Source organism: Aphis gossypii, chromosome X (genome assembly GCF_020184175.1).
Source record: "Aphis gossypii isolate Hap1 chromosome X, ASM2018417v2, whole genome shotgun sequence".
Classification (NCBI taxonomy): Eukaryota; Metazoa; Arthropoda; class Insecta; order Hemiptera; family Aphididae; genus Aphis; species Aphis gossypii.
Genome location: NC_065533.1, coordinates 44016769 through 44305126, shown reverse-complemented (window position 1 = coordinate 44305126; position 288358 = coordinate 44016769). Strand labels below are relative to the sequence as shown.

Genomic DNA, 288358 nt, shown 5'->3' with positions numbered 1-288358 from the left:
ATATTTTGTTGATTTCACAAATTAACAAATTTTATTTTTTAACATTGTTTTTTTAATTTTATTTTCAAATTCGCAATTGTAAATTTTATAGTAAATAACTTTAATTGACATTATGCATATTACATATTTTGTAAATACTTTAAATGTATTAATGCATATAAATATTTAACACAAATTTTCAAAACAATATTGTGTACTAAATGGAAGATTAGACTAACAATCATAGAATTTCAAGGTAAATGTATTTAAAATAACAATGCTCGTACGTTGTTGTTTTTAATGGATTTAATGGCTGCATCCGAATTGCATGCCAAAAAAATGTCAAAATTGCACACTGCGTACCACAAGTTTACTTATCATGCACAATGCACTTATGTGCAGAATTTAAACTTTTTTGATATGGTTATATATTTTCCATATTGTCATATTTTATTATTAAAAATTATCATCTTTATTATTTTATAATTATATAATAATTATACTGTATTGTATATTATCAAAAATACTTCACCAAATTGTATAATATCATCATTTATTTGAAATGCCATGTAAAAATGTAAAATACATTCACTTACTTACTTTAAACTAAAATAATTTTATTTAATACTATACCTACACAATTTTATCTTCTCCAATTTGATAAAATGTTTACTAAAATATAAAAATATTTCAACATAGAAACTAATCAGTTTCTATTCATGCTTTATTTTAAAAAAATAGAAAAATAAAAAATAAAGCTTAAGTTGTGTACCTACATAAGTGCATGATAAATAAAAATAAACTTGTAGGTGCACGGCATGCAATTCGGACAGACCTCTCTAAAGCTGGCATGCAATTTGGACATTCCAATTTATGATTATTTTTTTGGCATGCAATTCGGATGCATTGGATTTAGTATATTAGGTTTTTTTTAAATTTATTATTTATTTATTTTAAAACATTTTTTTGAATTTTACTCATAAATCGTAATTATTACCATGGGTTTTTTATGCATCCATAACAATTCAGATGTTAATAGTGTTGTGCAATGTGCATATATTATTAATTATGTCATAATTATTTTTATGGATCACCTATTTATAAATGTATTATTAATTATTATTTAACTATATCTATTAAATTATAACTAATCATCATATACTACACTTTTACCTTATTTTCAAAATTATCGTAATTTCAGCTTGTAATTAGATTAGTGGCGTCAAAACCCCATGTCTAAGTATAAGTAAGTGTTAAAGCAACACTGTTACAGACATGTTTTGGGTGAGTTTTTGTTGTACCTATATAATCTAGTATTAATAACTAGTGTTGAATTTTGTACTTTAAAATAATAATTTTGTTAGTATTATTATTTATTTTTTACAAATATATAATAATATATATAATGAGTCCCACTGAACTAACCATACATAATATATTGTGATTTATATAAAATAGTATATTATATTGTAGTTATATTCATAAAATAAGTTGTTTGTAGATACTCGATATAAGGTTAGTGTCTTTACGTCAGAATACCTTAAATATTATATTATATATATATATATTTTAATCATTTAGTTTTTAAATTTTTCTAATAATATTTTTACTTTATTTGTTTTAATCCTCGCTTATTTTTTGTTATATTTATTTTATTTTAATACTATTTTTATTGCATAAGTATGATTATCAGTCAGCATTAAAACCAGGTAAGTTACTCTACTTAATAGCTAGTATTAAATGTACTTTATCAATGAGTATGCTATTATAATGGATGTGTTAAATTTGTATTCAATAATAAATTGTTCCATACAACGATTCCAAACGAAATGGAAAAATAAAAGGAAACATCCTATCAGTCTACATTTCTAAGCATATTTGAATTTATATTTAATATTTATAATTCATGTATATTATTTATATATTTTCTTTTATTAATAAGATAGGTTGAAGCAATTTTCCAAAGAATAAATCACATATATATATGGTGATTCAAACATTTTTAAAAACTAGCATAGGTAGTTATTATTTTGACGAGAAAAATAATCAACAAAAAAATATGAAAATAGACTATGCACAAATATAGTATGAATTGTAGGTTATGAAAAACTGTAGTATTATTGATTAAAAATAATAATTTATTTGTTAACAGTTTTTTTTTTTTTTATTGTCGTGAAAAAAAAATATTTGAATTTTTGGTGATAACTATATTAATAAATCATTAAATTCAAACATTATACAGTTGAATACACCAAAATCTGTGATACATCATATTATGCAATAATTGTTTCAAGTTAAATTGTATACATTTTTAGTTTATCCATAGTGCATCTTACCAATTTCATTAATATATTATTTAATAAATATGTGAAGATATTCAAGGATGTAGAAGCAAAGCCATCTTATATCGGTAGTGGTCGTTAATATAAAGTTTATAATTTTGTAACACAGAATTTAAAACAAACCTTGGTAAAATATAGGATTATCTACAATTCGATACATCAATATTCAATACTAATAGTTATTCAATTTTATTTTATTAACTATTTATTTTTATTATATTGATTGAAATAATTTCTTATACAGCTGTATTACCAATATACTATCAAAATATAAGATTTATAGCTAACTATTAAACTGTTAAAGAAAAATGTAGTTAGGTACTATAGGTACTATATTAATTACAAAAAAAAATAATACTCATAGTAAGTAATAATGGTATACTTTAACTAAAACATGTATGAAAAACTATAATATATGCAATTTATTATCATAAACTCCAAATTATAATGCAAATTAACATATATTTTAATTGTCTATATTATTATTTAATTATATAATTCAATTTGTCAATTACGTATTTTCTTCGGATACTTAATATTCACTAATTCAGTAAATCAATTACTTTTATAAATACACATTTTATGGAATGTATACTTGCGTCGTAGTCATAATTACATTGTATTTACAATCTCTCCTTCAATTATTATCGTTGATTATTATGGTCTTGATTTATGTTCGATTATAATTTATTTTCTAAAGTCGAGTAATTGTAGCGCTTAAAAGATAAATTTTGTTCAAAGCCACAAATATTTTAACGATATATGTGTATAGTAATGATTTAAATCTTTGTAGAAGCAAAATATTAAAAACCAAAAAGACACTTTCCGATTCAAAAACATTATAACCAACCACATAGTTACCCAACACGATTTCAGTGATTTTAATATTCCCTCAAGATTCAATTAGATTAAAAACTACGAGTGTTCATCGTTTTGGAAACTCGCTAATTCATTAAAAAAAAAAGTTTCCATTCCAAATAACTTTCTAAGAATAAACCAATAGAATTTGATTCAGATTCACTGAAAAGTCACCGTTTTTGTAATTGCACATAATACTTTAGAATTTATAATTTTTTGCTGTGAAATATGACCTTACCGTTTCCAAGAGCAGAACCGAATAATTGAATTTGTTTTCAAAGAACGGAAGTTGTAATTGTCGCACAATTCAACTGTTTACAATGTCTGCACTTACTATATATTCAAGTTCCAAAGCAATAGGACAGCAAGTAGGACAATAATTATAATAGGTACGTTTGAAATATTATTATGAATACACTATGAAAATAAACTTATGTAGTTATACAATTTTTAAAAGTAAATCTAGTCACAATGATAGAAGCTGTGGAACGCACGCTATATTGTACCTAGTTTCTCTGTCGTGCAATTATCATTTAGCAATAATGACCGACTTTTCATTTTTCTATGCGCATTTTCACTAAACGCTTTCATAAATAATTACTGTGATCTAACTTAATGCTTGAAACGTAATTGTAGAAAAAACGTATGCTAATATATCTTCACGGAGTGTCTACAGACAGCTTGTTGTCTTGTACAATTTTACTACAATATGGTGAAAAAAATAGCTAACTGAGACAATGATTATTATTTTCACTAATACTTAAAATTTAAATGCATTTACCTTACGACTGGAAGATAATAAAAATAAATTATGAAGTACAAACATTAAAGTAAGCAGACCGTCTAGAATTGAATACATAAATACTACTAATACTAGTATTAATCGAGGTTCTTTTTTTCACTTAAGCTTTTGGATTTTTAATACATGATAATAATATAGGTATAATGCTATTGTATCAATATGTGCTATATGTGCTAATATTATTAGGTATATTCAGTTACTCACAGTTTTAGATACTAATGGCATGTAAATATAATGTACTATATTATAAATACACAGTACTACACGCGCATAGTTGTTTACTAAAATGTTTAAGTCTTTATGAGTACATTATTACATAATATAAAAGGTAATCCATTTAACGTTAAAACATAAATTATTTTGAAAACTATGTTTTTAAAAATATTTAGTTTGCATGATTTTTAGTCATTTAAAACAACATTTTTAATCAAATTATGTTTTATTATTTTTATTTATTTATTTATTTTTTTGTTACTGAATACATATATTTGTATTTCTTATGTAAGAAAAATATATTTTGGAGTACTCCGATTATACAGTAAAGTTTAGACTTTAGAAGCACCCCGAAATACTCGTCTACTGCTCAAACCCTTGTAAAAATTTTAGTTTTATGGATTGAAATACACTGAATATTATTCGGTTTGGAAATATAATGTACAATAATGGATATTTCCCTTAAAAAAGTAAAAATTTTCAAAAATTATAACAATAAAAAAATATGTCAAATTATGTAGGAGAATTATTTCCTAATAATGTTAGTGTTTTCTGAAATAATGAGCGTCTTACGTTAAATGGACCACCTCATATACACATTTTTTTATGTATATTTTCAGAATGCTTTTTTTTTATTATTCATAAGCTATTATCTATTTTATGTTTTTATTAGCTATAATATTAAACTCTATAACCAGTGGTTGCTTTGGCAACCAGAGTCTATAGCAACTGTGAGGAGCCAAATAAACTACACTCGCTGGTTAAGATTTATACTGAGAGAATTCAATTCCTTTTATTTAAATTTTACTTTTTAACCATCATTTCAGAAGTTTTACACGTATTATCTATTCAGACGCATTTATGTTTGGAAGTCGTATGTACAACACTCATATTATCGTATATACATGGTAAACATGATTAATATGATTAATATAATTAATAAACCAAGATGTAAAAAATAACAAAATAATTATTTTTGAAATCTTAATAATACTCAAATTCATGATCTGTGACATAAATTAATACAAATTTAAAAATAATAATAAGAAATGTATTCATTATAATGTGTCATACTGATAGTAAGTTTGATGTTTAATATGACACAAGGTAATTTAATAACATTTGTTAAACTACTCAACAGTGAATTTATTATTGATATTTTTTTTCTTGTATTGTATTAAAATTGAAAAATACACCATAGATGTAAAAAAAAAAAAAAAATATAAACAACAATACTTCAAATTTTAATGAAATAATATAATATAATATTTATAACTTTGATACTAAATAAACGGCATTCTGTCATGTTTCTACAAGCTTACAACAATACCAAGGAAATGTAGGTTAAATAAACAGAGTTAATTTTGTTTATTCGGTTTTAATAAAGAAAAGAAAATACAACGATCAATTTAGAATGACTTAATACAATATTTTCTTTAATATTATAAAATGTTTTGCATATTTCAAAAATAGATAATTATATTTATTATATTTTTTTTAACTTGTAATTGAATGGGTTCTAAATGTACGTTAAGACGTCTACACTTATCTGTTTATTTATACTAGGTATTTAAAAATAACCATTTGTCGCATAGACATCATAATACTAAACTAATGGCATAATATTTTTATTTTATTTTATAAATATATTTTAGTTGTTAGTTTATTTTACTGTTCAATATTAAGCAAAAACTTGAATATATTTTTAGTTTATGAATAGAAACTTTGTTGTGATGTGATTTTCACTTGAGAAATACATGCATAACAATAATATAAAATATAATATAATAGTTCCAAGATAAAAGTTGGTCTCGTACGCTGAGTTCAATAAATGTCACTCAATCATTATATAAATAAAAAGCCGGACATGGTTCGTCGACACCAATATGAAGTTTCACGTGTATGAGTGTGTGTGTGTGTGTGTGTGTGTGTGTGTGTGTATGCAAGTCACAATTTCATTTATTGTATGCCTCTCTGGCTGATATAATTGTAATGCACACAATATAGTCAGTTGTCGTTCCAAATTTTAAACGTACGTATCTTTACGTTGTTAAAATGTTCTGGGCGTATCTAGTAATTTTTTTTTGATGTAGGTACTTGTAAAACATTTTTTCTTTTTAAAAGTACGATTCGCTTATAATAACATGAGTGATGAACAAAATTAATATTAAATCAGTTGAAATATAACAATTAATTGCGATAAGTGGATACAATTTTTTTATTTTTATATTTTTTTTTTTTTTGGTATTTCATTGTAAAATAATGAATAATTCAACAAGACAGGTTAATAACTATATAATGAGTTATCAGTCGACTGGAATAATTTAAAATACTATCGGAATGTTCAAAACTGTTTATTTTAGATTCAATAAAAAAAAAAAAGAAGAATAACCTTATCATACTACTATACTCGATATTATAATTATTTCTCACCCTTCCACTTAACTCTAAAATATTCAGTAAAATACTATATGTTTTTACGTGGAAAACATAAATTTTAAATGTATTTATTTGTATAAACTAAAACCATTTCAATGGTATAATATTATTATATTGTGGCAAAGCAAATATATCTACAAAGTTTGTTATATATAAGTTAAGTTATTAAAGTGCCTTTTGATCCACACTTCGATTATTTAAAATAATATACAAATATTCAGAACGTTAATTTTTCAATTTAAATATCAGAATTAAAGCAGTAATTTTACTCAAATAAAGTGCATTTCTACACAACTATAAAGTGTATCATTTCCGAGTAATGATATCTACTCAAAGACTCAAAGAAATAGATAATGGATCGGTAAGCAAGCGTTTCGCTTTGTTACACTATCTCAAATAGAATCCCAGTATCTCACCGACCATGGTTAGAATAATTTATTTAAGTTTAAATACATACGTGTGCTATTATATGTGCATATTTATATGTCTTATTAAATTAACCAGAACTAATTCAGAAAAAATGTTAAATATTTTTTTTTTTTTTTTTTGATGATGACTTAATAATAAAGTATTCGAAAAAGATACTTTACCATCTATAAAAAATTATTAAAAACATTTTCAATAAACTATAAAGGTTTTAAAAGTTAAAAATCTAATTCAAATTACAATATAATAATCTAATTCACAATAACATTTTCATAAAATATAATAATTATGATAATTAGTTTACAATCGATATTCATAACATATAATACACATATTTAATTTATTCATAGATTTTAATACTCAAATTTTATACTTAACAAATTATCACGAGACCCAAGAAATTGATTATTTTAATTTGTTACCATATTTTTCACACAATATCGTCTTCATTCGTCTATGTTTATATATTTTTTTAACTATTATCTCATACTTAAACGTTCGTAAATTTATTAATTTGGTTTTATATCAAAAACGACACTATTTGGTGTATTTTTTATAATGGGGCGAATTTTATAATGGTTTACCTTATTAACATGCCATTAGAATATCAAAATTATGTCATATGAAGTCATCGATAATTAATTCTAACGACTAAAAAAATTTATTTTGTATAAAAGATGATAATAATTATAAATATGTTTAATTTTATCTTGTATGCAAATAAATATATTCATTTTTGAAGGCGAAGACAAATTTATATTGGTTAATCAATTTATTAATAAAGCTATTACTCGCATTAGAATTTATATAATATACAAATAGGTTTTGCACTTTTGCTGAAACATTTAAATTGTTTTTTATGGGTTATAAAAATGTAATGAATTACCTAATAAATGTATACATTATCCATTACTTAAGTTGAATATATTAAATTACATTCACAAATGTATAGGAATTCTGAGTTTGAGTTTTTAAATTAATATAAATAACAATATTTTACCTAAGATTTGAATTATTTCAAAATCTTAAATTTATTTATATTCCAGAAGATTCTTATTTCTTAATATATTAACATTATTTATAAAAAATAAAAGATATATATATATATATATGATAGGCATTGTTTATAGTAATCGATCTCATATATCACTTAAGAGCATTCAAATTTTTAAGACACTGTATCTGTTTCAATTGAATATTATGGTTTTGTTTATATAATATATCTACACATATTATTGCTTAATATTTTTTTTTACACAATTTAATATTATTGCAGTATACCATAATTTTTTGAGGTTTTTTTACTTATTCAATACCATGCATTTAAATTTCATATTTTTCGGAATATTTCTATCAATAACAATTGAATTCTAACGTTTAGTTAATTAATAATAATTTAAAGTTTTAATAAGAAGAGTACAGGGACGTACAGAAAATTATTGGTCCACTGCTCTTAGTTTCTACAAGAAACTACTTATAAAATTAACCGCTCATTAAAAATTGAATTTTTATTTTTATATTCTAAAAAAAACATTCTGTTTTGGAATTTTATAGTAAAAATGAACACTTTCATCCAAATAATGAATAAGAAACGATTATCATAATAATAAACACTTAAATGAATCACCTCGTATATATATATGTGATATAAAATATTATGTATTTTACAATAGTATACGTATTACTTTAACTACCTAAATATATAAAAATATAAACTACTATTAGTTTTAAATATTTATTTTATTATTTTATCTTTAATAATATTTTAATTAATTTTAATATAAACTAATATTAAAAATTCTCTGTATTAGTCAAAATATATTATACTCGTCAACGATAAAATAATCTCTTTGTATCTATTGTATAGATATATTGTATACTATATTGTAATATAATAATATTATATTAGTATACTACCATAACATCATATTATATGGTATAGGTATTATCACGACTGCGGACTGCAGCAGTGGGTGCCAGTCATGAACCATGACTGTTTGCACTCAATCGTATTTGCTGCGAATTATGACTTTATTATTGCTCCGTGACTGCTGAAAACCTATTATACCCATTTCGCAGTGTCACAGCTGCGAAGTAACGACAGCGACCATGGTCATACGCTTCGATTGTCGCCGCGGTATGTCCGGATCATTGGCACGTCTAATCTGCCGATGCACGCGCGTATATAATTCGCTATAACACGGTGCGTCCTAATCGTTTCATACACACACGCGCGTACATAATATAATATTTAAACGATTTATGCGTATTACACTTATGGTTTATAATAATTATAGAACATATTTTTGGGCTCTAAAAAGTACATAAAACGATAAGCTCTAAAAAATTAATTATTGAATTATTATTTTCGGATTGAATAACTCGATTTTCGAATATCGTGTAAGTAAAGTACATCATATTATTATACTGTTAATATACTTAATAGTTCAATATAATACCTAACCTCCTAACCTATTCTTGAACGATATCTATCTCTAACAGAAAAAATATATCTATTGTATTGTAAAATTATAAATTTCCACTCAAGAATTAAACAATTTTATTATTTATTTTCTCAGATAATAAGACGATGCATTTTTGATGATGAAAAATAGACGGAATATTCTTTAAATTACCTACAAAATACCTATAAACATTAAAATAGTATTATATATACAGACATTTTTTTCAACGAATTCAGTTACACGTCGTTCAATTTATTTAACTTCTTTGAGTTGAATAAACACAATAAATATAATAAATGAAAACCTAAATATCCACTACCCATTCACTTACAATACTTATACTGCAAGCATAACAATATAATAATAGTATCGTTTGTGATATTTTGTTTCGTTGCTTAATCCCCGACCCATAATCGTGTTCACGGTGTGTAGGTACCTATAATAATAGATATGAACACGGTCATATTCTCTAATCAATTATTATTATTCTGTTTGTTGTCATATAATATAATTGTGTGTTAATTAAACCGCATAATATAATAATAGGTGTAAAAACAATAATAATAATAGAGAAAAAAATCAAAAACACGACGAAATCTCAATGTCGTGTGTGGTCATTCGTGTGGATATATTTATATTTTATAGGTATTATAATTGTATGAAAAAAAAATAAATGCAAAAAAATAGTGTTTTTGTCACACTTACTATACACCTACTACTTATTATCAATCTGTGATCAATCGTACGATAACAACATGTGGTGTGTGCACGTATAAATGCAACGAATTGAGCAAGAAAACAATTAATGATTTTCCGAGCCGTAAAATTGTTGTTCATTTATTTATTTATTTTATTTTTTTCTTCAACGAATTGCTAATTGCTACGACAATTACGAGTTTGTTTAACTGTGCAAGTCACTGACTCGCGATTTTTTTTTATAACTTTTACATTTTCCGTTGAATTCGATCTCACGTATTCTCACGTGTATTGTTTAATCATTAAATTATATTGTTTTTTTTTTCATTATTCGTTTGAGCGTATCTACCGTCAATAATAGAAGATGACCCATTTGACGTTGACTGTGTATACGATTGAAATTCAACGCCAGCTTCGTTCGTAACCACACACTTAATACAGCTGACTACCATTTACAACCACTAATTTTTAATAACTCGCTATAATATGCCAAACGCTAGTTTCAACACACATTTTATTGACGTTGAAAATACGGAAACAAAAACCACATAAGTTATTTTATTTTCATTCACAAAATAAAAATCTGTAGATTAGGACACAAAAATACTGCGTTTTTTTCACGATTAAAGAAATATATAAATGCATTATATTATTTCGTAAATTATATCAATGTACACCGGTTAAATAATATATTTCTTGGTTTGTAATTAAAATGGAGATTTAGGGAAAAAATGAAGTAAAATAATACATGTGGAATAGTACAGCGATAGTTTGCAAAATGCTGAAAAGCAATTACGTTAATTTATTGCTGAAATAATACCATTTAAAAACCGAATGTTTAATAAACAGGAAACCGTTTTCAAACAATCTATTATACGACATATATAATTTATTTAATAAAATAGTGTGAGCTAATTGAATAATAATTTAAAGTTTACGCATTTTGTACGGTCATATACATGTTAAATCGTTATTTATATTTTGTTTGAAACGTATACCTCAGCGTCGTAAACTGTGTAATTTTCGTGAAAAAAGTTTTCAATTACCCGCAATGAAACTTGGCACACTAATAAGAATAGTACTGATCAAATCGGCCGCGGGTTAAAAATCCAACATGACGGACAGAAAAGTTTTAGACGAATGTTTCTAACTGTAATAAATAACTACATTTTGTTGGGTGAAAATAATTTTCACAATCTAAAAAATTATGGTGGAGAACAACCTTAAAGAAACGAGATTTAAAATAAAAACCACTCGAAGAGATAAATAAGGAATGTTATTGCAAATTTCAATAAGTATCACTATCTTCCGATGATCGTTAAATTTTTTGCATACATTTTTTTTTATCATACGTTTGATTTTCAATATTAATTTTTAAGATAATAGAATTAATAAAAATTACCAAAATTGTTTGATAATTCTTATTAAATTCTTATCTTTAATCTTAAACTAATAGTTAATGAAATACATATAATAGTAATTTAATATATTATTGTAGAAATATTTTATTATGAATATTAAGACTCAACTGAAGTATTGTATTTAAACACTTGTTATCAAGCATTCATTTTAATGCAGTTGATATATTGTAATGATAATTTATTTTCATATTTTTATCTATTTCAGATATTCACAATAAAACAAAATATATATGGTAACTACAAGATGACTAGTGTGTTAGTATTTGATATTGAACAAATAATATTGTTCAACACCACAAAATATAAAATAGTGTGTTCTAATTTTCCGACGGAATTCGATTTAAAATATAGAATAAAATTATGTACTTCAAAAAAATATTATTAATTCCTTTTATTATAATACATAATATGATATTATTTCGTGTTCGTATTGTAAAAAATATATTATAATACAATCATTTTTCCTCAATAATAATTTCATCCGATACCTAAATAAATTGTATAAAAGAAAACTAAAAAGAAAATTACAATTATATTGACCAAAATATAAGTATAACTGATACGAAGGATAATTCGTTTTCAATAAAACCTATAGATAACAATTCACTGAAAGTAGTCGAAATATTGAACTGGAAAAAAGAGGTCAGGTATAAGTTATTTTAAACATTAAATCTGGAATTGAACATATTTTCTTTATAAAATCAGAAAATCAAATTTAAACTGTTTTCTTTATCTTGTTAAATAATTAGCATTTAAGTCAATTTGGTAGATGGAGTAAAAATAATATGGTACCTAAATAATTTTAAATGTTAGAATGTAATAGTATATTTTTTAATTTCTTATTGTATTAAATTGTATTGTACCCTATGATTTTAATAAAATATAACTACATATTTGGACACTATACGATGTTAAAAAAATTAATATATTATATTTCCTTAGTAATTTACATAATTCTTTTGTACTTACCTATCTATCAATATAATATAACGGTTTCAAACAAGGCACACATGTGTTGTGAAAATTACTAATTTATCAATCAGTCAATATTTTATAAATAAGTACATCTAAACTTGTGTATTAACATTTATATATCATGTTTAATGATCTATCATTATACTGTTATCAGCTATAACATAATAATTTGCATTCTACAAATAATTACATTTTTCGACACCATTTGTACCTGTTATATTAAAAACATGCAATGGCACCGATTTTATCTGTTATATTAGGAACATGCAATGGTATAAATTATAATGAATACGACACTATGCATAAATAATTATAATTACTTTATTCATAGTAAATTATAATTATTATTAATAAAGTTAAATCCATAAAACCATTTTTAGTAAACAAGTTAAATTCTCTAGTAATCCACCAAAAAGCTTAATTTCCACAAAATCGGTGTGTATGTGATCACAATAATATTATGGAAAATATGGATAGGTACTTCATCCTTTCAAATTCTTACTATAAAGTTAGTGCTAAGGCGGTTTAAAAAATACTCGTTTAATCATTCACAACATATTAATATATTAAATATATATTTAAAAACTTAAAATGATATTTATTGGAGGACTGTGTATCATATATATATTGGGTGTTTTATTATGCAGTATTGTTATGGATGTTATTGAAAGTCTTTCCTGTCTGAGATTTTGACGTCTTTTGATCATACGCAACAAATAACGATGCAGTCATGCAGGTTTCAAATAAAATGGTTCTTCGTGTCTCTTGAATTCATACGATCAATTTCTAAGAATAGGTAATATTATACACGTGATGTTTGTGACATTCGATTAAGATTCTGAATCTGTTGAATTTGTTTATTTTCGTTTTTATATTACTGTTTTATTGTTATTGTCTATGTTTGACTTTATATTAAGAGTCATAGTGAAGTATCATGTGTTTTACATTTCTATTAAATATGTTCATTTATACTAAATAATATTATGGCATCAGCTATAGTGTATACGGTATCATCAATATGAGCATAACAAATCTGTATAAAATCAAAATATTTATATATTACAATCATATTTCTATTTTGGCTAACAAAATAATATCTTTGTTTATTGGCGTATTAGCTATATCAAAAGAATTTTGTTTTTTAAATCTATAAAAACCACGTAGTACAGTAATAAGTATTGATGACGTATGATATAAATTGGTCAAGCATATATTTCTTAAAATATACATGCATCAATAATATAATATAATTATATATTAAATGGAATAAATTTAAATAATAATATAAATATACATATATCCAGTCAACTGAGAAATTCTCAATCAGCCGTATAAAACAGATTTATATTTATGTAGGTAAGCTAATATATTATTAAATATTTTACATATAAAAAAAATAAATAATTATTATTATTATAACAAATGTAATCTTACAACTTAACCGTTTTCCAGGACGAACACCATGTAGGTAGTTTACTCGGAATAGTATACCTATATTTTTATTAATATTATGATTGGCATCGTCATCAATAAACCCGTTAGGTACACTTGATTTTCGCAATTTTATGTACAAACTCGATTTAACGGTAATCACACTGTGACCGGATGAATTTCACTTTTGCCTCTCTTCCTCGTCCCATCAAGCAGCCCCGCACCACCACGGTTTTATACCATCGGCATAGTCGATATTCTAACCATTTCCGTTACGTTTCCTAACGCTGTACTGACCGGTTGATTATAATATAGAAGTGGAGGATGTAATGGCAGAGAGCAAGAGGAAAGTAAAACAAAAAAAAAAAAATCCATTACCGACAAAACTTGGCTTTGAAATGTATTATTTTTATTCTTGTTGGCCGATAACATCGGGATCCGACAGGAACTACATTAATTAAGAAGCAGTCCGTCGTAAAACTTTGGATGGTTTGAAAATAAATTGGAATATAAAAAAAAAAACGGAGAAGAAAATACATAAAATCTATAAGACGTTTCCTGTATTATTTATATACTATTATACATATATATATATATATATATATATATATATATAAAATGAGTGAGCTCAACACAAGCGGACAGTAAGTTAGGTTAGATTAAACAAATAAAATAAAAGCATTGTTTTCAAAACATATTAAGTTCATAATATATTAATATATATATACATAAAAATATTATGAACCTTTAGATTTCCTACCTACCAGTCTAAAAGTGAAAAGTGACAAGCCCAATAAAATGACCGATATTTGTTATCTACAAAGTAGATGTTTACAAAATACTATGAAGAGGATGAGAAGACGTGATATCGGTCATCGGTCATCAAAAGCGATCAGAGATCGTGATTAACGTAGTTTCTCGCAGCTATAATATTATTATAATAGCATTATATGCCTTCGACATCGTTTTCGGGTGGTTTGCATTATCTCCTACCGGGCCATCTCTACCACCTACTCTGCTACCCTGCTCCCACAGATAACTGTCACGTCGTCCGAAAACTCCTTCCGCTTGGCCATCCGACCAAATGTGCCGTTTAAACGCACGTTAGGGCTCGACCGCCGTCGGGCTTTTAGATCGTTTAGGATATTGCAGCCCCTGAGCTAAATCTAATAGCCGACTATCCAACCCTTCCGTAAATCAGCGACGACGGGGAAAGGAAATCGGCGGCGACGGCGACGATGGCGTCTCTAGTCCGATCGACTTATCCCTGTAGCTCACCCGCTCGTGCAGCGTATGGAATTTAATGATATTTTCCAGACGCATTTCAGTGTATGTTTACGAGTTTTTTTTTCTTAATATATATTTTTTTTTTTACTCCATCATCGCGTTACGCACATATGACCTTTTTACGACCGTGCCTGTCACTATGATGTGTTGAACAACACGAGACGATGTACATTGATGCTTTCAATCGAAATTCGATATAAATTTCGTCAGATGCGTATGACAAAACGAAATGGTAAAAAAAATTATAGATAGTATTTCTATCTCAAATTAGTTTTTAAAAAAAATGGGCACAGTTTTACTTTATAATTCTATTGTATTGATAAAAATGTTTAACTTCCATTTTACTAGTACATCCGTACCACAATAATTATGAACTTTGACATTGGTTTTAATGAAGTGCCCTGCTGTTGTTTACTCCTTCAATAGATATAAAACCAAAAAGCGACTTCTGTTGTTGAAAATTTAAATTTAAATTCAAATTAATTTGTTTTATTATTTTTGGTATTTTATCCTACATATAGACACGAATTTAACGGTCTAAAATGTGAGAACAGTCAACGCGGCTGTTTATTAAATAATCGCCAGTTGGTTATTACAGAATGAAAACTTCTAACTTTCTAATAAATTAAACTTTTCGGAACCACTCTTATCGAATATAATATGCGTATTAAAATATGAGTTATTGAGAGTGAACGAAATTACGAACTGGAACTTGACCAAATAATAAACTTCGATTTGGAAATTTAAGGTAAAAAATCTTAAAGTTCGAAAACAGAACTTTAAGAGTTAAAAAGTTTTAAAAAAATTATACTAATACTCAGAAAAAGACGTATATTAGTATAAGGATTACGTATACATAAGTTTACCAGTTAACTAGTTAAATCACTTTTAAATAATTTAATTATTTTATAAGAAACGTTCCTTAATTCTCAACCTATATGGTTAGGTTTAATAGCTGTAAATTAGAATAATATATTCATCATAGTTGTCAATTCGACACTGGGCGTTAGGAAATCTTACTTACAGGTAGGTATAATGGTCGTGATCCACTATAATAATATGTAAATGTTTACCTACAATATCCTATACATATTATACGTGTTTAATTATTGTGTCCTGTATAAACTGCATATTATTTTACAGTTGTAGTTTCGGCAACGGACTCGCATATTAAAGTTTACTCGCTGATGTCTTGATACACTACATCTTGTATCCGTTATAATTCCACACTAAACGATGCCATAATGAGGATCACATTATAATAATGATATTACGCTCTATTGCGTCTCACTTAACACTATAGACACGAGCCGTCCGCTATGAGTAGGTAGGACCCGCACAACCGGTCATCTCGTTTTCTTACACTCGTTCATAATATTATATTGGATCGCTCTTCTCCGGCTGGCGCTCCCGTGTCCTCTTTTACCCTTTCTACCGAAGTTAAAAAAGATACCTGTCTATGTATAATACTCGTTATCAGACGGTATTCCATTATTGTTAAGTCGATTGAGCTTCGGATGAGTTCTACAGACGTACAATGATAAAATGTAACCTACATATTATTATTTGTTGTTGACAACTTTTAAATTCATATTATGTACACACATATAATAATACGCATATTATGATTATTAGATCCGTATAAGACCACGGAAAAACATGTGAATAGCTTTAATCTGTGAATAAAACTATGCCGTAAAAATCAAAATCTGTTGTGCTCCACTTGAAAATATTCTCATAATTATATTTGACTTAAAATAATATTTTGTTACACTGTTATACATTTCCATTTTTCATTGCTAAGTGATTTAAAATTTCACGTCAATTTAAAATATACTACGTATTATCTTTACTCGAGCATAACTGTATTTAAATAGCGTAATATCATAAGGTCTATAAAAATACGTATGTACTCATACTTGCAATTTATTTTACACAATAATAAATGAAAGTTTCCTAAAATCTTAAAAAATTAGAATTATATTAAATATCTAAGTCTCACCTTAAACAGTAAATTAAATTGAAATTATCGTATTGATACGAGTAAGTATATCGTATACTATACAAGAAAATTTATATAAAAATCATACTAATCATGTCACTGCGACTATAATATATACTATACTATACTATACTATACTTCAAAGAAAATATAAATACTAGTGTTCTTATCTTCTTTAAATAATTTGGTATAAAAGCAGTATATTTGTAGCAATTGAACCACATAGAATACTTGAAATTAATATAAATAAATCCCATAATGCAAATACACTTAAGTTATACTTAAAAAATATCGATTTTTTCCATACAATTTTATAATTAGATTAATCACAACTTAATTAAAACTCCTCAACTCAAACTATACTTATTTGTACAGGATAATAAATTATTATGTATTATTGAATGCAAGCTTTCTTATTCTTATAATGTATTTATATATGTAATTGATACATTTATATCGATTAAAAGAAAATATTTTTCAGTTTTTGAGTTAATATGAGAGTGGAATATTGTCAGTATTAAAATTTATTGAAAAACTAATATTTAAGGAACTGTTCAGTCAATAAATTGTCTGTCACTAGCATTTTTTCATTACATTGAGCCAATATATATTTTTTAACAAAAAAATAAAAATAGCGATTAAAAAAAAAAAATCATCTATCAATAAATATAAAACTAAACTATATATTATATACTAACTGTATGATTTAAACATATTTTAGTCAATCAATTTAAACTATAATCCTTCATAATAGGTGAACTTAGGTGTAATTTGGAAATATTAAAATTTATAAAACGTTTAAAAATAAAATATTTTCTCAAATTACAATTTGAACCTTATATTAATACAATGATAAAATTACATAGTATATGTACAAAGTTAATAGTACGTAGGATTGTAGGCCAGTTGATAATTTTAAACTAAAACTATAAAAAGTGACATTTTGAAATGAAAACATGATTGTTGATATAGTTTTAATAAATATTAGGGAAAATAATTGTTTTTTTTCTAATTATGAAAAAAGGTTTATTTTAAAATTTAAAGTTCTAAAAAGAAAAAAAATATATGAATATTGCATGGTATTTTACCTGCGTTCACTTCAAAAAGAAAAACACACAACTCTTTTTATTACTTGTATAGTTGTATCATTTATGCCTGAATAATCAACGAAATTTTTGACGTGACTTACAATCGAGTAGGTAATAATAAAGAAAGAACTTAAATTTAATAATTAAAAAACGAATAATTAACATTTATTTATGACAGTTTTAATTTTTAATAAGTGTTTTTAATGAGCATGATGTCGCTATGCACAAACCCAGTCATAGTGATGGATAAAGGGTGGCAACTGGCAACGTATAACCTCTCCTCAATGAATTTTAAAAAAGTAAACACTTTTTATAATTCTCCGGTCAATCATAAAATAATGACTACCACCTAAATATCATATAATTTTTATTCATTCCTGAAATGTATTATTATTAATATTAGTTATCTTATGTTACACAATATTATTATTATTATATTTCCCCGCTACTATTTTTTTTAAGTTGGTAGAATTTCATAATTAAAGTAGTTAATTAAAGTTTATATGGAGGTAATACTTTTCTAATAATTATGATTATTGACCTAAATAATAAAATATTTATTTTTCACTAAAATTTCTAAGAATTGATTGGTATATGGAGTTTAATTAGTTGACATTGATATTTGGAAACACAAATTAATGAGTTACCTATATATTTTTAGGTCAAATATATATATTTTTTTACTTTTTCTTAGTACCTATAGGTTGTAATTAAAATAGTAAGAGTGTAAACTGTAGAATCATTATTATTAATGTCAACATTATTCTAAAGAATCAAAAAATATATTTAAAAAAAAAAACATAATAAGTAATCTAAAAAAACTGGGAGATATACTATATATTTTCGAAAAAAACACTTTTTTACGAAGAAGGTAAAATCGGTGGTATGGTCTCTTATATATATACTTATATAGGTATTCTTCTTAAAAAAAACATTATTTACCTACTTAAATAATAAACATAGAATATTTATAGGTCAGGTATAATATGACTATTTTACAGTTTTAATGTATTATTAAACACAATTAAATAATATAAAACAACATTTATCATTATAAAGTATAATTAAGAAACTTTATAGTTTTATTTTTTCAATTGATTTGTATTGTTTTGACTGTATTTTTAAAACTTCGGGGAAATCCTAAAAATATATCTCTACACTACCATTCGTGTTCAAATCTCAATCGGAAACTTTTACAACATATTTTTATTCGCAGAATACATACAAATAATGATAATAATAATAATAATAATGTAGGTAATATTCTAAAATCAATAGACACATTATTTTTATACTCAGTATAAAATAATTTCAATATATTTTTGGATTTCAAGCTTACAGCAAATAATCGAAAATCAAACGGCCTACAATGATTTATCTCTATGTGATCATTTTTACTCGTATAAAATAATTATAATATGTTAGTATGATATTATATTTCAAATTTAAAAATCCCATTGAACTTAGTATTTGATGACATATGAAAATAGTTTATTTATATAAGAAATTGTTTCATTCAATAAAAGTAGGTACAAATAAATTATTTCTGATAAATTATTCAGTTTGATTGATTGATGTTTATTATTATAAACAGTAGTTTTTAAATTGTAAGACGATTCTTTAAGATAATTAATAATTAGTTTCTTGGTAATAGATTATAATTCCAGACCTGAATCCAACCTGTGTATAATCTTAAGACAAAAAAACATTAAATTAACATTTTTAACTGATGGCAGTCAAACGATATTTTTAAATTAATACTACCTATGCTATGATTATATTTTTCATTATGAAGAATTTTATCAGTTCGAAGACAAATATTTAACTTTTATGTAGATTGTAATTCGATGAATTATTGTATTTTATAGCAGGGTGAAAAATAATATTTAATAAACATGTTTATTAATTAATTTTGTTATAATTATTTCTGAAATGTTTATATTAATACATTTGTCAAAAACACTATCAAAATAAAAAAAATAGTTCAATAACAATCACATGTAAATTTGTATTGATAACAATAAATATTTTTAGATTAGAATATTGTTAAATATAAAATATATATTTTTCATTTCGTATTTTTTCTTAATTTATTACAAAATTTATCATTATTAAATAAAAATTGGAAAGAAAAAAATTATGCTAGTAAAACCACGAAAAAAAACTAAAAAAAACTTGGTTTATATTTACTTGTTTTATACCTATTTGGAATAGATTCAAAAATATAAAAATTGTATAGTAAAATGTATACAATAAATAGCATATAATATGGTACATAGAAATAGATTGAAATTTGACAGTATAATATATGGAGTCAATCTAACCATAATATATTTTATTACAATATTGACTTAAGGTTTAAATTTAATACTGACTTTTTGATGATTACTAAATAAATAATGGAATTGTAATACATATATTAAAGGAAGTCCTAATACCATAGAAATTATAAACTACCTATATTAACGTTTCAGCGCTAATAAACTACCAATACCTACAAATTATTCATGTTGATGCTTTTAATGCTTATACTATTAGTTCAAGTTGTTGTATAGGTCAGTTCAACATTTTTTAAAAAAAATTGTACTAAATTTCAAACTTAACAAGTAATTAAATAAGTAATTATATTATACATAACATTATACGTAGACATTATGTTGAAGATAATTTGTTTTAAAACTTCACTACCAAACCTATCACGAACACAAATATTTGGCATAAATGAAACTCCTTGGTTTAAAACGGAATCTAGTCCAAATTTCATGAATTCATGATATATTTATAAACAAATTAAATTGGTTCAATAAGTTGGTCGTAAGTTTTACAGGACGTTCAAATAAACGCGTAGGTATCTATAATAAGTAATAATATACACACGCCACACACGTACGCCAGTTCATAACTCTTAATTATTAAGGTTTGAAGAGTATAATGTTTTGAGTGAAAAGTATTTTTTTATTTTTTTCAATCTCAAAGGGTCATTAATATTTTAAATTAAAAAAAAGTTCAAAATACAAATAGTTATGCCTAATTTTGGCTATGTGATTAATCTCGTTTTCCATCCCACCTCTGTAATGTATCAAAAATTTGAGGTCTTTCAATGTATACAACTAAACCAATCTACACGTTTGCATAAATAAAACTGCATTAACGATTGTAAAAGTTAAAATTCTTTGTAATTTCCGACTTAAAAGTTAATTAATTTTTCTCTCAGAAACTTCGATAAGAATTTTTTATCAATCACTTTTTGCTTAATTTACAAAATATTTGAAATTTACTTCAAGGTATTTAACACAAATCTTAAAAAATTATTTTGAATACACATTTATTAAGGGTAAATTTAATTTTTTTTAAATATAACATAGATACATAACATATAGGTATATATATATATTTAACTCTTCTTATAAATATGTTAATAAAAATATTAAAAATTGACTATAGTTGTAAGTTTTGACTGATAACAATCTAAAATAATAAGCAATGTGGCATTGGCATTATTTTAGATAAATACTTATTTTAATTTTTGTAAATTTTAAACCAGTAAAACTGTGTTGTTAGTGTATTCACTCAATGCGATGACCGCTCCTCGACCCTTGGATTTTTTTAATTATTTATAAATCAATTAATGTTTAGTATAGTATTACCTAATGAAAAATTCCCAACCTCTGAAATATTTTTTCAGTTACGTATTATTAAGTAGCCTTAAATAAGCTTTAGACCCTCTAATCACTACCCACTACTACAAACCAATACTAATTTATATTTATATATAGTTTAATTTGGTATAAAATATTTAAATAATTAATAACGTTATTATTTTTATTTTAATACGATGAATATAAGGCACTACATTATTCATTTAATTTATCATTTATATATTGTTAATGGAATATTTTGATTTTAACATTATGTATTATAAATAAGAACCAAATTAGTTCCAAAACCCAACAGATGCTATTTTAAACGCTATTAATTTCATATAAATTGTATCATTTTAGTACTTATTATTTCATTAAATTTAGTATTCATAAGAAAAATTTTTTTTTTACATGGTTGGTCGTGAACTTATTTTATAGAGCATTGACCAATAAACCTACGTTTTATATATTATATAACATTATATGATATTATTATGGGATTGTCTATACAAACATTTTTATCAGAGCTCATCGTACGAGTATGTGCACAAAAACTTATCAATATATACTATTCTGAAAGAAAAAGTCTAAAATTAATCCCAGAATTCTAAAACATATATATTTTTCTCGCCCATATCTCATATTAATTTCCCACATAATCATTTTTACCACTTTCATCTATATTTGTAAAAACTTTGGATCAATAAAAAAAAGTATTGTATATATTGAAACGGTTTGACTTTATTAAATAAGACATTTAAATATAAGTAGGTACTATAATACTGCAAGTTTTAAAAACCATAATCAAATCTGGAATATTTATCTAGAGACATGAAATTATAATTTTCCAATTGTTTTATGCAGATAAAAGTTAAAATTCAAACAAACGAAGTGTTCCGATTTAATGCATCCATTCTCTTATTTCGTTTTGGAATTACCTTATTACCTAATATGTTCATGTAAATAAACTATGGATCGAAATTCATATTTCTATAAAATCGTTTTGTTTTGTTTATTATTGAAGACGAGGGGATTAGACATAATATACTTCGTCAACATTTAATTTTCACGCTTATAAAAAAATTATGTAGCTTGTGCTAAAATATACTTTTTTTTTTTAATTCCAGGAAGCAAAACTATTGAGGAGTTATGTATTAAAAATGAATACGTTATGTGCTTAAATAAAAAAAATATTTAGATTTTATAATAACAAAATAATGTGCACATTTTTGGGAAAATGCTTGTAAAAAACTGCAGATTTTTATTTGTAATTTTTTTTAGTTGTTCCCAGAAAAACTTATACAGATCTTTATATTACATTTTTGAACTGTTTGACATGGAAAACAATTTTCACCAATATGATTCGAATAAAAGTCGAATATTTAAAATGTCCATAAATAATTCAAAAAGTATAAAAATATTTTTAAATAATAGTACATCTTAAAAATGATGATTTAAATATTTTATTTAATTTTCAAGTGTTATGATTATTATTTTTTAATTATGATAAAAAAAAAATCGATTTTACTAAAAACTGGTATTGCATAAAATGTATTAGTTTCTATCGGTTATTATCAAATAAACTTGGCATTTTAGTTTTTAATCCCAAAGAACCAATTATATCTTATCTCATGATATTATAATGCACGGGAAATACAGACTACGTGTCACAGTATTTTAACAATTAATTATTCTCATAGAGTTGTAATTGGTTACATGAAAAAATGATACAAAAATACTCATCATGTTTATGGGGAATCGTAAGAACTTACACAATAGTAGCAAATGAAAAATTACATACGTTAATTCCTCCAAATGAAATGTATACATTTTTATACAAATATAAAAAAGGAATATTATGTGTAAGTTCCATTCCTTAATCTAGATGAAGTGAAAGAATGTTTTACAGACTCTTTTATGATGGACAAACCTGAAAATTCAACAAATTTTGTAATTGTTTAATAGATGATATTACATCAAACGTTAGTATTTTCTTACTAAAATGTGGTCATAGCAATATTTTGACAGAATTCATACTACAAACGCATGTAATATTTTTTATTCAGATTTTAAGTTAAACGTTTATATACTTTTAAAATTATTAAAATTCTAAAAGCTGTTTGCATTAAAGATACAAATAAAAACTACAAATAGTAACACAAAAATAAATCAGTCAACAATATGTCTAAAAAGAAAATTTTATAAATGAAAAAATTTTAAATAATTCAACAAATAAAAATATTAATCAATAGAGTTTTGTAAAATATTTAGATTCCCAAAATAATAACCAAATAAAAAATAAAATATTATTTTTACAATATTATTAAATTATTAAATATATAGGATCGTGTATTGGTATCCCATACAAAAATTATATTATATGATGTACATAATATATAATAACTGATCAACAATATAACTTATATAAACTTATACATATTACAATTTTTTCGCCTATTAGGAGTTAACATAAGTATTTTTTTTTCACCTTCTAAGTCTCGTGTGAGGACTTACGTTCGTTCACGCGTATAATTTCATGTCAGATTAAACATGAAAATATAACGGTATGAATCGTTTGGAGAAAAAGACCTACAGTCACCACTCCGCAGCAGCAGTTCCTTTCAGGTTTAATTAAAATAATGTGTAATCAATTTTCATCACATTTTATGACGTGCCGAGAATTCCTTTAAGGTTGCTGCTAATAATATTTAAATCACAACTGCTGTTTTACAGCGTGCGCCATTATTAATCAACTTAGTTAATTTATCCCGCGTCGTAAAATAAATATTAGGATATGATGAGCTCACCCTTCATGAAAATATAAATACACATATAATACGAGCTCATGGTTGTGTGAGTGCAGTTCAAATGTTCAATAGAAGATCTGCCGTGGTTTTTACTGTGTTATTGCAAAAAGTAATTAAAACCTGTAATATTTTATGGTACTCCGTTATGGACTTTGGAAAAAATGTAGGTAAGCACTATATTATTTGTCGGGTAAATCCGCGTCCACATATGAGTTCATAATTTTTATCATTGTGCAGAATAAAAAGTAAAACCCCTATCTGACTACTACGACGATGGTGACTATACGGCTCCCTTGGGTTCGATTCGACGGCAACGGTGCTCACCGGTGGGATAACTTCGCGTCTCTCGTACACGTGTGTCGCACACTACGACCACACTGCACCATTACGAATTTGAATACACCGATAGCTTATAGGAAAAACGATATATTGACAACAAATCATTCGACAGAAGAAAAATAAATCACTATAGCTTTGTCGAAAAGCGTGTTATTATTGGTGTAATTTTCTGATATTGTTATTATATTTTTATAAACCGTATTATTGTCAATACGTATCGTTTTGTTGAGTAAGCAAATATCATTGCTGTTTTTTATATATATATACGCTGAAACGCAGCGCATTTTGACTCATAATTCTAAATTTCCACAAAATAGACATTTAAAATAATAATTACGAGTATATATTATAGCAAACATTCAAACATAAATGGAAACACGTGCTGAAGAAATTTCCGACGTTATTATTATTATTAAATACATTATGGCGAGCAAGTGATCGAGACTTGATAACAATGGATCACGGATGTTATGTAGTATGTTTCCAAGACGGCCGCACTGTAATACGTTTCCGGTGTTCAGGTGAAATCAGATATCTTATATTCTGTCATGTATATAATAATAATAATATATTATATGAACATGTGGCACAGCGTGGCAGCGGCGATGGAGAAAAAGCCGCTTCCGTTTCGGGTTACACGTATACGTTTATAAAGGCGAATCAAAGGCGATCGATTTCCACCGCGAACTCACCAATGGATTAGGATAATATTATGCCACTTTCCAACCCTTAGACCCTCAACTCCTCATCACTGAAAAACGGCTGTGAAACCCATGCATCGATATAATATATATATATATATATGTGTGTGTGTATGTGTGTCTGTGTCTGTGTGTGTGTGTGTCTGTGTCTGTGTTTGTGTAATATATTTGTGTTATTTACACTACTTGCCATTTCATCTTAACGATGAAGTAGTATAAAATATTACACCCTGTAAAATATATATTTTTTTTTTTTAATTTCTTAAGAATAATAAAAAACTAAAAATTGCTTAAAATTTTACTCTATGATTTTTTAACGAATATTCAATTGAAGGTTTATAGTGTACCTTTAAATATTGTGTAGGAATATTTGTTTTATAAAAATTATCACAAAAATTATTATATATTTATAGTTTTATTGAGAAATTCGTAGTTTCATGGGTGTTTAAAAAAAAATAATGAATAATAATATAATATTTTATAAAAACAAAAAAGGAATTTATATCTTAATTTTGACAATATGTTTACATAATGAAATATACAAATTAAAAATATAAATATAAATATAATAATAAAGAATGTGATAGTTATATTATCAGAGTGTTAATTATTATTGAATATTATTTTATCGCGAAAAAAAATGTATTATGGTTGCTTTTAAAATAAACATCTTTGGGCAGTTTATTTCGAAACTAACTACAATTTTTCATTTTAGTAGACTAGTTAAAGCCTTATTTATTTTGATGTTCAGTATTTTTACAGGATCTTTAACACAGTATTACTATTCAGAAAATACGAAAAACTTTGTTTTGAAATAACACCGCCTATGTATTATATGGTTACCATGTAAAAACATTGTAATCGATTTAATATAAACAAACACGTCATATAATATATAATAATATGTGTTATAGAAATAGTTATGTTAAAAAAAACTACAGTGCAGTAATAAAACTAAACTGAGAAACTAATTTTAAAATATCATCCTCTAGTAAAAAATTAAGGTTTTTGAAAATAATATATACAAAATAATTTTTTTTTTTAATTTATATTTTTACTATTTTTTTGTATCATTATTTTTGTCATATTTTTTTCAAGTGTCAGTTTATTTGAAATTCATCAAACGTTTTACTCTTTTTGTTACACTTGATATGTTATCAGTTGTAATTAAAGCATATTTGTCACACTATAAATAATTAATGCATAAATATTATTTAATTAAAATTGTAATTATTTTCTTGTAATTTAAAAGACTTATCCATGATCTAACGAGGCAGAAAAGGGTTTATTTCTTTAAACTATATATATAATATATATATATATATATATTAAATTAATAAAAACAAATCACCATAAAATCAAATTTATTGTATAAATGTTTCTTCTAATTTTCCACTATTTAAATGAGTGAATAACAAGCATAATATATTTTTAATTTCATATACCGGGTCCAAATATATTATTTCTGAAAACTTTTCTACCCGAAAATCGAATATTAAATGAATAATTTATTTATTTTAATTAATTCAAGTATAGAAGATTGGAGTATTAAACCTACATTTTGCGCTGTACTAATTCTGTTCAACTAAATTTAAAACAATTATCAGTTAAACAGCTGATACTAAACGGCATTAGTGTAAAATGCATGATCATTATGCAATAAATATACAATAATTAAGTATACAGAACTATATTTGATAATCGTTTTATCGATGAACTTTTAATTATGTGATTAAATATTATTTATTATAACCGACCGCGACAATATTTAATGGATGGCGAAAAACTCGTATGCATTTTAGTACCACGTCATTAATATAATTATATTTTTGATAATATTAGACATTCGATTATTTTTATTTTTTTTTGAATTTCAGGAAAAATATTTAGTATATAAATCATTGTTCGCCACATTATTACTGAGCGATCGCATACGCAAAAAATCGCGTAAACTACAATCGTCGCATAACTTTAGAGCTTGCAGCACACACGCCAAACACAAATATATCATTATTATAAGATGCGAAGTCTACGGTTCGTGCCAATCAAATCGCAATTATAACCGATAGAATCGCAGACATTTCATTGTACGCCGTGGATAACGAGATAAACATTAAATACAAAGAAAGTAGGTAGGTACCTGTGTGTGCATAAGTACCTAAGTTAAACACTCGTGGCCACCGCGATACGCAAATCATCCGTAAAGTGTGGAGAAAACTACCGCGCCATAATGTACACTCGAAATCACCGAAGATCTCTTTGTAGAAACGATAATTCCCAACGGGATTATCGGTTTGCACTCGGTCTCGTTTTTCAATCACTCGCTTCCGCGAATACACCCGTTTCCTGCGTAATGTATTGGCAGGTAAATTATATTGATGCATTATATACATACTGTGCGCATATTATACACAATATGTATAGGTATACATAGTGAACGTTGCTGCGTTAAATGTAATGGGGTTTCGATCTTTGCGGATTACACACCAGAAGTGCTTACTTGGCATCGTCGCCGGCCGTGTTCTACGCAGCTATAATATAATGTGGTGGTACCCGGCCACCGTTTGTCCGTAAAACGTAATGACATTATAACGTGTTTGAGATGTTTGATTAATCTGAACCAAACCCGCTGACAATAAGTGAGTATTTTGGTTTTTAGAGCGTGAAAGCTGATGACATAAAAAAAAGTAAAAGATTATAATAATATACATCAAGCCTATTCGTCGTCGAGTCACGCTCTTACGATTAACATTAACGTATTTTTTTTTTTTACGCGTTTGTTGTGTATAAATCAAGAAATGAAATAATACGCTTGTGTTTAGAGAATCGGGTTATGTACGATTTCTAATTCATAAACGTATTCGTAGGTAATACATCATAACATTATACGTTGGACGAATACTGAGATATTATCATGTTATAATACACACTAAACAAATAGACAAATTAATAATTAAAACTTAAACTAAAAAATTTTGATAAAATCGTACGACATGACGGCATGACTTATTTACGTAACATAATATTATGATATCGATAGGTATGTAGTAATTTATAAATTTGAATTCTTAGTTTTTACCAAATATTTAGAAGAGTACTTTATAGACACGATAACGTTATAAACATTTTCAATTTATTTTGACCTATAAAATATAAAAAGATATTTTAAATATTCAACTTTTTCTCAAATTATGTGCAACTCTAAAGCATGGCAAATGAATATAATATGGTTTCTTATTAGGCATTATAACATTCATTAGGTATTATTGAACTTTCGACAACATTTTATATGAAAAGGAAAAATAAAATTCTATTAACAAATTCAGTTATATAATGACATTCAATAAATGAAAATTTAAAGTTGAAGTAACTAAAATTTAGTAACTCTTCATAAACTCTTCATATATACTTATATAAGTATTTTTTATAAGCCACCAGACATTCAAAATATTTAGGTATACTTATTTGCTAATATTTTTGGTAAATAATATTTCAACCTAGTGAATTAAAATAATAATTATAATAATAAATTAATAACATAAATTAGTCTACACGAAATATGATGACTTATCAATTTCCTTACTCTAACTCTTTTTTTTCATATAAAACTTTATCATTGAGATTTAATTTAATACTTTCAATGATGTTGTAATCATAAAATCTAATTTACAGCTAAGTGAATTTAACAATATTTTTAGATTTTATTACCTAAAATAGTTTATTTGTTATAATACCAACAAAAAGTCAAGATATTTCATACTAACAAATAAAAAAATTAAAAGGAAAAATGTACATCTTAAACCTAAAAATTAACCATACTTATAATCAATTAATATTATGAACTGTTGCATATTATATTCTGCTAGTAACTTTACCCATTTTAAATTTTAGAATTTTTTTTAATCAAACATTAAAATTTAAATGATTATAATATACTTATATACACATTATGTGTGAGATTTGTAGTCATTTTTTCACTAAAATAAAAATTTCATTCAAACGTAACAATAAATTCATAATATAATAAGACATTATTTCGTGAAAAATGAAAAAATGAATTCATTTGTTACGAGGTCATCATTAAAATATAAAATTATAAATAACAAAAGGTAGATAATATCGATTTTCAGCATTGATATACACTCACCATTTCTTCATTGTCAGTGTTCAATTATCCAAACACGAGTACACTGCAGTGTTCACAAGATATCGTGTATAATGATCTGAAGTTCATTTTATGCCTGTTGGTTTTCATTTGATTCGTTAGCTAAATAATCATTTGATTACATTGTGAGTCAAGGTATAATAAGCAATGTTCAGTCAACTTAATCGCGAGAGAGTGATATTCATTTTTTATATGTTTAAATAATAATATTCATAAAAATCATTAGAAAATGTTTATGATTGATGCCAACTCTCGTATAACATTAGTATGCTACGCAGATAAAATTCATATTTGCGTTTCACTGAAACTCTTGAATTACCAAAATTTGCATACAACATCGTAATACAATCATTCAACGTGCTACTTTTCGTCACAATGTCGAACAATAATTAGATCATATTATCTACAGCAATGGGTTTATTCCAAAACAAAGAAAATAATTACTTTTTTCTATATTATCTATTCGTTATGAACATGATTTCGAGTAATTCATAAAGCGATCATCGGAAGAAAATTAAAGTTGACAGTTTGTGTTTCCTCAAAAATTAATCTTAACTTCATCATGTCTAGGTTCATCAATCAGAGTGAGCTAAAGAAGTGGAAGTAATTCATTTTATTTTATTACTATCATAATGATGTATATGTTAACTTACTTAAGATCAATACAGTACCTATATTAGTCTAAATGTTTTACTAAAATGATAAATACTATGATACAATTAACTAATATACAATTTGGATATTTTATATAGTCAATATTACAGCAATACAACTGTTTAAATTATGTTTTGAACAATTAACAATAATTCAATCAAGAAACTTAATGAAGTTTAAAAGCTTAATTTAGATAAATTATATTTAAGCGTTATAATATATCTTATAATATGATTACATTGGTAATAAATAATAATGATAAAAAAAAAAGAATTTCTGTACATAAATAGAATTTGCTATATTATTTTAACTGTAGTATAATATTTTAATTACAATAATATAATTCTAGCAAAGTCACAGTAGAGAATAGATCCATGATGGTCATTTTCTATAGGACACAAAATTAACTTACATTGTATATTCTGCGTAATCAATTCCATTTATTGTGTTATACAACAAACATTTACCAAAAAATAACAGTTGTATATTCGATTATAATAATAATACGTTTGTCTGGTCGTCTGGTGAATAAATTAGTCATTTGGAATACGGTCATTCTCTCGACCGAAACGTAATGATAATAATACGAGATATCTGCTATTATTATTATTTGTTTGTTAGTATGGCTTAAACAAATACAAATTAACATCACGGAAATCTAATTATTATTTATACTCATGTAATGATAATGAAAATTATAATAAAACTAAAAAGATATATGACATAATATTACCCATACAAACAAAATTGACACCTTTCCTAAATACTCAGAAGCTTGTCAAATTACTCAAATTCTCAACAACCCGTCCTCAATACAACACATCCTTGAAGAAGAAAATACCACCAAAATTTAAAAAAAAAATTTAACGTTTTAAAATTAAGTCAAAAATTGTATAACTTTTACTCAATATTTTCATTTATTTTTCCCACTTTTTTCTTTTCTCTTAACAATTTAACGTGTAACTTATAATTAATTTTAAGATAAAGTAGGCTAAAAACCTATGTAGTGAAAACCTTAATATATTAAGAAAATATAATATACCTACATAATTTAATAACAGAAAAACTTACTATCTAACTATAAAATGACTAGTATTTGGTTATTGTGTATCCAATTAGTTATGATAAGGAGTTTTATAAAAGAATGAGTTATATAGTTTTCACAATTCATAGACACACGTGTAATTCTATAATCTATTTTATTGCCTCCGTTTGGGTTATTATATTATTTGCTTTGATTCCCGGCAATTCAGAAATAGTTAATATTTTTTATTGAGTCGCAATCAATAAAATAAGTTAATCGTATAAATATTATATAAAAGAAAAAAATCTCGCGTTTAAATAACATTTCTAAGTTGCTATAACCGTATTTGGACCACTGTGTATCGTAAGCATAGTAAATATGTGTATATTAAATTACATATTTTATAATTATTAATTAAACGTAAGAACGGAACAGTACCAAATGCGCTGTCAGTTATCCACACCGGTTGTCCTATTTCCGGGGCAACTTTTACGCATATACGTCACGAAGATCATAACAAGTAATAACAGTAATAATAATTAAAATAAAATTACAACAATAATTATTATTGCTACACAATACGTCGAAGTTATATAAAAAAAAAAAAATATATATATATAATTTAAGTTCGCGATAGACCTCGATAACCCCACAAGGATCGGTGAACGGCCAAACCAACCGAATTTCTCCAAACCACCACTACAATAATTATTGGTCACGGTCGTTTCCGAAATCACGTATCACGAGAGGAATCGATTATTATTATCTCTGTTTTTCGTTTTACCGCAGTCCGGTCAAACCACGAACCAAACTGCCGAAACTAGGGCGCCATCGAAGGGTTAACGTTACCCAGCGCCCGACCGGTTCTGAACGAGTCAACGACCCCGCGGCACAGAAGTCGGTGACAGTGGCATCATAACATCGGTGTCAGGTCCTAAGCAGTTCGCGTGTTTGTATACATACACACACACACACACACACACACACACACACACACACACACACATTACCTGTACATAATAATACGACAAGATTGGGTCAAGAACGGCGGCACGGAAACTCGAGTGGAGGGCGTAGGTGGCTGCTGTGGTCGTGGGTCCTGGTGGGGACGCGGAGAAACGGATATGCCGTCCGGAGGATCTGCCGGTTCCGCCGCCTCGGCGACGTGTTCTAACACTGCAGCCAAGTCACCGCTCAGTGCGTCTGCCGCAGTGGGTCTCTCAGTGGATATTTCGCTGTCGACACGCGTTTTCTCGTCGTAACGACAATAATTTAGTACAACTATAATATTGGACTCGGTCCGCGGCTTGAAATACCAGTGAAACACCGCGACGCAGTTTAGTAGTATCTGTACACGCAGACGTGCCTGACCGCCGCGAACGTCGCGCACAATATTTTAATAACGAGAAAAACTTCGATGAAAATGTCCGCTAACGGTGCAACGATGAAATGCGTCGCAGTTGCCGTCGTCCTGTTTCAGATGTCCGTCATTTTCGGTGAGCATTATATTAATATGATATTATCCTTACGCGGTCTCTGGTCTTACGATTTATTATAACGACGTATCGCGATCAACTATAATAATATAGATTAGGTTATATTTCCCAAGACAGCCCGTCGCAGTGAATTTTATTTTTCTCAATGGGATTTTACATCTGATATTCTGACGCTGTGTAGCCGTTGCATTGTATACTTAATATATTATTTATTTTGATCGTAATTCGATGCTATCGTGTCATTTTAGCGGAAGCGGGTCACCAAAGACGGGGCAAAGAACTGTTGGACACAGAAGACAGCGACTTCTTTCGGTGCAAACAAGCCAGCAGGAAGGTAAACCATTTACATCTTCATATTATATTTATACGTACAATTTAACGTATACTTTCAATTTAAATACACTGAAATAGTATAGGTGTACAAAACTCGAGTACGGTATTATAATACAAAACATTTACGCGACAATATTTTTCGAAACGTTAAATTTTATCCGGTGCAATTAAATATTCGAACTTAACCTAGGTATAACCTGACCGTCGACAGCGATTTTGCCCGGTTTTCAAAAGAAACAATAACTTTCGCCAAAATCCGATAAAAGCACTTTGTTAAGTGTAACAGATTTCTCCGTAACGCTTATATTATGTGAATAGTATAATAATATCGTGTACATAATCATTTATTTACGTTACACCGTAACAATTCTTATAAAAGTATTGTCATTTTATAACAATATTGATACAACAAATACACTCATTGTGATACACATAAAATGTATTGGACGTTTTTGGAAATAATAATTTTAGTCCATCGTCCTAGTTGATTTAATTGAAAAAGTAAAAGTTCTTTTGTTAAAACTACTATCCGACAATAAAACTGTTAAGTTTTGTTTGAAATTTTTCCTCGTGTTTGGATCATAATCCATAATGAATTAACTTTTATCCTAGTCCCTAAAAGAAAATAATTCATTTTTACAATTACTAGCTTAAAGTTATTTTTCATTATTTTTTATGTTCTTTTTTATATGTATATATTATATATTTATATGAAAAAATATTATGTAATAATAATAAAATATAACACACGCAATACGTGTGTTATGCATTTTTTGTATAATATACGTCAATAATGGGTACATAATAAATTATTTTTAACAATTACAAAATACAATATTCCAAAAGTTAAAACTAACATATTAACTTATATTCAGGTAATAACTGTTTTCTATTAGTTACAAATTAAATCTGTTACAAATCTAATCGAAATTTAAACTAAACTCTGTTTTTTATAAAATAAACTATTTCAGAATATCTTTTATACCTAAATAATACAAAACTCAAAATACTTTGAAAATCTATTATAAACCAAAAAATGTATATTTTTAATTGATTTTTGTGTATGTACTTGCTCAGTTTTAAATACAATATTTATATTGTACTAAAATTACTTTCATCAAACTATTATTAAAAAAATAAAATATAACTTAATTTAAAGTTTTATTTAAAAAAAAAAAAATAAGTATTCATCTTATTTGAATCGAATTATTATTTACTTAGGTGGATACCAACAAACTTCTGTTACAGCATAATATCTTGTAATTATAAATTTAAAATAAGTTCGATTGAAAGATAATTAATATTTTTTTTGTTTTAATTAAACAAAATATACTTCAATATGTTTTATCAAATTCTTAAGAAGTAGGTTTACATCTGATTGACATTTTAAATTGTTTGTATTGTCTCTTAATTGTAAATTTTATATTATTTATATTCAGGTCAAAAATAAATACTTAAGACAAAAACAACCAATTGAATAATTATTTAAATTTTTAATTAATTCTTATTAAAACCATATACTAAAGACTTTTGAAATACTCATGTAAAAACTTTATTCTGATTTAACTTGGTAAAATATTCGATTGAGTAGTCGATTTTAATTAACTTGTCGACTACAGTTTGGGTCAATAAACTTGGTTGAGAAATTAAACAGTAATGCTTGTTTTTCCTTCAACATGTTATGTAATTTATATGGAAGAGGAAACAAAAACAACGCAATTGTTCTTATTAAGTTTTTTATCAAGACTTAAATATAAAATATATTAAAATAATTGAATATATATATATGCATATTATTTTAAATTATTTAACATTTAAGTTAACCATTGTACACAAAATATTCTGAAAAAAAAATATAAAATATTGAGTCTTTTGTTATTAACATGAAATATTTATAATAATTATGTACTTTTTGCCTTACTAGGAAATATGTACTTATAAAATGTTTAATTAATTAAAAAATAAATAACGAATATTGATTTTTCATCTTCGAATAAAATTGTAAATAATTATGTTCATTTATATTAAAAAAAAATTCATTCAGCAGATATACATTAGACATTAAAGTTTCAAATAAATACGTTTATGATGTAGTTAAATCATTTTTAAAGCACGTGTTGTTTTTTTGATAGTGTGCCAAAATACTCCCAAGTAGCACTGAACTTTTTTTTTTAAATCAACCAGGTCGATGATAGGTCAGGTTAATTAAAGTTTGATTTTGTTAGCAACCACTTACAACGTAAATTTTATGAGATATTTTGACCACAAACCATTTTCTGACAAAGTGTTATAAAAATAGAAGGATTTATAAACTAAAACAAAAACCCTTTGTTTGTAATCAAATCTTGTATATTTTTAAAAATAAAATTAAACTACTTTTTTTCAAGTCATGTTGTGGCCCGGAAAACGCAATGAAGCGATTTGGCGATAAAGACAAAGTAGCAGCTGACGAGTGTTACGCACAAGTAGCCGAAAAGTTTGCAACAGTTACAGGTAAATTTAATTATGTTCAAAATTGATGAGTCAATTTAGTATTTAGTGAACAAAGTCTATTTAAATTAACTTCATTTAGATAAATAACCATTGAAAATGTCAAGATAATATGTACGTTTTATTACTTTTACCATATTTTGCTTTTTATGTCAATTGTATTATTATTATAATATTAGTATTAGCAAATATTTCATTATAAATAATATTTCTTTCTTTTATATTCAAAGTTATTTTACAGTGATATCAAAAGTCAATAATTGTAGACCATTTTTTTTTTAATTTCCTATTAATTACCGATTGATGTTATAAAACAATAATCAATAATATTATCATTTAATTAGAAGAAGAACGTTAAATATACTTAAATCCTAATTCTGACAAACCAGTTTAATTGAAACTAATAATTTTGATCCTAGGATTCTAATGCTAAAAGTAATTATTTTAATAATACTTGAATAATAAGTAAAAACAATGATAAAAATATAAATAACAAATTTTATGACCTGATTATTGTTATATGATGATATGATATTGTATAATTTGACAATTTGTATCATTTTGAATTGTATGGAATATTTGCGTTTTTAATAATCTTATCACGTCGTGATAATTCTGAGCTGAAACTTTCTATATTATGGTTTCCATTCAACAACGAATATTAAGGTTCTGAGTTTCTGACCTCTAAACTTTCTCCTTCACGTTTATAATAAGCGGGCATTCAACTTTACTAATTAATTCAAACAAAAATTATCATGAAATACAATACATATAAATATAAATATTCAAAATCAACTATTTTTAAAAGAGGTTTTGAATTTTGTATAATATTTTTGAATTATGATGATAATATATAATTATGTACATATTACATACTCTTAAAATTAATTTAGATTCATTATTAATCAAAAAACCTATAAATTATATTAAAAATGAATATTTTGATTCAAGTTTTGTAAGGTTAAGTAGTTAAGTGAATGTAAACTATTTAACAACATAATATATAAAATCATGCATTGTGTTTTAAGAATATTTTTTTAATCAAATGAATATTAAAATTAGAATACTGTCTACCTTTCATCCCATAATTTAGTTGAATCAGATAAAAATATGAGATGTAATCTTCCTCAGAATGTCCATAGTCTATATGTATTTCGGCTCTTATCATATTATGGTACCTATATATTTTCTATTGTTTTTATACCGGTTAGTATTGTAGAAGTATCGATAAACAGAAAATGTAATCCACAGGTTTTCATTATTTTTTCATCCAATAAATTGAAATCACTCTGATTGGAGGTTACAATAAAAATTCAAACTTGTTTAATAATATTGTGCAAGTATAATTATGGATCACGCGGAGTAAAATATTTATCATTGACACTGTATCACCACATGCAAACCTATGCATATTATATGAGATGGTCACTTGTATTTTTCACAAATCCGTTTGGTGTGTACGGTAGGTAAGTTTCGAATTAATTAAAAAAAAGGGATCAGTAAAAGGATTTGAATAAAATTATCCCCTTCGTCTAAATTGACAAGTTCGGGATTAAAATCTAAACTATACATGCACATGTGTTGCAAACATCATGTTGGTATAATATCGAAGTAATTTTTCGCTGTGAAATTACTATTGGATAACAAGAATGTCATTTTAAATTAACAAACACTAATTCTCGGTGGTCGGTTAGCAACTTTAAATCTCCAGTATACACTTACATGTGATGTACGATATAATGAGAACATGTCCAGATTAGTAAATTTCGACTTTTGAGTCTACGCTTTGGTGTGTCGATATCTGAAGTTCATGATTAATATTTTGTTTTTGAAAATAGGTTCACATAATAATAGAACAATATCATACTGCTGGTATTATAAACGTACACGAAAATTAATTCGTAGTATATTTTATATGCAAATTCATGTCGTGCATTCGAACAGAGTTACGAGCGTATTATGTTTTAGATATTCAAAATTCAAATTAATGTTATACTTTGAACGGCTTTCTTTATTTTATTAAAAATAATTGAATTTCGATCATACATTTGTAAATTATACATTATAGATGTATACAATAATTATATTACACTTGTTCTGTACATTTTTTATGTAATAAGACTATGGTCAAATTCTTGAATAGCAAATAATTAGCATAGCATTATATTCAATATATAATTGTTATCAATAAATAAAAATAAAAATAAATAACAACAAAAATAATAAGTAATAATTATGATTTAAGAGAAATTATTATATAAAATATTGAAATATCAACAATTGAAATTATAATATAATATAACATAACATAATATAACATCGTTTTTAGTTGACTGTATTGTCATATAAACATAATAACTAAAACCATAATAAATTTAAATTGAATCTCTCTTTCGCTTCACTACTCACAAAAAACTTAAAATAAATAAATAAATAAATAATAATAAAAATTTAATTTTATAATATAAGATAACACGTTTACAATACAACCAAAATTAAATATAATTTAAAAGAAGCTATTATATTAATCGTAATCACATATTTATATTAGGTATTAAAATCTTTTTCTATTTTATCATAGCATAGCTACATTAATTAGCTATTTTTTGATTATTTGTACTGAAATCTTATGTTAACAGTTGTATATTTTATTCAAAATGTGTTTGCGCTATTGAAAATCCTAATAATATCAATTGGTGATAGTTAATATATAATAATGAAAAAAAAAACGTAATAAATTAGGTGACTTAATAAAATTACTGACATTAATTTAAAGAAAAATATTCATTAAAAATAATAAAATATTTTAATTTCATATTATTATATTTGGTGATTTTACAGCTACTACACCCAAACAAGACTTGTTTTCCGGCGAAGCTGTAAAGATTACCAAGAAAAAGCAATTCGTGAGTGTTTTTTCTTAATTTACTTATTTAATTTATGTATTTTAATTAAACGACTTATATTTTTTAATTTGCGTTTCAGTGCCTTCATGAATGTATCGGAAAGAAAAACAAATTGGTATAGAAATTAATATTGAATATAATAATAGAAAAAATAAATAATATGTAATTTAAAATTAATTTAGCTCACCGAAGACGGTTCACTGAACAAAACGTTTATAGCTGATTACGCTATGAAGAGCGTCTTCAAAGAACAGTGGCAGAAACAAATAGGACAAAAAGCCTTGGACAAATGCCTGGAGGAGACCTACAGTAAGTATATCCACATATCTTATATGTCTGTATGTAATTTTACACGGCAGCGAGCACCACGGAAAACAATAAGCCCGATGACCATCATATATTGAACGAAGCTTTTATCGGAATTTTTAAAAATAACACGTGAAAACCTAAAAATATATAGTATTCAATCATTTTATATTATAAACAAGTAAACATCACAACCACCGAGAACCGATAAACGCGTATAACGAATATAACGTTCCTCAGGTGTATGCACGTATAACATGTTTCTTAATCTAATTTTTCTCACAAGTTAGTATTTTTAAATAAATTTGTAATTTATAACGGAAATGGCGAGTTTTGTAAAACAGGTTATCTTTATTATGGTTAATAATAATATAAAATGGGTATTCGTAAGGTAAAAAAATTTAAAATATGAAAATAGTACTTTTTCGAATAAAATATTTGATATCAATTATTAAATAAGTTCTCAAATAAAACTTTTGTTTTGTGATTCCGTGTAAATATTACGTATGGATGAAAAATCACCAAGAAAATATAAAGGTTTAGAAAAACATCTAATTAGTTAATCTATGTTTTGAGTATTAATGTAGTACGTTTTCAAAAAACAATAAAATAATAACGACACTAATAATTAATTCCCTGCTATTTTTTCAGTATAATTTTTAAGGAACAACACATAATTTAAAATGTTACTTTTCGTAGTGCAGTCGAGTAGATACCACGCATTTGCGATATAACTTCTACGTACAATTTTAAAGTTAGTGCCTATGGTGACCTTAATATTTTTAAATTATATTTAAAAATAAAAGTCGGTATTAAACATTAAGGGTAAATAAGAATATATTTTATTCTTCCATCACAAACGCGTTTTGATCGAAAACCCATCAATGTTAACGATCCATACAAAAAAAATGTATAAATGAACGATTCGACAAATAGACGTAGAACTGCTGTTATTTATATGGGGGCATTTTCTATATAGTTACCTAGCAAAACGATTGCCACATTATAAGTTTCTTTGTAATATGAACTTTAGGAAAACGGCAAAATCTCCATTATGGTTAACGGTGTTGGTTAACATACCGGTAGTACACCGGAAGTACCTCAAAACTGGTATTATATAAAACACTTTTCAGCGTAAATTTTTTTTTAATTATCATTGTAATTAATACACATAATAATCTTCAAAATATCGTTGGAATTTTACTTGTATGCACATATTTTTCATTCAAACCATTATTATTATTATTTATCAAAAAATGATATTAATATTGTTATCTTTAAAAATCACACTATACTTTGCTAAAATATTAATTTGTCTATTTATAATAAATACGAAATCATTGACCATAAGTATCGTATATGTAAAAACATAACGATATTGGAAATGAAAATAAACTGCAAAATAATACTAACAAATCGATATAACTTAAAGTGGCGTGTCGTATGTATTTACACATTTTAAAAACTATAATAGCAGTTTGAATGATAAATTATAACATTAAAATAGGTAACTGCATTATAGTTATTTGAATATAAATTAATTTACTATACAATAATCCAATTTGAATGAAAATTCATTTTTTGGAATAACATAATGCATTGCTATATTGAATACGATGGTTCATTAGTATTTGTTATTGCTATTCGATAATGAAATTATTGGGAAAACATATTAATTATAAATAGTATAATAATAACAAAGTACATTATTATTGAAAACATCGAACAGTATACAATATTTTATTTATTTGTTATAACATTTTCTATATTTGATGATGAAATTAGATTGTATGGTATAGCATCAGCATAATGCACACTGGTATAATATTTATATCGTTACATTACTTCATAAATATGCAAAATAAATACTATTACAAATCCCTTTTCTATTTACATATTGTTCTTTGTTTTGAATCAATTAAAAAATTGAGTATGCAAACTTTAGACTCGAATTAGTTTATAAAATCGTTGACAGAATCTCTGTAACCGTCTAATCACGTTATTATTAATCACTTTAATACTTTCAACCAAATAACAATTTATACATAATATTATGATAGATTCCAAAATAATATTATAATTTACCAAGTGCATTGTACCTATATAAGTTTATTACACCGTACACACGAAAATGATTTAAATGAAAATGTTTCAATATTATTATGATATCGTGAAATTTGTTTCAGTTCCATGGCCGGCAGAAGAAACAGAAAACAAATGCAATCCAGTATACGTACAATTCCAACACTGTCTGTGGCTTGAATACGAATCGGTAAGTTTGAAACACTGTTGTCTATTCCATTTATTTTTTACGTTCGAATAAATAATTTGTTGTGTAATCCAAAAACAATGTATACAAGCGTCATACATACATATTACACTAGAGTGGTGTAATAGATAGTAATATTATTTTATGACGTACGAGTACAATCAACCAACGACAAAAGCTTATCGCGTTCCTCCACACGGAGAAAACTTGACGTTAAAACATTGATTTGTGATTTGGTCATCGGAATTCCACGAACCTATAATAATATACAGTACTAACATTTTAGACAGCAATTTTTTTAATTAAAATAATAACATCTCGTCTATAGAATTCAATATTCAATACAAAACAAATATTGTACTTAAAGCGCGAAGCACACAATTCAGTTTAAGATGTATTCGTATTGCATCAAAACTCTCTTTTCAACTTTTAACTTTTAAGCTGCATATTTTCTATATACATATTTTAATGTACATTTTTTACTCCAAATTTTATCTTTCATGCTTTTAGCTCGTAACATTTTATTGTACTACGGAAAATGTACATTCTATTTCGAAAGTTTGAGTCGATTTTTTATTCGAACAACGACATCATTTGTATGAAGTATAAGTACCAACTAGTCAATACTCTTTTTGATAGGTTAGAGAATCAAACGAACGTGTTTTATAAAGAAAAGTAACAAATGTATTTACAATTTGAAATAAATGTACTCTACATAGTATTATATAACATTCATCAGGAACCTAAAGAATATTTATAAAAAAAAAATATAAACTTTAAATAATAATAATTGGCTTTCTTACGTAATGTTATGTTCTTATTGATATACTTATATAATATTTATCTAGCAATAAAAACAATTATATCATACATTCATACTACTCATATGTCAATATAAGTTGGGTATTTTACTAGTATTTTCATGATTTAAAGAACTATTAGGATAAAAGTATAAACATTTTTTACTAGAGTATGGTTGGAACTTTTGACAAATTAAATTAATATTTATTCTAAAAATCAATGGTTATTATTTTATGAGTAATATTAGTGTTATATTTTGAAAATTGCTAAATAAAATTATTTTATAGTTCTTCATTTAAAACCAAGGGAAACAAGTCTTATTGTCTTTTGTATGATCTATGATAAAGATAACATATTGTTTTATTTGTATTTGTTACATACACAGACAATATTATAGAATTTATCAGTGTGTAATAATTATGCTATGAATTTGAATTGAATATAATATATTTTTGATTGTTTTATAAATACAAAATATTATGTTTGTACAATAATAAAATATTTAATAAACTAAGAAATGAATAATAGTGTATCTATTTAATTTGACAAGGGAATACATTCTAGTATTTTTCTTAAAACTAAAAATACATTTTTAATATTTGCATAATATCGACATACATATTTTTATTTTTTTAATAAATATAAATAATAATAATATTACATAAAGTTTTTTATTAAAAGTTGCCCCGCACTATTCATAATAATTAATGATTAAACAATATACGTAACTATACACGTGTGAAGTATAAAACTTACAGATGATTATTTTGTATCATTTATTTGATTATTTCATTTCACAAAATAATATATTTCACAATTAAGTGCTTCTACTAACTGTACAGACCTTTTAACTCTATTATTTTTATGGCGTTATTTTATTTTATTTATTATTTGATCGATCTTATTTTTCAAACTTGCAACAAATTTCAAAGATGTGGAGAATTAAGAATTTCGAAAATACAACAAAATAATATGTCACTATAAGTTAGATGAATTGATAATTTAAGACCTTACGCTTAAATTAATATTCATTTTCATTATTGTGCTATACGTAATGAATTATTGTTTCTTTTTTTTCAGAACTGTCCAGATAACAAGATTAAGCTCAGTAAGTATATTAATTTATTTTACAATATTTTCATAGAATAATAATAATAATTTATTTAATTATAGCCAAAAAATGCGAGAAGACACGAAACCGATACAGGATGCAAAAATCACCATCAAACCAATGATCTGCAAATAAATTATATTACTACTCTGATTGAAAAACTTTGGAATACATAAAATATATTACTCACGTTTTCAGTCAATTCGTTAAAATTCAAACCTATCGATTAATTTTATTATTATTATTTTGTCATAAGTACTTTTGGAAAATTTAAAAAAAAAATAATAATAACTAATTGTATGGAGTTATGATCCCACCATAGTTTTATTTTTTTATTTTATTTTATTGTTCTTTAATTATTTTATCCATAAAATAATTCTGTTGTTTTTATATGAACTGTGTTGAGAAACATATATTTATATATTATCATATTATATTGTACTATAATGTCACTATCACACATATACATTCTGTACACTATTATTATTGTTATTATTATTATTTAAATATATATATTTATAATTTATAACTTTAATATTTTTATTTAATCTACAACATTTTTGAGCCATTATTTGACCTAATTTGTTTTTACTAACAAATCATGTTTATTAAATGGTCTTAAATATTATATAACAAAAATATATTTTTTGTAATTATTATAATTGATTTATTTATGTGGTGTTTATGAGAGTATAAAAAATAATGCTTTTAATACCTAATGAGATTAAATTCGATAAATTAATTTGAACTTACTCGTGAAAAAATGAAAATAAAAGAGGTCATTACCCACATTGGCCATTTCTGTAACATACCTATTCAATACATCGAGCATATAGCTTTGACCACATTGCGTTCAAATGAGACTTATGCGAATATCTTCATTTTGTGGTGTTCCACTGGTACCAGTATCCAATTAAATACCACTGAACCGTCTACAAAAAGAAATATATATATATAAATAAAAACAAAATTGGGGAAAAGTTTAACGACGTCTGTGGCAGTCGTAATGGACGTTTGGAAAGCGCTAATATGCGTTTCGAATCGTCGTCGTTATCGTTATCCTTATTATTTTGATCATTATCGTAATTATATTACTTTATTATCTAAATCTTAATTGTAATTATTATTATTGTCTTGATCGTCATTTTTATCGTTCTTGTTATTATGATAACTAATTATAATATATGTCTAATGTCCCACTACGTTATGCTTACTTCATAGTTATAGTATAATTAATTATAGTCAATATGAAGTACCTAAGAGTTTTACATTGCAAAGATACTCGCTTTTTAATCATTATATCCGAAAAACTTGCATTTATTAAGTTGGTTTCAAAATACTTTAAGTCGATTAATTTAGACACGCCTGAAACACTGCAATTTAATAATCGACTTATCCGTATGTGGTCAAATTAACTTATTATTTTTTGTAGTCAATACATTAAATATTTTATCTTAAAAATACAGTAGGTAGTCACTGCTTATTCCGAGAAAATTAGATAGAGTAGTTTTTGTCTAGATTAAGCAATTTGTTTTTAATGATACTGTTTGGTTTGGTCCTAAGGAATATGTCTATATTATGTGGGGGTCAATATTAGATATCATATTAGATTATTTACCCTTGTCATATATGTTCAATTAAGGTAAAATTTATCCAATATAATACATTTTAAAATAAAATATACAAAAAACATTTTAAAATATTAGTAAGAATACAAACGGATGTTTAAAACTGAATTAAAATTTCACATTACATTTAAAATTGCCCATTTAATTAATTTGAAGTATTTAATAAATAAGACTTAAGCTAACAAAATCTGGTATTTTCATCTTCTTAACGACACTCCAAACTTTCTTTTCATTCATCACTTCAGCCACATCATAAATATGCCTAAAATCTATGCTACCTTTTCTTTTTTTTTCAAATAAATTTCTTACCTCTTTGAAAATTTTTACATCTTTTTTTACCAACTCATAACTGGTCAGATATGTATTAACTTAGTTTTTCTTACACCAAATATTCTGAAAATCTCTGAATACTTTTTCTTGAATATTAGTTAATTTATATACTTCTTTTTTTAACTCTTGTTTCTAGGTCTTCATTAAAAAAACATACTTCTTAAATTTTGTTTCTGTAACTACACTTTTTTTGTATATTTATTAAGACATATAAATTCTAACCTTTCCTTATTATTTCTATTATTATTCCATTTCTAAATTAAGTTTTATTTCTTGCTATTAGTTTCTATGCCCTTTATTATCTCAACATCATGTATCCTTTTTCTATGGCATACTTCCTTTACTCTCACCAACAATATCAACTGCCACACTTTTAATTATATTTGATGCCTTTTTCCAAACTGACTTTATGTTTCATGCTGCTTTTTACATTTTCACTCATCAAAATCACGGGTTCCAGCTCAGAAGCTAGTTGAAGCCAAGCCCGTCATTAGGTTACGAAAAAAATAGATACAGCTAAAATAGAGTCTAGAGTACAATATATAGTCATATATAAACCACCATCAAGCATAAGATATATTTAAAATGAACTTAACTTAATTTATAATTTAAATTGCGAAGAATCTGCAAGCCATAAATAGCAACTAAAAAATATTTTTAATGATAACATAAAAATATTGACAAATTATAAGCGCTAGTTTAATTGAATATTAAAAGCTCTCAAAAATAACAAAATTGAGTATCACAAAATACAAATTAAAGCAAAAAATAATTACAGATTGTAGTCTTCCACTACTTAATTCTTGGTTCTTAACCTAATAATTCTTTAGTCTTGGTTAAGTTTCTTCCTATGTTTTGTTACTACACTTTTTCCTTGAACCACTTTACTTATAATTTTTTTTTTTTGAATCTGTCTATTATCCATAGAATACAATCTACATAATGACCTAATTATAATTTCCAACTCATACTTGTGTAAACTATTTTCCAAGTTGCATTCCTTTCTTCACAACCCATAACTTCATGTATGCACTCGCTCATACTCTACTCTATCACTTTCTAAATATTCATATGTGTCTCATCCCAATCACAATATCCTCGATTTGTGATATTCCTTGAATTCACTACCTTATCATTTACTTTTAAAATTTTATCTTTAGAAAATTCCTCGCATGTCAATTGTGAAGCATAATATTGAATACTTAGTACTTATAACAAGTGTAATTTATTACTTTATTCTCCAGAACTAATTGTAAGATTATTACTTTATTAATTTTCATAAAAAGCTTTACTATATTTCCTTTCTTATCATAAATAAATCTTAATCTTTGTAGAGTTAAAGAATATATTATATTATTACACTACATATTGATAACCTTTATTTTACTCCGTTAACTAAGATTTCTGCACGCAACAAATATTCACATTACTTTTCTTCAATACAACAATGAACTCATAACTTTTACCTATGAACAGTCCTACATTTCAAGTACATACTCTAATTCTTTACTCCTCACCTTTATCTTCATCTTAATCCTTTATCTTCTCCAGTTATAAAAATAAAAAAAAATATAATTATTCTAAATAACTACATAAAAGAAACCTCGTATTAAATATTTAAGCTTTCTGACTGAAAAACAAAATGTTATAATTATAAACCGAAAAAAACTATTAAGGATTACCTGACATTAACAGTTTTTTTAAATAATTTGTCTAGAATTAAAACTTAAAATTTAAGTACAATGTTATTAAACTGAAATTCCACAAGCCATTAAAAATAAGTTTTCGTTTTAATAAGTTTTAAAAACTGTTGATATAAAATGCAACTTTTGCAATAAATATACGGTACACCAACTTGTTTGTTTTATAATTTTTTTTTTACCTCGATAAAAAAAAAATTTAATTTAAACTTAAATTTAGACTAAAAACTTGACAATTGCTTTTGGTTTTAAGGGATCTGAAAGTTTTCGTAATTTATAGAGTAATGTACATATTTTTATTATTTTATAGTTGTACGTGATGTTAGTTATTTGAATAGTAATTACTATAAATATTATATAATTTATTACGTATTTATTAATATACACTAATACACGCATAAAAATAGGTACAAATATCCATGGGCAATGAGTAGATAATATTCTATTTATGCTACAAAGGTTCATTAAAATATAAAATAATTTGAAAAAAATTGAAAAAATTGTGTTTTAATTTCATCAATTTTTTATGAAATTTGTAAAATTTAACTACCTGCAATATAGTCAAAATTGTTTAGTTATATTTTATTTTATGAATATATATGATTTATTGTAAATATTTAAATTTGATAAAATATAAAAATGTTAAGGGATAAGTTAATACAAATTATATTCATTGAATTGATTTTAAATAATATTAATTTATATTGTATACTACGTATCTACAGATATTCAAATTTTAGTAACTAAAATTGTATAATATAAATATATCTAATATAAACTTATTTTAATGAATTGTATGATAATACTATCTATATAGGTATGGTACATAATATAATAAAGTATACATTTTCATATGTGTATGAATTTAATAATTTATTTTTTATTTTTTATTTTTATTAGCCATTATCCATTAGCACAAAACTATTACGGCTCAAAAATTAATGTACATGTACGAGATAAGACGATACAGATAATATACATGTACTAAATATGTAGTATGCATAATAATTATTTGTATGTATTATTAGTTTATTACAGATCAAAATAAAAACAGTTATATCATAATTAAACCATTTATTATTTAATAATTTGATTGATACTAAAATAATTATTTTAAAAATCAAAAAAAAAATATAATAATAATAATAAGTTGAGGGTTATAGTTTTATAAAGGTTATATTTTTTTCTTCTGGGTAATTATAGGAGAAATCAAATACTATATATTAGAAGCTGCTTTTTGAAAATTAACTATATAAAATGGTTTTGTAATACAATTTATTTTAATGTTCATTTCATGTGAAAACACCTATAGTACATTAATAATTCCTGCGATAGATTTAAAAATGTATATCTATGTATAAAGCTATTCATTAATTTTAATAATATCAAATAATTGTATTTTTTCCATTTTTATAAATACAAAAATCTGTATTTATACAGAAATGAATGAATACAGGCTTAAATAACAGCCATTTATAATACTGAGAAGTCAAAACATTTTATAAATCCTCCTTAATATTAAAAATAGTGTTGTAAACTGTTTTAATAATGTATAAATAATTCTCAATATAAACACCAGAGTATGGCGTATGTCATTTTCATATCAATAGACTTAATAGTAATTTAGAATGCATTGAAAAACAATAAAATTCTAGGATTTTATAATATTTATTCAGAGTTTATGTAATTCGATTTTAACTTATATAAATATTTCTTTTTGATTATGATCGTGCAAAATATAACAGTCAATTTTTAAATTACTAAATTAAATTTCACTAGGGCCAACGCCATTATAATATCACAAATACAACAAATCCTTATGATAGTTCAAATTAATCCTTCAAAAATGCTAGTCAGAGCTCAAGTGCGTGTAATTCGTTATTTTATTTATTTATTTATTTTTTTTTTTTTTTTTGAAAGTTATGAAAGTTATCCCTTTAATATTTGATCTATGTCTCATTGAAAAAGAACTATAAGAATAATTTTACTCGGTGATATAATAATAATCAGTTTCAAAATAATAACAATCACTAACTGTTCATTTGTTTCAATAATAGGTATAAGAACTTACGTTGAAAATGACTTCACCCAAAACGATTTTCAACATAAATTCCAATTATTCTTGTGACGCGACGTTTGTACCTAGGATGAGCAATATTCATAAAATATGATTAAAATAATAGCTTTGTAGAAATAATGACGATATTGTATTGTGGACGGAAGTAGATAATCTCTGGTAGCTCTCATTCGACCACAGCGCATAGTGGCGTGTGCGAGTATAAACGATGTTCGAAATATTATCAAAGACGAACATTGTAAATGTACGGACACGTGAATATAAATAGGGTTTTAAGGTAGTCATATTATATGCCCACGGGTAAAACGAGTTGGTCCATAGTTAAATAATTGTATGAATAAAACACGAACCGATAATACATGTTAACTTTAACGTAGCCATAGTTTTATGATAATAAGTGTACCTTTTTATTTAATTTTACTTAAATTATTTGATATAGACAAAAGTGTTCAAGTCATTAATTAGTTTGTTTTAATATGCGATTTAAACAAATAGGTATGTACTTAATAAGTAATTGATTCAGATTAATAACTCATACACTATAGGTATTAATATGAATATCGGAAACGTTAAAAATATGGCATAACGACTTTAACTTAACTTGTTAACTACTATAATAGGTACCATTCAATTTTAGACAGAACATAAAAACCACAGAACAATAGTTTTTCCTATAACGATGGAAAATTTTTTTTGATAATAAGACACACCCTTATTCACCTTCTGTTTAACAAGTTATTTCTCCATGGTGGTAAGTCGAACCTTTCAGGCTTAACACTGCTAAACACCATCGTTGAATATCTCTACTTACGAGACATTATTCCACAGATCCAATTTAGTAATCTATTCAAGCGTATAACTGACCGAAAAACAAAAATAAAGGAAAACTTCTACCCACAAAAAAATGTCAGGACAATCGATTTTGAATAATGTGAATAGGTACACTCATTTACAATACAATGCACCTGCCACGTACTTGATTGTTGGGAAAAAAAACTTTTCATTTTCGATTAAAAAATAAATGCGAATAAATACTCCGAAAATGCTATATAGATACACCGTTATAATAGATGTTCCACATCAGGGCGACAACCAATTTATTACTGCTTCGTACTGTAGTCGTATTAACTTCAGCTTTTATCCTCACAAAATAAGAAATGAAAACCTATTTAAAAAAATCCGAATTCCCTTTGAACTCATCTGTATCATCTGTACCCATGGTGTTTAGACTTCTTATGAAAAACTCATTTAAAAAAAATGTCAGATGTGACAAATTGAATAAAAGTTTGTGTCCCGTGGCACATATTATATAAATTCTACCAGTTAAGTTAAAATAAATCTTTCTAACTTTGTTTTTATTTTATATTTTTATAAAATATAGAATATTATTTTTTAACGCCACAGTGAACATACATTATTATGAATATTATAAATGATAACCGTGTTATTTCAAACTCAAAACTGAATGAAGGTACTTGTTTACAATTCTAACTTAATGACTGTTGTAATGAAATTATAGATATAAAATTAAATAAACATTCAAAAAAATATTGTTTGTTATTTTAAAAAATATATTAATTAACAATATAAATATATTTAATTAAAATATTACGCATATTTCTAATAATTTAAATTATAAACATGTACACACATTGTTTTTGAAAAAATTGATGTTGATCAGTTTATATACTTAGCAGAATCTAATTTAGTTTAGGTGAATGTATAATACTTTATTTTAACAATAAAACTAAAAACCTTGTTTTTAAGTTTTTTGTCTTCTATAATAATTTAAAAAAAATATACATTCCTTCCAAAATCCTTAATTTTTTCATTTCTCTTAAATAACAGTCCAAATTAATATATTTACTTTTTGACATCTTTTCTATTTATATATTTTGTTCTAACTTATTAACCTATAACCCTAACAGATTTATCTAACATTGTTTGAAAACCGCTAATTATGCACTTTTTTCCACATGTACATAATATACATTTATATATTTTTTTTTACATTTTTTGTCAAATTATTAGGTATATATTATAAGCATACAATTTCTGTAGAGAATGCCTTCAGGGGTGTATTTTTAAAATAAATAAATACACAATAAATACATTAATATAAGATTATAATAAACTTATAACTACCAATAATAAATTATAATATAATAATAATCAAAATGTTTTTCAAAATCTTAAAGAAAAAAAATCTAAATAAACAAATATTTTTAATGATCTAAAAGAACAAATGATATGATTTAATTTTTTTTTGTTTATTACAGTGCAGGCACAACTTATCTTAATTAAAATCCATTGGTTAGATAAATATGTTGTCACATAATTTCATGATAATATCCTTATTTATTATTGCTGTATTAATTGATACATTAAAAATTAATGTATGTATTAAGTTAATATACTTTATAATTAAGTATAAATATTAGATGTAGACTTAAGTTTTATTTCATTAATCATTTTTAAATAAATACAATATTATATTATAATAAATATAAAGAGATACATAACTCAAGATATATGTTTTTAGACAAATATAATAATAATATGAAAAAATGAAAAATATGTATTCCAATAATTTATTGATTTATATTTTAATATCCATATTTTGGTCTAATATATTTCTTACACGACTAAAATTAGTACTTTTACTAAGAAAAAATAACAATATATTTAACAAAACTATGTCACTACATTGAATATCTAATAATAATGTATTAATGTGTCGGGAGTAAAGCAATTTTAGGCACCATTAATATTAAGAGCAATAATAATTTATTTATTTAATAATATTATTACATTGACATAAATTTATCTAGCACGGCGTCTTAAATAGGCAATTTAAGTACACCAAACTCGTGAATCTTCTGTTTATGATTTACTAATAGACATATCAAAAGTTTGATATTTTGTTAAAATAAATTAAAGAAAGATAATATAAAATTAATTAATAAGTAAAACTTTGATAATTAAGTGAGTATTAGTTATTATTGTTATTAAAAGAATGAAGTAATTTACAAGAGTTAAAAGTTATGAAATATGTTTTTTTAAGATCTAGTATTTATTTAAGATAGTAGTTTGAATTACTATTTATAAAAAAAAAAACCCCAAAAAAAACAGTTTTATTTAAATGTTATTATTTCTTTATTACCTATATTTTATTGTATTGAACATTATTATTAAATCATAAATAATATAACTTATAATAACTAATACAAATGTCAAGCATATTTTAAAAAAGTATCGTGTATCATAATATACAAAGAATTTAGCGACATCGATATGCTTCTTATTTTAAGAAAAAAACTCTGACATAGCTCTATAATAGTGAGAAAGAAAATGAACAAGTTTCCTATTACTAGTTAAAAAAAAAAAAAAACATTGAACGCACAATGTCCAACTTTCATGAAAGTTGTGGGATGTCAAAACGTCAATTTGGTTATTCTCCTCACACTAAGTGAACTCTTTTGCAACGGGCTAATCTTTAGAGTATATTTAACATAATATAATACTACTAAAATGATTAAGTCTTTAAAATTGAGATAAATGATATAGGTCATACGAATAAAGAAAAAAAAAGTAAGTATGGACATTCACTACTACTACTGTTATATCATAGTAAGTACTTAGTTTTGAATTTCAGCAAAACCCGTGCTCTTATAATCATATCCTGAAATATATACTAACCTACCATAAAATATGATGATCACATTTCATATTGTTAAAACATTTTTAAACCCCAAACTAATTAAAACTCGTCTCCCAGCTTCATGTTTATAATTTTTGCTTTAAATGGTATACACATATATATTTCGTAATTGTATTAAAAATAGCCGGACATACTTTGCACGCAGGGTAAGCAATTAGGTCACGTGCGTCAGAGGTGTATGATGATAAATCGTGGCATTCACAAAAAATATTATGAATGACGATAGTTTAATGATAAATAAATCATGAAGGTACTTTATAAAGTGTTTTTAAAAGCTTAAATAAATAGTATAATGTTTTTACAAACAGTTAAAATATAATCAATACGAAGTATTTTTATGAGTAAGAATTATGCACGATTGAATAATTATTATGATTGTTTTAGAGACCATGAAGAAATTAATTGTAAACAGGTAAGTCATTTTATATTTATTTAGTCATTTTTTTATACAATTCACAAGGCTCATACAACATCATTAATCATAATACAATGTTTTGATTTCTCGTATAAAAAGTGAGTGATATAAAAATGACGATTGCCAATTTATTTTGTGCTAAGCTATAATAATTATAAAATCAATACTTTTTAACAATTATTTTTTATTTTATCAAATATATTTCCTTTAACATATTTTATAATTGTATAGTAAAAAAAATTACTTATTCTTTTATTTTTGTACGACATTTTATTACCAATAAAACAAAATATAATTATGTAAATGGTATCGCAAATAATATGTACTAACATAAATTGTAAGCATTTGTTATTATAAAGTAAACATTATGAGTACAATTAAATTTACAACAACATAGGTTAGTTTTTGAGAATTGAACAAATAACTATGCAGGATAACATTAATCAATATAATATTATTGAATCCTCAATCGTAAATTTTAAAATATAAATAAATAGTAATAAATTAATTTGCACACTAATTCACAAACTATTTTAAATATTACTTATATTATCAACTTGTTAGATTACATCCATTAATACATAATATTTTGATGATTTTTTTTTTTAGTAGAGTCATCAAATTTAATGCATGATTATATATTTAAAAGAGCTATATCATGACGTTAATGTTTCGTTTTTTTTTCATTCACTATCATTATCAAAATAAAAATAAAAAAAAATCATAAAAACAAGAAATTATTCAAAACATGCATGAAAAAATCGGTATTTGTGGATTACATTATTAAAAGTTATAAAAATACGAGAAAAAGACGTCAGATAAGTGTCAAGAAAATACTCTCAGTGGTTGAGCTGTCTAATGACAAATCGTTTTCCGTAGGAACATCGCGAGTGTACGTGTACACACAAAAACACAAATAAATACACTCGAAATATATAGTAATATATTATCTTATGTGGTGAGATATGCATTTGAATACACAATATACACATACCTACATTCGTGAGTGTGGTATCTTATAATTGTGGTATCTAAAATGTATATATATGCATATGTTTTTTTTTGCTACGACCCTTGAAAACATTGGATAGTTTTGTCCACAAACCCCTTTGTATTAGTATCAATTATAATTTTTTTTATTTTTCATATTTTACTATTGTATAGCCCTAGCTATGACTAATGACTAATGTCTATAAAGGAATGAATGAATAACGTCTTTAATAATGGATTTTCGATAAGGTTCCCCGTACCGGCCATCGACATCTAACTATCGATGAAAGGCTACCGGATGAGGGTATTTGGTACAAGCCGTGCGCCACGTAAACGGTACAGTGCATATTATTTGGCATGTGGTCGTGTATAAGATTTATTTGAAAATATTCAAGAGTCGGACACGGGGTACCGTTTGTTTGTGTTTGTGCGCGCGTGTGTGAGGAATTCTACGTGTAGAGGGTGAAATGGATTTTGCAGGGATGCGATAGGCATGGGGGGGGGTGCACTTGGACGGTGCATATACTGTTTGATTCGGACGTGAGGTGGCTAGTGTGGTAGCGAGCGTGTGAGTAGAAGAAATCGAGAGAGAGAGAGAGAGAGAAAGTATGGTATAAAAATTACGGTTAGCCTTGAGGGTCCATTCATCACGGGCCGAAAACTCGCACTGACAACACAATTTCTAGATAAAACTCGTACGAAAGTCCCTGGCGGCGGCCGGAACCGAGCAATTGGCTATGTATATACGCGGATGGTGTGCGGGCGCGTGAATGGTGGTGAAGTGGAGGAGGATTTGTGGTGGTTCGCTGGCTGACGAGGGCGGAAACGCAGAGCGGATCGTGGTGAAGGGATAACGTCCGGGGTTCCTGGCATAACAGTGGAGCGGTCGGTTTCCGGGTGGCGAGAGGGGTACGTGTGGAAAGCGGAAAAATTCAATCCCCTTGGGCGCGGAAAATACGTTGGGACGTGCGTCGCCGAATTTCAATTTGATAAACGGTTACCGGGTATCCGCCGCCGTCGCTGTATCTCAAGGCAGCTATATTCCGCGGGCCACGGTTACATATATAATAATATATACATATACATGTATAGTTTTTTTGAGACGACTTGTTTTCCTATTTTTTTTTTATTTTTTTTTTATTTTTTTTTTTTTTTTTGCACCCTTTGGTTGGACTTTTACACAAATAATAAAAACAGTTGGTGCTCCTTAAACGGTATACACTTAAATCGGAAAAAGCGATAAATATCGTGGGTTTAGATGTCCGCTATACCTATACATAATAACGATAGATGAATACTGGTTTTTCGACGAGCAAAAAGAAATACAATAAAAGAACATAAAAAAAAACAAAATAAATATCTCTCTTCCTGGAAAAACGAGAAATTGGAACCGAGGTTTCGGAAAAAAATTAACCTCTCTCTCACGTCCAATGTCTCTTTGTAGATTTCCATCTCGTATTAATTATAAATCCTTGTAATTTATTGCTCCCATCGTGCTCTACTCCGAGGATTCTCGTTTTTGTAACCAAAGTATATAATATTATATATAGGTACATATAAAAATGAATATATAACAAACAAAAAAATTCCGAATAACTATAATAAAAGGACTTATATCGTATATTATACACATTTAAACGATATATTCAGTTACATGATGGTTGCTGCAGTATTTTTTACTTATTGCACCCATTAAATCCAATCCTTAGGACATTTTTATAATCTCGGCACTAATATCAGTTTAAAACGGAAAACGACATAAAATATTAAACGAGACAACGCGCGCCGAATCGCTTATTCTGAAAAACCACTATTTATTGCAATTTCGGGCTGACTATAATAATATAATGGATTTATGCGTTAGTCTTTTATTCTAATTCAAATACCGGCGCGTATACAAATTGCCATCTTTAGCTGCATTAATTCGCACACTTATTGTTAACGGATAATTTCCATTTACTGTAGAAACAACACTTTCAGGGATATGGGAGTTTCATTGTAAATTGTGGTTATTCGTGACTCAGAGACTGGGAATAAAATTATTAATTATTTTACCGTACATTAACTATTCTTTAGAGCTATGCAGATATCATAACTTCAGCATTAAGACATCAAATGAAATGCATTAATTATAACGTACCTAATCTGGCTTTTGGTATGTATTATGACACTACAAAAATAAAATGAAACTAACTATTTTTTTCTATTTCTTATTTTTACTCTATGCACACAATTTTAACTAGATAATTTATTTTATTTCAAACACTCATCTCTACAATCTTATGTTAAAAACGTCTATTATTGTTGTATCGCTTATTATTCTACCAATATTCCAATATGATACCAAGTTTTGTATACAGTAAATACTGTTCGAAAATACTGAAACTAAAAAACTCCTTGTCTTAACTTATCAAATTATAAAGACTATATAATTTTATTCTATTGGATAAATAATTATTGTTCTATAGACATAAATTATATACAATAAATTAAAATACATAAAAACTTAATTTAAATAAAAAACTTGAAAAAAATTTGTATTTAAACGTTAAAAATTATATATTAAAAAAAAAACTATTTTCTAGGATAATGATGAAAATACACTTTGTATATATATTATAAATTAAATAGGTTAATTGTTATGTCCTAAGTGTGTAATTACCTAGTTCGTGAAGTTAACCACTTTTTTCCCCCATTTAATAGCAAAAAATATTTATACAAGCAAAGCGATTTATACGAATTTCACAGTTTTACTTATTTTCCCATTTTATAAATTAGATGTAGCACTCACGAATTTTTTTCAGGATACTTTACTATACCTACTACTTATCGAATCGAAAAATACTTCAGTATTAATTTGTTAAAAAGAGTTAAACGATTTTTAAAAAATGCTTTTAATTAATCATTACATATTTAAAAAGTAATATCTTTAATTGCCTTTCAATACTAAATACGATTCATTTTATACCATATTATAATAGATGCTTAAACAAGCATGAGGTAATACCACGTTCAGTTAGATTTGGCAAGGCATCTACTTACATTATATTATTATAATATAGGTAATATACGATAATGTATATCAATAAAAAAATACGTCATTATTACTAATTATACGCACGCATAAATTAGGTCTAATAGAATATACAAATGTCTATTCATTTGTTATGTGTCTCTTAGTTTGGCCTTAGTGTACATCATAATAACTAGCAGTGCAAACAAAACACAATCAATAAAACCAATGTACCATAATTGTTTTGATTTTATGACACATAATCAAACACTTCTTCTACAAGATGACACATAAACAACATTTATTCTTTTAATTTATTTTTATACTTATAATAGGTTCTATTGTAATTACATAAGCAACTTAATTATTTAATCTTATAATATGCTTGTGATATGGTCTTGGACAATGGTCTCAAACACGTGGCCCGCGGGCCACATCCGATCCACGAGACCTTTCTATGTGGCCCGCAATGTATATTTATTTCTTCAAACATTTTCATTTTGATTTTGTTTATTTGAAATGTTATGTTAAAATGAGTAAAAAAAAGTGTTTATCCCGCTAACCTTTGACGTAAATATATTTTAATTTTAGTTTCAGACCACTGGTCAAGGATTTATAATATGTATTGGTAGGTTTGAGCTATATATTTTTTTTTTTTGCAAAATCATTTTAATAAGTTTAGTAATGTGCTAGTAATCTTTATAGTCCACTACACAATTGATCTATTTTAGATTCTGAGTAGATCAATGAATATAGTAGCTCACAAAATGATGTACGTGTTTTTAAATTTAAATTTTAGTCTGTCATTATTGATCGAAATGATCGAATTATAATGATTTAAGTAATAACTTTGTAATGTATTCAAAATAATATTGTTAGATGGATGTTGAAACTTTTCGACGTTACGTATATTACTCACTATAATCAATTCAATTCTTTTTAAATATTTAGATAAATGTTTAACAAGCCCATTTACTCAGTTTTATGGTATTGAATTAAAATAATAATAACTAATAATATTATATAACATAGTATTATAGTATTTTACTATGCGATTTATTTTTATAAAAATTAGTTGAGCCTTCTAAGTTTCAAAAAAGGAATATTGAGAGGATATAAGAGAATATAGCATTTAGTTTCTATATATTATATCAAATAGTGTTAAAATAATAATTCATGAAAACTGAAATAAGAAAATATTATTCTTAGATCACGAACCATTATTGATATTATTTATTAAATGTTTATGATTATGTTTTATGAAAAAGTTAATGTTTTTTTTTTTTATATATATAGTTCTTGAGTGTATCGTAGATATTTGAACCTTTTAAGACATAATATATTTATTTGCATATTAAGCATTTTTATTGCTTATTTAGCTAGATTTTAGAACATATAAATCTGCTTTCTAGAGATCTACTTTTTTACTAATTTAAAAATAAATGACTTATACCAATTTAATATAATATATATAATAATATACTCTTAGAAATATTCTTAGAAATATTGGCTGACAGACAACCTAGTTTTTATTGTATACCATGATTCATATTGTGTAACACATACATTATAGTAACTTACTCAATGACAAGGTTCACTAGATACTTATTATACAGAAGGATTATTTATCCAGTTTTTTAAGAATAATGCATATATATATATATATAAAATATATTGTAAATATTTTCAAATCCTATACCCACCTGTCCTATTACACCACTAAATATCAATCATAAAAGAATAAGATACCACCTCTGCTACAATTTTACACCCACTCAATTTTGCACATTAACAAGTTTAAAACTATTTAACTCAACTAGATAATTAATTTTTAAGCATCCGCATAACTTGACTGAATATTTTAACTTGTAATACCTTAACTTTTTATAATTAAATTAAATTTAAGCTTAACTTATTTTTTTTTTTATTATTAATTTAATTTAACTTATTAGGTAGTTAATTACATTTTGTTTAATCATGCTTTATTTAGTTATTTTAAATAAAAAGACACAAATAAATATGTATTGATTACATAATTTATAATTCATTTAGTTGAGACTAAAATATATACTACTAATTAGTTATTTTATAAATCACTGCAACAGCTATAGACTATAGTGTTCAATAAAAAAGGATAATATAATTTATTTTAATAAAATATTTAGTCATTTTATATAAAAAAAAAAATAATAAATGTGAAAAATCCATGTGGGCTACTCTCTATATTATATAGATTAAAAATGAATTAACTGATTTTAACTATGACATGTACTTAGCTCATACATTAATGTTTAATATTAACTTTAAAATTATTGAGTTAACAATATTGTTATTGACTTATAAAATTAATGTTGATTTAAAAATTAACTTAAAATTTTTTTTCATGATTATATTTCTATATTAACGTATCCTGCATAATATTGGTCGAGAATCAGATGAACGGCTTCCGGCAAAATTCTTTATTATATATTAACGCGGTCCATTCCTTGCTGAAAACTCCGCTCTTACCCTTTTAACCAACGACTAGGTACTGTCTTATTTTTATGATCATTATTGTTATTGTTATTAATTTTATTGTTGTTGTTTATTGTGTTAAAATTATATTATCCGCGGTGGAGGGTGATGACGGAAAAAGAAAAGCCGGCCGGATGGTTTTAAAAACTGTAAATGGCAGGTAAGATAGAAAAAAACTAACGAACGTGATGGACGTGGCGAGGCGTAAAGTTCTTAACAATTTGACGCGCCCCGGCTATTCATCAGAGGGTCGAAGAGACGCCACGCCGCCGTAGTGCCGAACGCAAATCCTCGTGTCGAGAAAGTTGTAAATTATAACGAGATAAAAAAAAAAACGTATATAAAAAAGAAGAAATAGCTGGGTTGATCCCGCGGAGTAAGAGGATAGTGGTGGTGGCTGCAGAACTGCAAAAGGGGTTCTACAGGGTTAAAGGTCTACCCCGAGCGTCTATCAATCTTCATCGGTCACCCGGCAGCCTGCCCTCCGCCGACGCCCGTGCTTGAGCCGCGAGCTCTGCCACTCTGGTCGTGGCGGCTTATTCGGTGATAATATCAAAAATGTTTTTGCCCATTAATTTTGTGCGTGGAGAAACTCGGTCCGAAAACTGTTCGACCTCTCTCCATATCTATATATATATAATATGTATAGAGAGAGAGAGAGACAGGGAGGAATACGTATATATTTAGAGGGATGAGCGTGAAACCTACGAACCACCATCGGAGGATGTTTCCAAAGTCGAATTCGCGCTTATAATAGTTTGTCCACATTATTATACCTACGTACGTAGCCACGTAAAACACAAGCACGTTAAAACCCAAAAAGTTTAATCACGCACGCGAGAATAATACTTTCCCACCTAATCTAACAACAATGATTAGCCGCTCAAGGAAGATTTCACGCAGGGTGACAGTTGTCCACGGCCGACTACAGCACGCTTTATGATAATAATATAATGTGAGTTGTTTTTTTTATCTTTGATCCAATAATAGTTGTTTGTAGTCAAGGTCTAGGTACTATACATATACATGGTAATTCACCAAGCATATTCAATCCCTGCATATTTTCTCTGCCACATTTTATAAGAAAGTTATTCAAATTAACATTTTGTAAATTTTTTAAATATTCCTAAATACTATAATTTTCGGAATTTTCTTTAGGAAAATCGGAGTTGTTTGATTTATTTATTGAAAACTACATATACGAATACATTGTTATATCATAATTAAGCCTCTTTTATCATCTACCTATGAATTATCTGACTTTCTGCTTACGATGTAACTCAACAAACTATTTGACATCCAATCATTTAACCTTTTATTTTTAGAGTTAACAATTTTAGATATAATAGATTCATTTAGAACATCTAAAATAAAAATAAAAAATTAGTATGCCAAACATTAACCTAGTTAGATAAATATAAATTTAATCAATTTTCTAAGCTTAGAATAGATTTTGTAATTTTAACTTCTTCCAAATCTGGTATTGGCTCTATAAGTGATTAATGATCTGTGATATCAATAATTAACAGTAATTCTGAATTTGTTTTGGTAAAAATATATATATTTTTATTCTTAATTAATACATGATTTAAACACGAATGCTTTTGTCCCCTTGGTAATATAGCAAAAAAATGTATAAATGAACTAAAATTGTGATAGAAAATCTAGAAAGTTATTATTTCTATTTGTATGCGCACAAGTTATGTTTATATTCATGTCTCCGATTAAGGCAATTACACCCGTTTCACAATTCAAACGAACAAGGGCTTCTTTTAACGAGTTTGTAAAATTAATATTATCAATTGAAAGTGACCTATATATATATAATAAAATTATCGGTATATTATTAATCTTCAACAAGAGCTTTACGATATTATTCTCTGGAAAGTTATAAACATAAAAATCCACGTCATGAAATTGTTCAACAAGAACTATCAGTGCATCATTTTAGTTTCTTTTTGTAAAGAAGAAAAATAGATTTTATCCAAATACTTTGTAATGGCATAAAACCGTGTAAGCGTGTATTATAAATTTGTTTACTTTTAACGTAATTTTCAAGAAATAATATTAATTCATCAAAGTGAGCATTTATGCGTCTTATATTAAAACAGAACATATAATATTTAGGTAATAATTTGCATTTTTATCATTTATACATACATCATATTTTGTAAAAGACTTGTCATTTGTAATAATTTATTCTTTATTTTTGATAAAAAAAAGTATATAATATATATAGTGATAATAAAAGTGTATTATAATATTTACTATATGGGGGAAAATGTATACTTCAATGCAGAAAACCAGCAGACTCTTATAGTATAGATGGCTATATGAACAAATCGTATGTAATACAATAAAGTATTTATTTATAAATTCCACATATTTATTATAATTATTTATTAAAATACAGATTAACATATTATTCTGTTTTATTTCCTAGTTCAATCTATAAGAACACCCATAAAACTTAGTAAGTATCCAAGTAACGCAATATTTTGTGAGAATTCTTATAACGTTACCTACCTTTGGTAACAGTATTGTGACAGCAGTCAATACAAAGATAGGATGTCGGATCAATTCGAAATAAGAATACAACGTTTTTACTTTTTTAATGATAAAATACAATTTACGGTAAAAATTGAAGGCAGCAGAGAATTGAACGGGATGAGAGGTAAGAAATGGGGTTGTTTAAAATGGTTTGTGGGTCCTCGATGAAGTGATTTATATGCCGAAACGAGAATAATAAGTCTTTGCCTTACATAAATCGTACATGTCAATCTGCCTTCGATTATCCAAATCCCTAAGATCGTAAACGGAATACGGCACCTATAATATGTCGAAGGTTTACTATTAATACGCACATTATACTTATATATATGTATGAATAAATATTTGTAAATAACTTGTCTGTAGCCATTTTGACATGATTTTATTTATGTTTCCACTTCTTTTATTTTTTTTATTAAATCAAAATGTTATATATTTGAATATAATATAATATAAAATCCATCATAAGTTGTTGTACTCAATTATGGACATACTTTTACAATATAATCCTCTTAAAACACAATTTTTTTTTTGGTTTATCTTAAATGTAAAATAATAGTTAGGTTTAAATCACTATGTTATATAACCTTAATTATATTTATTAAAATGAAGCAAATAAATCACTTGTACGTTTTGCACCAATACAATAAAATTACAGATCAGTATAAAAATGAGGTTTTACGTCAAAATATCCCATTAAAAATATTCCCACAAAAAAAAACAAACATCCCAAAACTAAACTATCTCAGGAATTAATAATTTTAAAATTTTACAAAAAAAATATATGTTAAAATGTTAAATATCTATTTATAATTCAAAAGTTCAAATTATAAATTATTTAAAATAAAGTGAAAACGGTTACAATATAGGTACCTTATTTTTACAATAACGTTTAACATACAATAAAACATATCACTCACAATCACAACTTTTATACTAATAATTGTAACTAATATTTGATGTACTACCTAAAAATTACAATCGATCAACTGATGAGAACACTGTATCTTTAATCTCCAATCTTTAGAGTACACAGTTGGTATAGTTGATAGTTGGTTGTCAAATCAATTACACAATTTTTTCAAAATATACAATATCTCTTGGTTTGATAAAATTTTCAATTTTTAATTTATATTTTTAAGATCAATTATATAATAATATATAATATTTTAATAAATACTTATTTTATCTATCTACACCAACCAGCTCAAAAATATGGAAGATACAATATATGTTATGTTACCGGATAATATGATAATTTAGGGATTGTCGTGATATTCCTTGTCATTATTAACTAGAAATATTGAAAGACTAGTCAATATTGAATATTTCTAAGTTTTATCAACATTTCCATATTATATTAGGCAATAAGTATCAAAACAACATTCCCTTGATGAATACATATCAAAAAACCTTTATGGGTGTTCAATGATCAGTCTGATTATAAAACAATATCGATACCTATTTTATGTACCTATTGCCAACCTGGTTTTATACTATCGTTTTTATTGTTTATAACTTATAATAAAATTTACAAAATATGCAAACTATGTAAGTGACACAATACTGTTTATGCATTGAAATAATAATAAGTAGCAAAATGTTAATAATTGGTTTTCATAATTTCTTTTTCAAAATAGATTAAAATGAAATGCACTTAAAATTTTACCAAATATGTTTGTCTTACATCTACTACATTATGTATTTCTTAAGTATGAGAGCAGTTACCATTATATTATACAATTTTTAATTTTATCATCAAAGCCATTTTTTATTAGAAATTATCGTCAATAACTAATTATTCCTTACTAAATCAGGCATTATCGTAATAGATTAGTTACCTATTGACTAAATGTCATATTTTCCGGTAATATAATATATGTATCTTAATTTGAATATCAAAATCAATAATCCTGCAGAATTGAACTATTGATTAAAAAAAATGCCGTAATCTTGTTTTTATATTATAGAGGAGATAAACAAACATTAAAGTAAGTCGATTCATTGTATTTTTAAATATTAATAATGTGTATTTATAGGAATGAATTATGAGGAATTAATATCAACAACATTTTTAACTGGAATCAGTCAGTTTCAATGTAATTTTGTAAAATAATTATTTTCAGCGAATTGAAGTGAGGGTACTAATCAATTTTTTTTACCATTTTAAATAAATATTGGCAAACGTATAATAAATCCTAAATAAATTTTCATTAACTGTGATTAGAATAATAAGTAAATGATATACGTCAAAACTATTAGATGTTCTTCTTACGTTGAGCAGCGTTAAAGATTACCACGTTGTTTACGTCGATTAACGCATTTTTTTTTTAAATAGTCCAGCAGAATAGTACTTAGTATTGGAATAATACTATAATATATCACATCTAATCACACCGCCGTACGTCATTGCTAAGAATCGTATAAATACGTGTAGTACACCAAGTATTAGGTGAAAGGTAATACAGTAGATACTAAACTAGCTATTATCTCATTTTGTTAAACTATTTTTCTCATCATCGATTTTTTCATAGCCATATAATCACTAGTACTTAACCATTCTCAATTCTAATGGAGTTATAAAACTTAGCTATTTATATTTTTATGTTATTGTGTTAAATAAACTATTAAGTCTATCATTTTAAAAGTGTTCTGTTCATTACCTATCTTTCTCAAACAACATATTAAATACATTTAACAACGTCGCTTAAATAATAATAGTCTTAACAGTTGCAGTCTACTGCACAACAATAACTTCAAGCGCCACTGTTTCTATAATTTAACGAAATAAAAAAATAAAATGCAATGTATTAAATATAAGTATGATATAATGATGTATAGTATGTAAGATTTTGTTTGTTAAAATTGAACTCTGCGCAACAATTTTTTTCGTGGTAAAACGTTAATTATTAATTGTATCAGTAATTAGTTCATAAATATTATTATCAGTAAGTATTGATTATCAATTAAAATTTAAATGATCTAATATAACCTAAGCCATTCAGTTTGTTCGACATTATTATTTAACATTCTAAATTTTCGTTCCATTGTCACCATGTCAATTTAGAGAGAAAAAATTATGAAAAACTATTTAAAAATCTTATTATCAATAAATAGGTAAATCACTTATGTTTTATGTATTTAAATGATATTTTTATGACAAGTTTGTTACTATAAATAATATTGATATCAATCAACTTATTTTATTTCGATTGATATCGTTTAAAGCAAATTTTGGCGTTTAAATTCAATTTTTTGAATTTACCAACTAGGTTTTCTCTATAAATATTAAACATGAATAAGATAAAAAAAAAGGAAATTGTATCAATACCAAAGTAAGAACAATCGATTCCAAAATGGTAGTTTACTTAAGGGGTTAATGTATGTTATGTAGCTCATGTCAAAAATATCATTATACTAAATAGCCTTAAAGCTATCAAATTAATTAGGTATTAGTGATTTGGAAATACATCACACTCATCAAATGATAATAACAGAGTAATACTCTGCTAATAACAATGGATATATTTTAAATACGAAACGGTTAAAACGAAATGAATTCAAAGAATTATAGTAATAATTTATAACTTAATAATTGTTATTACCTACTTTCTTAACATTTTTTTTAAAAGAAACTTTTTTCTAAAATATAATATAAAAATAATATTTTTGCTAATTAAAATTAAATGTGTATAATATGTGTATAATTTGTTTTTATATTGTATTTTAAAATCAAATTAATTAAATTATTCCTTATTAACAGACTTTGTTGCTCCTGCAGTCGTATTCTGAACGTTTAATTCTTTTAATAACCTAAAAACAAATTAAATACATTTAAAATAATAATAATCAAACACACTATCTGTTACGTACTCTTCAACTTCGGTTATAGTTTCCGCCTCTGTGGATTTCTTCAATATTTTTTTCAACGCTCCAATCACTAAAGCTTTAAGTTTAAAACGTAAATACAAGTTAAATTGTTTCCTAAATGAATTAAAATAAATATTTTTTATATCAATATTACTTTGTGGAGATTTGTGGTCTTTTTTACAATCTTCAATTTTAGGTTTTCTTTTACACAATGCATTCAATTCTTTTATGTATCTCGGTTCTCCAGTCACCCGGTCCATTTTTATGGTAATTGTTTTTAGTTTTTTCACAATATCGTCTTCGTTAAAATATAAGGCATATTCATCTAATACTTTAAAAGTAAAAAGTAAAAATATAAATATTATTTTACGGCACCTTTAAACAAAGCTTAAATACAAAAATATTATATTATATCTATTATAAAACATTAATATATACTATAAAAAAAATATTTTTTATTTCATAACATATTATGTCTTAATTCGTGTCCGACATAAAAATATAAGGAGTAATTCACAATTTAACAATTATAAATTTATTTTAAATATTATAAAAAAAAACTGAGTCACAAGTTGAATTTATGAATAAAATTAAATTAAATACAAAATTAATATATTTTACTAGGTATGTATAACTAAATTTAAGATGAATACAAATTTTAGTTTTTAGACTTTGTGCAATGTTATTTAATAAAATAATTTTAAAAACAGACATTAATCAAATACATTTAAAATTTAGATGGTTACACTTTTTTTTTATAACACCTTACAATAAAAATAACTAAATTTTATTCACATATATACACTATACAAAATACACCCAAGATAATTGTTTTTAATTATATTTAATAAATAATTAATAGATATCTAAAAAAATTTAAAAATTCATGCTCAATTTGTAAAAAGTGTTCAATATCGTAATAAAATAGAAAGATAATAAGTATTATTAATAGGTTAATCTAGTATCATATCAATGCAGTCATATAATAATATACAAGTTGTGTTATATTTAATTGCATACAACTTTTTTTTTTTTAATTTTGATTTTGACAAGCAGCGTTTTTAGCAATTTTAAAGAGTTAACAATTATATTAATAAAAATAAATTGAAATGTATTCATTTTAAATCAAATTAATTTAAGTACGCACGTTAATATAAATATTGTATTTCATCAATAATGTAAGAATTTAATACTAACTTTTTGAATTGCCTGTTGAATCTTTATTTTCAACAATAAGTTCCTTTTCTTTATGCTGTATTTCGCTAATTTTTGAGTAAAGTTCTATCATAACTTTTTCTATCGTTTTAACAATTTTGCCAATACTTTCTGGATAATTATAATCTACTTTCAAACATTTCAAAAACTCTAACGCCCATTCCATTTGGTTTATGCCTATAACATATGAATGAAACAGAATTTGCATTAGGTAGATTGATACCGTTAATAATATCATAAATTCTGTCGATACATTTAAATGTCATCTATTGAAAAACATATATAATACATTATTCGAAAACCATCTAACTATAATCAGTATAATTTATTTTACCATTTTTAATTTTTGTTTCTTTGTTGTATAGAGACCACAACACTGCAATCAAATTGTCGAATAGAGTAGAGAACGGCATTTGCAGCGCATATTGCTTGATGTTACCTCTTATCGGAGATACTCGAAATTTATATATCTGTGGTGTAAATTTAACAAGTTGTCTACCAGAAGTGCCGGGAGCGACAGGAGCGCTAGGAGCAGTGTTTCTATAATAAAATTCATTATACGTACAATGTATCTACTCAATAAACAAATATCATACTCTCTAAACTGATCAGTGTCCTCCATTTAATTTGTGTTGAGTAATAAATTTAAAATTTTTGATTGTTTGTTCAAATATCACGGTATGTGCAAGGAATAATTTTGAATGCGTTACTATATTTATTTTTGTGTGTTTACTATTGTGGCCAGAAAAAGAAATAGAATAACACGCTTTATTATCGAAATGAAAATTAAGTATTATAAATTAATCATTTTTATAACATTAAATCTAATAAAATTTAAGCTATAGAATTAGTTGCATAATTTAAAATTTTTAAATGAATATGGAATAAGGAATCTTCTATATTTTTTATGATCTAATGTCAATATTTATTGTTAGCAAAATTTTTAAAAACATCATACTATACCTATTGCTAATTCTTAAATAAATTCACTCATATATATTAATAAAATTATTTAAGAAACTCATGTGATTTATAAATTCCAATGATTTACTCAATTTAATGTGATTTGGTAATAATATTATATTAAATTTACATAATTACATACATTTTTTGGAAATTAAATATTTATATTTGTTTATGAGTAACAAGATCATTTTTTTTAGTTATCATAATATAATAAAAAAATAACACTTACAGAATGTATTACTTTTTATTTTTAATATCAAATGAGGTCTCAAATATTATAATGTTTATAAAACTTAAGACTTAATTAGAAATCCAAAACAAAATTTAAAGATAAATGAGAAAACCTAATAAAATAGTTAAAATAAAAAACATTCTTTCAAATCAAATAAATGTTGATAAAAGTGGATTTGGAATCATAGAGATTGATGAAAACATAAAGAACTGAAAACAGCTAAAAGGTATAGCAGATAATAAGAGACAATAAAGAATAATCATAGGGTGTGAATAGATAGACAGCAAATCTTCTTTAATAGGATAGTACTCAGTTGAAAATGAAAAAACAGATTGAGGTAGATAGCTCAGGAAATAAATACTAAGGCTGGTAATGTAAAAGGTAAATCCTGTGGATAAAAGAAAATCTTAGGTAAAAAAAGGAGGGGAATAAAAAATAAAGACACATTTTCTTTTCAAAAATCAGCAGAATATTTGTTCCGAAACATAGCATACTGAAAATGGTTCAAAAAAAAAATATATATATAAGCAAAACAAATAACACTTTACCCACTCCAACTTTTATGTTACACGCATGTACCTACCTATCAACTCGTGTTTGATGTTAGTATTGTAGCGCCCCTTCGGCACTTACCGAAAAAATAACTTCTATATACAATTTATAAATATTTATTTTTTATGTATAAATACAAGTTTGATAAATAATATTAATAATAATCATTATATTATATTGCCGTATACATAAACTAGTAAATTGTAATTTTATTTAATTGTTCACAATTAATTTAAATTATTTTTTTTCTACATTATTGAATAAAAAAATAAACGTATATTAACATGTAAGTAAATGAGTTGTAATAATTATATAAATTTATATATATATAAATAAAAATGTATAGAATTGTGCTACTATTTTTTATCTAAATTTAAAAAAAAAATAACGATTTAAAAAAACTTAGTGATGACTAAGTTACATACTATTATTTACATTTTTGCGTACGATATAATAATAATTATAAAAAATTATTTGCTGTACGCAATAGTTTAATCTGAAAAATTGGATTGGATTTATTAGAAAATAATACAACACAATATTTAAGAGTACTATTAAGTAGTCAAATTATCGAACACTTACCCCTTAATAAAATAATATGTCCTCTCACATTATTGTGTAAATAATCATGTTTTACATTAACTAATAAAAAATAAAAATAAATTAAGTTCAAACATTCTTCATCAAAATAATTAAAGTACATAAAATAGGTAATATAGTATTTATATTGGTAAGTAAATAGCTATGATTTGATATTTAACCAACAAGATTTGTTTAAAAAACAAATGTCATTCAATTATGAATGTTGTTGGCTACTTATTAAAACTAGAAAGTTTGATAAAACTAAAACATATTCTACAACGAATAAAAAATTTATTTAATTAGCATGATGTTGCTCGATTTAATTGGACTATTTATAATACGTATATTATATTGAAACGCAATATTATTCTATATTCATTCCAAAATATTGAAAAGTGTATAAATTCACGTTTCCAATTAATAGTATAAATTTCTTTTAAATTTAATCTAGAAATATAGTTACAAAATTAGTATTAATAGGTTTATACTTAAAATTTTAATGCAGAAGTTGATTATATTAATACAATTTTAAAATGCTTAAAATAGTTTTTTTATGGATACTTTAAAAACAAAAAAAAACAAAAATACTAGTAGTGGGTTGAGATCCACTTATTATCATTTTTACATTGTATAGTACTTCGTAATTATAAATAATAAAATAGTGACACAAAAACTAACACTCATTGTTTTAATGTTAACAATTTTTTTATTTATTTATTTATTATTCTATCTCAAAAACGGGACATAGTACAAGTACAATGTCAGTTTATTGTAATTAAAAAATGAAAATACATACTAAAACTTATAGAATTTAAAAACAATATAAACATATTACTTATAAAATATAAATATTTGAATAGTGAATGGCTGTCTGCTGATAATAGTTAATCATATTAAAATCCTCTATATAATCGTGTATTGAAAAACGGTGTTTCCTTTATTTTCAAACGAGAGTTTAACACTTTAAATTGTTGAATTATTTCATAATCAGAACCATAAAGATCAATCATTGTGAATATGTTTTTTCTATGTCACGTGTGAAAGAAACAAATAGAATAACAAATAACTACATGACGAACGTTTTGTTAATCGCAATTTATACAAAAGAAAATAATCCTGCTGACAAGATTAAAATCGTCATATGTATATTATATACAGGTCAATAATCTAAAAAATATTCAAGAACAATTTTCACATTAAACAGTAAAATAACGAATAAAACAATAATTAAAAACCGGTAATTTAATTCTTTTGTAGGACGTATCTTAATTTTTTTGACTGGTAAAACTTGACAATTGGAAAAATATATCCTCATTATTAATAACATCGAAAAACAAATAGCGTTATTTAAATATGTTTTATGTTTTTCATATAATACTGAACAGTATTAATTATCTTTTAATATTGTCAAAAAACGTATGCCTTTACAATCAAATTTTTTTTTCCAATACTGTATTTGGTTTTTTTATTTGAATCAAACAAAGATCGAATTATAATTTTTGATATTCTTTATATAAAACAATTCAATATATTATATCGTGTTCAAAATATCTACTATGTCTTGCACTAGCCCATGGCTGTTAATTTACAGACGAATTCGCTCATAATATTATATAATAACAAAGTGTACGACAAGCATAATTCTTATAATATAATACACAATATTATAATAACTCTGTTGTTATTATGCACATTGACAACGATGGCTATTACAATAGTACTGTTTTCAACGTTTTCGCAAACGAATACAACATATTATTCTACCGTATATACAGATGTGCGTGGTCTGTGATCAGTTCACGTTGTCAATTATTGGTTTCCTTGTATTAGAGGCGAAATGTGCATGCGATGCACCTCATAATGTAGCTTAATATTATGAATATCCTATGTATACTTAATATATTATAGACATTGTTATTTTTATTACTCGTGTTATAAGCTTCGCGTGCGAAGAGCTATGCTTTCGAGAGCTTTCATGCTACACCCGTATGCATACACCCGTGATATTATCACGTACGATGCATGCGTGCTTCAACTTTACAATGTTATACCTGGGTACTCGTTAATCCATAACATACAACAGTGTGTTTCAAATAGCAATAGCAAACGGTACACACGTAAGTCTTTTGATTTTTTTTTTTCAGAATCTTATGTGCAGTGTGTCATCGTACTTAGGCGATAAACATTATACACCAAGACAATATCGATGTGTAAAAAGATATCTATGACATTACATAATAATTGTTTTAAATATTAAATCACTGTACACTTCTTTTATAACTAACATAAGTGTCCTTCGGATACACAAACAAAAATGTTGTTTATATTGAATAAATTCTTGTCTTTGTTGTCTATACTCTAGATGTCTCACGCAAAATCAAAATTTATTTTTAGACCTCTTGTTTAATCGTATGTTCACCGAAAAACTAAACATTATATTATTATGTTATAGTGAATATTAATATATGATTATGATACTAATATTTATTTATTTGTAGTATATACAGGCGGCTTGTTATAATAGTAAGTACATGTTAAAAAACCATGCTTAAATAAATAATTATTACGACATACAAAAGACACTAATGATTAAAAAAACAGTTAAGGTGCATATTTAGGTTAAGACATTAAATGAAGTGATCTTATATCTACGAATTATATATATAACATCAAACACTATTAAAAACTTTCGTCGTGTGATTAAGAGGTGCATTTGTAACAAAATTCGTTTTTTTGATCGTTAGGTAAAAAAATGAACTTCGTGTTAGTCGATACACGGATGCACAGCTGTTGAAGTAAATCTACTTTCTAACTACCCCAAAGTAAAATGATAGCCTAAGTTCTTTTGCCGTTGTTCTAATGATTGAAGTTCAAGAGCATTACAAATAGGTCTATAATAGTTATATTATAATAGTGAGGAAAATTTACGGTTTTTAGACAGTAGCAATATGGCAATAGTAATATGTATAATAATTAAATAAAAATGTATACTTCATATTAATACAAAATAAAAGACAATGTTTAGAATAATAAATATAATATTTTAAAATGTACTGAAATTAAGATAGGTACTAGACTACTAGAATAATAAATAATATGATAAAATTGTTTATTTAACAAATGAGGTCGTGTTGACGCAATAACGCCGATCTATGTGAATACAATAAATAGCATTTGAAATACGATGTAATCATCATAAATACCATATATTTTTCCACAATATATTACGAAAAACTGACAATACTTTTCGTAAATTTAGGGAATATGAAGAAATGTTAGATGAATTGAATTAAATATCTCATCGTTTTATTTTAAATGCTTAAAACTATACAGGTGCATAGATAAGTAACTATACTCGTATTATATGATACGCATATTTTGTACGAAAATTGAACAAATTGTATTAGCATAATAATGGCAGAAAATTTATAATATAATGCATATATATATATATATATATATATATATACTAACTATGTTCAACTACTTAAAATTGGACAATAATAATTGCGTAAAATGTTTTACTATTCATTGAAAATTGTTAGTTGCATAATATTATATTTAGGTACTGTAATTATTCTAGTACCATCTCATAAAAAAACAATTAAATTTAAATTTTCCATTATACAATACCGATTACAAGAACACCATTTACTAAAAATGAGTAAATTAGTAATTTCTATTTCATAACTTTCAAAACTTCATAAAAGCTATTTTAAAAGAAAATGTTGAGCGACTATTTTGAAAACGAATATTGAAAATATTATCATTTTTTTTTTTTTTTTTTTAATAAATACTTAACATATAGGTATATTCTTACATAAAATTAAAGTAAATAATATAGTTTTATAACGTACTGGCATCAATAATTTATTATATTTGGATTTTTTTATAAAATATAAAAGACATCATTTAATCGGCTTTTGTATGGATTAAAAGCTAGCATACAATAAGCTATCACAATACATTTAAATATGTACATCCGATTGGAGTAGTTATTATTTATTTATGGTACTAATATAATATTGTAATATTTTTTACAGATAAAAGGCTTTGAATGAATTTCCTTCGTTCTAAGTTCAAATTAACTACACATAGGACCAATTGGAGGGTTAATAGGGAGTGGACTAAGGTGCTGATTAAAAAGATAGATTCATACATTAATTGTTTTATTGATTTATGTAAAACATGTCAAGACAAAATAATTCAATTAAAAGCTATTGTTTCAAAAGAAAAAAAATATGTTCAATTCGTTTATCTTAATTTTGATAGATTTCAGTATACAAATCAATTAAAATTTGCTATATTATTTTATAACTTTGATCTACTGATTCTGATCAAAAATATTCTATTAAACAAGAAGCAAAATCATATAACCGATAAAATGTTATCATTTAATAGGTACCTATGTCTTTTAATTGTTTGATGTCCATTTTAGAAATATTCGATACAGCTTTAAAATTCTTCCACTACATAATATTAATATTTTATATATGGTATTCTTATAGCTTATTATAATATTATATTCAAACATTAAAACATTTAATCGTATAATAGGCACGTTAATTTTTGTTCAACTGAATGAAAAAATTGAATCTTTTTCTTGCTCAAAAATATTAAATCATTTGACCTACATAAAAAAGGATTGGAACTTCAAGTTGGTGAATATTTGTACAGGCGAGAAAAGCTTATAATTTAATAATGTTTTTCTAAAGAAACAAAAGATTATGAAAAAATATTTCAATAATGTATTCCCCGCCATCCCTTATGTTAAAATCGTCTTTTAGATTCTGAACGAAGTGATGAATGTATTGATTTTACAATGATGTGTGTTTTTTTTTTTTTTTTTTTTTTTTGTGTCTGTGTACAGCATAACTAGTCGAAATAATGCTCCAATTTCAAACTATGGGGGTGGTTTCCGATGTAAAAGTGAATATCCTTGGTGCATTATAGAGGTAAAAAGTTAACATTTTCCAACAGTTTTCAAAAAAATCGAGAAAAACAAAAAAAAAATGACGGAAAAACGGCAATTTTTAAGCAAAACCAGTTTTCGACCAAATCGATTTTTTTTTATGGTTGTAATTCAAAAACTAATCACTGAAAATACTTGAAATTTTCACCAAATGTTAATGTCAGTGGTATCCGTATATAGTTAAATTTTCAAAAAATTTTGACTTTTTTTGAGTTATTTATAGACCACTGAAATTTTCGATTTTTTTGAAAAATTTTTTTTAAAGTGTCGATAAAAAATTTTTGGATGACCAAAAAGTTTTGAAAATTTAATACAAGGTTCCTTATGAGTTGTTTTTAATGTAGCTAAAAAAAATTAAAAATCGTTAGTCACAATTTTTTTTTATAAGCGTTTTTAGTTCAAATTTTTACGAAATCTGTCGAAAACGCGAAAATTTGCAAGTAATTTTGAAGTTGAAAAATCATAAAATTTTTTTCTTTTATAACTAAGTTTTGAAAATTTGGTACAAGGTTCTCCATACATTTTTCTTCAAATATCTGTAAAAAAAACTCTACCGGATTCAGGCAAAAAATTTTTATGAGTGTTTGAAATTTAAATTTTTACAAAAACCGCGTTAAATAACAGTTTAGCCTCAAACGATTTTTGATATTTGTTATTATTCAAAAAGTATAAGTCGTAGATACTTGAAAATTTTACCAGTTATTAAGATTCGCGTTTTCTTTACGTGATTCAAATTTCAAAATATTTTGACTTTTTTTGAGCTATTTATAGACAACTGAAATTTTCAATTTTTCTGAAAAAATATTTTTGAAGTGTCGATAAAATTTTTTTGGCCCTATCAAAATACTTGAAAATTTAATACAAAGTTCCTCATATGTTATTCTTATAGTGATTAAAAAATTATAAGAATACATAGGCACAATTTTTTTTTATTAGCATTTGAAGTTCAAATTTTGACGAAAATTCGTCAAAATTATGAATATTTGCGAAATATTTGAAGTTGAAAAATCATAAAATTTTTTGTGATTATAACTAAGGATTAAAAATACAACTATAAGTTTCCCATAAGTTTACCTTCAAGTATCTATAGAGAAAACTCGAAGCATCATTATAGGAAAAATTTTAAGTGCGTTTGAATTTTAAATTTTAACGAAATAGCGTAACGATAACGATTTATCCTCAAACGATTTTAAATATTTGTTATTATTCAAAAAGTATAAGTCGTAGATACTTGAAAATTTTACCAGTTATTAAGATTCGCGTTTTCTTTACGTGATTTAATTTTCAAAATATTTTTTAATATAAGCTGGTTTTTTTAAACCACCTTTTTCACCAACCACTAGAAATTATATCCTAGGCTGACAAATCATCTTCGTTCAGAATCGTTTTTCGTATACAATGATAACTATCATTGGATTCAAATTTAACACTCCTATAATATATAATAATGATCCATACGGCACCTAATGTACAGCAGAGCGGTACTCACTTGCCCACTTTTTTATATTATATTCAAATACAAGCAGTAAAAGGTTTTATTCTGTATTAAAAATAGTTTGAAAAAATATAAACGGTTAAAAATATATCTACAACGCTAGCAATGTCAATTTAAAATAGAAGAAGCCAAGAATAAAGATAAAGCACCTACTGAATTTTAAAATCTTAAAACTTAAAAAAATATGGGTATAATTGAACTAAACTTGGGATAAAAATATCATGAACTTAATTTATTATTTTCCTAGTACAGTGTAGTTAAAAGTACTGAGTCAGTATTCGTATTGAAATATAAATATATATTTTTAATTGTTTTTCAATACAAAAATGATTTATAAATCTTTGTGTTGAAGAACTTAGATGCGTTTGTTGTCCTTTGGCTCGAAATCGTATGCAAAGCCCGAATATTAGGTGGGAAAAGTACCTCGTTAGAAATATAATTATCTACTGATTAGTAAATAAAGCAATTCACCCATTACCTGATTTTTACTCGAGAGCAGTTTGACCTTAATTTTTTTTTAATCCAAGTATAATTCGATCTTTTAATTTAGATAAAATAAGCAAATCGTCCATCTTAAACAAATATTTCTTTAAGTCGTATAACTGATAAATAATTATTATTATAATATGAGTGAAGCATGTTTCAAAGATGTATAGTATTGCCATAAATTGAATTGTTTACACAACTTACGAAAGCTTAACGAAATTATTTATCCATTTATCCAATCTGTAAAAATCATGTTATCTATATGGAACTATAGATGATTAAAAAATACAAAAAACGTATAGGTTTGGCATAATCAAAAATAAACGAAATTTCATATTAAACTTGGTGTCTAAATATGATTGAGTAAACGACTGTAGTTATTACTCATCGACTATATTATTATTGTCATCTAAACGGGTAGACACTCAACACCGACACTGTATTAATATATTTTTTTGTTATTTAAATAACAGTGTTCGAATGGCGTTTCTATAATCGTCGGGCAGTGGTCGAAATCTAAAAAAAAAATATAACTTCATTTTCACGAGTCGACTACATTTATGTGGCACCTGCACACTACCAATATTATACGTGACATATTTATACTTTTCAATCGGTAAGATAAACAATAATAATAACAACAACAACAAATACAACGACGGTGTTAATAATTAGGCGGTGTCGAGAGTTCGGATCACCGTTCACGCTATCTAATCTCTGCAGGTGCGCATGTCTGGTTTTCTAGTGCACTGGCGAAATAACCACATCGTGTGCACAATATTTTATAATATAAACTATAAAACCTACCGACCGATCGGTTCGTTACGACGATACGCACACACTCGTCGAGTGTCAAACCGTTCGAACGGGGCCCCTCCGACGTCTAAACTTGCGCGACATCCGAACTACGTCTCTCGTAGGCAACACAATAATATTATTATAATACGACTTGTCCGACACGATGAGTCCTCCAGGAAGCGACGCGACGGCGGACCCGACGGCCGACGGCGGCGGCACCGGCAGCAGCCTGTCCGACCTGTTGGCCGGTTCGCTGGCCGGCGTGGCCGTCGTGCTGGTCGGCCAGCCGCTGGACACGGTCAAGACCAAGCTGCAGACGTTCCGCGGCCTGTACACCGGTCCCGTCCAGTGTCTGGCGCACACGTACCGGAAGTCCGGGCTCCGGGGCCTGTACGCCGGTTCGTCGCCGGCCATGGTGGCCGGCGTGGCCGAGAACTCGGTGCTGTTCGCCAGCTACGGCCTGTGCCAGCGCGCTGTGGCCGCGATCACCGGGGCCCGGGACGCCAAGCAGATGGACGCGTTCAGCAACGCCGTGGCCGGCTGCGCGGCGTCCGTGTTCTCGTCCGTGGTCCTGTGCCCGGCCGAGTTGGTCAAGATCAAGCTGCAGGCGGGTCGCGAGCTGGCCGAATCCCGAGGCCAGCGGTTCCAAGGTTCTGTGTACCGCGTCACCAAGGTAAATACGGTGGATATTATAATATTATATGTGTCTTTGGTAATTATCGGTTAATTAGCAGGATAAAAAAAAAAGCTAAGGTCGATGGTGTGTACCAAAGCTAAGGACGATGGTGTACCGACGGGATTGCCGTCCCCCCGAACGCGTCCGATTTTAAAAATCGTTTTAAATGCACGCCCATGTGTGTCCTTCGATATTGCATAATCGCTTAGGTATATTTTCAATGGATGCTCAAACACTGCGTCCGTATAATTGTTTATATATTCGATTCGTTAGGAAAGGTAGCATTCGTTTTTAGAAATATGGAGTAAAAACAAATTCACACTAATACACGTTTTTGATTTAATTTTCTTGTAAAAAAAAAATATAATAATATTGGTGAACCAGAAAAATAGTACATTAATAAATTGTAGATAATACATGTATTATCAAATAATTTGAAACACAAAAAATTGATTTCGTGAATATGTCATTCGACAACCGATTGACAGAAAATGTATAACATAATCTCTCTTTTACATAAAAAAAATTGTGTACATTCAATTACTTCGTATTTTAAATAGAGATTTACCGAGTCACTGATTTAATATAAATTTCACGGAATATCGATTTCATATACATGGTATTATACGATAGTATATAGGAAAAAAAACATTAAAATATCTAAAAACTGAATGATAAATACTATGTACGAAGTTATAAACAAAAGGTTATTGTTTTTACAAAATTTGATTAAATTGCTATTTAGTGATTTGATGTTAGTTTAGTACAAATAAAATTATCAGTTTTTATTCAAATAGTCCTTAAAAAATATATGTTTATTTTTTTTTTCGTTTCATAATTTTTTTTTGTGTTGATATTATTTGTTTCCTAATAATTTATTATGTTAGAAGTAGTTTCATAAACGTTATTCTGTCATAAATTATCTACAAATTTTAGTTAAAGTGTAATAATAATAATAATAAATGAGATTAGCTTGGTGGAGTTGAAAGCCACCGCAACTGATAAGTTTCTTACAGGTAAAAGGTCATTTAAGTGAAATCGATATACACCCTTTCAAATTACAAATCTACCCATATAACTATGGGGGACGACTCATGGATCATGAGGCAAAACTCCCTGACAGGATTCACAAAGAACGATGAAGAAAGGGTGAGCGAAGAGATTAGGAGACATTGAGTCTTTGAATTATTAATAAAAAAAAAAAATCTATTACAGTTTTAAAGTGAAAATCACTTAAAATAATATCACAAAATTTAAAAACAAAAACAAATAAAAAAATTGTGATGTACTTAATTAAGTTCATCTTCTGACGCTCATGGACTATATTACAATACACAAATAATTTTTGGTTTTAGAACTCATACGAATCATATTTTTCTTATGGTCGCACTTGGAACATTATCCATTTATCATTTTAAGACCCACTCGAAAGATCGGTCATGAAATTGACGTGGATAGCAAAATAATAATAAATACAATTTAAAAAAATTGAGTGATGATACGATTAGATACCAAACAGAATAGAATAATTCTTATTAAACAACTTCATTAGGGTGTGATTTAACAACAAATAGTAAGTGAAATTGATATCAACTGTGAGTTAGGTTAGGTGAATTTATTTTAGAAACAGCAAATCTTAAATGTAGCTTTGAAAACATTGTCTATTGATTGTGAAAAAATATTTATAGTACCCTACTTTATGGAGAATTTTAAGTCTGTTTTTAACTATTCACTGCATTAGTTCAATTATAAGACAGTTACAGTTCGAATTTATTTGCAGTTTATAACCGCCAATAACAATAGAATATCAAAAGTTAGTTATTTTATAATATTCTTCGCAACTCTTAGGTTCATCATAAAATTTATAAATAATCAACATCTTCTAACTAAAGTTAGAAAAACATAATATTTTCAACGAACGTATAATTTAAAACAAACTATTTTGTGTTGAGAAAAATTATGTCACTCTGATGGATTAAATAGTCTTAGAAAAATTCCAAATAATAAAACATATTTTAAAAAAAAAATAACAAAAGGACAAGTGATTGTCAGGACCCGGGAACAGTGTGCGAATCGCAGTGCATGTGTACACGCACTCGACACAACTTTTCGTGCACCAGTCTTATTCCGCGTAATAAATAACCGAAAACAAACCCTAAATCTACAGTATAATATTATTTATTATTACTTATATATATTTTGGTTTTTTTTTTTTATATGAAATAGTTCGGACTACTATTTCAAAGATGGCCAATTAGATATTTTAATATTTTATAGCTTTTTTTATTATTACTATTATTATTTTTACCATAATAATAATTGAATCTTCGTGTAACTCGGTAAATTGATTATTTACTTTTATTTTGTCTGTAAGAATTTAAACAAAAATATTATTATTCCATCCCAGTTATTTTGACTAAATTACGAGAAATCGATGTAAATCAAGAACAGTAAAATTTTACTAGTGTGGGACTTACAATGGTATTAGATCGTGATAATCGATGATAGCGTGTCTAAGTCCAGTTATGGCCCAAAGTTCGGTAACTCCGGTTACTAACGAGTAACGAGATGTTTTTCGCGTGGATTTTATAAGGCCGTCTCCCGGCTAACGCGCCATTTGGGATGCAGTAAACAGTTTTTGGGTGTTGATAAACGATGTTGATGAACCAACTTAATTCATTTACTTAATTGTCTGGTTGAAAATAAGTAGGTATATGATTCGTCCAATATTCTTAAATGGATAATGTCTGGTGATACACTTCCGCGAGGGCATAGTTTAAAACACTCTATATAACATTTAAGTTTTGGCTTCATTTATCAGGTTGACTGCTTTCTAAATGCCGATTATCACAGTGTATTAGCAGTAAGTGAGCTGAATTGCATCGTTCCTATAAAATTGTTTGTAGCCGAACAACCACTATTGGATTGAGAAAAAGCACAATAGTCACTTGAAGTATTTTATTTTGAGTATATAAAATACACTTATTACGAATTGAAATAGATCTGTACATCACTCGAATTTGAACCCAATTTAGCTGCAACTATAAAAATGCTTACACATTAATGCATTTTTCATAAATGACTATGTATTTTTAAAAACAAAACTATGTGTACAGAAAAAAAGTCTGCTCAGTATTTATGAGCATAACTGATAATAGTATTTATTATATATACATTTTTATGAGCATTAGAAGCTTAAATTTTTATGTTATTGAATTTTTACCCGTAAAATAATTATTCTTCTACAAACAGTTTTTGTTATTTTGTTGTAATTCCAAAAAAATATCAGAGAATACTTAAAATTTTACCAAATATTTATTTATATATAGCATAATTTACAAAATATTTTTACTCTTTTTGGACTATTTATAAACAAATAAAATTTTCAACTTTTTTAGTTTTTTTTTTTTTTTTTAAAAAAATTAAGTATAGGTTTACTACTTGTTTATAGTATTATTCCTTAATATACCTTTTTACACTCTTTTTTCTTTTTTTTTTTACTTAAAATGTAATAACAGGAATGCAATATATGATGTATTAAGCATATTATATTATATTGTTATAATAATTAGATATTAATAATACGTATATAATAATATAATGTAATGTTTTTGAAAAAAGTAAACCAACCTACCTTATAATACCAATATTAAAATAAATTACTTTAATTACGCTATCAATAAATATAATATAAGAAGTTTCTGCTCAAAATCGTTTTTCGTATTCAACGATTTATCATTGAATTTAAGTTTAACAAATCCATTACAGTGACTCGTCGAAACCTACAGTAAAGTGGTACACATGTCACACTTTTTATCTTTTTTTTCAAGTCTGCAAATTTATATAAGTGATGCAAACTTATTATGTGTCATGTTTCAGAATTTTTCTTGAATAGTTTAGTGATTGTGATAGGAAGAAAACAATTAGAACATCTGTCTTAAATCGGAAGTTGTCCTACAGACTTGGCACGATTGCCACTTAATCTTAAACTCATACGCGTGTAGTTGAAAAAGAAAAAAGTTCATCAGGAAACACTACGAGACAATGAATTATGATAAGATTTATGGTTAGGTTGGTTACTGAGATGAAAGTAATAATAATTTTTCAAAAATAACTGTTCTATAAAGAGAACTTTTTTCAATTTAACATTTAAGAAATACCAAATAAGAATTGAAATGTTTGATAAACAAAGTATTTATAATGATTAATACCTCGATATCGTCATTATTTGTTGCACAGTATAATTGAACTGAAACTTCTCATTTTTCATGCTTAATTAATCTAAAAGATTATCATTGAACAAATTTATTTTATATTGATTATTACGATATATTTTAAGTTCTTTATTAGTAAAAAAAAAAGTATATATACCTGTGATAGGTTTGATTTTACAGAAATACAATATGTTTAAAATCGTAATAGCATAATATACCATACCACTATACGAGTATATATTATACAGGTAAAAATCTTGTTATACAGCGTTTTCATGTGGTTTTCCTAAAAATAGATCTTATTATTTTCTTATTATTTCAACAAAAATATTTTCAAATACTATTGCATTATAATCATAAATAGCGGTTTTTTTCCGTTCACTGAAACATTGGCCTAGACATAATGACGTAATCACCAGCCACGAGTAAAACTGTTGTCGGTTGCAAACTGTTGGCCATAAAGTTTCAACCAAATACAAAGGATTATATCTTCAAAAACCCTTTAAAATTCTTAACATAAAGATACATTCATAGTACTATGTAAAATAATATATATATATATAATATATTGACAAAATACCAATAGTAATAAATTATTATTAAAAATATCTATCTTATACGAATTTTTTTTATTATTATTTTTTTTTTTTTTATTGTTTTTAAACTTAAATAATTGTATTGAAACAAAATAATTTTCTTATTTTAGGTAGGTAAATAAGTAATTCAATAACATAATATAATATTATTTTTCATTTAGTTTAAAATAACCCAACAATATTGTCTTTAAAATCACTGCATAAGTAGAACCTACGCATAACAGTATATAGATACTTGAGATTTTTTAATAATAATATACCACTTGGTGAATCTATTCAATTACTGTAGTTCTTATATCATTTTGTACTGCAAACATTATAAGCAACATAATAAATATTTGTATTACGACTCTGTTTTTATTAATTTTAATTTTGCAAAGTAAATATTTCTTTAAATAGCAGAGACAATTTTAAAAGATATAATATTATTCTTATATACACAATACTATTATACTACATAGTTATAGTTTTATTGTTGCTAAATGCTATCATATATTTTATGTGCATGCTATACATTCTTTTATTTTTAGTAAAAATAAAAATCATTAAACTAAAAATTAATTAATTTTAAATCATTAACACTATTCTATACAATCAAATTGCATCGCATTCAAAAATAATATGATCAGTTAAATTAATAATTGAATTATAGCTATAATTTAAAAATATCATATTTAAGGAACTTTATGATAAAAAAAATATTGCAATTTTGTATTATCAATTGTAATTTTATAAATACAAATAAAAATTTTATTGAAAATATATTTTTTATGCAACCTTATACTTCATAATATTCTTTGAATGTAACTATAACATTATTATACTCGTATATACAAGTAGATAGGGATCAACATTTTTTATTCATATATTACTGTTTTCGTGGTAAAAGTAAAAATAAATTGTTAAAAGTTTTTATTTTTAATAACTTTTAATAAGTGTTAATTAATACAAATTTTTAATTTTTGTAAATTTTTAAATTATTAATTGTTCTCTGCTATGATAAACAAATAAAAAACTAATTAAAAATTCTATCACTGAGTAAGAGGATTAGGTGTTTTTTATCATCTTACATGTATTAATGTATTAAACTCAATTGCATTGATGTGTTATAATATTTTAAGTGTACTGTACTCGGCTTAAATGAATTACAATGTTTTCTAAGACATTAGTAATGCATGTACCAGTTATACATTGTATTTACTTCTTAAACTATATACTATTATAAGTGGAATAGATAAATATTTACATTTATATAAATATATGTCGTACGTACGACCATCGAGTGCTATACTATCTATAATCAATAGTTCCACAATATTGTACATACCTATAATACAGCAATAACCCCTTATAAGCTGTTAAATAATACATATAATGGTTTCATAATAATAATTTTAAAATCATAATCATTAGAACCTTTTTAATAATTAAAAACTGAATGATTTTTAACTAATACATAACTTATAATAAATTATTATTAATACTTAACCATGAAAGTATATTATTAATTTTACACAAAAAAAATATAAATTATTTATAGCGATTGAATGTTAATTAGTTAATTTTTGCCAGCAAAACGCAGTTGATAAACACGCACATAAACATACATTTTTACAAAACAACAAAATATAATACATAACATTTTAATGGTTAGATATTCATTCCTAAGTTATAACTATATTTTTGTCATAGGTGTGTCTGCAAAAAATGTTTTAAGTCTTGTATTCATGAAAACAAAATAATTCAAAAGCTAGTATTCAGCATCAGCAAGTAATTTCACTTCTGAATTTAATAATAATCGTTATCAGGGATTATAAAATGTGTAAGTAATATAATATTTAATGTGTCTACATAAATAATCTTATTGTGATTTATTTTATTTAGTTAACTTAAACTTTTATAGTTCTCCATAAAACTTCGTTAAATATTTTAGAGCATAGTGTTTATTTTAAACGGTATGTATTTCGAAATAAATTAACGTTTTTCATACTACTTAAACGGCTATAATTGGCTCAGTTTATGAGTTTATTATAAGATTCGTTCTTATTATTTTGTACAAACACCAGTGGGGCTCATGAATCTCAAATGCGTGAAAGCAGTTAAACATTATTTATTTATACAAACTGCAAATATTGTATAGGTATTCGACTTAAGAGAACGCTACATCCACATTTTGTTGTCTCCATCTGGTTAAGTTTATAACATAGCAAATTATTACGTTCAGCAGTTTCATATTTAATTTTATTAGTTTTATAGTTGTATTATAAATTATAATAATGAACTGACAATTAATGTAATAATATTAAATGAAACAATATTATCTTGGTATTTTATCAGTTATTTTTTTTCAATAATAAAAAATTTGAAACAAATTACGAGAATTTTCAAATTGTACTTAATATATTACATAGGTACTCGATTTAAAATTAAAATTAAATATAGAAAAAATATCAACACAGGCAATATTTTTAAATATACCTTAAAGTTTATAAATCATGAAATTAAACATGAACTGCTAAACGTAAATTTGTTATGACCCTTGCACAAAAGAGATAATAAACAAGGAAATAATGAGGCATGTTGTAGATAATCCATCTGTTAGAATATTATTTTTTATTCAAATTATTAAGCTTCATCCAATATCGTTTCCAAAACTGTTTACATACATAAATTAATCATTTTTTTTTTTTAAATACTATATATTCTTTTATTATTATATAATATTGTCTCGTATAATGGAGTTGAGCAAAACGAGACGAATGTAATAGCCCACGCGTCAATAGCCTTAGGTACTTTTTCCAGTATTTTGTTTCTACGATAAAATAAAAATAAAAATAATAGAACAATTTGAAATGTATAAAATAATTAGTTACTTTAGGTTTTTAATTAAAAATAAAAATATTTTTTTTACATCATAGTCTGTATGTAATGTGTACCGAAGATTGCAGGATGGAAATTACTGTTGGCCCGTATACAATGTCATTGTCTAACGGTCTTTGAATGCTTTGAGCTCAGATAATTTTAATACAGGTACCCACCTATAATGTCTAGCGCAATAATATAATTTAATCCATACTGAGTCTTCGCTAGAATCGCGGCCAGGTCAATTTGACAATATTTGCCAACAGGCAACAACCCTTTCAGTATAATATTACCCGTAAAATGTACATTAATTAATTATCAGGCACAAATGGGAATTCAGCTTTACGTTTCGGATGGTAACGGATAATCCTCTCGATATTTTGATCATAGATAAGTAATTATTTTCATCCGGCAAAACAATAATAGTGTTATCTTTTGATGTAGTTACCAAGAACGAACCATGTATACTAACCATATACCATTAACTAAATAATATATTGTTGTGTTATGTTCGGTGCTGAAAACAAAAAAGTGTATCTATGTTATTTAAAAATGAATCTCAACGTAAAACGATGTATTATTTAAATAATGTACATTTATATTTTTTTTTATTAATTATACATGTATAATATTCTTGACCAACGTATTTCATCTAGAAAAATATAATAAAAATGTATGATACATATTGTGATAAATCTTTGTTATTCTAAAAATATTAAATTTTAAATTTAACTTCGGTTTTTAAAACTGAAATTTGTATAGGAACATTATACTATTAAAATAATTATGTACAATAGGTACATATAGCTGACCCATCCACCAAAAAAGATTCAATGACTGGTATTTTTAATCTATTAACTTAATAAACAAAATATAACAGGCGATAAGTAATATTTTTAACAACTGAATACTGATGACTTGAAAATCCTATGAAAATTACCTTAAAAATACATGTATGATCTGCTAAAAAAAAATTAAATAATACATTCCATAAAAGTTATCAAAAGTCTTAAACATCTGGGCTCTTTTGTAGTGATATTACAATTAATAAGTGAACGATATAGTAGACAATATAACTTAATATTACAATAAAGTTTTAATACAAAATATAATTAAAAAATATATAATTAGGAATTTCAGTTTATGTAATTAATAATCAGTTTTGTTAAAGTATTATGAAACATAAAGGTTTTTATTTTTGAAATTAACAAAGTATAATATTTGTATAATTAATAAACACTTTGTTGATTTGACCTTTAACGTTTTATTGTTATTCCAAATGTATGTTTTAATTTTTACTTATAGAATTAAGTTACAATATTTAATAAAGTAAACATTTATGTTTTGTCATTAACAAAAATATAAGTAAATTAGCTGTTTGAAGTATAAGTATTTGTTTAAAAAGTTATGGAACTCGAAAAAGCAAATTATACAAATTTCGATAAAACAAATTATTTAAAAATGAATATGACACTAACACCTACTAAATAAAAATAAAAATAAATTGATAAAACATATTTTACCAACGTGTTTTTGATCTAATCGAAACTCTGGGTACTTAAAAATAAAATCTTCGACAGTGACACAGACAGATTAGATTCACTCTCCTTTGAACTCTATGTGATTATTATTTATATTAAATATTAAATTTTATTGAACATGTACTAATGTATATTGTTATAACAATAATATTAAACTATATAGTTTACAAGGAATAAAGCAAAATGTATTATGGACACTGTTTTCTTAAAGATTTTTTGATTAAGCGATCTCGAATGAAATCTTTTCGCATATTTAATGATCGAAAACTATTTGAAAACACAATAACAAAAGTAATTTTAAATTTATTATTGTAATGGTGTTTCACACCATATTATATTTTACTTTTATAATATACATGTATATACCCTAGACGTCTAGACACATGTATCATCATACACTATATTCATTCTATATTATCATGGAGTCACGTCATAAAGGTATAACTATATTTTGATTACTTAACAAAATTTACATTAATTATAATAATATAATCTTTTGGATTGATATATTTTCGTGTGTTGAAGTAGTCTCGTTCCATCGTTTGTTCCGTGTATTACAACTAGGTAATTGGTCACCTAAATAAAATAAATTATTTTAAAACTATTATAATTATATTATATTTCAGTAGACTTTAGATTGTACTTAATATAACTAAATGTCTTGTGTAATGTGTAATATTTGTAACATCTAAATCTTATCACATTCTCCCATTTAGTATGTGACACTACTACGCCGTATTAGGGATAGACAAGTTTTAATTGTTATTTATCACATGTCATAATATATTAATACATAATAATTCAAAATATATTTAAAACTAACCAATAACGAACAAACAACTTAATTTTTCTACTAACTCACTCAAAGTATGACTAGTGTGCTTAATTTATTTATAAGCCACCCATAAACGCATCTCTATTGAGAACATAAAATTTGGTTATTTCATTTTTGTATTATACAGAGTACATGGACTTGAAAATATTGTACATAAAAATTTAATGTTTTTGCTGTAATATAAATAAGTCAACTTGATTGTAAACATTTTTTTAAAATTTTACTTGACAATAATTGAAGAAACCCGTTTACTCATGAATATACACAAAACAATTTGTATGCACAAATATGCCTTGAATCTTTTAAAGGCAGTGTGCAAACGGGTTTCACAAATGTGCGTAATAGCCTGCGTAATATATTATATGAAAATGCAAACAGTGTGCACCCACCGTAATTTATTCCTATTATTTTCATGATGTAGTTCATACTACATATAGCCTTTTTCTCTAAACAAATTTTGTCTGTGACATTCCTAAAACATTGTTGTGTTTCAAGTATAAAATATGTCAAGAATAAAACAAACGCGTGTTTATATGCATTTTAAAAATAACGGTTAGGTTAAATTTTTTATGGTTTGTATTAAGTCATTTTTACATTTAAATATTATGCTCGACTTTATAAATATATATATCATACATTTATAAGCTTATTAGATACTGCGAACAAATTTCATCGAAAACCGTATTATTATACTTCTTTGTTGTTTAATTTATGTGCTTGTAGAAAATCACCTATAAAGCTAAATGTTTTTTGTACAATTTTTTAATAAAATTACCATATTACGCGCATGAGTAGTTTTAATTCTAAAGAGATTATATAAGTAATCTGGTTAGTAAAGACTTTAAATGTTATACAAACTGTTAATATTTTAATAACTTTACAACAGAATAAGGATTTAATAAGTTTTTCACAAATGGCTGTTTAATTTTTAGTGAATCAACTACAGTAGTATTAAAGACTTTTTATCTTATGCATATTTAGTATTTTTTAACATGTTATGTTTTTAGACCTATTAAATGAACTAAAATTGTATACAAATATTATAAATAAAATTTTTTCTTTCTTTTTCGCCGCAAAAGTCTGAATAGGAATTTTATTTGTAAAAACGTACTTTTAATCTCCATAGAACTTTACTAGGTATATAACCAATTTAGGTTAGGTTTGTGGACTTCATAAAAATTACTTGGTTGAATATTTTACTACTAATATATTAACAAAGTTATCAAAACCGTTTTTTGAATAAATACAATTTTTAATTATAATTAATTGCATACTGAAAGTAAAATAATTTTAACAACCAATGAGCTATAAGTGAAATACAAATACAAACAATTTACTAATAACAAAGACTGTTTAATTTTTATTGTGAACTTTGAATTAAACGGGGGAATTAAAAATGCATAGTTTAATGTACTGTATATGTGTCTGCTGCACACTGAAACAATGGCTTGACTTTATCCATTTAAGTAATAATAGACTTCAATTGAGAGACAAGTATAACAATTCCCTTGTGATCTGCTACTGTACATCAAAGGTTTTTGAAATGAATAACTAAATATTCTGATAGTGCAATAATTGTGCAACTGCTATCAGATATTTGTATTTAATTATATTACTTTTGAATCGTTGAAATATATACAAATGTACATTCAATTGTAAGTATTAAATATTGATATCAAATTCGTCATAGTATATTAAAAAAATATAGTATAATATAGCGATTTTAATATACACGTTTAAATGAGTTTTTATACAGTGAGATATATCACCTGCTTTACTTTTTAATTTCAACTCTGAAAATTTCAGAATTTATACGATTTTTCTATGATTGCATTATTAGTCATAATAATATTAATTATAGTAATAATAGTAATCCAATAAACTAATCAAAAATGAATATAACTCATTTTCAAAAAATCGTATTGATTAATTTTTAAAAACAATACCAGTGAATTTATTCAAATAGATATTTTAATATATTTTTTTAATGTATTGATTTTAAGCCATCGTGTTTGTAAGAGTAATATCATGTTAGTTTTAAGCTAAAAGCTTTAAAAATGTTTTATTTTATCATATTATATTACAATATAAAGTATTATAGTAAGAAACATATATCACCAATATCATATTAAGAGACATTGGTAATATATACACATGTTCATTAGGTAATTATTTTTAGTCAATCGATTTCCAAAATCAATTTTTGTATATGATTATACTATGTATAAAATAGTAAATTGATTTTAAACTTAATTTCTAAAACGTACATATTAAAAAGTAATGCTACATTATTAAATACCATTCCTATATTTTATTCACTTGAAATATTGTCATTAAAATGATAAAAAACAATGTGATAAATTCATATTAAAAAGTATATTGTTTAGGAGGAAAAAACGATAATGAAAAAAAGCTAAACAAATAACAGAAAAAATGGACAGCCAACAAGACTGAGTGTTTAAATGTTAAACACTTTCCAAGACAGTTGTGTCGTGTTTTTAATATAAGTTCGAAACTAATGATAATAATTACATTCAAAAAACTTTTCCTACTAGAACGCACGGATTCCTAAAGCGATTTTCAAATATTAAGTGATCACATGAAAGATTTGTGAGTACAAATTCCTAGAAGTTTTCTTGAATACATACAAGTACAATTCAACTATATTTAATACATAACAACGTTATGTAATTACAGAATTGGGTTGTTTTTTTTTATAATTACATACAAAAATTAAAATTAAACATTTCGTACAAAATAAATATATTTTTAATATAATTCATGAAATTAATGAGTAGGTATTAAATATTTTATATTGTGTATACAAGCTATATTAAGTGGTATGCACCAATGAGTAATTGAAATCATACATAGACAAATAATGAAGTATTATTTTAAATTCAAAAAAGTCAAATTGTTATAAACCATTGATATTATTTATTGTATTTACACGCTTAGTGAATCTATAATATTAGAGGTAACTGTACAAAAACGTTATTTACAGTCATGTTTGCAGTCTAGTTTTAAAGTAGATCGAATAATTCATTTCAAAAATAATAATATACTGGATATCTTTATTTGTATTAATATTTATTAGGTAATATTATGTAATAGATAATATCATACATAAAAAGAGCTATTAGCTAGAAATTACTTACTGAAAACAAATATTTGATTTATAATTTTTAAATATATTATTATAAAGGGAACAAAAAATTAATTTAAGAATATTTTTTATGAATCAATTTACATGTTTCTGTTGAACAAAGGTGTTCACATAGATCACTTTTTGGTAATTAAGTTAATTATTCTTAAATATAGATTAGAATAATTAATTACATGTAGATAAATTTATATCTTATTGGACAACTGAAATGGAGAGTGCAAAAACTAAGTACAAATTATGTTTAGGTAATAATAATTATAATATTTATGAATGGGAAAATATACTGATTATCATTTATCACGATAGTATTTATTTAATTTTAAGACAACTCGGATAAATTAGTAATTTTTGTGAATTTACTACTAACTATTTTGATACTATCTTGGAAAATATCTACTTTTTGAATTTGCCATACGGATTGAACAAAAAGAACACGTGAATTTATAAAGAAAAAACCATTATTAATCAGGAGTTCTTAATAATCATCATTGACCGTAAGTAATAGCACTCAAGGTTTTCAATCCCAGTTAATGTTTACTACACAAATTGTAACCGAAAACTGGTAATATTTAATTTTCGTTTTCAAAAGAATCGTACAGTGTGTATTTGTTGGTGTGTTTATTTATACAGCTTACTTAAATCAACACAATATATTATAGTAATCACTCTTTTTAAAAATGCTCTCTCTGTCTTTTTGCTTTTTGTCTCTTTTCCGAAGGGTTAAAACTTTAAGTCCCCGGTATACGTTCAGCGTTCATAATTTGAAATTATCGAATCCCAGCGGATATAAGTCGAGCCCCGAGGGTAGCTTCTATAGCTAATTTGACCATTCCAATGAATTTTATTGACCGTAAACAAATTAAGGGGGAGTTTTTTGCGTCCTTGCATTATTAACATATTAATACTATATCAAAGCGTGGAGAAATTAAAGAGAAAAAACTCCGTCTATATAGCCACATAGGTCATTAATTTTCGATAATGTCTGTATTTAAAAAGTCGGATAACTGTAAAGTATATATATATATTTTTTTTATTCTAAGCCCGCAGTGTCTTATTATTACATTTTTTTCTGTTTTTCGTTTAATTTCTTGGGTTATTAAATATTTTAAATTTCAGCTTTTATTAAGAACTCTTCTATGGTAAGGTTATTTTCATAATTTGAACCCTGATATAAGAGTCTGAAAATTCCACGGACACTACAGCATTCCTCTTAAGCATCTTCATAATTTCAAAATTCTGTGTGAATAATAATATATAATAAATAATTGCAAGATGTAGTTCATACGTTTTACACATACCTACAAAGATGTCGTTGTTAAGCTATTAATAGTAACCGTGCGTCAATATTGCGTGGCCGATACTTATATACGATTTATTGTGGTTTCTTCTTTTCTATTTAATTTAAGGTCGTACCATTTTTCAATTGTCTTCTCGTTTTCATCGAGGTTATAGTGCCGTTTTATTTTCAGTAGTTTCGCCATTTTACTTGGGATGTAAGTTTAATCAAAAAATGCTTTACGCTGTGAACAAATCTTGTTTGTTGAACCTTGAGCTTAATATTAAATATACGAAATACTTTAGACAAGACTAAACCCTATTGTGACAACCTATCATTTACATATTTTAATATTCAACAATATTGTCCTTAACATTAATATTAACAATCATTAAAATATATTCCAAATCAAAATAGTATCAAGTCAACTACCAAAGATGTCACAAGAAAACAATAAAATAAAGACAAAAGACTTCTTTAATCACTAGTTACTTTGTAAAAATAATAATAATATAAAAACTAAAAAAATATTTTAAATTAAAAACTGAATGTTAAAAAAATTTTAAAATAATACCGACGTAATTTTTTTTTTTTTTCATTTATAAATCATTTACGAATACTGTGGATTCATACCCCCTTCCTATTATACATATCATCCTCTACGTTCCTAGATGAAAACTGAAATGGTTTTCTATTATTTAACAAAAATGTAAACATATAATAAACCTTTAATTTATTGTATAGTTATAGTTATTAAGTTATTTATGTTTTAAAAGAAAAAATTTTCGTTAGATATAGAAGTAGGCGGGTAGTTTTATTTTCATTTAATATCAAGAACAATAATAAATTGTTAGGCATTTAAACAAGTAATATTAAATATAAAATATGTTGCTTTTTATTTATATTTAATGAAATCATGTATTTTTATTCAAAGTTTCCTACCTAACTAAAACGTATGTGTTAAAATGTTGGATATTTTCCTTTTATATAATATATGAAGGTATTTTTATATTTTATATATGTGCTATACTATGTATGTGCCTACTAAAATTAAACTATACAATTAATTTAATAAAAACTTAATATTACTTTGAAGTATGTAAACATATTATTTAAGTAAATCATTTATAACCAAGTCTTTTTAGTTTTTTAAAGTTAATTTATACAGCTACCACAAAGGTTAACCTGGTAAAAAATGTTCCAAAATAAGTTGTTCTAATAATTAAAGTAATTAAAATATGTTGTAGACCAAATTAGTTGTTTTCATTATTTATTTGTATAAAAAACAACCAAATGTACCAAAAAACTCTTTGGATGCTTTAGGACTATGCATTCCAAATAAATACATAAATCCTGATTCGTTTCTTATCACAGATTATTCAAAAATTAGATTTTTATTCTGCATTTTTTAGCATTTTCCAGCCAGTTTATTAATTTTTAGTACATAATGTACAAACTCAGAGATGGGAAACTGCTTTAGGCTGAAAACCCCCCAAACTATATTTTTTTATATTAAATTATAAATTATATTATATTATTATAGTAGGTATATTGTTTTATAATAAGTATATTTCAATAAAAAATGATGGCTTTTTTTTTAAATGATTTATAAAAAGTAGTGGTAATTGTACCCTCTAACAAAAATCCCGAGTATGTCATACTTGCCTGTATAAAGCAAACTAGCAAATTTATCATAAAGAAAATTTTTTTTCATAATATTTAAAGTTATTAGGTATTTTTGATCCATACGTCAATCGTTCTATTTATGAATTCGATTTATCTGCCTACAGTGATTACCACATCTTACTCTAACAAATAAAAACTAGTTAGTCAATTATCTCTAATTATTAAGCATGCCTAAGCTTGACATTTTGTTTTTGTATTGACGTGAGTTTAAGTAATACAAACGAGTGTTGATAATAAAGAGATTTTAATTACCATTTTCCTCTCGCGATTGTGAATCTTTCAAACAAACAAAAAAAGAGTTATTCTTTTTAAAAGCGTTATTGCGCGCGTTGAGAAGGCATTTCACATGGCATTTTTAAAATCATTTTTTTTTTTATATATATATATAACCTTTAACGCACGCTTTATATGAGTGCATATACGAAGGGCGCATTTAATATTTCGATAAAATAATATTATGCGGTCGTACCTAACTTGAACGTTCGTATTTTTACAGGACATCATGAGGCACCACGGGCCGGGAGGTCTGTTTCGCGGACTTGAGATGACCGTGGCCCGGGAAATGCCCAGCTACTTCTGCTTTTTCGGCGTGTACGAGATGGTCCGGGAGGCTCTGAAACCGGCTGGCCGGACCCGGGCCGACTGCGGCCTGCTGGCCACCACGGCGGCCGGGGCCGCAGGCGGGGTGCTCCTGTGGACGGTGACGTTTCCGGTGGACGTGGTCAAGTCTCGGATTCAGCTGGACGACGCGATGCCCACGCGCGGCTGGACCATGTGCATGTTTCACGTGTACCGGAACGAGGGAGTGGTCGCGCTGTACAGCGGCCTGGCGCCGACGCTCATCCGGTGCGTCCCGTCGTCCGCCGTTCTGTTTCTCGTCTACGAGTACACCAAAAAACTGTTCGAACCCTAAGGCCCGGAGCGGTTGGGGTGACGTCGAAGAACGTCACGGGAAGCCCCGCGGAACGAATAGGCCTTCAACTGGGGGGATGGGTTTTCCGGTCGGGAGATCGAACACACCCAACTTTGAACGCGTATTCAAAGTCTGTTTGAAATCGATACCGGAAATCGAATGCTTCCAACTCGACCGTTTCAAACAGTTCGCGAAAAATCGAGTCCGATATCGATACTCGTTAATATTATAATCAATATCGTAATATTTTTTTTATACATATACCTATCTGCATTAAATTGTGTAGCGTGAGAACGTTAATACTTATAATACTTTAACTTTTTAATAGTTGAAAATAATTTTCAACTTAATCGGGTATATATATATTTTTGTTTAAAACTAAAATATATTTATGAATTAAATTAAAGTTTGAAAGTCCTAAACGTTAGAAGAGTTCGAAAGAAATTCGAGTAAAAAATGGATCGAACTTGAACTGCAGTTTGAGAAAAAAAACAAAGTTCAATTTCGAATTGACAGAATAAATGAAAATTTAAGTTAAACTCATCCTTACCTATAATAATAATACATAACACTAATTATTAATATACTTGAAATGTTGTTCAAAAGTCAAAGTGCAGTGACGTTTCAAGTGACAAAATTCACTGGTGGATGCGACGACAGTATAAATATTACTATATAATACAGACGATGATCAATTTTTAAGATTTTTTTTCAATACGTGGCACTTGTTTAATAACATCAAAAACTTGCAAAATGCTTTAAAATGTATAGTTAAAATTTCCAATTATTTAGGGATGTAGGTACTGTAGCGTACCTACGACACTGACGGAGTTTTTTTAATAACCCAAAAATAAACGTTAAACTACATCAAAAAAAAATATATAGGTAGTTTTAATATTTTTTTTTCAATAAATACAGACTGATTAAATTTTTGCTAAGTAAATAAATTAAATGTGTGCATTAGAAGTTTTCTATCAGTGGATAGATATTCAAAAAATAATTAAAGTACCTAGAAAACAAATAATTATGTTACCTACTGCTTGTACTTAAATAATATAATGAAAAAAAGTGGTAAATTACACTGCAGATGCTATACTATAGTCCAACGACCACCACTGACATCAACCAATGAAAAGTTGTTAGTACAGTATTAGAGTACGTAATATTTGTTTTGTTATTAATTTTGTATATTACCTACGACATTCCTTTTACTGTAACTAATACGTCTACTTAACGTTAATGTATTTGTATTTTATTTCTACCATAGCCGGTAATTTGAAAAAAATTTTCTCAACATTCAGCAGATATATACTATCTATAATTATAAAGGAGTAATTACATTTTTTTTTTTTTAATTAATAAACGGCGTCAATATTTATAAATACTATAATATTATGTGTAATTATAATATATGTTTATTATATTTTTTTCTATCAAAAATTAAACTTACTTAATATATTATTACCATGTAAATATTATAATATTTAATATTAAATAATGTGTTAATATTAACATCAAAAAACCGTATATTTATTTACAAAATTTTTTTACGATTTATACAGAATTTATGTACATCTCTTCTAATTATAATCTGTATCCTATTCTTTTATTTTTATGAAATATATGTGTTATAAAAATATACTATTTTCTAATTTTAACTAATTTTAAATTATAATAATATTTAAATCATATTATGATGATTTAATTAATTTATATTATTTAATATTTGATCATAATCATATATATTTTTTTTTAATACTTAATGGTGATGATAATTTTCTAGTTTTCAATTTTTTATAAAATTCTAACTTACGGCTAATAAAATCTAAGATCACATTTTATTAATGCGTTTTTTTTATTTAAATATATGAAATGTAAAAATATTAAAAATATTGATTTTTGTATTACTTCCAATATTTTGTCTACTAAAAACTTACTACCTAGATAGTTACTTTTTATTTATTTATGTATCGAAATCTTTTAAGCTTTAATTACGATTAATAAGTAAGTTATTATAACCATTAACCAGTTATGATTTTAGTTTATAATTTTTCTATTAGACGAATATATAAGTGTAATTTGTAGTACAGTAGTAATACGTACCTACCTAATTATTATAATAAACTCATAACAAAGACGTGTAGCGAATGACAAATAATATTAAATATTAAATACTTGTATCATTAATTAATAATTAATAAGAAAACTATGTTACAGTAAAAACGAGACTTACTTCTGACAACTTCTAATTAATAATAAATAAGACATTAGCTATGTCACACAATATTAATCAAAAATTCCAAGTATAGTTTTGCTGACAGTCATAAGGGTGATCAATAAAAATAAAAATTTTAAAAAAAATTGTATATTTTTTAAAAATAATATGTGTTTACTGTTATAGAATAATTGCTGAGTAATGGTTGTAGGTACGGTCTAAATTTTTAATTACAAATAGAAGTTTCAAATGTATCAGAACACCTATCTGCTGTGTATTAGTACCTACAACATATGTCTATAGTATATATACCATGTTATATTAGCGTTGTGATGCTAGTGGCTATACTAAAATGGACAGGGAATAGGGATTAGTAGAAAAAATATGTATCAATTCGTTTAAAATATATTACAAATTTACAATTTATTACGGTATAGCAAAATTGAAAGTGTTATCACTTATTTCTGTATTCTATAGGTTTAGTTATAAAATACAAAACTACAAGAGTTTTTAATAATTATGTATTTCAACATCTGCATCAATAAATATGTTCTTTAATTTTATACTTATAAATATATTGTATATACTACTATTCATGGGCGCCCATTGGGAGGGGCAAGGGGGGGCACTTGCCCCCGCTGGACAAAAAATATTAAACACTTGTAACTCAATAAATATTACCATAATATAATTATTATCTTTACATTTGAGAATTTTTTATTTTGACCCCCCCAAAAATTTTACATATGGGCGCCCATGCTACTATTTGTATGAAAAAATTTTTATGTTTAAAGGATATAACACAACATAATTATGTAGGTACTTTGAAATTATATGTGTATAAAGACGCTTAGCCAGAGAGAAAGGATGTTTTGAGTATTAAAACTCCCTCCTTGGTAATAAAAATATATAATTCAAAAACATATATGGTAAAAAAGCTTCAGGTTTTTATAAAATATGTAATTAACGACTGATTTTAGAAACGTTATCTATGAACGACGTTGTGCAGACCAGTAAACGCGGTTATAAATAAGATTATTATCTAAATTTTTAGATTTGCCAAAAAAAAAAAAATCATCGCAATAGACTAATGCAAATGTTACTAAAATTTAGTATTTTCATTAATATTTAATATGATACAATAAAATATTTTATTTAAATTAATATTGAAAAATTAACCGTATTTTACAATTTATCAATGTAAACCATAATGGATATTTGAACAGCCACTCCTCTCCAAGTTGTATTTTAATATTAAACTAAAATGCCCACCTTTAAAAAATCCTGGTGAACATCTTAATATGTATTATACATAGAGACATAGTCATGGACCAATTTACCATGGTAAATAGTTATATATAGTCTCATCAAATCTACACCTTCAAACTTAATTATTAACGTTGATTACTGAGTATATAAGGTGTACCTACTGTTTATATTGTACGACGACACGGCGTTTGCCTGTCATCTACACGATTCACAGAGTATTTCACCTAGTTTACCGTTTACAGCAGTTGTTGATAAATTTTTTTTAATGTTATTATTTTTAGATGATTACGAATCTAGATACCAATGAACGTATTGACTATAGAGCTAATATTAGATCGCTAAATTTGTAAGAGTTTTTCTCTTGTACATTGAATTCAAATAAAACAAATTAAGTAAATCGTAACATTTGTTTTTGTTAAAAAAAAAAAAAACTTTTTTAGATAATTTATACAAATATTTTGATTAAAATATTCAAATAGTTTGTAATTTGGTTTGACGTGGATATAATGTACAGACAAATTCAAAATAAATGGGTGGCTATATATGGGTTTGAGAGCGAATACATTGAGATACCCTGCTATGTATACATATTATATACTAAATAAATATAAATTTTGCATAGTATTTGCATACAGACTTTGTAGAGAATACTATGGAATATTTATTTAAATTATTATTTTTAACAACAACAATTTGAAAATCAATTTCTTGCGCTAAACAAAATTGCAAGTGTGTAATTTCTTACTGCATATCATTGCAGAATAAATTTTATTTCATTCTAACATTCTTTATAAAAACAATTTATAAGTATAGGTATTTATAAATTTATAGTAGTTATATATTACAATGTTTAATAAATGTATGATATTATTACGATCTAAAATAAAATGAATTATCAAAATATATACCTTCATATACTAATACAAGTACCTACTAATATCAGTAGGTAATAAAATACTTGCACTTATAAAAACGTGAACCCAATCTTAAAACATTATATTAAAAACGATCTTAATTTCAGAACAAACAGACCCTATAAGTAAAATACACTATAAGTATTTCGATTATAATATTATTTTGATATCAAATGATCCGATTCTCTCTTGCGATCGTATCGGGGGGTTAAAACTTTAAAAGAGTCGGTTACAATTTTAAAAAAATTTTTTCTTTATGAAACGTGCGGCGTTTCATTCGACTTGTATAATACGAACAGAAGACGTGTGGATGGCTCTTACGACGTACATCTTGGCGCCTGAACGTTATGTTTTTGATTATATAGTCACACCGAGTCCAAACACAACGTCAATAGAAATTAGAAATTGTAATTTATACAGCGCGCGCATTAGGTCGGATGTGTTTTATATATAATACTGTGATAACACTGTTTTCAACATGGTCACGTGGCAATGATCCCATTATGTACATATTACGAAACTAGGAGTAAGTCATGAGCGCCCCGGGGTCGTTAAATGCAGACCATAAACATCCGGAGGGATTTGGTCAAAAGCGCCCCAGAGATTAGAATGCTAATATCCAATTGCAGCCCGAATGTGCCGTTTAACCGGATGTAATGTAGTCGCCTGTTGTTATAACAAATATGTATTTAAGTATTATAGTTATGCGATGATAATTATTCACGTAAAACTATACATATACTAAGTTGCTAATGGAAGCATATTATACACATATAAAAACCCCACGCGCACAACGCGTAATTCACAGCCATACCGAATTTTTAATTTGTATTATTGTAGATAACTGCAAATAGTGTCCCTACATGGGCGTTTTGAACGTTTGAATCGTACGCGGTATAACTCCATTAGAAAGCGCCAATATTATTATAATAATACGTCGGACTTTTATTTTATTTTTTTATTTAAAATAAATGAATAAAATATAAAAGTAACCGTACAAATAATAAGCAGACACGGTTATATATAATTTACAAAGATTACAGATTTAAAAAAAAATAACAGTTTTACACGACTTCAGACGCGGTACGAGCACACAATATATTCCAGTACCAATAAGTATTGCCTTTTCGGCTGCTGATTATTATTTTACATTAATAACGATTTACTAATAAGAATGAGCGATATACCACTATGTATGTATAAATATTAAGTACGTACTACATTATGTAATAATATAATATTATAGATACCTACCTATTTGTCGGTAGACATCGATAGAAGTTTTGAATGTTATTCGTGCTTCTACAACTCCGCGTAGGTAGGTACATACATTATCTATTAATAATTATGAATATTACAAGTATATACTTACACTTCCTCACGATACCTTTATCGTATATTGATATGCAGAAGACGTAACGGTGTAATAATTTTACTTCATATAAATAATGAAGACATAAGTACCTACCTATTATCTAAGTAGGAAATAAACTGAATACCACAAAATAATATGATATTTAAATCTCACTAAGAATATAAGACAACAACCAGTAGATATAATTGCGGTAATAATAATGATCAATGTACGTATTTTATTTATAAAATCCCAATTATTTAATATTATTATCTTTGACTTTTAACGAGTAGGTAATAATAATTACTGGTTCGATACTGTTTGGGCATCACAATTTTGAATTTCTCCAAACGATTTTTCAAAGAAATTTTTTTTCAATTGTACAATAAAAAAAATACAGCAAAATACAATGGAAATATAGATAACTATTGTATTTTTATTTGAGTCAATAATAACATAAGTAAATAGGTTTAAAGGTTACAACCACTGATTAAAATGATTAAATATTTAATCAGTGGTTATAAGGAACAGTAGGTATATCATAATGAAGTACTTACCTACAAAATAAGTTAAAATTTATTATTGTTATACAAGTAAAAATAGTATTTTTATAGTAGAACAGATATTGTATATCGTGAACAATGTACTTTAAATAAATAACAAACAATATTATGTGTACTTGTAACTTTGTAAGTATCAATCTGTAAATACGTTATATACGTATAATACGGCCAACAGCTACAGTAAGAGCATAGGTACTAGGTCTATACAAATATACAATGATATATTATGTGCACAGCTGAGAATAAGTTTTTCATTATTATTTATGAGTATAAATAATTGCACTAGTTAACTAACAATTCCCTAATTATTAGTATCACTGAATTAATTAAAATCACAAAATAAAAAAACAAATATCATTCAAAATTATATTACTTTTTAAATTATTAACAATAGGAATGCACTACAATATTTTACTTTTTTTAACTAATAAATAGGTATAAACAACATGTTTTCTGTGTAAATAGGTACCTAGATATAATATCATGATTTGTGATAACTATTAAACGCTAACGTAGGTAAAATAGTGTTACACATAATATATTGTATTATACTAACATCTAAACAAATTTTGATATTTTTCGCAATCATTGTGTTGTAGATAGAAATTGTGAACGTCAATTTTTGAAAGGAATTTGTTAATTTTTCAATGGTGTATTTTTTTGTGTCTGTCGCTACCTATTAGGCCAATAAAAAATATTAAGCGTACCTATTCATAAAAAAATGTTTATAATCGTTTGGAATACAAATTTCAACAAATTCCATTAAAATTCTAATTTTAAACGCTTATAAACACCGTTTATGGATTTATGTTCGATACTATTATTTTTTATTTATATAATATACGTTATAATAGGTCTTATATACCTAATATTGATAAATAATAATTAATATAGATAAATAAATAAATAGTTATGAGCTTATGACGGATGTTTGGAGGCTTGGAGCGTATTATACTAGTTACCAAAATAGTAGTAAAAATCATTGTTTTGCAAACAAGACTTTACTGATCGATAAGTAGATACCTAGTTAAAATTAGGAAATGTATGTTAAAAAAAAACAATATTCAAGTTTACGGACATAATATTTATTACCTATAATTTATATTAATACCTTTTACATTCTGAACGAAGTGATGAATGTACTCATTTTACAATGATGTGGTTTTTTTTTCTGTTAGTTTGTTTTTGTGTCTGTGTACAGCATAACTATTCGAAATAATACTTCAATTTCCAACTTCGAGGGTGGTTTCCGATGGCAAAGTGAATATCCTTGTTCCATTATAGAGGTTAAAAATAAACATTTTCCAACAGTTATCAAAAAAATTGATTTTTTTATACGGTTGTAACTCAAAAACTAATCACTGTAAATACTTAAAATTGTCACCACATGTTTATATTATCGTTATTAATACATGACTAAATTTTCAAAATATTTTTATTTTTTTTTATTTTTTGAAATATTTATAGAAAACTAAAATTTTCAATTTTTCTGAGAATTTTTTTTTGAAGTGTCGATAAACAAATTTTGGATGGCCAAAAAAACTTGAAAATTTAATACAAGTTTCCTAATGAGTTTTTTTAATTGTAGTTAAAACAAATCAAAAAACGTTAGTCACAATTTTTTTTATTAGCGTTTATAGTTCAAATTTTTACGAAATATGTCAAAATCACGAAAATTTGCAAGTAATTTTGTAGTTGAGAAATCATAAGAATGTTTGTGTTGATAACTAAGGATTGATAATACAACACTAAGTTTTCCATAAGTTTTCCTTCAAGTAGCTATAAAGAAAACTCAACGCATCATTATAGGAAAAATTTTAAGTGCGTAAGAATTTTAATTTTTTACTAAATAACGTAACGACAACGATTTATCTTCAAACGATTTTAAATATTTGTTATTATTCAAAAAGTATAAGTCGTAGATACTTGAAAATTTCACCAGTTATTTAGACTGGCATTTTCTTTACATGGTTTATTTTCAAAATAATTTGACTTTTTTTGAGCTATTTATAGACAACTAAAATTTTCAACTTTTCTAAGAATTATTTTTTGAAATGTCGATAAAATTTTTTGGTGGAGTCTAAGTACTTGAAAAATTAATACAAAGTTCCTCATAAGTTATTCTTATGGTAATAAAAAAATTATAAGAATACATAGGCACATTTTTTTTTATTAGCATTTGAAGTTCAAATATTGACAAAAATTCGTCAAAATCATGAATATTTGCAAATTCTTTTGTAGGTATAATTCATAAAAATGTTTGTATAAGTAGCTAAGAGTTGAAAATTTAATACAACATTTTTCATAAGTTAAGGTTACAATTATTATAAAAGAACTTAAATTTTGGTGAATTCAAGCCATTAAAACATAAACCACCTTTTTTACCAACCACTGGAAATTTCAAATTATATCCTAGGTTAACAAATCATCTTCGTTCAGAATCGTTTTTCGTATACAATGATACCTATCATTGGATTAAAATTTAACACTCCTATAATATATAATAGTGATCTACACGGCACCTAATGTACAGCAAAACGGTACCTGCTTACCCGCTTTTTTTTAAGTAATAATGCTCTATGTTTACAAAAAAAAAAAAATTTTAAATACTGCTAATAAGTAAGTACCTACCTATTAATCTACCTTATCTTATATTACATAAGTACTAACAGATTATAAAATTAACAATACTCATTAGTCATTATTAAAATATTAATAAATTATGAGTTAAAATCCTACCTATTAATTTTTTTAATTTACAGTCTTAAATTTTTTTTTTTTTTTTATGCTTTTATTCATAGAACAAATCAATACACTATTAAATAAAAATAAGTAAAACATTAAATTGATTTATCTTTCTCCTGTAAGCTTACGCTTGTGTTGGAGAAAGAGAGTTATAAAGTGATAGACTTAATTACATAATATCATATAAAAATAAATTTAACATTAAAAGTATAAGAAATAATTATCAGAAACAAGTACACATAAAGGTATAATATTACAACTAGGTAAAAATAATCATAAGAAGACATTAAACACTTACACTTATCATATTATTTTTTATATAGCATAATAATTAGAAACCCTACTACAAGTAGGTATTAAAGTTTTTCCATGTTAGTAAATAACCAATCAGAAACCAATTTTTTCGCATACTTAGGTGTTACACAAATTGTATTTTTTAATTCGTTATTCATGGAGTTGAAGATAGTAGGACCTTGATAGTCCAGAAATCTTTGACCATATGAAGTATTTGTATATGCTACAGGAGCATTATATGCTCTGTTTATTTTTTAAATGTATCAAATATTTAGGTAAATTGTTGTTACCACCATAAGTATTGATTAAAAAGTCTAAATTGTAGGTATGGATACAATAACTTAAGTATGCAGCTGTTCTCGTTTATTTTTATGTAATTCGACCCCCCGGGTCTATTTAATTCAGTTAGTAGATAAGTACCCCCTTCTTTATTTCTAGTAGGTATTTTAAAAATTAAATAAAGTTAAATAACAAATTTGTTCTCAATATTAATTTTTTTTCGTGGTTTTTTTTTTTAAATATATACCTATCTAAAATTCTTAAGTATAATTTTAAAATATCTGTAGGTATATAGAAATTTTTGAATTTTTACTTTCTTATCATCATATGCTCAATTGATATAGGTACTTAGGTATGACATATTATTATATTATGTTATGTATTCAGTAGGTATTGTCATAAATATTATTTATATACAATAACATAGCAGTTACAGGTATCTAATTATTTACATGAAACAGTCCGAGCAATGCAGCATATTGTGAAATAGTATTATGTAGTGTATGAGACACATTTAATGGGTGCAGCTGCAGTTTACATACAATACGGTATAATCGGTATATACGATACTGTTTTATTGTTTCAGCATAATATATTATAGCACTACCGAGTTCTATGTGAGCTAAGCTAAGTTTGTATTACCATTTAATGGCTTTGAACCTAGTTCGACACATTCTACATTCTATGGGATTTAAATTGTATCTTATTGTATCTATTAAATTATTTGTATCGTTCTCTAAACTTGCGTCAACAGACTGCAGGAGTCGGTTGCACGGGTGTTGAGCTGGATATTTTTTTCTCAACTAAAAGCAACGACGAATGTGGATGAGATGAAATTACTCTTATACTAGTATACTAATACCAAGTGCAATATAAATACTTAAATTAATTTTCCACTTAACAAATAAATTAACTTGCTTATATTGAATCTTGTATCTATATAAAATTATTAAAAAAAAAATACGCACAATTTGTTTTTATTATGCATTTGAAGCATTTGAAGTTAAATTATTTTATAGTGAAAACTTCATAAAATCATTTATTAGCTAGTCCATTAGTTTATAGGTAGCTGAGAATTGAGTTTAATATAATAGTCCTCGAAAGTATTTCATTCTGTAACTAAAAAGCCAACAAAATATATGCAAACACAATTATTCTATACATAGATATTTGAAGAAGTTCAAATTAACATAGGTACCTAATGACATTTTTTTTTGTAAAAAAATAGATTTTCACGACGGTAAAAAAAATACAAAAATAATTTAGTTTAAAAAGCTGATAACTTATTTTAAGACTAAAATATCATGTACAATACATAAACTCCTAGAAAATATTATTATATTCACTTAAAGTTTTAAATTTTTTAAATAAGCCAATATTAACCCTAGTATTAAAATTAATATGAAAACAAATGAATTTATTCTGAATGTGAAATGTACAGTTATATGTTAGTAAAATAGAGAAAACACTTGCATGCTTAACACATATCTGCACAATCCACATAAGTATTGGTTGGTTAACAGTATTATTTCATAATTCATTCAAATGCTATTAAATTAAGAGGACGCTATACCCGAATGTGTTGTATCTGTCTTTCAAATATAAAACATAGCAAAAACTGTTTTGCACGGGAACGAACTGAGAAAGCTACAGTCATAACTAAGAAACAAAATTTTTCTTAGTTATGACTTATGACTGTAGTCTTCTTTTTTCTTCCCCGTGCAAAACAGTTTTTGCTATGTTTTACATTTGTAAGACGTAGACAATAAGTGCAGGTATAGCATCCTCTTAAAAAGTTAGATTAGACGCTGACATAAATAAAATAGACAAATATGAATATTATAAAAATTATTTTAAAACCTTTCAAAAATATAATGGCAATTACTCTTTAATGAGTTTTAATTAATGAGTTTATTTAATGAGATGAAAAACAATTTTCTACAACTCTATAAAATAAATAACCAAGCCAATTATTGTACATGTTTTATTTAAACAGTTCATTGTTAGTAGCAGCAATAAACAATGAACAGCATCATATTATATGTATAATAAACTATCATTCCATATCGATCAACAAACCATACTATAAAATACCAATAATAACACATAATTTTACTCAAAATGTGTTAATCTTTTAGTTGTATAGTTCAGTATACATTTATAATAAAACAAATAAAATTAAGACTTTTGTTTAAAAAATACATTTATTGTATAGATTTTTTAAATTTTTCTTTGAACAATACAAATCCAAACTATTTTGATATTTTCACTTTGTACTTTTTAATACAACATTAGATTTGATATAAACAACAACAACAATAAATAATATAATCTTCCATTCAAATATTTAAATTTCTAAAATATTATTTGTAAAATAATTAAAATATTTTATTGCTTTAATTGAAATATTATTAGGTACGTCAATAAAATCTAGTCTTTTATATAATCATTAATAAACCTTGTTGGTACTTAATTAATTCGCCTAAAAATCATATAGTAAAACATAAACATACAGACAAGATGTGAGTGAATATGTGTGTGTGAGTATGTGTTTGTATGAGTAGATCTTTATAAATATATAATATTAAATAATACATAATTAACATACATTTCTTTTAATTGGATGTCAATAGATATTGAAAGCAATCACTAACATGTAATATAATAATGGAATATATTTGACAATGTATCATAACAGGAATTAACGAGTAAAGTCTCTCCGTATAAAGTGGACGTATAATACCGTATAATTACAATGATTAAAAAAAAAATAATAATAATATTCATAATGTCTATTTAATAATAACATATTTTAATAACTGGCTTCATGGCCAGCAAGGATGTACAAGTCTGCGCCGTCATCAGCTTTCTTAGAGACCATGTGTGATTCCAATATCAGAATTCTATAATAAAAAAATCATACATACAATACAAATTTGAAGGTTTATTATTTATAAAGATTCACTAATTTGTACAATCCTATTTATAGAATATTAATTATTATCTGTTATTTAATGTATAAAGTGATTTTTAGGAATTTTTATCCAAGTATCTCATAAAAAATCTTTGCCAATTTGTGTTGTTATAGGATTTGACCACTAAAACATGAGTATTAATATCATAACATTTAATGGGATTTTTTTTTTTTTTAATCAAGTAAAATAGATTTTTTTTTTGCTGATAATTTGTTAATTAATAGGTAATTAAGTAGTTATATATAAGCACATATAAAATAAAATTTAAATTAACACACAAAAAAAGAAGATAAATTTATTAAAGTATTGATTATGTCAATTAGGAATTTGCTGTTCTAGATTTCATAAAATTTAATCTGGCCACAATTATATATTATTATGTACACATTATTTAAATTATATAAAGACCACAAATTAAGCTCATTATTTATTTTGTGTATTTAATGATTTTAAATTGAGTTCTAAAAAAGTTTAATGAAATATCAACAGAAAAAGTTTTTTGTCAATAATTAAGTCACTACAAATAATGACTTAAAGAATAGAATTATTTTATTAATTTTTGTAGAAATACATTAAACAAAACTAACATAACAATACCAACAATTTATTATACTTGAATAAACATTGTATCGTGATTTATTTATTATCTAATAATAGTTGTATGAAAAATTAAATAAATTATTATCGAAAATATAGTATCATAATTTGATTACATTTTTATCAAAAATATAAAAGTATTATCAAGGTGGATATATAGAGGTGTAACCACTTACTATCTTTTACATTATGACAGTGGGCCGAAAAAAGTACACCACTTGTAACTGCCACCAGGAGCGCTGACTACCCGATGAAGGCTCAAACGCATTAACGTTTGAATGGCGCATTATGCAATTTAGTATTTTATTCTAATTACTAATTTGTATATTTAGTAATTACAAGGACTGTGGACTTCATGATCTAATAATTAATATTTTAAAACATTTATTATAATGTATGTTAATGCGTATATGGTACTTTTAATTCATATATTTTAATACCTAGATTGGAAAACATTTACCAGTAGGTAAGTAGGTAGTATTTTTTATTTATATTAATTTTGATATTTTTTTTAATCTTTTTATAGTATTTTTCTTGTATGATATTTGATCATTATGCCTTTTACATGCAAATATCATTCTGGTGTTCAAATAGAAATTAATAATATATTTGGTTAATTCGTAATAATAAACATATTATGACTAGTAGTGGTACCAAATTAAGGAAATAACAAATTTACAATTAGGTAGGTACTTTAATTAATATATTTTAATATGACAATCGTTACAACAAATTCATAAATTTAAATTTTTAATTATAACACAAATAGGTAGGCAACATGTCTATATCTACTCCACAAATCAATATTCTCAAAAAAAATGTGGATATCTAAAGGTGGATAAACACCTTCATAATAATTTAACAGTGTTTTTAAAATTTCTTTAAAAATGTTTTTATTATTAAACTGTAGGATACAGGCGATGCAGCACGCTTTTTTTGTATGATGTAAAGAAATGGTTTAGTTCAAATTTTTAATTATTCTTCAGTAATTTAATAATTTTTTGTTTTTACTTATTTAATCGTGGTATTTAGTTAAGAGGATGTCAGCGCAACACAGACAAAACGCATTAACGCAGAATCATTTTTTCTATGTTTTTTAGTAATCTTAGAGTAAAATCACCCATTACAAAAAAGATAGAGAATAATATTTTTGAGGGAATGACATATCGATTTTATATTTTATTGTTATTTGATTTTTTTATTCGACTTTCAAAATAAACAAATAAATGATTTAAATTTAAATTATGTTTAAATTGTTTTGAGACAATATTTAGACACATCAATCGATATATCATTCCCTCAAAAATATTATTCTCTATCTTTTTGTAATGAGTGATATTACTCTAAGATTACTTAAAAACATAGAAAAAATGATTCTGCGTAAAATGTTCCTATATAGTTGCGCCAATGGAAGTATGAACTATGAACATTATGAGCCCTCATCGGGTAGTCAGCGCTCCTGGTGGCAATCACAACTGGTGTACATTTTTCAATCAATTTATAATCAGAGTGATTACACCTCTATATATCCACCTTGAGTATTATATTATGGAAGAGAAACCAAAATTAAACATGTTTCCTAAAACAGTGATTTTGACTTCAACTGATAAGTTGATTAACTTATATAATACATATTAGATAACTTTATAAATCACATACTTGTCAGAACCTAAAAGACGATAGGTTCTACTTTTATCAACTATTTCTTGGGTGACTTCACCATTTAAAAGACTACGACCTTGAACACCATTCTTATGGAATGCCAAAATGCTGTCAGATAATCGAACTGTGAACACAAAATAAATAAATTTAATGTAAAACATTTATCAAGTAAATATTAATATGAAGTTCACTAATTAACAAACCTATTGACTCTACAGTGAAGTCAAAATAAAGCTGATTAATTTGATTTTTATCTTGCTTCAGGTTCCCATGTAAATTAATTACTTTTACAACATCTGAAATTTATGAACAAATTATTTATACGTTAATGACATGATAATTTATTTTTCAATAGTATTATAATACAAATTAATAAGCTACATAAATTGAACATAATTCTCTTCCTGAAATGTTTATTTGTATAAATCAAATTTCAATAAAATTTAATAATACACTTATCACAAAAAATTATTTGATTGTATTACTAATGTGTTATTCTCATTTAATATTTTTAAGATAATAAAATACATTTAGGTTTTATAGTTATTGATTAGAATTTGCAATTACATAAATTTTATTTAGAAAAATTTGTTTCCAACTTTCCCTTATAAACAAATCATATTATAATAATAAGTTATATTGTTCTATAATGAAAAAAATATTCAGTTTACGTTAATATACAACTATACATACTCTTGTAACATATTAAAAATGAATCTGTATCCAACTGGCAAACACAAACAACATCCATAATATCTCTTCTTTGAATTACAGTACCTATAACAATAAAAAGATAAAAAATCAATATTTTAACTATCTAAATATTACATATATTCAATTAAAAATAACAATTATATAAAGTAGTTTAAAAAATCATTCATTATTAACACAAAATTCAAAAATTAACAAATATTAGTTTTATGTTACCAACCAGTATTATCAGAATCATCTGTTTCACCAGAACAAAACCAACATGCACCAGTATTGACATTGATCAATTCTAATTTCAAATTCATAGACTTTCTAATAGGTCCAATTGGTTTTTTCACACCAACACAAACAAGTGGATATTCTAATTCAGGAGTTATGACCATTTCAAAAACATTTAAAGGTGATGGTAAATTACATTCAAAATGCTACAAGCAAAAATTACAATTAAAATTTATTACATCAAGCAGATTGTATATGTTAGCAAAATTTAACTATTAAATTTACCTTTAACAACATGAACTTGTTAAGTGGATCATACCATTGCATTAAAAAAATCCCACTGGACATGGCTCCACATAAATATTTATAACCATTGTATGGGTTTCGTCCAACACAACATTTTATACAACCTTTGGTATCAGGCACTTTGGTGGTAAGAGCAAATCTTCTAGGCATTAATCGTTCAGGAATTCTAGTCATATGTTGAGAAAACCTATGGCTTTGTTTACCATGAAGGGCTAAGAGATCATGCCTAAACAACTGGGTAGTTTTTCCTGTTATATTTAGAACAAAATTTAAATTAATAAATAACATTTTAAAATAATATCTATTACAATGTTATCAAATTTTTTACCTGATAAGGACATTAGAATATCTTTTATAACATACAACCAAATTGTACGTCTATTATATAACTGATCAATAGCAGTTTCATGTAGTTCGTTTAGATTAAGATTGTAGATTCCTTCTTCAGCTCCAATAAATACATGTTGATCTCTAGTTTCAGGATGGATCCAACTAGCCGTACAATAAATTGTTAAAGGGCATCCATTAAATACCTAAATGAATACATTTTATAAAAATTAGTTTCTTACAAAAAAAATTGGTTCAATAGTGTTCTTAATACAATATATTCTAGATAAAGGATACAAGTTATTTAACTAATATAACCTTATGAACAACCGATAAATTGCTATTAATGATTAATGAGTTATTGTTTGTTAATTTAAATTAAATACCTTGGAAAAACAAGCACCCATGTGCACTTTAGGCGTGGGTGGTAGACCGTTACTAATTGGTTTAGGAGGAGAATTTCGTTGTTTACGGTCTCTTCGACGTGGTGGTACTGGAGGTGTATCAGCTAATAAATCTGGTTCAGGACATTCTCCTATTCAATCATAATATTATACTAGTTAATATTAAATTAAAGTTAATAAATATTTTTTATATTTACCTCCACTGTCGCTAAATGAACGTTGACGTCCATTTACACTAACATTAGAAGTAGTTAATGCAATAATTTCATCAAGTGAACTATGTTGTCTAGAGGGCGAAGAACTATCTAAAAATTAATTTAATAATATTTTAAAAATACAAATCAATAAGGAAATAAAAATTTAATAATAATAAAATATTTATCAATAAGGAATTAATAATTATAATAAGAAAATAGTAATAACTGAATACTTTTTTATGAGCAATTATTATATTATTGTAAATACCTACTAAATTGTACAACAGAATAAACCGGATTCAATAAACATTATGAAAATAAGGTATTTGATAATAGCTAATAACTATTTGATTTTATGATGTCCATAAATTTAACGAATAATTATATTATATCAATACCTCTTAAATTTTGGTAAACACAGCCTTTATTAGGAAAATTACATTTTTGACTAGATGAATGTGGCATGGAGCATTTGTCAGTCAGTGGTAAAGTAGATCTGAAAAACATTTTTTTTTTTTTTCAGTAAACAGTTTTTGTTTTAGTGCAAAATTGTTAGCAACAAATTGAGAAAAACCAAAAAATATAGAATTTTAAATTAAATTTTAAAAACAATATATCATAACAATATTAAATTATAGTTTATGTAATATGACTACTAATAAACAAAATACTTGTGAAATTTAATTTTATACTTGTATAGTATGTACTAAAATCTACTATGTGAATATACTAATTAATTCTATAAATAGTTTAATATTTAATAAAATATTTGTTTAAAATATTTATACTTACACATCTTCATAACTTCCATTCCTATCTTCATTAAATACACGATTATAATCTCCCCTAATAATAATAATAAAAAAATATTAGTAAAATAATAAGGAATTTAAAAATAATTTTCCAAAAAAAAAAAATAATAGATATAAATAAGGGCCAGCTGTACAATGTTTTTTAAATTTATATCCTCTCTTATATACAGGATACCCTTGACAATAGTAACAAAACAATTAAGCAAAATATGCCCAAAAAGCTCGCAATTACCGTGGTAGTTTATAAATATTAGTAAAGCAAAGCAGCATATGGTAATAGTTTTAATTGGATAATATTATACAGATTTTTTTTATTAATTAAAAGTAAATAAATATTTAAGATAATAATTATATTCATTTCCAATGAAACTTGATAAAAGCATAAATTTAATGGATCACAATCAATGACACCAAGAGCCAAATGATTTTTGGCAATGTGATAACATAATATAACATTTTAATTGATCGATCCAATTATATTAATTGTGCGAAGTTAAAAAAAAAAATCTATTAGAGTTTCATACCTCAGTTTAAGTTCTTCATCTATGTTTTGCAGAAGACTCCTGTAGAAATTAAATGACTAATAAATTTTAAGAATTTGCTGTATACACAAATATATTAAAATTGTACAACAGGCCCTAAAGGAAAGTTTCAATATTACAACAGTTTTGGTAAAATATTTTACCTTTTTTTGCTTATTTTTATACAAATTAAATAGAAATATAACTTAAAATTATTTATTTATTCAACTACCTATTTCTTAATTTATAAATTAAGTTATATATCAGTAAATAATAATTCTGAAAGACCTAAACAAAGTTAGTAAGTTAAATAACTTATAAAATATATATAATTACTTGTAAAAGCTTAAATCTAAGGCTAAAATGCATTGACACCTCAAGATAATTCAACATGAATAAAACATAGACATAAAAACTTAAGTCTCAAGAAGGCAAGATAAGCAAATTCTCTAAATGGTTAACTGTGGACAATTTTTAAGTTCTTAAATTATCTGTAAAAATTCTAAATACTTCAACCAAATTCTAAAGATAAAAAATTTAAACAAAATTATTAGAACAAACAGTGTTTTAAATTTTTGATGATTTACTGTTAGTAAGAAGCACTTTCTTTTATTAATATAACTCTTCCTACTTTCTGAATTATTCCAATCATACCATATTATTAATTTTTTTACAATATGCTATGATGATAAATTTAACAATTCAAAAATTCAAGACATAATAAGCATAACAATTTCCAAAGATACTAGTGCATTAAAATTATGTACATATAATAAGGTTTGAAATGAATGAATAAAAAAAATGACCATATTAATAAATTAATAATGAAAGAAGGAAATGATAAAAAAAGATATTTAAATAACTATGCTAGTTTTATGATTTCTTTATGGTTTATAAAATATGTTAGACTATAATAAAATAAAATTGAATACATTCAAATAAAAATCATATTTAATCTGAAGAACACCATAATATAATGATACTTTGAGATAAATAAAATTATCAATAATAAAGGTGTGTTATGAAATTTAAAAGGTTACATAAATAAAGAAGTAATACATAAACATTTCTCAAAAATAAAGAATATTATGGAGAATATCATTCAACAAATTTAAATAACTGAGTGCTAATATGCAAGTGTAAAATTTTAAAATTATAAAAGTAATTTATTGATTTAAACAAGTTATGAATTTTAATGAGAAAAAAAAAGATAGAACTGGTAAGTATGTTATGATTTATAACTCATAAGTTTCAATCAAGTATAAAAAGAAAATTTCAAAACAGTATTTGTGTTCTTTCTCTTGCTTATAATAAATATATGGTCAGTATAACCAATCTTACAATATAGGTTTTATTATTGAAGTGAATTAACCTATTATAAAAGTTAAAAACATAATATATGTTCGTACATTAGATTTTAGTTATTATATTTCAATATTTCCCAAATATTTAAGAATTTATAAACTTGACATATTTTATATACTCACAATAACTTCCATAAAAACTTAAATAATGTAAAATAAAAACTGATCTACAAACACAGAAAATGATTTTAACTTAAAGTTTGATAAAGTTTGGTTAATCCAGTATATATTAAAGATAAAATCATAAGATTGATTCTGTCGAATGCTAATTGATGTTAACGTGAGAAAGAGAAAGTAAACAAATAATGTGGTGACATCCTTTTAAGTTAAGTTATATAATACAATTGAACAAGAAAATAATTTGGTTTAATATAATTGAAAATATTTAACATGTTAGCAATGTTTTGTATTTGAGTATATCTGTTGCGATACTGAAAAATGTAGGTTTAATTATGATATATTTAATAATATAAGAATCATGACACCAATTTGACATCATTCAACATAATACACAAATTATGTTTATTTGGTGTCATCATTAGTAAACTTGTTAATGTACAAAAATACTATATAAAATATTTAGAAATAAAAGAGTTTATAATAGGCAAAAGCATATGCATATTTACAAAATAATATATTAAGACATCATACCCGATAATATCTAGAGCAGAGATTAGTTTTTATTGATATTTTTATTTTAAAATTTTAATATTTTACATTGCTATAACTCCATTAAAATAAAAACATCAATAAAAACTAACCTGATGCCCTAGATAATATTTTTACCTTTAAGTATTATAATAGGTAAATTAATTCTTATATTAAAGTTACCAACATAAAATGGGTTCTACTGAACATAAATTTGTTATGGTATAAGTTAGTAAAACAGAGACAACACATACGGGTATAATGCCCTCTTAAGATGGTAGTTATGATTCTATAGTATATTTTCCTAAATTAAAACTATTTAATACATTTTCTAAAAAACAAAAATAAACACAAATTGTAAATTATTAACTAATGTTGCATTTAAATTAAAAGTTAATAATTTTTTCAATTGAAAAAGTTTAATCAAGCATTAATGACTATTAATATTAAAATGAAATATACATTTGAAAATTAATATTTACTTTTCAGTCAAAATACAGTCTAATCTTCCAAAATTATCACAGTCATCATTGCGCTAAGAATAATATAATATGAACATTATTTAACATCATAATACTTCAAATAATTAACAATATTTATAACTCACTAGTACGCTTTTTTTCAGATTAACCATTCCCAAATTTCTAGATTCCAACAGAAGAGGTGTTTCATTTTTACTGTTGTGAGGTAATTGTGCTGCTTCAGATAGATTTGAACCTTAAAATATTAAATATAAAAATAAATTTAGTAAACTTATTATTATTTTATAATATAATTTAAATATACCAATAAAATATACATATTATACATATAATACATATTAAATAATAAGTACAGTATATAGATTATAAAAAATCACATTGTACATTATAACCTATGTACATCACAAAATAAAAGAAATGTACTTTCCTAATTTATTTCATATAAAAATAGTTAAAATCTTTAAAAAGATATCCCTACGAATACTCTATTGTGTATAACTATTATTTTATTTTTTTTTTTTAAGTATCTTTATATTATAAAATATAAAAATATGACATTAAAATTGAATATTTTTAAAAAGAATATGACTCAAATTGATGTAAGTGCTTAATAAATACACTACTTACTATAGTATTATTACACTTATTATACAGTATTGCAAGGCAGGCACCAATAACCCGGGGTCCTTAGAATTTTTTATAAAATCAAATCACGATAATTATATTTTTATTAATATACGTTATGAACTTATCTCACAGAAAAAGAAAACAAACACTCTCTCCTAATGTAGTAGAAAAATACTATCATACAACCATTTCCCCATAGATCTTCTTAATTTATAATTCAAATGTTATTAATACATTACAGTTTAGAATATTTAATAAAAACTTACCTCTGTGATCAACAGTTGCTCTAGATGCAATACGCCGAGGAACATCAGAAATTATCTAATTTAAAAAAAAAATTCATGATAATATATGATAATTATATATAAAACAAATTTTATTCATTAAAGCCGTTCTTATACTGCTTATGATGATTCATCAAAACTTTAATAAATAAGTATGTAGAATATTGTAGATCAATAAATTATTAATAAATTTCAAATAATTTACTTTAACAACTATATGCATAGAAATATATATTATATACAATGCATTTTTATATTATATTATATAATTACTAAATTAATAATACCAACACAATAATCTAATTTATTCAATTTTAGATTTCTCATCTAATTATGCTTACATCATCATCAGGCTCAATTTCTGCAAATGATTGAGTAGTAGGGTTACTTGCTTTTTGTAGAAGATCAATAGCAAGTCGTTTACTCATTTCTTGACAAAAAAATGAATGCTATAAATAAATTCAACATTATATTAGAATATATTAACAAAATAATACCTTGTATGCAAAAAAAAGTAAATTGTTTTCAAAATTAATATAACTTATTTTGAATTATATATTTTTTAAATTATTTTACAATTTACACTATTGATCTGTTAATTCCACAACTTATAAAATTATAAAAATTATTTAAAACCTGTTATAGAAAAATTACATAATTAATATTAACAATGCATACAACAAATAACTAAAAATATCAGTTAGTAATAAAACTAAGTAGAAAAGTAAACATAAAATAAAAATAAAAATGGATAACCTTGTCAACTATCATTTTAAGACAACACTAATCTGTATTAAGGGCTAATTTTTTTTTATACATTGTTATTAAACAAAAAATTTTTGATATACAAACCATTAATAGCTTGTCTGCTGTTGGTCTTTTTTTCGGATTTTTAGTCAGTGATACTTTTATAAAATTATGAAATGTTGGACTCCTAAAAATAATAAATTTTAAACATAGCATAATAGTACATAAATTTATTTGTATGATTAAGAGTAAAATACCATTTATCTCTATCCTTTAATGTCGGAGGTTTAAAACCACTTTTAGACATTAAAAATAAAGCTCTCATAGGATGAAAGTCAAACATTGGTGGTTGTAATTCAGCCAACTCTATAGAAGTAATCCCAACTGCCCAGATATCACATAATTGATTATAGCCACCTTTGCGTTCTACAGCTGCTACCTAAATTATTTTTTAATTTGTAAAAATATAAGAGTGCATTAGATATATTATAATTTTAACTAAATATGAATAAAAAATGTATAAGTTAAAAAGTTAATAAATATATATATACAAGGTTTATCAGGAAAATCTAAAATTTTACATTGAAATCAGATTTTAATATGTCAGATCATACTTATTCATTCTGTGCATCGTACATACTGAGGATTACCCTCAGTAAACTGATAAACTCAGTAAATTCTTAGTAATCTGGCCATTATTCCAGTATATTCAGCAATCCAGCACTACTTTAATTATTGTTTTCATTATGATTAACATAACACTATTTTAGTAAATAGTCCTATTGAACCGATTAGGTTAAAAATTAAAATGGACATGTATATTGCGTAAAAGAATAGATAGTACAAAGATAGTCTTTGTGTCATATTATGTGTTGAAATAAACAAAAAACAGCAAAACAAACTACTCTAACTTATTCAAGAAATTTCAAATTTTATATGAAATAAAAAGGTGACAAATTAATAAGCCTAGCTAATGAGTTTGAGATAGATTGTACTACAAAATTAAAAAAAAAAAAAACAATCAAAAGATAAAATCTTTTTTTTTAATGTTTAAAGTTTGAAAAGTATGCACAGAGCAATGAAACTGGTGAGTTTCTCAAACTTTAAAATTCTTTATATAGTTATATGGTTTTGATAAAACATTTTTTGGGGGGAAATTTTAAAGGAAAAAAAAGATATTTTTATGAAAAATCACAGAAAATAAATAGCCAAATAAATTTATAAATTTTGGTTAAGAAAGAATAAAAATTAACATTTTTTTTACAACTGTTCTATTATAGGATTAATAAATTTAACACAGTAATATAATATAAGTATTTAAGTATGTGTTTTTAATGTTTTCATAAAATAAATTTTAGGTTTTTCATTAAGAATATGTTTTCATGAAAACCTCCATTAATTTAGCAGTCTTCTGGTCTGATTTCAGCCAGACTATCAAGATTTTACTGTATATACAAATAAATTAGTATACAATCAGACTTAAATTAAATAATATAGAAATATATTTTAAGAAAAAAATGTGAAAATTATGTATTTTGAAAACACATAACATGGAATGTGAAAGATTATATGTGTATCACTTCCAATGTACTAAACAAACAAGTGAAGTGACAAGAATTCTGAAAACTGTATTTAATTTATTTATTATGTTAAAATAAACTGTTGATGTCAGTCTCAAATAGGCTTTTAAACGAATTAAAATCTATTTTTAGATTTTTATTACTTTACTAAAGCAATTATTGGTACAAAAATAGAAAACATCTAATTTTCTATATTGTGAAAATGATAAATAAAAAGAAAATATCACTATTTTAGTGTAATAAATTACCTTGAAATATACATATTTAATGAATTTAATAATTATTTAGGTAAATTTCTTATGACTATATTTATTATTATGTAATATTCATATTATTTGGGATTTAAAAAATAAAAACTTTTTCTATAAATATTATTATTACACAATCATAAATTAAAAAAAATACAAATAAAACCAACCTCAGGTGCCATCCAATACGGAGTTCCAATAAATGATTTTCGCTTATTTATTGTAGCGGTAATTTGAGCAGAAACCCCAAAATCTGCTAGCTTTACATCACCACATTCAGTTAACAATATATTAGCTCCCTAAAAATATATACAACATTTCATAAATTGTTAATTAAACAAAATCATTTGGTAAGATTCCTCAAAAAATATTAAATCTACATACTAAATAAATAATTGGTTCATTAATTACAATTGGCAAAGTAAAGAGGCAAAATACAAACTATGATTATTATACTTACATTTTAATTATTATTATACATATATAATATACCTACAATTAAGTAAGTTCACAATAAGAGATACCAGTATACCACTGAGATCTTAAATCTCAGGTTAAAGTAAAATTTTCAGAAGATGAACAACAGTACTAGAGTGCACATTTTAAAAACACGTTAACACTTTAACCCCTCCTTTCAATATATAAAAGCATAATATAATTAACTTTTATTTATATTGTGTCTTCAATTTTTCCTATAATTATATAGATTATTTTTTAAATAATATCAGTACAATTTTTTTTTTTTAATTACAAAGTTAACAGAGTTAAGTATGTTGGAGTTTGTATAAATTAAAATCACAAATAATGCTTAGAATCTGTTTTTCAGAGTTAATTTTCATAATTTACCTTAATTTTGCAAAAACTTTAACACATAGCAAAATAAAAAATTGTTTACTAAGATTTTATTATTTAGATATTAAGCATTAGTCATTTACGCTGTTTATTTATTTATCTATTATTAGAAAAAATATAAGAGATATAAGAGATATATTAAGAATAAAATGAACATGGTTAAAATATCGCTAAAAACATCATTTGTTTGTAAATGTTAACTTAATCTAACAGTCAATTTTTATTTTTTCAAAACATGTTTTTGTTAAGGCTAAAATATTTAGTGGTATCTACTTTTTACCGTTAACATACTGTACATATATTATAATATATACTATAATAATATATGTATTAATTATACATAAACATATATGTATTATTTTTACAATTAACATAGTGATATTTAATAATAATAATTTTTCAGATTTAATTTATGGTTAGAACCCATTATTATACAAAGGAATTTTTAAGCTTTTAAAAAAAATTATTTAAATACTTATTAAAATAATTACCTTAATATCTCTGTGCATTTTACCCATTGTATGTAAATATGAAAGTCCTTTAAGTGTTTCTCTACACATGTATGCTATTTGTAGTTCTGTAAGTGGTCCAGTAACTATAAAAACATACAAATAGTTATTACAATATTAGTATGTATTCCTTTAGGTCCACATTAATAAATACTAAAAGTTAATACATTTTAGTATCAACCTTTAAAATAATTTATTATTTTAACAGAAACAATATCCACAGTAGAGTTTCATAATACAGGTAGTAATATATACTATATAGTATACATATATACTATGGATTCATTTAATTAAATTATTATTATTATTATTATACAAACAGTTATTTACTTATAGTTCAAGAGATACCAAAACTCTCTGTCAAAGTCAACAAATAAAATATTGTCAATAATCTACAAAGCTAATATTGAAGAAATGACAATTTATTTTAGTCTGGTGTTAATCATATCTTATTGTTAATCAACTGTATATTACTCAAATAATTAATTTTCAATTAAGTAGGAATAGTACAATACTTCAATAAAAATTAGTAACATAAAATCTCTTAAATAAAATAAAAAATTTTGTTTAGATTTAATTTAAAAAAAAAAATTTCATCAGGAACATTAAAATGTTTAAATAATTTTATTCTAACTGAAGCAACAATTATATAATTATTTTCTAGATTTATTCTTCTATACAGATATATAATTGAGTATTTGAGTGTGTTGTTTCTATATTTTAAAAATTCAAAATATTGTTCAGAAAAACCAATTTTGGGTAGTTACATAGTTTTAGTACTAGAGTGAATTAATCTGATTCTTTCCTTACTATACAAGTATCACATCTTCCTTAAATTTAGTGTAATACTTTGTTTATACATAAATAACTGATTTTGCAAACTAATAATATTTAATAACAATTATCAAATTAAACAGTAAGTTTCTAAAATATTTTAATTTAAACATTAATTATAACTAAGACATTAAAATTTTAAAATGCTCATAAATGCAACACGGTTGCCATCCTGGTAAGGGTACCATAACTAGTAGCATTATTTTTACAACTTACATTAGTAATTGTCTTTAAGCAAGTTTATTATGTTGATATTATTACTACCGATTTTAAAAAAGCCTTTAATACAGTCAACCATCAGTTATTAATAGACAAACTGAAGTGCTTGGGCATTGGTAATCCACTTTTACCCTGACTTAAGTCTTAAATGACAGGTAGAAAATAATTTGTTTCTATTTCAGGATCCTTTTCAAAAATGTATGCTATAAAATCTGGTGTTCCTCAGGATGGCCACCCACCTAAGCCCATTATTATTCTCTCTTTTTGTTAAATTCATTATCCTAGCGTAGCTTACCCAATTAAAATTTTTACTTTATGCAGATGAATAATAATAAAAACATTTTATAAGATTAGCTCACCTAACAGTCCTATTTCAGAGTAAACTAAACATATTCTCCAAATGGGTTTCCCACCTAGAACTATCTCAAAATTTAGCTGCTAAATATCGTGTAATCTCTTTCTCCAAATTATGTTCTCTCATTCTATACAATTATTTTCTCAATGACACCAAATTAAAAAGCATTTACAGCATTACAGATTTAGGATTTAATTATTTATCTGATCTCAGTTTCAGTCCTCGTGTTAATAATGTAATTAATAAAGCTCTAAAAACACTCAAGTTTATCACATGTAACACAAAACCCTTTAAATCTCTCAGATGCCTGTGCACTTTGTACTTTTCCTCAGTTTGTTTTTTATAAGAATACAGATCAATAGTCTGGAAAACTTTTCTAGCTAAAGATCAGATTTGTCTTGAGCGTGTACAAAATAAGTTATAAAATTACGCGACTTTTAAATTTAATATTCATCATTTACATCACATCTATATCAACATAAGACAGGTTCTAAATATCCAAACCTTATCCTCTCGCCGTGATAATACATATCTATAGTTTCTATCTGCTCTATTAAATGGCTCACTTGACATGCCTGATCTCCTTGCTGCAACACCATTCAAAATCTCAAACCATTCACCTAAAACCAAGACCCAATTCTAATTTCCAGCACATAAAACATCATACGGATATAACCACATACTTAATCAAATATTTATTAAGTACGTTATTTATATCATACTGTTATTAAATTGTAAATTTTTGAATCCATATTAAACTGTCATTTGGCATAAATAAAGTAATAACAATAATAAAATATTTTAATTTTAAAATGAATATGTAAAGCGTTATAATTTTAAAACACTCATAATTTGCTTAAAAATTTAGATCCCAATAAAAGACTACAATGCTTTTGTCTTTATAAAATGTTTACTTTAACATTTGATAATAAATCTATTGAATAGTCAAATTCACTTAACTATTAAAGCTAACCACACAAAATTAGTTCCACTGAATACAAATTTGGTATGTTGTATACTTATAGTACTAAGAAAACAAATATGAAGGTTGAAACATCTACTTAGAAATGATTATGATTATCTTCACCATTAAGAAAAAAAATAAATATGCTTCCATTGCTAAATAATAGTATACCTATTATGTACTTTTAATAAACAACAAATTAAATATGTTATTTAGGTATAACAAATTGCATACTCAAATTCAATACTAATTGAAACTTGAAAGAAAGATTATAGAAATATTAGACTATGTTAGTATTAATGCTTATAAAATAACATTCACTAAAACTTTTTAGTTTTTTTTTTATTTATACGTATTGAATAAGAATAAAAACAAATACAAATTTTACTTGAAATAAATAACCCCATTCTATGAAAACATGAAATATTTAAAATATTGATAGTCAGGTTAAGGGTAGGTAGGTTAAACTCCAATAGAAACATAATTTTATACCAATTTCTTTTACAAGTATTTAATGTAATACACTCACTGTGATAAATATCTTGCAACGATCCTCCAGAACAATACTCCATACATATCCATAATTTGTCTCTACGTAAATAGCTGCCATAATATTCTATGATATTTGAATGGTGACAATCTTGCATCATTAATATCTCTTGCTGTATAATTGAAAAATCATCACCTAAGAATATAAGTAAAATTAGCAATATTAAGATTACTTATGTAAACATTATACATTTTTGTGTAGTGAAAAGTATCAAACACATTTTTTTTTTTTAAACATAAAAGACTAATATTAATCACATCATGCTCGATCACTGATTAGGACAAACCTTGAAAGTTGTTTGCCAATTATAAGTTAAACACTAGAAAAATTGAAAGCAATTTCACTTACCGACTTCTAATTTGATAACTTTGATAGCTGCTAACCCCGACGTTGAAATCCGCTTTGCCTGTAATCAATAAAATATCCGAATAATGTAAACAGCAACAGAAACATGTTTCCGACACCAAATCGTATTAGAACACATAATCTCACTTTGTAAACATCGCCGTACGTGCCACTACCGATCCTCTGAATCAGCTCGTATTCTTCCTGGGGATTTCTGGTACTTATATCCGAGCTCATAATGTTCAGCAGGTACAGAGGGCTGGAGTCGAGACGGCAAACCGAGTGTCTGCGTACCTATATGTCGCAACGATATCGACGAGAGACGACGTGGGGGGGTCGATGAAAATATAATATTCGAAACTACTTACGCTACGTACTAATGATTAACCTTCAACGAAAACGTCGGCTTTATCGGCGAGTACGAACAAAGCGCGCGGACGGAAAACGGATCGGATGTGTAGAGTTCGCGCGCCCGACCGTGTCGTACGTCCGCGGCGGCCCGACGATTAATCCGCACGACGACCGGACGTGTCGTCTCCCGCGCGGTATTCGGCGATTTAGTCGTCTGAAAACGATCGATTTCTCGTGACCACGAGCCGATGCCCGCGTCGATAATAACTCGGTATTATTTAATATAGTGGTAATAAAATATTTGCAATATAATAATAAAACGAACGATGTGGGTAGGTATGTGTGTTTACACGTTTTGATTAATGTTATCACCGCGTTTATCACGTACGTAGGATCAATGGAGGAGTGGTTTTCGACGGTATTATTTGGAGGCAAAGACCGTCGGCGCTTAAACGTTTAATAGGTATCACAGTGCATTGTATAAATAAAATACGTTCCGATTACTGTACACACACACACACACACACACACACACACACTGACACACTTGAACACATTCGACGTGCGTACGTTTGTATTGTGTGTGCGTGCGAGCGCTTGTGTGTGCGTGTGTGCGCGCATATTATGTTCTATACGCCATAAGCGGTGCGATATCGATATACGTATATAGGTATGTAGGTATGTACCTAACTATTTATTAATTATATAATACTTTATTTTTTTTTTTTTTGAACGGAATAAAACGAGAGCCTATATTGGTAATCGCATGCCTACATTTTTATGATAAATACGCCGTGTACACATACCTAACCGGCAATACGTATAATATAATTGAATAACCTACCCGTAATATACTAGCCAAGTATAATATTATTATGCCTTAAATACCGTGTGCCCGCGTAACACCGTCGATTAATATTATATACTGTAATCAGCTGTAATTCGTAAAATATAATTATACATTATCACAATCGTCTGTGTGTACACAGCGTATAATATATAGGTAGGTACCTAAATATAAATATGATATACCTAACATAGTAAGTACCTGTATAAAGGTAGTTGATTATAAATCAATTGTGATTTATTTTGGAGTCGTGCTCGCTGCAGCCTGCGCATATAAACTATATGGGTTTATGCGATTATTATTATTTACCATCTCGTTTATTAGATTATTAATTTTATAGGTATATAGGTATCAAAATATATCATTTATTACACGTAGGTTAGGTAGGTGTTGTGTTAAAGGGGTACCTTAACAGGGCCGTATTACCGCTTAGGCTGTATAGGCTTAAGCCTAGGGCGGCAAATTTTAATGGTCGAAACGAAATGGCAAATGTTACCTATATATGTAAATTAGGTGGTAAATTTATTTAAGTCTATGGGCGGCAAAAACCTTAATCCCGCTCTGGGTACCTATTACCTACGTTACGGATAAGCTCAAGCTAGTTATTACTGAGTTGTTAGGTATAGGTACGTCTTTCCCTTCTTATATTTTTAGATTGTTGTTAGTAGTTTTTCGAGAAGTGTGCTTAATCTAAAATGACAACATGTTTGCCTTATTTTTGTATACCTATCTCTAAAAAGTTTTATATTTGTTGTTCATTGAAATGTAATTAAAACTTGTATAATAAACTATTGACTGTTGTATAGAATACTATTTCCAAGACTTGAGTCAGGTGTAAGTGTAAAATAATATTTCGAGTAGAAACTTTTAATAATAAATGTTTTCGACTACGAACATAATATTGTTTTTTGGTAAACTAACATCAATTGATAATTATAGGTAGGTAACCTATGTCCAGATGTTGAACTTTGTTATTCATAATTTTGTGCCCGTACCATCTTAGTACCTAGCTAGTGGGTACTAAGTTATTGTAACTTGTAGAAAGGTTATAATAAAATCAGCGCCGGTTTTCTGTAACTTTTGTTGCCAAAGTTGTATTAATTAGTATTAATTTATAATGATTTCAACATATTTTTTTTTATTTAATACGTCGTATATCAATTGCTTAAATAATATTACTCTATGGATATTGTTAAATTTATTTACATAAAAATATAATATGCAATACAAAATTTAACAATGAATATACTATATACAACATAAGTAGGTCGACATCTTATTATTGTTGCTAAAATATTAAAATTATATTATATCGCGAAGACGGTAAAATGATATTTGTATACTACTAAAAGCTTACACTCGCCGATACCAATACGAATTACGAATATAATACAGTAGCTTTACTTACATATATACTGTACCTAAGATCTAAAGTATGTACCTATGTGTCTATGTGTTAATATTCATTCATTTCTCCCTGCACATAAGTTACGAGATCATATAATACGTCTATAGTACAATAATATATCTGTAATATAATAGGTATACCTACTTGTGTCCAGCGCTCATAGTAATAGATATTTAGGTATTATATTATATAGTATAATATGTGTGTATTATACCTATATATATTTTAAAAGTAGCCAATGCCAAGTAAACCGACAACCAGGTACTAGATGGCAGATATTGCTCTATTGCACTATAATAGCTGTCAAATAGCTATTATATCTGAATGTCTGATATATATTATAATATTTAATGTGCATACCATACCGAGTTTCTAAAAAAGCAATTGTACGACATTAATGAAATGGGCGGGACCGTTTTCCTCCGCTGTCCATATTCCTCCACATTATTTTTGAATAAAATTATGTCTATTTTCCTCCAATATTTTAGTCAGTGTTGTAGTGTTACGTTCCGTATTATAAAAATAGAGTACCTATGGCTAGGAACACAGTTTGCCACCTCTTATTATTAACTAATTTACTATTTTATTTAATGATTGATGAATTTTATCGACGTGAGTACTTTTGTTTTATAATTTTAACTTTCTTTTTAGCCACCTGCAAAATTCAGCGCGTATGGTGTATTATTATATTATAATTATACTTTAAATATTTGATTTGTTCTTTTATTTTTAATTTAACATTTTGATAACGAATGACGATTTTATTATTTTATTTTTTGGAGGAAAATGGACAGTGGAAGAAAACGGTATTTCGTTTTTGAGGAAAATGGCTACGGCCAATGAACCTATTTCAAGACTATTATCAATGATTTCCAACTTACTTTGGAATTTGGATACCTGATATATATTGTAATCTACAAATCTACTTTATAATTAATTCACTCATAAGAACATATTTAAACATTTAATAGAATATAGGTAATACTAGAGAGCCTATATAATAATATATATAATATATATATATTATATAGGCTCTCTAGAATCTAGATAATACCTATATACAATTTATAAAAAATATATAATTACTAAGTATTCAATTTTCTTATTCGGTATTCCATATTGTATTCTTGTTGTTTCTAGGCGGAAAAATGATTGTATTGATTTTATAATATAAGTATTTTTTTTATTTTTTTTGTCATACCACCAGATGTAGTAAAAACGCTTCGTTTTTGAGGTTGATTAGAGTTTTTTGGATTTAAATTTTAAATTTATTAGTAAATAAAATAAAACTAACTTCAAAGAATCTTAGAATTCCAATAAGAACCTCTGGATAAGATCTAATTGGTGCAACATACTTAACATTATAAAGATCATTAAATTGCTTTCATAATAAATCTCACACAGCCACACCATACACATTCCCCCCAGGCCCCTCCCCAACTTGTTATAATATAATTCGCCATTCACATATAACAATCATCTAACTCTAACAGTCACCCTAACAAGAGTGGCATGAAGCAAATAACCATGTGTTAAAAATGACAACAAAAATAATTAAATACGGAGGACAATAGTCAATAATATCTAAAATTTTAAATATTATCAGATCGTAATTATGCACTTGACATTAACATAGCAATATAGATAGCAGTGTATAATATTAATATAGTAAAAATACTATAAAAGGTACATGTTATATAGAATATACAATAATATTAAAAAACTAGCATAAAAAAATTAATTTTAAATTCAATATTTAATGAAAAATAAATATTTTTCCTAATTCGAGTCAGACTTAATCTAATTGATCAAACTAATTTCTCTCAAATCAATCTATTCATTTTATTCTGTTCTAGTTGTATAATATAATAATAAATAATTGTAACCAAAAATACTGCTGTAATTATCGAGACGTTATTCATTTTGTATAAATAAATAGTACTTATTATACAATTAAAAATGCCTCGATAAAAACAATAATGATTGATTAATAACTAAAAAAAAATTGTTAGTTTTCGAAAATACCAAAATATTACTTATTAAATAATTTATATAATTAATAATTACTTATATCATAAATAAAATTAAGGTTAGTAAAAAATGTAAAAAAACAGCCAACGGCACGCAGTGTTCCCAAGCGGTCACCCATCCAAGTACTAACTACGCCCGACGTTGCTTAACTTCAGTGATCAGACGAGAACTGGTGTATTCAACGTGGTATGGTCGTTGGCATGTGTATAGTATTATCTGAAATTATGTAGGTACCTACAATAATAAACTAATAATCTAATAAAATAAAATATTATTATATAGGTACTTATTAAATAATACATAATAGCTGTTTGCTTAGTATAGTTATCTAACATATATTATTTGGAGCTATTAATGTTATTAATACATTGAAAATATATTGACATGGACGGGATAGAAGAGTTTGAAACGAAGTATGTATTTATTAAGAAGTAAAAAAGTATATGTATTTATAATTTTAAGAACAATTTTCAATATATTTCACTTAGATTTATGTATTAAAAATTCGTAATAATTTCCCATCTATCGATTATTACGCTTCAGCTCAAGAAAATTACGAATGCAAAGACGAAGAAAATACTAAATAGTCATTATGAAAAAAAGAAGATGAGGCACCGTCAATCGAGGTGACTTGAAACGATTTTAACATACTTCTTGGTATTCCGAGCTTAAAAAAATCGCAATGGGCTACAAAAAATACATAAATGTGTGTATGTGCACATGTTTCTTGAATAGGACCTTTCATTTAGTTTTTTGACCAAAATTGGTCTTAAGAAATTTTTAGGTAAATATTAATGAAATGTTATTTTTATTAAATTATTTTTTTTTTAATTTTCAAAAATGCTGTGTAGACGTGTAGTGTGTATGTATTTGTACAATATGTGTTCCGAGGATCATTCTTTTTCTATATCTAATTTGGGTGTGGGATATATTGTGTATCAGTATAATGAAATCTCTAAAGTGGTCATCTATATCCGTATTTGTTGTCTCTGAAGAAACATATTATAACATAATATATTCACCAAAATTTATATAGTGTTATAAGTTTTAATACAGTAACAATTGTATGTAAAATAAAATTTTATGTTGAGAATATTTTCTGTGTTCTCTAGTATATTTTGTTTGATATTCTAATTTTAAAACAAGAAGCGTTTTTATACTTAACATATTGATTACCTACTACTGGTATTTCAAAGTGGTAAATACAGTAGCGGTGACAGGAAAGATAATAATATAAACAGAAAATAATTGAAATATATTATGTAGGTACCTATACTTGGATAGTTGGATGTATTATTTATTATAGATGTATTTTTTTCTAGTAGGAACTTACGTATTAATATTATTTTCGTGTAGGAACTTACGTATGCCTTAGGAGTAGGTAATTTTTTCTGTTATATCTCGTGTGGAAACTTACATTCGCCGGAAAAATAAAACCATAATGGTGTTAGGTACCTATATCATTATAGATACATTATAATATGTGACATAATGTGTATCGTGTATATAAATATATCATGATTTCTATTTTATAGATTTATAATATTTTAAAAATAATAAACGCATTAATAAATCATTAAGTACGAAACTTTATTAAACGAACTTGAATTGTGAATTTAATAGAATACCGATAATAATATATTATCCTCAGTGGCTCCATCGGGCATCACACCTAGCAGTGTGTATGTGTACGTATGCGTGTATATGTATTTAACTGATGGAAATAAACAATATATTTATGCCGGGTTGCATGAATACGAACTTAAAATTTTTCTAATGAATAGTTAATAGTTTTATCGAACCGTTAGGTAAATACATCGAGATGTATATACTATACATATATACTACATGTACAGTATATACATCTCAATGGGTAAATATTTTTACAGGGGCGTTTGGGCTGCACAAACCGTACAAAAAATATATTGGTATTAAACATGATATCAAAGTTTGTATAAAATTTTAAGCTTATCACAGAAAAAAGTGATAACATTTTTAGAGAAATATAATCTGAATTAAGATTAAATTTAGCATTTAACATTTTTGCAGTCGGTAGAAAATTTATTTTTCTTAAAATTTAAAATTTTTATAGTATATTTCAAAATGTTATGTCAAAATCAAGTAGTGTGATATCCGATATAATTTTTGTTATAACAAAATACATTTTTAGATAAAATGAGAAACATAAGCAATGCAGATAGAAATAATAGTTTAATTTAATCGATGTCAAATGTTTTTGAAAATTTCTCTGCACATTATCGATTAAGAATTTTTAGTTTAATATTATATTATTTAATTTATAGGTGTTGCTGTTTTCTACAATGATACAGTTGTTAGATCTAATCGAAGAGTTTTTAATTTTTCGTTCCTACGAATATGCCAGATTAGATGGTACTATGAATATTAATACTAGAGTAAAGTTAATTTTAAAAATGTGTAAAGTGGTTATGTTAAAAATAATTATTAATCAATTTTAAAATGAAAAAGATATTTTATTGTATTTTGATTTTATCAAAATATCATAGTTCCAAGATTTAATCTACCCATAATTACAAATCATTTATATCCAACATGGATATGATTTTCTTTATAAATGATATTTTTGTAAATGTTTTCATTTTTATTTTATTTTCATAATAAGATTCTCTTTACTCCGTGTTATAATAGAGATATATATATATAATATATATAATGATTTACTGAAATGTATTACTATTAAGTATTTATGTTATATTTTAGAATCCACAATGTGATTTACAAGCCCAAGATCGGTGTCATAGAATTGGCCAAGTAAAACCAGTGGTTGTTTACCGTTTGTGCACTAAAAGCACTGTTGATGAAAAAATCTAAGCGAACGCTGCTGCTAAAAGGAAATTAGAAAAAATTGTTATTGGCAACGGTAATTCAATAATGAAAAATAATAACCTGTTAATCATAATTGGTTAATAATATAATTTATTTAATATTGTTTTTTTCTTTTTTAATCAAATTATTCTTTTTCAACTACACTAATATTTAATTTGCTGCTTTGTAGCTTTGTTCCATGCTTACACATTTAAATTTATAAATGTTTAATAAAATTTAAAATTTATTATATTGTAGGTACATTTAATAGAACCACAAAAGTTAACTTATCTAATATAAAAGAGTTGATGAATTTATTAGAATCATCTGATTATGATAAACAAATACAGTCGAATGGATTTAGTGAGTATTCTTATAATTCTTGTTTTAGTAGTTATACTCTATCCAGCGAGAGAACGTGCCGCAGACTGACCAAAATTGGTTTTTCTGCGCATCCCCAAATGTTACCCTGCCATAGGGAAACAGGATTTGATAGCAGGAAGGTGCAGGAGGATGCGCAGAATCTGCGCGTTCTCTCGCTGAACAGACTATAAGTAACTATTTTCTAATCATAATTTTAATTAAAATGTTTGTAGTATTATCGGATGAAGAATTAGATTCACTCTTGGACCGTTCTGATATGATTAAATCATCACCAAAAACAAATGCTACTCAGTCTGCCAAACATTTCGAAGTATTGACTTAATTGTTCATTATTATTTTTTTTTCCTATAAGTAGTATCTATATAGCTGTTAATTTTAATACATTTATAGAACTAAATTAATGATTTAATATGTTAAAAGGTTAATATTATTTTGTTTTGTTTCATTTTATTTATTTTCTATTACATTTTATGTACTTTGAAAAGCTTTTATGTAAGTTAAATATTTTTCATTTCAATTTTTTGTTTATATTGAATTATTACTATATACATATGTCATGAGTTTTTTTTTTATGATAGTGCACAAGTCTTTTTGTACTAACAATTAAAATGCTTAAATATAAAAATGTTTTCTCAATAATAATATCTCATTTCAATTCTTAATTAATTGTTTCTTTTACATGGATTTTATATTAATGATTAATGAAATTCGAGTACTAATAAAAACTGGGTTATAATTGTACCAAAAACACTCATTATTAATTGCTCAACTGAACTTTAAATACTTATAACACCATCAGAGGTGACTGGGTGATTGCCCTCTAGGCTGTTAGGATTTTGGCCTTTATGTATGCTCATGGGTCGCAATTTATTTATCAGTACATACATTGTATAGTTGTAACTAGGTTTGCTAATGCATCTTTAGAGTAATGCTGTATAACATTATTTTATGTGTAAATAACATTAAAATATTAGTTTGTGAGTCAATTGTGTAACATAATTTATTAGTTTGATAAAGTATAATAATATATCATTGGACTTTGATTTAGGATGTTTCCTTTACAATTTATTATTCATGAGAGAAGTATAACTTCTAGCCTATTAAAGCTCTAATGTAGTGATAACATTCCAGCCTGTTATAAGTTGTACCCAATACCCTATGTGGTCTGGCATCTGTAAATCTTTTTATTTTAGAAATTAATCAGTCCAGTTTTTGATAGTCGTTTTGCTTTGAAAATTACACGGTCCACTCTTCATCAGTTTTTAGTTTTGTATTTACAATAAAACATCAGTTCAATAATGTTTCTCATTTAAAATTATTTGTCTGGGCTATATTATACTAACTCCAGGATCAATTACATTTAAATTTTAGACATTTTAGTGAATAGTGCTCATTTAAATTTGGCTATATTTAGCGTCCTGAATTACTATATAAACATTAGAACTCGGCTATAGGCCATAGGAAATATATTATTTTTATTTTACTTGTAGATAATGACTACTACGTTATTGGTCGTTGTTGATATAAATATTATGATTATTATTAAACTACCACAACATGAATAAAATTATCAAGTGTATTAAAAAAAAATACTCGATGACTATACGCACTATACATAATTATAAATAATGATAAACCGCGGTTCCATGACAGTTGATATTAATATTAATTTTAGATTTTTGTCGTCTTTGGTAGTAAAATTTATTGTAATTTTATTATATTGTGATAAAATAATATAAATAATAAAAAATACTTATAACAAACACAGTGAAACTTCATGAATAATTGGAGATTTGAGAAATCTTGAAAAATCAACAGTAAGGAGATTTAAAAACGACAAGACATCAAGAATAGCTTTATTTTAGTCATCACACTTAGTTTCTTTTAAGATATAATTCCTCTCCAAGTAAATAATTATTATGGAAACAAAATAAGTTTACTTAAATTCAATATACTTAGCATTTATTCATGATATCACATCTTTATAGTACTCAAAGATCTAATTTATTTTTTTACTTAGCCATTTTTACACGTAATTTACGAAAGGTTTTTGTTATGATATCACTCATTTTTAACATCTATGCGAATAATAATAATAATAATAAAGAATTATTATCTTTGGCAACGACAACGCTAGAAACGGCTGCCGTGATTCTGAGCCTAAAATCATAAGCTGTTAATTTGAAATTTGAATAAGTTCAATAACAATATTATTGTAAATTCCAACAATTTGTTGTTCTGACGTCTGACGTACTGAGTACTGAATGTCTAACCCAGCGGTTCCCAACCTGAGGGTAATTACCCCACAAGGGGTAAAACACAAATTTTTAAGGGGGTAAAGACTATTTTTTTATGAACTTTATATCTATAATAATTAACTCTGCATCAGTCATATGTAATCCAACAGTAAAAGTAATTGTAATAATATAATTGTTGTTAATAGTCTTGGGATAGTTTTAGATTAGGTACATTATTTTATGTCCTAACTCCTAATGCCACTTATAATTGTATTACTTTCAAATAATATTTATATATTGTTTCTGTTATTTTTTGGGAGGGAGGGGTAATTCTTAATATCTAACCTGATTTATGGGTTAAAGTCTCAAAAAGGTTGGGAACCGCTGGTCTAACCGTTCTGTTCTGTACTTCATCAGTCTTCGGTATTTTATTTCATTTTATTTTTTTAGGCAAGTGTTTTAATATTATAAAGATGAGAACCAGTCAAAAAATAAACGGCAGAGAGGTAAAAACTTTACTGATCGGGAAAAAGATTTATTAATTGACTTGCGATATTTCCTTTCAAGTCAATTATTGAAAATATTAAAGTAAGTAAAGTGTTACTTATAATATTCCTTTTAATCTATAATTTTTAAGCTAGACAACCATTATGGAAATATTGGAAATTCTCCGAAATATTTTATTGTTCTACTTTAACCAAGATATAATTATTTTTATATTATTCATATTTATGTTCTTAATGAATATAAATTGTAAGGAAATTGAATTATATACCTACAAGATATACAATGATTTAATTATGTAGTTATAAAATTACTCATAACTCATATAATTGTTATTTTGTATTTCATAATAAGTTCATTATATTTTAATTATTTATTTTATATTAGGCTGATGCGGTTTAGAATCTATTGAAGAGCGTGTTTTATCAAACACAGAATCATATAATGCAATCATAGGCGTGCACATGGGTGTTGCAGGGTATGGTATAGCAACATCTGCAGGCTGCAAACACTCACAATTTTTATTTTTTCTAACTAAAAATAGTTAGTTACGTAGTAGTTAAAATTTACAAAATAAGAAACATTACAAAAGACGTCTAACATTGTAATAATAATAATAATAATAATATGTAATGACGTATTGTATAAAATAAATGACATTTTTGTATTAATCAAATAAATAATATGTATTGACTTATTATATATAATTTTCAGCAACACCTACCATTAAGTCCTGTGCACGCCTATGAATGCAATTGTAACTTTAGAAGTTTTGGAGCATGTATCCAACAAATATGGCTTTTTAACAAACTGTGTAGATTGTTTAAAAGTAATTCTAAATTATTTTAATGCACATACTTTAATAGTTGAATTGATATGAAATTAATTTTATTGATATTTTAATTTTGCATGAGACAGCAATTTTTAATTATCAATGGCAAAATATTGTCTTATTTCATTTTAAGTACCTATAATCTTATTTATTTTAGAATTATTGTATTAAAAAGAACAGCTACTCTTCTGTAATTTTTATGGTTTTAAAAAATCTAATTACATGTTCTCGTCAACATAATTATAATTGTCTAAAAATAACTTGTACTTTGCTGTGTTTGAAAATAATGAATTACCACTTATAAATTATTTAGTATCAAGCATTATATTATGTAGAAACGGTTGTATTCATAAATATAACATTTTATTCATTTTATTATATTGCTCTTTATACTAATTATTATTCAAAATTCAATCTTTAAATATTAACACTTTATTATTGTAATAATAATCCATTAATTCTGTAACCCTTGGCTTAATAGGTAATCCAAATTTATTACTTATTTGTAAATTTTGTTTGTATCAACTATGGTTGCATCAAGCTGTGATTGCTATTTTTAAAAATATTAATAATAACTAAAACAATTTTTTTTTTAATATATAGCCGGAGGATCATTGTTTATAACAACCCCAAATAGAACAACTTTCCATGGTCAAGTGTAAAAGTGATAGGAGAAACATTTGATTTTATTCCAAAAGGTATGTATAAATGGGAAAAATTGATATGTCCTCACAAATTGCTGTCTATTTTAGAAATAAATTGTACGTATAACATTATTATATTATTTGTTATTTAAAGATCTATAATAATATTTGAATTTTGAAGTAACATTTAAATTTACCTTTTTTGTTTTGACTTAACTATCTAGGTAAATGTGATACTATTTAAAATAATGGACTATCGTATAATCCTTTTACAAACCGATGGAGTTGGACTGACTGAACTGATGTATCATATATTCATATGCCATACATGCAGTGAAAAGTACATAGCTAGTAGCTATCACCTGCCATTAACTGTTACTTTGTGTTAACCACTGTCCATTATATTATATTATGATGTCTCAATATTTGTTACAATAATAGTACTATTAAGTTATAATTTAATAATTCAATTTATTTTTATTTTTTGATTATTAGATATGCTAAAAAACTTTTTTACCATCATCTAAACATTATCATCTTATGTGAATGTTATTTTTCTTGAATTATCTAAATAATGTGTTTTTAAAGAGCAATAAATGCATAGAGTTAATATCTATATAAGTATTTTGCTCATTTATTATAGTTAGGTATGACATTTTATTAAAAACTATATTATTTATAAATAATTAGATAACAATAAGTTTTTGTAATATTGTATATTATATGTATACAATTTTATTTTTAGGTATTTGCATATCCATACTGGACACACGAAAACAATAGTGATGTATAAAATATAAAATCTTTTAAGATTTCAATAATTTTCAGCAATGTAACTGATAAATCCAGAACTCTAAATCCTAATCCTGTTTATAATTATAATATACAAATAAATATAATATGATTATAACTGTCCACTTTAATGATTCCTTCCTCTGCGCACTGAACAATGACCTAATGATTTTTGATATTAGTCAATTACTCTTCTTTTGCCCAATATATCAACACATCCACCACCAACATCCCTTTCATAATTACATACAACAATGTCAATTCCAATCCTCCCTTTTCCATCTCACATAATTAACCAATTATTTTTTTATAATGATATTCTTTTTTTAACACAGCCTTTTGTAAATGTATATTGTTCTAAATTTATTAATTGTAAATTGGGCACATGTTCAATTATATCGTTCAAAATAAAATAGTATTGCATAAACCAGTAATTAATTAATAAAAAAAATTAAATCTACATATTATAAACAGGGATCAAAGAAAATACTAAAACTAAATACCAATATAAAAATAATATTGTATCATATTATATCCATTATAATGATAAGGACTAATAGAGCGGACTAAGGCTTCAGTTATAACACACACTATAGCCGGTTTAAACCTCGGTTACGGGTGGAACTTCTCTTCGGGAAGCCACAGTGTCTGGAGAGGTTGCCATCCCCCGACAAGACATAGCAGAAACCTACAGGTGCCCAATTAAAAATTCTGTCAAATAGGCATCCGAAACTAGATCTATTTGGGGCCTACTTCCGGACTATCCACCATACAAAAAAAATATATAATATTTATTTATTTTTATTTTATAATTATTTATTTATGTATATAATATAATAATATTTGATATAATAGTAGCAAAAAGGAATAGAACTAATAGGAGTTAAAATAAAAAAAATCATACAGTATAAAGGAAATAGCTAAAATTATTTAAATTAAAAAATATATGTAATTTATTGTAAATTATGTTTATATTACATTATCAGACCAACTGAAAAATATTACAGAAAAATAAATCAATAGACCAATTACAATTTTAAGATTACTAAGTAGAACTTTGCAATAATTGTATTTTTTGTATATATATATATAATCTAATATAAAGGAAAAAACAAGTTATATTGTTTAATACCTTAATTAATTTCAAAATCTTAGATGATAAAAAAAAATTTAGGATTAAAACTGTTGTTCATTCAGTCAATAATTTAAATAAATAATTGTTGTAACCAGTAATTTTCAATGTGTTATTAAATAATATTTATCCATATGACTAAAACTCATATTTTATTTAAAACTTAAAATTAATTTAATTTTTTATAAATAAGGGGAATGAGTAGGAAATTTCACTCAATTTTCATGTTAGACAGAACAAATTTGACCAAGTAAATGAAAAGTGCAAAGGCGACTACCATAAGAATATTGTAAACAACAGGGTGAAAATAATTGTTTTCAGAATGGTATCTATCCATACTTGATGACTGCTCTTCTTTAGCTTTAGCCAAATTTCGTTTCTCAATTTCTTTTTGTATTGTCTATAAGTAACCAATAAAAATTAGTAATAATAACATACTAAAGTCTGTCTTACAACCATATGTGCATCAGTTTACATTGTTTGAGTACATAATTTCATATGAGACAAAAAACACTAAATGGTGAAGAGTGTATGAACCTAAACAATGTATATTTTAACACTAGAGCTTGTAAGACGAGACTTAATAGAATATTTGTAATTATTACCGTGTTAAGTTCAGGAAATAGTTCACAAAAATGTTCGTCTCGTACAATTGACTCTAAGCTTCGAACTGCCAACATCCGCCTCTCATAATCAGTCATATCTATACTACCCACTGTTCTTTGATTTTCCAGCTAGGCACATTAATAAAATAATATGTAATAAGAGTATGTTCTTTTATTTTTTTGTTAATAATTTAAGGTCCACACACATCAGTAACGGTAAAATTGTATTTTTGTTTACCAAGTTATATTATATGTTAAATACTATATTTTACAATTTTACTTCTACTGCTGCAGTGTGTGGAGACCTTTATGTAATTACCATAAAGCTAAGCAATCCAGTGAGTACAGTAGATACGTTCCATGCTGGATTCCATGTGTCTGGATGGTAATCACTTATAGACAAACACAGACGAGTGTTTGTTTTGAACCTGCCATTAGTAGTGATCATGTAAATGCTGGGTGGCTTAAATGGAAAATCTTCTGGGAAAACTAGCTTTCCCAAATAATGACCACCAGCGTACGGCGAATCGTCAGGTCCACTTACTACATAATACCTGAATGAAACATACAATTCATTAAATGATTAGGTGGATAATTGTGAACTCCTGCAGACATACCATTCCAATATGTTAGACGGATTTGGCTCAGCGACTACATATGGCACTGGATCTTTTTTTATTCGTAAATAGTCTTGTTTCAGACGACTTGTAGCTGTCGACGTTTTGGGTGCCATAATTCTTTCGTTTACTAGTGTTTAGAACTGTGTATTTTATACGAATCAACAAAACGTCAACATTAAGATGTGGCAACGGTAGTTGGTAGAATACGTAATTAATAATAGAATTAATAATTATGATAAAATATTAAACTACAACCACGATGGAACGATGAAAGATTTTAATTAATTACGATACCTAATATAATTTAAGATAATACGGTTGCCCGACGAACTATGATCAAAGATCAAATACTACATACGAATATACGATTATACGAATACTAATCAGTAATCTTATATTATACTATAATATTATAGTATTTGCTATGATAAAGTAGCTTGATATTGTGCTCCTTTGGTCAAACAATTATTTACGCTCCCGGTGGAATTTATATGCACTAATGCACTATATAAATATTATAATAGTATTTGATATGATAATAATTAGGTATTTTAAATCGTGATCGTGACTACGACTACGAACTAAGATATACTTAGTCATTTTAGTATATTTTTATTTATCTTAGCTCATGACTACAACATGAGAGCTATGTATTATTACAGAGCTTCACTACAACATACACATTTAGTACCTATGTCCTATGAGCACAAAACAAATTATAATTATAATATTGATAAGAAAAAAAAAATCATCAATTGAATAGATAAATACATGGCATTTTAGCATAGACCTATTAACACCCAGCTATTAACTATGTCTATGCATTTTACAGTGACGGATCATCTTTTATCTTTAATGGATAAAGTTACAAGCACGGACTAAGTAATAGTATGTATAGTAAATACATATCTATAGTATATAGATAGATATTAGTCCGTGGTTACAAGTCAACAACTACTGTCTAATGTCTAAACTCTATTTGAACCATGATAGAAATAACGTTATTTCCATCATGATTTGAACTATTTGAAGCTAACTCGAGTCAAGAAAAAATATATTGTAAGCTGACTTGTCATAATTGCGCAATAATAATATCATGTTGTTAAGAACCACTCAAAGTGTATTCAATAAATACCTTGGAACCACCACGGTCTTAGATTAATGTACCGCTATGAAATCCACGAACTAAGAAGATAAGCATCAATAAAAACTAGGGGAAAAAAAACTCGGTGTCTGTTTGGGTTGGGATTTTTTTCTTTAACTAGCGGGACACACGATTTTTTAAAATGTAATATTGTAAAAATCGGAATATTGACGTCCTGCTTTAGTAAAAAGCGGGAATTGGGACACACACAAAAAAAAAAAATTATAAATAAATTAGGCATCTAAAATGAAGTAAAATAATCATCAAAAATTATAAATATTCTTAAATGAATACAACTTATTAATTTATTATAATATATAATATATTAATATAAATAAGTAGGTAGTAGGTAGTAATAATAGAGTACCTATCTATACTATAAGATTAAACTAAAACGATAGCCGAAGGTAGGTGTTTCCTATAATCTATTGATTATAATCTATTTTAATGTTAGATACTACAAATATTTTACACAAAAATGTAAATAATATCAAAAAAGTTTTTATTTTGTTCATTGGAACCATACAACTGAACAATTATTACATAAATAAAATTATGATTTTGAGGTGGAAGTATACAAAACATTTTATAAATGCAATGATTATATTGATATATCCTATGCTAATATATTTTCTATCAAAATGTACATTGTATAATATTATATTTTTACTTCCTATCAAATAATAAAAAAAGTTTTCTTCAATTAAATATATCATGTAAAATAAAGTCTGTTAGTATTTCTTTGAGTAATAGAATATTACATTATTTTGTAGAATACCAATTGATTTAAATTGTTACATTTTATCCAGAATATTTAGTTCCATCAAAATATTTTATATTGTACGCTTTAATATTGAATTTTTTTTATAAGTTTCTGCAAGCTGCTGACCTCCGAATTCAAAGTAGCTCATTAATTGAGATGCGTCCTTCCCAGCAGTCTTTTCCGGGAATAATACATTACTCGATTGAGTACAGATGGTAGACAATTGTACATAATTGTCATTCAATTCTTCATCAAAATGTCTATAGAGGCTTAAAGACCAAGGTTCAAATTCGTAAGCCATCGTATCTAAAAGAAAAAAAAAGTTCTTTTAACGTTATTTATTCAAGTGACATGTATAACCGCTTGTAATTAAAAAACAAATAGGTAGGTATCCATTTAAAATGTTTAATTCATACCTAATATTAAACAGCAAAAAATCTGGAAATAAAAAACACAATAAACAGAGTAGAACAGCGTCCCGAATTAAACGCGGTATGCAGTGCGTATTGAACACTGTTAAGTAATGAAGACGACGCTGACGCGTCCAGTACTCCAGTCATCGTTTCTAAATTCCAATGTACTAGCATACCAACGATACCGCACGCTCAGGACGCGTTGGATACCACGCTTGGCGGCAGCCGGCAAGCCAGAAACCGATTCAAAATGGATTTGAATTTTTTATTACGTTTACTTGAGACCCATCAGATGAATCTATCGTTCCAGAACTCTTATACATTAGGTGTGAACATTTAAAATTTTTAAATTTTCACACTACGGAATTAAAATCAATAGTCTTTAAACGTCACGTATCTATCTCAATTAAACATAATACGAATTCAAAAATAAATTTGTAAAAGTTTTATCATATTTTTAGTTTCTTCTTTAGGATGGACAAAAAACCATTTACCAATTGCCATACAGTCTGAAATCGTGCTATACACAAGTACTATATAATATTATATATTGTACATAGTATTTGTTATAAATTAAAGCATAATATAATTGTTAATTGTTAATTATATTATCGTGGATTAAAGAATACTAAGTAAGTGGTAAATGCAGTAGGTACCTAGAGGTGACGGGGAAGTTAATATAAAAAGAAATAACAGAAATATAGTCATAGATTAGTATAGATATTATGCAGGTACTTGAATGTCTTATTTATTATAGATGCACATTTTTTTCGTAGAAACTTACGTATGCATACTTAGGAATAATTATTTTTACCAGCTATATCTCATGTGGGAACTGGGAACTTGTATTCGCCGAAAAAAGAAAGGTGTTATATCATTATATATTATATGTGACATAATGTGTACGTAAATATATCATAATTTATATTTTATACATTTATAATATTGTCAAAATACTAAACGCATTAATAAATCATTAAGTACGAAAATTTATTTAACGAACTTGAATTGTGAATTTTATCCATTAATTAAATAACATATAATATTATACTCCATAGTCCATCAGGCAACGCAACTAGAAGTGTCAAGTGTATTTAAATTTTAAATCATTAAAATATCATAGACATAAGCATAACGCATATTAAGGCATATACAATATACTTATGTATTATTTAGATAGGTATATCATTTATTTGACATAAATAGTAGCATGACAAAATAATTTAGTGATAAACTGATAAAAGATATTGATAATAACGGATAAATACCTATTATTATTTAAATAAATACCATCAAGTCTAACTTTAATAATTATATTCTAAGATTCTTGAGACAGTGATTAACGCCCACAATAATTTTTCAAATGTTTTTACGTATGTCATCGCAATTCTACAGTCAAAATTATGAACTATACAGTTCATAATATGTAATGAAATGTCAAAGTGAAAACTATAGTCATCAGCTGCGACGAGGGCAATGTTTATGATGTCGACTGTTGTGTTCAACACTTGAACATGTTAAAAAAATATAAACCAGTAAGTATATTATCACCTTTATTAGCAATTTAACATTACAGACAACTATTCCATGGCTTAATTGGGAATTTGTGTAGATTAACAAAATTGTGAATAACGTCGTTTGAGGAACACATAGATATTAAACATTTAATATCAATGGGTTCCTGTGAACCGTGCATAGATAATGTGAATAAGAAATAAAAGAAAGAAATGATAAAAATAATTCAAATGTTATTTTCAAATAATGTGCAAAAAAACTGTTATAACTTAGCTAATAAAAAAATCAGTAATCACCACACACGATTGAAGCAATTGCCAATGGATTCAGAATATAATGACAATGATAGATGATATAACCTTATACTTAATATGTTGAGATGATTCATTTAAAAATTGAATGTACTCTAAATTAGTTACCATTATGTGTAAGTATACTGCTACAATTTTTATTTTGCTAACAACAATTTACAAGTCATCTGACACATTTGAAACATTTAAAACTATAATTTTATATTGACGGAGCCTAAATATAATACAACTTAATAATGAATATGTAAACCTGAAATATTTAAAAATTGCTAAATCATAATTTTAAACATAATCAGGTACTAATACTATGCATTTTTTGTTAAGCTGTTACAATAAAACACAGTATTCATACAAAACAATTGAAGCAATAACCATTGGATTCATGGTATAATGCCAACGAAAGATGATATGACAATAAACTTAAAATGTTGCAATGAGTATTTAAACATTGAATATACTAAACATTAATCAAAATTATGTGTAAGTATACAGCTACCATTCTTATTTGACTAATATAAAACTAAGTATTCAACTCCGACATTTGATATAATTGCCATTAGAATAGAATCTAACTGCAGACCAGCTATCATATAACATCATAAAAATTTGTTTATATAAGATTTCTAAAAATTGAAAAATAAAAAAATACTTTCTTAGGATCATGTGTAGATACACTGTTATATTTTTTATTTTGCTAATAAAAAAGTCATAATTTATCTTACACATTTGAAACATTTTCTATTAAAATAAAATGTTAATTTTCACCACATAAAATATAATTTGGAAAAAATTTAATGATAAGTGATTTTTAAAAATTGCTAATTCATAAATATGTATTAACCCTATTTTAATATTTGTTTAGCTACATGCCTATAACTACACACTGCAGTATTCATTTCAAACAATTTTTGCAACATCAACTGGATTCAGAGTGTAAGAGTGATGATTGATGATATGACATCACACATAAAATGTTAAAATCAAATATTTGGAAAATCAATATGTATATATTTAATCATAATTACGTGTAAATATACTGTTTTATTTTTTTTTTTGCTAACAAGAAAGTCATATTTATATTACACATTTGAAACATTTACTACTAAAATAAGATGTTAATATTAACCACATAAAATATGGTTTGGAAAAAATATGTTAATAGGAGATTTTAAAAAATTGCAAAAATAAAATTTTTTTCATAGTATTAATTGTAGATACACTGTTTTACTTTTTATTTTGCTAATATAAAAGTCATAATTTACATTACACATTTGAAACATTTGCTATTAAAATAAAATGTTAATTTAACAAACATAAAATATGGTTTGGAAAAAATATGTTAATAGGAGATTTTAAAAAATTGCAAAAATAAAAATTTTTTCTTAGGATTATGTGTAAATACACCGTAAAACATTTTATTTTGTTAATAAAAAAGTCATAATTAATTTTACACATTTGAAACATTTGCTATTAAAATAAGATGTTAGTTTTAACCACATAAAATAGTTTGGAAACAATATGTTATTAGGAGATTTTAAAAAATTGCAAAAATAAAATTTTTTTCATAGTATTAATTGTAGATACACTGTTTTACTTTTTATTTTGCTAATATAAAAGTCATAATTTACATTACACATTTGAAACATTTGCTATTAAAATAAAATGTTAATTTAACAAACATAAAATATGGTTTGGAAAAAATATGTTAATAGGAGATTTTAAAAAATTGCAAAAATAAAATTTTTTTCATAGTATTAATTGTAGATACACTGTTTTACTTTTTATTTTGCTAATATAAAAGTCATAATTTACATTACACATTTGAAACATTTGCTATTAAAATAAAATGTTAATTTAACAAACATAAAATATGGTTTGGAAAAAATATGTTAATAGGAGATTTTAAAAAATTGCAAAAATAAAATTTTTTTCATAGTATTAATTGTAGATACACTGTTTTACTTTTTATTTTGCTAATATAAAAGTCATAATTTACATTACACATTTGAAACATTTGCTATTAAAATAAAATGTTAATTTAACAACATAAAATATGGTTTGGAAAAAATATGTTATAGGAGATTTTAAAAAATTGCAAAAATAAAAATTTTTCTTAGGATTATGTGTAAATACACCGAAAACATTTTATTTTGTTAATAAAAAAGTCATAATTAATTTTACACATTTGAAACATTTGCTATTAAAATAAGATGTTAGTTTTAACAACACATAAAATATAGTTTGGAAACAATATGTTATTAGGAGATTTTAAAAAATTGCAAAAATAAAATTTTTTTCATAGTATTAATTGTAGATACACTGTTTTACTTTTTATTTTGCTAATATAAAAGTCATAATTTACATTACACATTTGAAACATTTGCTATTAAAATAAAATGTTAATTTAACAACAAACATAATATGGTTTGGAAAAAATATGTTAATAGGAGATTTTAAAAAATTGCAAAAATAATTTTTTTCATAGTATTAATTGTAGATACACTGTTTTACTTTTTATTTTGCTAATATAAAAGTCATAATTTACATTACACATTTGAAACATTTGCTATTAAAATAAAATGTTAATTTAACAAACATAAAATATGGTTTGGAAAAAATATGTTAATAGGAGATTTTAAAAAATTGCAAAAATAAAAATTTTTTCTTAGGATTATGTGTAAATACACCGTAAAACATTTTATTTTGTTAATAAAAAAGTCATAATTAATTTTACACATTTGAAACATTTGCTATTAAAATAAGATGTTAGTTTTAACCACATAAAATATAGTTTGGAAACAATATGTTATTAGGAGATTTTAAAAAATTGCAAAAATAAAATTTTTTTCATAGTATTAATTGTAGATACACTGTTTTACTTTTTATTTTGCTAATATAAAAGTCATAATTTACATTACACATTTGAAACATTTGCTATTAAAATAAAATGTTAATTTAACAAACATAAAATATGGTTTGGAAAAAATATGTTAATAGGAGATTTTAAAAAATTGCAAAAATAAAATTTTTTTCATAGTATTAATTGTAGATACACTGTTTTACTTTTTATTTTGCTAATATAAAAGTCATAATTTACATTACACATTTGAAACATTTGCTATTAAAATAAAATTTAATTTAACAAACATAAAATATGGTTTGGAAAAAATATGTTAATAGGAGATTTTAAAAAATTGCAAAAATAAAATTTTTTCTTAGGATTATGTGTAAATACACCGTAAAACATTTTATTGTTAATAAAAAAGTCATAATTAATTTTACACATTTGAAACATTTGCTATTAAAATAAGATGTTAGTTTTAACCACATAAAATATAGTTTGGAACAATATTTATTAGGAGATTTTAAAAAATTGCAAAAATAAAATTTTTTTCATAGTATTAATGTAGATACACTGTTTTACTTTTTATTTTGCTAATAAAAAGTCATAATTTACATTACACATTTGAAACATTTGCTATTAAAATAAAATGTTAATTTAACAAACATAAAATATGGTTTGGAAAAAATATGTTAATAGGAGATTTTAAAAAATTGCAAAAATAAAATTTTTTTCATAGTATTAATTGTAGATACACTGTTTTACTTTTTATTTTGCTAATATAAAAGTCATAATTTACATTACACATTTGAAACATTTGCTATTAAAATAAAATGTTAATTTAACAAACATAAAATATGGTTTGGAAAAAATATGTTAATAGGAGATTTTAAAAAATTGCAAAAATAAAAATTTTTTCATAGGATTATGTGTAAATACACCGTAAAACATTTTATTTTGTTAATAAAAAAGTCATAATTTACATTACACATTTGAAACATTTGCTATTAAAATAAAATGTTAATTTAACAAACATAAAATATGGTTTGGAAAAAATATGTTAATAGGAGATTTTAAAAAATTGCAAAAATAAAAATTTTTTCATAGGATTATGTGTAAATACACCGTAAAACATTTTATTTTGTTAATAAAAAAGTCATGATTAATTTTACACATTTGAAACATTTGCTATTAAAATAAAATGTTAATTTAACAAACATAAAATATGGTTTGGAAAAAATATGTTAATAGGAGATTTTAAAAAATTGCAAAAATAAAAATGTTTTCATAGGATTATGTTTAAATACACCGTAAAACTTTTTATTTTGTTAATAAAAAAGTCTTTATTAATTTTACACATCTGAAAAAATTGCTAAAACTTAATTTAATACATAATATTACGTATTAATCCTATGCAATTTTTGTGTAGAAATTACTATGTACAGTTTTTTTCTCAAACAATTGAACTAATACTTATTGGGTTTAGAATATAATGGAAACAAGAGATGACATTCTTTTTTAACACTGCCGTATGTAAATGTATACTTTTTTAAATTTATTAAGTGTAATTTGGGCACATGTCTATATTATATCGTTTAAAATAAAATGTTTTTGCATTAACAGTTATTAATAAATATAAATTTAAATCTACATGTAATAAACTGGATTTATTTTAAATACTAAATACCTTATGTTATTTTTACATACTAAAATGTCTAAGCCCACACAATACTGTGTCACATTGTTCTACCAATTATTTAAAAAATGAACCTCCCTCCAATATATGATAATTGCTAAGGAGGATCCATCATTCTCCTTCTAATTCATTTTTTTTTATTATTACTATTAATATATTTTTTTTCTCTCCTAAAATATTATTTTTTATGTATACATTCAAAACATGCTTTGTATAAATTGGGCTCTGCCCGTTATTATTATTTAATAAATAAATAAATACTCTTAATTTTACACCCAGAAATATATATAATATAAATTAAAATATAAATCAATAGTAACAATGATTTGGATTGAAATAAATATCTGAAGATGTTGACTCTTGCAGACTAATATAAAATTATTTAAATCAAGTTAAAAGAAATAATGAATATTTAAATATATGTATTAGTATTAGGAATATTTTGTTTATTTTTAAATTGTATAATAAGAATATATATATATACTTTATCAATTTAAATTGCATTATGTTACATGCAATAGCTGTTAAGCTAGACACATTATTCTTTGTTTTTTAATTGAATGTGAATTACCAAAACTAGATTAATGATTATCTTCTAGGTATGGTATTGCAAAATGTATTAAATCGACTTGTACATCAATAGAATTTTGTTTATGATTTTATAAGACACTGTTGGATCAAATCTTAACTCTGCAATATCCTTAGGATGAACACTTAATTTTTTTGCTGTTTATTTATTAGTTTTATTGCCATACACAAATTGGGCTATATGTTAATTGCAAGCAGCAATATGGGTTGATGTAGTGTATTGTTCTAGTTTAATTTTTAGATTTTCAAACGTTTCAATTTCTTTAAGTATATGCTGTAAACGCTTTGACTTCATTGTTGCAGCCGCCATGATTTAGTATTATTTTTCTAATTGAGGTAGAACAGGAAGTAGAGAATTATCAAAAGCTGAATCAGTGTTGATGAAGAATCCTGTAGATTGTAAAGTTTGGGCCCATTGAAAGTGACTATCAGATGTTCCCTAAAAGCATTGCTAACATTAGATAAACATTTTTATTAGTTTAAAAAAAAATTTTTATTATTTTAAAAACCAGGGACAAAAATTACCATGAGCCAACAATATTTGGTTATCAAATACAGTTTAAAGTGAGATTTAAGACGATTACAAGTTTATCTCCTCACCAAATACCTTCTAACATGAGTTTTGTATTTAGTATTGTTATGTATAATATTATTATAAAATTTTACTAAAATATAACCAAGTATGGCAAATTGTTTCATAGGATTTAAAATAAATAAAACTGAAAATTTCAGTATAATATAAATATTATTGTGTTATAATATTATAAACCAACAGGTAATACCTTAGGCTCTTAGCTCAAAAATTTGTTTTAAACAAATACACAAACATTTTTTACCAAATTACACAGTATAAGTATTATTTATGTATGTTATAACATGATCGTTTTACGTTTATCAACTTAAACTGAAACTACATTGTCATACCGGAGTAAGGAGTTGTAGAATGAGAAACTGATGGAGAAGTTGGAATAGCACCAGTTTTTAATAATATCTGATTCTTTAGTGCCAAGTCTTTGAGTACCTTTCAAACTTGAATTACTAAAAGAACATTAGAATATTACATATTTACATGTATTATTCATGTACAATTTTAAAATATATGAAAATAGTCATGTAATAGGTACCTTTTGCGTTTTGGGCTGGAAAAGACATTACCATTCACAATATATTCAATCTATATTAAAAACTATTAAAGTGAGTGAATAGAGTACACACTATACAGACAAACAGTTTAAATTAGAAATCAAAAAGACGTGATTGACTGATTGTCGTGATTATAGTGTTGTTGGTTAATGTTGATACTTTAGAAAAAATTACGTAAAGAATATACTCAAACATATTATAATTTATAATAAAATATATTTACTTGTTATACATCAAATATTAATTAAAAATAAATATTATATATTATGTACAACTATACGAATATATTGTGTAATATTTTATCTATTTCATCATTAGGTAATTAAAATAGTTAGGTACCTACTTTTTTTCTATTTAATTTCTAAAATCAATTTTTTAAAAAAAAAAATTAAATAGGGAATTAAATTAATAATATTATAATTTTCTAATAAATACTTCGATGACTATAAACTTTTAAATAACATATTTTCAATTTATTAATAATAACTAAATTGCTACTTAAAAATCATAAAAACAATATTTTAATTTTAATTAATTAATACAAACATTTTCGATACGTACTACCTAATGATATTATTATCTGTTTTATTTTCAGTGTTATTACAGTTATTATCAATTTGCAGTTGGTATTTTAACAATCTGAATCTACAGTTTCTAAAAGCCTAAAATCAAAATTTATAATAGGCTGTAGAGTATAGAGTAGGTATATACTATTTATTATATACCAGTCACCAGAGGTGGCCAAAACGCGGCTCGCATCTTATCATAACATTTTTACAAAAAAAAAAAATGTTTTTAGGTGAATTTATGAGTTATTTAATAATATAACCTTTTTGTTTTACATTTTGGCTCTTCTATGTTAATAAATATATTTGGTGGCTCGCGAGTCTTCTCTAGAGACTTGGTTTAACTCGAGTACTAACTACTAATAAGCTTAGATATATTAGAGATGCTCATCAAATGCTTACCTATATTATAATCATTTTTAGTAAAATCAATTTCCTTCTTTAGTAGCAATAAAATGCAATATTAAAAATTTTTTTATGACAAATGATGAATGATTGTCTGCGTTCAAAATGGTTTTTTATTTATACAATAATAAATCATCGGATTAAATTTTATCACAATAATAATGATGACAATTATAACCTAGTTCGCTCATCAGAATCTAAAATTTAAAAATTAATTTTGTTTATAAAAATATGATAATATACATAAGTTTCAAATTTCTACAAAAATTAATGTATATTTGAATTAAAGCAAAATAACTATAATTCTTTGTTTAAAAATTGTAAATATATTCTAGAGTTATTGATCCCAGCATAAACTAAAATAATATTATAACGTTATTGAAGACTGAAATACCTATCTATATACACGTTACGTGTTAGTACAGCGGCTCTCAACCTTTTTAGTAACGAAAACCACAGATTTTGTAAAAAAATCTTATAATCTAACTAATATCATACGTAATTTATATGCATATAAATATATTATAATATATTTATATAAAACTACATTCAACCGCTGAGGTTATATTATAATAACCAGAAAAATAAAATAATATTATTGTAAATATAATATTATATAAAAGTATTTTATATTATATGGTTCAATGACCAGTACCATGTTGCTCGTGGCCCACAAGTGGGTAGAGGCGGCGAGGCCCATGGGTAAGGAACCGCATAGTTAGCACAGAATAGATTAAAATACCTATTTATTCTGTAGTGTTAGGAACTCATCAGTCATCACCTAATCCAATATCTATCGGATAATAGATAGAGCCACGCCCACAGTATAGAATCATTTGCTGCACTACACTGTAAGTAATTCGGGAATTTGAATTGTTATTTGTTAAAGATAATTTCATTTCAATGAGAAAATTTCTCGATGACAGATACCGAGTTTTTTTTCCCCTAATTTTTATTGGTGCTTATCTTCTCAGTTCATGGATTTCATAGTGGTGCAAAGACCGCGGTGGTTCCAAGGTGTTTATTGAATACACCTTGGGTGGTTCTTAACAACAACCAACATGATATGATTATTGCGCAATTATGCCGAGTCAGCTTACAATATTTTTTTTCTTGTCTCGAGTTAGCTTCAAATACTTCGAATAGAGTTTAAACATTGAACAGTAGTTATTGACTTGTGACCCTATCCATTAAAGAATAAGGATGGTCCGTCACTGTAAAATGCATATACATTGTTATTAGGTCTATGGGTAAAATGCCAAGAATTTTTCTATTCTATTAATGATTTTTTTTTTCTTATCAATATTATATCTATTATAATTTGTTTTGTGCTCAAAGGTACTAAATGTGTATGTTATAGTGAAGCACTATAATCAATAGCTCTCTAGTTATAGTCACGAACTAAGACATAATATAAAAATATACTAAGTACATTTTAGTTCGTGGTTGTAGTCACGATCACGATTTAAAATAATTATTATTATATTAAATATTATTATACTTATATAGTGCATTAATGCATATAATTTCCACCGGGAGCGTAAATAATTGTTTGACCAAAGGAGCACAATATCAAGCCACTTTATCATAGCAAATGCCAAATACTAAATACGATTATTACGATTAGTATTCGTATCACGGTTTAAGATATTTTAAACCATGATTCGTATATAGTACCTATTTGTTCATAGTTCGTCGGGCAACCATATAATTATCTTAAATCGAGGACACGATTAAAGAATTAATTCATCGTACCATCGTGGTTGTAGTTTAATATTTTATCATAATTATTAATTCTATTATTAATTACGTATTCTATCAACTACCGTTGCCATATCTTAATGTTGACATTTTGTTGATTCGTAAAATATACACAGTTCTAAACACTAGTAAACGAAAGAATTATGGCACCCAAAACGACGACAGCTACACGTCGTCTGAAACAAGACTATTTACGACTAAAAAAGGATCCAGTGCCATATATAAATGCTGAGCCAAATCCGTCTAACGTATTAGAATGGTATTTCAGCAGGAGTTCATAATTAACCATTTAATCATTTAATGAATTGTGTGTTTCATTCAGGTATTATGTAGTATGTGGACCTGTCGATTCGGTATACGCTGGTGGTTATTATTTGGGAAGGCTAGTTTTCCCAAAAGATTTTCCATTTAAGCCACCCAGCATTTACATGATCACTCCTAATGGCAGGTTCAAAACAAACACTCGTCTGTGTTTGTCTATAAGTGATTACCATCCAGACAAATGGAACCCAGCATGGAGCGTATCTACTATACTCACTGGACTGCTTAGCTTTATGGTAATTATATAAAGGTCTCCACACACTGCAGCAGTAGAAGCAAAATTGTAAAACATAGTATTTAACATATAATATACCTTGGTAAACAAAAATAAAATTTTACTGTTACTGATGTGTGTGGACCTTAAATTATTTACAAAAAAATAAAAGAACATACTCTTATTACATATTATTTTATTAATGTACCTAGCTGGAAAATAAAAAAACATTGGGTAGTATAGATATGACTGATTTCGAGAGGCAGCTATTGGCAGCTAAAAGCTTAGAGTCAAATTTACGAGACGAAAATTTTTGTGAACTATTTCCTGAACTTACCATGGTAATTATTGCAAATATTCCATTAGGTCTCGTCTTACAAGTTCTAGTGTTAAAATATACATTGTTTAGGTTCATACACTCTTTACCATTAAGTGTTTTTCGTCTCTCATATTAAATTATGTACTCAAACAATGTAAACTGGTGCACATGTGGTTGTAAGACAGACTTTAGTATGTTATTATTATTAATTTTTATTGGTTGCTTATAGACAATACAAAAAGAAATTGAGAAACGAAATTTGGCTAAAGCTAAAGAAGAGGAGTCATCAAGTATGGATAATAGCCAACTTGAAAACATTGTTTTTCAACCTGTTGTTAGCAATATTCTTATGGTAGTCGGCTTTGCACTTTTCATTTACTTGGTCAGATTTGTTCTGTCTAACATGAAAATTGAGTGAAATTTCCTACTCATTCCCCTTATTTATAAAAAATTAAATTAATTTTATGTTTTAAATACAATATGAGTTTTAGTCATATGGATAAATATTATTTAATCACTCATTGAAAATTACTGGTTACAACAATTATTTATTTAAATTATTGATAGAATGAACAACAGTTTTAATCCTAAATTTTTTTTTTATCATCTAAGATTTTGAAATTAACTAAGGTATTAAACAATATAGCTTGTTTTTTCTTTTATATTAGATAGTATATATATATATAAAAATACAATTATCGCAAAGTTCTACTTAGTAATCCTAAAATTGTATTTAGTGTTTTTTTTTATTTTATTGTAATATTTTGTAGTTGGTCTGATAATGTAATATAAGCACAGCTTGTACATACTGCAATTATTTTTACTATAAAAGAATTGTTATTACTTATTTTGTTTTATATTTAATCCAAATGTTTGAGTGTTTGGAATAATTGATTACTAGTTTTTTTTATGTCTCCTGAAATATTTATAAATTTTTGTTGTTGATTTTTTAAGATAATTTTTTATTTGCTGAAAAACTGTATTTGAATTAATAATTGCTAAGGAAAGAAATCTAGTCCTATGTTTTTACATATAATAAATTACATAAATCTTTTTTATTTAAATAATTTTAGCTACTTCCTTTATACTGTATGAATTTTTTTTTTATTTTAACTCCTATTAGTTCTATTCCTTTCTTGCTACTAATATATCAAATATTGTTAATTAATAATTTATAAGTACTAGAAAAATATGTTCAATTATTTAATATATTATTATGTTATATATATATATAAATTATCATATAATAAAAAAATAAATAAATAAATATTATATTTTTTCTTTTTGTAGGGTGGATAGTCCAGGAGTGGCCTTAAAGACCTTGTTTCGGACGCCTATTTGGCAGAATTTTTTATAGAGCACCCGTAGGTTTCTGTTTCTGCTACGCCTCGTATGGAGATGGCAACTTCTCTCTCCAAACACTGTGGCGGCCCGATGAGAAGTGTCACCTGAAACCGAGTTTCGAACCGGCTACAGTATGCGTTGTAACTGAAGCCTTAGTCCATTCTATTAGTCCTCATTATAATGAAAATCAAATATTGCAAGCTCACTTTTATTATATAAGTACTCGTACAATTATATAGTGTCCTGTAAAGATTTATCTGCTTAAATAATGGAGTTATCATAATCCTTTATTATTATTATTATTATTATTATTATTAGACACAGCGACAAGGACTATAATTAGTAATTTTTCTAATAATTTTGACTTTTTGTCATTTTATTTTCATTATTTTTAATATTTTTTCTAGTTATGAAAAAGATTGTGAATTATGTATTATTTCATACCATAATACCAGTGAAATTACTTATGTGGGTTGCGGACAGCAAATACTTTCAGTAAACTTATGAAAATAAAACCTACAAAATTTCAATTTATTTGTATATCATAAAATAAAAAATATTTTTTTCAACTTTTTTACCAAAACACTAGAATAAATTATGAAATATTTGCTGTCTTTCTCTCTGTGAGTCTTATAAAAAAAAAAAAAAAAACTAAAGGAAACTTCAGGAGATATCGCAATGGGTAAAACAGTAAAATATACTAAATCTTCATGGGACATCTTATAATGTTATTGAACGATTAAAATACTACAAGTAGTGTGTTGCATAAACTTTAATGGATTTGTGTTCATTTAGAAATATTACAAAAAATAATCATTCACACACATTTTAAACTATTGCAGTCTACGACTTTGGCAAAGAAATAAACAAACCCAATAAGGTGCATTTTATTTATTTTCTAAATAATATTTAAGAATTAATTCTTTCATTTCTATGGTTTAATGATATTGAAATTTGAAGTTCCAAAAAATGGCTTACCAAAAAAATATAATCAAAAATATGTATACCCGCCTAATACTTTTCCATGTGTTTTGAAATGAATAATTGTGAATTGGTTATTTCTTAATTTCTTATGTACCTAGTGTGCTTGTCTAATAATTTTATTTAATGCATAGTCCTTTATAACTCATAAGTATCGTATTGTAAAATAATAACCTATACTTACAATATACAGGTGTATTTTATATTTTACTAGCCTATAGTTTTAGATTGAAAAGACAAAAAGTTGATTCTATAAATTAAGATTATAATGTTAGTTAGCATCTGAAATCACCTATTGTGATATAGTATTCATTAATGCTTTAATCTCTATCGAGGCAATAAGTACTAATTATTATGAAGATTATTCCTCATTTCTTAAGTCTGTCAATATGTAATACCTTTTAGTCGATACAACTGATACAAGTGCTCTTTTACTATATTTTCACCATTCTTTATACTTTTCACAACAAATAATTTTAGCAAGTAAACATTATCACTCATAAGCTTATTATTATTTTTTTTAAATATTTCAATAAAAATAAGAACACATAAGTTTTTTATTATGGTAAAATTAGTTCACTGCTTATGTAATAAATAATTATTTTATAAAATCCATATATTTTTAACATTTTTAAATACTTTCAAGACTGCAATAACAATAGTTTCAAAAATCGAAATCGTTACTAATAAAGTACACGAATCATTGTACTCATTATAGCAATGTATGTGAGAATATTTTTCTGCTTGAATTAAATATGACATACATTGAAGGTAGGAACTCCATTGTTCCACAACATAATTTTCAAATAATTTCTATATTTATTTAATCTTCAATGAATAGATATGTAAAGTCTACAAGTCGATCCGAAAATTATAAATGCATAATAACCATAGCAAGACCTACCTAATCAACTAATTCAGAACAATTACCTAATATATAATATGTTTATATGATACTTTTTGAAATTGAATAGGTAACCATGGAAATAAAAATGTGTTTATACCTACTCTTTTATTTTCAATATATACTTATTACTTTCAATAATATAACGTAATAAGTACGCCGTTGTTTAATCAGAAAAAATTGCCTTTCTTACAGAACTGTAGTCATATCTGGGTGCATTGGTTATCAGTATGGCTGTGAATTTCATGCACTAAAAAAGTCTTAAATATGCATGCATTTATGCACTAAAAAAAAAGTGAAATATGCTCTAAAATATGCACTATAAATTTTAAAAATATGCAATATAAAAAAAAATTATACCCACATATTATGCTGGATGGATCCATTAGCGTAAACAGACATTTTTAGTCGTTTCCACCAACTAACTCTAGTGGCTACTTCTATTTTATTTTAGCTGTGGTATCAAGTATATATAAGTAATAGGAACATAAAAAAATAATATATTAAATAAAGCTACTGAATTTTAGATTTTAAACGAAGTGATGAATGTATTAATTTTACAATGAAGTGTGTGTTTTTTGTTTTTGTGTCTGTGTACAACATATTTTGTCAAAATATCTATCGATAAAATTTTTTTTAGCTAAGTCAAAATACTTGAAAATATAAAGTTCCTTATAAGCAAGGCTAGGATTTGTATGTATTTAAAGATTGTAAAATAATATGTATTTTATTAACCAAAATATGCAAGTATAGGTATGCATTAAATTTTTATAAGATTTTTTTTTATTATTATTTAGAAACTTGGTCTGAACCATTAGTTTCGTCAATTACAATAAACATATAAATGTATAATAATTAATAAGCTACTAATTAGAAAAACATTATTTTTTTTTTAATTATGAAACCAATCTGATTGAATAAATTAAGTGTGGATAAAATATTTTTATAAAATAAACACAAAAATATAGTAACAAAAAAAAATTCTCTGTCTTTATACAAAATAATTGAGAAATAAAATAAAATAAAATTTATAATTCACGTTCAATAGTGTTGCATGGTACGACAACATATCTTTTTTAATTGTCGAATATAATTGAATTAAACACAAAATAAACTATAAAACATGTATTTTTCGCATTATTATAATCGAAATATGCAATAATATTCATTTTATTCAATTTATGCAATAATATGCATTTTATTCAATTTATGCAATAATATGCATTTTATCCAAAATAATATGCAAAATAAAAACACCACCATCTATCTCATCATGAGGTAATTCGTGTACATTACTGACAAAATCAGTAATCAGAAGTCGCAAAAAAAACATGCTGTTGCATATAAATCCTAGCCCTGGTTATCAGTTTTGACTTATGTCTTAAAGTCATTGCAAAATGGAATTACTGAACCAGGTGACGGTGATTCATTTATTTATTTGTTGCAATTTATTTACTCTCCAATGAATAAACATGGAAACTCTGCAAGTCGATCCAAAAATTAAATGCATAATAACTAAACTACATTTTATTACAATTTATCTAGCTTAGTCAATAATTGATAGTAAAGTGCTATATTTTTGTTTTTAACATAAAACCAATGGCACAACTACTGCACACGACATAAAATTTGTTTGTGGGGTTTCCATCGTTAAAATAAATAATAAGTAGATATTTTAAATTTAAATTATAAATATTCAATGTTAATTATTATAGCTAGTGGTACTTATTAATATGATTTATTTATTTTTTATATTTCAAAACCACCTTACAATTAACACGATCCCGGAAAACTGCATGATTAAAAGTAATTTATAGCTAATAATAAATTACCTACGTCAATAGTAATAATATCACAAATAATACGACTGGCATACTGCACACGTATTAGTCAAATAATAAACCTACTTCACCATTTATCTCAATCTTTTTACGCTGTATTACTAATAGTATAGGTAATAATATCACAAAATAAATAACTTGACTAAACGAGGTAAAAAAATCGTTAACTTACCCAGCCTTGATAAAATGTAAAATAATTTTCAAGCATTTTGACAAAACAACTAAAATTTTATAAATAGGTAAAAAAAAATGTATTATAAATTAAAAAAGGATTTAGGAACTAATTCGGTTTCTATATAATTCTATATCTCCCTCAAATCCCCCCTGAGTAGAGTTTTTAATTGTTGTTGATGTATTTATATATATAATATTAACATAACTCGCCAAGCTCAGCTCATGGATCGACGCGCAATATACTCTGCATACACTCACCAACGATAAAAGTAAAATGTAATAATATATAAAAGTAATATTGTATTTCAACCTGAAAATTTCACGAGACGCCAAGGCATAATATTAAGTATCTTATCGTTTAAATCATCGACAAGACAAATGTGAGTGACGATAATGATTTTATCGGATTATTAATTATTAAATTTTGTTACATCGTAGCTATACAGACATAAGCTGTGGCTGTACCTTTACTAGTATACTACTTAAATTACTACCTAGTACCTACCAATATTTAGAGTCTGTTTTTTAAATTCAGTTATCGTTATAAATAAATCTATAATACGTCATTATTATCTTCATCGTCGTCGACGGTCGACGTCGTTCGGTTTTCGTGTTAACGTAGTGAAGTGCAGTTTATAAATGCATTAAAAATCAATAAATGGAAGTAATGAGATCGAACAAAGGTGGTTTAAAAGCCATATTTAGAGGGCACATGTATACTGTAAAATATATAGGTATCAAAAAAATGTCATGGCGCTGCGTGAAATCAAATGTATTGAAATGTCTAGGAATATTACAATCTGAATTGGACTATTCTGAACCACACGTTATCACAACACGTCTGATGACATGTACCAAAAACACAGGGATAATCATGTTAAAATAAATAGGTAGTGTTTTTATAACTGCCGCTTTTATTTTACTTAAAAAAAAAAAACAGAATCTAATTACGAAGAAATGCTTCAAATCATAATAAACAAATGTGCCGAAAGAAATTTGTTTCCGGGCACAAATAATTAATGTGGACTTTGAAAATGCAGTAATCAATGCTATAAAAAACTGTTATTAGAGAGAATGTACAAATCCAGGGATACCTAGCGAACGACGAACGTTCATGCAACCCGGCATTAGCTGATAGGTAAATACTAATAGCGTTTTCCACCTAACCGCACTGTCGCACCAAGGTGGCACTGGTACAGTTCACTGATAATCGTTCTAGTGCAGGCTGGTGCAAGTGCAGATGAAACATACAAATTGTTTATCATTTAATTTCTCTTAAAATAGAATTTATATCAATGGCTGTTATTATTATTATTATACAGATAATACAAATGAAATAATAATTCATTACAAATTTAAACAAAACCATTACAATTTTTAATTTATTTTTACAAATTGTTAAACGAATTTATATATTATAATATATGATGTCGGAATATAATTTAAAAATAACGATCGGTAATAAACCCTTTTTTTTTGTGGTTGATGAATCAGCCATAAATTATTTTCAGCAAACTGGTAAGTATTTTATACTCATAAATTATTAGTCCGGCATAGGCGCAACTATATACCTACTTTAGCATTCCCCAATCTCCAATTCAGCACCCCCTGGTCACTGTTATAAAACAATAAAAATAATGCGACAAAAGAGGGATTTTTTTATTTTATGTAAGATTTTTTTTTTTATTTGACGTTTTTATAAAAAATAAAACCTACCTATATGTGGTTAGTGAGTAGATAGTGACTAGTGAGACAAGTACCTATACATATAGTCTTAGCATCCCCTTAAATGTAGCTTTAGTTACATATCATAACAAAAAATTAAAGTTCAAGACAATTATGTTGACTGTTAAGTGAAATGTAGATGTTTGAAACTTTAAAATACTACATTGTGGACAATTCACGATTTATTTATCCATAGTAAATATTTGTATTAATAGTAACAACTATAAATTTACTATTAATTCAAATTCTTTAAAGAATTTTATTTTATTTTATTTTATTTTATAGGTCCAAAAGATTGTTTGGAAACAGTGCTTGACTTTTTAAAAAACTGTTTAGATGATGGATCTGTAAAGTTAAGCATGGATACTATTAAAAATTCCAAAATAAAAGTGACAATTCCTGAAAGGTAAATCAAAAGTTTTGAGTTGTCATATTATTCTCTTTTATTTGGTTATGTATTAGCCTACAACTAAAGTATTCAATGGGTATGTTTTATTATACATTTTAGAAATACTGAGTATGGGTTATTTTGGTTGTGTATTATTCTACAGAATAATACCTTGAATACCTTATAAGTTTGGTTTTCATATCTTTCATAATCGCAGAGTTATACGCAGCTAAACATTGCAGGTCTTTTGTGATTTTAATTATTGGCAATTTATAATTTTTCTAAACATCAAGTATAACTTAGGCATAAACTCATTAGGGGCAATAGCAGCAGAAGAAATACGACAAAATCATGCTGAAATACAAAGGACTACACAAAGTGTTTCATTTAGAGCTCAAGCTTGTTTGCAGTTAGGTGGGGAACACTTTGAAAATCTTATTAATTAATCAAATAAACATAACATTTATTTCCTTGTTATTTAATTATTATTATTATTAAACTACTTTATTTTTAAAAAAAATTGACTTCTTACATTATTTATATCACCTAAAATTACCATAAAATAAATTGCCAATAATTAAAATCACAAAAGACCTGTAATGTTTAGCTGCGTATAACTCTGCGATTATGAAAGATATGAAAACCAAACTTATAAGGTATTCAAGGTATTATTCTGTAGAATAATACACAACCAAAATAACCCATACTAAATATTGAATTATTTTGAGTAATACGAGATTTATTTTTAAAAATTCCAACTTTTGATAAAAAAATTTAATTTTTTCAATTTAATAATAATTATTTACATAAGTTTGGTTTAATTGCGTATGTTGGTTGAAAGGACAATTAAATAGCTTTAAAACAAAAAAAAAATTATGTTAAAATGTTGAAAAGTTTCGGAGAAACATAAAAAAATCCGTGGTAGTTTTTGTTTGGTTTAAAAAAACTTAAATTGCCCATAACTCAAAAAAAAAAAGAGTTAGACCCCCACTTTAAAGGTTATTTCTTCGTCATTTTAGGTATACTTTCATACAACGGCGGCTGGTCACTTCGCCCCGGGACACATTGTATATAATAAAGAACTAACTTGTTTATCTGTATAAACATGAACTATGTCCAAAATATAATTTTTAATTTTTGGTATTATTCTTTGTTTTCTGGACATAAAATACTTTATAATTTCATCATCGTCATCACTGTCACTAGAAGAAAGGTAATCCATGATTTTTACAATAGTATGCCTATCCATATTGAGTTCGAACTTCGAAAAACTTATAATATTAATAATTAATAAAATGATCTATATTTTTCTTTATAAAACGTTATACCCATACCTGGTACAATAATATTCGTTTATCATTTTTATTAAATATCAATGCTGCCATATCAGTACATTTCGTGATAATGATAAGGCGCACGAGCTCCAGGAGCTCGTGCAACTATCACTGCACCGAGTGCAAAAAAATCGCGTAGTGCAGTAACATGGAACATAAAATTAGTAATTTAGTGCACACTGGAATAGCTGGTGAAACATAAAAAAGTGCACTAGTGCAGCTAGTGCAGTCAGGTGGAAAACGCTATAAATATGTATAATATGCACGACATAATAGATTTTTGTCATGAAAATAATTTAGTGATAAACTGATAATGATATTGACAATAACAGATAAAATAAATATTAATTTTATTATTATTTTAAATAAATACCACCACTAAAACTGTAGGTAACTAATAATTTATTAATAATTATATTCTAAGATTCTCGATGCAGTACTTAACGCCCACAAAAGGTAATTTTCAAAATGTTTCTATTTATTTCATTGCCATTCACCAGTCAAAACTATGAACTGTCCAAGAGAAAATTATAGTCATCAGCTGCAACGAGTGTGATGTTTACGATGTCGACTGTTGCGTTTGAACGTGTTAAAAATCAATATCTACTACCTAGGTATATTATTATAATTATTGGCAATTTGGATTTGTCGTACTACTATGCCATGAATTAGTTAGTAAATTTGTGTTGATTTACCTAGATGATATTGTAGCGGACCACATATGAACAACCGTCAATGGATGATGTAAATTAGAGGTGAAATAAATAAATGGTAAAAATATTTCAAAACATATTTTTATAGTTTAATTAGTTTTTTATAAATAATATTCTTTTCTTTGTTGATTATAAGGCCTATTATAGTACTTTGCCCTTATTTTATTATCATACACGGACACGGATGGCATTTGGTTTTTTCCCAACCATGCTCAATTTTTTTCTTATTCTTATTCTGTTTTTTTAGGTCGAACATTTTAAATAACTACAATACTACATTACTACATATCATTATAGGATATCAGATCACGTAGCAATAGCATGGTACCTATACAAAGAGTTCCAATCTATAAAAAAACTACTGACAGAGATAGTGTTGGATATTTTTTTTAACTCGTGAGACACACAATTTTTTAAAATGTAATATTGTAAAAAATTGGGATATTGACGCAATAAAATAAAATTATAAGAAAAATTATAAATTGTAATCCTTGTGTCTAATAATAATAATAATAAAAAAAATAGGATTATTATATGATAACTACATTATTTAAGCAGATAAATCTTTACAGGACACTAAATAATTGTACGAGTACCTATATAATAAAAGTGAACTTACAATATTTGATTTACATCATAATAAGGACTAATAGAGCGGATTAAGGCTTCAGTTGCAATGCATATTGTAGCCGGTTCAAACCTCGGTTTCGGGTGGTACTTCTCATCGGCAGCCACAGTGTCTGGAGAGAGAGGTTTCCATCCCCATACGAAGCATAGCAGAATCCTACAGATGCCCAATAAGAAATTCTGCCAAATAGGCGTCCGAAACTAGGTCTTTGGAGCCTACTCCTGGACTATCAACCATACAAAAAAAAAAAAAAAAATACAATATTTATTTTTTTATTTTTTTATTATATAATTATTTATTTATATATATATAATATAATAATATATTAAATAATTGAATATATTTTTCTAGTACTTATAAATTATTAATTAACAATATTTGATATATTAGTAGCAAGAAAGGAATAGAACTAATAGGAGTTAAAATAAAAAAAAAATGCATACAGTATAAAGGAAGTAGCTAAAATTATTTAAATAAAAAAGATTTATGTAATTTATTATTATTTTTAATTTATTGTGAATTGTGTTTATACAACATTATCAGACCAACTGCAAAATATTACAGTAAAATAAATCAATAGACCAAATACAATTTTAAGATTACTAAGTAGAACTTTGCAATAATTGTATTTATATATATATATATATACTATCTAATATAAAAGAAAAAACAAGTTATATTGTTTAATACCTTAGTTAATTTCAAAATCTTAGATGATAAAAAAAAATTTAGGATTAAAACTGTTGTTCATTCTATCAATAATTTAAATAAATAATTGTTGTAACCAGTAATTTTCAATGTGTGATTAAATTATATTTATCCATATGACTAAAACTCATATTTTATTTAAAACTTAAAATTAATTTAATTTTTTATAAATAAGGAGAATGAGTAGGAAATTTCACTCAATTTTCATGTTAGACAGAACATATCTGACCAAGTAAATGAAAAGTGCAAAGCCGACTACCATAAGAATATTGCTAACAACAGGGTGAAGAACATTGTTTTCAAGTTGGCTACCATCCACAATTGATGACTGCTCTTCTTTAGCTTTAGCCAAATTTCGTTTCTCAATTTCTTTTTGTATTTTCTATAAGTAACCAATAAAAATTAGTAATAATAACATACTAAAGTCTGTCTTACAACCACATGTGCATCAGTTTACATTGTTTGAGTACATAATTTCATATGAGAGACGAAAAACACTTAATGGTGAAGAGTGTATGAACCTAAACAATGTATATTTTAACACTAGAGCTTGTAAGACGAGACTTAATAGAATATTTGTAATTATTACCGTGTTAAGTTCAGGAAATAGTTCACAAAAATGTTCGTCTCGTACAATTGACTCTAAGCTTTGATCAGCCAATTGCCGCCTCTCGTAATCAGTCATATCTAAACTACCAAATGTTCTTTGATTTTCCAGCTAGGCACATTAATAAAATAATATGTAATAAGATATAAATAATATGTTCTTTTATTTTTTTGTAAATAATTTAAGGTCCACACACATCAGTAACAGTAAAATTGTATTTTTGTTTACCAAGTTATATTATATGTTAAATACTATATTTTACAATTTTACTTCTACTGCTGCAGTATGTGAGGACCTTTATGTAATTACCATAAAGCTAAGCAATCCAGTGAGTACAGTAGATACGCTCCATGCTGGGTTCCATGTGTCTGGATGGTAATCACTTATAGACAAACACAGACGAGTGTTTGTTTTGAACCTGCCATTAGTAGTGATCATGTAAATGCTGGGTGGCTTAAATGGAAATTCTTCTGGGAAAACTAACCTTCCCAAATAATGACCACCAGCATATGGCGAATCGTCAGGTCCACTTACTACATAATACCTGAATGAAACACACAATTCATTAAATGATTAGGTGGATAATTATGAACTCCTGCTGACATACCATTCCAATATGTTAGACGGATTTGGCTCAGCGATTAAATGTGGCACTGGATCATTTTTAAGTCGTAAATAGTCTTGTTTCAGACGACGTGTAGCTGTCGACGTATTGGGTGCCATAATTCTTTCGTTTACTATTGTTTAGAACTGTGTATTTTATACGAATCAACAAAACGTTAACATTAAGATGTGGCAACGGTAGTTGGTAGAATACGTGGTGTGTATAAATGCTGATCAATTAATTTGTTTGCGATTGAAAAACAAAAACGTTATGATCGTAATTCATTTAAAACAAATACCTATGCTAATATATTATTATACACACATACAAGTCATACAACTCATACTGTTTGTATTGATCAATATTGATGTTTACTGTATCCCTACGGTATGAAGTATTGGATTCTAAAAGTTAAAACCGTATCCGTAATCTGATGTTGGTGATGTGTATCTCAATTTGTTACGATGTGATAAAAACGGAAATAATCCATTAACCACCGTTAACATGTCTTTCGTCACCTAATATTACTAAAACTTTGCAAAATTTAAATTGCAATAGTTGCAATTTACTGTAATATTGTTATTTGACATTAGTTTATTGTTCAATAAAATAATATTATATATTAGTGGGCCGCGGCCCATGGGTTGGGAATCGCTGATCAGTGGCGTGACCATAGATAATAAGGGGCCTATGTGAAAATTTTCTGACTGGGGCCCTTAAGTGCTAGTAAAAATGAAAAACAGTCATACCTCATTATAACTAAAAAAGATTGTTTTCTCACATGTCATAGATAATAATAATGAGTTAATTTTTTTTTTTTTTTAATAATCAAACGTAAAAATAACTGTTCTTGTTTTTACGGCAGCGAAGTCATTAATACCGCTATACTTATTATTGTACACTGTTATACGGTGCACTGGTTTCTCACATAAGTAGGAACTCGTAATTCGAAAAATTCACTAAATTCAAAACAGTTGAGACATTATAATTTATTATATTGAAACAAATATAATATAATATGTGTATAATACAGATTATAGTATATAGTATCGTATATGAGATTTAATCTAGGGGACCCTGTGAATTGCACACCCAACACTCCCGATAATTGCACCACTGCCACTGATAAATATTAAAAATTATTATACTCCATCAGGAATCGCATCTAGCGGAGTACCTATTAAATTCATGACATAACGCGTAAACAATATAATATTTATTATTTAGATAATATTATTATGTATCTTTTATTTGACATAAACATCGTTGCAAAACAAAATAATTTAGTGATAAACTGATAAATGATATTGATAATAACAGATAAATATTATTATTTAAAATAAATACCTACCATCAAGTCTAATATTTTAATAATTATATTCTACGATTCTTGAGACAGTACATAAAGCTCACAATAATTTTCAAAATGTTCCTACATATCTCACCGACATTCTACATAAAAACACAGAACTACATATATATATATGCTCTGAAATGTCAAAGTGAAAACTTTAGTCATTATCTGTGAGTTGTGACCAGGGCAATGTTTATGATGTCAACGTTACGTTGAACAATTGAACGTGTTAAAAAAATAAAAATTGGTGAGTAGGTATATTATAACCTTTATTGGCGTAAAATAATAATGACATTTGAGGAACTGTGCATGGATATTGTGAATAAGAGGTGAAAGAATGAAGTGATCCAATTTTATTTTCAAATTATGTGTAAATAAACTGTTATCCTTAGCTAATAAAAAACTCGGTATTCATCTAACACAATTGAAGCAATTGCCATTGGATTCAGAATATACTGGCAATGAGAAATGATATTACCTTAAACTTAATATGTTAAGATGAGTCATAATAAAATTGAATATCCTTATTATTAATCAAAATTATGTGTAAGTATGCTGCTACAACTCTTATTTTGCTAATACAAAAGTAGATATTCAACTCACACATTTGAATTATTTGCCATTAAAATAAAATGTTAATGGAGACTAAATATAATACAAGATAATAACAATTATGTTGATTGGAGATTTTTAAAAATTGCTAATTCATAATTTTGTATTAATCCAATTTTAATTTTTGTTTAGCTTTAACTATACAACACAGTATTAATCTCAAACAATTGATGCAATATCCACTGGACTCAGAGAGTAATAGCAATAATGGATGATATTACCTTATACATAAAATGTGGAGAAAAGTCATTTGAAAAATTAATATGCTTATAATTGATCAAAATTATATGTAAATATAGTGTTTAACGCATTATTCTGCTAATAAAAAACTCACTTTTCATCTTACACATTTGAAATATTTCCCATTAGAATAACATGTTAATAGAGACCATATATAATATAATTTAAAAATAATTATGTTGATAGGATATTTTTAAAAAATAAATTGCTAATTCATAATTTTGTATTAATCCTATTTTAATTTTTGTTTAGCTATAAATATACAACACAGTATTAAACTCAAACAATTGATGCAGTATCCACTGGATTCAGAGTGTAACAGCAATGGTGGATGATATTACCTTATACATAAAATGTGGAGAAAAGTCATTTGAAAAATTAATATGCTTATAATTGATCAAAATTATATGTAAATATAGTGTTTAACGCATTATTCTGCTAATAAAAAACTCACTATTAATCTTACACATTTGAAACATTATCCATTACAATAACATAACAATGGAGACCACATATAATATAATTTAAAAATAAATATGTTAATATAAGATTTTTAAAAATTGAAAAACATTATTTTTGTATAAGATTATGTGTTAATACAATGTTATATTTTTTATTTTGTTAATAAAAAAGTCATAATTAATTTTACACATTTGAAACATTTGCTATTAAAATAAAATGTTAATTTTAACCACATAAAATATAGTCTGGATAAAATATGTAAATATTAGAATATAAAAAATTGAAATAATAAAATTTTTTTCCTAGGATTACTTGTAGATACACTGTTATACTTTTTATTTTGTTAATAAAAAAGTCACAATTCATCCTACATATTTGAAACATTTGCTATAAAAATAAGATGTTAATTTTAACCACATAAAATATGGTTTGGAAAACGTATGTTAATAGGAGATTTTAAAAAATTGAAAAATAAAAATTTTGTCATAGGATTATGTGTTAATACACCGTAAAACTTTTTATTTTGTTAATAAAAAAATCACAATTCATCCTACACATTTGAAACATTTGCTATTAAAATAAGATGTTAATTTTAACCACATAAAATATAGTTGGGAAAAAATATGTTTATTGGAGATTTCTAAAAATTGAAAAAACATTATTTTTGTATAAGATTATGTGTTAATACACCATAAAACTTTTTATTTTGTTAATAAAAATGTCACAATTCATCCTACATATTTGAAACATTTGCTATTAAAATAAGATGTTAATTTTAACCACATAAAATATAGCCTGGAAAAAATATGTTAATAGGAGATTTTAAAAAATTGCAAAAATAAAAATTTATTCATAGGATTATGTGTAAATACACCGTTCTATTTTTTATTGTGCTAATAAGAAAGTCATAATTTATATTACACATTTGAAACATTTGCAATTAAAATAAGATATTAATTTTAACCACATAAAATATGGTTTGGAAAACGTATGTTAATAGGAGATTTAAAAAAATTGAAAAATAAAAATTTTGTCATAGGATTATGTGTTAATACACCGTAAAACTTTTTATTTTGTTAATAAAAAAATCACAATTCATCCTACACATTTGAAACATTTGCTATTAAAATAAGATGTTAATTTTAACCACATAAAATATAGTTGGGAAAAAATATGTTTATTGGAGATTTCTAAAAATTGAAAAAACATTATTTTTGTATAAGATTATGTGTTAATACACCATAAAACTTTTTATTTTGTTAATAAAAAAATCACAATTCATCCTACACATTTGAATCATTTGCTATTAAAATAAGATGTTATCTTTAACCACATAAAATATAGTTTGGATACAATATGTTAATAGAAGAGTTCTAAAAATTCCAAAAATACAAATTTTTTTATAGGATTATTTGTAGATACACCGTAAAACTTTTTATTTTGTTAATAAAAAAATCACAATTCATCCTACACATTTGAATCATTTGCAATTAAAATGAGATGTTAATTTTAACCACATAAAATATAGTTTGGAAAAAATATGTTTATTGGAGATTTCTAAAAATTGAAAAACATTATTTTTGTATAAGATTATGTGTAAATATACTGTTATAACTTTTAATTTGCTAATAATAAAGTCATAATTTATTTTACACATTTGAAACATATGCCATTAAAATAATATGTTAATTTTAACCATATAAAATATATTTTGGAAAAAATATGTTAATAGGAGATTTTAAAAAATTGAAATAGTAAAAATTTTTTCCTAGGATTATTTGTAGATACACCGTTCTATTTTTTATTTTGCTAATAAAAAAGTCACAATTCATCTTACACATTTGAAACATTAGCAATTAAAATGAGATGTTAATTTTAACCACATAAAATATAGTTTGGAAAAAATATGTAAATATTAGAATATAAAAAATTGAAATAATAAAATTTTTTTCCTAGGATTATTTGTAGATACACTGTTATACTTTTTATTGTGCTAATAAGAAAGTCATAATTTATATTACACATTTGAAACATTTGCAATTAAAATAAGATATTAATTTTAACCACATAAAATATGGTTTGGAAAACGTATGTTAATAGGAGATTTTAAAAAATTGAAAAATAAAAATTTTGTCATAGGATTATGTGTTAATACACCGTAAAACTTTTTATTTTGTTAATAAAAAAATCACAATTCATCCTACACATTTGAAACATTTGCTATTAAAATAAGATGTTAATTTTAACCACATAAAATATAGTTTGGAAAAAATATATTTATTGGAGATTTCTAAAAATTGAAAAAACATTATTTTTGTATAAGATAATGTGTAAATATACTGTTATAACTTTTAATTTGCTAATAATAAAGTCATAATTTATTTTACACATTTAAAACATTTGCCATTAAAATAATATGTTAATTTTAACCATATAAAATATAGTTTGTAAAAAATATGTTAATAGGAGATATTTTTAAACATTGAAAAACATTTTTTTTATATAAGATTATGTGTAAATATACTGCTATAACATAATTATGTATTAATCCTATGCAATTTTTGTTTAGCTATTATTATATTATAGTTTTTATCTTAAAGAAATGAAGCAATACCCATCGGATTCAGAATATAATTGAAATGAGAAATGATATTCTTTATTAAACTGCCTTTTGCAAATGTATAATTTTCTAAATTTATTAATAGTATATTGGGCACATGTCCATATTGTATCGTTCAAAATAAAATAATGTTGCATAAACCAGTTATTAATTAATAAGAATTTAAATCTTCATATAATAAACTGGGTAAAATGTAAATACTAAATACCAAATGTTTATTTTTAAAACACTAAAACGTTTAAAAAAGTTTAATACACTAAAATGTGTAAGTCTACACAATACTCATAATTTTAAACCCATAAATATATTTTATAAATTAGAATATTAATCAATAGTTACAATAATTTGGATTAAAAAAAATATCTGAAAATGTTGACACTTGCAGAGTTATATAAAATTATTTAACTCAAGTTAAAAGAAGTTATGAATATTTAAATATGTGTTGTTTTAGTATTAGAGATATTTTGTTTATTTTTAAATTGTATATTAAAAATATAAATCTATATTATATCAATTTAAATTTTTATATGTTACATGCATTAGCTAGACACATTGTTCTTTTCTTTTAAATTGAATGTAACTTACACAAAACTACATTAAAGATTATCGTCTAGGTACAGTAATGCAAAACGTTTTGAATTGACTTTTACATCTATAGAAGTTTATTTATTAGTAATCTCCATACAAAAATTGAGCTATATGTAAATTACAAGCAGCAATATTGGTTGATGTACGAGTAGTGTATTGTTCTTGTTTAATTTTTGGATTTTCAAATCTTCAAGTATATGGTATAGACGCTTTAGCTTCAGTTGTTGCCGCCATGATTTAGTATTATTTTTCAAATCGAGGTAGGACAGGAAGAAGAGAATTTCCAAAAGCTGAATCTGTGTTGATGAAGAATCCTGTAGATTGTAATGTTTGGGCACGTTGAAAGTGACATTCAGATGTTCCCTAAAAACATTGCTAACATTAGATAAACATTTTTATTGCAATATAAAATTTTTTTTTTATTATTTTAAGAATCAGGGACAAAAATTACCATGAGCCAACAATATTTGGTTGTCAAATACAGTTTAAAGTGAGATTTAAGACAATTACAAGATTATCTCCTCACCAAATACCTTCTAACATGACTTTTGTAAACACTTTTGCATGACATATTCAAATTTATTCATTTGATTTGTTTATTGCTAAATTATGATATCTCTTTAATTAAGGATGGTTCTATAACAATTTTATTTAAATTTTAAATTTATGAACTGACTTAACAGATTCTATTTTTAAAATATGAAAATTTGTTTTTTATGTACATAAGTTACAATATTTAGAACTTACAGGTTGTATTCTTAGATATCTATCTTTTTTAAATTGAGATATTATAATTAGTGTTAATTGTATACATTTAAAAATATTTAAAATCGATAAGGTATTACATAGTTAGTTAATTACATTCAGTTTATATTTTGTTTGGTAACTAGGTTATACTTTTAAGAATTTCTGATATCATAGCACTCATAAATAACATGGACCATTTAATTAAAAAATAACACACACAAAAAATAATAACGTATACAATGATTTTTTAATAATGTTTGATATTTATAAAACAATTTTACCATACACTATATTATTATAAAATTTTACTAAAATATAACCAAGTATGGCAAATTGTTTCCCAGGATTTATAATAAATAAAACTGAAAATTTAAGTATAATATAAATATTATTGTTATTATATTATAAACCAATAGGTAATACCTTAGCTCAAAAATAGGTTTTAAACAAATACACAAACATTTATAACTAAATTACATAGTATAAGAAATATGTTATGTATGTTATAATATGATTGTTTCTCAACTTGAACTGAAACTACATTGTCATACCTGAGTTGTAGGATGAGAAACTGTTGGTGGAGTTGGAATAGCACCAGTTTTTAATAATATCTGTTTCTTTAGTTCCAAGTCTTCGAGTATCTTTCGATTTTGAATACCTAAAAGAAAATTAGAATATTATATATTTACATGTATTATTCATGTACAGTTTTAAAATAATATATGAAAATAGTTATGTAATACCTCTTGCGTTTTGGTTTTGGAAAGACATTATAATTCACAATATATTTAATCTATATTAAAAATTATTAAAGTAAGTGAATAGAGTATACACCATATAGTCAAACAATTTAAATTTAAAACCAAAAAACGTGATTGTCGTGACTATAATGTTGTGGATTAACCTATGATCACTTATGGGGAGCAGGCTGGCTCAGTTTCGATTTTGATAACGGAAACCTAACCTAACTTCACCAATTAAAGTCAATCAGTGTCTTATTTTAGAGAAGACAAAATTACTTTATGTAATATACAATATAAACTATATAACTATTTTGACCGTAACTCTCATATGAAAATAATATGATAGTTATGAATAAAGCACTGATGTTTATGAAATCGCATATTTTTTTTTATTTATTCAACTTAATGCTGACCTGGATATACATTTGATTCATGTTCTACTGAATCAAATAATATTATTGTAATTATGCATTTTTTCGAATATTTTTTGGTTTTGTATTTTAAATGTAGGTATATTTTTTGGATTTAATGATTATTTTAATACATTTTTTAATTAAATGGTATTATTAATAGAAAATTAAATTGCTAATAACATAAAATGAACAAAATGTAAACATACAATCAATTAAAGATTTACTTAGGAACTTACAACTGTACACGACATAAAATTTGTTTGTGGAAACATCGTATAAATAAATAATTAAATAAAGTATTAAAAATAATTATAAATATAATTATCCTTCTAAATGCTTCTAGACCATTATCCCTCAATAATAGTCTATTATTATTCAATAATGCCCATTCACCTGTAATAAAATAGATATAATTTATGAAGTATAGGATTTTATTTTCTAAATAGGATAATTAAAAAAAAAATTTATACCATCAATAACAATCTCTTTGATTATTAGGATATTTTGAGGTTCGTTCGGATCATGAAAACTTCGGTGATATCTAATATTACGTTTTAAATATTCTTCCTTGGGTTATTCAGCTAAAACATCTACATCTAGATTCCCGATTACCTCCGAAAATATTTGGCCGGGTGTATCATTTGACGATAAAGCTTTATTTTTATTTCTTGTTTAACTTTTATGGCAGCTATAGCTATAAATAATAACAATTCTTATTTATATTGATATTTGATACATTAATAAATACAGCATAAAACGTCGCATTTTAAATTATAAACTTCAGTAATTTAAAAATTATTAAAAGACGAACGTTTAAATGAGCATTTGAGTCACACACACACACCTGCTGAATAATTTCTATATAGGTACTTATATAAAGCTGAGATCTAAATTTGATTTATAGAACACATACAAAAATATTTACGAATTTATACCTATAATAATTTGACATTTATGATCAATATATAATAATTTTTTAATTTTTATACAATTATATAATTACACTTAAAACATTTTAATTTTTTAATAAATATGAATTTTTAATTTATAAGTTAATTATATGAGCTTATAAAACAATATCATGCTTAGGAATTTACCAACATATTATTTTATAATTTTATCTACCGTGTAAGAAATGCACTATATTTAAAATGCATTTAAATTATATTTATTATAGTTTAAAAATTGGAAAAAAATTGTATATATTGTTTTTTATTTTTATAGTATTGTTACTGTAGTATTTGTTACTTGTTTAGTTCTAGACGTACTAATTGGTTAGGTACTTATTGAGGCCTAGCTTTGATATATATAATATATATATATATATATAATAGAAATAAATAAAAATAATTATCATAATAAAGGCATTGTTTTCTGATGTTGTGGCTAACTATTAGAAATATTAGACTACTATTAGAAAATCTAATACCTACACTTATCTCATGCATAGTATTCACTATTTTTGTTTTGTGTATTTACTAATAACATGTTTTACATTTTATTAATTATATAAGGTAATTGAGACTTTAAATTAATTTCCATATAAAAATGGTTTTGTCATGTTCGGCCTTTAGATGTACAAAGAGTTGGAACAAGGAAAGTAAATTAAAATCTATTCAATTCCATAGGTGAATAATATATTATCTAATTATTATATTTTTAATGTAATGTAGATGGTCTTGATAAATATATTTTTAATTTTTTAATTTAAAATCATGCTGTTTATTGCAATTAATAGGTTCTATAACTATTGTAATAAAATATAAATTAGTATCCAATTAAAATTTAAAACCCTAATTTTAATATCTAGATTCCCACTCAAAAAACCTGAGTTATTACAAAAATAAATAAAAATGTTCAGAGATTTTATTTTTATTTTTTGTAAATACAAGTTTGAAGTACACATAAAAACAAAAATTTTGATACCAAAGTTAACGTAATACGACCATTTATCCCAGAGTTGTGTCAAGTTAAATTGTGTAGTTTTTCAATGTTATTGGTATGGCAGTTCAATTTCTTGCCATACAGGAGTGGGGGTAACGAAAAATACGTCGGCCCGTTTTTCGTAACATACGAGCATAGGCAAGTCCGCGCTCCAGTATATTCTTATCTATCTCAGTGCTTGCACACTATTTTTTAAATAAATGTTTAAATAAGATTGGTACACATGACGTTTAGAGACTGTTAATTTCAATTCCGCAGTGTGAACATTAAAAAATTGTAAATGTTTACACCAAATGCATAAGAGTTCTGGAACGATAGATTCATCTGATGAATCACAAGTAAACATAATAATAAATTCAAATCATTTTGAAATTTTGAATCCGTGTCTGGCTAGACGGCTGCCGCCAAGCGCGGGTATCCAACGCATCCTACGCATGCGATATCGTCGGTAAGCTGGTTTTTTAGAAGCGATGACTGACGCGTCGCAGCGTCGTCTTCATATCAGCTGCTACAGTATAAACCATGAACTAAGATAAACTATTGATAAGTATGATAAATATTATCACTGAAAACAGCATAATCATTCATAGATAACAAAGACCTAACCTAACCTATCTTTATTATCTATGAAAATATTCGGTCGCTGTTCGAGTCTGTTCACTGTTTAGTGTGTTATTTGTTTTTTGTTTTCTGTTTTATATCCGCTTAAGTGAAACACAATAATTTAATATGGAGTCGAAAACGCCGTTAGTTGATTCCACAGTAAATTCTAAGTAAACAAATACATTATTAATGTAAAATTACAAATTATAAATTCAACACTAGTTTTGTTTTTAAAGAACTTAATTTTCTAAAAATGTTCTAACAATTGGTATTCTTATAATTTATAATATGTGTATTATTTAGTTTGTACATTGCATCTTGTTAAACTGTAGTTACCTATATAATAATAAATAATTTATTTTTTTTTTGCAATTTATTTTAGGTATGATTATATATTAAACAGCCAAAAAGTGTTAATAATTCTACTTACTAGATGTGATAACCAAATGAATCAACCATCTGATATAGTAATTAAACAGGAATATATTCCAACTGCTGACGATTATAATGATAATCAATTATTACAAATTGGGTAAGAATAGTTATTTGTATCATAATATAATAAGAAACTTAATGATACTATTTTGATTTTGATAACATTAAAAAAAAAAATTATTTATTTTGTAATTTATAAAATATATTATATCTCTTTATAAATAAAAAATTATAATATAATATGCATTACTATAGTTATCAATATTTTTAAATAAATTACAATAATTTACAAATTGTCCAGACGCTTTCAATCATATAAAAATATTTTACTCTATACCTAACCATTTTTATATGCACATCAAAATTGTTCATTAAAAATGATTCTAATTTAATATTTAAAAGATACTAAACAAAAATACCCTGGTACAAATAGTTGCATATAAACATTTATTTAGCACAATAAGCAAGGTTGAACTAACTAAAGAAACTAAATTTCTTAGGTTCTCAATTTGTTCACTTCTGTAATGAGGAGCTGTATATTATATAAGATTTTTTTCCCTCTTAGCATTAAAAAATTTCAGTTGTTAATCTCACCAGGTATATTATAATTTATTAATGTGTTTACGATTTCTTCAATTTTTTTCTAAACTTGGTTTTGTAAATCCGAGTTTTACATTATCTCTTATGATTATTATTATTTTTATTGTAAGGTAGGTTGTGATTGTTTTGATGATATTATATAGTAGTTTTTTTAAAATAGTTCTTAAAATTTTTAACTTTTATTTTTGAATCAGATAAAAGATTGATCTTGTTATCCTTCATTCTTAAAGAACGTGCTCTAAAACCGTATTTTAATGAATTGTATTTTTAAAAGAATAATCTTAGGTTTCCAGAAGTTTAACTGATTATGAATTATTTTACTTATTGAACCCATCATGATAGTTCTTTTTTGCAAGGATTTAAATTTTTTACCAATAGAAGGGCTAAAAATTAAAAACTTACATAAGAACTTAAAACATCTTTGGGTGGGTTAAGTAATAACCCCCTTAGCTCCCTAGTTTTGTATTAGAAAAAAAAACACATGAATATTATAACCACTTATCTTTTAAAAAAAATAAAATTATGTTATTTTATAGGACTGGATGTGAAACCGGAGAAAAAGCAAGTATAAAGGAGACTGAAATAAAAATCGAGGAAGATTATATTGACGGTTGTAAATTTGAAAGTATAATTTCTCAAAGTTATTCAAATACTATAGACAAATGTATGGATTGTAAAATTTGTAATAAAACGTTTACTAGAAAAAATCATTTGAAAACTCATATGAGGACTCATACTGGAGAAAAACCTTTTAAATGCAAAATATGTAATAAAGTATTTTCTCAGGCAGTGAATTTAAAAGTTCATACAAGAACGCATACAGGTGAAAAACCTTTTGAATGCGAAATATGTGATTATAGATCTGCAACATCTTCTGCATTAATAATTCATAACAGATTTCATACCGGAATAAAGCCTTACTATTGTGGTGTATGTAATAAAGGATTTGTTTCTTCTTCAAATTTTAATGCGCATAAAATAAAACATACAGGAGAAAAACCTTTTAAATGCGGAGTATGTGATAAAGAATTTATTCTGGCAGCGGGTTTAAAATTGCATACAAGAACACATACAGGTGAAAAACCATACAAGTGTGATGTTTGTAATAAATCATTTACTATATCTATTACTTTAAATCGACACATGAGAATTCATACTGGAGAAAAACCTTTTAAATGCGAAAAATGTGATTATAGATTTGCAAGATCTTCTGCATTAATAATTCATAACAGAAGAATCCATACTGGAAAAAAGCCTTACAGTTGTGATGTATGTAACAAAGCATTTGTTGCTTCTTCATATTTGAGTACGCATAAAGTGATACATACAGGAGAAAAACCTTTTAAATGCAAAGTATGTGGTAAAGAATTTTCTCTGGCATCGGGTTTAAAATTGCATACAAGAACACATACAGGTGAAAAACCTTACAAATGTGATGTTTGTAATAAAGCATTTGTTACTTCTTCATGTTTGAATAAGCATAAAATGATGCATACTGGAGAAAAACATTTTAAATGTGATATTTGTTCTAAAACATTTATTTATAAATGTAATATGAAGAAGCACATTATGAATGTTCATTTTAAATCCAAACCTTACAAGTGTGATGTTTGTAATGAAGCATTTGTTACTTCTTCGTGTTTGAATAAGCATAAAATGGTACATACCAGAGAAAAAGGTTTTAAATGTGATATTTGTTCTAAAAAATTTATTCATAAATGTAATATGAAGAAGCACATTATGAATATTCATTTTAAATCCAAATCTTAGAAGTGTGATGTATTTACATGACTAAGCATACTCAGTTGAAACCTCATAAATATGATATCTGTAATAAAGCCTTTAATGTAAAATTAAGATTAATTAACCATATGAGAATTCATAGTAGTGATTAAAAACATAAGAAAACGAACTACTGAAGTAATATAAATGTACTTTCTTATAAAAAATTATGTTATATATTCATCAAAATCCATAATTTCACTGAGATTAAAAATTATAGTTAGATTTTTTTTTTTATTTATATTATTATCATTATTAACTTACTCTACAGTTCTCCACTGTAGTTTCCATGGAGTATGAGTTGTAATATAATGTTATTTTATGTTGTTAACTAAGTAGAATTTTAATGTATTACTGTTTCTATTTAATTCTTCATAATTGTTAGTAATATTGTAAAAACGTTTAAAACAAATATGCAACTTATAGAAATTAAAAATATTTTAATGTTATAAGCTATAGCTAATATCTAGATTTGGCATAACATAATATGGTTAAAAGGTACAATACTCAGTGTAGGTATAATATTAAATTAATAATTAATTTTAACTAAATATGTATTTTGATAATATTCTTTAAGATAATGTGCTTACATTAAAAAATATCAATTTGTATGACACGTTTTTTCATAGTTTAAGTTTTTTATTTAATAATTTTATATTGAATTAAAATTGTATAAAACAGTGGTCTGCTGGTTAATTTTGGTAACATGAGAACTTTTAAAATATATGAGAGAAAATGTGAATTGTTCCCTTTGTTTATTGATAATTTTATTACAAATATCTGATATCCAGAAAACAATAAGTGATGTAAAATACAATTTGTACTTAAATCAAATATATTGCATGTGTGGTAAATTTTATTAGTTATGCTAAATTTTAAACTTTACTAGTAAAATTGGTGATCACTAATTGTAACCAAAAATGGGCCAATGGTAAACATTTTTGAAATTTCAAATAATACTAAACAATAATTATACATAATAAATAGTTTATAAGCATAAAATGTACACTGTAGTGTATTGCAAATAAAGCAATTTCTAAATTCAAATAATGCATTATTAAATTAAAAAAATAATATTATTGAGCTTAGTAGAAATTAAATAAATACCAATCTGAAATTATACATTATTTATTGTAAAAAATGAATTATATTATTTATTTTGGTTCCAAAAATAAAGATTTCATTATATCATTCAATCTCTCTATTGCCACTTGAGCGTGTAGTTTGATAGTTTCATCTTTGTCGCATTGATATTGGAACTTGAGCATATGATAGATATCTTTTATACTATCTGTCAAAATCTGTGAATATTGAATCAAATTAATACTTATTATACATATAAGTTAATACTTTAAAATCTTTTTAGTGGAGGTTAAAGTACAAGTATCAAAATTAAGTAGAAAAACAAAATATTCGAATTCAAAAGGAGATAAAAGGAGAAACATAATATTATTTAAACCAGAAGTTCCCAAACTGTAGTTTGCAGAAAGTCACATGATGGCATATAGAAGGTCACACATTAGTACGGAAAATAATTTATTTTTATTTTTTTATTCACTCGGTTAGTGGCAAATATAGTACTAATTTATATCTTGTATAGATTATTATAACAATTATTTTATTCAGCATTTATAATAGTGATTGCAAATCATAAAAATTATATCAAATTATAGTTGAAGACTTATACTTCCCACAATATTAAGCACTATCTCAAATATATTTTGTCACAAAAGTCTAATTTGTATAGTTTTGTAATGTTTTATTGTCTAATAATGTTTAATCTTTGATCAAATTTATTTTGAGTCATTGGTGGTATGGACTAACCCATACTTAGTATGAACATGAGTGATAATATGCAAAAAATTATCAAACTCTGGTTTAAATATTTTACAAATTATTAACAATATAAAAAGTATAATAATATACATTTTATTTATAATATTATATTTACTTTACTAACAATAATAGTAACTTACTTCGAGTAGTTCTGAATCACCTCCTTGAATGATCATTTGTAATAATAAAACAGCTGCTCTACGAGGTTCAGTTGCTGGATCATATCGCAGAACGTAATCTGCACAGTTTACAATTTCAGCAACAATTGATCCAAGATTGTAACGCAAGAGTCGACAAATGTCAGCCAGATTCGAAAGACTTGATGCTCTGACTAAATGATCATAGTCTCTGACACCAGCCATAAAAGTGTTTAGTAATCGATTTTTATACAAAGGAATAGTCTCATCTAGAATTTCAAATTATTAATGTTTTAACTTTTAATCTGTATACATAATTAATTAACCTAAATGTTCATACATACTTAACAATTTTACAGTTTTCATTAAGACTTCGCCAATTTTTAATCTGGTTTCCGGTGAATGGTTATAATTTATTGGCATACTGTACTCTTCACAAAGTATAGGGAGAATGTCATTTGGAAAATATGAACACAAAGAAGACAAAGTGAATATGGCACTTAAATACAAATATGAATCAGTATTTTTCAAGTTTTCCTAAGAACAATATTACATATTATAATAAAAACATTGTTACTAATACTGTTATTTTTTAACTAAATATTATACTTGAATCACGATTAATATTTCTGTTTTCTTTGTAGAAACCATTTTGTCTCCAGATTCTATAATTTTTTTTAATTCAATTAATGCGTGAGATCTACAAGGTAATAATGGGTCCCTAGTATCAAATAACACATCATCAATTGTACGTTGAACAACTGCTGGTTGTTTTGAACTAATATTATGAGCTTGTTTAATTTTCTCTTGCGTTTCTAAAATTAAATCTTTAAACGTGGCATCTTTTATATTTTCAGAAATTTTTGTGAGGTAGTTTATTAAACAGTCAAACTGACTATTTTTTTTGGCATTTTCTAGTACACATCCAAGTACCATCAATGCTATAGAAAGAACTTCGATATCAATTACATTGTTTTCGCTTATAACTTTTAGTATTGACTTAATGAAATCTAAAACTATTTCTGGATCAGTAGATATTGATTTCTGCACATCATCTTTTTCAATTAAATGATGAATTGCTTTAACAATAAATAATTTTTCCATAATAGAATATTCCTTTGACGATACATCTGTGTACATATCAAGAAAAGTTATAAATACTGTTTTCATCAATTTTGAGTCTGCACGCTTGTCAATTAAGTTTAAAATCAAATCAACATGACTTTCTAAATTTAACTGGTGTTCTTTTTCAGCATATTTTATTTGTATATTTCCACCATCATCATAATTTACAGAAATTTGGTATGGAGAAAATATAATCAGTTTTAAATGATCTTTAGAACTAGAAAAATATGTTAATATTAAGAAAACTAAATCTTCTAGTTTAGATTTCAAATAGTATACACCATTAGCAGTAGCTGTATACACATTATATATAATTGCAGCAACATGTGTCAATAATTTTGGACTTAAAGACCAAATTTCATTCCGGAATAAATAAAAAAGAGAATGTAAATCTTCAATACACCTTGACACATTTTGAATTTTACTTATTTTCATTAACTGTTCAATTGGGCTTATATAAAATGCTAGAAAATCATTATAATTTTCTTTTGACATTAAATGAATGCAAAAAACAGCAATGCTACGAAATTGAAGTTGATGGAAATTTGTGTTGGATCTTAATAACTCCCATATCTAAAATATTTTGATACAATATATAAGAATAATGTAATACAAAGATGGAATACTTAAATACTATAAAAAGTTGTATAAAAAATTATGCTTTTTAAAGAACAGATATTTTTAAATTGTATTCAAATAAAATACATTTAAATATCTCTATGATACTTAATATTTCACAAAAATATAGGTTAGGTTAGGTATGATTAATTTTCAACTATTATTTACCTGAGGTACAATATAATTAGTATACTTTGGTTTTGATTTTAGGTAATAATTATGGATTAAAGTTGACCATTCTTGCAAACCATGTTGGTTAAAGTTTTGAGAAGTTTCAGAAATTAAATCACATGCCACTCTTAAAAATGTTTGAATTCCATTCGACTGTATCAACAAATCTGAAAATAATTCTCCAAGTCCGAGCTTTATATGTTTTTGGCAATTCTGAAAATAATAATTATTTATAGTTACAATGCACTTTTAAATAATGTTAATCATAATTTAAAGCCCTTCTAGAATTACATTAAATAACTAAGGTAAAATACTACAAATATCCTCTCTTCTATTTTTCTTGTTATAAAAAATCAATTAAATCTATTGCTGATTCTCAATTATTATTTGCTACATACTTAAAATTTTTATGTTAATAATAATGTACACATTGACTTTTTAGACTTAGATATGTAATCTATATCTTACTAACGTACAGTATAGAAAATTTGTCTTTAGTAGAATCCATTTTATGATATTTTTTATATTATAGTCAATGTTATACATATTATCAAACTTAAAGGTAAGAAAATTATTTATTAGCTCTAGTCGAATTTTTATGTTAATTTGACTTTTAAGCATATTATGAGTGTATATAATAGTAAATTATCAAAAGCATCAGGGAGATTTATAATTATTATTATAGTAAGTAAGTACCTTACGACCAAGAACAAATATTATTTCTCGAATAAATAAAGGATCTCTATCTATTAAAATAAGATTTTTGAGAATGTTTTTAAACTTATTCTGCTCAATTATCAATGCTCATATTTTAATTCATCTATACTACTTTCTGCAGCAATTTCTGTACCAGGCTTTGCAATGGGTAGCAAAGATAATTGACACAATCCTGCTAGTAAAACATTTATATGTTTTACTAATATAAGTCTTTTTAATGTAGGCTCTTTTATCAAATCAAACCACGAATTCACATAAAGCTTTAGTTCTTTATATGCCTGAAACAAACAATAAATTAGTTATTTTTTTAACTAGTAATTTATATCAAATATAATTTTAAGCATAGATATCTAATATAAATATAATTGAGCAAAGAAATACATTTTTTTATACTTTATACTATTATCTAACATATACTTCACTTAGTAAAAGTGAAAAATATTACTTAAATCATACAAAATTTAAGAAATATTTATTTTAAGTCCAATAAGTTTTACATAGTATTGAAACGTGTCATAGTGACATGTGTTGCGTTTATCTTACAAACATAGCAAATTTACATTTTCATCCAATTTTATGTTATTACCTATTATATTAGAATATTATTTATTTTAATAGCTAAGTTAAAACTGTATTATAAGTTTATAAAATATGAATATCTAAAAATACTCATAATTTATTTAAAATGTTTAAAAAAAATAAAAACCATAAGACTTTGACTTTATACTTATACCCTTATATAATAAAGTAGTCCAGATAAGTAAAGTTTCAGTAATGGCCATTCTTTGAAATTTTTTTTTTAAATTTTTACATAATGGTACTTGTGGCAATATTAACGCATAAAGAATTTCTAATTGAATACTATCTTATTATGTATACCTTAATTAGGGACCATATAAGTTATTAATTATAACTAATGTATGATAAGTAAATATTAATTACTAATTAGTACTCAATGTAATGTACTAGTAAAATGTATAGTTGAGTTTTTAGTTTTATTATATGTTAAAATTAATAAATTTGTCATTATTGTATACAATTTCATACACAATTGTGTTGTCAAAAAGTACAAACGTACGCAATCTACAATTAATATGTAAAACTTAACATACCTATCTTTAAATAAATATAAGTAATTATAAATTTATTTAAAATCTTGTATGGTATTAATAATTATTAATAAGTTATTTTAATTATCTTAATTGTTGTTTTCAAACTGAGTTAAATATTGATAAAAATATTATTATAGTTATGATTTTTGAAAAAAAGGTTAATCACTAATCCTATTGATAACTTACATAGTATTAATTATGGATTATTCAATTTTTAACAGTAACTCAAATATATAATATAGGTACATAATGAGTTATAATAATTAAAATAATAAATAATTATCATTACTTTATCAGATGAAATTTTTTGGGTAAATTGGATATGCTTTTGGTCATTTTCAAATGATTTCCATATACTTGGTATAAGACATGTAGTAAAACCATAAGTGACAACAAAGCTTAAGCACTTTGAAATTATAGTACAATGATTGGCACTTAAAGTTATATCTTCAGAAATTTTATCAGGACGCTTTAACAAGCATTCTTTTAACTCAGACAATAGTCTAATTGCTTTTTGAACATTAAGAAATCTGAAAAAAACAATGTCTCATCATAAAATAAAAACTATTTTAATAAAAATCAATACATTACCTGAGACTTTGATTTTTTTCATTAATGTTATGTTCAGAATAATCTCTTTTAAAATCACAAAACGGATCACCTAAAATGTTAACAGATTATAAATGAAATAATAATATTAATAACCATAAAATTCATGTTAATTTATTTATTTATCATTTAATAATACATAATAGCGTTTTATAATTTATGTTCTTACTGCAACCATGTATGTAAAGACATTATACATAATGAACTTATTCATTATAAATAGAGTATATATCATTAATAATGATAAAAATGTAATGAATAGTTGTATTGGATAATATGGATAAAGAGGGAGTATTAGTAAAACTATATTTTTATCATATACACAGAAATGAAGATAAGTAACATTTAATAAAAACAATTAAAATTACGTTTCTTTAGAACTTTTTATTCATATTTACATTTTTGATAAAATTATAAATTATTTTAATATTTTAACTAATTATAGTTATAATTATTATTAGTTTACTGTTGCAACAACAATTTCAAGTTAGAAATTTTTAATAAACAGACTCCTCATACTACATTTGTTTAGAATATCCTTCTGAACTATATAAAAAACACTTATATAATTATTTTTGCAATGAAGTAGGTTCAAATTTAATGGTTTTTTTTTTCAGTATAATTAATTGAATGAGTAGTACAGTTAATACTGCAATTTACTTTGGTCTCGCGATATCCACCAGCATAAACAGTTTATCTACTGCATATTTATTATTAAAGTATGTAATACATATTATTTTTTAATAAGCTATAAATCAATTGAAAATAATTAACAGTAAAAGCTCACCAGATTGAGTTGAGGTAATCGTGGACATCAAATCGATAATATTTTGGATTTCCATGTCAAATAATCGGTTAGTCTTTTAGATTACATTGGTATCTACAAAAAAAGAAAATTTGGATTTAAGATGCATGTTATGAATAATACACCAACTATCTCGAGTTATACTTAGTTAACTGTACAAAATAAATGTAAATGAAAAACATAACTATAAGTTTTATTTAATAATATATTGAATAGTGAGTTCAAAACTAATGAAACGCCGGGATGCATGTTGATAATAATCAAATAATATGATAACACGCGAATCGAATATCTTATCAATAATAAATGATAAGCTCGTACAGAATACCATGACAACCGCGTAAATTTATTTACCAAATTTTGAAATTTATGGTTTGCATTGTATTTTTTCTTTCGTTTACATGTAGTTTTACATCAGACGTCTTGTTTTATTCATAGGACTTGTCAACAATAGTTCGATAGTGTTGTTGTGTCTATACTTTATTGCTCCGTTGTTCCATATAGATCGTATAATTTTGTTGGTATTTTCAGTTTTTACTTACAAATTTACATTCATTTTGTTTTCGCTATTGATGCTTGTAACATAATAAATAAATTTCAAATATGGTTAGCTAAAAGTAAAAATAATGTATAAGAACTAGATACTTGAATACGGCGGAAGATATTCTTAAAACTCATTTCATTGTTCGCGATGATTACAGATTAATAAGTTTTTCTTGTTTTGTTTCGATGATTTCACTTTTTATAGGTTTCATCGAATCCCGTGCGCATTTTAAAACACCAAGCTGAAGAAGACTGTGGGGAAAATGCACGTTTATCGATGGATTTTGAGAAGTTTAGGTTCTTTCCGATGTTGGTATTTTTTTGTAAATGTTAAACCCACAGATATATATTTGTGGTTAAACCTATAAATTAAAACATTTTGTTGTGTGTATAACATTTTAAACGCGCTTTTTCGTTAAATAGTATTTAACAATATAAATGTAGTGCGTTATGATCAATAATTGTCATCTAGATGTCGTTGCGTATACTGTTTTTCTCTCGCTCTTGGAAATTAATATCAATAACTAATCTACTAGATATTAGTTTATTTGAGACTTGTCTAGATAAAAATAAATGTTTTTCTAGTTTTCTACCTTAGATGAAAACTTTGGTCATCTGCTAAAGTTATATATTTTCCGATTGGCTGTGATTGAACGGAGGTGTGTATTTAGAATTTTTGATAATTTATCTAATCATTCTAAAGTCACGTTTATCGCGTATTCGCATGTATGGTTTTGAAATTTGGCACACAAGGATTTTGTTGGCTCATGAAGACGGATTAATCATTTATGTTTACAAAATAGGGCTGTCATTAGCTACAGAAAATAAAGTTAGTTATTAAAATTAGACATAATTTCAGATTTGTATTTTTTATTTGGACGAAACAACCCGAAAAACTGAAAATGTTTGCAGTATTAATTTAGGCGTAAGTTATATTAAAATTAGATAAGTTTTTTTTCAAAAACTGTTGTCTTCTAATGATTAAATTATTTATTTATTTGTAAATGATTTATAATATTATTTAAAATGTATAATGTATAAACTATATTTCGAAAAATGTGTTTTGCGTTAAATGAATTCCCCGTGTATCTCAATAATCTATAAAACGTGAATAATAATTTGACAGTTATATATTATGTACTAAAATATTCCAGAATATTATTTAATTAATATGACAAAATATTCTGCATAAATATTTTTAATTAAAAACTTAAATTTCTAATACAAAAGTTGTGATAAAACATGATATTGTGTATTAATCGTTATTTTGACAATGGTATAACGTGTATCGTAAGTTAACTGTTTTTACTTTATTTGAGTTACTTAATATTATTAATTTTTGAAATATTGTATTGTTTTTTTAAAAATTGGAAAGTATTAGTATATGTACTCTTGGTATAACCATAGTATCATATAATTGAGAATTATTTACATACGACGTTATTGCTCCGCTGCAATTTATTTAAATAGAGAAAAACATTTTTTGTTTAACAGTTTTTTTTTGTGATTATAATTTTTAATTTGTCATGGAATATTTTTAACGTGATATTTTAATGTAATACCTGTGGATATAGTGGACATAATAAGCGACGTTGTACCGTTTTCAATGTGTTCAATGACCGCATACAGCGTTAAAAATTTTTTAGTTGGCCCGTGTTGGCCTAGCAGTGGGCTGTTAGACTCTCCTCACACATCTCGTGGTAGATTATTCAAGTATAATTTCTTGGCTAAATTAATCATGCTTACTGTATGCCCGTGTATAACACGTAATTTATTCTTAATGCGCAATATTGCTAGGATGTTAATGAATATTTACGTGCCCGGTAGGAATAATTATTCGTATTACTTTGCCTGTACAATTAAACGTGCAACGTACAATCGCATTCATGTAAATTATTATGTAAACGAAACAGCAGCTTTTAGCTAGATTGATGACAGTTTCAACAACTATGATGGGTGATAAGATGCACGAGGGTTCAGGTCTTCAGGACTTTTAGGTGCTGCCGTTTCGGAAATAGATATTACCCACTCTGCCATTTCGGCGATAAAGAAAAAAATACATGTTACCTGTAGTAAAAATTATTTTTAGTTTATATTGATGTGTGATTTGTAGTTTCATATAAAAGATTAAGTTGGTTTTATAGTAATAATATAATATAATATTATAAATTAAGACACGGACTAACGTATTTTTATAATAATATAGTCAAAATTTTTAATATGATCAAAATGACATTCCGAAATTTATCAGGGGAATATCAAATAATAAAATAACAGAATCAAAGTACAATTTTGACTATAATTGTAACATTTTTTTCACACCTACATAATATAGTAGTTGACTACATTATTATATTATTATTATTTTTTTTTTACTTATTTACGAGTACTCATATATTTTTTTAATCTATATTATTTTATACCTAAATAATTGACTGTAAGTCATATTATTATATTATTATTTTATACTAAAAATAATTTTTACGCGTGTATTTTGCAATTATCGCCGCAGAAAAGTTCCATTCCCGATGCACGATACATATAGGTGCGTATAACACAACGATCCTGCAGCCTTTACACCGTCGCCACACTCTGCCGCAGGACGATGAAGCGGAACGCCGACGACCGTCAGCTGACCGTGAGAAATCAATACGCTCGTCCCATACTGTTACGACGATATTCGCTCCGCCTGCGCCGCATGCGGCTCGGTTACCACTGCGACGGTTACCGCCGTCGAGCCGACTGTATTTTAGCGTCGACGGGGAGACCGCGTGATAACGGGACGGCTCGATATCATCAACACTCGCACCTTATCAGTGGATTTAGTTCGAAAACCTCGGTAACCCGCGGACGACGACCACGAAATGCCGACCAAGTATTACTCGGTGTACAGTCACCGGTACATGATCAGCAGGTAAGCCGTACACGTATATAATATGTGGGTAGGTATACGATTTAGTTAGATCTGCAGGGTACGTTTCACAGGCGCTAATCGTGTCACTAGCACTCGGTCGCAAACGATCGAAATATCGAGACTATATCAGCTACCTATACGCAACTTACGTATTATTTTTGTACCTTAAAGTCACTATATTATGTATGCTTAGGACACTCGAGTCTAGTCGTATGTCATTCGGTGGCCCGGCCGTTTGTCGTGAGACCGTCGGCCGATTTCTTCTGTTTAGTGGGAATAGGGTGGCGTTTTTATCGTATTTTTTTTTTCATACCGATACATATATAATATAATATACGCCAGGCATAGCAGCGAAGACGATTGGTCGTGAACAACGAAACTGTGTAGGTATACGGAGTGTCGGAGAATAACATTATTATTATAACAACACAGCTTTGCACTCGACGAATGTAAATGATAATTAATGTAAATAGCCGTTATCAGATCCATATCTATACCTGTGCAACAGGAGGCTGTTTCTCGAGTAGTTGATTTTGAGGAGGTGTTTATTATTATTATTTTTTTTAAATTGACTTTGCTTTATATAGTTTCAATCCTCTAATAACTCCATGCACTTATTTCTAATAATTAATATTATATTTTGTAATTTTTGTACCATTATTTATAATATTATTAGGTATCATTATCATCAGCATAAATGTTTTGGTCGTGTTAAGCATCGAAAATTATCTAATCTCTACCGAGTCAATCTGATACTATAATTTTTTCTTATTCATATTCCACTACGATTTTTATTTTTATTTCATTGTTCATTTTATTATAAAAATTGTTTTTTAAATTTAATACTTTTTTGTACGATGGGCGGTATTTTTTGTCTCTGCGCAAATTGTTAAATATGTCCCTGGTTGTGTTGCTATTTATTCCGTTTGTTATTAAAAAAAAATAATGATAAAAATATGTTAAGTACCTATATAATATAATATAATATTGGTATAAATAAACCAATAAAAGTATTGGTGTATTATTATAGGGTAAGGCGCTACAGCTATTCGATATTTATATTTTATAGGACTTGGTTTAAATATTTTTTGTCGTCTGATATATAAGTACATCCTTAATTGACTTCAATATAATAAAGTGTTTTTTTTTTTATACACCAAAAATTCTAATATTAAGTATTATGAACTGCATGAAGTACAGATAACACGTAATGTTTTATGGGTTTTGACGCAAGTACAGCAAAACTACTAGTATTAATGTCGAATAAATTGCCTATAAAGTGCCTTAACATTTTTAAATTAGATATAAATATTATAAATTATTTAACTAGATATTACTTTAAAAAGCGTTTTACATTACTCAATTACTAAATATATAAAGTTATATTAGCTACAATTTATTTAAATGAATAACAGTGAAAAGTTAATAATTAACATAAAAAGTCAGTAATAAATTATAAATTTGTAATATGTGAAAATACAATCATCTGTAATAATGAAAATGGATTTAAATATTTAAATAATTATAAATATTATTTATGAACAACTTACTGTATAGTTTATAGGTGAGATTATTTGTCTGTGTTTCAGTAAATTTCATATACTTTTCTTAAAAAAAAAAAAACAGAATTATGATATCTCCATTATTTCATTATTGTAGAAGATATCGCAATGAGTAAATCCTCATACTGTACCCTGTATTTGTATAAATATTTATTTATATCTAAAATTGAATCATTACATATTTAATTATTATCATAGAAGACCACCATAAAAATATATTTTTAAATTTTTTTATAATATATGTTTTTAAAATTTTATATTATTTATTATGTTAATTATTTTTCTATATCAGTTGAAAATAGAAAATAAGAAAAGGTACAAATAGATTACAATAAAATCGACCAGAAAACTTTTAAGTATGATTGAAAGTCCTTGCTTTTATTGATACTATTACAACTATTACTTTTATTGGTTATAATTATAACTAATATTGTAATTAAATATAAAAAAATCATTGAGGTACAATTTTATTCGTGAGTAGATAAAACACTGTAAAATCAAATATTTTGTCTGTATAATTAACGTTTAAACTTCATTATACGTGTACCTATCTTTTATTTTTATTATAAAGTTTAAAACATTTTCGAAATAATATAATATGAATGTTCAAATAAAAATATAATATGCTCTTATTTAATTTTTTTTAAATACTATTTAAAACTATGTACATGATTTAATTTTTTTAATAATACATATTTTGTTTGAATTTTAATTTAGCTAATTTCGCGGAATTCGATTATCCGTGGATACCAAGCCACCCTATTCCGCGGATAATCGAGAGTACACTGTATTGTCTGTATTATTATTTACATATTTTAAGAATTAATGATGATATACTATACTATAGTATAATAAATTTTATATTTGTCATAATGGATGAGTTATTCTATATTTTGATTTTAATTTTATTTAAAATTAGGTACGTATATTATAATTTATTATAATTGTCTATCTAAATTTAAATTTGAAATAAATTTAAAACAATGCAGGGACATTGATATCTGACCCAGTTTTAAGAATATCTTCAAAATAACCTGATTAAAATATCTGATTAACTAATAAATACAATCTTTGATGCTGAAAAAGATTCTGCAGTGATAATTTTATAAAAAGTAAATTTACTATGTTTGATCGTTTGAATTTATATTTATGAATAATAAGTAAAGGTAATAAATCCACACATGAACAAATACTGTTAAATTACTAATTTTCTAGTAATTATTGTTTACTTTATAGAGAATCACTAACCATTGATTAAACTATATAGTCCTTACTTCTTAGACCTATAATAGATAATAATAATATAGTAATAGTAGCGAATAACGGTGATACAAAGTATGTATTAGTCATAATATATAAGGTCATGAAATTATAAGGTTTTTATTATCTACATTTCCATGAATGAATATTATATATTGTTATCGCCATTATTTGTTTTAGATTCTAGTTATTGGTTAGTTATTTAATTTGTTTTTTAAACAATTTTAAAATAACTTGCTAATTTTGAAAACCAACTTTTATTATTTACTAATTATTCACTATTTTTTTTTTTGGTATGAGCTTAGACTTGATTTAGTTAAGTGACTAGGACAAGTTCATGAAAATTTTTTAGTGTACCTAACTCAAAAATTAATAATCATGTAGACTTTAAATTTTTATCAAATATTTAAATTAACTTTTTATAGATTGATATATTTTTTAAAGAATGGTTCTTTTTCTGTGCTATGATTTGTAAAAAATGTTGATTTTTAATTTATTTATTTCAGTTTTTTATTTATGTATGATACAATTTTCGTTGGCGAGTAAGAATATTTGGATATTTAGTACAAGGCTCGTCATAAGTTTTTTTATAGCAACCTAAAATGATTAAAAATACAAAAGTGGGGGTTTCTTTTATAGACGTTACAAATTAAAATTTACATGTAATTGGATACTCAAACAAAATAAACGATTGTAGTTATTTTGTTATTTAATTCAAAAATGTGATTCGTAGGTACTTGAAACTATTCGTTATTGTTTAAACTATTATTATTTACTTAACACAATAAAATACAATTTTCAAAATATACCATCTTGAATTACTTTAAACAGTTAAAACCGTTTTACTGGCAGTATTAACCATTAAGATAATATTATACGTAGCTAGTAGTATAATTAATATAATTAATATTATATGATAAAAGGGTTTTTTTTTATAAAAATTAGTTTAACTAAAACTTGCTATATTTATAGTATGAAAGTAGATTAATAATGGCATTATAAATTATAGATATATGATACATTATAATTAGAAATATAAACTAACTGATAATTTCTGATCAGAATTATTTTTTACACAATAATTAATCATTGAATTCAAGTTAAACACAACCATCATAGGCTATAATGACTTGAGGGCACACTCAATAACTTTTATACAGAAAAACGAATTGCTTTTGTTGAAAATTAATAAGATTATAAATTTATAAATTTAGTAAATGTAACTAATAATAATTTTTTCTTCATTCTTAAAATTAAAAAAATACGATAGTAATAATATTAACAACAAATATATAATTTAATATGAATAATTTTTAATTATTATTTATTATTATAGTATATAATATTATATAGTATTGGTAGTTTATGCATACTTACCATTGTGATCTGAATATAGCTTTAAAGTAAATCAACTTAAATATTTATTATAAATTTTGACTGCATTATTTAAAATATTTTATAGAATAATTCTACTTTAATACAAATTAACCTATTGTTAATTTTGGTTTGGTTTAAAAGGAATTTTACTAGAAAATATAAGAGAAAGGACACGTTGGGACTGTTGCCGGTTGTACGTGACTTAAGAAATGGGGCCGGCGATAGCATAAGTGATCACGGTAACAACAGAACGAGAAAGGACGATTCGCTCTGCGACATCCTGTCTAGTAAGCCAATACGAATTATGATGGTGGACTTCACGGAAATAATGTAATTTTTTCTTCGATATCCTGATGTGTCATTTTTTATATAATGAAATAGGTCCGTCATTCCGATTCGTTATCTGCTTGATCATCGTAATGGTTGTCTTACTATACAAGTCGGTTTACATGGATTATTTCCACTTGAAGAATGAAAAATCTTCCATATCGATCATGAAGACTTCATGGAACTCTACTAGAATGTTATACGGTCGGTAAAAACGTAAACTTTATGCGTAATTAAATATTTAATTTATAAAATAATTTGTATAGTGTAATAATAATATAGTACATAGATATTTCTATTTCATACACGTTTTACATGTATACTCATATAAATCAATATCATTAGATTTAAGAAATTTATCGTAACATGATACGGTAATGCACATTTACACATGTTACAAAAATAATTTATAATTTATAATCTATAATTTTTAATATAGACTTATCAAAGAATTCATCTTCAGGAGCGTATCCTATAATTATTCCTGGAATAAACAATTTTTCTATCCATCAAATAAATTTAATCAATTAGTCCTAGTTCAATTTTTATAAATAATATATTGTTTAAGTACATATTAGGATTCCTACATACATTTGTGGCTATTATATTTTAACTGTTTCCAAAGCTTAATTGATCTCAAACATGCTTATTGGGTAGAGACTTGCATAAGCGTGCGCACGGGGGAGGCAGGGGAGGCAACTGCCTCCCCTGCGAGATTTTCCGTTTCACCGCTATCTTATATTATACCTACAAACGGGGGGGGGGGGGAATCTGGACCTCCTTAGCTAAGGTATTGCCTCCCCTGCCAAGAAGATCTGCGCACGCTTATGGAGACTTGTAATAATATCTAATTGTTTTGTGATTAAATTGTTTAAAATTAATTTCTTTCATAAAGTTTTTGATAAAATAAGCTATATTATACATTTTTTTCATAGATACCTATATATTTTTTTATATATTTCACAATTATTCCATTTTTTTTCTCACATATTTTGATAATTTTTATAGTTCAACACGTTGAGTGCCTTTTTGATGTATACAGCGTGTTTTTTCAGAGTACAGAGTGATTGAAAACTTCTTATAAGTAAGCGATTGTGTAGTATTATATTTCGAGTCATTGATGTTGATCGGATGTACTTTTGACGTGGCTCTACGGTTTCCACGCTGACAAGCGTTGACGTGTATCGTCTATTATACTATTATATTTTTCAATTATTTATAGGTATAATTTTATCGGTTGAAATATCATTTCTTCTCCAGACATACTAAACATGCAATATTATCCAATAACATCGGTCAAAGATTAAAGATTTTTCAATTGGTATAAAATCATTTTATGACAGAATCGGCGATCCTTTGAATTTAAAAATTTACAAATGCATGTCGTTATAAAATGCGATCAAGACAATCAATCATTTTTTTATTACTATTATTTATCTACTGATATTTAATAATTTTTGTTTGTATAATTATTTCATTAAGATTTTATAAGACGTCATAAATTAGGCTAATAGGTACATATTTTGATTGTATGAATACCTACATATAAATCCAAGCCCTAATTATAACAAATCAGTTCATTATTTTACTTGAAGGTTTACAAGTATAATAATATGTAGTACCAAAAATACTATTCCTACCTAGATTAATTTTATATCTTAACACGAGTATTGATACATTTTAAGATGAGAAACACTTAATTATCTTAAGATCTGAAAAAGTAATAGCTTATTAATAACATTTTTTTAGATGGTTAGTTAATTTATCTTTGTAATTTTAGGATATGATAACGGAAAACCAATAATTGAAGTAATAGAAATTCTACCAAATTGTGGATTACAAACCATTTGCTCGGACAATGCTTTTCCAATTCATATATATACAGGAAAAAATAAAACCGACTTTCCGAGGTTGTGTATTATGGGAAAATAGTATGTATCAAAACTATATTAAAAAAATGTATAACATTTAATATAATCGTAGTTTAAATTTAAAACATATTTCGTCATAATTAGCGTATTATCGCTGTTAATATAAATTAACAGTTTTACAATTATATTATTTTCGATTTTGAGACAAATAATATTAGACATTACTAATATGTCAGACACTTAAACTGCTAGATATTTTTTTATCAAATGTTATTTCTATAAGCTCTGATGTACTCCAGGGCTCGCATTTAGAAATTATACTGTTTAATTTGTACATAAAAGATTTTTAATTCCTTAGTCAATATGTTAATGTCACCGATAATACCAAATTATATTTAATTACTAAAAATTAAGATGATATCAATCTTCAAGCAAATTTAGATAAATTGAATTTATGGTACAGCCAAAATTTATTATTACTATAAATAAATGCAATAAGATAAATGCAATACTATTAAATTCATTAAATAACAACATCTTGTAATATTTAATATTATAAGATTAATAATATTATCATTAACAGTGTTGAGACTGTTAGAGATTATGATGTTTTTTTTACTAATAAATAAAATAATAATTCATAGTTTTCTAATAACTCGAATATAGCTATAAATAAATCATTTAAAATTCTATATATTATATTAAGAAATATTAGAGAATTCAAAAGCGTTAATAAATTAAAAATACTATATTGCTCTCTTATTAGATTTAAAATAAAGTTTGGTTCGTTTATCTGGGAACGAAAAAAAGTCGACTTCCAAGCTTAATAACAATGTTCAGTTCCATTACTTTTCGTTTAAATTTACTTATAGGTATTTAAAATTTTAAACATTAGAGATTGTTTTTAGTAGCAGATATTATTTTTATTTAGCCATGATGGGAGGTTAGACTAGGGTTTACATATTAATTTCATTGATTTTCATATCTATTGATTACATATTATACATATTGTATATACATAAAAAACGGGTAAGGAAAATTGGTGGACGATGTCGTCCATAAAAATAATGATGTTTGAATGAAAATCTAACTATACGTAAAATAATCAGATTTAATATTTAAAAAGATTTCGTAAGATCTATAGAATTTAATTAATGGCTAAAAATAATTTTTTATTTTTATAAGAATAATATACAATCTATATCATATCATGGACATTATGAGTATATGTGTGGTTTTAAGAAAAAAAATAGAGCATGAGATGCATAGGTAATTTGGGGAAAGGAGCTAACCAGTGATGACACTTTAAATTTTGATTTAAATCCTGAGTTATTTAATTTTAGTTTATTTTTAAATTTTTTATTAATCTAATAAATGTCTGCACCAATTACGTTAAAGTCGTCTTGAAGAGGTATCTGGGATTGTGAGGGATGATAAATTCTTGATTTTAATGAGTATAGATAGAATATAATATTAAAATAATATTAAAAAAAAAATATAGATTTATTACTTTTTTAAATATTTTTAGAATTCATAATCTCATTTCTTATGATTCAAAATGTTTATAATTACTAGGGAACCACAGTTAGTAACAATATAGTACTTAAACTATGAGTGAAAATCTATAAACTTTATATTATAATATATCTATTATACCTAGACAATTAAAAATCATACTAGTTTTTATAATAAAAAACAATAAAGATTATAATACTCTATAATGAAAAAATAATTCGAAGTTTTTTTTTATTCTAAGAAATGTTTTTTGTTCACATTTTTGACAAATGTAAAAAAAAAATGTGTTTAATATTATATTAAATGTTTTCTCCATGTTCGTGATCTATTATGAATTATAACATATAGTGGTTTTTAAATCCTAGCGTCAAGTCTAATTGTCTTAATGATTCTGAGTGGAGAAATTAATATATTGGTTTTAATAATGGCAATTTAAATTTAAATTAAAATTTTTTTGGTGTTGACTTAAAATACATTTTCGAACAGAAAAAATGTTTCAATCTTAAATTCCAGAATTTCCCACGGTTCAATACAAATACTTTTATTCATCATCATATTACGAAAACGTAAATATTATAAATTTTATAATTAGTTGAATATCCATTAAAAATATGTTCAGATACGGACCGCGGTATACTTGATGGGGATTTCTGTCGAAAATTGAAAATGTAATGTACCTATTTTTAACTATAAAAAAAAAATGTGTCATTTTTTAAAATGTTGTCAACATTTTAACTTTTGCTTATTATAATCAATTGTGATCATGTATTTCTAATTGCTATAGAAAAACTTATAAAGAACATTGGATGAAATTTTCAAGTTTAAAATTATTGATAATCAATTAATTAAAAAAAAAAAAATTAAAATTACAAATTTCTATAAATAAGACTGAAATATGTCTATACAAATTTATAAATTTCAAACTTAATATTTTCTCGACATAATCCAAGTTTAGTAAATGACTGTCGATTTTATAAGCTCCTCTTGCATAAACCCCTCTTGAATTACACCCCTCTAATTCAAAATTTTGCAACGACTTAAAAAAGTGCTCATATTTTGTAACTAATTTGAAATTATTTGCAACTAAAATCATAAAGTTTGCAACTTAATATTTTCCTTCAAAATAAATTGTTGGATTGCAGATAGCTCTAAAATATTGGTAGTAGCTTGTATATTTTGGTATTTATCAATTTATTTTATTTTATGGATAATTGAGAATAATTGTAACATCATGTCACTGATTTGGAATCGTAAATAAAAATGTTAAAGCACTAGAATTAAAAATATAATCATAAATATTTTTACTTACATAATAGTACGTATTTGGTATGGAAATTAAATATTTTTTAAATTTATATAGTGTTATGTCATTCAATCGAACTGCTGGCGGTCGTGGTATCAACGTAGCCGTGATAGAATCAACTACGTATACTATCATGGATGTTAAAAACTTTGATACTTATGAGTACAATAGTTCCAATTTAGATGAATGGCTTGATCATATGGTTAAAGTTGGGGATGTAGTAATATTTTTTACATTCGATGAGGCGTCTAAAAAGTTAACAAAAAAAACAAGAAACATCTTATATAATATGGGTAAGTATTAACTTAATACTATTAAGTATTATTAATAAGTGTATTAAAATAATGCAATTTGGGGCCGTGTTAAAAAAAAATATAATAAAGAGTTCAAGATAAAAAGTATAATAATATATTGTATTCATAGTGGGTTTATATTTATTATTTATACAATATACATTATATACTATTATATAAACACTCAGACTAAGTTCGTATTTCATTAATAATCACCACAATACCACATAAAATTAAAATAATAATATTAAATTATTAAATCATCTATATTATGCTTTACAGGTTTAAAAATATTATTATTTTCAAATGCTATATTATGTATATATTTTAAGAACGTTGAACATGAAAATAATTCTTAATTAGAAAAAATATCTAAAAAGCACTTATAATTTAATTTTTAAAAATTATTTTAATTGAAAAGAATATTTTATAGTCCATAATAACAACGATATTTTTATGTTTAATAAAAACTCAGGGAGTGGGAAAATTCAAGATTTATGGTACAGATGTCAATGGTACATGGTTACACAAAAAGGAATTCAAGGTATCACGCCATATGAAAAAATTACATATTCGCATAAGAACAATTGGGCAAATGTGTTAGATGAAAAATTATGCGTTCCATTTCAAAGTAAATTTTGAATATTTTCAATCATTAGAAAAATGGCTTTTTGTAGTGGCATAATTTTTTTTTTTTTTATTTGCAGTAACAGGAAATCCAATTGTATCTGATGATTTATCTAATCAAGAGTTGTCGTTTTGTAATAACACATTTGATGATTACACAATGCATTGCAATGAAAGTAAGCCATTTACCATAAAAATTATTTTAATATCTAATTATTTTTGATACTAATTGTTGATCAAATTGATTAAGTACAGGAAATTTTACGTTTACAAAATATTTTAAACATAGGTAATGTACAATTACAATGTTTTCAGTATTTTAGGTTTTTGTTAAAATCTTTAAATTTCGAAATACTAGTCATTTTAAATAGCGTAATCACTTAAAACCATCTGTTGAATAGTAAAATGTCGAGTGTTCATTGTCATTGAGTTAGTCATTGTTATTTATGTGATAGATTTAAATTCGAATTCTAATACACAAATTATTGTATACCAAAAACTAATCTGAGCGAAGTCTGTGAGCTTATAATTCTATTGATATTTTGTTATATCTATAAGTATTAATTTAGATTGATATAGGTACTCTACTTAAAATCTAAAATGTTATTATAAGTTTTTCATTTTTGTATAATTTTAATTTTTATCTATATTTTGTTATTTGTTATGACTTTATGAGTTTTACAAAAATATGCTCAATAATTACTAAACTTAACAATGTAACATTATTATTATTTTTCAACAAATTAAGGCTTCAATGACATTAGTCATTTAATTAGTTTGTTAATTTGCAGATATTAATTTATTCACAATATATTTACATAAGTTTTGGTAGAAATTAAAAATATTTTGCTAAAAAATAATTTTAGTACCTAACCAATGTTTTTAAACTAAACTAAAATTATTAACTTGCTTATCTTTCAAATTAATCTAATCGATGAAGTAATTGATATATTTATATTTGTTGTAGTCAGTGGCCAAGGCCCACAACCGTTCGACTAATTATTACATTCTATTCGTGTATAGATACCTACATTTATTTTTCTATCACTTTCAGACATTTTATGTCCATTTGTATTTATAATTTTATTTTCATCTCTGATTTCTCGTCATCAATAGACTAATTAATACCACCACAACTACCACGGTTGCATCCGTTATGATTGACGGATAAAATAATATGTTTCAGGTAGTGAACACACCGGAAGCGTTAATTACGGTTATTCAAGAAGTGAGTCCCGAGAAAGTCATCGAACAACAACTAGTCGATTGCTTGATCGAACAGAATAAATGGGGTAATCGCCACCGCGTTGTTGTACTCGTAATATATTATAAATTAAAACAAATATTATAATATGTTATTGATACCAATAGTGAATCTGTAGGCATTTAAAGGGGGTAGACAATTTTCCAAAATTATTTAAACGATGTATATTTTTAGTAATATATTTTATTTATGATTATGAGGGATTTTTAATATGTAAAATTCTATTGCCGACAAACATGTCTAGCTTAGTATAATTTATTGAGAACATCAAAACAATTACGAATTTTAGAATTATGCTAACTATACAGCCCCTCTTCGTACCCGCAATAGATTGATAAAGGTAATGCGTTTTATTTTATTTCGTTTTGGTTTTTTTTCGCCATACACGTGTCTTTTCTACATACCTATTATACCTATAGTATAGGTACCGCGTACGAACGATAGGTACGTGTAACCCGCCGATTAGTTTAGGTCCCTATATACTATTATTGATATTTTATTATTATTGTTATTTGCATGATATGCAATTCATTATATAGGTTATTTTTGCATTGTGATATAAAAATAGTAGCGAGGAGAATAATAATAATTTTATCACGGTGGTTCACGAATTATCGCCCACGCGTATTGTAATATATTAAACATATTGTGTCCTATTCCTACATAACACTGGCTGTTGCAGCAGTGGTCTGTACAGGGCGTCGATGACGGAGGCCACTCGATGATTAATCAAACGATCGCCCTTTCGACGACCCTTTATCTCTTTCTTTATGTCTTTCCCTATTTTTATTCTGCGGGCGCGTTAAACGATTTCACACGGGCTAAGTTTTCTGAATAAGACACCTATAAAAGTAAATTATAAACAGGATACACACCAAATCCGAAGATAATCGAACAAAAATGTGGGTAGACTGCCCGAAGTGACATTGTAATACAATACATATACCCATTTATATTATGTAAAATGTGGTGTGCAAAACCTCCAAAATTATAGTGCCTTTTAAACGTTTTCTTGCAGTGGATACCTGATATCATTCTATTATTTTTTTTTCTAATGTAAAATTTTTATTACCACAGTTAATGTCGGGATTAATAAATTATATTATATGCTTTGGGGTATTGTACATATAAAATGTCCAGTATGATTTACTTAAGTTTCATTCATAACTATTTTTTGAAAAATTTACCAGTAAATTAATGTGTGTACCTATAGTAAAATGATATACTAAAGTAAATACTAATTGGTCAGTTTATATATGCGTATGCTTATTAATATAAATTAAATAATTATAGTAATTAAATGTAGATAATAAACAACATTTATTGTTTTCAATCATAATAATTTAAATGTCAATTTAAAAATTAATTTTTTTTGTTATCTTTGTTATCTTAAAATTAGGAATGATATACGTAATATTATATGCAATAGTACACTTATCTACAAGGTTACAAAAGTACAATTTATTTGATGGATTTTTAAAATTGTTATCTATCAGATGCTGGTATTGTAAGTAGCAGGTAACTAGTACTCTAGTAGCTACTTCAGTTATTTAGAAAGTATAATTTATTGTCCCGCTATTACAATGCTACAGTATTTTTAATATTTATTATCATTTTAAATATTAAAGTATAGTACCCTTCAAGTTTTATCACGTATCTACGGATAAGTGTTGGAAACTTTAAATAATGTTATTCAAATTTAGATATTTTGTTAAAAACATAATAGTCAATAAAATTATTATCTAGCATAATTTGTTCTAATGTTTATATTTAATATTATTAGTTATTAATGAATTGTTAAACAATATTTATGATTTTACCTTGTCTAAATAAATAAAGTGATAATTTTAATATACTTAGTTATATATTTGCTTTATTATTATGAGTACATGCATTTATTTGTACAGAAATGTTTTTAAAAGTATAAAAATGGATTTTGAAGTAAAACAATTTTTTTAATTGGTTAGGTTCTTAATTAGGTAGTATCCTAAAGCCAGACAATTAAATTGCTTAATATTCTTATCAAATTTTATTTCTATAAGCTCTGATGTAACTTAGGGCTCGCATTTAGATATTTTACTGTTTAATTTGTACATAAACGATTTGCCATTTGTTTTTAATTCCTCAGTCAATATGTTAATGTTCACCGATAATACCAAATTATTTTCAATTATTAAAAATCAAAAAGATATTATAATTAATCTTCAAGCAAATTTAGATAAATTTAATTTATGGTATAACCAAATTTTATTACTAGTTAATATCGATAAATTCAATACTATTTAATTCATCAAATAACAATATCTTGTAATTTTTAATTGTAAAATTAATAATATTATCATTAATAATGTTAAGTCTGTTAGAGATTTGGGTATTCTCTTTGCTAATAATTCATATTTTTCTAATAACTCTAATATAGCTATAAATAAATCATTTGAATTCTATATCTTATTTTAAGGAATACTAGATAATTCAAAAAAATGCTAATAGGGAAGGCGGGCAGAACCTTATACTACTAACTTCTAACTGTGCCTAGAACTACTACTCTACTGTGGTTGAGCTTAATGCTTATACAAAATTTTAAGGATTTGAAATTGGATTTCGTAATTATATTAAAAATATTGTTAATTTCAATAATATTTAAACGTTTTAAAAAAAATTCAAATTTTGAGAGTACTTAAAAATACGATGTCGCCCCATAGATGGGGTAAAACCGTATAAGTCTTGAAGCAAGACAAGATAATAGTTTTATAATCTAAAATAGTAAAAATATTATCGGTGATGCATAATATTCCTATTAAAAGATGTTTAATATAACATAAATTATTGTTAATAAATTCATCTTTTATAAAATAACTATGACTTCCATTTATCTATTATCAGAGATAGGATTTGTATTCAATAAAAAATTGCAAAATTATGCATTTTAATTTTTAAAAGATACACGCAAAAATATAGTTACAAATAATATTTATAAAAAATAAACACTAAGTATACTTTATATCTCTCTCTTAATCGGTTTAGAACTAAGTTTGGTTCAAATGTCTGGGAACAATAAAAATCGACTGCTTAACTAAATGAGATAAATTTTAGTAGAAGAAACGATTTTTATTCAACCATTTGAGGTAAGACGTAAGTTAACATATAGCTTTACATTTTATCGGGTTCACTTTGATATAATAGGTTGGCAATGAGAGTACTGGCTTTATTACATCCATTATTATACTACAGGTTCGTTAATATTTCTTTAATTAACTATGTTTTTCAAATTCCATTTTATGTTTGTTGTACATTCGTCAAATACGTTTCGTATCTAAAATAGAAAATGCAGAATTATTACCACTGACATTATTATGATTGCATTTCTTTAGAAATCCCTTAACTGTATATTTTGTATTTTCAGACTCTCAACTACACAATTTCCATCATGAAATTACTCTTTCTCTCGTCTTATGCGTGACATATTTATTTTATGACAATATATTAAATCTTCATGATAGTAACTCGATCCGTCAAAGATAAAGTGTTATGCCTTTATTACCAATCCTCATGGCCTTGTCTATCGCTATTTTCAATCGTCATTCTACTTTGTTTTCGAAAAAAAAATGTTCTTACATTCTACGAGTAAATATAACTTTATTATAATTTTCCGTTGTCTATCCCATATATATATAAATTGTTTATTAGGTACTTAGATATATATTAAAAATGTTCATCCAGTTTTAGTAGTAATAACGTAGGTATATTGGTGCCCATAGGTAACATTTTAGGGAGGGTCAAAATAAAAAAATTCTCAAATGTAAGGTAATAATGATAATAATAATGTTATGGTAATATTTATTAAGCTACAAGTTTTTAATATTTTAATCTAATCTAATATTATTTTTTGTACTAGTATACCTATGTACAATTCATTTAAACAACTTTATTCCACTAAAGTATATTATATATTTTTAAGCACACAAAAATATTAAATTACTGTTAACTCGATTGATAAAATTATATAAATACCTAAATTTTACGAACTTTTTTTTTCAAATAGTTTTAATTAATGAATTTATGAAGTAGTATTTACATACAGTTATTAAATTATATTTAAATACAATGTGCTTTAAGCTTCAGACTTGAAAACATAATATGATATAAACAATTTTATAAATGTTATTGATATTCTATACTTTTATAATTTTTACAATTCAACGGTAGTAAGTTGAAATTCAGTACTATGATTTAAACGGTTTTCTGTTCTTTGTTATCTGTAACGTTTTTGCACACGATGGTCACGATGAAAAATAATTCTTCGGCATGTTCAGTTTGCAGTCTAAATAATAATTCATCATAGGAACTCGTATAAATACATACCTATAATAAATTAATATGTATAAACTATAAAAAAATGTCAAACATAGGGATGGGATATGTATATCTTAAGGATTTCAGTAGTTTCTATAACTTATGAATAATATCACAAGCATTGTGAATATTGTAAAATTGTTGACTCCGTACATTATGTACGAGTGTATAATTTATTCATATTGTTAGTGAAAAAAAGATTAAATTGTTTTGTTTTACAAGTATAACCAAGGGTGTCTTTGGGGAGCAAGGGGGACATGTCCCTCCCTAGTTTTTCCGTGATTATTATTCGTAAAATATTATAATTTTTATTAAATATACATACATTAATGATGGTAAGATATAAATAATGTCTATAACTATATATAGACAGAAAATTCAAGATTTAAATTTAGTTGAAAGTATTATCAACATATTATTTTAAAAAAATAAACGTAATTCACAATTCGTGTTTTAAAATCAAATCATCATTTTAAGTAACATAATACAATTTAATGTATATTGTATACCTATATCATTTTATTCTTATTTATATACATATTTATACATTATAAATATTTTTTCGTTTTTTCATCTTTTTAAGTAGATAACCTATCTATTTTGTTAATAAATAAAATTAAAGAATTCAGTACAATGTCTATGTTATATTTTTTACATTATATTATAAATTGGTCTAATCATAGAATATGGAACCATTTGATGTATATTACAATTTGTAGTTTTAATCTTGCTAAAAAATATTCTTCTTAAAAAAATAGCATCATCAATATTTTAGTATTTTTTCCCCGTACAAGCTCAATACATACAATGATACATAAATGTACCAATGTAATAATTTTTTTGTGTAGAATGAAAACACCTTAGTAATAAATAGTCCAAAGTGTGTATCAATCATTAAAAAATTATATTATACAGGGCATCGACACTAGCATGTCTATGTCTCGTGAACGTACTTACCTAAATAACATAGCAAATTCGAGAATAGCACTTATAATTTTGTGTATTTAGCTTTAATTGTAGGGTCAATTATTATTATTATATTATTAAGCTTTGAGGTAAGTGTGCTATCTGTGTATTCGCATGGATTTTTAAAGACATTTTAATTTTTAAGCTATAATATTTCAAGTGCTCATAACTCGTTTAAAAATTAAGATATCTTAAAAAAAAAAAAAACCTATATTAGGTAATAGGTACATCATAGATATAATTATCGTGCCATTGAGTTTTGATTATGAGTCGTTTCACTCTAATATTAAAGTTTAATATACAAATCAATCGGAGCTGCTTGACAGAAACTTGCTATGTTATAATATTATTTATGTATATATTTAGGCTACGTAATGTGTTATACGTTAACAAAACAGACACAAAACATGCGCGCGGTCATGGAGTGATGTCCTCTTATCTTAATAAATTAATAACTACTTCTAAAACAGATCAGTCCCACAATAATGACGTCTGCGCGACAGTGCAATTTAATGCGTAATAACGAAAAACTCGATGCGATCGCAGTTGACAAGTATGAGCAATATATTCGTCACGATAGTCATTGTAAACGATACGTATTATTATTATGCAACACGATTTTCGAGTGCAGACGCGCTCTCTCGTAAGGCGATACTATATATTATGATAATATTGCTATAATTAATAAAACATAGGTATCTCTGGTATCTGTTGTATACGCATATACTAATGATTTACGACGTCGCATAACGTTTACGATTATTCGTTACGATTCCGTTCGCGTTTATTATAACCAACTCGTTTAATATACCTATACATATCTATATAATAATATTACGATACAAAAACGTAATAGCGTACACTCGGTTAATTTTCAATACGCGCACATCACTTGTCGTATCCAATACATATCACACGATATTATTATGTACTATAGTATGACGTGTGCCTGTATAATAATATAATATACTATGAACTCGCGTTATTATTATAATTTATTTATTTATTTATTTTTTTTTTTTACTCTCTTGAATTTATAACACAGCTGTAAAAATAACGTTACACTATACAATTATCATACATAGTATAATAATAATATTATAATATTAAAATCGTCGAGCGACGCGTACTCACACCACAGATCTATCGCATATTATTATTATTGTTACGCAGACGGAACCGGTTTAAAAAATCGGTAGATATCGCGTGCGAGCATAAATAATATTATATAGTATATTTTAATTTGTTTATTAAATATTGTTAGTTGTGTGACCCGACTTCGCCAGTGAAAAAATTAACAGATTATATAAATTACGACGCTTATAAGAGCGTACCTCAGTTTTTGTGTAGGTGACTCAGTTCACACCACGGTTAAATTGGCATCAGTTTACTTACATTTAATCGTAATAGGTGGGCTATCCGTCACAGTATTCGGGTGAATTTTCAAAAGTTCAAACTATTATTTAAATTTGCTTGATGTTTTTTAGAACAATCTCAGAAATTTTCGTCAAAATCAATGAATGTTTTTTTTTATTATATTCTATATAAAAGGTTCTAAACATTATTTGAACAGTGACACCTATATTTGAATGGGTAACAAACAATAAATTATACATTATGTAATTAAAAGTCCATAGCAATGCATTGCGGGTCAAATAGCTTTTATTAGGTAACTTTTATTTTTTTGATTAATATAAACCTTATTTATACAGAAGCTAAAATTATCTATTGGGATTGAGAAATGAATCAAAAAACACTAGAGCCTTAAGGAATACGACGAGTTTAAAATTTGATGGGATTAGTTCGGTAGTTTTGAAATCTATACACCCCATAAAAAGGTACAATATAATTCTTGTATTCATTATTATTACTAATTGATCTCCAGTACAGCGTACAGCGTTGCGTGTGACAAATTATTTAACCATAGTCCACGTATTATATACCACACTTTAAACTCCGTTAATTGTAAACTGCATGTACAGATAAAAAAAACTCGTGTTTCGCTAGCCAGAAAAATACCGCGTGAGTCACAAAATGTAAAATTTAAAAATTTGACTTCGAAATGCACGTATTTGGATACGCTATTAGGCACCTATTATGTAAAACATTTCAGAACCGATGGTTTAATACAGATTTGACTGTGGATCGCTTATACACATTCATACAAACATTACCTTTTATTAATATACATACTCGCATAATATAGATAGATTATATTATAATATACTGTGTATACCTAAATAATATGTTGTGTGAATACGTGATGTTACACTGTAGTTGTGCACCGTCACCAGCATTGCCGGTACTCGGCAACTATAATAATATATCTACCATTGACTATTAGGTAGGTAACCGATTCGACCGTGAAACTCTAAATTATTGGATATCAAGTGATAAAAATGTCATCGCGCCCCGACGACAATGGAGAGCCGATTGATTTAAAAACGGAGGCTTGGGGATGAACGCGGCCCGCGCTTCACCCCCACTTGTAATAACAATAATAACGCTTGTACCTAATAATAATAAATATAATATTATACAAACGTCCCGATTTCAGTGAAGGCGGCGAATCAAAGCGAATCGAAAAAGTGGCGGTGACGGGGGCGCGAGCGGCGCTTACTATCGCCGAGCCATTTCCCCGTATAACGATTTTAAAAACATTATTATATATTATATATTATATACATATGTATACAATTCGTTTCCTTAACGTTTTTATATTCGTTTTAACGAACACCTTTCCCACGTAAACGTATAATATATGTACGTATTGCGTACAGGTATATAATAATATAATAATCTATACGCTTTCTTTATGTGATGCGTTTTTGTCGCAGCAGCACCCTGCAGCAGCCGACGCCGACGTCCGAGCAGGGTTGTCACGTATACGATATATATGTATATACATCCACATACCCTCACGGAACACGTTATTATTATTATAATATAGGTACTATTATCGGGTAGTATATATATGTCGTGGGTGGCGGGGGCCCGGTGGGCGATGACGATATAATTTAATAAATCTTTGACTTACGGGGGGGTGGTTTATACGGCCGCAGTGGATTAGGACGGGCGCGTGCTGCACCCCTCGTGCTTTTATCGTATATACAATGCTGAAGTTATTACATATATTATACAGATACATACGTGTCGTAATAAAGTGTATACAATACTATACAGCGCGCCGTATATATTATAATACACGGATCATCGACAATATTATAATATAATTTTTACGCGCGTCGTCGATATATACGCATAATATATACCTATCGTATTATATATATATATATACGAGATTCCATTGATGCCCGCCGTCATCGGCGCGATTGTGACCGTGCACACGGCTACTATTTATTTCGGGAAAGAGAAAGAATATTAACGCCGCGGTGAAAGACGAAAAAAAAAATTACCAAAGGTGGGAAAACGTATATAATAGCAGCAGTAATAGCAATAATAATAATAATAATGCCGGGCAGCAATCACGGACACCTGCGCGCCTCGAGTCCATATTATACACGTACATTAATACGTTTACACACACACGCATATGTACATATAATAGGTATATATCATGATATTGGGTGGCGCTGAATGCGTGTGGTCCGGCCGGCGGCGACCGGCGACCGACACTCTTGTCTCTATAAAATATATAATAATAATATCATATACGCGCGCACATCATATATGCACCGCCGCCGCCGTTTCCCCTCTGGGCGCACGCGCGTAACCTACACCCACACTTTATTACGACGGGTCTTCGAGAGCGCGGCGGCGGCGGCGGCGACGAAGAAGCCATCGCGCGGTGCTTTGGCGGGCCCGAGTGACGATATAATGAGCTTAGTACCTACGTATATATATGTAAATTTTTACTAATTTTTCGCGACGAGCGGAAATAATTTGTTTTTGAAAATGGGTAAATCGGGCGAGGGGGCCCGACGACCGTTGTATATCCGGTTAGTCTGGTGTCACTCTTGCCGGAATATCCGCAGCGGACGTTCCTCGGCGGAATAATCGCGACATGTAGCGATTTTATTTTTATTCCGTTAGATTCCGCCGCAATGTTTCCAGTAGTATTTAAATATATAAATTTCGAAATCGCGAAAATTCCGCAAGTGTAACATCGGCCTTAGAGGAAAAATTGGTTTTGAAGTTCTTTAATTCACCAATTGTTTTGACGTACTAATCGTTCGCCTGTAATTTTTTATTGCAGCTCTTCGCGTTCAAAATCATAATAATATATATTATGTAATGGTGTGTATATGATTGTACAGTTGCATACCTACGTAGTGGACGGAAAATTCGTGGCAACACCACTTCGCTTAAATCGTCTAAACCGTATAATAATGTATATTAATGTATAGGTACTATAAAAAGCATATATTTTATAACATACAAATAATATATGCGTAATAGTATACTGCAAAACTACTACTAAATATTGTCTTTTTCGTTTTGACAAAAAATTATAGTATACAAGTACACATTTTTAAAATAATTTCATTATTTTGGTATTCGGTCGGTTGGCTAGTTTTGTGATATAGTCAATAACTTTTTTTTTTAGATTTTTCAGTGATAATTTAAAAAAAAAATTACAATATTATACGATTACGAGTTTATACTATTAATAGTCTATTGTTGTCTATGACGATGGTAATATATTAAATAGAACACCTATAATTATAGGCAATGCGTATTATAAATTAAAACGGTTTAATTTTGAAGACATAATAAATATATTGAAGATGTAATATTAATAATGAAAAGTTTCGAAAACAATTAGTGGTTCATGAATTGGTATATACAATATTTAGGCATGTATTTAAAAAAGTATTTCCCTATATACATAATATAGTGTACTATTAAAACTTTATATATCTGTTAGTTGTTATTTAAGTATTTTTTTAAATTGTATGAGGTTAGAAATGTAACGCCTACATAATGAATACTAAAATTAAAGAATTTAGAATTGTCCAAATATTAGAAACCTGGGTGGCGTAATGCCTCACAGATTTCGAGAAAAATTATAGCCCTTCTCAGACCGTCAGACCATACTTGTATAATAATAGATACCTGTATATTATATATATATATATTATAAAATATATCCGTTCAAACGTTTTACCATCACGTTTTTCATTTATTAATAAATTATGATTTACAATTTATTACAGTTCAATTGATTTATTGTACTATAACTACGATAATATTATACCTGTATTAAGGTACACGGGTCATATATTATCATATTATATGAACAAGTGTCAATAAGACAATATTATTTTATCAACCGTGTGCACATTACAAAAGATTTTTTGCTTTACCGCTCTGTTCAAAGGCCATTAAAGGATGTACTTATACATGACCATAAAGACATATTTTATACACGACATTATTCGAATCTCTGGAACACAATTGCATTGAGACAGGGCTCAGAAAGTTTCGGATGGTGTAGACCGAAAAATATGGTTTCCCATAATAATATGTGAATTTTCATAATATTACACAGATGGGCTGAACTATGAAAAAAATAATTTGGTTAATTAAAAATATATTTTAGCAATGATAAAAGACAAATAAATAACGTAAAATAATTATTAAATATGAGAACTTTCAATTAAAAAAACATATTTTTATTTTATTTCATAGCGTTTGAGATGTTAAACATATACGAGTACATTATTTACTTTTAAATAATGATAATTATATTATATTATGTTTATAAACATTCGAAAAATAACATCAAAATATAGGTATTTAATATTATAATATTATGAAAAAGTTTCACCCGTATGTGTATACCTACATATATCACTTTACTTAACCTTACAACTTACTAGTGTGTAATACTGTAATATGGGCAATTATCGACTAGAAGTTTTTGTAGTTTTTATATTTACAAATATTTAGTACATTTATTTATTTGATTATTAATCTTAAAGGTAACAAGTCTTACGTTACGTTTTTTAGTCTCATGCGTTTTTTTATATTTAAATTTTAAAGTGTATAAAATACTAAATGCTAAAACCCTAAACTCACTGTAAAATAAAAAATTCTCTCTCTCTCTCTCTCAAAAAAAAAAAAAAAAAATAGGAACATTTGCTACCTTTAAGTTTAATAATTTTTAATTCACTTAAAGCCCTTTTAACAATCATAGTTTAAACCTCCGGTTACGCTTAACCTACTGATTTTACCGGCCGAATTCGGTGGTTTGACCTTAGTTTAACGATTGTAATACGGGCACTTATAAAATATTTAAACTAACAAAGCTAAACCAGAATTTATGAATGTAATTTTTCTGTGATAAGCACTTCTAAGACGGGGTCAACATTATATAATATGGTGATGAGAGATGGAAGAATATTATTGTTTTGTTTATTATTATGTATTTTTTTTTTTTTTTTTGTATAGTTGTCACAATTTTTAAAGAAATTATGCGTTTATATTATACAAAGTTGCTAGGTCGTAAAGATTCAACGAAACGAGTTATATAGTAATTTGTATTAACATATAATATACAATGTATGAATACAATATGATAACAGGTATAATGTGCTTATATTTTTACATTGCAGAGGAACGAAATAAATAGCATTTATTTTATACTTTGTACTATATTATATTAAAATCGAAATTATTTTTCTGAATTTAAATAAGACCTTTGGTTAGGTAAAATCGAATTTTAAAATATGAAAAATCAATGAAATTTCGATGATTTTTATTTAAAAACGTCCTGGAGAAAATAAAAGATATTAAATAATTATGTAATATGAATGTACATAATATATATTTAGGTAAATTATATATGACTTTACGAGTATAAATAATTCCTTATATCAAAACACGTATTATGTTTTAACCTTTTAACTATATATAACAAGTATATAAGTATATTTATTTATACAATTTTGATGGATTTTGAATAAGCTTATCTTCGATCGAAATGCTATTAAAATAATAAAATATGAACGACATTCATCCACCAATCTCAAATATTATTTTAATTTTTATTATGATTGTATTAATTGCATATTATCTTAAACATTTATTTATTTTTATTAACATATCAAACAAATACAATTATTTTATATTAAGTAAAATGTTAAAATTATTAAATATTAACAAGCTGATATATTATTATAGTTATCTGAGATAATTATCGAGTAAATTTATGAGTTAATCTATGTATTAATATTAAATACTAATTTCGTGATCACTTTTTTTTATTATATCCTTTATTATATTCATTTACAAAAATAAGTTTTTATTGCTAATTTTATTTTATTAGGGATATTATATTATATTATTGCACATAGGTAATATTTTACAAGAAAATACGGTGATTAAATTTAATGTTTTACAAAGTAATAATTTATAAAAATGCGTAGTCATTTTCTCAATATTGCCATATGAATAGATTTAAATGACATTTATTACCAATTTTTATTTTTAAAAGAGAAAATGTATATTATTGTTTCAAAAGTACTTTGTTATTGGTATATTAATACTTATATTATATTGTAGCGCTACCTAGGTTACATTTAACCAAATAATTTTAATTATCGTATTACAAACAAAATTATATTTTAAATATGGACACTTCTTAAATTGATTTAATAACAACTAACGTATTCTTATAGTTCTTATACCTGCTAACGCTGTATACTACGAAATTATTTAAGTCCACTTGAATGGGTATTATTTATTTCGTTCATAATTATTAAACTTTTGTGGTCATATAATTATGTTTCGATGTTTCAAGGTAAACCTTAATGATAATATAATAAAAACAATTCGAAAAATATTTTTTTTATACTATTTATGTCTCCACACGTACAGAAAAAAAGTTTATAAAACTATCCTATGCAATACGTAACATCGGAATGTTCTAAACAGTGGTTAAAAAGTAAAAACAATAAACAAGTTTTTTATCATGAATTTTTTTTGTTTTTTTAATTTTATTATTCTCGTTCGACTATTAAACACAAATTACCCAACTCGCTGCAGCAGCCATGGCGTTCTATGGACAACACGTATTTATATTATTTTGTAGTTTTTACTTCAGGTTTTCACACCAGCTGCATAATTCATCAACTATTATACTACTGTACAGTATATAAATAATATATATACATTATACATACATAGGTATAGTAGGATATGAGCCACAAAAAATCACGTCTACTCGCTACAATATACTATAGGATAATATTATGGGTAGAAATCATGAACGACGAGGGGAAGGACGCGCGCTATATAGGTAGGTATACATACGTCCGTCAGATCTTCGTCCTTGGATATCAATTTCGTTTCTCGTCTATCCGTCAATGGTATATCGTAGAGTATCACTATATTATAAAAATGCACGTATTCGGTGTAGGTACCTATCTATTTTATACAAAACGCGAACCGTGGTGATTTGTATCTATTGTTAATATCCGAGGCCGCTTCGGTAGACAAATAAATAAATAAATAAATAAATAATAATAATAAAAAAATCACCTAGAAACCTACAGGTTATTCGGTTCATTAGCATAATATTTCCGTGTACTTTTCCCACGAAAAACTCCATAAATCTCCCTCCAGAGTATACAATATACATTCATTGTCTTCTTGTGTTTCAGGACCCATCATCGATGATCACGTGCGTATACATTATATAAGTATAATAATATTATGTAGGTATACAAGTCGGAGGTCTTTGTGTAACGGTATACAAATACTTCACAAATACCTTACTATCGCGTAACATTTTCGTTTTATCACTCGATCCATAAGATAAGATGATATGGATAAAACATTTTTTTTTCTTATAAATTATAAAAATATACCTTTCAGTTATAAATTATAACTTATGAGTTACAAGTATTACTACATTTTAGCCATCTGTAAAGTTGGCCCCCATGTACCTACATTGAAAATATATAATATCATATTATATTATAATATAGTATTATATATACTAATTACTGATGAGTAATTAATACAATGTAATTAAAGTTAGGAATTATATATAAATGCATATATTTATACTTCATATTTCATGCTATAGGTTCATGCGTCCATTTATTTGGGTAGACATAATAAAATAATTCGAAATATGATCATACAAATATGTAGAGTTGACTACATCACGCATGGATGAAACCGGCCTACCTAATTGCCTACGGCGTAAATTGGGCTATATATTTTTTAAACTCCTTAAGTCAAAATATTATTCTCAAACCACACTAAACTCAAATCATAGTATTAAATAATGAAATTAAATAAATTCTTTGGCGAGCACCATGTGGCGTTCTAAACGTGTACATTTAACATTGTTCAAAACTATTAGGTAGGTATTTTATCTATGTGCATTATTATATTTTCTTACATAGTAATGGCATTAATAACTCTTTCAATACGTATAATGCACATAAGTACATGATAACTAAATATTTAAAAAGCAATGTCAACACAAAAAAAAAAAATCGTTTTCCGTTTTAACCTACACTACATATATAATATAGGTACTATGATCTTTATTTAAATACATACCTGACCGCCTCACACCTATATATATTATTTGTAAAGTCAGTATATTTTTTATTATAGTACGACTATTATACACTAATAAAGTTTAAACAAAATTATGTATACTTTACAAATATATATTTTGGAATTAAATAATTTAAGAAAACAGATTTTCAAATTATTTTAATTTAAGGAAATTATTTATTTATTTTAATTATTTATTATTGGTTAAATATATCCCCAATAAATAAATTAAAATTCTTCTAAAAAATAAGAATTAGTTAGTAAAATTAAGTAGATGATTGTTATCTATAAGTATACTATATTAATATATTAATACTTATAATATCGTGTTGATTGTGACTTGAGATAGGGGAAATTAATTTCCTATAGTTTTTTTACAACATAACTGTGTATAACAATGTATGACATTTATTTTGTCCAGAATTTCATAAATATATATAGTATAAATGGTTAAGTTGAGGTTAATTGTAAAAAATATTCATTGTATAAAATATTATTACTCATATTTTAAATGTTTATTTACAATAATATCATGTTATATCTATATTCATATAATTATATTTGTCATATCATAATGTTTTTTCTTAATCTTATACAATTTAAGTTAGATTAATTCTATATAATTTGCCGATAATATAATACATTTTTAATACTATGTATTACTTTAAAAGTATCATCACTAGAAATTTGTTTTTTTAGATTTTATTTTAATTTCCATAACACAATTACATTATTATATAATATTAATTAAAAAATTATATTATTACATAGTATTAAAAATGTATTATATTATCGGCAAATTATATAGAATTAATCTAACTTAAATTGTATAAGATTAAGAAAGAACATTATAATATGACAAATATAATTATATGAATATAGATATAACATAATATTATTGTAAATAAACATTTAAAATATGAGTAATAATATTTTATACAATGAATATTTTTTACAATTAACCTAAACTTTTTTATTTTGTATAGTGATTAGTGACATGATTGTATCATAGTTATATATATTATTATTACTAATTAGGTACCTACGTATATTTTGATAATTGACGTAGGTTAGATAAGTGAGGTATAAAATTATACATACTAGTATTAATCATTTAGGAATATGTGTACATTATCGTAAAATGATCCATATTTATCAGCTATATATAATAACTTTTTGTTCTATACCCATAATTAATTTGATTTGACAAAGAGGTGCAAATCAAATAAGGGTCATTATAATTATAATAATGTTAGATATTGCAAATTTACAGGCAAATCATACATCGTATCTACTACTTACAATGTCTGTACTGTATACAATGTGTATAGGACGTATAGTTATATATATATAGCATTACGTATTTACGTGTATACAGTATACACTATACAATGTAAATAAGTAAAATTGCGCTTCATCATTGTTATTATTATTTTAATCTTAGAGTAACTGAACGAAATGATACGGTTTTTAATATAGTAGGAGGGTACTTATGAAAATAAAGAAAGGATTTTTATAACAAATTAGATGACGCATAAAGTGCACGGTCAATACAAGATTATAATATTAAATTGTCGTTATGATACTATTACATGTTTTCTGTAGGTACCTGGTACGTCACATAAAAAAATAAAAATCGATAACAAGTGATATTGTAGTTTGCAAGTCTCTAATAATGTTGATAGTTAATTTATTGGTACTCATCAATTTGTCGATAATATTTTATACACTACTTATTTCTTTAATGATGAATAATAATAATAATTAATAATAACAAGTCATGATACGATATTCCGAGTATATTAACGTAAAATGATAGTTTAAGAATTAAGATTTTATACCGCGGATCACGGTGCTGTTATTAATTTATATTGTAGGTACACAGTGTAAATGTGTAATGTAAATCATTTTTAGCTGTAACAATATACCTGTACTTATTCAAGCATGCATTACCTATATAAGCTGATTAATTTCTTTAATGATTTGTGTGCTCTTATTTACATAACTCGAGCATAGACGTTTAAGTATTTTATAATAATATAGGTGTACACTGTGGTGAGTGCTAAGTAGTAACATTGAATTACTCGAGTAGCACACAATAATTTATAGGTAACGTGTAATAATTTAATAAACACACAAATAGTGTTTTTAACCGTTTAAATACTTAATATATTTAAGCATATTATATTAATAATAGGTACATGTTTTTAATTTTTTGTATTAAAAGATTCAAGAAGTAGGTACCTACACGATACGATATATGATTCATACTAGACAAATACAGGTACCTATATTCGTATATACCTACCTACTTATTATAATATGTATACAATTTCAACTTGGATTCGTCGTTCCAAGAAATCAAATAACGATAATGATAGTTTGAGTATTTATCGTTGGGTGTTTGTGTTACTTTTTAACACTTTTGGTTGTACTAAAAAAAAAAAAAAAATCAACATTCTCAAACACGTATTTGTGTTAATCATCGCGCACGATGTCCGTCAAAATTAAAACTACCTATACAAGGTTTACCTATACCTAATATTATACCTATACGTCATATTATAATATCATATGATTATGAGTTATGACTAAATATTTTATATTTATTTATTATATGTACAAAACGCGTTTAATAATACGTAATAATATCGTATAATAGGCACTTCTGAATACAACTAAAGAACAGTAAACAATGCTCTTTGTAATTCGATAATTATGGTAAAAATAAAAATGGCGATTCGCTTTTGTTCATACTACCTATTATACATCTATATATAATGTAATAATACAATATATTATTAAATAATTGTTGGGTACCTGCAAAAAAATGATAATTTTATATATATTATATATATATATATACACAATAATAACGACTTGTGTTAATTTCCCACCAATTATTATACAAAAGATAATCGTAAAGTTTTAGCATTGCAGAATATAATAATATATGTAAGTATTGGAAAGCGGGCCGATTCAAACATTTGAAACCGATCGTAAAATTTTATGAACTCTATAATATATATATATAATAAGCTATATAGAGGTAAAAACCAGTGGGAGAGAGAAAAACGTCATCGTTATTATTACTATATATATGGACGTGCGAGGAAATAATATATATTATTTAGGTAATATAGATAAATATCGTAATAGTTGGGCGTAACAAAACGACGAAACGTTTAGGACTAACGAACAATATAATATATAAAATAATATCCAAATATCCAATTGTGTATTTCAATTATTTATACGTTTAAATTTATATATATGTATAGGTATAAAATCAATTTACCGCGCCGTGGGCGAGTGCGTATATATACCTACTTACACGTGTATACACTCATTGGTAGGTACATGTATGTATTTTTATATTTATATTGATGTTGTAATTATAACGGACGAGTGTTCGGTACTCGCGTATATTATATTATTATATTCAACCGGTATACCTATATATACCGATATAATATACCTATGTATACGTTTCGCGAACTCGCGCGCATTTTTTCAATGATGGCGTCGGCGGCGTCCGTCACAAACACGCGTCTTTTATACTGCTGCAGTATAGAATAAAATGTATTATATTAATATATTTAAGAGGGTATAAAAAAAAAATACACCAAAACGAAACGGTTTGAAATCGTGGTTTTTATTTTCCTCGGCGGCCATCGCACAAGACGATGCCTACCTACACTTATAATACACAAATACACGCATACACTATCTATATATATATATATATTATTTATATTAGCAGACAAGTACCAACGTGTGTGCGTTTCGGCTCGTAAAAAACCATCTCGTACCCGACGAAGACGAAGACGACGACGACGATATTATTACGACCGTGCCGAGTACGCGTGACGCGGTCCGTGCGAAAAGCTATTATTGAAGAATTAACCGAACGGCGGCTGCGGCGTGTCTCCGACGCGAATACACGCGATACTGTACGACAGCGTCACGAATCACCGCAGCGGAGATGAGATAATGTATTATACATAGGTATGTGTGTATTATGTATATGTACGCGCGTCTGATGTTTTTTTTTTTTTTTTTTGGACTCGCGCGTCGCTGTAGGTATATTATAAATACATATATATATATAGGTAGGTATACCTACATCCTCGCTAAACAATAACCATATATATTCTGACCGACATTAGTTGTTTTATGTTTTTCACTGCAGCGGACATGTCATTCTATAACAGTCATAAGTACTCATAACCAATAACGCGCGTCTTTTGCAAAACACAATTGATATAATTCATAGTATCTAAATCAATTCGAATTTTCGGTGTTTGCGCACCTATCTATTCGCGGTAGTGCAGCGAAAAAGTATCGAAATAAAAACGCTGAGGAGACTTATTTACTAATAATAATGTTAATAACGTGTAATACTATATTATATTTAATATTATATTAGGTGGAACGGGATAAACAGTCATGAGACTTATTGAGTTTTAAATATTACAAAATCGGTTTCGTGCGTCTATTCGATCAGGGTTTTGATTTTTTTCCAGGTTCAGAAAATTCCCGAAAAGTAAAGTCTATATGTTTAATATGTCGTTCAGCCTTTGCAGTGTAAAACACTTTCTAGACGTGCCTGCGTTATACATAATTTTAAAACATTTTATTATTAAATACGATTCCATATACAGGAATTATAGGTACCTATGTACTGACGTGTCACGGGTTAACGACTATATTATTATAATATTAAAACGTTTTCGTTTTTTTTTTCTTTCCGTCGCGAATAAACAAAACGAATCCTAGACGTACAAATACACATAATACACACTCACACACACACACACACTCGTACAAACGCATATAATATATCCTATATAACAAGGTGTACCTATATATACATAATAATATATATTGTTATATATTATATTATATTATTACCTATATTATATACACACGACGGTGTCTCGACAGTTGTAGAAAGAGGCGTACCTGTAGCTTGCTCGCGTGCGTGCGCGAAACGAGCAACGTTCTCCCTTCCACGGTTGCCCAATAACCGCTCCGGCGGCCGCCAATAACCTGTGGTAACCGCCGCCGGACCGTTTTCGTCGCTCCGTCTCTCCTCCGCCCGGCACGTCGTCGCGTCTCGGTCGCGCGCGCGCCGCCGATGCCCACGGCCCGGCGACGGGGACGCACGACGGTGGGCGGCCGGCGGGCGGAGCCTGGCCGGCGTCCTCCTCCGCGCCCATCCTCCCGGACGGAGATGATTGTTCGTTTTTTTTTTTCGTGGTCCACGAGGACGGCGGTTTTCCTGCGACCCGAGATGTCGCGCATTCACGATCAGTCGTTCTGCTCGGCCGGACTGGGGTGCGTTCATCTGATTGTATCACCGCCGCGCGCAGTGTCGTATATAATATTATATTAATATTACAGTCGTGTGTACCGCAGTCGTTCGCAGACTCCCGGGAAAACTCGTTTCTCCGAGCCGCGCTCGTCGCCGCGTTTCGCGTTCACGTTATATTATTTCGTATCATAATAATATTACGTATATTATATCATATACAATAATAATATTGTATCGTACTGTTTTTCGATTTTTCGTTTCGGTTTACCTATAATATATTTTTTTTAAATCTATTTTTTTTTTTTTTTTTTTTATTATTATTTTGTTTTTTCGTCGTCGTTGCGTCTCAGCAACCCCCGAGGGTTTCTCCCGACACCCTCACGCGGTATTCGTGTCGTCGCGCCGTTAAAGCCGGTCCCTATCGCTTCGCGCCGACGGGACATTTTTCCACCCCATATCTGTGGTACCTAGACATGTGACATGAAGGCCACAATTATAATCAAAACAATTGTACTGATGACCCTCGTGGTCGACGAGATCTCCAGAGCTTACGCCAAACACCGCGAAGGAAAATACAAAGGCACCCACTGGTGGTGAGTAATTTTGTTATTATAGATAATTATTTAAAAATTATTGTTCTAGATACGTATATTTGCGTTATTTATTTGTTTTTTCACGTTTATATACGAATCTTACTTTAATCATATATCATTATCTATTTATTTATGTATGATCGAGCGTGGTCGGTCATATTATGTTATGTATTATACTAATATTACCTATATATTAAGTGTGCTTAATAGTTTTACTAATAGTTTTATAGAATTAGAAAGTTAATTCGTATATTTTAAAAATGTTTGATGGTATTTTATTTATATTTTTTAAAATTATTTTTAACTCTAAATACATAGCAAAGTAATAATTTATTCATAAGTATTTAAGTCATAATATTGAACATAGGTACCTCAATTTAAAACAAATTCAAACTATATTTTTAAGATTATATTATAGGTATTTATATTTGTTTGATAAATTTTATGTTTAAATAAACTTATCTCAAAACTAAATTCAAATAATTATATTATGATAGGTATAAAAATAAATATACCTAGTAGATAAATTATTATATTCAGGTACTTCAAATTCAATAGTTATCGATATGGATAGATTAAAAAGTATTATAATGTATGTTATATAATAAATATATTTTTTTTAACTTGATAAAGATTAAAAAAAACATATTTTATTAATACTATTGTATTATTGTAAATACGTAAATATATGTATAAGAAAATATTAATTTAATATTTAAATAATATGGTAAGAAAAGAAAAGTCTATTTTAATATATTCGTAGATATTTTTTTTACAATATTACACTAACATTTTGGTTTATTTTTGAAAATAATAATAAATTATTGCGTATTTTCTTTGAAAATGGATTTATTGAATTTATAACTAAACACTTCATTTCTTAGCCTTATTATTTAATATTTTCTATTGTTTTATTGCGTTACCCGATTTTCTCAATAATATCAAAAACAAAAGCAAAATTATATTAATCTACAATAGTACCTACTATTAATAAGTGGGTATCAAAAAGTAATGCAATAGTTTTCACATTGCCTCAACAATTTGTTTGTGTAAAAATTAAAAAAAATTGAAAAAAATAATATATATTGAATATCATTAAAATAATAATTGATTCAATGCTCTCTAAGAAAAATTAAACTTTTGTACTTAAGTTATATGAATAAAATCAAAATATGTACCTATTAGCCTACTTTAGTGTTATATATGTACCTATATATTATATTATATATAACTATATATGGGTTATTGCATGAAACTATTTTGTGCTTACTGATACATTTTGTGAGTAATACAATTTGACGATAATTAGGTACTAATTATTAATACAACAAATATAATGATGGTTCTTATATTTATATAATATAAATTATTATGATTATTATTATTGTTAATCACTATCTTTAAGTAATTAAATGTGTAGTATCTGTAACACATACTATTATATTAACTAATGAATCATCAAAAATTGATATTAACTTATCTAATTCACGATAAAATTAAGTTGTAAATGTCACAAAATGTCAACAAATTAAAATTGATTAATAGTTTTATATAAATTACAGCTGACAGGATACAACCAATTTTAAATATTATAATATAAATGTTTTTACTATAGGAAGTCTCTTTTAAGTAATTAATTACAATTAAATGAATACTTTATTTTAAAATAAGTAGGATATCTATCAATAAACTCCAAAATGTTTTTAAAAAATGCTTAATTCATAAATATTTTTACTAATTCTTTAATATAAGAATAATATACCTATTATTTGTTTCACATATAAATTTGGGGAATAAAAAAAGAAAACAATATCTGGTAGGCGTTGTGTAAACGATATAAAAGAAAAACGAAAGAGGTAAAAAAAAATCTAAAAAGAATGAAAAGAAAAAACAAATCTTTTTTTATTCACATAACACAAACATCAGAAGATCCAACATATTCTATACATTTCTTATTTCTATAGAAAATAATATTATAATAATACCCTTTTGAGAAATTTATACCGTTCGATTCATTCAAACAATTCAAGTATAATCTAATTGAGTACCTATATAATATAGTGTATGATTTATTATTATATTATAGTGCGCGAGTCAACGGTTATGACATAGGAACCGGAAGGAATGTCACCACGATCTCAGCGTGAATTATTTGATAATGTTACCTAGATATTTTTTTTCTTAAACGTTTGTTTTTTATTATCTATCAGACATTAAAAGGGGTGGACAGGGTCAATTGAGAAGAACCCTAATAAGAGACACAGGGGACCCACCCAAAGTGGCCGTCTGTATGTCTAGATGGCTATCTGAGACTATTGTGAATAGTTGACAGACATGTATACACGCACCAGTTTCAATAGGCGTGCATCATCGAACCCCCCTATTAATTTCAATTTGCACTGATCGTGGGGGGGGGGTTGCTCTCAAAATGAGAGCAATACATGTATAAATACGTAGAGGCTTTTACTTTATCATTTTTTTCATCTTTCAAACCATTGTACTAATATATGAATGAAAAAATACAAAACGCATATTTTGATGAAACATTTTTATGTCCCTTAGTCCGAACAATATGCTTCGTTTTCCGGCATCATTTTTTTTTATCTAAGCAGATAATTAAGTTCTTAAAATAAAAAAAATAAAACAAATATCCGCTGAACAAATGATGATGTCATACATATACACACAAATGCGAGCCCGCTATACACTATATATATGTGTATATATTATTTGAATAGCTATAAACGTTTAAAAAATATAATAGTAGGTACTTATGATTTTTATTTTAGGTTTAATATATTAAACATATCTATTTCAAACTTGAGACGTACTTTTTTTTATTCTTTCCTTTCGCTATTTTATAACAATATAATATATTGTATAAACACATTGTTATATATGTATAGAATATAATGGTCTGTGTCTACACACTTGAAAAGTAATACGATCGATATGTCTCTATAAAAATAATTGTTTAACCATTAATATTATATTATATTGTACAATAAATATAAACAAAATAGGATGTACGTTGCACTCATCATTGATAATTATTTTTACTACGATTTAATTATGTATTTTATTTCTTTGGATTAAAATAGCGATATGCCGATATTGATGCACGTGACACAAGCAAAGATGATTTTAATATATATTTTTTTTAACTCTCGATAGTTTAAGTCCCTGAACAATAATAATAATGAGAATATGACAAGTACTCAAGTGATATTCTCTCACGATGACACTCGTAAGTCAAAACGGTTATAGGTTTTTTTTCTCAGGTCCATCAATCTGTTCGGACGTGTTTCCGTCATACAAATATATATCAACGCCGCCTTCTGCAGACGTCTTCGATAATATATGACTGGTGCACTCCAAATTACGCGTCTTTGCCGCATCTAGTGCGCGTGTATTATATTATACTGTGGCGAACAGTAACTATAAGTGGTAGTAATAGTAAGTAGTAGTCGTCATAATAATAACGATGATAATAATAATCATAAAGCTGAGGTAAAAATCATTTAGAACACTAATTACCTACCGCGGTACACCTCTATATACCACTGGACGAAAAATGTTGTTTGTTAATTAATTTCCGGTTTAGGACGTCAGGCCCAGGTGGTAGGTAGTAGAGTTATTATTACTATTTTTTTCTTTAAATTTGTAACCAATAATAATAACACAACAATATACAATATACGTGTAGGTATTATAAAGGTGCTGCTTATACATCGGGTTCGTTTCGAAATATGCTCGCGCGTTGCACTAATGACACTATCTATTATAATATATAGGTATATAATATGCACGGCGGTGGCGGCGGCGGAAGAATACCATTTCGAGTGGTCTCCTCAAGTAAAAAATAAAAATACTCTTGTCTATGACGAAATTCATTTTTCGCCTCGTATAAATAATACCATATAACGTCCACACAAAAATTATTTTCTTCTTTCAATGTTATGCTTAAGTATATAATAGTTATATGATATTTTACGACTTTTCACACATAACCCCTTTCAGTGTGGGTATAATATACCTATAACAATATATAGTTAAATGATTATGTATATAACATAATATTAGAATACTGTTATTTAACTACCCGCAGTAGTAAACGAAAGTCGAGCCGTGTTTTTACAAACAATGCGGTCGCGTAGGAAGGAGAAAATAATTTTAATAGTACCTAATATAGAATATATTATATAGTAGTATAATATAGGATTTTACCAATGTGTTCAAAATGACCATTTCATATACCAATTGCGCTCGGTTATTATCAATGTCCATGGATTAATATTGTGATTGATCCTCGGAGTTGATATATGTACTTGAAATAGCTTTAGATAATAGTAATTTAAATTAACATTTAAAATTTATAAAATTAATATTTATTATATTTAGTACAAATTTAGTTACTTTACTGAAACTAATTAAAAATATAAAATAAATAAAAATAAATGACAGGTGTACAATGTACATAATATACAAGTATCTAATAGTATCATCATTGTAAAGTATTATGCAGTGCAACGAACCGATTAAACCGATAAACAACTTGTGGAAATTAAAACTTGATTTCATATTTCTAGGTAGGCAGGTACTCAAATTTATACTTGTTTTTGTTGTTTGTAATAGCGTTTCATAAAATTCTTAATACTGCTACTTGGCTCCAAATCACCTATTAACATTCTAAATATAATACTATTTTTATTTTTTCAAAAACCAAATATACTAACCATAGTCACTAAATAATTAATTGATCAATACATTATATAATTTTTATTTTAAATTATTTAAATATATTCCTGATACATAGAGTATAATATATACTATTTTTAATAATTTAATGACACTTATTAGATAGGATGAAAATATATTTGTCATACCTGAGAGTAAATCTAAAAGTTTAGCACAGTATTGGTATTTATTTGTCGTAATCGTAAAATATAAGAAGTGCAATTGGTATACTGATCTTAAAATACAAATTTTGTTTTAAATGCAACTGATCCATGTCAATATAAATATATACAATGCATATGCTGCAATTTCCTTAATCCGACGCGTTTTTGTTCGAGCGCTTTCAAATAATTGATTATAAATTACAGAATTTATGTATAAAATATTATAGTGTACTTACAAGAATTTTTTTATAATTATATTTTTTTTTTTTTGTTAAACGTTTGGACTTTTTTAAATGTATTTTGTCCTTGACATTTTTTTGAATAGTTTTCTTAAAGCAATCAGCGCTTCTGATAGCGTGCGTATCAAAAGTTTGGAAACCAGTGCTTAAAAATGAGGGTATCTCTTCTTTAAAAAATATTTTATCGTATTCCTTATTAATTACATCCTATAAACCGTATAATACATTTAAATCTGCAGGTACACATTTCTTTTTATACTTTGACATATCCTTATATGTTTTTTTTTTATCCGATTCGCGAGCAATGCGCACTCGCGATTACTTAGGTATATAGCACCCGCATCGCTACTGAATCACTGAGATCTGTACACACTACACATAGTATAACAATGCGTTTAGGTAGATTATAATAACATATACTGTAAATAGACAGTAGTGGATTCACCTCGTCTGCGGGTTTACGCGTGTATATCATTATATAACAATAATGGTCAATAGATAGTTCGTCTCATTTGCAACCGTAGTCATTGCAATAACCGCGCGCAGGTTGGGTAGTCGCAGTCTTCTGCCCATTGTTATCGTCGTCTTCGCCGTCCTCTTGTGACAACGTTACAACAGCTCCACGCGTCAACGTTCGATGACTTTAAACGGCGGCGGCGGCTGTGGGTCCCGAAGCGAACTCGTCGCTGATCGAACACGACCGTCGTCGGCTGATTTGTCCGTTATCGGATCCATCGGATCGAAACCAGCCTTACATATAGTCTTTTGTGCGCCGCGTGCGCGTGGTACTACAATGAAGTCGTATCGCGTCGTGTCTTGTGCGCGCGTTCAAACTATGCGTCGCGTTAGTGAACCGTGTAAGTTACGTGTGTGTGTGTGTGTGTGTATATATATTTATATACATATAAAGAAAATAAGAATCGGATGATTAACGACATTAGGAGACCTAAAATATAAAAATGTCGACCGGAATGAAGCCAGAACGCGAATATTCCCACGACAACCGATGATCAAGGGAGATAGGCTAGAGCTGAGCTAGTGATACTATAAATTACACTACTCACACATATAAACGCGAGCGCGCGCACGCGCATGCGTTCTCTCTCTTTTTACCTCTCTCGTACTCACAAAAACAAAACAAATTTATAAGGTAAAAAAAAGAAAAAAAAACGAAACGAAACAAAAAGAAAGAAGGAAAGAGAAAAGAAAACGAGTTATGAATATAATACACTTACTTACTGCGCGCCTGCTTGCCTTGCCTATATATACCTTTATATACATTTTTCCCCCGTTTATATAAACAAGTAAATGTCTACCGGAACATTCCTCACTGATTTATCTTTTATCTTGCACGTCAACAGTTAACGTTTTACGATAATCACCTTTTAAAGTTACTAAATTACATGCGCGCCGCTACAGTTGTCACGTCGGCAGCGCGCGATGACGCGACTCAAAAACGCCGAGAATATAATATTTCTCCGCCGAGGTTTTTACCCTTCGTGCGTGCGCGTATACTACGAGCTTTTATTACCGGTATGTCTGAATAGGCGTAAACAAGTAGATAAGTACCTAGGTAGGTAACAACGTGCGATTCGTGAATGAAAATATTAGGTAGGTAATAATAATTCACGTGCTTGATTTTTAAATGCGGGTAAACGGACGGAGTCGGATAACGCGCCACATTAAATCTTTCTGCGATGCACGAGGCACATAATATATAATATATACATTTTTATTATTTTGTTTTTTTCACGTCACGTCGTATATCGTAACACTATTTATTATATAAATAATAACGCTGGCAAAAAGAAAAAAAAGACGTCTCATCATCTCGAAAATTACATGCCAAAAACCAACACACTATATAATATAATCTTGTATATACCTGTGCAGCAACGCTTATATTATTATGTTATAACTTATAAGTGGTGTGTGTGTGTATGTGCGTACGCTTATATACACATCGTTCTTGGTGTTGGCCATCGCACGCGGGTAGTCCGATAATACTGTACACAAATATGTTATTTCTTTCTTTCCTCGCATTTTTCTCTTTGCTCTCGACACGGCTGCTGCTCATTCCTTTCCGTAGTAGGTTTTAAACATTTATAATATATATACCGCCGATATACGTCGACACGTTCAACAAATAATACATCCCTGTTTGTCCATTATGTGCTTAATTTCTTCATGTCCACGCTGACGGCATAAGTGTGTGTGTGTGTGTGTGTGTGTGTGTGTATTTACGAACATACAGACACACATATACGTCGATCTCGAGTGCTTAGATCCATTGTCCAGGCATGTCGATTTCCCTTCATTGCCGTCTCGAGCACGTCCTATAGACGATGACGACGACGACGTCGACGACAAACGACGACGACACTTTGACAGTGGCGGCCGAGACGCACTTCAGATCTATCGCGTATTGTGACTGTATATGTAAAGGAAACATCTCAATGCATAATATTGACCGTCGTCATCGCACGGTCAAAAGACGAGTGTTTTTCGTGCGCTAAAATAATAAAATACACCGAGCACATAACATTATCGTTATGAGATTGCAGAAGTGACAGAAGTTTCTGACACACACACATACACACAAACACATATTCATAATATATACGATACATATATATATATATAGGTACGTGTTTATAGCGCCAACGCGAAACTAATCTTCTAGTATAAAATTATATCCGCATCCTATATTTAACATATCATATTTTATATAGACGTTAGAAACAAAATTAATAACTAATAATCCGGTATCACACACTGTAGATTATACATACATATTATATTTTCCTAATATTGCTTTACCACATAACAGTCAATATTTCAAACGACTCATTGTAAAATTTAAATAAAGCCTTATGGTCGGGTTAAACATTATCGTTGGTCAACTTCATATTTTACACTACCTAACTTGTATACATAATAACTGAATGCATTGGTAGAATCACTTTCAGTATATAGCTGTCACTTAACACATTATTTACATTTGTATGTCTTCTGCTTATGCACTATTAATGTTAAAACTCCGGGTATGTAGGTACAAGAAAAATCGAAAAATAAATCGATTGTAAAAAATAAATATACATATTTTTTTTAATACATTTTTTTTTGTCTAGGCTCTCTATCTTTAATAGTATACTTATGTTTAATTGATGAATATTAGTTTTAATGAGAAGTATAGAATGAATAAATTCTTGAGTCATGCGGTGGAATTATTATACAACTTTGTAGTTCGTTGTGATAAAATATAAAATATTTTATGTTTTAAGTATTATAATAGTACCTAGACATTTGTGTATTATATGCTATTATTCATAATATTGTGTAATGTGTACAACACACAAATATTTAGATATACTCAATGAGTATTACTCATATATGTATGTGAATTAATAATAAGTATTTGTATTTTAAATTAATTGATAAAAAATAATATTTTCAAAAATTGGTAAGAAACTTGATGAAAGCCCGTATTTAATATATGACTTTTAGTGTAATTTTTTTCAATAATAGTATAACAATATTAAATTTACTTTTTTTTAATTATATCTGTAAACAACAATTGTTTAATGTTTTTTTTTATTTTTTTTTTTATCAAAAATAGGGGAATCGCAAAAGCTGGCGAACCTAATAATTTGGCTCCTATGACTCCTGGCTTGATGCTTATGGACACAACTTCGTTGACATTACTGCGCAACAAGCAGAGAAGGATGATCCGTGAACATCCGGGTGTATTACAAGCAATCAGTAGAGGCGTCAACATGGCACTGCAAGAGTGTCAGCACCAGTTCCGTAATAGGCGTTGGAACTGTTCAACTAAAAACTTCTTAACTGGCAAAAACTTGTTTGGGAAAATTGTGGACAGAGGTAAGTCATTTTATATTATTTATTTTAAAATTAACCATTTCATTTTCTTGTGTAAAATACAAGAAAAATTTTGTTATATTATAAATAACTCTATATTAACTTATTTATATATATATATATATATATTATAGAAAATACAATTTAATTTATTAATCATTGAACAATAATTCATTGTTCTATAATATGTATATATATATATCAATTCATAAAACACAATATGACTCAACTTCCTTCGTATAATATTCTATATACATAATGACGAATCGTTGAAGCCTGTCAAAAAAACATTAAATCTCCATATCGACTTAATCGCGAATTAACACTACTACGTCATCAACGTTGGCGATGACATACAAGTTACAAAGCTTTTACCCAGGAAAATTGTTAACCAGTTATGCCCTGGGATTGGCATATGGCTGTACCTAATACAATGTATTGATTATTATATTATTATGATACCGTTGAATTCGCGTTAATTACGTTAAAAGCGTATTATACTTGTAAGTTATGCATTGTTCACCTTCTATAAACGAGATACATAGGTACAATATTATTATATTTTATTATATAGTCTGTGAGGGGTGGTTTTCTACAGATGTGCGTGTGTGTGTACTCTATCAATAAAAATGTTATGATAATATATAAATCATCTTATTGTATATAATATACGAGGTAATGGTGTATTATCGAGAATTATTTACGATATTCGTGTTCTCCGTCGTGAACATAAACAATTCGACTGACGTAACAAGAGTGTTATTGTAGTATAATATACATGCGCGTACGCGTATTCAGTATTATATTATTATTATATGTGATATTGTGTATCGGTATACGTACCTATACCTGTTTATTATTTCATGATTTTCAGTAACTAATAAAGTGAACATAAATAAACAAACACAAACCACAAGCTTATTTTGTTTTACGTTGATATGTGTGTAGATAAAGACAAAAAAAAAAACTAATAAAAAACAATTAATCGAAAAATAATTATTCATAAACATTTATCGACACATATTATATATTATATGCGTTGAGGCGCCCAGATCACATCTACATGGGTATAGTGTTATCGTTGGATCACGCACGTGCCATAGCTGTTTTCTGTATTCTGTATATAATACTGCTGTATTATAGTCCTTATAGAAACGTAAAATATCGTTCCGTGACATTTAATCTATCGACATATTTAACACATGTAAAAATTTAAAGCATCGATAAAATACAATTTTTAAAATAAAGTCATTATTTTAGTAATAAATTATCTTACTGTGTATTTTATTATTAATAAATCGTTTTTCGATAAAATTGCATCATTCATTTGTGGCATAAACTTGTACGTATGATTTTGTAGTTCAAAATTATTGGCTTCTACAATATTATGTTGATTTATTGATTTTATGATGCTATATTATAGGATTAAATTAATATTAATCGATGAACAAATAACGATAAATTAATATTAATGATCAATCGATTATGTAATCATTATAAGTCACAAATTATTAAAAACAGCGATTGATTTAATAAATTATTAATTAGGTACTATTACATACGTTAATTCGGCTGTTTTAATGTTTCCTCGATCAATTGAAGTTTAATTAAAGTATAGACAAAATCTCGTTCCAATCTCAAATGCACTTTTGCATGTATTTTGCGTATATTATTATACGACGATATTTATATACGAGTATATATATATATAAAAGAAAACAGCTCTACGTTATAATATTATAAAGTTATAGTGGTCGGATAAAGATTGACAATTTTTTTATTTTATTTTATTATATCTGTAGGTTTTATATTATACTGTATACACTCGTACGTACCAGAGCTGAAGATGATCGGGGAAACGATAGTGTTATTATTTATTACACAATATATCGACGGTTATCGTCAATCTCATTTCGTACGCGTATACACGATCATTATTATAATATATTATATTCTGGTCGGCGGTCGAACGACTTATACTCATATAGTCATATACCTATGTATATATTTAAGTATTTATGTTTAATATTACCCACGAAACTTCCAGCGTTTTTTTTTTTTTTAATAATATTACGTTACGACTTTGGTTCGACGAGGAAACATTATTATTATTATTATTATTATACCCGCGTACGCGTGCAGTGTATAATATTATACACGACGACGACGGGTCATCCAATATCGTAAAAAATATTATTGTCAAACGCGTATTATATTATTATCATATATTATGCATATACATATATGCGTGTACCGTGTGCATCCTATACTCGTCCCGGGGACCGGGTGTCCGCGATATTTATGTACTCTGCTCTGCAACGCGTAGTAATACCTCTGTATTATAATATTATATTACCCATACACAATATAATAATAACTTATAGGTACGCAAGTATTATGGTGTACATATAATATTATTGTTACGTATAGAGAGAAGTCCTCCCGCTTCGCGCCACCGTCGTGTAGGTATATATATTACTATTTTTTATTAGGCCGCTCTCCGCTACCATACACTGACGATTATTGTTATTGTCGCCGCCGTCGTCCGTTTCGTTTATTATTTAATTTTTTATATATTTTAATATATATATATATACACATACAGTATACACACACACACATACGCATTATTTTTCTACCCAAGTATCATTTCGGTTCGGGCGTGATACGATTTTATCGCGAACGCGTACACGACCGTCGTATACGACGATCACCGTGTGAACGGGGTGGGAAAATCGAGAGGCAGAGATAAAAAACGTGTCTTTATCACGTCGCATCCGACTGGAAAATATAATAATAATAATAATAATAATATTATTATTGTCGCGCGCGCCCGAGTTTATGTGTGTATGTGTATGTATGTGTGTGTGTGTGTGACTTGACGACGTGTCCACCGCCTCGGGTACCTATATAATATACGTATAAGAGGTATATACACTCGTCGCGGGACAGTATATTATATTTTTAGTAGACGCGCACGGGGGGAGGAGACAGCAGAGGGGAAAAAAAGATTAAATTATGTAAACGAATCGTGTGAACCGCATGTAAAACGACGTCGTTACATACGGACGCCACGATATATATTTTAATGGACATTTTTTTTTTTTATTTTACGAAAAAAAAATATAATAATAATAATATATAGGTACCTAACCTACCTGCCTCGCGCCATATTCCGGAAGATAAAAATTGTGTGTTCAAACGGGTTTAAGCGCGAAGAGTTTTTTCGCGTGATTCGGCGGCGACGGCAATCAATTGTATTGAATATTATGTACACCGGACTGGAGCAATAAATTCGAATTATCCGCCATTCGGTGTTTTACGTGCTGACGGCGGCGCTGACATATTATTTCTGTATATTATTATATCGGGTATACACGGGAAAAATGTTAAATATTTACATAATATTCGTTTTTTAATATATTTTTTTTCTTTTTTCTTATTTGTTTATATTGTACACATATATTTGGCAGTGGAATATAACTATACGCACCGTTTAGATTCGAATCTCGCGTAATAATTAAAATCCGAATACCATATTACAGCGTTTCGTTATTATTATTATTATTATAAAATAAATCGTTCGGATATTTGTCGGACAACGACGGCGGCGGTTGACCGCCGTCGCCCGCCATCGTGCACACGTCCTATATATGGCTATTATAATACATGTATAATACTTATATACATAGCGCACAGACAGACAGACACAGACAACACACACGCACGCAGACAACGTGTACTATGCGATCTAACTCGTGAGTTTCAGATAAAGTATTATATTATTATAACCTACCACGGTTACACGACGATTATAATATTTGGACGATAACGATCGGATTCTTATGAAAATTCATTACACGGAGGAAAACGCATATAAAGTCGTTGGATGAAAAATGTGGTATCAGCACTAAGCATCTATGGACCGATATAATTTATACAAATCCGAATGTGTTTATATATATATACCTATGTATAATAGGTATATACGTACGGGGACCGAGGTAGGAACGTTTAAAAGTCACGTGACCGCACGCAACCCGTGGCACTGCCTATATAATATATTAATTTGTACTACTGGAACCTAAACGCATTACGATTACACACACATATTACTAGGTTGTATAATAGTGGTGCCTACACACACGCGCGCACAATGTGTCGTATCGATCGAACGTTTAAAATCTAACCCGTTTGTCCGGCGGTGAAACCGCAACGCATTTATCCGTCCGAACACACTCGGACGTCGTCATCGTCACTGCGCCGGCAGGTCTCTCTCGACACGAGATATCATATTATTATTACCTACCTATTCTGTCATTCGATTTAATAATAATAATAAACGCGAGCGCAGGTATAATACGTCATTTTATTACTATTATTATATTTTATACACGTGACATTATATATACTGTAACATCGTCATACGCATAATAATATAATGGCAGAAAAAAAAAAAATTAAAAAACAATAGTAGTCGAGTGCTGATGGAACGTCGGTGGAGGGGCAAGGGGATAAATCGTGTATGTCGTGTGTGTGTGTGTGTGTGTGTATGTGTGTGTACGAGCCGCGACGACGACGGGAAGAAAAGAGAAGAACGTGTTGACATTAGACCTCCCGGCCGCCACCGTCGGATTATTAGTCGACTAATAACGTCATCATAGGGTTTCCCGCGGCGTGCCCGAACAGATCCCCCCCATCCCCGTCCGACGGTCATATTATTTATTACACGATTTAAGGTATACATACGTGTCTTTTATTTGACGGGTTGCACGCTCACTGTAAACCAGTCAAATTATTTCGTTTAGAAAAACGTGTTTATGTGTGTGTGTGTGTGTGTGTGTTTTTTTTTCGTCGGGTACTTTAATAATATATACCTGTCGGTGGTGGCGGTGTGTATATAAACGCGTATAATACAACAAACGCGTAATATCGTTTTTATTATTATTATTATTATAATAATAATGTAATGTTCGTCGTATAATATAATTCGCTCTTATATACCGTTTTACAACGAGTATGTACGTCCCGCTGCAGCAGACGTATATAATAGTAGATATATTATGTTATGTACATTTGAGCACCCGTTTTTCGAAAAACGTTTACAACACCGGCGTGCTTGACCTTTACGCGGGCGTTGCTGGTGGGCGGCGTGCGTGGTGGGTGGAGAGCGCCCCGCGAGCGTGCGTAACGGAAACGCGTCGAAACTTTTGGAAAACTCGCGCGACGGGTGTATCGGATTTCCCGCGCCGCCGCAGCCGTTGCTTCCGTTGCCGCTGCGCGGAGGAGACGGCGGCGTTCGTGTGTCGGCCGTGAAATCCGGTTTTTGGTCGCGTCAAAATACCGGATTTCGCGTATTATTACCAATATAATATTTTTGAATACACGTTAATATGTTAATATTATTTTTTATTCAGCTATACTACAAATCGTTCGATAGTAATCGTTTAGTCCGAAAACTATGCTCGCGCGGAGACCGTCGCACGACGCAACGATGTCACGATAACACACGAAATCGTAAAATTACACGCCTCCGCCACTGGTGCATATTAAAATACAATATCGCGTAACGTATCCTTGAGCTCGTATAGCATTATGCGGTGGGACATTCGGGAGCAGGCAGGAATAAGTATCTATTTGGGTCCGGGCCACCCGCTGGTCGGCGACGACATGATTACGGCGCGTAAACTTTGACACGCACGGGTTAGGTTAGGTGGTGGACAAAAAAAAAAATGGGAAAAAGAGAAAAAAAAGAGAGAGAAACATAATACGAGTAGCCACTCTGTGGTGGTGGTGACATAATGTAACAATGTGTATTAATAATAGCCTTTAGTATAATAATACTCGTAACGAATATATAGGACGGCGCGAAGGACGTCTATATATATAATATATGCCTCGTATATTATTATCGCACACCTTTCCCACCTTTTAAGAAGTTACGTACATTATATGTATATACACCTTGCCGTATATGCAATAATAATAATAATAATAATAAAAATATATCAGGAGATATGCCCGCCCGGGGGGGTGCGAGTCGTCGACGCGTCTCACATACGCATATATACGACCGGTCTCTGCAGATTTATGTCCCGTACATAATTTCCGTTCCCGTTTTTCACGCGCTATACGACCGTGCAGGCATTACGGGCATGGGTAGGCACTCTGCACGTGCAGTGTAATACGCGCGTACCTAACTATACAGAATAATATGAGATATTGTTAACCCCGTGCAGTGCGTTTAACCCATAACATAATATGATGGTATGTGTATAATATTATAATAATAATAATAAGCACCTATGCCTATATATATGTATATATATAATGCTCTTCGTGCCTCAGCCGCTGCAGAAGACGAGGGAGGTTTTTTTCTTTTTCCATCAGCCGATTCGCGACGCCGCGCCGGTGGCGGATTCCCGTAAGAGCGGGGGTGGTACCGTGTAAATGTACCGCACGTCCGAACACGCTCCCACGGTGCGCGCATACCTATAATACTGCCGGAGAAGCACTCACGTGAAATCGCCACCGTTACGATATTACTATATCATCGTCATCGTCGTCGTCGTCGCCGTCGTCGCGGTATTGTTGTTGCGCGAGTTATTTATTCGACGGGTTTAGATCGGGAGGTTTGGTTTTTTTTTTTTTACATTTTATTTTTTTTTATTATTATTCTTTTCTGTTTTCCGAAAAAGGGGATCGGTCGCCGTACGCGCGCGTATATTATACCGCCGCGGCGTGAGGTCGTCATCGCAGGTCTTTCCGTAATATAATTATACGCACGGCAGCAGTCGTCGTCGTATGGCAATTATCCGTATCGTCGTCGTCGTCGTCGTTCAATGCTCACACGCATTACCTATATATAATAATAATATAGTCGCGACAGGCGTTATACATATTTTACGATTTTGACCGTCGTAAACGTGTACGGACGACGGTATATTATTATAATAGTATAACGCGTAAACGCCGACGCCGCCGCGCTGACGTTCGATTATTATTACTATTGTGTATACGCTTTGGTCGTATACGGTTTTCAAAATGCGAACAATGCACGACCGATGTAGTAGCGCGACTCTATTACGTAGCAATATTGTAAATAATTACAAAACCGTGGTGACTAGGCACTGGTATCCACGACTAAGCCTAAAATAACAATATTATACACTACGAAAAAAAATTTGGTCCAGTTTAATGTCAGATGAATTTTTGTGTGTGTAAATTTACACGATGTATGAAACAGGCTTGCCCCCACGATTCAACAGATATTTTTTGTATTTTAAAAGATATAACATAAATAATATTATATTCTGTTATATGAACGATTTTACGATTATTGTTAATAAGAAAAAGGAAAAAGTTTGGTATTGGCATTTGATAGGTGTTTTACTATATAGTTAACGAAATAATACCTACGCAACAATAGTTATCAATGCGATTTTGTTACATTTCAGCTATATGGAGCTGATTAATATCCAGACGCTCGTGTGGCCGGAAATCGAATAACCGTTTAGTTTACTCGGTAGACGGGAATAAAATATATATTATGCTTTTTTATTCTTTTATGAACAAATTTTCAATTATATCAACCTGGTTTTATATTTTTATGCTCCGGAAAACACGTCCGATTTATAATCGTTTCTATCTAACATATAATATTATATTAATTCAAATTATAATAAACGTTACGACACGATAGTACGTATGTTTTTTTTATCAAATTATTCATCGATCCATGTTCAAGATAAGTATCACATCTCAGATCGTATATGCATTAATATATATTATAGTGTGTATATCTTTATTTAACGTTCCGTTGGTGGCTTGTCGTGAAATGTATTACGATATTATAATAGTATGAAACGCCTCTGAAGTCAATACCTATTAATTAATAATATATGTATTTCATCGTTTACGTAAAAAGTGCAGTTCACGATCGAATCACATAATATTCGGATAGTACGTTTTGAATGCGTGTGCGCGCACGAGCGCAAACTAGTTTCTTCGGTCGAGAAGAGACGACGCCTGTGATGACGGAAGTATCTCGCGTAGTCACAAAAACCGTCGTCGTCGAAGTCAATGTCGCCGTTGACGTGCATCTTAATTAACTGTATTGGTATGCGATCGGAATTCGTGTTCAAACACGCGCACGTGCGCATATACTTATTATTATATAAATACAAAGTGCATTTACCACTCTCTGGTGGATTCGACGCGTTGATTGATTGGACTGTACACACGCGAGCGCGCACGACATATACATAAGCACGAAAAAAAAAAATGTTCTCGTGTGCGCGTGACTGTGTGGGTATTATCACACACACACACATATGTATATAATATGTACCTATAACTGTCGTTTATAAGTGTTTTTCGTTTTCGGTTTTGGTATTTCCTCTGCACCCCACCACACTACCACAACCCATTGACGACTTAATAACGTTTTGTAAATCTGAAACGGTCGATTTATCGACGAAATTATTAACATATGCGTTGTGTGGGCGTACGTATCCACAGGTTTCAGGGAGACGGCGTTCATCTACGCGATCACCAGCGCGGGCGTGACGCACGCCGTGTCCAGGGCGTGCGCCGAGGGCGTGATCGAGACGTGCACGTGTGACACCACACACCAGCGGCGTGGACCGTACATCCAAAACTCGGTGCCGGGCGTCAAGGATTGGGAGTGGGGCGGTTGCTCGGACAACATAGACTTCGGGTACAAGTTCGCCAGGATGTTCGTGGACACTGGAGAGCGGGGCCGCAGCCTCAGGGAGAAGATGAACCTGCACAACAACGAAGCCGGCCGCATGGTGAGTCTGCCTTAATATTATATAACATAGATATTGTTAAGGGTAGCGTATTATGGCGGAGTTATATTATCAGGCATATGCCATATATACTATATTATACACTAGGAATTACGTGGGTACATAGTCTCAAACGACCGGCCGGTGTTGTATTATTATAATTACATTTTAGTCTAAGGTTTGATAAAATGTTTATTTTTTTCCAAAAGCGTATATACTGTATATAGGTATATAATCTATTTTTTATAAATTCTTATATACAGCTTCTTTTATTAGATCACATCATTTAAAAAATGTTCAATAGATTTTGGTATTTGAAAACCATTTTGATTGTTTAACCGAAAAGGGAATTAGGTCGTTTTCTCGTTTAGTGGAAAAGTTATAATATGGTTAACCGGTTTTGCGGTGGAAAACGATAACTTCTATCGTGTGACGATATTGCAGAAATATTTTTTTTCATAATAGAATTGCACACCAGCAGTTATCTCGAAAGAAAAAAATTCGTAAAAGGGGCCAGTTGAAAATTTCGTTCCCGGACCAAAACGTTTAAGTGACACACCGCTGAGAATTGTTAATATACCTAAATGTGTGCGCCACAATAAGAGTATAATAATATAGTAGTAGCAGCAGAAGCAGTACAACTAGTAGTCACTAGTCGGGGACGAAAAAAAAAAACAGATAAATTAAAAATGACAAAAAACCGAATCCCGGCGGGAAATTTTTTCAAATATGTTTCAACAGATTTTTGTCGCATGAACGGCTTTGGTATACTGCCGCCGCCGCCACCAACCGTTGTTGCACACACACACGGTATATAGTAGTTTGATTAGTCGTTTGGTATGCGGTTTACTCTTCATATTTGTTATTTTTTATTTTTTTGTCCACACACACACACACACACACACGTATAATATTGTATGTACCTGTGTGTGAAGTAATATTATTCATTTTTATCCACGTCTGCTGCTGTTGACCGTTTTCCCATCGTCTGGTTGGCCCGGGCCACCGGTTATCCTCCGCGCGGTGATACCGTCGCCGCTGCCGTCGTCTCAATTTAAATATATAACGTAAACATCGAAAATACGACAAATCGGCGGCGACGACCGCGTGTGTATATGTTATAAGACATAATAATATTATTATACCTACTTACTTTACATTTTAAAATATTATGTTCCAAATGAGTATATATATAATACTATACTTGCTGCGGGCAAGTGTTCCGGCGCGTGAAACGGATATTATATCATAAATACATAGTGGTCGTTCACGTATAATACTATAATGTGCAAATATATAATGCAGTCCGACCGGCGGTTTTATTTCAGAATAAATATTAGAGGACGGGGTCTAGACTCTAGACGCTAAATATGCATATATATATATAAGTATAGTGATACAAGATGGTCAATTTAACTATAGATTTTTTTAGCGTATATTTTAAACTGCAGTTGACGCACGAGTGTATGTTTTTAAATACATAAATTCCTGGTGATTCTCTAGCTCAATAAATTCGATGTGAAGTCAACATTATATTAATCTGTCTGGTATTGTTGAATTTTCGATTTCAATATAATATGATGAGCTCATATCGTGTAATTTGTGCGCGTCGATCTAAGGAGTATCAACCCTCAAAGTCTATCATTTCCTTACTGCAGCCTACCCCCCTCGTTTTCGACCGTTTCGTCAAGTCCTATGCGATCATATTATATTATACACTATACGTTAATATAATATATATATACATGTTATATTGGTAGTGCGTACAACGGCGAGGCCGCGCTAGACCTCACGGGGAAATAATAAAACGGACGAGCTGCACACACACACATATATATATATGTATATGACTTAAAACAATTAATAACGATCGCTCGTGCACGCGAGAAGAAGGAAGAAAAAAAATCACCGAACTCGGAGGGGGCATCTCGCACACACAGCGGCGGAATACCTGTGTATAGATTATATATACATGTATATATTATCGGTATTATTATTACTATTACGTATACCTATATTGTTTTTAATTTATTCTCTCCTAACACCGTGTGGTCTGGCGGCGCGCGAGACAACGGCAGCGGCGGCGGCGGCGGCGGCGGTGGCGGTGGGCTCACGACGAGAGAAGTGTATCTAAATAGATTTGTATGTGCGTGTGTGTCGGAACCGGCGAGAGAGCGACACACACACACACACGCGGAGAGCGAGAGAGAGACGGAGACAGACGGATATAGACGGATCGCCGTCGCCGTATACATATAATATAATATTTACCTCGCGACGGGTCGTACAACGTGAGCGGCATCTATCATAATAATATTATCATGTACCGTATATTATTTTATACCGCGGGCAGCATCATGACCCGCTGGCCGCCGCCCCGCGCCCGGCGGGTTTCGCTACGCTCACCGCTCGCGCTCGCCATGACTAAAACGCGCCCCGCGCGGACGTCGTCGTCGTCTTCGTCTTCGTCGTCGTCATCGTCGTCGTAGTCGTAGTCGTAGTCGTCGTCGTCGTAATCGTCGCGGTAGTCGTCGTCGAGGGCCACCCACACTCGCTTGTGTTTATACCGCAGCGCGAGCTTTACACACACACACCGCTCGTTCGTATATATTATAATGGACCCTGGACAGCCTCCTACCGACCCACCACACCCCTCTCGGTCGATCCGTCGCGGCGGCATATCACAGCGTGCGGTTTTCCCGCCGTCGTCCGCGCACCGTTCGTTGTAATTATTTCACTATATTACTTCCTATTGTACGCACTCTGCCTATATTATACGACACGGGCCATAATATATATATACATTACATACCTCGACCGCGGTCGTAGTACCCGGAGCAGTATATTATCTACCACACGTCGTACCTACAATATTAAAATAATATGTATATCACATTATTATTTATGTGTTTGTGTTCGTGCTGCGCGTAATGTATGTGCGACGCGAGCACGTCTCTTTGCTGTAATACACACTGCAGTGCACGGCCCGGATTTAGAGAATCGATTATTGTACATTAATTTATCTTCCCAAAGAGTTTTCCACTTACGTAGAAACATTTAAAATTTCAATTGTATTTTTGCGAAACTTTTTTCATTCGTTCGTCAAGCGCTTGCACGATTGGTTTAATATAATATAATAGATATATACACATAAGCAAACGGTTTTCGTATGTGCATAATAATAATTAGAACGTTTTTAAGAATGGACCAAGGATATTTTTTTTTATTTCTTTTTTGGTGTCGTTGAGCTTAAACTGAGATTTCTCACCTCTAACCTAATAAGTCTGAAATCCGTCAATGAATTGTGGGTCGTTCAAGTCTCCGACGCGGCATTATCGACAGACGTTTTGCATTGTTACGAACACACACACACACACACACACACACACACACACACACACACACTTATACGGTATTTATTTATTATATATATTAGGTATTACATAATACAGCAAGTACGTTGTATAACTTGGTCGGTATAAATTTAAATGCGTTTCGAACGCGGGCGACTATATATAATATGTGTAGGAGCGGTGAGGGGTTGTACAGAGAGCGGATGCGACAATGAGAAGACGAGTCCTGCGCGTGTATATACAGCCGGTGGGAATAGAATCAGACGAGGACGTTATATTATATAGGTTCTACGGTAGGACTGCAGTTGTACGCGAAATAGAAGAAGCAGAAGAGTATATAATAATACTATAATGTGAGGCCGGTCGTATACGACAATGATATTATATATGAGAATAAGTGATGATGTCGCGAAAATAGTCACCACCACCAATGAAGAAGGCTGCGCTGCGTAATAGATAATCGCGGCTGACAGCGAGCCGCCACCGCCGCCACCGGCCCCATTGAAAAGCGTTCACAATAAATTTATCAACAAGACAGTCAGCAACGGCGCACACCGTACCGCAGCCGCAGCCCCGGAGCTTTGATAGATCGTCAATACGCGTGCGCGCGCCAATTGTCCTGTACATTATTATACGTATATTATACGTACGCGATGTACGCATAACGATGGTCTCCGGACCGGACCGGACGACGACGACGACGACGACATGCGTATTATAGTTATATGCGTCGTCGTATGAGTCGAAGATGCAGCGGAACGAGCGGAAAGATAAATATAAAAAAATGCAAAAAAAAAAAAAAACCACACACTTATAGACCGAGAGACCCACGAGCGTGTGTGTGTGTGTGCCCGGCAGCAGCATTACATCAAGCGGTGTAATTGACATGACAATACGAGGAATAATTTTAGCTTTCACCCCGTTTGACATTGTCAATTATATGATCTCGAATCTTACATGACGTTTCTATAGTCTTGGTCGGTTTTTTTTTTCCGTCATTGATTTTCGCTCGTCTCCGCGTCTCTCTCGCACTCTCTCTCTGGTTCGCCTTTTTTTTTTTCACAATAGACCTTCTGCTGCAATATAATACACATTATAATGTATTATATTATTTATATTTTACCTTTTAAACAGTTTTTCCTCGACGGGCCTCCGCCGCCGTCGCTGCCGCCGCGCCATGCGAAACACAAACGCCCGATGACAATCCCGATGCGGCTCGAAACCGTCTAATTACGATTTACGATTAAAATCGATATGCACGCGTATCCATTTATTTTATGCTTTATATAATATAATGCGCACATTAAAATAATAATATATAGTACGACGACGGTGTATGTATATAGGCGCACAACTGCTCTCGGGCAACCGCCTACTCGCCGGAGGGGTATATTATTATAATATATTAACGCGTTCGTTTGCATTTGTGACGATTGTGCCGGAGAGGAGAGGGTACCTATCCGCGTGGCGTCTGTTCCGCGCTGCGTTATTTATACCGTACAAAACGGCCGCTTGTGTGTCGTTATTGTATATTATTATTATTACTCTTCCCGCGACCGTTGCAGCGGTCTCCCGACAATGAAAATAATAGTAATAATAATTTCCAGTCGATGGACGTTTTCGCGATACGCGCGGCGGCGCTGGATAAATATTATACTGGTTATATATATAGGTATATATATATATGTTTCGAGTATTCATACTGTTGAACATTTGACGTGCTTATAATTTACGCGCTCCGTCCCGGGTACGCCTATAATATAATATTTTATCGTATATCCAATTCAGCGCGGTTTTGGTTTTTTTTTTTTTGTTATTCACGTTTTCGTAAAATATATACGCGTAGGTACATTGATAGATATAATATGCGTATTATATTATATATATATATATATTACCTCTATACTACTCGTGGGTGGCACACGGCGAGATTAGTTTCGGACGATTGCGCCGCGCGTTACTTTTGAATTTCGACCAACGTAATATATAACATTATATATATTATGTATATAATATATACGCGTACCTCTTATATATATATATACCTATTACGACGAGATCGCTGTGCTGCACCGGAATCACGGTACGCCATCGCCGTGGTAGTTTATTATAATATTATTATGTATAATATATATACGTGTATCATCATAATAATATATGTATTGTGATGAACGCGGGCTGCAGAGAGGTCAGTGCTGTACACGTATTTTGTATAAATTATTATATATATACGCACTGGGTATGTAAGTATAAAGCAGTCATCGGCAGTCGAGATTTTTTGGAAAATCGGTCGACCCGAAAACTGATGGCGCGTAAATGGGCCGTGATTTTATTCATACCTCTTTCCAAGGTCGTCTAGGCGCGATTATTCATGTAGTAGCACCGTGTGTCGCAGAAATCCTAGCCAGAGATTTTGGTGGAAAATCGCTGGAAAAATCGTACGATAATTCTATTCTCGTTATACCGCACCGTTAACCACTCGTAACATCGCAATATTTGTGTATATAATACATTAAAATGTGTACCGTCATATTCGCTAAGTGTTATTTGACTGCTACGAGCGGTACAGACGATGGTTAGGTTTTAACTCGCGTTTACTTCATTTCCAAACTTCCCGAAAGCATTATTTTGAGCGAATGTCGATCAACCATATATTATGTCTTTTAGTCAACCTGTATATATATAGCTGCTTTTATGTAAAATTTTTACCACGATTATACCATGTGCAGCTTGTCCCTATAACCTCGTTTCTAATGTTTCAGCACGTACAGTCGGAGATGAAACAGGAATGCAAGTGTCACGGCATGTCGGGGTCGTGCACCGTGAAGACGTGCTGGATGAGACTGCCGATATTCCGTTCGATCGGCGACAACCTCAAGGACAGGTTCGACGGAGCGTCCAGGGTGATGGTGGGCAACGCGGGCGGTCTGCGCCGGTTGCGGAGCAAGGACAACGCGCAGAACAAGCACTACGAACAGCAACAGTCGCAGGATCCGCAGCAACAGCCGCAGCTCGAGCAGCAGCAACAGCAGCAGCAGCAGAACGGCGGCGGTGGCGGCGGCGGCAGGAGGCGCGGCGGCGGCGGCGGCGGCCGGAACAGGTACAACTTCCAGCTGAAGCCGTACAACCCGGAACTGAAGGCTCCCGGCACCAAGGACCTGGTGTACCTGGAACCGTCGCCCGGCTTCTGCGAACCGAACCCGCGTTTGGGCATACTGGGCACCCACGGTCGCGCCTGCAACGAGTCGTCCATCGGCGTGGACGGGTGCGACCTGATGTGCTGCGGCCGCGGCTACAAGACCCACCAGGCCCTGGTGTCCGAACGGTGCAACTGCACTTTCCTGTGGTGTTGCGAGGTCAAGTGCAGCGTGTGCCAGTACCGGAAGACGATCAACACGTGTCTGTAGACGCCCGCCGGCCGCACGCGCTCGAACGCACCCGCGTGGACCAGCTGACGTCGCTTATTATATGACATCATTCCATATACATATACATCCATCATTCCTATATAACGCACATGCATGATAATTGCATGTTCGATTTACGTCGTTTTCGTGTGGTGTGCGCACACTGCGCTCACGTGCAAGCGCATAATATGATCACGCGATTATCGTACGATTTCTGTTCTATAACCATTTTACATTATCCATTTATTTTTTATTTTTTTTTTTTTTAATAATATTTATAACACGCGCAATATCTGTGTAAACGAACACTCGGCGTACCGCACACAATAAATACCGACGACGGTAATATCTCAGCAGCGGTCAAAAGTCCGCCCGCATCCGGTGCCGTTTTTCCAATCGCAAATTATCATATTATAATATACAGTCTGCGCGAGACGGACGAACGGCATACGACGCGTATTTCGTTTCATGCGATTTTTTTTTTTTTTTTTTTTTAATTATTATAATACTTCTACTTTCTATTTTCAATTTTTTTTTTATAAAAATATTATGACACCGTCAAAACTCAAAATGCAAACCGTTATTCCACACGCAGCATTTTTTTTTTTTGAATGCTGTACACATCCCCCGCTATACCAAACGTTAATTTATTTTTTTTGGACTAAAATCTATGAACGGAAAATAGAAACATTGTTTTATTTTTCAAGTTTTTATATTGTAATTTTGTAATTATTATTGTGCAGACATTTAATTTATTATTATTATGCGATTAATTTATTATCATTATTATTATTTTTTTTTTTATATAAGCAAATTTTGGTTGTTTTATTATTATTATTATTTTTTTTTATGAACAGTATTGAGTACCTCTTAACTAACATTGTCATAAACATTTTTTTTTTTTTAATTTATATTATTTTTATTATTATTATCATTACTATATTATTATTGGTTACATTAATTCTTATAACTGTAGTAGTATTCTTATTTAAAAGTTTAGTTCCTTTAGCTATATTATATTTATGTACCTAATTTAAAATAAAATTGGAAAAATAGATAAAAAGTTTTATAAAAACGCAATCCTATATTTAAAATAATATAAAATAATATATATATATGTATATTTATATAATATATATATATATAAATATTTAATACAAAATAAAAAAAATTTGAAAATTTTATTTGTATACTATTTAATAATCATTAATTTTAGCTAAAGTACACTATACACTATACTTAGTTCTCCGACGAGATATTGTTGAAAAATACTTTCCTACTATATAAACATGTTTTGTAAATAAATGGTTTTGTAATATTTTTGTATCACTGCGTACCCGTTTATTTCGTATTCATCTGACCTGCTATAGTCGGGGACCTTGGAGTTCCCATTTAAGTAAGGATGAGTGCAAGAAAAAAAAATGAAACAAACATACATAATCCTGCAATCACTCTTACTCGCTCTATCTCTCTACCTCACTCTTCATTGAGAGACTTTTGTGGCGTTATTGTGCCGGAGATAAACGGTTATTATTAATTCTGCTCCGCCAAGGTTTCTATAGATTTTTTTTTCTATACGTTTCGTTTTGACGAAGAATAATCAAACTACTATAATATATATACAAGAGACGGTGCGGGTGTATTCATAAGTATTGTAATACTTGTGTGCATTTAAATGCATATATGGTCGGTAGACGCAACCCGCTATGTAGAGACGTTTAATCAGATTTTCGTGAACCGGCACAATACTTACGCTGCATCGGACAATGCAGTCATCGATACCGCCGTTAACCCACAGCGGGTATTACAATATTCGAGTACCCGTCGATGACCATCCCAACTACCATCACAACCGTGACCTAACCTAATAAAATCTTACTTAACCTAACGTGATTGTTCACGATTCACAGAATCACTTCGATAAAATAATACGCGGTGCGTTAAATTAAAGCAACCTTTTTTTCCCCCAAAATCGTCTTTTATCGTAAGTAAAAAAAAATACACCATAACAAATGTATCATCTTAATAACGTCAAGATTTCTATAGCTTAATTTTAGTGATAATACTAAATGTAAACACAAATCATATTATTCAAAAATCATTTTATTCAAAAAATAATACTTTCATAAAGAATTAATCACGTTAAATTGAAACTTTGTTTTCTTAAATTATAAACATTCATTTTAAAATCAGATTATTATTATTATTATTATTTTTTGTATATCAAACTTTATGGTATGATTATAAATTGTCATAATAAAATCATATAGATTAGGAACAAAGCAGTTTGGTTTTTTAGATTGCAGGCGACTGCTCCCAACAGGACACCTTCCTCACAGTACCTACAACGGTGAAGATCTAAAAATGTTTGGTGTTAAGGCCGATTATTTTTCTCACGAACCGCTTAAGTTTCAGGCTTAAAAATTATTCAATTTTACTCAATTTTTAAAATTTTCAAAGATACACTTTTCTTTAATTTTGAATTCTGAGTGGAGTGATGAATATTTTAATTTTTCAATGATTTATACAATGACATTAGTTTAAACTTTGATGGTGGTTTTAGAATGCAAATTGGATATAGTTTATAATTGGAAAAATAAAAAAAAAATTAAGAAAAATAGTAATTTTCACATAAATCCAGTTTTTGACAAAATCAATCATGATTTTTGTTTTAGAATACTAATTCAAAAAAGAATAACCATAGATAATTGAAGTTTTCATTAGATTTTTACAAGATTAATTATAAAATATAATATAATTTTCGAAATCCTTCAACAATTTTTGAGTTATTTATCGACATTTGAAATTTAACATTGTTTAAAATAAAATAAACTAATTATAGATTTTGTAAATACTTTGGATAATATAGATTTTACTAACACACTACAGATTCACTTTTTATATTACAACATATGCGAGGGTGTGTTTGTGTATAATTTGATTCACATTATCAAAGTACTTGAATCAATTATAACGTTTAAATTATAAAAAATAATTATTATTAAACCTGATATATCTAGCGACATATCTATATAGTTATGTATGTTTTAAAAATTATAATACATAGAAAAACCTAATTTACCTAAATAGTATACATATTTACATATTTTATGAATAACGATTTTTTTTACAAGCTTAATTTGCGATGGTAGATGGCCTCACTATTTGTTAATATCGAATCAAAATAGTTTAACATTATTCTCGTTAGTATATAGTAATAATAAAAAAAACACCATATATCTATTCACCTATTAACAATTTTCATAATAAAACGCGCCAGTATTTTTCGGAGCAGACCGTCTGGTCATGGGATTTCGAACGTGTGTATATTTTGTATGCCAACAGATTTCTCCGCGGGACGAGTGCCGCCGTCACCGCTGGTCCAAGACGTATCGCCTTTCACTGGATATTCTACTTCTATTTATTTTTTATTTTTATTTTTTTTTTGTTTCACCGAATTAATTTATTTTCGACAGATCCTCGCCCGCGACATATCCCGTGAGCGGCAAATATTATTATTGTCATCGTCCAGAGTCGGCATTCTCTATTCATACGGTTTTTTGATATTTATACGTTTATGGTATATTATATACATATATCTATGGACCGTGGTCGGTTAGCACAGTTCGTCGCTTAAAATAATAATATTACAACATTTCATACGGTCACTGATATACAAATGTGTCTCGACGAACCGACCGGATTTAAACAGCAGCCACGTATAAACATTATAGTAACATTTAATAGACACAAACAATAATACGTGCAGAGTACAAGAAAATCGCAAAAACAACACACTTATAAAAAACCATCAAAAAATCATTTTTATTATTGTCTATAATAATACTTTATTTTTATTTTTATATCGACAGTTTTTTCATCACAGTTTACAATTTTATATTCAAAAGTATCACAGACGATGATCCAGATTATCTATACTTAAACTATATGTTGAAATGTTGAATAGATAATAATATAAAACGTACGAAAAAATATATTAAAATGTATGCTGATCGTTGTGTCAACCGTAATATCGTATGCCGTATGGATACAAATCAATCTTTGATCTGAATAAAATATAATAATATATATGATTACATTTAGTATTTATTGAAATCGGTACGGCAACCGTGACATTTTCTAACCACATTTTTGAACTATTGTCAGTATTGAAAATCGGATAACAAGCCGCGGCACTTTAGAAACGATCAGTGGAGCGTATTATCGTCGGGCTTGTTGTCGTTACACTGTCTTGTATATCAAATTATATAGGTATAGTGTTATGGGTATCCATGTGATTTGGCTTGAATGATTGGTCGATATTACCCGCTTGTCATTTTCCCCTCCAATTTATTTGACAAAGTGTCCTTCGACGGTGTTATTTTTCCACTTTTATATTGATCATTGATCGATCATCATCACGGTTGTGTCCGTCGTGCGAATGTGGATAAACGTAGGACGGAAAACCCGAGTTCGGCAGCTATAGCATTTAAACAGCATTCTTTGACTGAAACACGGACATCAAGAAATAAAATCGTATATCGTTAAACACTCATTATATAAATAAATGCAGATCACTGTGTTGTCGGGCTTATTTTACATTGACATTGAAACACAAACGTTTATTCTATTGTTAGTTACTCTAGCTCACTAACACAGGTATTATATTATATGTATATAAAGTTGAATTAATATTCTATTGCTGGAAATCACGTCTCACGCGGCCGTCGTGCATTTTATAAAATATATTTCTGCCAGACAATTTTCTCTCTAAAAAGAAAAAAATGATCTCGTGATACGGTGCAGTGTTTTATTGGTAGATACCTAAAAATAAAGCCTACTATTACGAATTATGATGACAAATTAAGAACATTTGTCAAATCATTGAATTCGATTAGAGGACAAACTCTCATCGTGATATTTTAATAAAATTACTTGAAATATCTATTTATGTCATACTTTATTATTTTTTTAGCTTTCGAGTAAATAATATGACTTTATTCAACCTGGACGCTTAGAAAATTATACAGGTAAATATGATACAAAACGGATATGATTGAGTTTAAATGGAATCTAATGATTAATTATCGGTTTAATTAGTATTTTTTTAACTATAGGTTTTAACAATATCTTCCTCTATTTTAATCAAGATGAAAAAATTTTATGGCATAATCTGCAGAAAAAATGAAAATCTATATTTTGCACTCAAATTTGGCGTTAAAAAAGAAAATTGAGATTTGAGAATCTTTAAGACACAAACATTTGATTAGTATACTTATAGTTACTTAATTTCGTGCTATGGTGGCCAAGAGAGTAGAATATAATGTTTTTGTTATAATTAAATATGATTTATATTATGTCAGCTTTAAAAAGATCACGCGGCACCCCGAAATTACATCATGTAATAATTAATACTCATTTTAATATTGGAAATCACCACAATAAAAGTACTCGTTCGCGTTAAAGTCTCTTTTAAAAGTCATCTCTGAATAATCGAATTATTTAATTCCTGCACTCTCAAGAAATATTCAGTGACGATGAAACATCGTTATTTTTATTCATATTTCGTAGGAATACCTCATAATCGTAATATCGTAATAACGGTATACAGTGTTTGTAACACCGTTTATAGAGTATATATTATATTATACATAGGCAAAAAGTATTTTATGTGTTGGGAATTGTGTAATAATACCTATAATACGTCGAACAAAATACGATTTTTCTCTAACACGCAAATTATTTGCATTACGATCGTTTGTCGATTCACTGTATAGTTAAGAGGAGTCGTTTACTGTTTTCCATCTCTTTTCGGTCGCGATTTCTCGTGTGGAGACTGCAAACAATTTGTCCAAACTAAAAAAAAAAAAACCTAAACGTATTTTGAATACATCGCGGTAAACACTCGCACTGCAGAAACAACCTTAATAATACATATATATATATACGTATATAGGTACATATTATATTATAATAGAATACAATCCGTACATTATAACGACGCACTGTACCTATATGCGATTATATATATTATTATGTCGTGTCCTGGCTGTATTTTGCGTGTACACAATACGTGATCTCGCCCGGCGGCTGCTCGGACCCCGTGGGTGATTGACGACCCATCTCTCTGCTCTATACGACCAGTGCACACACATTACAGTATATATGTATAGCGATTTTGAAGCATATTATAATGTCGAGTACGTCTATACGCATATACGTGCATTATAATGTATAAGCATAATGTTATATATTCACGCGGACGAGACATTCGAAAATTCCGCCGCCACTGACCAGTGTCAAACTCAACAGGTGCACCGTAAGCAGTGGCCGAACTGCCGCCGGTATCCGCGAGTAGTATTCGGCGTGTTATACAATATATACATATATATAATAATGATACAAGTAATGCCCATATTATTATTATTATTATACCGACGAGAGCACGATATGACATATTATTTCCATTATTATATTATTATTATTATTATTATGTTCCGCGGAGAACGGCGCGCGCACACACAGAAGAAATAAATACATGTACAGCAGCAGGCACATTATATATTATTATATGGGTACGGGCGCGCGTACACATATAAAGAGACGGCGATTGTTAAGATATATTACTGTGTGTCTCCGCTTTTGTACGCAAGTATATTATTATTATATTATTATTTATTATTATTATTGTTATTATATATACATACTCGTCTTCATCTGGTCGCACAAACGCTACCGTACAACCGTCGTCGTCGTCGTCGTCGTCGTATATGCGATATAGTAATATGCGCATTCGGTTGACAATAATAATCGCATTTGGTATATTATTATATTATGTTATATATTGTAGTGATTTTTTTTCTTCTTCGGTGCAGTATTCAATGAATCTCGTCGAGTCCGTTAAAAATGATTGTGAATTCGAAAGTAAACTGATGTACATACACACATAGGTATTTTAAATATAACTATTATATTATGCATACACTATATAGTATAATATACACATGACAATATAATCTCGTCGAATAAATCAAACCCACCAAACCGTGATGTACTGCTGTAAACTGCAGAATTTTTGTTGAAATAATCGCCATAAGTCGTAATAGTTTATAACCACATTATACTTTTATTCTATAATTGGTTTATATGTGTACCGACTTAAATATTATTGAATTCTAATTCAGATCTATACAAAATATATTATTAATTTCTCAAATATTTAAATACTCGATTTATATATGTATACGTTTGCAGATCGCCGATGAAACGTTTCTTTTATATTATAATTATACAGCTGAATCATAACCATACAAACTGTGTTAATCGTTTTAATCGATCGATGTATATTATTCTATTCAAAATTATTGAAACGCGTGGGCTATAGGTTAAGCCATATTATTTAAATGTGTTCGAAAGTAACCACAATAATTGTTTGAAAATATTAAAGGTTACGGATATAGATAATATACATTACATTACGTAGAGTTTTCAACAATACATCACACTTTACGGGTTATTGAATGTTTATTGTTCTCGGTAAATATTTGTTTAAGATTATCCCTTCCTGTTGTCTGATATCATTCATATAGTTCTTTCAGTTTTTAATGTCATTATATCATATAATACTCGTATGTAGAATTTGAGTCAAATAAAATGTGAAGAATGTTCTTAAAAATGTAAAATGATATTAAAAACGAATTAAAATTGTCAAATCAAGTTCATTAGTCAATCGAATTATTTATATTGTCGACAGATAATAACGACTCGCTCGATAAGATTTTCAATCGTCCCATTTAAATGCTATAGGCTAAACGTAGTAGGTATATTATCATTATTTTAATATTGCGACGTAACAAAGTATAGTAAATTGAAATATGATGTCGATCGGAAGAATGAATTTAAACCAAATCAAATTGTTTCAAACACAAGTTTTAATTCTGTTTATACTTTTTAAATCGAATTGCGCAAATGATAGACAGTCTTGAATGGCGGCTAATTACTTAAAATTCCAATAATGGTCAGTACGCCGCCATATAGGTTGGTGCGAGAGATATTAACGATCATATAGTTAACAAATTCTTCTAATCTATACGATTCACTATAATGTATACTATTACTACTACTCTATTAACATTCTTTCACTTAGGTTGATTATAAGAACATTTTCCGACAGTTAGTTAACCGTAATACGCACACGTCCCAATTATAAATATACATATATATATACTTACATGCATGCATACGTTCACCGTAATATAAATCATTATTAAATTGTGTAGATTAGTAGATAACTCTACTCGATATATACGAATGCCCAGCTAAATAGAAACGATTGTGACTTATATACGATATTTAGGCCAAATGGAGTTTATTTCAATTTATTATTATTAATTTTAATCCTATACATAATATATCGACAGCCAAGATGACCATTTACGGATCACCGTTCAGCGAGATTCGAAATCGTATTCATATAATAAGTTGTTTTAGAACGTATTGCTGCAGATTTGTCGTTAGCGCTGTAGCACAATCCAATTACAACCATATCATAAACGTATTCTAAAAAAGTGTTGCGTTAATTATTGATGATCGTTAGTGAAATTCATAAATTTGTAGTTAATAACATCTAATTTATAGGTAATATTTTAAAACATTTTTATTTTGGCACAGAAAAATGTAAATCACACAAAAACATTGTTCCCACATATCGTTTTAGATCATATCACCTACAATACTGTATTGCATACGCATATAAATACATACTACAATTAGTGCAGCTGGAATTATACCTATCAATATCATATAATTGTAAATAAATTGAATGTGTTTTGTATAATACAATAGTTTTATCTTATGTGCTTGTACCTATATGATTGTATTTAAGTTGTAAGTTTTCAGTAATACGATAAAGTTCATACCTATTTCTAAAATTAAAATTAAAATACACTAACTACTAAACTGACCGTACAAATAACAGATAAAAAAAAAAAACAATAAGAATAAAAGATAAGATGTATATTGTGTATCGGCTTAATAGTCATTATTGAAATCGTAAAACCGTGTTGCCGTGAATCACGTGTCCGCGGCGCGTTTTGCGTGCGTAATTAACATACGCCGCAGGACGTGTATTGTAGATAGGTGCCTAAGTCCGAGCGACCGAATGATCGGTCGAGCGTAGTCTGGGAAGAATTTAAAAAGGATAAAAAACCATCATCTAATGGAAAAAATGGATTTACGAAAGAGAAAACAAACTCAAAAACATTCGCAAGAGTCCGTCGAGCTTTTCTGCCGCATGTCTCAGCGGACGGAGACGCCGTTTCCGCGCATAAATTTGTAGTCGAGTATAGACACACACACGCAAAAATATATTATATATACGCTCTAACGCAGCCTTGCGCCGTGTCCATTTCAAGGTTGCAGTGTAGTACTGCTGTTTACGACATTCCTGGGGTGGCGGCGGCGGGTGAGAAGTTTTATCCGCCTGCAGAGAGCTTACAATGCGCAAATATGTCGTCGCCGTCCAGATACCCTCGTTATATATTATAAGTGTTAATATATTACATGCGCACATATATTATAAATACGTATGCAGTATGTAGATAGTTAGGTATATAATCTAAGGTATATAGGTACCTGCGCATTGCACATGCACTTGTGTGATGCACAGTGACCGAGTGTAGAACTCTCGGAAGACTGACGAGTTGTATCGTGTATTATATGTGTAATATATATAATACCTATATATATATATATGTGATAAAGTTTGAAACAGAAAATGATAGTGGTGATGGTAAAGGGATGCACCAAAGTACTCAAGATCTAATGATGCCTTATAGAAAATGATAGAAAGCGCGTTATATACGCTGTATACGTTTCGTGCATAAAAAATAAACTCTATGCCCCTTATTATCGTCCATATAAATCGTTCGCTTATTATATATATTTATTATACGGTTGACATCAATCGTAACGAAATTATCGCATTTAATGATCAGATTTGTTGGTGTAAGTACATCGCGCAGTGCTCTTCGTTATTTCAATTAACGCGTCAATCACTATTGAATACTACTAATACCGCCGATTTTAACATAGCTGGTTAGGTTCTGGGAGCGGACAAGCGGCGTTTAGAGCGTATACCTTTTTCAGTATCATGCACAGGTAAGTGTATAACTGAATTTCATTTGTATAAAGAACTCGTAGATATTCCATGAGCGTATTTAAAAAATTAAACTTCAACTTGAGCCTATTGATGTATACATAGTTATATAAATGTATTTCGTTCAATAAACCGTTTGAGTTAGTGTAAGGAAATTATTATAGTTTTTTTTTCACATTCTTACGATTTGTAAACACTATATGAAACAACTTTTTCTGCATTTTTCCCGTGACTTGTCTGTTCACAGTATATCGGGATAATTATACAGATAATATGATGTTCCCCCATCAATTCTCAGTGTACAAAGACAATCAGTAAAACGCGATCAGCGAGGACAATAATATAATTATTATGTACGTTAAAACGAAGGCATGCAATTTAATGTTCTAATAAAAATTGTTTGCAAATTGTTATTCTTATACTGCATACTTTCAAATTTATCAGAATTTTTTCAATCTTATAATTGATTAGAAAGACATTTTATCGTATAATTTTCTGTCAATTGATATGACCATAATATATTAGGTATGTTTGTGTTTACAAGCGTCATCATACCTGTATGTATCGACTTCCGTAAAAATTAAATTACACTTTTGTGCACCACGCATAATAATATATTATTTATTATAATACCTATTATACGATCAAGTCATCAATGAATGGAGTTTTTCGACGATCGGTATATACAGACCGGCGGGATCATCGCAGTACACGCACACAACGGATACATTATACCTATTGAGTGTATGTGTATATACGTATAACTAATACATACTGAGTAGGTACACGAGAATTATGATAGGCGCACGTCTTATACAATACCGTCGCGGCTTGTCACGAAAATGTCGATGAGACGCCGAAAAACCGGATTGGATCCGACTACTCGAGACATCGTTGAAAATCGCTACTCCTTTAAATATTATTATGTATGCACATCGGACATGTCGTCGCAGCTTCCCTTCACCCGTGTCTCACAGGTATATATAAACAGTGCTACAGGTGGTATAGCGGTGGCGGTGGCAGTATACCACGTATAGGCGTATTCCTTCACAGTTCCCGCCGCCGATATAACAGAGAGCATAATAATATAACCTTTAATGCGCGCGGAATGCCGCGTATTCGTGTGCCGGATTATATTTCATTTAGATCGAAAAATTCTTCACTCGAATCGTTAATATTTTAAACGTTTAATGTATAAATATTTATTATTATATATATAAGTGCTTGTGTGTGTGTGTGTGTGTGTCTGACGACGAGCAGTGTGCAACCGCCGATCGGAGAGAGATCAAACCGGTGGAGGGGCACACACGCGTTTCGTCGTCGTTTCTGGGAGCGTTATAATATTCGTTTGCGCGCGCGCTCGCGCGTGTGTGTGTATATATCACGATAATATAATATAGTCTCTCGCCCGGAGATCGGTCACCCGGATAAACGTCCGTATTAGTATATAGTAGCGATAGTACTACGCTCACACACACACACACAGTGGAAACTTGGAATTCATTGTCGGGTCTGTAATGTACGCGCGCATAATAGGTACCCATCATGTGTGTGCGTGTTAACTGACGTCCCCGGAAAGTCGTCGTCGTATAATATGTCGTACGCCGTACCTATATATAGGTATACATAGGTAGTCGTCCGGCGCGACGGCAATCCGTCCGGATAAATGTACCTATATAATAATATTGTAAATACGTATTCGTATTCGACGAGCGTGTCATCGCCGTGTACGTAAATCGTATATAATATACATACAGCCATACTACATTATAATATAGGTATACATATCGCGTGCACTCGCACTTTTCAGATGATCCGTCGACGACTGTCTGTTATTTGGTCGACGTCATATTATTATATGTACGCGCGTATTATGTATAAGTTCGACTGTTATAATGTACGTACGCGATTCGAACAATGTTAATTGTGTTCGAGCTCTGGGCGACTGCTGCAGGACCCGAATTCGCATATCTGTAGCACGGCTGTGCTGCTTCTAGCAGACGTGTATATATAATAGCGCGTTTAGTTCGCAATTCAAAACATTTGTTTCCGATTTGAAATCTACGAAAAAAAAAAAATAATAATAATAGCAATAATATCAAAAAGTTAGAATACTTCGATAATTATGTCAGTTGATTAATATAAGGTAAAAAAATCGAACAGCGACGGCCGAGTATGTATAAGACGTACAATATATATATATATTTATATAATATAAGCGGTCGAAATAAAGGGCAGTCGCAATTTTTCTCACGGGTGCTCTTTGAATGCGCTCGTTGTTCTCATCACCGCCGCCGCCGCCATCGCCGTCGGTAGACACGAAAAAAACGCGTTAAGGTCTCCTGTGATACACCGAATTTTTCACGCTTGCAAAAAAATTGAAAAAAATACATACGAATGACGTAATTGGTCGGACTGGCCAGAAATATGCGAGCGAAAAGCAATCGTGATGTGCGGACATCACGGGGAGGTATCTGCTGCAGTATATAGGTATATACATAATATATTATTATATACTCGTAATATATAATATACCAGACGGCCGTCATAGAGAAATCGTGTACGTATATTATTTGTGAAATTTATAAACGGTCGTACGCATACATGACAAGTGGTCGATTCCGGGGTTCTTGTGTGTGCCTGGCGGGGTAGGTGAAAAAAATTCATCTCCGTTCCGCGCAAAATTGACATAATGATAATAATTGAAGAGCGGACAGTATACGATATGTATAGAAGATGATATAGGAGAGTGAGAGGGGGGAGACGGAGTGGGAGAGAGAATGCGTGTGATAAAGAGAGAGAGAGAGAGAGAGGGAGATAGCAATGTCGAAAGGGGTCGTCTTCGGTGACTTCGGCCGATATAATAATATATAATAAATATATATATATATATATAATATGTGAGTGTATGTATATAATATACCTATATATACGTAGACATATAACTACGTATATATAAATGAAGCGTGTGAAAATAACTTTGAAATTTACAATGGCTCCCGCCGCCACCGATGCCCGTTGCCTTTGCTGCCGCTGCTGTTAGGCCGCCACCGCCACAGCCGCCGCCGCCGCTCTCTGCCAGTCAATAGCGAGCCGAAATATGTGCGTCGCCGTGGCTTCCTTCGCGGCCGTGTGCACGCATAACCCCCCCGAGACATATTTGCTAATCAGTCGGACTGGAGCTCGCGCGAGAGACGTTTCGAAATTCCTGGAACGGTTCGAAAATGTCACATTGTTTATTGTTTTTTTATTTCATTTATTTATTATATACATATACACATATTATATATACACACACACACACATATATATATATATACGCACTGGCTTATTCCGTCTTTCCGTCTCTCTCTCTTCGTCTAACTGGCTTCACTGGTCTCTCACTCTCTCGACGTGTTCTCCGTCTCTCGTCCGGCCGTCGCGGTATCCGACGAGAGCTGCTGGCTTGCGCGCGCGCTCGCGATCGCCGCGCAATCTTCTCTATTAGACGCGGCTCGCGACGACCGGAAAATATAAGGCGAGCGGTAGGACGAAACAGAAATGAAATGGAAAAAAAAAACACAAATACTGAACTCAATAATATCTTTTAACTGTGGGAAGCCGCTGCGCTGCCGTCGTTGCTGCTACTCGTCCGCTTCAAATATATATAGGTATATATATATATATATATACAATATACCTGCGACCATTCGTTTTAGCCGTTTTATATTGTCCGTCCAAAGCGTGGGATAAAATACTTGAATTGCGTATATTTTTCGTCGTCGGCAACGACGTTCTTGTACCCTCTCTCCGTCTACAATTGTGCACTTATGTAAGCAGTCGTCTCGTGATACGGAGTGGTGCGCGCTCGCGTATCTGACCTTCGGATAAAAAAATATTATTAGATCAAAAATCTGTGGAACAAAAAAAAAAAAAATCCAAGATATATATGATTTTCGAAAGCCGCAGCGGTCGAATGACATTTCTCTCTTTTTCCCTTGCGGCGCAAACCGTTTTAATATTTCGCACGACGCTACGACGGGCCCCAGCAATCCGTCCGTCGACGTCCTGAACGAAACGCGTTTCATTCAATTGTCGCAGTTACGAAAATAAATCGTTGAAAATAATAATATATTATATTACTCATAAAACATATATATGTATATTATTCAGTTTTTTCAAAACCGAGTATACTGTTGTATATAGACTTTCGTCACGACACGACTATTAATATGACGTAAAAGGTATATACAAGCATAATAATATTATTATGTACATATTTTCAATCCTTTTTATTAGAATATTTAACGTCAGATTTGTATAATACAAAATATGTTTAAATAAGGTCAATTTCCGGATTGTAATAATAACTGTAGTTTATGAGTTTCGGCGACGTTAATTTAAAAACTGACACGGACTTAACATTTGTATTGCAGCGGGTTAGGCGTTTCTAAAACGTATATTGCATTGCCTATATATTAATACTTTAATTATGTTTATAATATTATTATATAACACTTGAAGGTTTTTCGTTATAATATCATTGTTAATTAAATTTATATACTAGACATTTTTATGATTGAGAACGTGCAGTGTTCTGATTTTATGTGATATGCGCATTACAATAAAAAACGATGTCATATACTTTCAAGATGTAAATTGAATAATACTTTGATTTACGAACAAAAAATAAATAAATAAATAAAATAAAATAAAAGACACACTTCAGTATATTATAGCGATAAAATTAATTGACCAAACGCGAATAAATTACTATATATACCTATATGCATATAATACGTATATAACGGCATCACAACACTGAAGTGTGTGGTCTTAAGATTGTGAAATTAGCAATGAGGATAAACTATTACGTTTTTACGCCCGAAGTGAATTTATCGTTTTTAAAACTATTCACGTCACTGACTGGTGCAGTACATATAGTATACATAATAAACATATATATAAATCTATATACCTTATACACAAGTAGTGTGCGCTCGTGTAATAACAAAAACACATTCTCGACATAAATCCCCACGAAATCCTATCGCAATAACAGCCCTTTTTCTTCGCAGACATGTCTTGCACAACTTGTATGTATGGGACGAGATATCTATATTATGTGCACAGGGAGACGAAGAAGAAAGGTGGATGGCAAAAAAAAAAATTACCCATAGTTTGTTATTAGACGTATAGATATGGATTTTTTTTCGAATCCACTTATTATAAGAGTAGGTACCAATGCTTTATACTCTATAATATATAAGCATTATGTTATTATAAATGAATAGTGAACGCAGAAAAAATTCATATAAGGGTGGTGAAAAATATCACAATCTTTACATCGTTTGTGAATTTATAATAATATGGTCCTGAATTTATTTTTGGTCTGGTAAAGATTTGTACCCCTTCGCGGTGCATTTGTTCCTGTACAATATATTATATTATATTATCCGTAATCAGTTATTATTAATTATAATATTATAACTACTATATCGTCATAACATAAAAAATATACATATTGTAAAAACGACGATACAAATGTACAATATTGTACAACCAATCAGTAATATTATTGCGCAGGGTATATTACTCCTGCAGAGTATCATAATATATGAATATATATTATTATAATATGTATACGATGGAGCCGTAAAGCGACATGCGCACATCTTGTAAACGTATATAATACTTCCATAGTCAAGTCGTAAAGTATTATTGGATTTCTCCAGTGCAAAAACGAAACGATCATTCACCGGTATTTAAATCCATTTGAACCGCTAAGATATCGATATTCCCCCGAAGTTTGTCGGCATCCCGCAATGGTTTAATAACTTTACCGTCATCGTAACTTCGCGGCCGGAGAACATAAAATGCGAGATTTGTTTTACGACGTTGCTTCTCTATGCAGCGGGTCAATATTCAATATTCAATTACAGTATGACCTTATCAAATGAATGAGCCAAATACCACGAACCCCCGTACAAGATTAGAATATTATTATCGAGTTCCGGCATAGTATTGTAACGTTCCCTTGCTCTTCACCGGTCGCTACCGTTCGACGTGTTCCGCCTATATATTAGCAAAGATAATATTATGTTTGTATTAAATTAATAACGATGTCTCGCAGACTCCGACTCGGTGTGAAATTTTAACACTATAGAGCATGCGGTTACTTTATGAAGTAATCGATTCTTGTGAGAACTTATAAATGTATAGATTTAGTATAATATATTGTTAAAATATAAGACAGATAATAACGATGATGTATAATAGTATAATGTTTGAAAATATGAGTGTTACCGTTTACCGATTTGAGTATGGTGTCATTATTATACATAGCACGACGCGTGCTGGAAAACCTCAGCAGTTAAAAGTCAGCAGTTAGCCCCACTCGACATTTCTCACACTCGGCACATTAGTCGTGCCCTACTTAAGGAGCAATGTACGGTGTCGATAAACGGTAATCGTTACAGTATGAATGCGGACACGCGAATGTCACGAATATAGATTACTCGAATGATGGGTGGTGCGGGTGAAGTCATTATAAGGATGTGATGAATAGGATTTTTCAGTCAATTTTAATCTGTTGGTAGATAAATTAAATCTACCGATAGACTAAAGTTTTTACATAAGTTATGTTTCTTGACAATTATTCAAACTATTCTAAATAATGTACTTGCAATTTACCATATATATTTTTATAATTTTATATTGCAAGAGTATTTCGTCATTTTCAATTAGTATTTACTGATTATTACTAATTGGCTAGTACAGATGATAAATTGTATGGTTAATATTTAATCTCGAAAAATTTTATTTTAGTTTTTTTGATTTTTTCATAATGTCAACCATATTTTTTCAAGTTTTTTTATAAATTCTCATATTGTACATTTACATATATAAAAAAAAAGAATCAAAAGATCAAACAATTTCATATTATTACATTGGGCATTTAAATTAATCTCGTTCATGATTAACAGAAAAATTATTGGTTTTTTCACTAACACCTCAGTAAATAGCAGATTTAATTTCAGACTTAATTTAAATGTCAGCTAACAAATGCACATCAGTTATTGCGATTAGACTATACTATACTGGTAATCCGATGTAGAATCTCCATAGCTGCAAGCGCCCCTAAACGTAGTAACCTCATATATTATGTTTATACTGTCCACAATATAACAGATAACTCGATTCAATTCCTACGACGGGCTCTTCATATCATAACTTTCACAGTGCTGTCTTTATAAGTTTAGATCGATTTCGAGGGATGGTCTCATATATTATAACCTATACGTCGGCTAATGTATAGGTGATGTAGAGATTATCAATAATATCGGAACGACGGACATTATACCTATTATATCGGTATTCGATTATATAGTATGTATAGATTAGGGAATTGTACGCGACGATATAAGTGAGTACTTACCTATATGAACGGCGGGGATCCCTATGATGATATTTTCAATACTTTATCGATGGCGTACGCTTATCGTTATTGGGAGACCATGCTGCAGCAGTGATAATATTGTGTGCGATGTACTGTGTATAACTTATAATAATATATGTAGGTAGAGGTATTATATACATACGTACAGATATAATATTAAGTAAGAAATTAGTCGGATGTACCGTACATACATATTCCATTATACCATTTATACCGCGTGTTTGAACCTCAGCGGCGGCACACACACACACACACACACACACACAACAGCTCGATATCGTATTATTCGGCATCATCGTATATATGTTGTTGACATCGAGCACGTTGAATAGAGCGCCGCGGTGTGTATAATATTATATATATATATATATATATGTATATTTACAATGTATATCGACAATGATGTCGGGTGTGCGTGTGTATAGGTACCCGGCAACAATGTAAAGTTGTCGACAGTTACACTGATCAATACGGATTAGCCCGTGAGCGTGAGTTTGTGTGAGTGTATTTTCGTATTTGTGTGTGGCGTGCGCGCGCGCGCGTCCACGTATACAATACCATACGAGTTGCTTGTGTGTGTGTGTGTACACGCCGATAATATAAAATGTGCGTACCTCTCGAGCGGGAGCGGGGTACGTGAAACGGAAGAGATGAGATACCGGAGCCCCGAAATAATAAAAATAATAACATAATATAATATTATATCCCACTGCACCATCACATGCGTGTACCCACTATACCTATACATACCCACCGTACGAAGGGGAACGCAGTTTTCGACAAAAGGATAGTAGGAGGTCCGCTCGGCATCAACGCGTTTTGAATATAACTACACCACACTCACACACACTCAAGCGTCCATATAATATTTATAATATTTATATTTATATGTACCTATATAATATATTGTGTACTACCGTGGTAGTGGTCGTCGTATGTATAATAACAATATCGTGTACCTCGTCACCGTCGTCGTCGTCGCAGCATCGGCAGTAGCAGCAGTCGCTGTGGCATATACGTATAGCTGGTGCTGCAGCTGCCGCGCGAGAGTAAACGATCGGGTTTTTCTCTTCTTCTTTTCGGTTTACAAATTTCCACAATGGGCGCCCACAATGCAGTGCTGTTGTTAATAACGTAAATGTATTTCGATCAATACTAATCCTTCGACTGTTAAAAGGACTATCTAATTTTTTCCCTACTCCTCACCCTCCAATGCGCCGGACGGATGGCGCGCGCGGTCTTCCTCTCCACACACGTATTATACATTATTATATTATATTATGCCACCACCGTCGTCGTAGTCGTCGTTCTCTCTCCGCTCGTGTTCACCCCGCGCGATATCCTTTTATTGTTGTTGTCGTTATTATTATATTCGTCGTATCGTGTCCGTCTTCTACTTCTTTTTCTTCTCGCCGGCCGCCCCGAGTGTGCTGCTGCAGCACCGATTGTGCGTGCATTGTGCTTGTTCATGCCACCGCGCTCATCACGCTCGTCCCGCGATCAGTTTTCGCCCTATTTTTCCTCTACCCCTATTCGGCGATGTCGGGGGGAGGGTACGTCTCGTCCGACCACTCGCCGCCGCCGCCGCCGCCGCACCGCTAGAAAACTGCATCGCACCGGAAAGCGAATCGGCTGCAGGCGCACATCGTGGCACGAAACGTTTCGCGCGTAAATAACAATAAATATAATAATATAATATAGCACAAGCATAACACATATAATAAGCCCGCGAGCATTGTATACTCGCGTACATGTCAACGGCCTACCCCATATAGCTACCCCGCGGAATTTATATTATAATACGCTCGTCGGAGGTTAGGCATTATAATATACTTTGCACACGGATCGCCGGTCACGGGGCGTACCTACCTACACAACAACAATAATAATAATAATAATAACGATATTATATTATTTAATATATTATCGCGATATATTATCAATCACCGGGTTTGCAAACCCGACCGGGTCCCGCGTACACACGCGCACGCGCTAGCGTCAGTTATGGGTACCTATACACAGATTATTATTATAATAACTGAGTGCGCGCGATCGTACCTATACGTGCGTGCAACTCGGCGCTGCAATACCGGGAAACGTGTGGGGGGTATTCGCGTCTGCGGACCGTGAAAAAACGAGCCGCTTTTATTATACGACGACGACGACGAGATGTACCTGCCCTATAGCTCCGTATAATATATGCCAATAAATATAATATATGTGTGTGTGTGCCGGGGCGGAGTGGAACAGTAGTGCGTATGATATTTATAGCGCATATTATATATATTATATTTTATTATTATACATTATTATTATTATTATTATTATTGTGTGCACGGGTAATAATATTCGGCTGTATCACGGTCGCTGCCGAAATTCAGCCGCCCGCCAGGCCAACGCCGCCGACGACGTTTCGACACGCTACCGCGGCGATGACGCCGAAATGCCTGCCGAACGCCATAAACAACCGCGACGTCGTCGTCCCGCTGATTCGATCCCTCCGACGCGTACCGCCCGGAACAATGCCATACCGAGTGTTCGACTCCTCTCCTCTTCTTCGCGTCTTTCTCTCTATAATATCTATTTATTTTCTTTTTTTCTCATTTTTTTTTTTTTTTTTTTTTTTTTGTCCCGGAGAAATTAGGCCGAAGTACCTATATACTGCTGCTACACTCGGCGTCACGCGAATAAAATTATGTTATTATATTATTGTAAACGGTTAATGGTGGTGTGCTCTGCGACGGCGAGTTTGCTGCTGCAGCGGACGCCGAAAATAACTGAAACGGACCCGCGTGTTTGTATATTATGGATATGAGATCGTCGACGATATCGCGATAAATTATGGTTTTTTTTTTCACCGTCGTACTACGCGGCGGCGCGTCTTTGTAAAAACTACCCCACAACAGGGCCCATAATATATATTATAATCTTTATATATCGATGCGATTCATAAAAACGTTTGAAAATATATAATACGATTATACCATATGGCTCATCGTGTACGTGCATTATAATGTGTATACATACATGTCATACATAGATTGTACGTATACACGTTCCTATATATAATGCATATGTGTACAACGCCGTTGTGTATTTGTATGTGTAGTATATAAGTGTAACAGACTCCCTCGACCGAATGGCCGGTCCTTATAAAATTATCCTAAATCGACTAGTAATCGACGGTCGACGGGTGTTATGCCGCGTGCGGTACAAATATCGCACTATACGCAGTTATTTATCATAATATATTGTAACATATTATTATAATAATATAGTAATAATATATGTATAGTTTGTCTCGACCCGATCATCGTCGTCGTAAAACGTTTTTACAACATTACTGTACATAGAGTCCGGCATAGAAAACCTCCTAGAATCATTATTCACGTAGATACATATACTTAATACTTATTACGGTCTCGTACTCCACAGTCTTGCACGACCCGACATCCGACGATGGGTATACTGGTTATAGTGTATATATTATATTAGTTGGCGGCGTCAATTTTACTGCTACTGCAGTACAACAATCGTGTGTGTTGCACGTCACCTAACCCGAACACGACTCTGAACGTATATATACCTATATGAGTATTGCGTTTACAACTTATAACTGTACATTAGAAACAACGATGTGTTATCCTGTCGTACAGCAGTGACTAGAGTTTATGTGATTTACTAATTATCAGTGGAAACGGTACAAAAATAATTAGAACTTCCAAATACGGTATAAATCGATATTCGTGCAAAAATTCTAAAAATTGAAAAATTCTAATCGTGCCTAAAACTACGATTTTGTGTAGACCTCGAAACAACTCAGCAAAAGAAAAAGACATAAAACGATTTTAAAATATAGGGTAATTTACTCGTATAAAATGCTCATCCCCATTTTAGATTTTGAGCGGTTCAAATGAATGTGTTGATTTTAAAATGATAACGTAGTCTGTGTCATTATACTTATCGTGGGTCATCATCTTTTTGATGTAATGAAAATGTTCTTGTTTATAATTTTAATAGGTACTACTGGAAAATAAATCGAGACCTTTTTTATGCTATAAAATTTTTGACAAAATTGATTTTCTAATTTGGTTGTAATTTAAAATCAAATAACTCTAGGTATTTGAAATTAAATCAATTTTTATAATAGCTTTTTCTATTCATGATTTAACTTTAAAAATATTTTGACAGTTTTTGAGCTAGTAATAGACTGAAATTTTTAATTTTTTCTGTGTAAATTGATACAAAATTGAGATTACTGAAACAGATTGAAATTTTAATAAATAATCCCATATAAGTTTTTCATACAATAACCTATGCATGATAAGCATCAAAATTGAATAGGCAGTAGGCACATATGCTTTTTAAGTTTTTAATTTATTTTGTAGTAAATAATTTATAAGATTTTAAATTTTATTTTAGCAAATGTTATAAAAAGTAAAAAAAAGTTACTCGATCTTCATATTTCCATCTTACAGAACTTCTTACAGAACTTAATAACTCAAAAATTCAAATTCTCAATTTTTTTATTAAAAGTTTAATTTTAAATATTGACAAAAAATTGAATAATTAAGCAAAAAGTATAATGATTTTAGTTATTTAGTTTCAGTTCATAAAATATTGTTTGTTACTTTTTGTTATTCATAACGGTATTTTCAAAATATTTAGATTTATTTTAAACTATTTATGCTACAATCCATATCCCCACAGTTTATGGTATTGACTTATACGTTATCAATAACAGTTAATATTATACATAAAAATGTAATAATTGTTATTTATTAAAATAATTTTACCATTTTATTATGTATAAATTCTTATAAAATATGAGATTGGTTTTTGTTGAAAGCACTTCAACTTATCATATTAGTTATAACTTATAAGTAATAACTAATAAAATAAAATGTCATTAAAAACATAGTATAACAGTATAACACACTATCTCTACTCCGAATCGTTTTAAATTGTATTTCTACAGTATTTATCACAAAATATATATTTTACATATGCCTAATAACGAGGTACAGTTGATAGTTATTTTAAAGCTGATCGACTTTTTTTATTTTTTTTATTTACCTTAGAAAACACTAAGGTTTTATCTGCGTTGAGTGGTATTTGATTACTTTTGACTCCCTAAATTATTAACTAGATCTAATGTTCTACCAGAAATCATTTTTAATTTTAAAGATTAATACAAATTTCTTTGTAGCTATTTTGTTTTAGGTACCATTGTATTAATCGAATTTATAGCTAACATCCTATCTTTGTATTAGATGGAAAGGAAAAGAAATCAAATACCTATAAAATTCAAACCCTAATCGTTATGTGTCATATAACATACAAATTAATTAGTTGAATAATAAATAAATTAAATGCATTTCAATGAAATTGTTGTAATATACCTTTCTATACTCTAATTATATACCTACAGTTAAAGTAAAAGAATATATGCACATAAATTATACAAAGGATGTATTACTATATTATCGTTGTACAAACTTCATCAAAGATAAACCGTTTAATTCGTATTGATTATATATAGCAATAATTATCCAACTAATTTACCCATTGAATAGTGTGCAGACTTGTCGTCGTTCAGTCGTGCATTATAGTGCATTAATTTATGTGTGTGTGTGTGGGTGGGTGGCGTAGTTGGAGGAGAGTGGAAGAGTCAGTGGACTAAATTTATTAATAGGTACAATGTGTAAGGTTATAGTTAACATAAATTTGTTTGTGAAAGGTAAAAAAAATTGACTTATATTCAAGCAATCGAGAGTCGTGATCAAACGTCTTCTCATTAATAAGCAGCCCGAAGAGCCGGAGAGCAGCAGCCCTATGGGTGGCCTTACGGAACAGTCCGACACGAGCGGAGCGGTCGAAAATCTTCCGTCTGGATGTGTTTAATGCGTTTTAATCGTAATATGATGTACTACTTGCAGGCGTCGTATTGTAGGTACACATTATACTCGTGTATATTTAATATTTATATGCACATCATGACATCAAGTATAATATAATATACAGGCATTCAGTGAAAACGGCCGTGGGGCACCGAGTCGAGCTGTACCATACGCACGTTGGTATAATATAATATTGTGAATGTACCTATACATGAAATAACGAACCGTTTTCCGGCGATTTGTACGATATGATGACATAACTACAGATACATAATATTATGATAATATTATACCAGTGCTGAACGAGTCGTGTTCGATTGGCGCGAGAGGGAGGGTGGGCATCGAGATTAACGCCATGTCGCCGCTGTGCGACCTCGGCGATTCGGATAATTCTATTTCTCGACACGCGGCTGACGGAAGACACTACGATGTTATTATAGTATGTATATATATATATATAAACAATTCATATTATATACTCACAGTAGAGAGTAATTCGGTGCAGGTTTAAAACGTGTGACTAACGAAATAAAAATCGAATTAACAGCGATGATCGCTGTGACAATGTCAACGACCATTATTGTATTGTGCAGTGATACAATATTACACGTAATCATAGTTTTCATTGTCTATATATCACACAAAACGGATTTAGGCGAGATAATGATTTAGATGTATATTATACATTACATTTTATCAGCGAGAAATGTAATAAAAATAAAGGCATCACTGTACAGTATAATAATATGACCGCCTTTCGAGGAAGTTTTATATACTGATTTAATTAAATTTATTTATGTATATTTTGTTTTGAAAATAATCGAGTTCTTTAAACTTTTTTTTTAATTATAGGTGACATTTAATTTTATAAAATGAATTCCTTTAAAATTAAGTTTTGTAAGATATTGAAATCATAATTTGTGACCTGCAAAAGTTTGAGTATATGATGTTGATATATATACAACAATATATTATACCTAATAGGTCAGTGATTATATGGATTAATAAATAACAATTACATATAGTTAAACTTGAATTCATTCAAAATTATTTTGAAATTTGTCGATCGTTTTTAGTAATTATAAAATATACAGTAGAGTTTTTACACTAATAGCTGTCATAAGTCATAACATGTATTATACCTAATTAAACGATAAACGTGTATATAGATTATCGTAACAATATGTATATATAGTATGTATAGAAAGTATATAAGATAAATTTGTCGCAGTTTGTATAATGTATCTTATCGGTTTTGTAGCAAATTGTAAAATCTTAATTTTTTTTTTGCCGCTGTTTACATATCGACTTTTATAAAAAAGTAAATTTTGCTGCAGTTTATATACAGCCGTAGTATTTGGTGTATTCAGGTCTAGGGTACACCGTGCATTGCTTACTTAATACATGATGTGTATTGGCTATAGCCTTATAATTATGTATGTGTGTGTGTGTGTTAGTTAATGTATCGGTCAGCAGTTAGTCATACGTAAATTAGAGTTTGTATTATATATATATATATATATATATATATATATAGGTGTCATGTAACATCTTTATATGTATAATTGTTACGTACATAATAATAAATTAATTGTAAATAATTGTAAATTCAATTCCCAAATGTATAATTTATCAGAAACTTATAATAAAAATAAAACATAGTCGGGGAGGGGGGGGAAACTTCATGTACGTATAATTGTTACACTATTAAAGAAAAGTTGACTCCAGATTGTTTTGAAATATTGAAAGTATTAGGAAAAGGAGGTTATGGAAAAGTATTTCAGGTTCGGAAGAAGACTGGTAATGATACAAATCAAGTTTTTGCTATGAAAGTCTTAAGTAAGGCCATAATTGTCAGAAATTCCAAAGATATGGTTCATACCAATAGAGACGGCAATATACTCGAAGCTGTTATAAGGTTCAAGTTTAATTTTGTTCATTCATACAATATTTTTATGGCTGTATAGAATTCTGTTTACAATATACTCAATACTCTTACTATACTGGTTTGGGCATTCCTATTTTTAAACAAATTTTATGAGATGATAAAAAATTCTATAAGGTAATTTATTGTATTTTCTGGCTTGCATGTATTATTAATGGACAGATATGTCATTGAAAATGAATCAATTTTTTGAATCATGTAGTTATTAATATAGTTGACAATTTCATTATTGCATGTTAAAATAGCACGATAACACCACCATTGATTATTTTTATAATATTATCACTTATATTTGGATATATCGCAGAAATGAATTCATCAATAGTGTTTACTATATGAAAAAATTATTCTGACAATCATTATCCACAGGAAAAGTACCTATCATTTCCAATTTGTAATAGCCAGTTTTAATAATTAGCAACATTGATACCTCCGTGCAATTGAGTTCGCATATAATTTTCAAGATTAAACATTTTATCTTTTCATAATTGGGATAATTTAATGCATTCATTTTTTTCATCAACTCTTGTGCCTCTTGGAATCACAGGTAAAATTTGTTGAAACTACTATTTTGTGCAGCAGACTCTCATAGTATATAGATGACTTATTTAAGGTATAGGTACGATCTATATTTTACAAAACTATTATATATAATATATATGTTTCTGTAAAGAACTCGGCACATTATCCATTTTTTTTGTAGGTACCTACTGCATTTTTTTGTTGTCAAAGCAGAAAGATATTGTTGCTGGTGGTCCTCCTGGGAAAGTCGAAGAGATAATAAACTATGAACACCTTCATCCCTTTTAAACTTTTAGATATCCGCTTTCACGCGTACATACTAAATAATATGTACAGGTACAATATTATATGATATTAGATCAAATACTTACCATCACACGAGTTTCACTGTAACGACGGTCACGAGATCCGTGGGGTATGATGATTTCGAACGGCGACAAACTACGAGAGCGTTTCGTTAACCCACTAAACCATTGTCGTCGCCGTCGTGATTTATCGACCGACGTTGTTATTGTTTCCGTATGTACCTAATAATATTATATGTTATTATTATCATCACCATCGTATACACCGGAGTGCATTATCTCGTCTTCCCGATCTCCAACTGCTGCAGCAGTCATACATAGATACATATACATGTATAGGCGCATGGTATATATGATATTATTATATATCATGCCCCCTGTGACGGTGCGGTGACGGATTTACACGATTTACACGCGCGCGGTCTTAACTTAAACGGTATCGCGATATGTACAACTCTGAAAACCGGATTTTCCGACACACAATAACAATAATAATGATATCGCATTTTAATATATAATTATAAATTAAAATGTAGAATAGGACTCAACGTTTGCTGCTAGGTAAGCTGCAAGAACTCAAGAAAATGACGCCGGGCGAAAGGGAATGAATATACATAGCCGATAATATATACAACGTTATTGTCGTAGTTTAGTGAACAATAAGATGTCATATACATTTTGAAGAATCGGTAAATTTTATCGTTCTAATTATTAAGTATGAACGATATATTACCAATATCATTCAGATTAAACACGAAAATTAATCACTGTTATTTATTATTTAAATAATTACATATGTGAAGTTTTTCACTCCCTTGACAAAAAGTATACATTCATATCACTAACACGAGCCTAAGGGATATTTAAAATATTTAGTTTCCCGGAGAAAACTTTAAATTATAACTATAAATACGTGCCATATTCAGTCATTTTTTACAACCGGATACAGATAATTTTCACACAAATAAATATGGGAAAACATGATGATTGCACCTTGCTAAAAATAGAGCACGTTTATCCTATACTCACTATACACGAGTTCAAACTGCCGAAAAAATGATACCAAAAATAATCACGATATTTTAAATCTAAATATACTGATTAATTGATGAATAAAAAAATAAGTAAAAAAGGTTTACAGCATTTATCGTAAAATGATTAACAGCAGTTATACGCATTATTACATCATTTACATCTACCTCGACATCACTGCCAAGGCAACAGAACTTTACCGTCACCAATGTAGATTTTTCATTTCTTTATCGTCAATAACGCATACATTATATAATATTGTGTTAAAATACATAAATATATATTTATTTTTTTAAAAAAAACATTTAACACGGTTGTATTGGGTATCGATGGAAATGGGGTTCCGGAATCCAGATACCGCGGACCACCCTTCTCCTCAATACACCAATGCGCTTTATATCGTTAGCAAAACTATCGCGGCTTTAAGTACCTACACAGTGTATCAAAATCACAGTATTATTATTGTTTGTAGATGTATTCGCAACTCGCAGAACACAATATAACGTTATACCGCTTATACCTATATAGGTATATATAGTGAAACGACACCGCGACACCGCGACACCGCAGACACATATGACTGCAGGCTGGACGACACCTACACGAGGAGTGTATGTGTGCGTGTGTGTGTGTGTGTGTGTGTGAGAGGAACATTACATAATAATATTATTATGTACCTATTATATAGTATATTATAGAGAATTAAAATGAAAAAAAAAATTAATTGTACGTTACCGGTCGGCGCGGCGGTGTATGAATATAATAATATAATAATATCATATTTTTATATATATATATACGCGAGTACGGGTACACACGACGTACCGTATTAGAGTGCATTTCGTCCGGCCAATAAATAACCATCATCAAATGGCACACGGGGCGGCGGCGGCGGTCGCTATAGGTTGTTTTATTAATGAAAATAATGTCGGCTGGCTACGCGTCGCGCATTATATGCGTGTGCGGTGCGTGTAATGCAATACGAGTGATGCTGTGCGGCCCGGAATGATTCTCACGAGTCGTGGGTTCGTGTTTTCCATTACTTTATTAACTTATAGCCGGGGCGGCCACACTACGAGTCGTAATATATATATAAATACACACACACACCACACACACATGTAATACTCATGTGTGTATGTATGTGTGTATATATAACGTCATAATGCTGCCGGTCGTGTAATATACGATTTATTCTTTATTTATAATGAAGATATCATCATCGCGCGGGACCGTTGTGCTCGCCGAGGAGACGAAAAACGAGTAGGTACTATATAGACCGAACGCGGTGGCGGAGAAGAAGCGACGGGGAGAGGAGACCGCAGGGGAAGGAGACGGCGAGCGAAGGAGAAGGAGGAGAAAAAGTGATGTACGCGTGGTACTTTACTGCAAGTCATCTCGCGTGTACGTACTATCTATATATATATACACGCGTATATACTGTCGTATCGTAGCGCGCTAGCCGGGCACACCCGCGCGCGCACCCGCTCGCACCGACCCGCGATATGTATGTAATAGTGCCACGAAAATCAAAACCTTCTTCCAGTGTGTGAATACATATATATATATATATTGTACCGTCTCCGAACGACTTTATTACACCACTGCATTACACGTGTACGCACTTATATATCCGAACCCGGTGGGTCGCGGGTCCACCTTGCAGTGTATATGTACCTGCAGTACTACACGACCGTCGCGTTAATATTATATTATTTTATACGAGAATAACACAAGCATAGGTATAGTGTTTAACCGTGTGGTGGTGGTGGTGGTGGTGGTCTTCGTGCTGGTGGCTGAGACGACAGTATACATATATATATACATGTAGTGTGAAGAACGCACAGGTTATATACCTGTGCAGTGTAATATATGTGTGTAATACACATCCTCCCACAATACGGTTTGACATATTACCCGGTCCGGATAGCCTGCGCACGGTAATAATCGTGTATTACTTATTAATTTATTAACCATTAACAATTTTTTGTAGTATCATCATTGTCAGAATCACATAATGTAATAGCGCGTTTCCAGTCTACTGTGAGAACTCAGACCCGCCGCCGCCGCCGTACAGCCACTGTCGAATCATTAACACACGCCTATCATATATAAGGTACATAATAATAATACAACATAATGTAATACACTATATATATATATTATGGTCTACATATTATATTCACACACTTGCACGAGCAGACGTAACGCGTTTGATCTCGATCCCCGTCCGCAGAGGCGAACATTACAATAATACTATATTGGCGAGCGATCGCCGTCCGACCGCCGCGGAATTCGCCGCGATATACTCGGTGTACCTATACTGGTTCCGGTATGCCAGCTACCGGTGGCGGTGTTGTATATTATAATAATGTATATTATATACTTGGAACTCGAGACACGAAAAATTCGAAATCCCGTTTAAATGTACGCGAAAAACCGCGTGCCTATATTATAATGTCCCGCACATGTGTCCAATACGTCCATTATACTCGTATATACGTAGGTACGTGCATTATATATCGCGTTGTGTGCGAGTCGTTCGCGACGATATATATATAAAAGCAAACAGCAATCTGCCGAAATTCTTTCCGCACACACGGTCGTTTATAATATTATATGTTGTTGTTGTGCCGTTTCGAGATTTTATTAAGTGCACCGTTTTTATTGTAACTTTTTAAGTAGATTTTTTTCCATCCCAAACCGCTTCAAGCGTACATAAAATTATTCTTCATTCATCCGCGTATTCAATGCTCTCCATTTCGAATTTCCCTATAAACTGACCCTTCAAAGGATCTCAAATGAATACCCTTTGTAAGTGAAATGAAAACCAGTTTATGTATCCGCGCGTAGTGTTCAAGTGTTTTTGCACCATTAACCGAACAATGAGCACACAGACAACGTTGTCAATCGTACTAGAATGGAAACGAACATAAGAATACAAATTTGATGTTTAATGCAAACAAACAAGCGAATCTATAGCGCCACTGAAGTATTATTAAAGATGTGTTCCATATTTTTATTTTGAAAAAGAATTTTAACTTGAACGATACAAAAGTGAAATTTAAAATGTATATAACATTATATTGCACTTATTATAAAGGAATATAGGTTTAATAATTGCTTTTAGAATTATTTTTATTGTATTAAAAAAATATATACTTTTAAAGTATCAACAGTTTAATTTGGGGTCAAGTAAATATGTATTTTCAAATTTATAATATCATGGAGTCTAACAGTTGTAGGATTGAAGTTGGCACTTGCACAGTTGCACTGGAATCAATCTCGCGTCAATATTTTAGTGTTTTTTTTTTTTATTACGGCTAATCTTAATAAAATACGTATAATAATATAATCAAAAGAACTTTAAAAACGATAAACTAAAATAGTATTTCATTAGGTATTAGATAATAGATTGTAAACTATATACAATAGAATATTTTCGTGGACTAACGTTTTGGAATTTCTATTATTTCACCGAAGCGCCTATGAAAAATATACACACTTTTAAATTAAATTAAAAAAAAAAACTTGTATATATTTATGTGTCACAAATTTGTAGAAAAAAACTTGTTACAAAGTCTTTACAACACACACACACAAACACACATATAATATACATGTATATAAAATATATATTTGTATATATATATATGTATGTATAATATATATAGTATATACACAACATTCATTCCGAGCAACTGATGGAATGAACATGCACTTCTTGTCTTCTCCCATGGTAATAATTTACACGTATATAAAATAGAATAACATCTACACGATGATCGTAAAATGGTATACTTGTAATATTTATTGTTTAAAGCGCATATCATTCAATCGCGCGTTTATGTATGCACTTATATTATTATATTGTATGTATATATATATATATAACAGGTAATATAGGTAGTTATTATTTGAGGCGTTCTGCATTCATTTGTCGGGTTTTAAGGTTTTAGGATTAAAAGATATTTTTCCACGGTCACAGTATTCAGCAGAACAATTGACTTTAATAAAATTGTTTTAACTTTTAAAGAGCCTAAATATATTACATATCTTTTGGTCACTGGTTCACAAAAAAAAATATATGTACAATTCTATCGATTATCGATTATATTATTATAGCTACTTTATTTATAATTATTATTTATTATAAATTAAGATATAACTACTTTTGAAACAATATTAATCAGCAATAAGGTATTAGGTATGACTAATATCGCAATTTTTTTATTTCTAAATTATAAAAATCTATATAAATATAAATCTGTTTATTTTGAAGATCGCATGATTTTGTTTGTCACTTCAGCTGGTGGTCCTAAAATTTCACTCAGTTGAGCACGTATATGATTATTTTCTTTTTATGTCACATATCGGTGGTACTAGGTTAGTATCACCAGGTGCTTCACTGAGAGTTATGTTCCGCAGTTTGAACACATATCGGAGGTTTTTCTTTAGGTCTCAAGTGCCCGCGATCAGTAATTTGTAGAACAATTACTATGTATGTATATTATATTATTTAAAATGTCAGTTAGCTTTTGGTTTTATTTTTTTCCATATTTTATTTAGTAAGCATACGTTTTTGATATCATCGTATGTTTATATTTTTATTTCTTATTCTGAATTCATTGCTGTACACTTCAATACGACAATATCTATAATAGGTATTGATGGTGATACGGTATATGCGTATAATATTGATAGCTACATATATATTATATAGGATCCGTGGCCGATGTCATAACAGTATTGTATACACTCGGGTCAACTCTGGTTGCCCTCGCGATGAGCTGTCCATAACGAAAAAAAAAAATAAAATACCGACTCGTATAAATAAATACAGACGAACAATGATTGATAAGTGTTTACACGATGGAGGAAAAAAACAATCGTTTTTTGTACGCGCGCGTATACACTTGGCTCACACGAGCATCATATTATTATATTATTGTGCGCGGCGCACGTGAATATATAATATCACGCGTGCTTTAAACTGTTACCATATTGTACTATAATACTCGCTGTCTCTTTATTACTATAATATTAATATACACGTAATCTTATAACATATGATATGTCCGCGTGATAGGTGTCGTATGACCATATCATTGTCCGAGATATTTTCTTTATCGAGACGGCTATGCGGAGAGCAGAGCTATACTACACCCGGAACGGAAACCTACACACCGCGTATCATCGTACACGATATTTATGAATGTATGTTTTTATGGGAATGTGTCGTATTCGTCGGGATACGTGACGAGAATAACACACAACAATGTATATATATATAGGGTATACCGCGGTGAAAACTGTAAGGAGACAGAAAACCTGAGTCGCCGCAGAGAAAGAAAAACGAAAAACATAGTAATAATATATGAGCGCAAACGAACGTATTCTATAACGATTTCGGGAGGAATGACTGATGAGGACCCCCCTCTCACTACCCGATCAAACCATTGCCCCGGCTAAGCATTTATAGTTCTTGTCGTTTTTTGACCGTCTGACGTTTGGTCGAAATGAAATGGCTTTTACATTCTTCGCAATGTCGATAATATGTATTTTGGAATCCATTTCGATCTACCGCACGATTAAAATAATAATAATAGTAATAATAAAAAAAAAAAATCTATGATCTACATCACTCTTCACTAACTGCTTCAGTCGGTGTATGATTTCGACATAAGTGTCTCCACGGGTCGGTCACGGCGACTCCTCCAAACACGCGTTTTTCTACACAATGTTTCTATAGGAAAACTTTGAGTTTTCGAAATTTTGACGATCGCCGTGCACGAAAGTATTCGCGTATACGTGTGCGTGTGGCGAGCAGACTCTCGGCGCGACCGACCGATATATATATGTAGAGCGACGAGTGTGCGGGTCTAATAATAATTAGTAAAATTAGATGCCCTCCGCGAGGTGGAGATTGTCGAGACAGACGACGGGCAACGGTGGGAAGAGGTACATATACAGTCGCTGCCGGCCGGACATTCTCTCTGCTCACTAACTCTGTCTCTCTTCTTCTCTCTCGGCGGCGGCGAATACCCGCTGCGCCATCGGTCGTCCGCCACCGGCCGATCGGTTGTATACGTATATAATATATATTTTAGCGGCGACCGAGCCCACACACAAGTTAACAACTAATTATCAATCGTATAATATTATAAATTATTATAATACTGCGCTGATGTTGTGCGCGTGTGTGTAAGCTTTGAATTTTTATTTTCATTCTTCGGGGTTCATATAATATATATTATGTATATACGTATATACGGCGGTTGCTTATATAATATATTAATAATATCGTCTCTCGTAACACACTACGCGCGTCTCTTTATTCTTTACAGAAAATTATTTTTATTATCTTTATATCCGTGTGCATATTAAAATAATTATATTATTAAGTTGTACCTATATACCTTTAATACTATAGCTCTGCACACACGAGTGTTTGGACCGCGACAGCTGCCTGTATGTACGCGTATATTATAAGCGCGTACACCGCGCCGAGAGGTATCATCATCAATGCCAAAGTCGTCGCGTAAGCGGTTGTTTCTTCTTCGTCTTATAATATTATTAATTTTCCCGTCTTTATGATATTGTATACGTCCAATACCATTATATTATTATCGTTATTACCATCGAGTCTCGCGCATACATGCTGCAATTCACGACGTCATGTACCAACGTAGGTAGGTTTACGCGCGCATATTATATACAATATACACGGTAACACACTCGGCAACGTCCTGTACGAAATTTCACGTAATATTATAATATTATTTATTATTCTATCGGCTATATTCGTGTAGTATAGTATAAGCGTAAAACAACGCACGAAGTCGATCGGTAATCGATTTGCTCCCATCCTCCGCATAACACAATATATCAAAAGAAATCATAAATATTACCCATTATAAAATAAAATATACATCGTGTGCAGATAATCGTTATTAAATACATTAAACGCCGTATCCGTTACTGTTCAACGTTCATTTATTATACTCTGCAATACGTACATAGGTTCGGAATTGCAGCGCTGAGCGTTTGACGGTTCGTTCTGGCGAACGACAATATGATGATGATAATCGCCAACATATTGATTTGAAAGAATCCTTTGTGTCATCGAGTCCATCGCACTCGTGATGAGTTATTCGGTCTCATTGGAATAAAATACATTATGATACGAATACCTACAGAATGTGTTTACTCAATTTGATTTTAAATTGTAAAATAATTTTATTAACTAGTAAAGTGTTAACGAGAGACGAGTGCAAAATATATTTTATGACCATCGCACACAGACAGTAGACAATTGTGCGCGCGCATATTTTGCTGAAAATGAAATGCCGAGCACGATGATTCAAATGGATTATTTGCGTCCCCTCGGCGTGTTTCACTCAGACGCTATATTTCGTCATGCACTTGTTTTCCACGATGCTTTTGGTGGTAGTCATCTTCAAGTGTAGGCAGAACCCCGAGACAGATGCACTCGAGTGTCATGGAATCTCATTGTCAAAGTCACACATAATAAAAAATATAAATAATAATTTATAATGTTAAAAGCACATAAGCAGTGAGTGAAAACCGTGTGTATGGATCTCCCAAACACAAAACAGTCTCAACCATTTGAAATATAATAGCCAACTATAACCGTACAGTATGTATAGTGTACACATATATAATACGATATAGATGACATATCCGTGAAGTAATGTTTTACATATTTTGAAAATCTGTATGACGTCATTACTCATTATACTTATAAGTTGTTACTAGGAATTATTTCGCCACAAATTTAAATTAAAATAAAATACGTGTAACTTATTAATTTGTTCTATTGCATGTATTATTTACTAATAAAATCAATTTTTTTTTAATTACATTACTGATAATTTAGTTTTTAGAAACATTAGGTGTGCCGAAATATTTATTTTGATTAGCGTATATTATTTACGAATTATACGACCAAATTAGTAATCTATACTTGATTCTCTGTAGGTTTATGTAACTAATAAAAGTACACCGTGTGTATATAATGTATACACAATAAATCCGACTAAATCGCGACAATAAACTGTTGTTTTTTTCATTCTTGTCTTGGAACGAATTCAATTTTACATTAGAAAACAAGCGCTCGACAATTATCGTATTAACGTTAGACGGATAATTCGGTGGCTTGTCGTTACATCGTGACGACCGCACTACCACTTAAAATAGACCATAATATATCCTTGGAGACCAAACGCACGGGAATACTTAGAAGACTAATAGATGAGCGTATAGCGTAAACAATGGAACCAAAGATCGTCAATACTTGTTGTACAAACATATGCGTATATAGAGAGAATATAGACTAACAATACTTTAACTCGTGTACACGGTGAAATAGTAAAGTATACAACAATTGTCGGATGATTCGGGTTCGAATAAAAATATAAACATTTTCCCCAAGAGATTAATTAAAAAATGCCTATTATAAATAACGTTTTCACGTTAACATATTAATATATTATAACAAGTGCCTGGATGACTATTTTTATCAGTTGCTAAGGGATGAATCCATCAAATTGAAATTTCATATATTATTGTAAAGTGAAATTATTAATTAGATAATGTTAAGTAATTTATTTTACTAACTTTTCTGACTAAAAGGAAGAGATTTTTTTGAAAATCTAACAATTATTCAAAAAATACAAAAACATAAACTGTAATTTATTTCGAATACCTGACAATTTAACATTGTTTTATTAGGGTCGTCTAAATAACTAAAAGGACCTCTTTTGATTTTTAAACATTTATATTGACGACTCTGTTATATTAATAACACATATAGCATATAAAACACATATGAAATTGACAATTTTAATAACTTAAACTTAAATTTACATAATATAATATTATTTATCTTTAATATCTTGTTTTAATCGTTCCTATAAAAACTTACCTGAAACGATTTTTAATACTATTGAAATATTACGAATATTTAAAGAAATATATAAGCTTTTTAGAATTATAATATTGTAGTTTATACATTGAATAATTATTTTAATTGCACGAAGAATATAATACCATTTATGTATTTTAAATAGATACGCTCCGTCGGATGATATGATTTTATGACATCACGCGTGAAATGCAACTCATATTTAAACATAAAAGTAATTGTCCATTTTCAAATTGAAATATTTTTATTTTTTAGCTATTAAGTACCCACTAAAATTTGCTATTTTATGTGTTAGTAAGACAACATAATATTGTGGGTGCGATGGTCATCCTTATACGTTTATGATATTTTATGGAATTATGTGAGACTTGAAGTCCTGGCACCAAATAAATTGTGCACCGCCCACCGGTCTTTAAAAATGTTTATAATTTAAATGCGATACATATCAACTACACATACTTAAAGCACCCAGTACATGTCATTCTGCCCTTAAAAATATAGACTTTAAGACAGTGTTTCTCAACCGGTGGTCGGTGGGTCTGCGGTCCTATAGATTTTTTGAATTGAAAACTGGCAGAAAAATGCAAAATTCGTTAATTTTATAAAAGTTTTTTCTGGGAAATCAATTTTGTTAATACAACACATAGATGATTTCTCTCCCCTCTAAATAGGTATCAGATAGCACGGATTCGTGGAAGAGTATAATTATAGTCACTCAAGTGTATAAACTATAAAGCATAATTTTTAAATTCACAAGAATCGTCGCAAATTTTGAAAATCGGCACCGGGCTAATATACTTTGTCATGTTATACCGTGGCGGCGCTGTCACGGTCGGCCGGAGGATTTGAAAAATATTATAATATCGTCGCACACGAAGTACCTATATAAGGGAAAAATAAAACTACGACGACGACTGTGACGTCGTCGTTAAACCATTGTGATATTATATTAGATCATTATTGCTATTATTATTATTATTGTTATCGTATATATATACTCGTTACACATTATTTTATATATTATACTGCGTACTGCTATATAATATTATTAGGTATTACTATTATTATAATATACGTTACCGTTATGCGTATTTGTGCGCGCGTGCGGGTGGGCGACAAATAGAGCCCATAAAAACTATAATTGACCGTCCACGAGCAACGGCGGTGGCGTTTCGTTTTTAACGCGACTCGTCCATTAAAAATAAGGACTCGGCGGCGGGTGCTAATTGGTTTAGCGCGCTCGTCGACACAAATCATTCGCGTCCGAGGCGATGCGGATATCCATCCGACGTCGCGTTTATATACGTATACGGCGATGATGATGATGATGATAATAATAATAATAGTAATATATAATATTATGTACTAGTGTGCGCCGGCGACGAGTCTCGCGCGCCAGTCGTGGACATCTGGCGAGGAGCAATTAACTCGTGACGACGAGGACCGCGTGGTTTTTATTTTTGGGCGTTTTACAACGCACCTATATACAACACACTCATCGCGACAGCCGCGGATAGAGACTCGTTCTCTCGGTCTGTGTCCTCCGCCCGCCAACCACCCGAAAGTCGTGACGTTACGATATTACTGTTATTATTGTTATTCTTGTTATATTACACAGTGGTGGAGTTTAACGATAATATCATCATCATCATCATCATCACCGTGCAGAGGGCTGTGCACTTATATATAATAATTATAAAATTAAGAGGACGCTACCCGTCTGTAATTTGTACACACGCAGTAATACTTTGGCAGAGGCGCCTTCAAGGGGAGGGGTGGGATGTCGAAGAGGACAGTCAACCCCATACCTTATACTTAGTAGCAATTTTAGAAATGTCTTAGTTTTTATTTTTTCACTTATTATCTCCGTAACCGAACAGACGCAACTACTACGTACGGACATAATATTAATATTATAATAATATTTCATCATTTCACGTGATAGCCCAGACATTTACGAGTACGTCGGAAAATTTAAAATATTTATAAAAAGCTGCACGACGTCATTGTAATAACTAATAAAGTAAGTTATTTATGAATATGTATAATGTATATTTGTTATATTTGGAGGAAGTAATGCGAAAGCGGTTCCCTCCCGGTCGTCGATTCAACCAGGAAAAAAAATGTATATTATGGTACCTAACCTAACGGTATGTAGTAAGTACCTACTACAGTACTATGGAGTAAGTTTTCGACTTGTCCGTATAAGGTTTTCATACGTTTCAGGTGTATTATATTAATGCAACTCGTACCTATGCATATACGTTTAGAGATAATTATTCTTCGAATTATTAAAATTAAAAAATCAGTTATATTGGACATTTTTTTTCAATGCATTTTGAAACTGTATTTAAAAAAAAAACGAAACTATTTTCATTCACTGTATTTTTCAATGTACTTATAATATTCTCTTGTCTAGAATATAATAACAATATGCAATGTACAGCGTGGAATCAATGTCATTACAATATTTTTCTACAATTTTTTTTTATCACGAAATTCTTACTAGGTGGACGGAAAATCACACACGACCATAACACTAATTGAAACGTATACACACGGCTATTTTTCCGCTCCCTGCAGCGCATGCCGTCATTCAGAAACGAGATACGAGTGACGACCACCAAATCGAAATTAATACCAATATTTACGATTAATAAAAATGTGTCTTATAAAGTGAATCGTTTAAGACATACTTCCATTAATAACACGCACACTCACGACTTATTGTATACAAACGGGTCCTCACGAAATATAATATATAATATATAATAATAGAATAAATATTTATTTCGTATACATGTTATAGTACCTATGCGTGTTACTATATAATATAATATTAGTACGGTCCAGTGGGAAAAATAAAAATTATTTACGCATATTTATGACCTGGATTAAATAATGCCACTTATTCGAACGCAGAGTTTATTCTTAAACGACATGGACAATTTAAGTTATTCATCGATTTACACAACAGTTGACTTCCATATTATTACCTATAGAGGTGTGTAAATTGTGGAAAAGGAAAAAAATTAAAATTAGTGAGTTTTGACTGAGTTGAGCCCGGTTTTCGTATACGTTATGTCCCCGCGGGTCCATCTATCCCGGGATGATAAATCCAGTTTATACAGTCTGATTATGTTTGTAACATTAATCCGATAATGTTAATTACATGGAATTTTCTGAAAATACTTGATGTTTAAATCATTGGAATAAAGTCTATTAATTACACTTCAATGAATGCGGGCCGGTATACTAAATACTGAACAGGTTTTTGAGTACGGCGAGTCTCATTTACGGAGTTTATACTGGAAATATAACACATTTCGTGTTAAAAAATGATTGAATTTTTTTCTTAAACGACGGATTTAATTTTAATCTGCTTTTTTCATCTGTTAATAATTATCCCGTTTAATGGAATGACATAATACTTATTTTTTTTTCCATACAGGTGGGTACTTATTAGTTATTACTTATTATAATATAGACGACTGTTTTTTTTTTCACTCTGACATTACAAACTGATTTAACTATATCATATTTATACGTCGTGTACGCCATATCTATTTTCTATATACGGTATTAAGACGTATAAATGGTACGATAATCATATTATTATTGTTGTTTAATTAATATTCCATTGCCATGATGTATAACGGTAGTAACGGCGTAACCGAATCGCCGATACGTAATATCATAATATTATGCAAACACGATATTTTTTAATTCGTTATGTAGATAATATGCATTTATGTTATATTAAATGCATGCCATGTGTTCACATATTATACGCGTAGCCTTATACCGTGGCGTTATAGCACCGCAGTGCAAATTATTATAATATTCAAGAGTGCGGAATTTCTTTGTCCACGGGTCCTTACAGTACTATAGAATGGTTTACAGAAAGGGATATTATCGGACGTCTATACAATGTTATGGTTACAATGCGAATATTATGTCCTTTTAGAGGACACATTTCGAGTAGGTATATATATTTATAAAAGAAAAAAGCATCTAGTTAAACTATTGAAGCATATATTTAGGGTCAAGAAGGGTACACACAAGTGACGTCTGAAGCGCACACACACCATTATATACGAGTAAGTAGTATTTAGGTATATTTATATAATAATATAGTCGTTTCGATTTTTTCTCGCGTTAATAATATAAAGCTACTACCTATGTGGTGTGGTCGATTTCTCATAATGGAAATTTCTCCGTCCGCCGTGGGCGTTGCCAATATAATATTGTAAGAGTTTCTCATGAAAAAAATTTCCGTTCGTCATTGTCATATATTTTTTTTTTTCGTACCGATGACGATGTTTGACGGACAATATAATAATAAAATAACAATAATAATAATTGTTATTATTACAACTGTGGTCGATCGAAATACCTCGGCCGCGATCAGATACAACTATATAACTATATATACATGCATTATATATTATACACTTCTCGGATGCCGATGACCTAACTATATATATATTTATATTTATGCAATGTACACATTAAACCGTTTACACGCCCTTTCAACTACACAACTGTAAAGGTGTATTATTTTAATACGTACAACTCAATAATGATTGTATGCATTAGTCTTAATATTGTTGTTGTTGTGTTGCATGACAATAATATAACCGTAAATATATAACAATATACGTAATAATACGTAATATGTTGTACGCACGCGCAAAAGAACTTGACTAGCTTAAAATTATTTTAAGCGAAATTGCACAGCAATATCGTTTTTGGATCTGTACGAGTCTATAATAATAATAATAAATAAATATAATAACAATAATTTTTATTTTAAAATTAATATTTTAATTTTATATGTGAAAATAAAATAAAATCTAAAGACAACACGTACAAACCAGATAATATTATTGTATTATATTATTCACAGCGAAGAACCGAGAACCCCTATTCTTGGCCCTTCCTCGACAACATTATAGGAAAACACGAGACCTCCATTAACCACCTCGAAATAAGACGTACGCGTCGCTTCATACGCCAACACTTAGTGAAAAAGGAGACTCTTCCATATGTATCGGAAGTGGCACCCCCTTAAAATTAAATATATTTTTAACGAATGCAGCAATTTAGATTGAACGTTTACGAGAAACAGAGGAGCGGATTGTGAATTTCTAGACGCCTTTCAGAAGCTCTAAACCGATTATCCCGAACTAAGTTATTTTATCGAATTATATCTAATCGAATTCATACCAAGAACAAATATCATAAATCAAAATAAATATTGTTAAAGGTATACTTTAAATAATTTAATTTGTACTTATCTTAATAGTAAGTATTATTATAATTATTATACTATTAAAAATGTAACCAAATCTTAATTCAAGTAATTAAGTATTTTCTGTAATAAAACAATTAATTGTTCATATCATGAAAGGACATATAGCGTTCTTTACATGACGCATATGAGCGTGTATTATTTTGTTTATTTATTTTAATATGTGCAGTTTATTGTAAAATTATAAGCCTCTGGACTTTTCAAGACATCCATGAGCGGAATGTTTGCTTTTTATTACTGGAATACATAGATAATGAAATTATCTGCTAACTTTTTAATTTTAATTAAAACGTAAAGGCGTTTCAGCATTATACTTAATTGAGAAATTCAATTTTTAGATTTATTTATTTTAATTTTAATAGTTATAAGTTCACAGATTACGTGAGTCATACATTTTTAAAATAACTATCGAAGTCTGTAATAAAGAACAGATTGTATAATAAAAATAACTGTGTGACAGTGTGGCACTATAGCACTATAGCATACAATTTATGAGATAATAATAGGGCACTGGTCATCTCCCACATTATCGCAAACGCTATAGTATGCATTTTATGAGTTTTTTATATACTATATTATAACATATATATAATATTAGGAAATTATGATTTAGACATATATGGCATTTTTTTGCATCCGATAATGGAGATTACCTATGTACAAGTTATGCCGAGGTTGGCGTAATGAGATGACGATCGCTAACGACATAATATTACATCTTTAAATGATTTCTATTTTAATTTTCGAACTAAATTTGACATTAACTTGTCTTCCCCCAAGAAAAATATAATTTTATAGTTTTTCTTCCGTCGGGATTTT

General features: G+C 27.8%; 12 protein-coding genes, 6 long non-coding RNA genes and 1 other non-coding gene across 40 annotated transcripts; 11 read left to right on the top strand and 8 right to left on the bottom strand.

The window, feature by feature from the left end:
• Nucleotides 1-32923: 32923 nt before the first annotated feature.
• On the top strand, nucleotides 32924-43996 carry LOC114121853 (uncharacterized). Its single transcript, XM_027984340.2, has 9 exons — nucleotides 32924-33251; nucleotides 33500-33585; nucleotides 35972-36077; nucleotides 38916-38980; nucleotides 39060-39095; nucleotides 39163-39289; nucleotides 41473-41558; nucleotides 43437-43464; nucleotides 43530-43996. Exons 1-9 carry the CDS (start codon nucleotides 33173-33175, stop codon nucleotides 43589-43591), a joined length of 675 nt encoding a protein of 224 aa, XP_027840141.2. The 5' UTR covers nucleotides 32924-33172; the 3' UTR covers nucleotides 43592-43996.
• Nucleotides 43997-66098: 22102 nt separating this feature from the next.
• On the bottom strand, nucleotides 66099-68210 carry LOC114121858 (uncharacterized). 2 transcript variants are annotated; one of them, XM_050206083.1, is made up of 6 exons: nucleotides 68087-68210; nucleotides 67825-68015; nucleotides 67473-67667; nucleotides 66430-66606; nucleotides 66279-66351; nucleotides 66099-66218 (listed from the first exon to the last, which is right to left on the bottom strand). In XM_050206083.1, the coding sequence occupies exons 1-6, from the start codon at nucleotides 68110-68112 to the stop codon at nucleotides 66152-66154; spliced, it is 729 nt and encodes a 242-aa protein (XP_050062040.1). In that variant the 5' UTR covers nucleotides 68113-68210; the 3' UTR covers nucleotides 66099-66151. The 2 variants fall into 2 exon arrangements, with proteins under 2 accessions (XP_050062040.1, XP_027840144.2); XM_027984343.2 differs by having other exon boundaries at nucleotides 67825-68030; nucleotides 68087-68209.
• A 9351-nt stretch (nucleotides 68211-77561) lies between these two features.
• LOC114121856 (mitochondrial ornithine transporter 1-like) lies at nucleotides 77562-96203 on the top strand. Its single transcript, XM_027984342.2, has 2 exons — nucleotides 77562-78246; nucleotides 94922-96203. The coding sequence occupies exons 1-2, from the start codon at nucleotides 77737-77739 to the stop codon at nucleotides 95336-95338; spliced, it is 927 nt and encodes a 308-aa protein (XP_027840143.1). The 5' UTR covers nucleotides 77562-77736; the 3' UTR covers nucleotides 95339-96203.
• Nucleotides 96204-107628: 11425 nt separating this feature from the next.
• Nucleotides 107629-125138, bottom strand: LOC114121848 (mitogen-activated protein kinase kinase kinase kinase 3). Of its 2 annotated transcripts, XM_027984335.2 has the most exons (23): nucleotides 124458-125138; nucleotides 124314-124371; nucleotides 123945-124100; nucleotides 121026-121129; nucleotides 119853-119981; nucleotides 118112-118293; nucleotides 117960-118041; nucleotides 117449-117556; nucleotides 117090-117144; nucleotides 116322-116431; nucleotides 116197-116249; nucleotides 113706-113744; nucleotides 113162-113215; nucleotides 112768-112865; nucleotides 112370-112477; nucleotides 112155-112303; nucleotides 111770-111974; nucleotides 111421-111689; nucleotides 111137-111341; nucleotides 110899-110982; nucleotides 110409-110501; nucleotides 110203-110329; nucleotides 107629-107874 (listed from the first exon to the last, which is right to left on the bottom strand). In XM_027984335.2, exons 1-23 carry the CDS (start codon nucleotides 124545-124547, stop codon nucleotides 107784-107786), a joined length of 2649 nt encoding a protein of 882 aa, XP_027840136.2. In that variant the 5' UTR covers nucleotides 124548-125138; the 3' UTR covers nucleotides 107629-107783. The 2 variants fall into 2 exon arrangements, with proteins under 2 accessions (XP_027840136.2, XP_027840137.2); XM_027984336.2 differs by lacking the exon at nucleotides 113706-113744.
• Nucleotides 125103-132594, top strand: LOC126551848 (uncharacterized). Of its 9 annotated transcripts, none has more exons than XR_007605736.1 (5): nucleotides 125110-125124; nucleotides 131251-131338; nucleotides 131687-131846; nucleotides 132050-132154; nucleotides 132388-132594. It is a non-coding gene; the product is annotated as an uncharacterized LOC126551848 (long non-coding RNA). The 9 variants fall into 9 exon arrangements; XR_007605734.1 differs by lacking the exon at nucleotides 125110-125124 and adding an exon at nucleotides 125193-125331; XR_007605733.1 differs by lacking the exon at nucleotides 125110-125124 and adding an exon at nucleotides 125209-125339.
• Nucleotides 129029-129147, bottom strand: LOC114121864 (5S ribosomal RNA). The gene has a single exon (XR_003592218.2). It is a non-coding gene; the product is annotated as a 5S ribosomal RNA (ribosomal RNA).
• Nucleotides 132595-133922: 1328 nt separating the features above from the next.
• LOC114121855 (uncharacterized) lies at nucleotides 133923-137012 on the top strand. 4 transcript variants are annotated; one of them, XR_007605723.1, is made up of 4 exons: nucleotides 133923-133992; nucleotides 134863-135000; nucleotides 136352-136446; nucleotides 136617-137006. It is a non-coding gene; the product is annotated as an uncharacterized LOC114121855 (long non-coding RNA). The 4 variants fall into 4 exon arrangements; XR_007605721.1 differs by having other exon boundaries at nucleotides 133935-134081; XR_007605722.1 differs by lacking the exon at nucleotides 133923-133992 and having other exon boundaries at nucleotides 134100-135000; nucleotides 136352-136509; nucleotides 136617-137012.
• A 1439-nt stretch (nucleotides 137013-138451) lies between these two features.
• LOC114121849 (ubiquitin-conjugating enzyme E2 J2-like) lies at nucleotides 138452-139746 on the bottom strand. The gene is made up of 4 exons (XM_027984337.2): nucleotides 139539-139746; nucleotides 139241-139475; nucleotides 138922-139050; nucleotides 138452-138716 (listed from the first exon to the last, which is right to left on the bottom strand). The coding sequence occupies exons 1-4, from the start codon at nucleotides 139652-139654 to the stop codon at nucleotides 138528-138530; spliced, it is 669 nt and encodes a 222-aa protein (XP_027840138.2). The 5' UTR covers nucleotides 139655-139746; the 3' UTR covers nucleotides 138452-138527.
• A 3405-nt stretch (nucleotides 139747-143151) lies between these two features.
• On the top strand, nucleotides 143152-144829 carry LOC114121857 (uncharacterized). Of its 2 annotated transcripts, XR_003592216.2 has the most exons (4): nucleotides 143152-143396; nucleotides 143474-143803; nucleotides 144012-144167; nucleotides 144550-144829. It is a non-coding gene; the product is annotated as an uncharacterized LOC114121857 (long non-coding RNA). The 2 variants fall into 2 exon arrangements; XR_003592217.2 differs by lacking the exon at nucleotides 143474-143803 and having other exon boundaries at nucleotides 144550-144821.
• Nucleotides 144830-152523: 7694 nt separating this feature from the next.
• On the top strand, nucleotides 152524-156021 carry LOC114121850 (ubiquitin-conjugating enzyme E2 J2-like). Of its 3 annotated transcripts, none has more exons than XM_050205943.1 (5): nucleotides 152524-152947; nucleotides 153011-153245; nucleotides 153436-153564; nucleotides 153772-153832; nucleotides 154833-156021. In XM_050205943.1, the coding sequence occupies exons 1-5, from the start codon at nucleotides 152832-152834 to the stop codon at nucleotides 154856-154858; spliced, it is 567 nt and encodes a 188-aa protein (XP_050061900.1). In that variant the 5' UTR covers nucleotides 152524-152831; the 3' UTR covers nucleotides 154859-156021. The 3 variants fall into 3 exon arrangements, with proteins under 3 accessions (XP_050061900.1, XP_050061898.1, XP_027840139.2); XM_050205941.1 differs by having other exon boundaries at nucleotides 153772-153894; XM_027984338.2 differs by lacking the exon at nucleotides 154833-156021 and having other exon boundaries at nucleotides 153772-154157.
• Nucleotides 156022-159591: 3570 nt separating this feature from the next.
• Nucleotides 159592-163873, top strand: LOC126551820 (uncharacterized). Of its 3 annotated transcripts, XR_007605706.1 has the most exons (4): nucleotides 159592-159924; nucleotides 162658-162847; nucleotides 162933-163004; nucleotides 163194-163855. It is a non-coding gene; the product is annotated as an uncharacterized LOC126551820 (long non-coding RNA). The 3 variants fall into 3 exon arrangements; XR_007605707.1 differs by lacking the exon at nucleotides 159592-159924 and having other exon boundaries at nucleotides 162562-162847; nucleotides 163519-163869; XR_007605705.1 differs by lacking the exon at nucleotides 159592-159924 and having other exon boundaries at nucleotides 162564-162847; nucleotides 163194-163873.
• Nucleotides 163874-164286: 413 nt separating this feature from the next.
• On the bottom strand, nucleotides 164287-166076 carry LOC114121861 (ubiquitin-conjugating enzyme E2 J2-like). Its single transcript, XM_027984347.2, has 4 exons — nucleotides 165497-166076; nucleotides 165199-165433; nucleotides 164872-165000; nucleotides 164287-164664 (listed from the first exon to the last, which is right to left on the bottom strand). The coding sequence occupies exons 1-4, from the start codon at nucleotides 165610-165612 to the stop codon at nucleotides 164476-164478; spliced, it is 669 nt and encodes a 222-aa protein (XP_027840148.1). The 5' UTR covers nucleotides 165613-166076; the 3' UTR covers nucleotides 164287-164475.
• Nucleotides 166077-166826: 750 nt separating this feature from the next.
• Nucleotides 166827-168230, top strand: LOC126551740 (uncharacterized). Of its 3 annotated transcripts, XR_007605642.1 has the most exons (4): nucleotides 166827-167094; nucleotides 167240-167393; nucleotides 167592-167748; nucleotides 167952-168230. It is a non-coding gene; the product is annotated as an uncharacterized LOC126551740 (long non-coding RNA). The 3 variants fall into 3 exon arrangements; XR_007605641.1 differs by lacking the exon at nucleotides 167240-167393; XR_007605640.1 differs by having other exon boundaries at nucleotides 166827-167393.
• Nucleotides 168231-171420: 3190 nt separating this feature from the next.
• LOC114121862 (SOSS complex subunit C homolog B-like) lies at nucleotides 171421-173110 on the bottom strand. The gene is made up of 3 exons (XM_027984348.2): nucleotides 172860-173110; nucleotides 172668-172774; nucleotides 171421-171732 (listed from the first exon to the last, which is right to left on the bottom strand). Exons 1-3 carry the CDS (start codon nucleotides 172885-172887, stop codon nucleotides 171613-171615), a joined length of 255 nt encoding a protein of 84 aa, XP_027840149.1. The 5' UTR covers nucleotides 172888-173110; the 3' UTR covers nucleotides 171421-171612.
• Nucleotides 173111-175850: 2740 nt separating this feature from the next.
• Nucleotides 175851-179739, top strand: LOC114121860 (zinc finger protein 664-like). Of its 2 annotated transcripts, none has more exons than XM_027984345.2 (3): nucleotides 175851-175989; nucleotides 176202-176351; nucleotides 177391-179739. In XM_027984345.2, exons 1-3 carry the CDS (start codon nucleotides 175946-175948, stop codon nucleotides 178622-178624), a joined length of 1428 nt encoding a protein of 475 aa, XP_027840146.1. In that variant the 5' UTR covers nucleotides 175851-175945; the 3' UTR covers nucleotides 178625-179739. The 2 variants fall into 2 exon arrangements, with proteins under 2 accessions (XP_027840146.1, XP_027840147.1); XM_027984346.2 differs by having other exon boundaries at nucleotides 175878-176087.
• A 9-nt stretch (nucleotides 179740-179748) lies between these two features.
• On the bottom strand, nucleotides 179749-186003 carry LOC114121851 (uncharacterized). Its single transcript, XM_027984339.2, is given in 10 exon segments — nucleotides 179749-179937; nucleotides 180613-180878; nucleotides 180954-181146; nucleotides 181219-182307; nucleotides 182521-182736; nucleotides 183220-183326; nucleotides 183329-183518; nucleotides 184642-184882; nucleotides 184944-185013; nucleotides 185749-186003. Coding segments are annotated over 10 exon segments (2574 nt in total). The 5' UTR covers nucleotides 185804-186003; the 3' UTR covers nucleotides 179749-179790.
• A 1020-nt stretch (nucleotides 186004-187023) lies between these two features.
• LOC114121859 (uncharacterized) lies at nucleotides 187024-202493 on the top strand. The gene is made up of 9 exons (XM_027984344.2): nucleotides 187024-187234; nucleotides 188822-189223; nucleotides 193564-193709; nucleotides 193804-193953; nucleotides 195530-195680; nucleotides 198496-198731; nucleotides 199207-199362; nucleotides 199439-199534; nucleotides 200545-202493. The coding sequence occupies exons 2-9, from the start codon at nucleotides 189174-189176 to the stop codon at nucleotides 200643-200645; spliced, it is 1086 nt and encodes a 361-aa protein (XP_027840145.1). The 5' UTR covers nucleotides 187024-187234; nucleotides 188822-189173; the 3' UTR covers nucleotides 200646-202493.
• Nucleotides 202494-203815: 1322 nt separating this feature from the next.
• On the bottom strand, nucleotides 203816-214392 carry LOC126552883 (uncharacterized). The gene is made up of 4 exons (XR_007606335.1): nucleotides 214219-214392; nucleotides 204801-204984; nucleotides 204006-204240; nucleotides 203816-203935 (listed from the first exon to the last, which is right to left on the bottom strand). It is a non-coding gene; the product is annotated as an uncharacterized LOC126552883 (long non-coding RNA).
• A 6377-nt stretch (nucleotides 214393-220769) lies between these two features.
• Nucleotides 220770-246870, top strand: LOC114121854 (protein Wnt-1). Its single transcript, XM_050206155.1, has 4 exons — nucleotides 220770-221391; nucleotides 230151-230413; nucleotides 238931-239223; nucleotides 245336-246870. The coding sequence occupies exons 1-4, from the start codon at nucleotides 221279-221281 to the stop codon at nucleotides 245978-245980; spliced, it is 1314 nt and encodes a 437-aa protein (XP_050062112.1). The 5' UTR covers nucleotides 220770-221278; the 3' UTR covers nucleotides 245981-246870.
• Nucleotides 246871-288358: the final 41488 nt, after the last annotated feature.

Bases quoted from the DNA above. Each gene is read 5' to 3' on its own strand.
- LOC114121853 (XM_027984340.2), top strand. From the start codon at position 33,173: ATGAAAATGTCCGCTAACGGTGCAACGATGAAATGCGTCGCAGTTGCC. The intron at 38,981-39,059 runs GTGAGTGTTTTT...TTTGCGTTTCAG, and splicing joins TTACCAAGAAAAAGCAATTC to TGCCTTCATGAATGTATCGG. The intron at 43,465-43,529 runs GTAAGTATATTA...ATTTAATTATAG, and splicing joins AGATAACAAGATTAAGCTCA to CCAAAAAATGCGAGAAGACA.
- LOC114121858 (XM_027984343.2), bottom strand. From the start codon at position 68,112: ATGGAGGACACTGATCAGTTTAGAGA. The intron at 67,668-67,824 runs GTAAAATAAATT...CATATGTTATAG, and splicing joins AGAAACAAAAATTAAAAATG to GCATAAACCAAATGGAATGG. The intron at 66,219-66,278 runs GTACGTAACAGA...ATTTGTTTTTAG, and splicing joins ACTATAACCGAAGTTGAAGA to GTTATTAAAAGAATTAAACG.
- LOC114121856 (XM_027984342.2), top strand. From the start codon at position 77,737: ATGAGTCCTCCAGGAAGCGACGCGACGGCGGACCCGACGGCCGACGGC. The intron at 78,247-94,921 runs GTAAATACGGTG...GTATTTTTACAG, and splicing joins CTGTGTACCGCGTCACCAAG to GACATCATGAGGCACCACGG.
- LOC114121848 (XM_027984335.2), bottom strand. From the start codon at position 124,547: ATGAGCTCGGATATAAGTACCAGAAATCCCCAGGAAGAATACGAGCTG. The intron at 111,975-112,154 runs GTATTTAATTTA...GTATTCATTTAG, and splicing joins TGGGTGCTTGTTTTTCCAAG to GTATTTAATGGATGCCCTTT. The intron at 111,690-111,769 runs GTAAAAAATTTG...TAAATATAACAG, and splicing joins TATTCTAATGTCCTTATCAG to GAAAAACTACCCAGTTGTTT.
- LOC114121849 (XM_027984337.2), bottom strand. From the start codon at position 139,654: ATGGCACCCAAAACGTCGACAGCTACAAGTCGTCTGAAACAAGACTAT. The intron at 139,051-139,240 runs GTAATTACATAA...TAATGTGCCTAG, and splicing joins CTGGATTGCTTAGCTTTATG to CTGGAAAATCAAAGAACAGT. The intron at 138,717-138,921 runs GTAATAATTACA...GGTTACTTATAG, and splicing joins TATTTCCTGAACTTAACACG to ACAATACAAAAAGAAATTGA.
- LOC114121850 (XM_027984338.2), top strand. From the start codon at position 152,832: ATGGCACCCAAAACGACGACAGCTACACGTCGTCTGAAACAAGACTAT. The intron at 152,948-153,010 runs GTATTTCAGCAG...TGTTTCATTCAG, and splicing joins CCGTCTAACGTATTAGAATG to GTATTATGTAGTATGTGGAC. The intron at 153,246-153,435 runs GTAATTATATAA...TAATGTACCTAG, and splicing joins CTGGACTGCTTAGCTTTATG to CTGGAAAATAAAAAAACATT.
- LOC114121861 (XM_027984347.2), bottom strand. From the start codon at position 165,612: ATGGCACCCAATACGTCGACAGCTACACGTCGTCTGAAACAAGACTAT. The intron at 165,434-165,496 runs GTATGTCAGCAG...TGTTTCATTCAG, and splicing joins CCGTCTAACATATTGGAATG to GTATTATGTAGTAAGTGGAC. The intron at 165,001-165,198 runs GTAATTACATAA...TAATGTGCCTAG, and splicing joins CTGGATTGCTTAGCTTTATG to CTGGAAAATCAAAGAACATT.
- LOC114121862 (XM_027984348.2), bottom strand. From the start codon at position 172,887: ATGTCTTTCCAAAACCAAAACGCAAGAG. The intron at 172,775-172,859 runs GTATTACATAAC...ATTTTCTTTTAG, and splicing joins CCAAAACCAAAACGCAAGAG to GTATTCAAAATCGAAAGATA. The intron at 171,733-172,667 runs GTATGACAATGT...CAATGTTTTTAG, and splicing joins TTTCTCATCCTACAACTCAG to GGAACATCTGAATGTCACTT.
- LOC114121860 (XM_027984345.2), top strand. From the start codon at position 175,946: ATGGAGTCGAAAACGCCGTTAGTTGATTCCACAGTAAATTCTAA. The intron at 175,990-176,201 runs GTAAACAAATAC...AATTTATTTTAG, and splicing joins GATTCCACAGTAAATTCTAA to GTATGATTATATATTAAACA. The intron at 176,352-177,390 runs GTAAGAATAGTT...GTTATTTTATAG, and splicing joins AATCAATTATTACAAATTGG to GACTGGATGTGAAACCGGAG.
- LOC114121859 (XM_027984344.2), top strand. From the start codon at position 189,174: ATGCCGACCAAGTATTACTCGGTGTACAGTCACCGGTACATGATCAGC. The intron at 198,732-199,206 runs GTAAGTATTAAC...ATAAAAACTCAG, and splicing joins AAACATCTTATATAATATGG to GGAGTGGGAAAATTCAAGAT. The intron at 199,363-199,438 runs GTAAATTTTGAA...TTTTATTTGCAG, and splicing joins ATTATGCGTTCCATTTCAAA to TAACAGGAAATCCAATTGTA.
- LOC114121854 (XM_050206155.1), top strand. From the start codon at position 221,279: ATGAAGGCCACAATTATAATCAAAACAATTGTACTGATGACCCTCGTG. The intron at 221,392-230,150 runs GTGAGTAATTTT...TATCAAAAATAG, and splicing joins TACAAAGGCACCCACTGGTG to GGGAATCGCAAAAGCTGGCG. The intron at 230,414-238,930 runs GTAAGTCATTTT...ACGTATCCACAG, and splicing joins TGGGAAAATTGTGGACAGAG to GTTTCAGGGAGACGGCGTTC.